This window comes from Natator depressus, chromosome 6 (genome assembly GCF_965152275.1).
Source record: "Natator depressus isolate rNatDep1 chromosome 6, rNatDep2.hap1, whole genome shotgun sequence".
Taxonomy (NCBI): domain Eukaryota; kingdom Metazoa; phylum Chordata; order Testudines; family Cheloniidae; genus Natator; species Natator depressus.
This window is the reverse complement of record NC_134239.1, coordinates 10,593,339-10,880,992: the sequence shown is the minus strand read 5'-3', so window position 1 is coordinate 10,880,992 and position 287,654 is coordinate 10,593,339. Positions and strand designations below refer to the sequence as shown.

Below are 287,654 nucleotides of genomic sequence, written 5' to 3'. Positions count from 1 at the left end.
GTTATTTTGGTAATTAATTTCAAAATTCCTGTCAGCAAGTATGTCTGTAGCAATGGAGGGAACAAAAAAAAGATTCAGAAAGTGTTTTTTGACAAATAAATTCTTTACGAGGCATATTAACACAGAACTCTGAGTAAGAATTCATGTAAACTATAATACAGAAACCTATTTCCTGCACCCCTCAGCAATAGTACAAAGGCTTGGGGGAGTCAGGAGTAACAGAGGAGCTGAGAGAGAGGGAAGTAATTGCTGGAAGTAGCCTGGGAGTGAAGCAGGAGGGTTGTTGGGTGTGGGTGGGAGAAGTATGTAACAGATTTGGGGGGGCGGGGATTGTTAGAGAGTTGGGGAGCCTCCCCCATGCTTCCCTGGCTGACTCCCTAGCCTCTCCCATTCAGTTAGGCACATCTGCCCCACTCCTGTGTGTCCCTGCACCTTCCTTCCCCTATCCCTGTGTGACCCTGCACTCCCACTCAGCCACACCTGCCCCTGTGTAGCCCCTGTCCCTGTGTGGTCCTCCTGGGGGGAGGGTCCACTCCCACTTAGACCCTCACCCCAGTCTTCCCCCCCACCAGCCCTTCTGAACCCCAGCCTATGTGATCCCCGCAGCAGCCCTATGTGCCCTGCTCTGTCTGCCCCCCCCCCCCCCGCATATTGCCTGCTTCCTCACCTGGCCCTTTTGGGCAGTTTGCTGTGAGGAATGCCACTTCTGCTACAGCTCTGAGCTGGCTGCCCTCTGTTCTGGCGCCATAACAGCTCCTGGTGGGAGAAAGGTGTAACTGCAGCGCCTCGCTGGCAAAATGTATTTTCTGCCAAAGGGAAAAAAAAAGTCTGCTGGGGACATGAATTCTGCGCCTGTGCAGTGGCGCACAATTTCCCCAGGTCTATACAGGAGACCACATTCAGCCTGAGCTCCTGTATAACACAGGCCAAAGAAGTTCCCTGAGTTAATGCCTGTTTGAACTACAGCAGAACTTTCCTTTTTTTTTTTAAATCCAGTCTTGATATTAAAATTGCCAGAGATGAAGAATCCACCAGGATGCTTCAGAAGTTATGAATTGTGCATGCATGGTTAAAAGTAGGGAAGGAAGTTTGTTTTTATTTTACCATGTGTCTGTGAAGAAGAGCTTTAAGTTGCCATCTCTTCACCTCACCTCCCCTCCCCTCCCCTCTCCTCCCCTCCCCCCGACAGCTCACACTGCAGTGAAGAGATGAATTCTCTGTTGTAAAAACAGCTTATGCACACGGCGAAATGGTTGTGGATGTTCTCAGAGGAGAGTCAAACAGCACAATGCCTCTTGCAGGGCAGCAGCCATTGCACCAGATGTGCAAAGGTGGGCTGAAGGCAGCAGTAGCCGGCTGCACAGTGTGGGCTTCATTTCCTTTGGGCAGTGGCTGCTTTCTCCCCTCCATGAAAGTCTGTCTGATGCTTTGATCATCCCACCGCTTACACAATAGCATCTTGATTGGATTGACACAGCCCACTCTGACCTGTGCTTTGGGGCTGGAGAAGGAAAAAATCCCTCACAACACTTGGGGTAGGAGGGTTGTTTAATTTGGTTGTACTTGAAATATATTATTCTATTGAAATACTTGAAGATGGGGGCCAGCTTTGCGATGTACAGCCACTTAGTGCCACAAAGCCACTTAGTGCCTCAATCCCCATTATACAAATGGGGAAACCAAGGCACAGAGAGCCTCACCCAAGGTCAGTCAACAGGCCAGCAGCAGAGCTGGGAATGGAACTCTGGTCTCCTGGATCCCAGCCCATAGCTCAGCCCACTGAACCACACTGCCTTTAAAAACAGCTCTTCAGTGTGTAATGTCTTGCTGTGCCTTTAAATGAAAACACTGGGCTTCACACTGCCAAACTGGGCAAGGAGTGATCTGACCACCCAGGAATGCCCCAGCTTTTAATGAGATGAAAGGAGGGGCCTGTTCCACAGTGTGTACTTATTGTATGACTGGTAGGGTTGCCACCTGTCCAGGTTTTGGCTTTTGTGTCCGGGTGCCATTTAGGGTTTCTGGGTGTCTGGCTTTTGGGATCTGGCAACCCTAAATGGTGCCCGAACCAAAAGTCCGGTTACGGGGCGGGAGGAGGCAGCAGTGCTGAGCGAAGAGAAAGGAGCTGAGGCAGGCGTACCAGAAGGCAAGGGAGGCAAACCGTCACTCTGGTCCCGCGCTGAAGACCTACCCCTTCTATCAGGAGCTGGATGCCACCCTTGGTGGTGACCTCACTTCCACCGCCAAGAGCCCTGTGGATACTTTGGCGGGGCTGCAGGAGGTGGACAGGGGGCTCAAGCCCAAGAACGAAGTCCTGGACAAAGGTCAAGCTGGAGAACATTGTGGAGTCGGTGGTAGGGTCATCCGGTGGCACAGCGAGTCAGGAATTCTCCACTCCGGAGGGGTCTAGCCGGTCTCAGTGGTCTGTTTGTGGCCCACAAGACACGGGAGAGAAGAACCGTAGTAAGTGTTCATTTTGGAGCTCATGCTGCTCAGTTATATGAGGTAGACCTGTTCTTTCCTATGTATATTGTGGCAGTGGGTGAAGGGATAGAGAAATTAAAAAGAAAAAAATAAATAAAACCCAAAAGCCTGCACACACAGCCCCAGTCACAAACCCCTCCCAGCCCTACTTCCCAAAACGAATAAGCATTCATTCAAGACAACTTATGAACCACCATAAGCATACATTCAAATTAGTTTTATAGATGTCATCCACTCACATACACATTCATACTTGTTTTTCAGCATTATTTTATACAGAATACGCACACAGCCTAGCTTAAAGGAAATCTAACAGTGTTCAATTGTTCAATACACCCCATGTAGACAAAATGTAGGGCTAGTTTACACTATTTTATGTTAGAGTTGATTGCACTTTTTACCAGAGCTATAAATGTTGTTTTCTGACCTCTCTACACACATACAGACACATAACACTTTAACATCCACCCTTCCCTCCTCTTTCTCAAAACAATTAAGCATACACTCAAACCAAACTGCATATTATTTTATAGATAAACTACTTTAAGCATACGTTCAAGTTAGTTTTATTGACAGTTAAGTCTCACAGACCATCATACTTGTTTTCAGCAGTATTTTATACAAAACACACAGAGCCTGTCAGGTAAATCTAACAATGTAAAGTTGGACAATACACCCACGTATGAGACAAAATGCAGAGCTGGTTATTGATTTATTTGGCACATTTAGCAAAATACTAAAAAAGAAATAAGAAACTCATGAAACACTTAGGCCTGGCAGAAGCTATAAAAAGCCCTAGAAACATCTGCATTTTGCCTCTTCCCTGCACTGATCTCTGGACTATGGACTTATAATAAAAGGAGCGTTCTAACCAATTGACTCGGGACCTTCCATTCTTTTGGATGCCATCAGAGACTTAACAAGCCAACAGTTTATTCCATCACTGCTTCAAACCGGACACAAGCACTTTGCAATGTGTGTATGTATTTGATTCCTTTAACAGTTTTTACCCTCACCTCTTTCTTTCGCTTATACATAAACCTTTAGCTCAGGGGTCTTAAACACATGGCTTTCAATCTCAAACACGCAGTTCCCTGTTCCCGGCCAATGGGAGCTTCGGGGGAGGTACCTGGAGGAGCAGCCAGGGCAACACACAGACCCCTGTACCCCCCCTCCCCCAGGTTCCGTCCGCTTCCCGGAGCGGCGCGGGGGCAGGGCAGGCAGGCAGGAAGGGAGCCTGCCCTGCCCCGGTGCGTGCCAGGCCAGAGCCTGCCCCCCAAAACCCCTCCTGCAGCCGAACCCCCTGCCCTGAACCCCCTCCTGCACCCCAACCCCCTGCCCTGAGCCCCCTGCTGCACCCCACACCCCTCCTGCACCCTGAGCCCCCTGCTGCACCCCACACCCCTCCTGCACCTCAACTCCCTGCCCTGAGCCCCCGCCACACCCTACCTGCACCCCCTGGGGGCAGGGAGGGGGCGGAGTTGGGGTGGGGATTTTGGGGAAGGGGTTGGAATGGGGGCAGGGAAGAGGCAGGGCAGGGGCAGAGCCTCATGGAAGGGGTGGAGTGGGGGCGGGGCTGCAGGTGGGGGGGGTGTCAATGATGCAGCCCTCGGGCCAAGGTACTAATCCTCATGTGGCCCTCGTGGTCATTTGAGATTGAGACCCCTGCTTTAGATATTAGATACCAAAGGATTGGCAACAGCGATTATTGGGCAAGATCTGAGCTGTATATTAACCTGGGTTTGTGGCTGGGCCTTTGGGCTCAGAAGAACTCCTTGTTTGATGAAGTTGGTTTTCAATAACCACTCATCATTAAGTCTAGTGTGTGGGTGATGAAACAAGGCCTGGGATACCTAAGGCGGCTGCATTTCTGACTATTAGCCACTGTGGTGAGACAGGAGTTTACTTTTGTTGCTGGTTTGGTATATCTTCTGGAAAAATAACCAGCAATTTTGGCGTGTGTCTGCCCTATTTCTCAGCAGTTTGTCCTGAATCTGGTATTTCCCGGTGTGACCCACTGAGTGACACGAGCACAGGATGATTATCCCCCCCCATCCGCTACTGCAGGATTCTTACACCAACCTCTGCAGCCTCTGGTGCTGGAAACAGGACACTGGAGTGGACACACCTCTGCTCTGATCCCGTCTGGCAATTCCCTGTGACCAAAGGTCACAGAGGCAGCAAGTGGCAGAGCTGGGAGTAGACACCGGGAGTTCTGTAGCCCAGCCCTGTAGCCACAAGCCCAGCCTCGCTCCCTCATTCAAGGCTCCCAGTGCCCCTTGGCAGAGCTGTCCCTAGCTATTCTGCGGCCCTATGCAGCCCCCCCGGGGGGGCAGGCCTCTGTGGGAGGGGGCGGGGCTGGCCCCAAGCCTAGCTGGGGCAGGGCAGGGAGGACCCACCCCCCAGCACTCACCGGCGGTGTGGCTGGGGCCAGGCCGCTGCACTTCCCGCTGCCAGTGAGTGCAGGCCCTACCCTGCTGCCGTCCTCAGGGCAGTGGGGGCAGAGCAGGGGTGGGGAAGGGGCAGGGTGGGGCGGAGCAGGGCAGGGGCTTTGGCGAAGGGGTGGAGTGGGGGCAGGGCTGGGTCAGAGCAGGGGCGGGAAGGGGGGGTCATGGGGAAGAGGCAGGGCAGGGGCTGGAGCAACAGGCAGCTGTGCAGGACACCAGGAAATTTGCCCTACGCAGCTGCGTACTTTGCGTATGGGTAAGGATGGCCCTGCCCCTCGGCATGGCCCAGACAATGCAGCGAGGCTGCTGCTCATGAGCCCCTCTGCCTTGTGAGCTGGGCTGCCTGGATGCGGCTACGTACTCCTCCCTCGATGGCCATATCAATGGGTGCTTTGGGCATGCTATTGCTCCAGCAGTGCTTGATGTTGTCAGCCAGGTTGGTGTTGAGATCAGGGTTGGGTGGGTCCCATCTCTGCAGGAGGCATCACAAGAAGACATGGCTGAGATCCCATTTCAGGGTAGTCCTGGCTTCCAGCCCCCACTACTTTAACCCACCAGCCTCCACTCCTCTCCCAGAGCCAGGGATAGAACCCAGGTGTCCTGACTCTGAGACCCCCCTGCTCTAACCCACTATCCCGCTTACAGAGCTGGGGATGGGACCCAGGTGTTCTGAGGCTCCTGGTGACCCTCCCTGCCCCACACCACCTGTCCCAAGGCCCTTCCCCTCTTCAGCCACCGTTGCTGTTACCTCCGGCTGCCTGAACCACAGGGACTGGACTGCCCCCCTCTTATGCGAAGCAGCTGCTAGATGGGGGAGGGGGATCAGAGACCCAGCCACCTTAAGGGAGGTGCTGTGGGACAGAGGAAAGGTCCCGCAGAGGAAGGATGAGAAGGGGAGACACTACCCCATAGACCAGCATCCTCTTCATCAGCGAGGGACGGTGCTGGCCTTGGGTTAACAAAGGTTAGGGGGTGCTGGAGTTAGGGGCAACAGGGTCCTGTAACAAATGCACACTACAGCCAGAGAAGGCTCTTGCATCTGAAGAAGTGGGGGTTTTACCCATGAAAGCTTATGCTCAAATAAATCTGTTAGTCTTTAAGGTGCCACTGGACTCAGTCTGTATCCACAAAAACAAGAAGAACACGGCGATCCCCTGATACTTACAGCCAGAGTGTGATCTGTAAAATACCTCTGTCATAAATATAAAGGGAAGGGTAACCACCTTTCTGTATACAGTGCTATAAAATCCCTCCTGGCCAGAGGCGAAACCCTTTCACCTGTAAAGGATTAAGAAGCTATGGTAACCTAGGTGGCACCTGACCCAAAATGACCAATGAGAGGACAAGATACTTTCAAATCTGGAGGGGGGAACAAAGGGTTGTTCTGTCTGTGTGATGCTTTTGCTGGCAACAGATCAGGAATGCAGACTTACAACTCCTGTAAAAAGAAAAGGAGGACGTGTGGCACCTTAGAGACTAACAAATTTATTTGAGCATAAGCTTTCGTGAGCTACAGCTCACTTCATCGGATGTTGCTGTAGCTCACGAAAGCTTATGCTCAAATAAATTTGTTAGTCTCTAAGGTGCCACACGTACTCCTTTTCTTTTTGCGGATTCAGACTAACATGGCTGCTACTCTGAAACCTAACTCCTGTAAAGTTAGTAAGTAATCTAGCTAGAAATGCGTAAGATTTCCTTTTGTTTAATGGCTGGTAAAATAAGCTGTGCTGGATGGAATGTATATTCCTGTTTTTGTGTCTTTTTGTAACTTAAGGTTTTGCCTAGAGGGATTCTCTAGGTTTTGAATCTGATTACCCTGTAAGGTATTTACCATCCTGATTTTACAGAGGTGATTCTTTTACCTTTTCTTTAATTAAAATTCTTCTTTTAAGAACCTGATTGCTTTTTCATTGTTCTTAAGATCCAAGGGTTTGGGTCTGTGTTCACCTGTACAAATTGGTGAGGATTCTTATCAAGCCTTCCCCAGGAAAGGGGGTGTAGGGGTTGGGGGGATATTTTGGGGGAAGACGTCTCCAAATGGGCTCTTTCCCTGTTCTTTGTTTAAAACGCTTGGTGGTGGCAGCATACGGTTCGAGGACAAGGCAAAGTTTATATCTTGGGGAAGTTTTTAACCTAAGCTGGTAAGAATAAGCTTAGGGGGGTCTTTCATACAAGTCCCCACAACTGTACCCTAGAGTTCAGAGTGGGGAAGAAACCTTGACAACATCACACAGCCTTCCTGCAACACTCATACCTACACACCATACACAGCCTGGGGTGTGATCTCCTGTAACACACACACCAACATCACACAACCGAGCAACAAACACAACCTGACCCATCCCTTACTGTGACACACACGCTGCACAGCCTGGCCTGGGCCCTCTGGTACCCACTAGTCCCCCTCCCATCCCAGAGCCGGGGGCGGACCCAGGAGTCTGGGCTCCCAACCCCCAGCCTTAGCCAGCTCCCCAAGGCACAGCGGGGCCCCACTCCCAGCCCAGGGGGCTGGCCTGTAACGGGCTCCTGCAGCCCAGGCATCACGTGCAGCGAGCGCCCTAGCGGTCAGACTCGGGACCCAGGCGTCCGGAGGGGCTCGGCCGGAAGGTCCCTGCGCTGGGGCCTTCCCTGGCTGCTGGAGCTGGCAGCGCACGCGCGGGACCCTTGAGCCGGGGCAGGCGGGAAGCAGCAGGGCTGGAGCACCTAGCGAGCTGGGCCAAGGGAGGAGCCTTCCCGGGCCAGCCTGGACAATGCGCAGGGCAGGCCCTGGCTGCAGCCCCAGGGTGGGGAGCAGGCGAGAGGCGGCCCCGGGGAGGCACCAGCCGCAGGGCGAGAAGTTGCTGCCTGGGCCGGAGCCGTGCCTGGCAATGGCTGCAGCGGGGCCGGCGCAGGTAGGACGCAGGGCGGGGACTCCCTGGCCAGGCACTGGCTGCTCCCGGCTGGGGGCCAAGGGGGCCGGGACCCAGGTCGCTCCCGCGCCAATGACCCCGGGGCTGGGAGCAGCTCAGCGCAGCATGGCCAGGCAGGGCCCAGGTCCCGCTTTGCACCAGCGCAGCCTGGGGGCTCAGAGGCTGCAGCTGCCGGAGCGCTGGGGCCGGGGAGCAGCTTTGGGGCCCTGGGACCCGCCCAGAAAGCCGGGAGCATCCCTGGGGCTAGGGAGGGGAAGGCCCTGGCCGAGGCGGACATGCGGAGCCAGGTGCGACCCCTTTACCCCCGAGGCGCCTGAGCCAGGGGCGAGAGCTGTGCTGAGCAGAGGCCTGGGGCAGAGGTGGGGACTCCGGCTGGGGAGGCGGTGGGGAAGGAGCCTGTTCCCTGCGCTGGGATTCAGGACCTTCCCAGAGCCCGACCCCAAAGCCAAAGGCGACTCCTGTTCCCTGCCAGTAGGGCCCCAAGGTCCCTGGGAGCGCTGGGAGTGGGAGTCCCCCTGGGTCATAGCTGCTGGGCTAGCAGCTCCAGGTGGCGTTTGAGGATGTCGCTCTGTATTTCACCTGGGAGGAGTGAGAGCTCTTATCCCAGCCAGAGAAGCAGCTGTACCGGGACCAGATGCTGAAGAATTACCGGGCCTTCGTTTCCCTGGGTAAATACCAACTTCCCATCTTTTACTCACACCTGTGAAATGTATGTGGTCCCTCAACGCCTCAGCTGCCATGTGTCACCCAGCAGCCCAGTGGTGGTAAATGTCAGCCCCTTTCAGGTTGGCTTCCTGTTGAAGGAGAAGTCAGGGCTACAGAGCCTGAGGCGAATCTTAGTGTAACTTGTTTACTTGGATTATATATCTCAGTCCTGGCACAGGGGTGGTTGTAAACAGCACATGAGCAAATAAGGCAGAGAGAAAACTCTTCTGCTTGTAACACCTCCTCAGCTCCCCAGAAAGAATTAACATCATAAATTGAACAAGCGCACAGTTGAACAATGCTGCATCCTAAGCAAAAGAACTGATAGGTCTGTGTAACAGTAACACGTGCCGTGACTCAGCCCCCAAACCAAATTGAGAAGGGTCACAGACGTTGCTGCTTCAGAGTGTGAACTGAACTTGCCTGGTGGGAGAAGGGAAGAAATCTCCTCTAAGGAAGGTTTATTTCTTTATTCTCCTGCTTGGGAATCTCTTGCGCTTTCCTCTGAAGCAGTGTCTGAGACTGGGGCCTCATCGCGCCCAGTGCTGCGCAGACACACCCTGACTGAGATCAGGGCCCTGTTGTGCTGGGCTGCACCAACATATAAATGAGTCCCTACCCCCAAAACTTTAGTAATAAAACTGATTCATTCCCCCCAAACAGACTATTCAGGTTCCACACCAGACTTAATCCACCAGATCGACGTAGGGGAGGCAGAGCTCCGGATCCCGCTGATGCCTCGTCTCCATTTTGTCTTCAGTCCTGCTTCTTACCTCTGGAGGGACTTTGCTACAAATGGAAGCTCTACACAAAGGACTGAATGACCCATCCCAGCTGTGGATGCACTCCAGAGACTTGATTTGAACCTGCAGTTTATTCTATCACTGTAACGATGCTGGTTCTGGCAGGACTCAACTCAGAGTGCCAATTCAGGACAAATTGCTTCAAGGAGGGCAGTTAGAGCCCAAGACTGGGGTTTTTCCACCTCTAAGGCAAACCAAACCAGCCAAACAGAGAGGACTTTGATTTTACCCACTGACTAACCACAAGTCACACAAGCAATTCCCTTAGACACTCCCGTTTCCCAGTATCACTACCAGTGCCACTCGCTATGGGGATGAATGGTTATGAAAACCAATACCCCAGTAAAAGGAAAAAGGTTCTCTCACAGGACCCCAAAAGACCAAGTCCCAGACCCAGGTATATAGACAAATCAGATCTTACCCACAAATCACGCTGTTGCCAATCCTTTAGAATCTAAAATCTAAAGGTTTATTCATGAAGGGAAAAAGATATAGATGAGAGCTAGAATTGGTTAAATGGAATCAATTACAGACAGTAAAGGCAAAGTTCTTGGTTCAGGCTTGTAGCAGTGATAGAATAAACTGCAGGTTCAAATCAAGTCTCTGGAGAACATCCACAGCTGGGATGGGTCACTCAGTCCTTTGTATAGAGCTTCAGTTTCTAGCAAAGTCCTTCCAGAGGTCTGAAGCAGGACTGAAGAAAAGATAGAGGCGAGGCAGCAGCCTTTTCTAGTCTTTTGCCATGTGGTCTTTGCTTTCTTTGTCCCAAGGACACTCTATCCAGCACGTGGCATAGAAAAACCTTAGAGTTCTGTCCAGAGGCAGATCCCTGCATACCTTGCTGAGTCACAAGGTGTATCTGCCTTCTCTCAATGGGTCGATTGTATAGCTGATGGTCCTTAGTGGGCCATCAAGCAGGCTAGGCAGAGCTGACACCAAATTGTCTGAGGGTGTTCCCCAGAAGCAGAGCACAAGTTTGAAATACAGACAGTATAGAGCCAATAGTCATAACTTCAACTACAAAAATGATACATATACACAGATAGCATAATTATAATCAGCCCATCATAACCGCTCCCTAGACCCCTTACACGACAACCTTTATACAATATTGCCTGCAAATATATAACAGTGGTCGCAACAGTGATCTATAGAGTTACAGATTATGTCAATAATGTCACGGGAGGTGACACGGCATCAGTGGACTGATATTGGAATACGGCCTCCAGCTTTGGTGTCCTCATTTGAAAAAGCTGTTGTGAAATTGGAGCTGGGGCAGCAAAGAGCCACCAAATGTTCTGCGGGCTGGAGAAAAACGCCTTCTCGGGAGCGACTGAAAGAGCTCGACCTGGTCAGCTTATCAAAAGGAGATTGAAAGGGGACTTCATTGAAGTGTTGAAGTGTCTCAATGGAGAGAAGCTATTGGGTATGAAAGGGCTCTTTAATCTAGCAGAGAAAGGCATAACAAGACCCAATGGCTGGAACAAATTCATATGCCAAATAAGGCATATGAAAAGAGACAAATTCATATGCCAAATAAGGCACAAATATTCAACAGCGAGGATGATTCACCACAGGAACAAGCTACCAAGGAAAGTGGTGGATTCTCCATCTCTTGATGTCATTTAATGAAGACTAGATCCTTTCTGGAATGTGTTTGCCCCAAAAGTAGCTGTTGTGTCATACAGGGGGCCTGTGATATGCAGGGGGTCAGATTAGATGCTCTAATGGTCTCTCCTGGCCACAAAGTCTATCAATTTCTGAAAAACTGAGTGGAGCATTGGGAGCAGCGTCTGATGTCTTATGGTCTAGCCGGCTTGCTTCCGAGAACGAACACTCCTTGAGTGGGGTGATCCACAGGGAGTAGCTCAAACGTCCAAAGTGCCTGGCCAGCGGCAGGACATTAGCACAGCAAGGGAGGGGTGTGGCAGTGACATCACAAAGGCCTTTTGCAGGAACTCAGACTATTGGTCCAAGGTGATGGGGAGGTGGTGACCTCACAGAGAGATGCTGACATCAGCCAGGGAGGACAGGGGTGAGGGGCCAGGGAAACCTCACAGACCCATGTGTCTTTGCTTCAGCAAGTCTCCTTCTCCAGGTCTCTCTTTGAGGACTGAGAGCGTATTAGGGTTCACATACGTGAGCGCCAGGAGGAACCTCTTTCGAGTTTTCTCTTTTCCTTTTACTGATTTGACTAGAAAACAGACGTTCCTGTTTAGAAGGTAAGAGCCTCCTCGAGGTTTGAAACCTGCTCAGTCTGATCCATCTGGTGACAGCTGAATTCTAGGCGTGGAAGACACGAGTTTAAGGAGGCAGAATTTTATTCTCCACCTAGAATTTTGTCTCTTTGAATCACTGGGGACATTAGGGTTTGTCCTTTTTGTTTCACCTTCTCTTCCATCCCTCCCTCCTTTCTCTTCTTCTCTTGCTTCTTTTGTCCTTTCTCTTGTTCCCCTCCCAACACCAGGAGGTGTTTCTGTGTGTGTGTCACAGGGGAGAGCTCTGCAGCTCCCATTGTGGGAGGTCCCCCCAAAAATGTGGGGCTGAAATAGTGCTCGGGCAGTGATCCCCACCAGTGACCTGGGACATCCTTTGGGCTCTCTGGTGAGAACCCTCAGCCTCCCATCTTCAGTCTCTACCCTGATTGCCTGAGCAGGGGGTTATTTACAGGGAGGAGACTCAGGTCCTTGTTGTTCTCCTTTGAGATCAAGTAAATAAGTCATAACCAGTCATATGCTTGACGAATTTTGCTGCTTCTCTGCATTAATTGTCTCTGAGCAGTTCATGATTCTCTCTAACATTCCAGTTCTCCTAAACTACTTGCTGAATAATTCCTGTGCACTGTTGTTGGTCTGGAGCTCATTTGAGAGCACTTTATTCAGGTCATTCAATGTATGAAATTCAAGATCCGATGGTAAGTTTGAAAATCAGGGCTCTTGGGTCCTATTCCCAACTCTGCCGCTGACTGGCTGTGTGACCTAAGACAAGTCAATTCTCCTTTCTCAGCCTTAGCTTCTCCCTCTTTCAAGCAGAGATAATAATGATCCGCTCCTACCTACCTCTCGGTGGGTGGAGGATGGGGATCCATTGGAGAGTGTCACTAGGAGTAGTGCATAATAGGAGGTGTCCTATCACGTGTACTCAGATCAGATTATGACATCATAGAATAGCTGAAATATTCTATTTTATTGGTATTTTTTTATTTTGAAATTGTTAAGAGCAGCAACTACTTAGCTCAGACTGAAGCATCTCATCTAATTTTCGAGATCTAAGTGTCTCCTCTTTGTGTACGACGAGACAATTTAACACACTGTGACAAACAGGAGATGCTTTTGTTTTGCAACAAAATATTTGTGCAAAGAACTTTCATCCCACTTGTTATGATTTCAAGAAACAAACTGGTGTAGTCTGAATGGGATTTTCTGACAGAAACAGGGGTTTCAATGAAATTTCCCCACCATCTCGATTCCTGGGCTCTATCCCTGCCTCAGCGGGGGAGTTGTGCCATGGCGGGGTGGGGGTTGTGGTCTGTTAGAACGGGAGTCAGGACTGGTGGCTTCTCTTTCTGGCTCTGCCACCACCTTGCTGTGTAGGCCCTTGGGTAGGTCACTTCCCTTCTCTGTACCTCAGGCTCCTCCCCATCTGTCCAATGGGAACAGGGACAATTCTCGAACTCTGGGCAGTCGTGAGCCTGAGTGAGAGAAGGGGCGCTAAAGCCCTCTGTGAAGGAGACAGGGGAATTTCCCGGTGTTTAGCACCAAGGAATTTTAAAGTTTGCTAAAACGTCTAGTCTGCGGAAACAAGAAATGGTCGGGGCCAAATTTTGTAACCACTGCCTTTTTTAAAGCCCATTCAGGGATGTGAGTCCCTGTCTTTTAGGTACCTGGGGTTCTTTACCAGCAGGAGAGAAGAGGTTCCTGCCTCCATTTTTGTGGCCTTAACAAACCAGGTGCTGTGCCCCAGTTCTCGTCTGAGATCCCTGAAAAAGAACATCTTCCCATCCATTCCCAAGACAGGACCTATCTTTAAAAGGGGAACAAAGAGAACCCTGGGACTTACAGACGAGCTAGCCTCACTTCCATAGCTGGAAAGATACTGGAATATATTCTTAAACAATCAGTTTGTCAGCACCTGCAGGATAATTTGCTTCTTAAGACTAGTGAGCATGGATTTGTCAAGAACAAATCATTCCAAACCAATCCTATTTCCTTCTTTGGCAGGGTTAGGTCTTTGGCCTCATGGACGGTCAGGCCTGGGAAAGAGAGAATGACATTTGTCATTCTGGCTGCAGTGCTTGTGTCCTTCCAATCCCATTGGTGGCTGCAGAGTGGTCAGAGTCCTCACTGTGTGCCTGGTCCAACCCAATTGCAGGGCGTGGTGTAGAAGACAGAAAGAGAGAGAGAGAGACTCATCCTCCAGCCGGGGTCAGTCTGAGAGAAATTGACTGGGGTCCCAGTCACACTCTTCTCTCAAGTGCCATTTCCCAGCTGTCCCCGATAATGTCACGGCTAACCAGGTGGCTGAACTTTGTGACTTTGTCCTTACCCATAACTATTTTACATTTGGGGACAATGTATACCTTCAAATCAGCGGCCCTGCTATGGGTACCCGCATGGCCCCACAGTATGCCAACATTTTTATGGCTGACTTAGAACAACGCTTCCTCAGCTCTCGTCCCCTAACGCCCCTACTCTACTTGCGCTATATTGATGACATCTTCATCATCTGGACCCATGGAAAAGAAGCCCTTGAGGAATTCCACCATGATTTCAACAATTTCCATCCCACCATCAACCTCAGCCTGGTCCAGTCCACACAAGAGATCCACTTCCTGGACACTACAGTGCTAATAAACAATGGTCACATAAACACCACCCTATACCGGAAACCTACTGACCGCTTTTCCTACCTACATGCCTCCAGCTTTCACCCTGACCACGATCCATTGTCTACAGCCGAGCTCTGCGATACAACCGCATTTGCTCCAACCCCTCAGACACAGACAAACACCTACAAGATCTCTATCAAGCATTCTTACAACTACAATATCCACCTGCGGAAGTGAAGAAACAGATTGATAGAAGTCACCTACTACAGGACAGGCCTAACAAATGTAACCCTTCTGCCCATCAGAGTTGGCAGCAACAAGGGCCGGGTTCAATATCTAGGGGATTCATTCCAATAACACAAGGCAAACCGGCTCGAGCCCCCACCCAGTGACCTGGGACAAATATATACCACTCCCACTGGGTGCCTCCAAGAGGCAATACTTCCCCTCTCGCAAGCACAGAGTCTGAGTGTAGCAAAAGCCTTTTAATAACAGAGAGAAACAATGTGGCATTATGTTGGGGAAACACCACCAACGGGATTTGTAACACAACCCATGAGCAAAAACCCACCCCAAACAAATTGGGGCATGCTCTTTCCCTTTGGTTCTTGAGTCCAACAACCCCAAATCACCCAAAGTCTCTTTCCCTGGTCAGGGCAGCCCCAGAGTTCGAAAGTTTATCTGCAGAGCTTTACCTCCCAACCTGGGTGGAGATGCGGGGGGTGGGGAAGAGAGGTAAGGGGCACCTTACATGATCTGAAGCTGACCACCCCACAGCTCCATAGGCCTTCACTCTGCTCCGCCAGCCGCCCCACGAACTGCTTCACTTGGCTTCGCTCCGCTCCACTGCCCACAAGCAGCTCCTGCCATCCCACAAACTGCTCCACCAGCCGGTCCACGAACTGCTCCACTCCACGTCCCACAAGCAGCTCCCGCCGTCCCACAAACTGCTCCACCAGCCTGTCCACAAGGCACTCCAGCCGTCCCGCAAACTGCTCCACAATATATCTTCAGGCTCCCCCCACTACTTAACACAATACTCAGTGATTTCAGCTCTTAGGTGAATTCAGCTTGTAGTAGGGGAGTCTCAGGGCTGGTGCACCATTAGCCCAAAGTGAGCTCATCAGCCTGTAACTAGACTCCTAAGGGAATCAAAATTAGCTCTAATATTCCACAGTGGAGAGAGGAGGAAGTACAATTAGCATATAAGGCCCTCACCCAGGGGCACATGCCACCAGGCATTAATACTTGTCCCCAGCCTCTCTCAATTCACAGAGTTTTGGAACCCATGACCCTTGCCTAGCGAGTGCTACTTAGTTGATGGTGAATTCCTCCATCATAACAAAAGGCCAAGTACAGTTCCAAGCACAGTTCCCATAATCAGGGTAATAACAATTTATTCTTCCTGCCCCAATAACAGAGACACTGGGGATCCCACAGCAGCCAAAGTGACCATTTGAGCAGCTATGGCCTCATTCTAGGCGGCGTGGGTGTGCCTATGCAAATGAGATCAGCCCCTGAAGTTCTTTTCCACAACTTGCCACACCTCACCACCAGATGTCAGGGTGGAGCTCATCCTGACACTGCTTACACAAAGAAAATAACAGAACACCACTAGCCGTCACCTTCAGCCCCCAACTAAAACCCCTCCAACGCATTATTAAGGATCTACAACCTATCCTGAAGGATGACCCAACACTCTCACAAATCTTGGGAGACAGGCCAATCCTTGCCTACAGACAGGCCCCCAACCTGAAGCAAATACTCACCAGCAACCACATACCACATAACAGAACCACTAACCCTGGAACCTATCCTTGCAACAAAGCCCGTTGCCAATTGTGCCCACATATCCATTCAGGGGACACCATCACAGGGCCTAATAACATCAGCCACACTATCAGAGGCTCGTTCACCTGCACATCCACCAATGTGATATATGCCATCATGCGACAACAATGCCCCTCTGCCATGTGCATTGGTCAAACTGGACAGTCTCTACGTAAAAGAATAAATGGACACAAATCAGATGTCAAGAATTATAACATTCATAAACCAGTCGGAGAACACTTCAATCTCTCTAGTCACGCGATTACAGACATGAAAGTTGCGATATTACAACAAAAAAACTTCAAAACCAGACTCCAGCGAGAGACTGTTGAATTGGAATTCATTTGCAAATTGGATACAATTAACTTAGGCTTGAATAGAGACTGGGAGTAGCTAAGTCATTATGCAAGGTAACCTATTTCCCCTTGTTTTTTCCTACACCCCCCCCGCCCCAGACGTTCTTGTTAAACCCTGGATTTGTGCTGGAAATGGCCCACCTTGATTATCATACACATTGTAAGGAGAGTGATCACTTTAGATAAGCTATTACCAACAGGAGAGTGGGTTTGTGTGTGGGGGGGAGAGAGAAAACCTGGATTTGTGCTAGAAATGGCCCAACTTGATTATCATACACATTGTAAGGAGAGCGATCACTTTAGATAAGCTATTACCAGCAGGAGAGTGGGGTGGAGGGAGAGAAAACCTTTTGTAGTGGTAAACACCCATTTTTTCATGCTTTGTGTGTATAAAAAGATCTTCTACACTTTCCACAGTATGGATCCGATGAAGTGAGCTGTAGCTCACAAAAGCTTATGCTCAAATAAATTGGTTAGTATCTAGGGTGCCACAAGTCCTCCTTTTCCATTTCCCAGCTGGGTTCCTTACCCCTCTGCTGCAGCAGCAGTTGGTAGAGCCGCTAAACCGCCTCCTTGGCCTGCCAGGTGATGTCCTTGGCTGGGTCACCGATGAACAGAGCCAGCTATGCCACATAGTGACCCATCCTGGGGAATTTGACTGAGTTCTAATCGAAAGGAGAGGGAGCGGGAACTTCATCAGCATTTTCCTGTCAGCTCCCAGTCCCCACCTGGGCCAGGACTCTCCTTCCCCTCAGCTCCTCTGCAGGAGATGCTAGAGGATAGGAGCAAGAGCGAGATCCTTAATTGTCTCTGCCCGCAAGGAAGCCTGGAGCACAGGGGTGCAGGCAGGGCTCTACATGAGGATTTGCTTCCCCAGCTGCTCCAGGATGACAGGAAGGCATGAATCTGGAGCATGGTCCCCTTAAAAGTGAGAGTTGGCACTTAACCAGGACAAGAAGAACTTGACTCAAGCCAGGCTCATTCTCTGCTTCGACTCTGCCTCCCCAGGAGGAGCACTCCTAACCCACAGCCCCTGCAGCAGCAGATCCTACAGCCCGTTGGAGCCGGCCCACCTACGCCTGGAGTCAGGAAGCTGGGGTCAGAGGCCACTTATGTCAAAGTCAGGGAAGGTGATGGTGGATCTGAGCAGGACCGTGCTGCTCCTAATGGCCCCGGCACTCTCTCGCGACACCCTGGAAATGATCCAGTAGTTAATGTGCTGTGGGGAAAGGAGGCAGCTCAGGATCAATGGGCAGGTGCATGTGTTGTGCTAATGAGCCCCTCCCCATCCCCAGGGGGCTGAGACATTGTATGCGGGGTGGAATACCTGATAATTCATTGATCGCAGAGCTTTAAAAGGGGATTGTTGCCCCCAGGACGATGCTTGTAGGTCACAACTTGTCATTGTCTCTCTACATTGGGACAATGCTCGGTGTCGGGGCTGGTCCCATCCTCCCTGAACTCCTGATTCCTGAAAAGCTCACCAGGAAGGAGACAGACCCCTCACCCCTCCCTTCCTCAAGTCCTTGGTTGGGTGAACGGACTGAGTATGAGCACAATTCCCCCAGGAATCTCGGGCCCGTCAGAGACAAGGGCTGATTCTCTGGAGTCCTCCTATTTCTCGAGGAACAAGCGTGTGACTCTTCTCTGAGGACCATCTTCTGGATCTCCCAGGAGGGGTTCAGACTCTCACTCCCCAAGCCAGCCAGGGGCCCCATGGTTAGTGCTTAACAGAACCGGGCAGAACTCTGGCTTGAAGTCCCAGCTCCTTCCTCTGTCTTTCAAGGAGGAAGGGCATGACACTGCATTGCACTGACTGCCCTGACCAAGGACAGTGCACTGAGGGCCCAGCTAGGAGGACAGACTGGAAAAGGGATCTAAGAGTTAAGGGAGAATTGCCCCCACCCCTCTCATGGGGCTCACCTCCAAGATGTAGTGGAGCCTGTTGGTGTCTGGGGACTCTGTCAGCAGGTTCCCCTGCATGGCATCCAGGAGGTCTGGCAAGACCCTATGCAGATCCTGCAAAGCAAGGGAGAGTCATGGGTCAGAGTTAGGGAAACTGGGGCTACACCTGCCACAGGATGGGAAGAGGGGGTCTCTGGGAAGCACTGGTGAGACCCCCAAACACATATCCTGGCCTCTTTCATTCACATCCCACTGCAGGCAATTCGCAAGGATTCGTGGCAGGATGACAGCTGGCTCTTCAATCTGGGATTTAGCACGATCTACCTGGACTTGGGCGGTGTCCTTCTCTGTGCCCAGAGTGAAGACTGCATGCAGGGCAGCTCGAAGGAGGTGGGTCTCCAGCTCTGGCTCAAGGGCAGGTGTCATGGTGCTGGCAAGAGAGAGGAGCCGGTATTAGACTGTGCAGTGCAGGGGTGGGACTGGCACCAACACGGACGTGAAACTGCAGGGAAAGAGGCAGAGGTGGGCGAGAAGGGAAACTGAGGCACCAAGCCAGGGACTGATAAGGCCAAGGTCTCCCACACAGACAGTGGCAGGGTAGGAATGGTGCCTGTTCCCTGGACCCTGCTGCCCCTCCTGTATCTGATCCTGGGAGTCAGCCTCTCCCCAAACCCATTGCAATGTTACTGGAGGGAAAAAAACAGAGCATCCAGGAGAGAGAGTGAACCTTCCCGCCACCTCTGCCAGAGGAGACACCCTTGGGACGTGACCTGGGAGTGGGAGGGGCAGTGACTCCCAGCCATGGGCCTGAGCAGCACCAGGGTTAGGGGAACCGGGCAAGAGGGTCTTGGTACCTGAGGTTGCCCACAGCAATCAGGGAGTTGGCCAGGACGGCGCCGGGGGGAGAATCATCAGGAAGCTCCTCAATGAGCTCCTGTGAGACCCAAAGGAGACAAAGGAGCGTGTGAGCTTTGGACCTCAGTCACGCTTCCCAATGGGGAGATTACACAGCCAGCACCTCACGCAGCCAGCAGGATCCCCCCACCTGCCTCCCGCTCCTCCGATTCCTGCCCACTATTTCTCCCGTCTCTTCTCCCCAATCTTCAGCCCCAGCAATCCCTGCCCTCAGCTGCCCCTCCAGCACCAGACATCCCCCGACCATAGGCCCGAGGAGACCCCTGCCCCTCCCATGGCTCTGTCCACCCTCTAGCTGCCGGGCGCTCTGTCTCGCTCACCAGAATCCTCTCCACCACAGCCGCCTTGCAGCAGTGCGGCTCCAGTGTGTCCTGCCCTCTCTGCTGTGCAGCGAGACACGCGGGGTGGATGGTGTGCAGGAACATGAGCTGCTGGGCCTCATCCTGTACCCACCAGGAGTGGGGTTAGGGGAGATGGAGCCAGTTAGCCAGAGACCTCCCTGCCCCAGCCACACCAGCTCCAGGACTTAGGCGTGAATGGGGGATAGTGCGGACCCGCCCATTGTCCAAATCCCCCACGACTCCTACACAAGCAGGGTCAGGAACTGGGACAGTGCCTGTGGGGGAGGAGACCCCGGGTGGTGTGGGACAAACACTCCTATCTTGGGGGTCCTAGATCATGGAGGAGAAAGGTCCCCATTAGGGGTGGTGGCGCATGAGGGCCAAGACCCTCTGCAGGGGGTTGGGATGCTGGGAAGGAGCAGGACAATCTCGGTTCCAGCACAGCTGGGGAATGTTTGTACCTTTTCTTGGCCCTGGAGCTGCTCTAGGATGTTTTTGAGAGCAGCCTCCTCTGTCAGCACGTCCACCCTTTCCTCCTCCTCCTCATCCTCTGAGTCCTTGGCGGTCCCTGCACCAGGGAGAGAAGGGGACAGGGTGACTCCTGCTGCCACTCAGGGGAAGGACAGGGGCATGGTGGAGCAATGTGCCCCCTTCCCACCTCCGGGACCTAGGGCAGATTGGGCCCCATCCTTCCCCCTCTCAGTGATGCCTTCAGCCCTCAACTCCTTCAGGAGCCCATAGCAAAGAGACACCCCCACACACACACTCTCCTGGACTCCCTGGGAGGTGCCTCTCCACCTGCCCTCCTGCCTCCCTGCCCAATGGAGCACCAAGGACCAAAGTGGCAGCACCTAGTGTCAGTGGGGTTCACGTGGCTCAGGCCAGACACCTGGGCTGGGGACCCACCCCCATAGCACTGGTCGAGGGCCTGGGCCCAGGGGGTTCACAGCCCCCTCCTCATCCCTCCCTGAGCCCAGCCTGGCTCCTCACCTGGAACAAAGCAGAAGCGTCCGTCGGCCTCGCTGCTGCCCGAGTCCCACTCACTGCTGCTGTCCCATGGGGCGAGAGCCGAGCTTGCTGGTGCTGGGACAGGGATCCTCCACCTCCTGCCCTGGGAAGGCTGGAAGGTCCTCAGGGACCAGGCAGGGCGATGCCTCCTGCTGGAAATGAGGGCTGGGCTCCTGGGGCCGCTGCTGCCCCAGTGCCACCCTGCCCGGTTCCGCTCCTGGGCTGGGTCCTGCCTGCCCAGCCGCATCCTGGCCCAGCTCCATTTTGGCCTGGCCACTGCCTCTCCCACCTCGGCGCCTGCGCCAGGAGCGGGTTTCCTCTGCCAGAAGGCTGGGCACTTCCACCTCCTGGCCCGGCTAGGGGCTCCTTCCCCACCAGCGGGGACGGAGGGAACGCTCTGCTCCTGGGGAAGATGGCAGCTGCTTTCCTCAGGCTCGGGGGCCACCTGCAGAGCCTTCTTCCTGAACCTCCTCAGGAGCCTGGCCATCCTGGAACCGAGCGGGCAGTAGGCGTGAGTCTGGGGTCAAGGCAGCCTCTCACTAACCAGCCTTATTCGTCCCTCCCCATCCCTGCCCCAGCCAGAGCAGCTCCTACGTCCCCCCACAGGGGTGCAGGGAGTGCAAGCAGGAGTTCATTGCATGATCTGCTCCCAATGTTCCCCCTCGTCATCCCTGGTGCTGCAATAACCGGGGAGTCTCGTCCTTTTCGAGCACTGGGGTCAGTCACAAAGACCATCGGTCACTTTGGACAAGCAGCTCCCTCCTGCCATCCCAGGCCACACTTCCCCCTGCCCAGGTTAGAGAAGGAACAGAACCCAGGAGTCCGGACTTCTCCTGGGAAACCATTCCCCACTTCAAAGTCCCTAGGCTTAGCAAGGCCAGGGCCCCCTCGTTTCCCATTGATTTCCATGCTCAGCAGCTCACAGCGTCTGGCCCAGCTCAGAGACTCTCAGCCTGGGGAACTGTCTCCCACAAGGGAAGGGCTGGGAGCCCCATTGCTGGGACCTTTCCAAACACACAGGAGATGGCTCTGGAGAAGCCCCTCCCCGGTCTGAGAGTGAGGGGCTCCTGGGGGCTGTTTGTAAATCCAATCTCCTTTGGGAGAGATTCTCTCCCCCTCTTTCTGCCTCTCCCCAGACAGGCAGGGAATGCCACAGAGGAACTCTAATGCCACTCACTTGCTCTAGGTGATGGAGCGATGGATGGAGGATGTTCAGTGTCGTCCCTCGCCCTTCTCCTCACTCTCCAAGCCAAGGCAGGCTGGAGAGGGTGGTGACCTGAGGAGTTACCCAGCCCAGCCAGCAGGCAGGGTGATGACACTGAGCGATCGACTGGCTGTGAAAACAAGAGTCTGTCTTATTGGCAAGGGACAGAGAAACTCGGTCAGCAGCAGGGGGTACAGATCACTGCTGTAGTGCGGGGGTGACAGCGCCTCCAGGATCCTGACATCCCAGCACTTTACACACCTCCCTGGATCCTCCCAGCCCCCTGGGTTGTAGGGACTGTGACTCCAACCCTACTGATGAGAAACAGGCCCCAGGAGCCCCTCACTCTCAGACCGGGGAGGGGCTTCTCCAGAGCCATCTCCTGTGTGTTTGGAAAGGTCCCAGCAATGGGGCTCCCAGCCCTTCCCTTGTGGGAGACAGTTCCCCAGGCTGAGAGTCTCTGAGCTGGGCCAGACGCTGTGAGCTGCTGAGCATGGAAATCAATGGGAAACGAGGGGGCCCTGGCCTTGCTAAGCCTAGGGACTTTGAAGTGGGGAATGGTTTCCCAGGAGAAGTCCGGACTCCTGGGTTCTGTTCCTTCTCTAACCTGGGCAGGGGGAAGTGTGGCCTGGGATGGCAGGAGGGAGCTGCTTGTCCAAAGTGACCGATGGTCTTTGTGACTGACCCCAGTGCTCGAAAAGGACGAGACTCCCCGGTTATTGCAGCACCAGGGATGACGAGGGGGAACATTGGGAGCAGATCATGCAATGAACTCCTGCTTGCACTCCCTGCACCCCTGTGGGGGGACGTAGGAGCTGCTCTGGCTGGGGCAGGGATGGGGAGGGACGAATAAGGCTGGTTAGTGAGAGGCTGCCTTGACCCCAGACTCACGCCTACTGCCCGCTCGGTTCCAGGATGGCCAGGCTCCTGAGGAGGTTCAGGAAGAAGGCTCTGCAGGTGGCCCCCGAGCCTGAGGAAAGCAGCTGCCATCTTCCCCAGGAGCAGAGCGTTCCCTCCGTCCCCGCTGGTGGGGAAGGAGCCCCTAGCCGGGCCAGGAGGTGGAAGTGCCCAGCCTTCTGGCAGAGGAAACCCGCTCCTGGTGCAGGCGCCGAGGTGGGAGAGGCAGTGGCCAGGCCAAAATGGAGCTGGGCCAGGATGCGGCTGGGCAGGCAGGACCCAGCCCAGGAGCGGAACCGGGCAGGGTGGCACTGGGGCAGCAGCGGCCCCAGGAGCCCAGCCCTCATTTCCAGCAGGAGGCATCGCCCTGCCTGGTCCCTGAGGACCTTCCAGCCTTCCCAGGGCAGGAGGTGGAGGATCCCTGTCCCAGCACCAGCAAGCTCGGCTCTCGCCCCATGGGACAGCAGCAGTGAGTGGGACTCGGGCAGCAGCGAGGCCGACGGACGCTTCTGCTTTGTTCCAGGTGAGGAGCCAGGCTGGGCTCAGGGAGGGATGAGGAGGGGGCTGTGAACCCTTTGGGCCCAGGCCCTCGACCAGTGCTATGGGGGTGGGTCCTCAGCCCAGGTGTCTGGCCTGAGCCACGTGAACCCCACTGACACTAGGTGCTGCCACTTTGGTCCTTGGTGCTCCATTGGGCAGGGAGGCAGGAGGGCAGGTGGAGAGGCACCTCCCAGGGAGTCCAGGAGAGTGTGTGTGTGGGGGTGTCTCTTTGCTATGGGCTCCTGAAGGAGTTGAGGGCTGAAGGCATCACTGAGAGGGGGAAGGATGGGGCCCGATCTGCCCTAGGTCCCGGAGGTGGGAAGGGGGCACATTGCTCCACCATGCCCCTGTCCTTCCCCTGAGTGGCAGCAGGAGTCACCCTGTCCCCTTCTCTCCCTGGTGCAGGGACCACCAGGGACTTAGAGGACGATGAGGAGGAGGAAAGGGTGGACGTGCTCACAGAGGAGGCTGCTCTCAAAAACATCCTAGAGCAGCTCCAGGTCCAAGAGAAGGTACAAATGTTCCCCAGCAGTGCTGGAACCGAGATTGTCCTGCTCCTTCCCAGCATCCCAACCCCCTGCAGAGGGTCTTGGCCCTCATGCGCCACCACCCCTAATGGGGACCTTTCTTCTCCATGATCTGGGACCCCCAAGATAGGGGTGTTTGTCCCACACCACCCGGGGTCTCCTCTCCCACAAGCACTGTCCCAGTTCCTGACCCTGCTTGTGTAGGAGTCGTGGGGGATTTGGACAATGGGCGGGTCCCCACTATCCCCCATTCACGCCTAAGTCCTGGAGCTGGTGTGGCTGGGGCAGGGAGGTCCCTGACTAACTGGCTCTATCTCCCCTAACCCCACTCCTGGTGGGTGCAGGATGAGGCCCAGCAGCTCATGTTCCTGCACACCATCAACCCCGCGTGTCTCGCTGCACAGCAGAGAGGGCAGGACACACTGGAGCCGCACTGCTGCAAGGCGGCTGTGGTGGAGAGGATTCTGGTGAGCGAGACAGAGCGCCTGGCAGCTAGAGGGTGGACAGAGACATGGGAGGGACAGGGGTCTCCCCGGGGTGATGATCGGGGGATGGCTGGTGCTGGAGGGGCAGCTGAGGGCAGGGATTGCTGGGGCTGAAGCTTGGGAAGAAGAGACGGGAGAAATAGTGGGCAGGAATCGGAGGAGCGGGAGGCAGGTGGGGGGATCCTGCTGGCTGCGTGGGGTGCTGGCTGTGTAATCTCCCCATTGGGAAGCGTGACTGAGGTCCAAAGCTCACATGCTCCTTTGTCTCCTTTGGGTCTCACAGGAGCTCATTGAGGAGCTTCCTGATGATTCTCCCCCCGGCGCCGTCCTGGCCAACTCCCTGATTGCTGTGGGCAACCTCAGGTACCAAGACCCTCTTGCCCGGTTCCCCTAACCCTGGTGCTGCTCAGGCCCATGGCTGGGAGTCACTGCCCCTCCCACTCCCAGGTCACGTCCCAAGGGTGTCTCCTCTGGCAGAGGTGGCGGGAAGGTTCACTCTCTCTCCTGGATGCTCTGTTTTTTTCCCTCCAGTAACATTGCAATGGGTTTGGGGAGAGGCTGACTCCCAGGATCAGATACAGGAGGGGCAGCAGGGTCCAGGGAACAGGCACCATTCCTGCCCTGCCACTGTCTGTGTGGGAGACCTTGGCCTTATCAGTCCCTGGCTTGGTGCCTCAGTTTCCCTTCTCGCCCACCTCTGCCTCTTTCCCTGCAGTTTCACGTCCGTGTTGGTGCCAGTCCCACCCCTGCACTGCACAGTCTAATACCGGCTCCTCTCTCTTGCCAGCACCATGACACCTGCCCTTGAGCCAGAGCTGGAGACCCACCTCCTTCGAGCTGCCCTGCATGCAGTCTTCACTCTGGGCACAGAGAAGGACATCACCCAAGTCCAGGTAGATCGTGCTAAATCCCAGATTGAAGAGCCAGCTGTCATCCTGCCACGAATCCTTGCGAATTGCCTGCAGTGGGATGTGAATGAGAGAGGCCAGGATATGTGTTTGGGAGTCTCACCAGTGCTTCCCAGAGACCCCCTCTTCCCATCCTGTGGCAGGTGTAGCCCCAGTTTCCCTAACTCTGACCCATGACTCTCCCTTGCTTTGCAGGATCTGCATAGGGTCTTGCCAGACCTCCTGGATGCCATGCAGGGGAACCTGCTGACAAAGTCCCCAGACACCAACAGGCTCCACTACATCTTGGAGGTGAGCCCCATGAGAGGGGTGGGGGCAATTTTCCCTTAACTCTTAGATCCCTTTTCCAGTCTGTCCTCCTAGCTGGGCCCCCAGTGGGCCGTCCTTGGGTCAGGGCAGTCAGTACAATGCAGTGTCATGCCCTTCCTCCTTGAAGGACAGAGGAAGGAGCTGGGACTTCAAGCCAGAGTTCTGCCCGGTTCTGTTGAGCACTAACCATGGGGTCCCTGGCTGGCTTGGGGAGTGAGAGTCTGAACCGCTTTTGGGAGATCCAGAAGGTGTTCCTCAGAGAAGAGTCACACGCTTGTTCCTTGAGAAACAGGAGGACCCAGAGAATCAGCCCTTGTGTCTGATGGGCCCGAGATTCCTGGGGGGATTGTGCTCATACTCAGTCCGTTCACCCAACCAAGGACTTGAGGAAGGGAGGGGTGAGGGGTCTGTCTCCTTCCTGGTGAGCTGTTCAGGAATCAGGAGTTCAGGGAGGATGGGACCAACCCCGACACTGAGCATTGTCCCAGTGTAGGGAGACAATGACAAGTTGTGACCTACAAGCATCGTCCTGGGGGCAACAATCCCCTTTTAAAGCTCTGCGATCAATGAATCAGGTATTCCACCCCGCATACAATGTCTCAGCCCCCTGGGGATGGGGAGGGGCTCATTAGCACAACACATGCACCTGCCCATTGATCCTGAGCTGCCTCCTTTCCCCACAGCACATTAACTACTGGATCGTGTCCAGGGTGTCGCGAGAGAGAGCCTGGGCCACTAGGAGCAGCACGGTCCTGCTCAGATCCACCATCACCCTCCCTGACTTTGACATAAGTGGCTTCTGACCCCAGCTTCCTGACTCCAGGCGTAGGTGGGCTGGCTCCAACGGGCTGTAGGATCTGCTGCTGCAGGGGCTGTGGGTTAGGAGTCCTCCTCTTGGAGAGGCAGAGTGGAAGCAGAGAATGTGCCCAGCTTGAGTCAAGTTCTTCATGTCCTGGTTACCTGGCAACTCTCGCTTTTAAGGGGACCATGCTCCAGATTCATGCCTTCCTGTCATCCTGGAGCAGCTGGGGCAGCAAATTCTCATGGAGAGCCTTGCCCACATCCCTGTGCTCCAGGCTCCCTTGCGGGCAGAGACAATTAAGGATCTTGCTCTAGCTCCTATCCTCTAGCATCTCCTGCAGAGGGGCTGAGAAGAAGGAGAGTCCTGGCCCAGCCGGGGACTGGGAGCTGACAGGAAAATGCTGATGGAATCCCCTCTCCCTCTCCCTCCCATTAGAACTCATCCGAATTCCTCAGGATGGGTCACCACGTGGCACAGCCGGCTCTGTTCATCGGTGACCCAGCCAAGGACATCACCCGGCAGGCCAGGGAGGCGGTTTACCGGCTCTACCAGCTGCTGCTTCACCAGAGGGGTAAGGAACCCAGCTGGGAAATGGCACCCGAGAGGAGTGAGACTGGGACCCCAGCCAATTTCTCTCAGACTGACCCCGGCTGGAGGATGAGTCTCTCTCTCTCTCTTTCTGTCTTCTACACCACCCCCTGCAATTGTGTCGGGACAGGCACACAGCGAGGACTCTGCCCACTGCCTCGGGCGCCAAGATGTGGAGGTGCCAAAAAACGGTGATCCCCGTTTTTTTTATGTTTTAACTTGTCTTATCTTCGACGAGCAGGGGCGCTGGCTGGCCGCCCCGCCGCGCACGGAGCTGGGGGACGGAACGGCGGGGCGGGGCCCGGGCCGGGCCCAGCTGTCACCGCGGCGGGCGGGGCAGCACTGCGGGCAGTAGCTGATGCACCATGGCGTCAGCTATGGCACCGGGCCCACACCCTGAAGGGGCCCCGGCGGCCGCTCTTCTCCCTCCCCCGCTCTCCCCTGAGGGGACAGAAGCTTGGTGCTGCGGCTCCTGGGGCTCTGTCCTGCTTCAACAGGGCAGGCTGTGCCGGCCGCCAAGCTCCCCACTCCTCCGCCTCTTCCCCCAGCAGGCGGTTCCCGCCTCCCCCTCTCCCTCCCTGCCACTGACCAACTGCTGCCAGGGAGAGGAGAGGGAGAGGGAGGAAGCAGAGAAGAGGCAGGAACGGGGCCTTGGGGAAAGGGGTGGAATCGGGGCATATCCCTTCCAGCCCCCTGACGTGAGCTGCTCGGGGCAGGGGTTGGGAGCATCCGCACGACCCCAGCCCACCCCCCCAGCCCTCTGCCCTGACCCCTGCACCCCCCTCACACACACCCAGCCCTCTGCCCTGACTCCTACACCCCCCACACCTCCTAGCCCTGACTCCTGTACCCCCTCACACACCATGACCCCAGCCCTGATTCCTGCACCCCCTCACATGCCCCCAGCCCTCTGCCCTGACTCCTGCACCCCCACACACACCGCCATGACCCCAGCCCTGACTCCTGCACCCCCTCACTCATCCCCAGCCCTCAGCCCTAACTCCTGCACCCCCCTCACACACACCCAGCCCCCTGCCCTGACTCCTGCACCCCCCAACACCTCCACATGACCCCATTCCTGAATCCTGCACCCTCTCACACACCCCCAGCCCTCTGCCCTGACTCCTGCACCCCTTCACACACACCCAGCCTTCTGCCCTGACTCCTGCACCCCCCAGACCTCCTAGCCCTGACTCCTACACCCCCACATACACCATGACCCCAGCCCTGACTCCTGCACCCCCTCACATGCCCCCAGCCCTCTGCCCTGACTCCTGCACCCCGACACACACCGCCATGACCCCAGCCCTGACTTCTGCACCCCCTCACACATCCCCAGCCCTAACTCCTGCACCCCCCTCACACACACCCAGCCCCCTGCCCTGACTCCTGCACCCCCCACACCTCCTTGCCCTGACTCCTACACCCCCCCACACACCATGACCCCAGCCCTGACTCCTGCACCCCCTCACACATCCCCAGCCCTCAGCCCTAACTCCTGCACCCCCCTCACACACACCCAGCCCCCTGCCCTGACTCCTGCACCCCCCTCACACACACCCAGCCTGCTGCCCTGACTCCTACACCCCCCACACCTCCTAGCCCTGACTTCTGCACCCCCCCACACACCGCCTTGATCCCAGCCCTGACTCCTGCACCCCCTCACACCCCCCCAGAACCCTGCCCTGACTCCTGCACCCCCACATATACCCAGCCCCTCCACCTCATGCCCTGACTCCTGCACATCCCCACCCCCACACTGAGCACTAAACGGGAGCTCCTGCACCCCCCCATACACATACTCACCTGCACCCCTCGCACCAAATGGGAGCTTCCCCAGATAAGCGCTCCACATCTAACCCCCCTGCCCCAACCCTGAGCCCCCTCCCTCATTCTAGCTCCTGGCCAGACCCTGCACCCACAACCCCCAGCCTGCTTCTGCACCCTAACTCCCTCCCAGACCCTGCACCCCCACCCTCAGCTCGGTGCAGAGAGAGACGAAGGGAATGGGTTAGAACCAGGGAGAAGGTAGGTACCTGCTCTATGTGGACAGGGGTGAGGGGGGGATCCTGTTTACCCCCTCCCCAGCCCTGCTGCGCTTGCAGTTTACTCCCGGCCGCTCCCTTGCTCCAAGGACCAACCCTAGCTCCTGCCCTGCTGTACTTTTGTCCCCAGCCTCTGCCTTGCTCCAGTCAGCAGGGACTAATCCTCCCCCCATGACCCACTGTGTTCATCTTGCCCCGGCTCCTGCCTTGTTCCAGGTGAGGACCAATCCTTCCCCCCGACCATACCCAGCTGTCAGGGTGGATAAAAATCAATGACTCAAAAAAAAAATCAAAAAATTGAATTTAAATCAGATTTTTGAGGGAAAAAACTATTTAAAGATTAATTAATTAAGATACATTATATCACGGAATAGGGATTATAAATTCTAATTCTATAGTATGAGACAACATATTCATGTAATGTTTAAGAAAAGTTTTGTAAATGAGTTCCAATAGTTCATGGATTAGGGACCCAATCTTATGGGGTTCCAGGGGCTTCTGTATAGATTATTTAGGTTAATTTTTCTATCTACCCAATGGGATTCAGTGCTCAGTCTAGAATGCCCCCATCAAGATGCTTAATTTTGCAGTTCTCAAACTGTGGATTTGTGTCTCCAGAAGTCACATGCTTGTTAACAGCAAAAATGTTTTTAAATAAATACTGTATAGAGGTGAGAAATAACAGACCTCAACCCTATTGTCCCTCTGCAAATTTGTGTACACAGGGTCAACCCCTTACCTCTCTTTAAAAGAGAAAAGTTTCAAAAAGTTCAATGAATAGAAGATTGTTGGGGGCCGAATAGATCTGGACAAGGAGAAGAAGCCTGGAGATAAATGTGAGAAGTGAGGGACATATGCTTTTTTGTTAAAATATAATGTTTGCTGTTGAAGAAAAAAATCCAGAATACTTACCGTTGTTGTTTTAGTTAAGTAAAACAATTTAAATGTCTGTCAGGTGGTGTTCTCCTCCTAATACAGCCTGGCAAGAAAATCCTCCAAATATTAATGATTAACCTCTTGAATTGGAGATAGTTCACCTCCCAATGACTTCATAAATATCTGCTTCAATTATCTTTGATAAAGGAAATAACCAAACAATCATTCATTTTCTGATATAGCTGTAAAACTCATCCGAAAAATTTTCAAAATAAATCATGGTTTAAAAATGTATAGCGTGTACCTTGTAAAAATGAAACCTATGTCTATCTCTGAGTTGTGAAGAATATGTATTAAGGTTATAACAACCAACAAGAATGAATGCACTTTTATGTAGAAACCCATGATTAAATCAAGACTTCCTAACTAGTGATTTAAGTAATGATTTAAATCAAATCCACCCTGCCTGCTGTGCTCTTACCCCTGGCCTCTTCATTCCGCAGGGGGGCCCACAAATATGTTTGGCGCCAGGCCCACAAAAAGTTAATCTGGCCCTGTGGGGAGCCAGGTCAGCCCCCTCTGGAGCAGGGAGCACAGGGCCTGGCCTGCTCTGGGGCAGAGCACAGCCCCTGTGGGCCCACAAGGTGTGCCAGGCTTGTCCCCCTAAGGCGGGACCCTTCGCTGAGCAGGGCCTCAACGAGACCAGATGGGAGCTGCAGGCGGGCGCTAGCGGGATGGAGCGGGACTCCTTGCCCAAAGCCTGAGGGTACCTGGGTACTGCCGCTGCCTCCCCATGTGCCCCCCGCAGCCTTCCCGCTGGTGCCCCAGCTCCCCATAGCGAGCAGCCTCAGAGACCCCTGCCTGCCCCCCTCATTCTACATTTGGCCCAGGACATTTTTAAATTTCTTGGGGCAGTTTAACCATCTCAGGATTTCTATGGGAAGTGCTCACCTGGAGCCACAGCTGGTCAATGCAGAGACAAGCGAGCACCATGAGGCATTATAGTTAGCAACCATGGAAACCTCCCCCTCTGGGTACCCAGATTTTGTGTGTGTGTGTGTGTGTGTGTGAGAGAGAGAGACATCATTTTCCCCATTGCACGCGGCCGTCACCCCGTTCAGACAGGCTGTTTATCGTGCTAAGTTGACTAGTTTTCAGAGGTTGTCAACTGAGGCTAACTATTTTTGTGGAGTTGTTTCAGATCTCAGACTCTGGCAAGTGCTGCTGTATCATTTCGCGAATGCTTCGTGTCAATTGTGTGGGTATGTTCAGTATTTGAGTGTGTATGTTTATGTGCGACTATGCGTGTGTAGGTTTTTGACATTTGTCATATTGATGTTGTCATTGCCACTTTGTACCGTAGTGAAGCAATACGAGGGGAGGGGAAAGAAGTGGGGAAATGGGGGGGTCAAGGTGGAAGTTTCGTCTAGGGCACAAAACATCCTTGCACTGGCCCTGCGTAACGCTGCCAAAGAAGGAAATAGGATTGGTTTGGAATGATTTGTTCTTGACGAATCCATGCTCACTAGTCCTAAAAACCAAATTATCCTGTAGGTACTGACAAACTGATTGTTTAAGAATATATTCCAATATCTTTCCAGCTATGGAAGTGAGGCTAGCTAGTCTGTAAGTCTCAGGGTTCTCTTTGTTCCCCTTTTAAAGATAGGTCCTGTCTTGGGAATGGATGGGAAGATGTTCTTTTTCAGGGATCTCAGACGAGAACTGGGGCACAGCACCTGGTTTGTTAAGGCCACAAAAATGGAGGCAGGAACCTCTTCTCTCCTGCTGGTAAAGAACCCCAGGTACCTAAAAGACAGGGACTCACATCCCTGAGTGGGCTTTAAAAAAGGCAGTGGTTACAAAATTTGGCCCCGACCATTTCTTGTTTCCGCAGACGAGACGTTTTAGCAAACTTTAAAATTCCTTGGTGCTAAACACCGTGAAATTCCCCTGTCTCCTTCACAGAGGGCTTTAGCGCCCCTTCTCTCACTCAGGCTCACGACTGCCCAGAGTTCGAGAATTGTCCCTGTTCCCATTGGACAGATGGGGAGGAGCCTGAGGTACAGAGAAGGGAAGTGACCTACCCAAGGGCCTACACAGCAAGGCGGTGGCAGAGCCAGAAAGAGAAGCCACCAGTCCTGACTCCCGTTCTAACAGACCACAACCCCCCCCGGGGCAGGGATAGAGCCCAGGAATTGAGATGGTGGGGAAATTTCATTGAAACCCCCGTTTCTGTCAGAAAATCCCATTCAGACTACACCAGTTTGTTTCTTGAAATCATAACAAGTGGGATGAAAGTTCTTTGCACAAATATTTTGTTGCAAAACAAAAGCATCTCCTGTTTGTCACAGTGTGTTAAATTGTCTCGTCGCATGCAAAGAGGAAACACTTTAGATCTCGAAAATTAGATAAGCTGCTTCAGTCTGAGCTAAGTAGTTGCTGCTCTTAACAATTTCAAAATAAAAAAATACCAATAAAAGAGAATATTTCAGCTATTCTATGATGTCATAATCTGATCTGAGTACACGTGATAGGACACCTCCTATTATGCACTACTCCTAGTGACACTCTCCAATGGATCCCCATCCTCCACCCACCGAGAGGTAGGTAGGAGCGGATCATTATTATCCCTGCTTGAAAGAGGGAGAAGCTAAGGCTGAGAAAGGAGAATTGACTTGTCTTAGGTCACACAGCCAGTCAGCGGCAGAGTTGGGAATAGGACCCAAGAGCCCTGATTTTCAAACTTACCATCGGATCTTGAATTTCATACATTGAATGACCTGAATAAAGTGTTCTCAAATGAGCTCCAGACCAGAAACACTAGACAGGAATTATTCAGGAAGTATTTTAGGAGAACTGGAATGTTAGAGAGAATCATGAACTGCTCAGAGACAATTAATGCAGAGAAGCAGCAAAATTCGTCAAACATCTGACTGGTTATGACTTATTTACTTGGTCTTAAAAGAGAACAACAAGGACCTGAGTCTCCTCCCTGTCAATAACCCCCTGCTCAGGCAATCAGGGTAGAGACTGAGGCTGGGAGGCTGAGGGTTCTCACCAGAGAGCCCAAAGGATGGCCTGGTGGGGATCACTGCCCGAGCGCAATTTCAGCCCCACATTTTTGGGGGGAACCTCTCACAGTGGGAGCTGCAGAGCTCTCCCCCGTGACACAGACACTCACTCACTCACACTCACACACACACACCCCTCCTGGTGTTGGGAGGGGAACAGGAAAAAGGACAAAAGAAGCAAGAGAAGAAGAGAAAGGAGGGAGGGATGGAGGAAAAGGTGAAACAAAAAGGACAAACCCTAATGTCCCCAGTGATTCTAAGGGACAACATTCTAGGTGCGGAATAAAATTCTGCCTCCTTAAGTTTGTGTTTTCCACACCTAGAATTCAGCTGTCACCAGATGGATCACACTGAACAAGTTTCAAACCTGAAAACTTGAGGAGGCTCTTACCTTCTTAACAGGGGACGACTGTTTTCTACTCAAATCAGTAAAAGGAAAGGAGAAAACTTGAAAGAGGTTCCTCCTCGCGCTCACGTACGTGAACCCTAATACTCTCTCAAAGAGAGACCTCGAGAAGAAGACTTGCTGAAGCAAAGCCACAGGGGTCTGCGAGGTTTCCCTGGCCCCTCGCCCCTGTCCTGCTTGGCTGATGTCAGCATCTCTCTGTGAGGTCACTACCTCCCCGTCACCTTGGACCAATAGTCTGAGGTCCTGCAAAAGGCCTTTGTGATGTCACTGCCACACCCCTCCCTTGCTGTGCTAATGTCCTGCCGCTGGCCAGGCACTTTGGAGGTTTGAGCTACTCCCTGTGGATCACCCCACTCAAGGAGTGTTCATTCTTGGAAGCAAGCCGGCTAGACCATAAAACATCAGACGCTGCTCCGAATGCTCCACTCAGTTTTTCAGAAATTGGTAGACTTTGTGGCCAGAAGAGACCATTAGAGCATCTAATCTGACCCCCTGCGTATCACTGGCCTCCTGTATGACACAACAGCTACTTTTTGGGCAAACACATTCCAGAAAGGATCTAGTCTTCATTAAATGACATCAAGAGATGGAGAATCCACCACTTTCCTTGGTAGCTTGTTCCTGTGGTGAATCATCCTCGCTGTTGAATATTTGTGCCTTATTTGGCATATGAATTTGTCTCTTTTCACTGTCCAGCCATTGGGTCTTGTTATGCCTTTCTCTGCTAGATTAGAGAGCCCTTTCATACCCAATAGCTTCTCTCCATTAAGGCACTTCAATGAAGTCCCCTTTCAATCTCCTTTTGATAAGCTGACCAGGTCGAGCTCTTTCAGTCGCTCCCGAGAAGGCGTTTTTCTCCAGCCCGCAGAACATTTAGTGGCTCTTTGCTGCCCCAGCTCCAATTTCACAACATGTTTTTGAAATGAGGACACAAAGCTGGAGGCCGTATTCCAATGTCAGTCCACTGATGCCGTGTCACCTCCTGTGATGTTATTGACATAATCTGTAACTCTATAGATCACTGTTGCGACCACTGTTATACATTTGCAGGCAATATTGTATAAAGGTTGTCGTGTAAGGGGTCTAAGGAGCGATTATGATGGGCTGATTCTCATTATGCTATCTGTGTATATGTATCATTTTTGTAGTTGAAGTTATGACTATTGGCTCTTTACTGTCTGTATTTCAAACTTGTGCTCTGCTTCCGGGGAACACCCCAGACAATTTGGTGTCAGCTCTGCCTAGCCTGCTTGATGGCCCATTAAGAACCATCAGCTATACAATCGACCCATTGAGAGAAGGCAGATACACCTTGTGACTCAGCAAGGTATGCAGGGACCTGCCTCTGGACAGAACTCTAAGGTTTTTCTATGCCACGTGCTGAATAGAGTGTCCTTGGGACACAGAAAGCAAAGACCACATGGCAAGAGACTAGAAAAGGCTGCTGCCTCGCCTCCATCTTGTCTTCAATCCTGCTTCATACCTCCGGAGGGACTTTACTACAAACTGAAGCTCTATACAAAGGACTGAATGACCCATCCCAGCTGTGGATGTTCTCCAGAGACTTGATTTGAACCTGCAGTTTATTCTATCACTGCTACAAGCCTGAACCAAGAACTTTGCCATTACTGTATGTAATTGATTTCATTTAACCAATTCTAGCTCTCATCTATATCTTTTTCCCTTCATGACTAAACCTTTAGATTTTAGATTCTAAAGGATTGGCAACAGCGTGATTTGTGGGTAAGATCTGATTTGTATTGTGACAAAGCTCTGTCCTTGCCTCCGTGGGTCCCGCGTTTCCTGGCGGATTTCGCTAGCCTCAGAGGCCCACTGTGACCCTCCACATAACCCTTCTTTCTCTAGAGACAAGGGTCACTGTCTACTGAGCCATTTTCATCATAAGCCAGCAAGGGAGGTGAGGAGAAGTTATCCTTCCTTGCACAGTCTCCGTTGTCTCCCAGTCTCAGTGATTAATCAGGGGGGAAAGGTGGGGGGGAGCCCGGGCCCACCCTCTACTCCAGGCTCCAGCCCAGGGACCCTAATAGTATCAGCTATGGTAGCTGACCTTTTAGAAACATGACGTGTACAATTCCCTGGGCTACTTCCCCCACAGCAGCCCTCAAGCTCCACTTCACCCTCACCTCAGGGCCTCCTTCCTTGTGGCTGATATGGTGTGTACTACTCAGTCTCTCCAACAGCGCAACTTCCTCCCACAGCTTCTGACAGGCACACCCACCTGACTAACTGGGAGGCTTTTAACATTGGCTTCAGGTGTCCCAATCAACCTAGCATTCTCCCTGCCTTCTGGAAAGTTCTTAATTGGCCCCCGGTGTCTTAATTGCCCTGGAGCAGCTGCCATTTCACTTAACCTGGTACCAGGGATTTGTTTAGCCTGGAGCTAATATATCTATCTCCCACTACTTTTCTATAGCCATCTGGCCTTGCCCCGTCACAGTATATTGACCTGGGTCTGGGGCTTGGTCCTTTGAGAGAACCCTTTTTCTTTTATTGGGGTATTGGTTTTCATAGCCATTCATCCCCAAAACGAGTGGCACTGGCAGTGATTCTGGGAAACTGCAGTGCCCAAGGGAAATTGCTTGTGTGACTTGTGGTGGGCTAGTGGGGTAAAACTGAAGTCTCCTCTGTTTGGCCGGTTTGGTTTGCCTTAGAGGTAGAAAAACCCCAGCCTTGGGCTGAGCCTGCCCTGCTCCAAGCAATTTGTCCTGAATTGAGACTCTCAGTAGTGTCCCGCCAGAGGCCGCATCGTTACAGGGGTCGTCCGGGATTACAACTGGGAAGTCTCTGAAGGTCAGGACGCGCTTCCTCAGCTAGGGGAAGTATGTAACCCACACACCTTCCTTCTGGGTGTGGTGGTGTGTCCCAGCTAGTGGCACCAAGACCACTTAGAGGGAGAGATAAAACGAGTCTTCTCTACAGCCTTCGCTAACAGCCAGGGGGCTTTTAGTTCATGCTGTAGAGGCCCATGCACTAAGCTCCAGAGGTCCCCGGTTCGATCCCGCCCACCGACGACCGGGGTCTGTCAGCATAACAGAGGCAACTGTCACCCTAAGAAGGAGAGAGCTGCCATGCCACGCCTGGCCGTGAAGAGGTGCCAAGCAGTGAGTTGACACCCTTCAGAGCTTCCTGTGATAAACTGCGAACTTGGACAATAGCGGGGTGTTAGGAAGTGTCACCCCCTTGTATTGCCCTCAGAGTGGCCTAGGTCAGAGCCCAGTGGGAGGCCCTAGGCTCCCCCACCATCTGCCGCGCCCTTCCCCCTTGAAGGGCCGAAACCCTGACCACTAGGCAACATCCCTATGAGCGAAGGCCATGATGAGGCATCCATCTTTGAAAGTTCGCAGAGGATGCGGGAGCAGAAAGGGGAGAGAGGATGAGGGTGGCTCTTGGGAAGAGGGAGGGAGGGAGGGAGCCCTATGGGAATCTCTTGTTTACTGCCATCAACACAATGATCAGACCACTGATGCCTAGAATCTTCCCTGACGTTTTGTAATTGATTGGATCTAGATTTTAAAATGGTTACCACATTTGCAGACGGAGAAACGTCAGCGAGTTGAGTGGAAGGCCATTGCAAGCTCAGCTAATTATACAATGTGGCTTATGCCCAATCTAACAAGCTCCTTAAAGAATAGCTCCCAATTTTAATTCACATTGTTCTGTTTAATTTTTTTCTCCACTTTCACTAATCATTTTGGTCAGCTTTGGAAAGTTAGCCCTTTCAGTGCACCCAATATAAATATTGCTGGTTGGAACTGCCCTCTATTGGTCATAAGAACAGCCATACTGGATCAGACCAATGGTCCAGCCAGCCCAGAATCCTATCCTCCCACAGTGGCCAATGCCAGGTGCCCCAGAGGGAATCGTCAGAACAGGTAAAAATCAAGCGATCCATCCCCTGTCGCCCATTACCAGCTTCCGGCAAACAGAGGCTAGGGACACTTTAAGAGCATGGTTTTTTATCCCTGCCCATCCTGGCTAATAGCCAATGATGGACCTATTCTCCATGAACTTATCTAGTTCTTTGTTGAACTCTGTTATAGTCTTGGCCCTCACAACATCCTCTGGCAAAGAGTTTCCCCAGGTTGATTGTGCGTTGTGTGAAGAAATACTTCCTTTTGTTTGTTTTAAGACTGCTGCCTATTCATTTCATTTGGTGACCCCTAGTTCCTGTGTTATGAGAAGGAGTAAATGACACTTCCTGATTTACTTTCTCCATACCCGTCATCATTTTATAGACCTCTATCCTATCCCCCTTAGTCATTTCTTTTCCAAGCTGAAAACTCCCCCCAGTCTTATTAATTTCACCTCATACGGCAGCTGTTCTATACCCCTAATCATTTTGGTTGCCCTTTTCTGTACCTTTTCCAATTCCAATATATCTTTTTGAGATGCGGGGACCAGCTCCAGTATTCAAGATGTGGGCATGCCATGGATTTATAGAGAGGCAATATTACATTTCTGTCGTGCTATCTATCCCTTTCCTAATCAGTTCCCAACATTTTGTTCACTTTTTTGACTGCCGATGCACATTGAGTGGACGTTTTCAGACAACTATCCACAATGACACCAAGATCCCTTTCTTAAGTTGTAAGAGCTCACTTAGACCCCATCATTTTAGATGTAGAATTTGGATCATGTTTTTCAATGTGCATTACTTTGCATTTATCAACAATGAATTTCATCTGCCTTTTTGTTGCCCAGTCACTCCGTTTGGTGAGATCCCTTTACACTCTCACTTTGCACTCTCTTTTGGACTTAACTAACTTGAGTTGGTTTGTATCATCTGCAGATGTTGCCACCTCACTGTTTACCCCTTTTTCCAGATCACTTAGGAGTATGTTGAACAGAACTGGTCCCCGCAGTACAGACCCCAGGGGACACCGCTATTTACCTCTCTCCATTCTGAAAACTGAGCACTTAGTCAGACCCTTTCTTTCTTGCCTTTGAACCAGTTCCCTGTCCCAGAGAGGACCTTCCCTCTTATCCCATTTTGCTTCAGAGCCTTTGGGGAGGGAGCTTGTCAAAGGTTTTCTGAAAATCTAAGAACACGATATCCACGGGATGACCTTTATCCACATGCTTGTTGACTCCCTCAAAGAATTCTAGTAGATTCGTGAGGCATGATTTCCCTTTACAAAAACCATGTTCACTCTTCCACAACAAATTGTGTTTATCTTTGTGTCTAATAATTGTGCTCTTTACTATAATTTTACCCAATTTGCCTGGTACTGAAATTAGCCTTAGTGGCCTGTAATTGCCGGGAGCGTCTCTGGAGCCCTTTTTCTACATTGGTATCATATTAGCTATCCTCCAGGCAGCTGGTACAGAAGCTGATTTAAAGGACAAGTGTCCTAACCATACAGCTAAGGGTAGCCTAGAATTCCTCCTTACCTGTAAGCGGTTAAGAAGCTCAAATAACCTGGTTGGCACCTGACCAAAAGGACCAATGGGAAAGAAGATACTTTCAAATTGTGGGGGGGTGGGAGGGGGAGGCTTTGTTTGAGTGTTTTCTTGGGAAGCAGAGAAGCATCAAGTCAGAAAACTCCTTCTCCTATAAACCTTCCTAAAATGAGTCTCAATATTGCAAAAAGAGTAAGTAAATAAGGCAAGGCGTGTTAGATTATCTTTTGTTTTAGCTTGTGAATTTTCCCTTTGCTAGAAGGAGGTTTATTCCTGGGTTTTGTAACTTTGAAACAAAGCCTAGAGGGAGTTCTGCTGTGTTTCTGAATCTTTTGTTACCCTGTAAAGTTATCTTCCATCCTGATTTTGCACAGGTGATTCTTTTACCTTTTTTTCTTTTTAAATAAAATTTTTCTTTTAAGAACCTAATTGATTTTTAGTGTTCTAAGACCCAGGGGGGTTGATCTGTGCTCACTTTGTAACCAATTGGTTAGGATATTATTCTCAAGCCTCCCCAGGAAAGGGGGTGTAAGGGCTTGGGGGGATATTTTGGGGCAATAGGAACTCCAAGTAGTCCTTTCCCTGATTCTTTGTCTAAATCACTTGGTGGTGGCAGCTTACTGTCCAAGGACAAAGGATTTGTGCCTTGGGGAAGTTTTTAACCTAAGCTGGTAGAAATAAGCTTAGGGGGGCTTTCATGCAGGTTGCCACATCTGTATCCTAGAGTTCAGAGTGGGGAGGGAACCCTGACAACAGGTTACATACCACAGTTATTTATTAGTACTGCAATTTCACATTTGAGTTTCTTCAGATCTCTTGGGTGAATACCATCTGATTCTGGTGACTTATTGCTGTTTAATTTAACGATTTGTTCCAAAACCTTCTTACTGGTCCTTACTGAATAGTCAAGTCATGATCACTGGCCCCAGAACAACCATGGACATCCAGTCCAGTGATCAGTTCCTCTTTATCCTCCACAAGCAGGCCCACAAGAGTCACCCTTAGTTGGGTACAAAACTTTGTATTAGAAAAGTATCTATAATTTTTCAAAATCTCCAAGGACGATTTACTCCTGGCTACTTGAGACCTCCACCGTCTGTCTCCCACTAGGAAGTCCCCCGTGCTAACCTAATTTCTTCCCACAAGTCACAGACAGTTGCAAAAGGAGAAACATTTCCTGCTCTCTGGTTTGGATTCAGTGAACTGTGCCAGCCCCGCAACGGTTCATCTGCTGGGCTGTGTTAGTTAGCAGATTGATCCCTATCCATTCGAGGTCCTGGGGTTCTCAAGAACCAAGAACGGAAAACAGGTAATGATGTGTCTAATGCAGGGGTTCTCAAACTTCACTGCACTCCCACCCCCTTCTCACAACACTTACTACACGACCCCAGGAGGGGGAACAGAAGCCTGAGCCCTCCCGAGCCCCACTGCTCCGGGTCTGGGGGAAAGCCAAAGCCTGAGTCCCCCCCACCCTGCGCGGGGAGGCCAAAATCGAAGCCCAAGGGCTTCAGCCCCAGACAAGGGGCCTGCAACCTGAGCCTGACTGCCCAGGGCTGAGGCCCTCAGGCTTTGGCTTCGGCCTCAGGCAGTGGGGCCTGGGCTTCAGCTTTGGCCCCAGGCCCCAGCAAGTCTAAGCCAGCCCTGGGGACCCCATTAAAATGGGGTTGCAACCCACTTTGGGGTCCTGACCCACAGTTGGAGAACTGCTGGTCTAATGGAAAGTGCCACCCTGCCCACCACTTTTTTTACCCTCTCTCCCCTACCTCAATGGGTTGTAACCAGCGACACGAACATTCCAGTCAGAGGCGTCGTCCCACCGGGTTTCCCCATTTCCCCTCCCCATGGAGAATTTCCAACTCCTCTCCCTTACTGCCCAGATTCCGCTGCCACCACGCAAAGTGATCTGTTTGTAGAGATGCATAAAGCCCTGCACTGATTCTCTGAGAGAATTCCTCCTGAGCAGTTGGGGGAGGCAAGACCTTATTCCTTACCTCTCGTGACAGGGCTGCGTGAGAGCTTGTAGAAAGCCAGAGGCAGCTTTCTAGAGCGTTAATTCAGAAATTCCCTGTGGAACCTAGGGGCTGCAGCCTACGGCAGGAAGGAGCCAGGTGGTTGTTGGAGTGACTCCAGGAGGAATGCTAGGGGATGGCTCTCTGATCACCTCTTCACTCTGCTTCTTCCCATCCCCACCTTAGGGGTAAGTCCATCACCTCCTCCTTAGTGCGTGTGGGCTGGAAACCAGATATGGCAGTAGAGAGGTTGCCCACTCAGCCCACGCACAGGAGGATCCATTGCAGCTCACGTCCTCCGGCTTGTCACAGCCCAGAGAAATGCATGACACCGATCCTGGACTCTGTGACTGCATTAGTCACCAACAGGTGAGTGTGGCAGGAGAGGACACATAATATGTCTACAAATAATTTTCTCTGGACTGCTAAGGTGGGGGGAGAGAGGCCAGATTCCACCTGGCTCTTTAGGACTCTGAGGAAGCTCTGGGATCTGGAGAGAGGTCTCTGGAGCCTCGAGATGTGCAGGTTTGGAGACATGTGGCTCCTACCTAGTCCAAAGTAACCTGCCGTGCTCCCCCACAAGAGCCATATTAACAGGCAACACTGCCTCTCTATTTCCTTGGCCACATGTACCGTGTCCTTTCTCTGGTGGCTAGTCCAGAAAAGAAAAGGAGGACTTGTGGCACCTTAGAGACTAACAAATGTATTTGAGTATAAGCTTTCGTGAGCTACAGCTCACTTCATCGGATACATTCAGTGGAAAATACAGTGGGGAGATTTATATACACAGAGAACATGAAACAATGGGTGTTACCGTACACACTGTAAGGAAAGTGATCACTTAAGGTGAGCTATTACCAGGAGGAGAGTGAGTGCCATTGAGCAGCCTGATGGAAATACCTGAGTCCTCTGTCTAGGCACGCAGGCCCAGCAGCTAAAGCCAAGCCCCACTGAGAGCAGTGGGAGATTAGCCTGGAGTGTCAGGAGTGGAGGCTTGGCCCATGGGGACCCCAGGCACTGCAGCTGCTGACACCTCCATGGTGAATCCCCCAACCCATCGCCAAAGGGCTCTTCCGCATTCTGCAAACTGGCCTCACTGGCTGACTGTCTAGCAGAACAGAAATCCTTTGTTAGAGCAGGAGAGTCTCTTCAATGCAGCACTCTTTCCACGGCTCCCAGAGGGTCCCAATGAAACCCCTGCGAGTCTCTAGGAGGCTCTCAAGGAGTTCCCTGCTCAGTCACTTGGCACCCACTAGCAATGGTCTCTCAGAGTGGCATTGCAAACGGGAGCTCAGCAGATGGTCCCTTCTACGGCTTCCTGAGTGGGAGGGAGGTTGGTCTTGTCATTTAAGGCCTAGCTGTCAGAGTCAGGGCTCCTGGGTTCTCTGACTTTGGAAGTGGGTGGAAGAGTCTAGTGGTTGGAGCTGGACCGGTATCAGTACCACGCTTCCTTCCTGCCTCTGTCAGTGATGTTGTGTGTGACCTTGCAGCAGGGGTGAAAGTAAGTTGAGTGACTTACCGGTACTTTGGGTCCAGCTCTGTCCCCTGGAAGGGGCGGGGCCTAGGGCAGAAGGAGCGGGGTTAAGGGGGTCAGAGCCAGCCACAGCCCACCCTGTAAGGTAAGTGCCCCCTCCACCGGGGTAGCAGCAGGAGCCCGGGGCTCCGGGGGCTATTTAAAGGGCCCGGGGCTCCCCTCTTCTACCGCCCTGGCCCTTTAAATAGCCGCCAGAGCCCTGGGGAAGCGGCGGGGCTCCAGCGGCTATTTAAAGGACCGGGGCGGCAGAGGCAGCTGGAGCCCCGGCCCTTTAAATAGCCCTTGGAGCCCCCGCTACCCCAGGGCTCCGGGAGCTATTTAAAGGGCCCACGGCTCCCCTGCTTCTACTGCCCCAGTCCTTTAAATAGCCGCCGGAGCCCTGGAGTAGCGATGGCGGGGCTCCAGTGGCTATTTAAAGGGCCTGGGCGGTGGAAGCAGAGGAGCCCCAGGCCTTTAAATAGCTCCCGGAGCCCTGCAGCCACTGTCCCAGGGCTCCAGCAGTGGGGCTCTGGAGGGAATTTAAAGGGCCTGGGGCTCCAGCCACTGCTGGGAGCTCCAGGCCCATTAAACTGCCCCCTGGGGAAGCCGGGCTGCCCCATTACGGTGCACCGGCTCTTGCCGGTACGCCGTACCGTGGCATACCGGCTTACTTTCACCTCTGCCTTGCAGCCAGTTGCTTTCTATCCCTATGCCCCAGCTAACAGGGATAATACTGACCCACCTCAGAGGGGCTGGCAGGGGTCACCACTGTCATGACTCAAGTTGGAATGAGTTGTGCTCTTGGTAGTGAAGGGCCCAGATTCAGTCCCCATGGATGCCCAGGGTGTCTGTATTGTGGCCGTGGTTTGACTCACCTAGCATTACAGGCTGTTTAGCCCGGTCCTGGCCAGGCGTGGTGCATCTGCTCCTGGCCCTCTCTGGCACACAGCTCCGTCACACACAGAACACTGCCCGCCAAGGACAATCTATCAGCTCCCATCTGGTGTTCAGCTTCAAGATGGATGGTGAGCCCTAGCCAGACCATAGAAAGAGAGGGTGGTGCTCTTTGGTGGAAACTGCTCGAGCTTCAACCTCTGCTCCCACCTCCACCCACACGCTAAGGGCTTCAAAAGTGGTCCCTGACCCCAGGTAAACAAAGTAGCTGAGCTGAGGCCAGGGTGGGTGGAATTACTGCTGGGACTGATCCTAGGAGAAGGGCAGATTTCTCCTCTGCTCTAGGGAGATTCCCATCGGAAAAGTAGCTGAGGTGAGGGTGGGGGTAATACAAGCACTACCCCTCAGCCCTTGAATAGCGGGCAACTAGGACTTTGGGAGCCAAGGGACTGGTGTATCTTGCTGGAGAGCAGAAAAGGGCATTGGAGAAATTGTACAAAAGTCAAGGTCACGGCTGGGTCAAGGGCAGTCAGGTCTACTGGTCAGAGCCAGGGTCCAAACTCCCATGACAGGAGTCGAGAGTCAGCTGGGTCAGGATACTGGAAGATCAGCAGCAAAAGACAAACTTGCGATCACAACCACAAATCAGATGCCAGGAAAAATCATGGAGCAGGTCCTCAAAGAATCAATCCTGAAGCACTTACATGAGAGGAAAGTGATCAGGAACAGTCAGCATGGATTCACCAAGGGAAGGTCATGCCTGACTAATCTAATCGCCTTTTATGATGAGATTACTGGTTCTGTGGATGAAGGGAAAGCAGTGGATGTATTGTTTCTTGACTTGAGCAAAGCTTTTGACACGGTCTCCCACAGTATTCTTGTCAGCAAGTTAAGGAAGTATGGGCTGGATGAATGCACTATAAGGTGGGTAGAAAGCTGGCTAGATTGTCGGGCTCAACGGGGAGTGATCAATGGCTCCATGTCTAGTTGGCAGCCGGTGTCAAGTGGAGTGCCCCAGGGGTCGGTCCTGGGGCCGGTTTTGTTCAATATCTTCATAAATGATCTGGAGGATGGTGTGGATTGCACTCTCAGCAAATTTGCGGATGATACTAAACTGGGAGGAGTGGTAGATACGCTGGAGGGGAGGGATAGGATACAGAAGGACCTAGACAAATTGGAGGATTGGGCCAAAAGAAATCTGATGAGGTTCAATAAGGATAAGTGCAGGGTCCTGCACTTAGGATGGAAGAATCCAATGCACCGCTACAGACTAGGGACCGAATGGCTAGGCAGCAGTTCTGCGGAAAAGGACCTAGGGGTGACAGTGGACGAGAAGCTGGATATGAGTCAGCAGTGTGCCCTTGTTGCCAAGAAGGCCAATGGCATTTTGGGATGTATAAGTAGGGGCATAGCGAGCAGATCGAGGGACGTGATCGTTCCCCTCTATTCGACATTGGTGAGGCCTCATCTGGAGTACTGTGTCCAGTTTTGGGCCCCACACTACAAGAAGGATGTGGATAAACTGGAGAGAGTCCAGCGAAGGGCAACAAAAATGATTAGGGGTCTAGAGCACATGACTTATGAGGAGAGGCTGAGTGAGCTGGGATTGTTTAGTCTGCAGAAGAGAAGAATGAGGGGGGATTTGATAGCTGCTTTCAACTACCTAAAAGGGGGTTCCAAAGAGGATGGCTCTAGACTGTTCTCAATGGTAGCAGATGACAGAACAAGGAGTAATGGTCTCAAGTTGCAATGGGGGAGGTTTAGATTGGATATTAGGAAAAACTTTTTCACTAAGAGGGTGGTGAAACACTGGAATGCGTTACCTAGGGAGGTGGTAGAATCTCCTTCCTTAGAGGTTTTTAAGGTCAGGCTTGACAAAGCCCTGGCTGGGATGATTTAACTGGGAATTGGTCCTGCTTCGAGCAGGGGGTTGGACTGGATGACCTTCTGGGGGTCCCTTCCAACCCTGATTTTCTATGAAACCAAGCCAGGGGAGCGGCAGCAGAAACAGGCACCACACGGTCCAGAACAGGGAGCAGCCCTGGTGTTCAGTCAGCTTCCTGTTCCCGCTGCTGTCTTAAGCAGGGCCAGGGGGCCAATTAGCTTTTCTGGGACTCCCCAATAGGACCTCAGGAGTGGAGCCTCAAACTGGGTCTGAACTTCATGGGTCCAAGGTAAGCAATTTTCAGCAGGCTTCTGGGTGGAGGGTTGGAGTGTGGCTGCTCCCATGAACCCTGCAGACCCGGGTTGAAGGCCCCTGGGTCGTGACAGTGAGTGATCTCTCCCTGCTCAAACCTCCAGCAGCAGGAAACAGTCTCCAGGATCCTGGACACATCCTCTGAGAATCAAATGAGGATATCATGATAAGAAATAGGTCTCTGTACCAGGGCCAGGATTCAGGGACAGGGAAAGCTCCCAACCAGGTTATGTAGCAGGAGCTCCGTTTGTTGCAAGGGCCCCAAGTGGCAGGACAAGTGAACGGTTCTTACCTCCAGGAGGTGCATGGGATCTTCCATCTGAGCCTCAATGGGACCCATGTTGCTTGGTTTGACAGGATGAGATGACCTGTTCCCACGGCTCCCTGAGCTGGGCTGGCTGAGGGATATATCTGTGTGAGAGACTGGGACAGAGCCTGAAAGACAGATGTGACAATCAGGGTAGGGTTCTCTCAACTCAGGGGGAGAACAGAGGGTCTGAACCCCAGAGAATAAGCATTGGAATCAACTGATTCATTGAAGAATTATTGTGCCATACAGGTACATCATACGGTCCTCTCATGGATTGGTAACTGGTAAACACTGCTCTGCACTGACTGCCCTGACCACGGGTGGCCCAAGGGCCCACTGCACCCCCAACTTAGCAGCTCCAGCTACCAAGAGAGCAAGAACCAGAGGCCTTCCTGCTCCTGGCACAGAGGAGTAGGTTGATGATCTACCTGGATGTGAGTGTTGGCCTTCCCCATGTCATGTTTTACGAAGCTATGCAATAGCAGAACGGAGACTGTTCTAAAGGAGAGCTACACATGAAGCAGCTCTGGGTTGCACTGATGTACTGTATCGATTTGAAGAACAGAGATATTTGCAAACTAAACCTTTAATATGGTGTTTTGGGGCTCTTGTGATAATATCAGCACCCAATCATTATGTCAGGAATCAGTTCTAATTTAACCATATACAATTATTTCCCCTCTGCATTTGAATCCGCTCTCTCTGCTGGATTTACAAGGAAAGCTTGGTACTCTTGGGCATCATAAGTATCAGAAATCTCATGCTAACCCTCCTGAGGACTATGATGTCTCTCTTCTGGTATCTATAGCATCACAAAAAGAAAAGGAGGACTTGTGGCACCTTAGAGACTAACAAATTTATTTAAGCATAAGCTTTCGTGAGCTACAGCTCACTTCATCGGATGCATTCAGTGGAAAATACAGTGGGGAGATTTATATACATAGAGAACATGAATGGGTGTTACCATACACACTGTAAAGAGTATCACAGAATTCTGAACATGGGGCATCAATAGCAAAGCTGGAAAAACAGGTATCGTGGCAGGAGGGGAGTGGTTTGAAAGAATTTTTGGAACGTAAATTAAAACAGATTTCTGTGCTCAATCTCCTGTGCCCAGCCCAGTGAGCAGAGACATTCCAGTCACCTATCTGAGCCTGCCTACAATTCCATTTTCTCTTTACAGTTCACTTTTAACTAGAGATGGGCCCCAAACTAGGACACAGAATCCAGACCGCTCAGAAACATGAGGAAAGTCAGATCCAGGTACAGATTTCAACTTCACAGCTCAGGTTTCTTTTTATGGTGGCCCATTTCAGAACTCAAATCCCAACACTCTTGTGAAGTGACTTGGGTTTGGATCTGAAGATTAGGAGCTTGAATTTGGATCAAAGCTTCACAACTGACCCACTTATGCTATTAACGTTACAAAGTTGAATTGTGTGACTTTCCAGTTCTTAATAATATATTCTTATAATATATTCTAGCATTAAGGCCTAATCCAGCAAGCTCTTAAGCATATGGTCAACTATAAGCATGTGAGTAGTCCCACTGAAATCAATGGAACTGCTCAAGTGCTTGGATTTAAGTTCATTCATGTACTCTGCCGGGTGAGGGTCTTAAGAAAAAATGAAATAAAATATTGTCAGTTTCAGGGGAACTGCACTTGTATTCCCCTCATCTTCCCATTGCCCTGGCCCCCGCTGCCTCCTCACCCACCTCCCCATTGCTTACAAAATAAGACATAAAAATACCAGTCGCCCAGCACACTAGTACTGACAAAATGCTGACTTCCTCCTTTTTTCCACATAATTATAAAATAAATCAATTGCAATATAAATATTGTACTTATATTTCAGTGTATAGTATATAGAGTGGTATAAACAAGTCATTGTCAGTATGAAAGTTTAGTTTGTACTGACTTTGCGAGTGCTTTTTTTGTATCCTGTTGTAAAACTAGACCACTCTCTAGATGAGATGGTGTACTGCCTGGTGTACCCCCTCAGCATACCGCCAGGGGTATCTCTACCCCTGGTTGAGAACCACTGACTGAGTGATTTGCCCAAGGTCAGAGAGGGACCAAGTGGCAGAACTAGGAATAGAAACCATGAGTCCTGTAGTCCAGCCCAGCACCATAATTACAAGCCCAGCCTTGCTCCCTCATTCAAGGCTCCAAACGCCCCGTTTTAATATAGTTGTATCTTGTGATTTTATAGCGTTTTTAATGAGGTTTTATGATGTTATCCCCTCATAATCACTAAAATGGCGATTATCCAATAGGGAGTCGGACACTTAATATGGTGTCTCTTTGCCACAAACAACAAGACTCCATCTTGTTTCAGCTGGGTGGTGGTGGTTTTGCGCCGTTTTGAACTTTGGTGGGAAAGGGCAGCTAACAGGCCACAATGAACTGGTTTTGTAACTGACTACCTCAGTCTACCTCAGGTTTTCCTGTCACAGAACTGTTAAAAGGAACTGCGTGACATCACCACAATGCTGTCCATCACAGAGGCAGCCAAGCACAGTGGCGTTCACGTGGTCCTCAGACCACGGATCAGCGAATCCTGAGAGACAACTCATCCTCATCCATCCCATCCATGTACCTGCTGCATCCCATCCACGTTCCTGGCCGTACCCCTGCCGTTGGCTCCAAGTCCAGCTACAGCACGATCCAGCGTTCCTCCCTTCGGGCCATCACCAGGTCTGGGGGCAGTAGGTCCTGGGTCCGACGCACTCCAACACCCAGCCTGTCCGGAGAAAGCATCTGACAGCAGCAGGACTTTAGGGGATTTTATCATTTTCGTTTGCTTCAAGCTCCTTGTATTGTGATCCCAGTTTGCTTAGGTTTTATGACAGTTGTGTTTCCTTTTCCCCTTTTCCCCAGTTATTGTAAACCAACCTACATACACTTACCTTTTTTTAACATAAGAATGGCCATACTGGGTCAGACCAAAGGTCCATCCAGCCCAGTATCCCGTCTACTGACAGTGGCCAATGCCAGGTGCCCCAGAGGGAGTGAACCTAACAGGTGATCAAGTGATCTCTCTCCGGCCATCCATCTCCACCCTCTGACAAACAGAGGCTAGGGAGACCATTCCTTATCCTTCCTGGCTAATAGCCATTAATGGACTTAATTTCCATGAACGTATCCAGTTCTCTTTTAAACCCTGTTATAGTCCTAGCCTTCATAATCTCCTCAGGCAAGGAGTTCCACAGGTTGACTGCGCGCTGTGTGAAAAACTTACTTTTCTTTGTTTTAAACTTGCTGCCCATTAATTTCACTTGGTTGCCCCTAGTTTTTATATTATGGGAAGAAGTAAATAGCTTTTTCTTACTCACTTTCTCTACACCATTCATAATTTTATATACCTCGAGCATATACCCCCTTAGTCTCCGTCTTAGTTGACCTTCTCTGAACTTTTCTAATGCCAGTATATCTTTTTTGAGATGAGGAGACCACATCTGTACGCAGTATTGAAGATGTGGGCATACCATGGATTTATATAAGGGCAATAAGATATTCTCTGTCTTATTCTCTTTCCCTTTTGTAATGATTCCTAACATCCTGTGTGCTTTTTTGACTGTCGCTACACACTACATGGACGTCTTCAGAGAACTATCCACGATGACTCCAAGATCTTTTTCCTGCTTAGTTGTAAAGAAATTAGCCCCCATCGTATCATATGTATAGTTGGGGTTATTTATTCCAGTGTGCGTTACTTTACATTTATCCACATGAAATTCCATTTGCCATTTTGTTGCCCCCTCACTGTTTACCCCTTTCTCCAGATCATTTATGAATAAGTTGAATAGGATTGGTCCTAGGACTGATCCTTGGGGAACACCACTAGTTACCCCTCTCCATTCTGAAAATTTACCTTTAATTCCTATCCTTTGTTCCCTGTCTTTTAACCAGTTCTCAATCTATGAAAGGATCTTCACCTCTTATCCCATGGCAACTTAATTTACATAAGAGCCTTTGGTGAGGGACCTTGTCAAAGGCTTTCTGGAAATCTAAGGTCACTCTGTCCACTGGACCGCCCTTGTCCACATGTTTGTTGACCCCTTCCAAGAACTCTAATAGATTAGTAAGACCTGATTTCCCTTTACAGAAACCATGTTGACTTTTGCCCAACAATTTATGTTCTTCTACATGTCTGACAATTTTCTTTTTATTATTGTTTCAACTAATTTGCCCAGTACTGACGTTAGACTTACCGGTCTGTAATTGCCGGGATCACCTCTAGAGCCCTTTTTAAATATTGGTGTTACATTAGCTATCTTCCAGTCATTGGGTACAGAAGCTCATTTAAAGGACAGGTTACAAACCATAGTTAATAGTTCCGCATTTCACATTTGAGTTCTTTCAGAACTCTTGGGTGAATGCCAGTTGGTCCCGGTGACTTGTTACTGTTCAGTTTATCAATTAATTCCAAAACCTCCTCTAGTGACACTTCAATCTGTGACAATTCCTCAGATTTGTCACCTACAAAAGACAGCTCAGGTTTGGGAATCTCCCTAACGTCCTCAGCCGTGAAGACTGAAGCAAAGAATTCATTTAGTTTCTCCTCAATGACTTTATCGTCTTTAAGTGCTCCTTTTGTATCTCGATCGTCCAAGGGGCCCCACTGGTTGTTTAGCAGGCTTCCTGCTTCTGATGGACTTAAAAAACATTTTGTTATTACCTATTGAGTTTTTGGCTAGCTTTTCTTCAAACTCCTTTTTGGCTTTTCTTATTACATTTTTACACTTAATTTGGCAGTATTTATGCTCCCTTCTATTTACCACACAAGGATTTGATGTCCGCTTTTTAAAAGATGCCTTTTTATCTCTCACTGTTTCTTAAGGCTCTTTTTTAGTTCTTTTACTGTGTTTTTTAATTTGGGGTATACATTTAAGTTGGGCCTCTATTATGGTGTCTTTGAAAAGTGTCCATACAGCTTGCAGGGATTTCACTCTATTCACTCTACCTTTTAATTTCTAATTAACTAACCCCCTCATTTTTGTATAGTTCCCCTTTCTGAAATTAAATGCTAGAGTGTTGGGCTGTTGACGTGTTCCTCCCATCACAGGAATGTTAAATGTTATTATATTATTTTGGAACACCTATCTGTCTCTGTCCTCTTTCCTTGCACTACACTGGAAGGAGGATGGGACCAACATCACCAGCTGCTTCCACAGCAATAGACGCTGATACCAGGTACAAGATCCTGCGTCCTGTGAAGGGGGAACATATAGGTTTACGATGGTTTTCATTTTTCCCTGTAACACCTTGGCATGGTCTGGTCTGACCCAGAGAATTCAAAAAGGCTGCAGCCCATGAGCCCAGCTGGCAGGACGCAGCTACGTACCCTTCCCTTGATGGCCACCTCAGTGGATGCTTTGGTCAAGACCATGCTCCGGCACTGCTCAGTGAGGTTGGCCAGGTTGGTGTTGATATCAGGGTTGGGTCCCCCTGCTGCAAAGGACAGAGATGGAGCGTCACAAGGGAGGCACAGCTGGGACCCCACTTGAGGGCAGTCCTGACTCCCAGCCCCCACTGCTTTAACCCACCACGATCCACTACCCTCCTACAGCCAGGAATAGAAACAAGGTGCCCCCCCTGCTGTAACCCACTATCCAATTGCAGAGGTAGCGATGAGACCCAGGAGTCCTGGGGCTCCTGGTGACCCTCCCTGCCCCAAATTACCTGTTCCAGGGCCCTTCCCCTCTTCAGCCACCGTTAGCTGTTATCTTAGGCCGCCTGAACCACAGAGACTGGGCTGCCCCCTCTTATGCGAAACATCTGCGAGAGATGGGGAAAGACTCAGCCACCATAGGGGAGGTGCTGTGAAACAGAAGAAAGGTCCAGTGGAGAAAGGATGAGAAGGGGAGACTCTACCCCTCAGACCAGCATCCTCTCCTCCAGCAGCCAAGAAGGATGCTGGCCTTGGGTTAACAGAGGTTAGGGGGTGCTGTGGTTAGGGGCAACAGGGTCAGTGCTAGTGGGCAAGGCTGGGCTGGCAGGGCTCTGTAGCCACAGCCTCTGGCTGGGCCCTGTCAAGTCCTGGGAGGCTGGGAAGTCTCTGTAATGCCCCCTCTAGCTGCAGCGGGGCCTGTGGGGCACGGGGAAGCTGGCAGGGCTCCGTAGCACTCCCTCTGGCTGGGGCTGTGTCACGCACAAGATCCTTCCCTTCCTCCCCCCACGATAGCATTGCGGGTAAAGCGCAGCAGCATGGCGAGCTTCTGGAAGAGCCGGCTGCACTCGGTGTCCCGCAGGCCCTTGATGTGCTTCACCTTGGACCATTTGTTGTGACGGGCTGGGGGGGCACCTGAGGTGCGCAGGGCCCGGCACAATGAACGGGCGGCAGGGGCAGCTGCTTCAGTGCCAGCACCGAGGCCAGAACATGGCATCTGATGGGGCACCTGCCCTCCCCGGGGCGCTGGGAAGGGACATGGGTGTGATCCCCTGGAAGTAACACACACACCAACATCACACAGCCAGACCCTTGTCTTACTGTGACACACACACACACTCCACAGTCACGTTGTGATCTGTAAACCACTCACATCACACAGCCTTCCTGTACCACTCAGACCCACACCCCAGACCCAGCCTGGGGGGGATCTCCTCAAATACACACACCAACCTCACACAGCCTAGCAACAGGAGAGTGGGTTTGTGTGGGGGGGAGGTGAAGAGAAAACCTGGATTTGTGCTGGAAATGGCCTAACTTGATTATCATACACATTGTCAGGAGAGTGATCACTTTAGATAAGCTATTACCAGCAGGAGAGTGGGGTGGGAGGAGGTATTTTTTCATGCTTTCTGTGTATAAAAAGATCTGCTACACTTTCCACAGTATGCAGCCGATGAAGTGAGCTGTAGCTCACGAAAGCTTATGCTCAAATAAATCGGTTAGTCTCTAAGATGCCACACGTCCTCCTTTTCTTTTTGCGAATACAGACTAACACGGCTCTTACTCTGAAATCTAGCAACAACCACCACCCACCTGCCCTGCTCCCAGCTCCGCACGGCACAGCGGGGCCCCGCGCACAGCCCAGGGGCGGGGACCGGGCTGCCCCGTTACGGGCTCCTGCCGCCCGGGGAACACGTGCCGCGAGCGCCCCCAGCGGCCAGACTCGGGACCCAGGCGTCCGGGGGCGGGGGGCTGGGCCGGAGGGTCGCTGCGCTGGGGCCTCCCCCGGCTGCTGGAGCTGGCGGCGCAGGCGCTGGGGCCGGGCGGGGAGCGGGCGGGAGGCGGCCCCGGGGAGGCACCAGCCGCGGGGCGGGAAGTCGCTGCCCGGGCGGAGGAAGCGGCCGGGGTCGGAGCCGAGCCCGGCGATGGCTGCAGCGGGGCCGGCGCAGGTAGGACGCGGGGCGGGGACTCCCCGGCCGGGCACTGGCTGGTCCCGGCTGGGGCCGGGGCCGGGTCCCTCCCGCGCTAGTGACCCCGGGGCTGGGGGCTGCCGCAGCCGGAGCGCTGGGGCCGGGGAGCGGCGCTGGGGGCCCCGGGCCGGGCGGACACGCGGAGCCGGGCCGAGGAGCCCCGAGGCGGCCGAGCCGGGGCCGGGAGCGGGGCCGAGCACAGGCCTGGGGCGGAGGCGGGGACTCCGGCCGGGGGAGGAGCCTGGTCCCTGCCCTGGGATTCGGGCCCTTCCCAGCGCCCCGCCCCAGAGCCCCCTGGGGAGCCGAGGGCGACTCCTGTCCCCGGCCAGCAGGGCCCGAGTCCCCGGGGGGCTGTGCGGGGGGGTCTCCCTGGGTCACAGCTGCTGGGCTGGGGGTTCCCCGGGGGCCGCTGCCCTCGAACCCGCGTCCCCTGCTGAGAGCCCGGGCTGGGGCTGGAGCGGAGGGTGCTGAGTGTGTAACGCTTGTGCCAGCAGCTGCGGGTGGCGTTTGAGGACGTGGCTCTGTATTTCAGCCGGGAGGAGTGGGAGCTCTTGTCCCGGCCAGAGAAGCAGCTGTACCGGGACCAGATGCTGAGGAATTACCGGGCCCTCGTTTCCTTGGGTAAGGACCAATTTATCTCTACTCATAGCTGTCCAATGTCTGTGTTCCCTTGATGCCACCCCTGGCATGTGCCACCCCATGGCTGAGTAGTGTCAAATGACAGCCTCTTTCAGTTCGGCTTCCTGTTGAAGAACTCAGGGCTACAGAGCCTGGGGCTAATCTTAGTTGTAACTTGTTTACTTGCATTACCTACCTCACCTCAGTCGTGGTACAGGGCTGGTTCCAAACAGCACATGAGCAAATAAGGGAGGAAGAAAACTCTTCTTCTGCTTGTTACAGCTCCCCACCTCCCCAAAAAGAATGAACATCATAAACTTAACAACCGTGGAGTTGACCAATACTTGCATCCTAAGCAAAAGAACTGATAAGTCTGTGTAACGGTGACACCTGGTGACACCTGCCGTGTCTAAGTCCCCAAAGCAAATTGAGACGGGTCATAGACATTGCTGCTTCAGAGTATGAACTGAACTTGCCTGTTGGGAGACAGGAAGAAATTTCCTCTAAGGAAGGTTTATTTCATTACTCTCCTGCTTGGGATCTCCTGCGCTTTCCTCTCAAGCAGCATCCGAGATTGGGGCCCCATCATGCCAGGTGCTGTGCAGACACACCTTGACTGAGATCGGGGTCCTGTTGTGCTGTTTAGCTGTTAGCACTCAAGAAAGAGAACTCGGAGTCATGGTGGATAGTTCTCTGAAAACATCCACTCAATGTGCAGCGGCAGTCAAAAAAGCAAACAGAATGTTGGGAATCATTAAGAAAGGGATAGATAATAAGACAGAAAATATCATTTTACCGCTCTATAAATCCATGGGACGCCCATATCTTCAATACTATATGCAGATGTGGTCGCCCCATCTCAAAAAAGATATATTAGTATTGGAAAAGGATCAAGAAAAGGCAACAAAAATGATTAGGGGTATGGAACGGCTTCCGTATGAGCAGAGATTAATAAGACTGGGACTTTTCAGCTTGGAAAAGAGACAGCTAAGGGGAGACTGAGGTCTATAAAATCATGACTGGTAGAGAAAGTAGGTAAGGAAGTGTTGTTTACTACTTCTCATAACACAAGAACTAGGGGTCACGAAATCAAATGAGTAGGCAGCAGGTTTAAAACAAATAAAAGGAAGTATTTCTTCACACAATGCACAGTCAACCTGTGGAAGTCCTTGTCAGAGACTGTTGTGGAGGCCAAGAGTATAACGGGGTTCAAAAAAGAAGCAGATACATTCATGGAGGACAGGTCCATCAATGGCTATTAGCCAGGATGGGCAGGGATGGTGTCCCTCGCCTCTGTTTGCCAGAAGCTGTGAATGTGAATCCAGGAAATGGATCACTTGATGATTACCTGTTCTGTTCATTCCTTCTGGGGCACCTGGCACTGGCCACTGTCAGAAGCCAGGACACTGGGCTTTGGTCTGACCCAGTAGGGCCATTGTTTGGTCTGCACCAACATATAAATGAGTCCCTGTCCCCAAAACTTCAGTAATAAAACTGATTCTTTCCCCCCAAACAGGCTATTCAGGTTCCACACCAGATTTAATCCACAGAATTGAGATAGAGGAGGCAGAGCTCTGGATCCGGGATGCCGAGGACTCCAGGGAAAGCTCGGGGCCTGAGAGCCCCTCCCAAGGTGAGTCATCATAACCCAGTCTGTGGCGGTTCAATGACAAGACGGGACACAGCTTTTAGCAAGCAAGCGGCTGGTCTGCTAACAGGCTTCTGCCTGTCAGCTTTCCACCTTCCCCTTTATTCTCTCTCTCCCCCCGCGCATTACATTCTCCAACAGATAAAAGGAATACACTGGCTTTGTTTAACATTCTTATTTACCAATTTCTATCTACCGCGTTCCTTGCTCTCGGGCCTTGAGCCCAGTCCTGAGAGGCTTCCCACGGTTCATGTCATTTGGGCGAGATTCCAAGGTTGATGCCCTTGAGAGGAGCTGTGTGTGCACAGGTCCAGCACAACACTCCGGGTGTGCCCTGAATGTTGCCAAGCGCATGAACCTTGTATGAATCCTACACCCAGTCCCTTCTGATTTACATACCTGCTAGCAGAGGGCTCCTTCATGTAGAAGGCAAAGGCCAAGTGAGATGCACTGGCTGGGAGCAGAAGGGGACAAATGGAGACTGGGAATTAGGGGCCAGTGTTTATCTGGGAGGGGAATGAACCACTGGGAGAGCTCCTCACTGGAAGCCTGTCAGTGGAAATGGGGTGTGACTTTCTCAAAGCTTTGTTCTTGTTGAGCCAGGAGGTAGGAATCACGGGGAGGAGATTCTTTGGCTGGGATAGGCAGGAAGCCAGGCTGGATGGGCACAATGAGCCTGTCTGGCCTTGATATCTGAATCCTGGAAATCTTAGAAACATAGAATTAGAAGGCACCTCAGTAAGTCATCTAGTCCAGTCAGTCCCCTGCACTGAAGCAGGACTAAGTATTATGGAGTCCATGCCTGACATGGTCTTAAAAACTTCCCATGATGGAGATTTCACAACCTCTCCAGGTAATTTGTTCCACTGCTTAACTACCCTTACAGTTTGGAAGTTTTTCCTAATGTCCAACCTAAATCTCCCTTGCTGCAATTTAAGCCCATTACTTCTTGTCCTGGCCACAGTGGATAAGAACAACAATTTATCACGCTTCTCTTTGTAACAACCTTTTATGTTCTTGAAGATTGTTATCAAACCCTTTCTCCCCCTCCCCCGCCCCCGGCCGTCTTCCCTTCTCCAGACTAAACAAACCCAATTTTTTTCAATCTTACCTCGTAGGTCATGTTTTCTAGACCTTTAGTAATTCTTGTTGCTCTCCTCTGACCCTGTCCAGCTTGTCTACATCGTTTCTGAAGTGTGAGGCCCAGAACTGGACACAGTATTCCAGTTGAGGATTCACTTTGTTGACTCACTTAGTTTGTAATCCACTATAACCTCCAATGGTTTTCTGCAGTACTCCTTCCTAGGCAATCATTTCAATTCCGACCATTTCTCCATTTTGTCAAGATCATTTTAAATTCTAGTCCTGTCCTCTAAAGGGCTTGCAACCCCTCCCCAGCTTTGAATCATCCATAAACTTTATGAGTGCACTCTCCATGCCATTGTCTAAATCATTAATGAAGATACGGAATAGAACCGGACCCAGGACAGATCCCTTTGGGATGCCACTCAAGATACCCTTTCAGCTCATTAGAGAACGATAAGAACCACTCTCTCAGTGCAGTTTTGCAACCAGTTGCGAACCCACCTTACAGTAGCTTTGCCTCGGCTATATTTCTCTAGTTTATTTATGGGAAGGTCATGTAAGACAGTATCAAAAGCCTCACTAAATTTGAGATGTGACATCTACTGCGTCCGCCCAGTCCAAAGCTTGTTACCCGTCAAAGAAGGATGTTAGGTTAGTTTGACATAATTTGTTATTGACAAATCCATGCTGACTGCTAGTTATTACTTTATGTCCTTCTAGGTGCTCACAAATAGAATGTTTGATTACTTGGTCTATAACTCCCTAAGCCAAAGGCCTTAGCCTAAGAACAGGGCCTCAGACTGTCACAGTAAGAGAAGGCCCTTACACTGGCAGACAGTGATTTCGATTCTTTCTTTTATACCTCTAACTAGCCAAGTGGTAAAAATACACCTAAATTCTTAGAGTATAGGCCTTTACAGACAGGTCTGAATATCTATATCCTAACAGTGATGAACTTGGAAGAGATGTGGGGTGATGGATGTGAAGGGTTGGATCACAGAAACCCCCTTGGGGTTGCCAACTGATGTGCCAAGGCTACTTCTGAACCTGCTTTCCCTGCCCTGGCAGCTTGGGACTTCAGTGCCCTGCCTGGTTTGAGCCAGACCCGCTAGCCTGCTGCAAACCCAGACCCAGGTCTGAACCACGCCCCCTAACAGCTGTAGGCTTAAACTGAAAGCAGCTTAAGAAGTGTTCCTGTCAAGATTCCATACCACCATTAATGGTCCACACTTTGCATAATTACAATAGGCCCTCAGAGTTATATATTATATTTCTAGTTTCAGATACAAGAATGAGACAGTCATACAAATAGGATAAACACATTCAGTAGATTATAAGCTTTGTAATGATACCTTACAATGAGACCTTTTGCATGAAGCATGCCTCAGTTACATTATAGTCACACTCATTAGCATATTTTTATAAAATCATATAGAGTGCAATGTCACAGTGGATTTGAGAGACGCTGAGGGAAAGAGAGAGGTCTCTGTGGTGGGGGAGCATATGAGGACTGCATTTCCCTAGTGGGTAGGACTTTGCAGCAGGATTCAAAACATCTTATTTTGGTTCTAGAAGTGAGTCACTGTAACTCCCCCATGCCTCAGTTACCCCACCTGTGTAACGGAGAGGGCACTGGGGCTGTGAGGATAAAATATGTGTGTGTCAGTGGATCTGGCACTGGGGGGCAGACAAGCACCTGGGTAGAAAGACACTCCTACTGGTCCATAGACCACAACACCTTCTTCTAGGCTTTCTGCACCTCAGAAAATCATACCGAGCCGGGGGCATCCTAGACATTTTTCAGATGGGTTTCATGCCTCTGCCCCTCCTGACTCAAGTTGTGTGCGCTGGTGTTCTCTGGCCCTGGGCACCTGCATCCAGACATAGCTCAGACAGGCAAAAACCTGCTTGCAGCCTGGGAGAACATCCCCAAGTCACTGGCCCTTGGCAGAGAAGGCGCTGTCCTCTCCAGGTTCCCACCCCACCCCCTCTCTGCCACTTCACATCACACGTGACCTCTCAGACTGGAGAAACATGTCCCCGGCGAGCAAGAAGAAAGCTGGGAATGACTCAGGGCAGGATCAGTCATGTACGATGAGTGCAGAGGACGCCATTTTGTAGAGCAGGTCTCCAGTATTTGCAGCGTTTCACTGTAATGCTCTAAAACTGCCCCACGTGCCAGGCAGCTGCTGCTGGGGGCACGAACGCACATGGGAGCCAGAGGAAATTATCCTGTGTAGCACGACTTGGAGTATCCTGGTGTATGGGCTGGGTGTGAGGGAGAGGGGGTGGGATGGCCTTTGTCACATCCCCCTTTCCTCCTGCTCTCTCAGTGGCACAAAATCATTGTCACTTACATTGCTTCAGTGTCAATGCTTAGCACAGCCCTCAGCCTTAACATGGTCTGTGACAGTCTGTAGATCAAAGGCCTGCTGGGTGGCAGCCGTTCACCCCTTCCAGCTCAGCAGTGTCACTGATTGTCTTGTGACACAATACAGACCTGTTTTTCAGGTTACATCACACAAACCCTGACTGAGTGGTCATCCCCTCAAACCTCCCCCCAACCCTCTTGAGGTTTTAGTTTAGTTTTGCACAAAGAGTGAAACAGGCTCAGGGTAGATGACATCTTTAGAAGGAATTCCTTGAAAAGGACTCACTCCTGCACAGGAATAAGCTACGCTGATGTGAGCAGCTTTATACCAGTCTCAATGTGTCCACGAGGGGATTGTAGATCCTAAACTGGTTTCAAACTAATATAGTTTAAACAGAGCAAATACTGGGGAACAAGAGACGTACTGTCGCCTGTTTTACAGCACAGAACCAGCAACGTGTAAATAAACCCCTCTGATGGAAATAAAACCAAAATCAGTGAAAACAAAACCCGGATCCTGTGTGTTAGCACTTAGTTCTGGATGAGGGCCCCGTTGTGCCAGACGCTGCCTGTATCCTGGGCAGGCTACAATTTAAGCATCGAACAAGACCCAAGAGGTGCATGGCGCACGTGGGAGCAGGTGCTAGGTGCTGCACAAACAGCATAAGGTAGAACCACCCTGAGTCAGGCTGCAGATTTGTGTCAGCATTTCCTATCGGAAATTACGGACCAGTTGTAGTAAATTTAGTAAAAGTCACAGGTCACTAAATTTACTGTGACCGCTCCATGATTTTTCACAAAATCTGTCCTCCTCCTCGCCCTGCCCAGGAACCCTCCAATACTGCAACCCTAACCGCAGGCTGATGCAGAGGCGTTGAGGCAGGCTGGAGAAGATATGAGTGGCAAGTCCATTCACTGAAGTTTGCCCCACCTCCCCCACCATCATGACTCGGGGCGGGGGCAAATCTGAGTGGCACTGTAAGTCCGCAGGCCAGGTCTCAGTACCCAGACCGAGACTTTGGGTCCAGCCCTGTGGGACAGGAGCCACCATTGCTGGGTGAGGCACCCATCCAAAAAACAGTCACAGACAAATGGGGAAATCGCTCCATCCTTGAAATTTTTCCTTCCTTGACAAACCTGTAGCCTTAACTATGAGCTAACACTGGGATTGCCTCTGCTCTCTCCAGCAGGGCTCGGGATACTGGGGGGACCGAGGACACCGTCTGAGTGTGGGGAGAGCGCGGCAGGAACGCAGGATCCCACAGCCCACAAAAGGATCCATGCACAGGACGCAGTCCGTCCCCCGAATAAACTCAGCCAGAGACTCCCCATGGGCCGGTGTCCCTATCGCTGTGCTGACTGCGGGAAGAGCTTTGCACAGAGCTCACACCTGAGAGCACACCAGCGCACGCACACCGGGGAGCGACCGTACCACTGCTCTGACTGCGGGAAGAGCTTTGCACAGAGCTCATACCTGAGAAGACACCAGCGCACGCACACCGGGGAGCGACCGTACCACTGTGCTGACTGCGGGAAAGGCTTTGCAGAGGGCTCAAGCCTGAGAACACACCAGCGCACGCACACCGGGGAGCGACCGCATCGCTGTGCTGACTGCGGGAAGAGGTTTTCACGGAGCTCACTCCTGAGAAGACACCAGCGCACGCACACCGGGGAGCGACCGCACCGCTGTGCTGACTGCGGGAAGAGGTTTTCATGGAGCTCACTCCTGAGAAGACACCAGAGCACGCACACCGGGGAGCGACCGCACCGCTGTGCTGACTGCGGGAAGAGGTTTTCACGGAGCTCACACCTGAGAAGACACCAGCACACGCACACCGGGGAGCGACCGCACCGCTGTGCTGACTGCGGGAAGAGGTTTTCACGGAGCTCACACCTGAGAAGACACCACAGCACGCACACCGGGGAGCGACCACACCGCTGTGCTGACTGTGGGAAGGGCTTTGCACGGAGCTCAAGCCTGAGAAGACACCAGCGCACACATCAGGGCGCAGCCGCATCATTGTAACAATTCTAGTAAGAACTTCAACAGAACCAGTGCACTGATCAAGCACCAGTGCACGCACACTGCCGGGGAGGACATTCCGATGCATTGGCTGAAGCAGGAACTTTGCTCGGGCCTCCTCCTTGCTATCACATTAGTTCATTCACAGCCGAGAGTGGCCAAACAGCTGTGCTGTCTGGGGCAAGCACTTCGCTAGATTGGCCCACCTCTCAGCACCCGGTCATGCACCCCAATGCCCTTCTGCCACCTGCAGGGCCTCAAGGGCTTCTGGCAGTCAGTGGGCCTGACACAGCTCCAGCAGATGCAGGTCAGGACATAGTCCTGTCCCCAGGATGCCCAGCAGAGAGATGGGGGGGAGGGGGACAGGGAAGGGGACTTGGCTTAGCAGTGTGTGGAAGAGCAGAGAGGTGGAGTGTATTTAGAGCAGATGGTCACAGCCTACTGCATTAGATGGGATCCAACCCGGTCTCTCTCTTTCTGGCCCACACTCACTCCCCCTCTCCCCCTCCCCCCGTCTCAATGGGACCAAGCTAGGAACTTCCCCCACACACCTACCTTGGTTCCAGCCAGAGGATTACTCTTGGATGACATCTAGAGGTGGGATTTGCAGTCCTGTCTCAGCATGGATTGGGCTGAAGGGCAGGACAACCTAGTGCAGGGGTGGGCAAACTTTTTGGCCCGAGGGCCACATCGGGGTGCAAAGCTGTATGGAGGGCTGGGTAGGGAAGGCTGTGCCTCCCTAAACAGCCGGGCCCCCACCCCTGAGGGCCCCTCTCAGAACCCCCGACCCATCCAATGCCCCCTGCTCCTTGTCCCCTGACCGCCTCCTCCCGGGACCCCCCGCCCCAACCGCCCTCCCCGGGACTCCACCCCCTATCCAACCCCCGCTGCTCCCTGTCCCCTGACTGCACTGACCCCATCCACAGCCCCAGCCCCTGACAGGCTCCCCAGGACTCCCATGCCTGTCCAACCCCCCCACCCCGTTCCCCGTCCCCTGACCTCCAGCCCCCCCGAACCTCCGCCCCATCCAACCCCCCTGCTCCCTGCCCCCTTACCATGCCGCTCAGAGCTGCAGGACTAGCAGCCGCACCGCCCGGCCGGAGCCAGCCATGCTGCCCATGGAGCTGCGGGGGAAGGGGGACAGCGGGGGAGGGGCCGGGGGCTCAAGGGCCGGGCAGGACGGTCCCGCTGGCCAGATGTGGCTCACAGGCTGTAGTTTGCCCACCTCTGACCGAGTGTGTGTGATTGAAAAAAGACTCAGGAACTGCTCATGCCGTCTATTCTAAATAGAAATGTAACAAAGAAGAATTATGTACCTAATGTGTAACAGAGGGCTGTCTAACCCAGTGTTTCTTTCCTATTAAAGAAGCTGATGCATTCACACAGCATGTGGAGAAGCCAGTGTAAACAGTGTAACCAATCAAAATGTTCTCGGGCCCAACTGCCCATGAGGCCTGATGAACTGTGTGACTGGCAGGCGCACAGAGAGAGTTTCCCATTACTCCTGGGGGAATTCAACGCCTAAAAATTCTCCAAACAAAATTTTAAAATTCTGCATATTCTCTTTGTCCAAATAACACAATATAATCACACTGGTTTCAATTATTTTGGTAATTTATTTCAAATGTCGGCAAGTATGTCTGTAACAATACAAAAAAGATTCAGTACTTGTGGCACCTTAGAGACCCACAAATTTATTTGAGCATAAGCATAAAGTGAGCTGTAGCCCACGAAAGCTTATGCTCTCATAAATTTGTTAGTCTCTACGGTGCCACAAGTCCTCCTTTTCTTTTTGCGGCTGCAGACTAACACGGCTGCTACTCTGAAAAAAGATTCCGTTAGTGTTTTTTGACAAATAGATTCTTTACTAGGCATATTAACACAGAACTTTGAGTAAGAAGTCGTGTAAACTACCATACAGAACCATGCCCCTCAGAAGCAGTGCAAAGGCTTGAGGGACTCAGGGGTAATGGAGAAGCTCAGGGAAAGGGAAGTAATTGCCAGGAAGGAGCCTGGGAGTGAAGCAGGAGGGTTATTGGGTGTCTTCCCCCCCCGCCAGCCCTTCTGAATCGCACCTGGAGCTGCAGCTAGCAAGAGATGTCAAGAGTAACAAGAAGGGTTTCTTCAGGTATGTTGGCAACAAGAAGAAAGCCAAGGAAAGTGTGGGCCCCTTACTGAATGAGGGAGGCAACCTAGTGACAGAGGATGTGGAAAAAGCTAATGTACTCAATGCTTTTTTTGCCTCTGTTTTCACTAACAAGGTCAGCTCCCAGACTGCTGCGCTGGGCATCACAGAATGGGGAAGAGATGGCCAGCCCTCTGTGGAGATAGAGGTGGTTAGGGACTATTTAGAAAAGCTGGACGTGCACAAGTCCATGGGGCTGGACGAGTTGCATCCGAGAGTGCTGAAGGAATTGGCGGCTGTGATTGCAGAGCCCTTGGCCATTATCTTTGAAAACTCGTGGCGAACGGGGGAAGTCCCGGATGACTGGAAAAAGGCTAATGTAGTGCCAATCTTTAAAAAAGGGAAGAAGGAGGATCCTGGGAACTACAGGCCAGTCAGCCTCACCTCAGTCCCTGGAAAAATCATGGAGCAGGTCCTCAAAGAATCAATCCTGAAGCACTTACATGAGAGGAAAGTGATCAGGAACAGTCAGCATGGATTCACCAAGGGAAGGTCATGCCTGACTAATCTAATCGCCTTTTATGATGAGATTACTGGTTCTGTGGATGAAGGGAAAGCAGTGGATGTATTGTTTCTTGACTTTAGCAAAGCTTTTGACACGGTCTCCCACAGTATTCTTGTCAGCAAGTTAAGGAAGTATGGGCTGGATGAATGCACTATAAGGTGGGTAGAAAGCTGGCTAGATTGTCGGGCTCAACGGGTAGTGATCAATGGCTCCATGTCTAGTTGGCTGCCGGTGTCAAGTGGAGTGCCCCAGGGGTCGGTCCTGGGGCCGGTTTTGTTCAATATCTTCATAAATGATCTGGAGGATGGTGTGGATTGCACTCTCAGCAAATTTGCGGATGATACTAAACTGGGAGGAGTGGTAGATACGCTGGAGGGGAGGGATAGGATACAGAAGGACCTAGACAAATTGGAGGATTGGGCCAAAAGAAATCTGATGAGGTTCAATAAGGATAAGTGCAGGGTCCTGCACTTAGGATGGAAGAATCCAATGCACCGCTACAGACTAGGGACCGAATGGCTAGGCAGCAGTTCTGCGGAAAAGGACCTAGGGGTGACAGTGGACGAGAAGCTGGATATGAGTCAGCAGTGTGCCCTTGTTGCCAAGAAGGCCAATGGCATATTGGGATGTATAAGTAGGGGCATAGCGAGCAGATCGAGGGACGTGATCGTTCCCCTCTATTCGACACTGGTGAGGCCTCATCTGGAGTACTGTGTCCAGTTTTGGGCCCCACACTACAAGAAGGATGTGGATAAATTGGAGAGAGTCCAGCGAAGGGCAACAAAAATGATTAGGGGTCTAGAGCACATGACTTATGAGGAGAGGCTGAGGGAGCTGGGATTGTTTAGTCTGCAGAAGAGAAGAATGAGGGGGGATTTGATAGCTGCTTTCAACTACCTGAAAGGGGGTTCCAAAGAGGATGGCTCTAGACTGTTCTCAATGGTAGCAGATGACAGAACGAGGAGTAATGGTCTCAAGTTGCAATGGGGGAGGTTTAGATTGGATATTAGGAAAAACTTTTTCACTAAGAGGGTGGTGAAACACTGGAATGCGTTACCTAGGGAGGTGGTAGAATCTCCTTCCTTAGAGGTTTTTAAGGTCAGGCTTGACAAAGCCCTGGCTGGGATGATTTAACTGGGAATTGGTCCTGCTTCGAGCAGGGGGTTGGACTAGATGACCTTCTGGGGTCCCTTCCAACCCTGATATTCTATGATTCTATGAACCCCAGTCTATGTGACCTTACAGAAGTCCTGTGTGCCCTGCTCTGTCTGTGTCCCCCCCTCATCTTGCATGTTTCCTCACAGGTTGCTGTGAGGAATGCCACTTCTGCTATGGCTGTGAGTTGGCTATCCTCTATTCTGGCACCACAATAGCTCCTGGTGGGCAAAAGGTGTAACTGCAGCGCCTCTCTGACAAAATGTATTTTCTGCAGAGGAAAAAAAAATCTGCGGGGGACATGAATTCTGCGCCTGTGCAATGGTGCACAATTTCCCCAGGCCTATACAGGAGACCATTGTGATCATTTAGCCTGAGCGCCTGTATAACACAGGCCAAAGAACTTCCCTGAGTTAATACCTGTTTGAACTAGAGCAGAGCTTTGATTTTTTTAAAATCTAAACTTGACTTAAAAATTGCCAGAGATGGAGAATCCACCAGGATGCTTCGGAAATGATAAATTGTACATGCATGGTTAAAAGTAGGGAAAGAGGTTTGGTTTTATTTTACCATCTGCCTGTTTAGAAGAGCCTGAAGTTGCCACTTCCCCCTCCGACAGCTCACACTGCAAATGAATTCTCTTTTGTAAAAACAACTTATGCACACGAGGGAGGGAAATGGTTGTGGATGTTCTCCGAGGGAGAGTCAAACAGCACAATGCCTCTTGCAGGGGAGCAGCCATTGCACCAGATGTGCAAAGGTGGGCTGAAGGCAGCAGTAGCCGGCTGCACAGTGTGGGCTTCATCCCCCTAGGGCACCAGCTGCTTTTTCCCTTCCATGAAAGTCTGTCTGATGCTTTGATTGCCCCACCGCTTACACAGTAGCTCCTTGATTGGATTGACACAGCCCACTCTGACCTGTGCTTTGGGGCTGGAGAAGGAAAAAAATGCCTCACAACATATGGAGTTTAGAGGAGGGAGAGTTGTTTGCCTTGGTTTTAGTTGAAATATATTATTCTTTTGAGATAATTTAAAGATGGGGGGCCTCTGTACATCTTAAAGTGCATTACAAAGCAGCTTAGTGTCTCAATCCCCATTTTACAGATGGGGAAACCAAGGCACAGAGAGCCTCACCCAAGGTCAGTCAACAGGCCAGTGGCGAGCTGGGAATGGAACTCTGGTCTCCTGGCTCCCAGCCCATAGCTCAGCCCACTGAACCACACTGTCTTTAAAAACAGCTCTTCAGTGTGTAATGTCTTGCTGTGCTTTTAAATGAAAACACTGGGCTTCACACACCCCTTTGTACAGCATGAAAGAGTAACAGCCCCCCCACAACCTCCCCAATGTCACTGCCACACTGGGCAAGGAGAGATCTGACCATCCAGAACCCCCCAGCTTTTAATGAGATGAAAGGAGGGGGCAGTTCCACAGTATGTGCTTATTGTATGACTGGTAGGGTTGCCACCGGTCCAGGTTTTGGCTTCTGTGTCCGGGTGCCATTTAGGGTTGCCGGGTTTCTTGTTTTTGGGACCTGGTAACCCTAAATGGTGCCCGAACCTTTTGGTTACAGGACAGGAGAAGGCAGCAGTGCTTAGCAAACGTAAAGGAGCTGAGTATCAGAAGGCAAGGGAAGCAAACATGTGGTCTGGTGTTGCAACTAAGACCTGACGCTTCTGTAAGGAGTTGGACGCCATCCTTGGTGGCCACCGCACCTGCACTACCAAGAGCCCCATGGATACTTTGGCGGGGCTGGAGGTGGTGGATGGGGGCTCGAGCCTGAGGACAAAGTCATGGACAAGGAGGTCGAGTTGGAGGATGTTGGGGAGCCCATGGCCGGCTTGTCCGGTGGCATGGCAAGTCAGGAATTCTTCTCCACTGCAGAGGGGTCTAGCCAGTCTCAGAAGTCTGTTTGTGGCCCACGTGACACAGGAAAAGAGAACCATGGAGTTCATTTTGAAGTTCATGATGCTCGGTTATACGAGGTAGAGCTGTTCTTTCCTATGTGTATTGTGGAAGTGGGTGAAGAGATAGAAATGTACAAGACTAGCTGTCCTTACCCATAACTATTTTACATTTGGGGACAATGTATGCCTTCAAATCAGCGGCACTGCTATGAGTACCCGCATGGCCCCACAGTATGCCAACATTTTTATGGCTGACTTAGAACAACGCTTCCTCAGCTCTCATCCCCTAACGCCCCTACTCTACTTGCTCTATATTGATGACATCTTCATCATCTGGACCCATGGAAAAGAAGCCCTTGAGGAATTCCACCATGATTTCAACAATTTCCATCCCACCATCAACCTCAGCCTGGTCCAGTCCACACAAGAGATCCACTTCCTGGACACTACAGTGCTAATAAACGATGGTCACATAAACACCACCCTATACCGGAAACCTACTGACCGCTATTCCTACCTACATGCCTCCAGCTTACACCCTGCCCACACCACACGATCCATTGTCTACAGCCAAGCTCTGTGATACAACCACATTTGCTCCAACCCCTCAGACAGAGACAAACACCTACAAGATCTCTATCAAGCAGTCTTACAACTACAATATCCACCTGCGGAAGTGAAGAAACAGATTGATAGAGCCAGAAGAGTTCCCAGAAGTCACCTACTACAGGACAGGCCCAACAAAGAAAATAACAGAACGCAACTAGCCGTCACCTTCAGCCCCCAACTAAAACCCCTCCAACGCATTATCAAGGATCTACAACCTATCCTGAAGGATGACCCAACACTCTCACAAATCTTGGGAGACAGGCCAGTCCTTGCCTACAGACAGCCCCCCAACCTGAAGCGAATACTCACCAGCAACCACATACCACACAACAGAACCACTAACCCAGGAACCTATCCTTGCAACAAAGCCCGTTGCCAACTGTGCCCACATATCTATTCAGGGGACACCATCGCAGGGCCTAATCACATCAGCCACACTATCAGAGGCTCGTTCACCTGCACATCTACCAATGTGATATATGCCATCATGTGCCAGCAATGCCCCTCTGCCATGTCCATTGGTCAAACTGGACAGTCTCTACGTAAAAGAATAAATGGACACAAATCAGACGTCAAGAATTATAACATTCATAAACCAGTCGGAGAACACTTCAATCTCTCTGGTCACGCGATTACAGACATGAAAGTTGCGATATTACAACAGAAAAACTTCAAAACCAGACTCCAGCGAGAGACTGTTGAATTGGAATTCATTTGCAAATTGGATACAATTAACTTAGGCTTGAATAGAGACTGGGAGTGGCTAAGTCATTATGCAAGGTGACCTATTTCCCCTTGTTTTTTCCTACCCCCCCCCCCTTCCTCAGACGTTCTTGTTAAACCCTGGATTTGTGCTGGAAATGGCCCACCTTGATTATCATACACATTGTAAGGAGAGTGATCACTTTAGATAAGCTACTACCAACAGGAGAGTGGGTTTGTGGGGGAGGTGGGGAGAAAACCTGGATTTGTGCTGGAAATGGCCCAACTTGATTATCATACACATTGTAAGGAGAGTGATCACTTTAGATAAGCTATTACCAGCAGGAGAGTGGGGTGGGGGGAGAGAAAACCTTTTGTAGTGGTATACACCCATTTTTTCATGGTTTGTATGTATAAGAACATCTCCTGTATTTTCCACAGTATGCATCCGATGAAGTGAGCTGTAGCTCACGAAAGCTTATGCTCAGATAAATTGGTTAGTCTCTAAGGTGCCACAAGTACTCCTTTTCTTTTTGGTTTTAAATAACCACTCATCATTAAGTCTAGTGTCTGGGTGGTGAAACAAGGACTGGGATACCTAACGAGGCTGCAATTCTGACTTCTTGTTAGCCAGTGTAGTGAGACAGAAGTTTTACTTCTGTTGCTGGTGTGGCATAACTTATGGAAGAACAACCACCAGTTCTGACATGTGTCTGCCCTATTTCTCAGCAGTTTGTCCTGATTCTGATATTCTCAGGTGTGACCCACTGAAGCACAGTGACACGAGCACAGGATGATTATCCCCACATCTGCTACTCCGGGATTCTTACACCAACCTCTGCAGCCTCTGGTGCTGGAAACAGGACACTGGAGTGGACACACCTCTGCACTGATCCCGTCTGGCAATTCCCTATGACCCAAGTGAGTTGCCCATGGTCACAGAGGCAGCAAGTGGCAGAGCTAGGAATAGACACCAGGAGTCCTGTAGCCCAGCCCAGCACCATAGCCACAACCCCAGCCTCGCTCCCTCCCTCAAGGCTCCCAATGCCCCTTGGCAGGATCTGGCCTGGCCCATAGAATGCAGCAAGGGCCCCTCTGCCCCCTGAGATGAGCTGGCAGGACCCAGCTACTTACCCCTCCTTTGATGGCGTCCTCAATGGATGCTTTGGGCATGCTCTTTCTCCAGCACTGCTCGATGATGTTGGCCAGGTTGGTGTCGAGATCAGGGTTGGGTCTGCAGGAAGTGTCACAAGGGAGACATGGCTGGGATCCCATTCCAGGCCAGTCCTGGCTCCCAGCCCCTATTACTTTAAACCACCAGCCTCCACTCCTCTCCTCTCCAAGAGCCAGGGGTAGGACCCAGGCATCTTGACTCTAACTATCCCCCTCCCAGAGCCAGGGATAGAACCGAGGAGTCCTGAGGCCCCTGGTGACCCTCCCTGCCCTAAACCACCTGTCCCAAACCCTTCCCCTCTTCAGCCACGGTTAGATGTTATCTTAGGCCGCCTGAACCACAGGGACTGGGCTTCCCCCCACTTATGTGAAGTAGCTGCAAGAGCGGGACAGAGACCCAGTCACGTTAGGGGAGGTGTTGTGAGACAGAGGAAAGGTACAGTGGAAGAAGGATGAGAATGGGAGACACTACCCCACAGACCAGCATCCTCTGTTCCAGCAGCCAGGGACGGTGCGGGCCTTGGGCTAATAGAGGTTAGGAGGTGCTGGGGTTAGGGGCAACAGGATCAGTGCTACTCAAGGTGGATAAAAATCAATGATTTTTTTAAAATACAAAAATTCAGATTTTTTTTAATTTAAATCAGATTTTTTTGATGTAAATCAGATTTTTTTTGAAAAAATGCTTTTTGAGGAAAAAAAGTTTTAATTAAGATACATTATAGCTCAAAGATATTTCATAATGGAATAGGGATTATAAATTCTAATTCTATAATATGAGACAATATATTTATGTAATGTTTAAGAATTCTATAGTATGAGACAATATAGTATGAGAAAATATATTCATGTAATGTTTAAGAAAAGTTTTGTAAATGAGTTTTGTAAATGAGTTCCAATAGTTCATGGATTAGGGACCCAATCTTATTGGGTTCCAGAGGCTTCTGTATAGATTATTTAGGTTAATCTTTCTATCTACCCAATGGGACTTAGTGCTCAGTCTAGAAGATACCATCAGAGATGCTTAGTTTTGCAGTTCTCAAACTGTGGATTTGTGTCTCTAGAAATAACATGCTTATTAACAGCAAAAATGTTTTAAATAAATAAATGATATATAGAGGTGAGAAATAACAGACCTCAACCCTATTGTCCCTCTGTAAGTTTGTGTACACAGAGTCAATCCCTTACCTCTCTCTAAAAGTGCAAAGTTTCAAAAAGTTCAATGAATAGAAGATTGTTGGGGGCGGAATAGATCTGGACAAGGAGAAGTCTGGAGATAAATGTGAGAAGGGAGGGACAGGAAGTAGAAACAAAAGTGAAACTGTTTGAGCAGCATATTCCAGAAGTCTTGAGCTCTTTCTGAGTGTAGCCTTCATTGATTCGAGCTCTACCATACCATTCCCTCACTAGAAGGGAAAACCTATAATGGCAGCAGGCCATAAAAGAGACCCAGTTTGGGAATATTTTAATGAAGTTCCTCTACCTGTGGGTAGGACAGGCATGCGTGCAAAATGCAAACAGTGCAACAGAAATGCAAGGCCTAGCTGCCCGAATGAATGAACACTGGCAATGGGTCACTGAGGCGAGGTTGGCTTATGGGATTGGGATCCCCTGGGAGGGGAGGACCCTAAACCATGGGAACTGTGGTCCGGGAGGGATGCAGGGCCTGAACTGGTGGAGATAAAGGGACTGTGGAGGGGCAGGTAAGGGCAGGGGAGAAACTGGACAGAGGAGGGCGATCCTGAGCGGGATGAGCTAATTCCTGGACTGACCAGCAGGAGGCGCTGCAGCGGTGAGTGCTCGCCCTGCTACAGGGGACGACACTTCGGTTGCACAAGATTCCCTCAGGGTTTTCATAACGCACCCACAATTTGTCACTCCCATGTGGTTAAGATGTGGGAAAAATTGACACCTGATGAGCAAAAGAGAGTAATTTCTTAAGTTGATGATCTATTGGTGCATGGGGACAATAGGTTGGTAGGATCACTGAGGAGGTGTTACAGATCATCCAAGATACCGTATTCAAGGCTAGCAGAGCCAAGGCCCAATCGGGACACCAAGAGGTAAAATATTTAGGGGTCATATTGGGAAAGGAAGGATGAGCCTCAGCTGCACAATGGGTGGAGTTGATTAGAAAACTTCCCACCCCTACTGATGTGGCATCCTTAAGAGCCCTTTTGGAAACTCTGAACTTCTCAAGAGATTTTATTGAAATGTATGCTGACAAGAGTCACCCACTGTATTTTCTCCTAAAGAAAGGGTGGCAATAGTACATTCTGCCGCCTGCCCGCCTCCCTCCCCCACTCCCAGCGCAAGAGGGGTCCTGGGGGTGGCCCCCTGGCCCAAGTTTTAGTTAGGGGCTGGAACAAAAATCATGGACAGGTCATGGTTACTAAAAATACCTGTGACTAAAACACAGCCTGACCTATAATATCCTGAACAAACCGTATGGAATTATGATACACTTTAGTGAATTAAGTTAAACTGTATTGAATTAGGGTTAATATCTTTGGGGTACATTATACTAAAAATGCAGCTGTGTATGCATTATTGTTACCTTGCTCATACCTTCTCTAGTAGGGAGGCTAATATCCTTCCTCTGTTATCCCACCCCAGAGAGATCTGCATGTACTAGTTCAGACTGGATTCTCTAGGGACCAAACCACAAAGAAGGGTTTTGTGAATAACTAGCCTGGTTTCAAACAGGCTCAGGGCCTTCTTCCTGATCCATCAAATGGACAGGACTCCTGACCCACGCAGAACTTCGGGCCTTAGGGGAGGGCTGGAAGGACTGGGTGCTAGTTTTGAGCTGAAACTGGGAAGAGTTGGTAACCACAAGGAACACAATTGGGCAGGGGTTTGAAGGACTGCTTCTGCCAGAATCCATGGCAGGTTGGGGAATCCTGGTCTTGTTAGCTAGCATGAGTGTAGGTTTCTTATTTTTATTTGATTTATTTTGTGTGTTTTCTCTGTAGTTCTTTGTGCCTTAAGAAGAAAGCAGACTTGCTAGGAAATGCTGGGTGGTACTTTATACCTGTCGCACTGCATCTATTAACAATTTCTGAAAAGAAAGTCCTTGGGCAGCCTGTCTGTGCTGGGATAACACAGGGAAGGGAGAACGGTGCAACCTGGAAATACCCCTATCAGAAGGGAGAGGGGCAAGTGTCTTCAGCCAAGAGAGGGAACAACTGGGGAGCTGGAAGCCTGACAGCGGGTGCCCTGGTTGGGCCACTGAGGGCTAATACAAGTGCAGTCGCTCTGAACTGACATCCAGAGCCCAGCCTGGCCCCTGGCAGCCTCTCCCTGGGTAAGCTCAGGGGTATGCAACCAGGTAAGTGGTTCCTCCTCCCTCTCATCTGCCACCTGCTCTAGTCCTCCTGCCCCTCTCCGCTCCTTGTGTCCTACCCAAGCCTACCTGCCCCAACCCCATGGCTCCTGCCCCCTATATCCTAACACCACTGCCCTAGCCTTCCTGTCCACATCTCCCTGGCCTCCCGTATTCTAGTGCATCTGCATCCTGCCCCTTCCGTGTGCCCCCAGGTCCAGCCCCCTACTGTGGCAATCTGCCCCACAGTGGCCTGCTCTCATCTGTCCCCAGGTCCTGACCCCTATCCCATGGGCCCCCTTCTCTAGCATTCTGCCCGATCTGCCCCCATGTTCTATTCCCACCCACCTTCTGCTCCTTCCCTACCGTTTTTCTAGCCCCTCCCCTCTGCCCACTGGGTCCCAGTCCCCCCATCCCATTTCTCACTAGGGCTGACAACCCTTGGGCCTGGAGTTTCCAAGAATTAAAAATTAATCTTTAATTAAAGAGTGTCAGAAAAAGAAATCTACTGGCAACCCCTTTTCTCTCCCAGTGTGTTTCAAATCGCACCGCATCAGTCCCATGTGTCCTTGCCTTAGGGCAACCAGATGTCCCAATTTTACAGGGACAGTCCTGATTTCGGGGTCTTTTTCTTACATAGGCCCCTATTACCTCCCACCCCCTGTCTGATTTTTCACATTTGATGTCTGGTCACCTTACTTGGCCCCGATCCACACCCTCTGTCCATCCCCTTGTATTACAGCCCCCCACCCCCGTTATGCCACCCATGGATTTCATGCCCCTGCTTCCCCAGCCTCATGTGGGGGACCTTCTCTCTCTGGCTTGTCGCAGCTCCATCTGCACCCCAGGCTGGCCTTCAGCTTGACACCCAGAGGGGTTCGCTCAGGATGGGAAGGGGGGCAGAGGGAGCCCCCAGAGACACGAGTTCCAGCACATGCTGCTCTTAGGGACAGAGCCCCACCGCAGGGCTCCGGGATCCTCGCGGTGAAGTGGGAGTCCGGGGGGCTGGGCCAGAAGGTCCCTGCGCTGGAGCCTCCCCCGGCTCCCCGACAGAGCCGGTGGGGCGGCCGGGGAGGGCAGCGGGACTGGAGCGGGGCGGGGCCTTCCCGGCCCCCTGGATCCCAGCCCGCCTCGTGCGCAGGGAAGCGGCCCGGGGAGGCACCAGCCGCGGGGCGAGAAGTCGCTGCCCGGGCGGAGGAAGCGGCTGGGGCCGGAGCCGAGCCCGGCGATGGCTGCAGCGGGGCCGGCGCAGGTAGGACGCGGGGCGGGGACTCCCCGGCCGGGCACTGGCTGGTCCCGGCTGGGGCCGAGGGGGGCCGGGGCCGGGTCCCTCCCGCGCTAGTGACCCCGGGGCTGGGGGCTGCCGCAGCCGGAGCGCTGGGGCCGGGGAGCGGCGCTGGGGGCCCCGGGCCGGGCGGACACGCGGAGCCGGGCCGAGGAGCCCCGAGGCGGCCGAGCCGGGGCCGGGAGCGGGGCCGAGCACAGGCCTGGGGCGGAGGCGGGGACTCCGGCCGGGGGAGGAGCCTGGTCCCTGCCCTGGGATTCGCGCCCTTCCCAGCGCCCCGCCCCAGAGCCCCCTGGGGAGCCGAGGGCGGCTCCTGTCCCCGGCCAGCAGGGCCCGAGTCCCCGGGGGGCTGTGCGGGGGGGTCTCCCTGGGTCACAGCTGCTGGGCTGGGGGTTCCCCGGGGGCCGCTGCCCTAGAACCCGCGTCCCCTGCTGAGAGCCCGGGCTGGGGCTGGAGCGGAGGGTGCTGAGTGTGTAACGCTTGTGCCGGCAGCTGCGGGTGGCGTTTGAGGACGTGGCTCTGTATTTCAGCCGGGAGGAGTGGGAGCTCTTGTCCCGGCCAGAGAAGCATCTGTACCGGGACCAGATGCTGAGGAATTACCAGGCCCTCGTTTCCTTGGGTAAGGACCAATTTCCCTTCATTTATTCACATCTGTAAAACATTTGGGTTTCCTATGTGGCACCCTGTCACTGAGTGGTGGCAAATGCCAGCCCCTTTCAGGTCAGCTCGCTGTTGGAGGAGAACTCAGGGCTACAGAGCCTGGGGCTAATCTTGGTGTAACTGGTTTATTTGAATTACCTGCCTCAGTCGTGGCACATCCCTGATGGTAGCAAAGAGCCCATGAGCAACCATCTCTTCCCGGAATCCCAGCCAGAGGTTGAGGGCAGCAACTCTGCCTCAGGAGCTGACTCTAGTCAGACAAATAAGGCAGGGGGAAAACACTGCTGCTGCAACAGCTCCCCACCTCCCCCAAAAGAATGAACATAGTAAATTTAACAACTGTCCAGTTGAACAATGCAAAAGAACTGGAATGTCTGTGTAACAGTGACACCTGCCATGACACGTTGTGGCCGATTTGCCTTAATGACATGCCCGAAAATTTTCAACAGCTATAAGGTGGCAAAGGAGCAAAGTTCCCTTCTTCCAAAGTCTTCCCCATGATCCATGTTGCAGGAGACAGTTGGGTAAGTGAAATAATGACCAGAAAGAAGGTGGTGGAGGATTTTCTATTCACCCTGTCTCTTAATCTGAAACTAATGGGTGTTCACTGGTGTTTCTGTAGGAAGGAAGGAAGACAAGGAAATCCATGTCACACAGTTGTCCTATGGAACGTACTGCCACAAGATAGCGTAGAGGCCAAGGTGTTAGCAGAATGGGATATTTCTATGGAACATCTAGAGCGGGGTGGGCAAACTACGGCTGGCCACATCCTGCCCAGCCCCTGAGCTCCCGGACAAGGAGCTAGTCCCCGGCCCCTCCCCTGCCTTCTCCCCCTCCCCCGGAGCCACGCCACCGCGTGGGCAGCGCTCTGGGGGGCAGGGCTGTGCACTCCTGCGGGGCAGCATGTCTGGCTCCGCGTGGTCGCCCGGCACGCTGCTCTGAGCAGCTTGGTAAGGGGGCCGGGGCCAGGGGGTTGGATAAGGGGCAGGGAGCGGTTGGATGGGACAGAGATTCTGGGGGAGTGGTCAGGGGATGGAGAACAGGGTGTGTGGATAGGGTGTGGGAGTCCTGGGGGGTTGTCAGGGGGCTGGGGTGTGGATAGGGGTCGGGACAGTCAGGGGACAGGGAACGGGGGGTTGGGGTCCTGGGGGGGCAGTTAGGGTGGGGAGGTCCTGGGGGGGCAGTCAGGGGACAAGGAGCAGGGGGGCTTAGATAAGGGGTGGTTAGGGATGGGGGGGTCTCTGGAGGGGCGGTCAGGGAACAAGGAGCAGGGGGGTTTGGATAGGTCGGAGATTGTGAGGGGGCAGTTAGGGGGTGGGAAGTGGGAGGGGACGGATAGTGGGCGAGGCCAGGCTCTTTGGGGAGGCACAGCCTTCCCTAGCCGGCCCTCCATACAATTTTACAACCCCGATGTAGCCTTTGGGCCAAAAAGTTTGCCCACCTCTGATTTAGAGTTACCCCAGCAAGGCTTTAAACTTGACTCCCACTGCAAAGTGAGAAGGGTTGTAGATGTTGCCAATTCAGAGTACAAGTGAGAGACAGAAAGAAATCTCCTCTAAGAAAGGTTTATTTCAGGGGTTCCCCACTCCCCCTCTCCCCAACGCGCCGCATCCCTGCTCCTCTGCTTACCTCCAGGTGCTTAGCGCTTTCCAGGAGGGAGGGGGGAGGAGCCCGGAGCCGCGTGCTTAGGGGAGGAGGTGGGGCAGAGGCGCGGATTTGGGGAAGGGGTTGGAATGGGGGGCAGGGGCAGTGGGGGGGGTGTCAGTGATGCGGCCCTTGGGCCAATGTACTAGTACTCGTGTGACTCTCCTGGTGATTGGAGTCTGAGATCCCTGGTTTATTTCATTATTCTCCTGCTTGGGATCTCTTGCGCTTTCCTCTGAAGCAGTGTCCGAGATTGGAGCCTCATCGTGCCAGGTGCTGTGCAGACACACCCTGACCGAGATGTGGGCCCTGTTGTGCTGGGCTGCACCGACACACAAACGAGTCCCTGCCCCCAAAACTTTAGGAATAAAACTTTCCCCCAAAACAGGCTCTTCAGGTTCCAAACCAGACTTAATCCACCGGATCGAGGTAGGGGAGGCAGAGCTCTGGATCTGGGATGCCGAGGGCTCCAGGGTACACTCTGGGCCTGAGAGCCCCTCCTCAGGTGAGTCCTAATAATCCAGTCCCTTCTGATTTACACACCTGCTAGCGGAGCGCTCCTTCATGTAGAAGGCAAAGGCAGAGCGAGATTCACTGGCTGGGAGCTGAAGAGAGACAAATTGAAGCTGGGAATTAGGGGCCAGTGTTTAGACCAGTCAAAATATATATGCATTACAGAAAGTACCAAGAAGTAACGACAATATTACAAGTATGTGTTCAGAGGTGAGTGTGAAAGAGCCAGAGACTGTGTGTGTGTGTAACACAGAATCAGTCTGTGTGCTGGCTGCTGGCGAAGTTTCTGAGAGACGCTGGGTGCTCTCTCTAAGACATTCACTGAAAGCTCTCCTGAGCCCTGTCTCCCCTGCCCTCGCTCTGAGGAGATGGGGTAAATGGACTGGTGTGGGGGAGGAGGGGAGAGAAAGATAGAGACTGTGTGAACTGGCTGATGGGGGCCAAACAAGCACCTGGGTAGAAAGACAGGCCTGTCCAGTCATAGAACACAACACCTGCTAGGCTTCCCACACCTCAGAAAATCATACCAAGGTAAGGGGCGCCCTAGAGATTTTTTCAAATGGCTTTTCATGGCTCTGCCCCCTGCAAGAGCATCCCAGAGTCGCTGGCCCTTGGCAGAGAAGGTGCTGTTCTCCCCAGGTTCCCACCCCACCCCCTCTCTGCTGCTTCACTTCGCATGTGACCTCTCAGACTGAAGAAACCTGTCCCCAGCGAGCAAGGAGAAAGCTGGGAATGACGCCGGGCAGGGTCAGTCACATACGACTAGTGTAAGGTGACGCCATGCAGAGGCGCCATTGTGTAGAACAGATCTCTAGCACCTGCAGCACTTCGCTGTAATGCTCTAAAACTGCCCCGCGGGCCAGGCGGCTGCTGTGGGGGGAGTGGACACATTTAGGGGCCAGATTAAATTGTCCTGCGGGCCATGACTTGGAGTACCCTGGTGTATGGGCTGGCTGTGAGAGAGAGGGTGGTGGTATGGCCTTTGTCCCATCCCCTCTCCTCCTGCTCTTTGTGGCATGAAACCTTTGTCACTTACATTGCTTCAGTGTCAATGCTTAGCACAGCCCTCAGCCCTATCGTGTCTGTGACTGTCTGTAGACCAAAGGTTGGGTGGCAGCCATTCACCCCTTCCAGCTCAGCAGTGCCAGGGAGCGGGTTGTGACACAATACAGACATGTTTTCCAGGTTACATCACACAAACTCTGAGTGACTGGTCATCCCCTCAAATCCTTCACACACAGACACCCCCAAAACCCTCATCTTCTTGAGGATTTTAGTTTAGTTTTCGTTTCACATAAAGACTGAAACCTCAGGCCGAGAGTAAATGATTTCTTCAAAGGAATTCCTAGAAAAGGACTCACACCCCCACAGGAATAAGCTAGATTGTTCTAAACAGCTTTAAACTGGTCTCACTGCGTCCACATGAAGGGATTGTAGCCCCTCAACTAAACTAGTTTCAAACCAATATAATTATAACAGCAAAAAAACTGGGGAACAGGCCTCATCCTACAAAACAGGAGAAAGTGAAGAACTAATACCACATAAATAAACCCCTCTGATTGCAATAAAGACAAAATCAGTTTGAAAACAAAACCAGGGTCCTGTTGTGCCAGGCGCTGCCTGTATCCTGGGCAGGCTACAACTGAAGCTTAAGCCAAGACCCAAGACATGCATAGCCCCTGTGGGAGCAGGCGCTAGGTGCTGCGGAAACACCATAGGGTAGAACCACCCTGAGTCAGGCTGCAGATTTGTCACACACTTTTTTTTATCAAAAATTATGGAGCGGTTACAGTAACTTTAGTAAAATCACAGGTCTGTAAATTTACTGTGACTGCTCCAGGATTTTTAATAAACCCTGCTGTCAAGGTTGATTCCCTGCTCTGGCACTTCGACTGCACAAGGTGGGTGTTGGAAGAAGAACAGGCTGACCCAGGGGCGGATTTGAGTAGATGGGCTTCTTTATTGCGGTACTTGTTCCCCTGGACCCAATTGTCCAGTAAGCACTGGATTAGTTACATCATACTCTTTTTATTTACATTAGTATGTAAATTCCTACATTTATTACAACACCCCCAAAAGCCTTATGGAGTAATATGAACGCCCACACAATCCTAGAATCATAGAATATCAGGGTTGGAAGGGACCTCAGGAGGTCATCTAGTCCAACCCCCTGCTCAAAGCAGGACCGATCCCCAATTAAATCATCCCAGCCAGGGCTTTGTCAAGCCTGACCTTAAAAACTTCTAAGGAAGGAGAGTCCACCACCTCCCTAGGTAACGCATTCCAGTGTTTCACCACCCTCCTAGTGAAAAAGTTTTTCCTAATATCCAACCTAAACCTCCCCCACTGCAACTTGAGCCCATTACTCCTTGTTCTGTCATCTGCTACCACTGAGAACAGTCTAGAGCCATCCTCTTTGGAACCGCCTTTCAGGTAGTTGAAATACAATGAGTATTGATAACCCTATACTGAGTGACAGATGTCAGAGTAGCAGCCGTGTTAGTCTGTATCTGCTAAAAAGAAAAGGAGGACTTGTGGCACCTAAGAGACTAACAAATTTATTTGAGCATAAGCTTTCGTGAGCTACAGCTCACTTCATCGGATGCATTCAGTGGTGAAGTGAGCTGTAGCTCACGAAAGCTTATGCTCAAATAAATTTTTTAGTCTCTAAGGTGCCACAAGTCCTCCTTTTCTTTTTGCCTATACTGAATATAATTATTCCCGCCCCTGATTACTATTTACCTCATTAGCATATTTGCCTATAAGTTTTACTTTGAAGATACACTTTTTTGCTATAATTGCAGTAATGAACTCCTTGGATCAGCAGTTTGCAGGGGAGGGAGAAAGCGACCATGACCCAGGGCTTGCTTATGTAGCTGGGAAAGGAAGGGAGGAGGAGATAACGCTTCTTTACCCAAAAGGTATTCTTTAGATCCCCACAATTCTTATGCAGCTGCAACACTTCTTAATTCTTCACAAGGAGAAGGGAGGGGAAAGGGGTAACACTTTATCTGTTAGGCGAAGGAATAGTGCGTGCCTGTGTCTACTCCCTGATACCATGCCAGCACACCAGCGGTTTTCCATGTCTTTACTTAACCCTTATATATCCCAACAGTGGGGGCCCGCAAGGACTTTAAAACTTAATACTGGCCACTCCAGGCTTGTATTAAACTCCCAAGGTTAGAGATCCGCCTGGTCTTGGGTTGGTAAATGCTGCCCCCCCCCCAAGTGCAGAACCCCTCTGAGAGCCCAGGAAGGTGCACTTGGGAATTCCTTCCTGTGGGGCACCGCCAAACTCTTTCAGCTCCCCCTATGGGGAAGAGCTGAGAAAAGGAAAAGAAAAAGAAATCAGCTGTTGCCACCAGCTAATAGAAAAACATGTGCACGGACCTCTTAAGACAGAGAAATCCAATCCTCTAAAAAAAAAAAAAAAAAAAAAGTAAGTTTTATTGAACAAACAAAAAAGCAAGAAAACACATCTGCAAAATTAGGCTGCTGTTAGATATATATAGTACAGAAATGCAACTGCAAGGATTAAACACCAGGAATGGCTTTCTTGGGGTCCAGCTTAAAGGTTACAAAAACAAAACAAAAGCACCTGTGTTAGCACAGACGAATCCACAAGCCCAAAGTAAAGAGAGAAACCTGATCGCGTCTGTCTAAACCAGGGGTGGGCAAACTACGGCCTGCAGGACCCTCCTGCCTGGCCCCTGAGCTCCCGGCCGGGGAAGCTCCCCCCAGCCCCTTCCCTGCTGTTCTCCCTCCCCCGCAGCCTCAGCGCACCGCGCTGCCGGCGCAATGCTCTGGGCGGGGGGGGGGGGGGGGGCTGCAGAGCTGCGGCTCGACCCGGTGCTCTCTGCTGCGCAGCGCATGGCTGCCTGTCCTGGTGCAGCCGGGCCGCCAGCCACCCGTGCTCCAGGCAGCGCGGTAAGAGGGCAGGGAGCGGGTGGGTCGGAGGTTTGGATCGAGGGCAGGGGAGTTCGGGAGGTAGTCAGGGGGCGGGGGTGTGGATAGGGGTTGGGGCAGTCAGAGGGCGGGGAACAGGGGGGTTGAATGGGGGCAGGGATCCCCGGGGGGGCAGTCAGGAATGAGAGGAGGGGTTGGATGGGGCGGCAGGGGGCAGTCAGGGGTGGGGGTTCCGGGGGTGGTCAGGGGACAGGGAGAAGGGGTGGTTGGATGGGGCAGGTGTCCGGGGGGGGGGGCCTGTCAGGAAGGAGAGGAGTTGGATGGGGTGGCGGGGGGTCCAGAGGTGGTCAGAGAGCAGAGGGAGTGGATGGGGCTGTGGTTCCAGGGGGGCCGTCAGGAAGGAGAGGGGGGTTTGGATGGGGTTTCCGAAATTGTATGGAGGGCCGGTTAGGGAGGGCAGTGCCACGCCTGGCTGTTTGGGGAGGCACAGCCTCCCCAACCGGCCCTCCATACAATTTCGGAAATCCAATGTGGCCCTCAGGCCAAAAAGTTTGCCCACCCTTGGTCTAAACATTCCTGTTCTACCTACATATCTGTCGCTTCAAATGCGGGGAGGAGCAGGAACGCAGTGTGCTCAGAGGAGGAGGCGGGGTCAGGGCTGGGATTTGGGGAAGGGGTTGGAATAGGTGTAGGGAGGGGGTGGAGTTAGGGCAGGGAACGGTGAATCTTGCCCATATGCTCAGGGTTCAGCTGATCACCATATTTGGGGTCGGGAAGGAATTTTCCTCCAGGGCAGATTGGAAGAGGCCCTAGAGGCTTTTCGCCTTCCTCTGTAGCATGGGGCACGGGTCACTTGCTGGAGGATTCTCTGCTCCTTGAAGTCTTTAAACCATGATTTCAATAGTTCAGACATAGGTGAGAGGTTTTTCGCAGGAGTGGGTGGGTGAGATTCTGTGGCCTGCGTTGTGCAGGAGGTCGGACTAGATGATCATAATGGGCCCTTCTGACCTTAGTATCTATGAAAGGGGTTAGGATGGGGCAGGGGTGGAGTCAGGGCGGGGCCAGAGCAGGTAAAGCACCCACCGGTGCCAGCAGAAGTTGGCGACTATGGGCCCCAAGCTTCTTACAGCATAGCTGGTGCCCTCTCTCTCCAGCTGAGAAAACAACAGAGAGACAAAGGGGAATTTTTTTCTCAATTTTAAAAAGTTCTAGCCTTCCCATTGGCTCTTTTGGCCAGGTCCACACTCGCTTCCTCTTACCTAAGCATCGCAGTGAGAGTCCTTAACCCTTTATAGGTAAAGCAAAGAGAACAGCTACTAAGGATTTTTATAGCTAACTGACTGGCTGGGTGTACTCCCCCCCCCCCCCCAATTTACAACACCTGCCCTTCTCCTTGCCCTGACCAGGGGGAACTTGCTGCCCAGAGAAGCACCCTTCTCCCAGCACTGCATCCCTAACTCCAGCCTGGTGCAGAGGGGTTGGTGTGGGGTAGAGAACATATGGGTGGCAAGGCCAGTCACTGAAATTTGACCTGCCTCCCCGACCATCGTGACTGGATGCAGGGGCAAATCTGAGTGGCACTGTAACCCCACAGGCCAGGTCTCAATGCCCACAGCAAGGTGTTGGGTGCACCCCTGTGGGAAAGGAGCGGCCATTGCAGGGTGAGGGGAAATTGCTCCATTCGTGACATTTTCCTGTCCTTGACATATCTGCAGCCCTAACCGTGAGCTAACACCGGGATTCCCTCTGCTCTCTCCAGCAGGGCTCAGGATCCTGGGAGGAACGAGGACACAGTCTGAATGTGGAGAGAGCACGGCAGGAACGCAGAATCCCACAGCCCACAGATGGATGCATGCACAGGACGCAGTCCATCCCCTGGGTAGACTCAGGCAGAGACCGGACCTGGCTACGCACCAGAGACTCCCCATGGGCTGGTGTCCCCATCACTGTATCGACTGCGGCAAGAGGTTCAGCAACCCCTCTGCACTGACCCAGCACCAGTGCGTGCCCACCGGGGAGCAGCCGTATTGCTGTGCTGACTGCGGCAGAAGATTCAGATGGTCCTCAAAGCTGAGAACACACCAGCGCACACACACTGGGGAGCGGCCGCACCACTGTGCTGATTGCGGAAAGGGCTTTGCACAGTTTGCCCACCTGAAAAGACACCAGCGCACTCACACTGGGGAACTGCCTTACAATTGTACTGAGTGCGGCAGGAGCTTTGCCCAGAGCTCAAATCTGAGACCACACCAGCACACACACACCGGGGAGCGGCCGTACCGCTGCTCTGACTGTGGAAAGAGCTTTGCAGCGAGCTCGAAGCTGAGAATACACCAGCGCACGCACACCGGGAAGCAGCCGTACCGCTGCACTGACTGTGGAAAGAGCTTTGCAGCGAGCTTGAAGCTGAGAATACACTGGCGCATGCACACCGGGGAGTGGCCGTATCGCTGCACCAACTGCGGAAAGGGCTTTGCAAAGAGCTCAACCCTGACAACACACCAGCGCGCGCACACCGGGCAGGAGCTGCACCACTGCTCTGACTGTGGCAAGAGCTTTGCGGAGAGCTCAAAGCTGAGAACCCACCAGCGCGCACACACCGGGGAACGGCCTCACCGCTGCACTGACTGCGGCAAGGGCTTTTTCCAGAGCTCAACCCTGAAAACACACGAGCGCACGCACACAGGGGAGTGGCCCTACCACTGTGACGATTGCAAGAAAAGCTTCGGCAATGCCAGTACGCTGACCAGACATCTTCGTGCACACACACAGGGGAGCAGCCGTACCGCTGTGCTGACTGGGGTAAGAAGTTCAGTCGTGGCAACAAGCTAATACCTGGGAATACACCAGCGCATTCACGGCGGGGAGCGGCTGTACAGGTGTGCTGACTGTGGCAAATGCTTTGCTCACTTGGGCAACCTCACCTGGCCCCAGTTGACTCACTAACACCACTCTGCCACCACCAGATCCTGAGGGGCTGCTGGCGGGCCTGGCACAGTGCCAGCAGAATCAGACCAGCGGGTGGTCCTGTCCCCAGGATGCCCAGCAGAGACTGTGTGGAGTTTGGGAATGGGACTTAACTGAGCAGTGTGGGGAAGAGCAGCCAGGTGGGGCGATCTTAGAGTAGGTGGTCACAGCCTTTCCCAGGAACCCTGTGTGTCCCATTCTGTCCATCTCCCCCATACTCCTTGTCTCCACACCTGACCCCCACGGGCAGAGCACTGTGATGCATCCTCTGACCCCCTCCCTCTCTGTGGCTGGCTGCTCCCGCCGTAAGCCAGCTGCCCTCTCTTCTGGTGCCATAACAGTCCCCAGGGGGGAAAGGTGTAATTGCAGCGCTGCTCCATCCAAATCAATTATTCTGGGGTGACAAATAACTTGTGGGGCACATGAAGTTTGTGCTTGCGCAGTGGTGCAGAATTCCTCCGTGAGTCTCGCATATGAAGTGACATCACACATGTAATCATTGATGGGTACAGAAAAATCAAGCCCTGGCACAGAGGTGCGTAGAGCTGTTCGTGTTCTTTCCTCAACTGTTCTCTCCTGTTAGCCATGCCCACAGACTACGCAAATGAGTCAAATCCCTGTATATGTCTCTGGGATGAACTACTCTCCAAGGACGGAGCCACCCAGGAGTGGAAAGAGACTTTCCATAGAGATTGTTCGAACTTCTAGATGGAAATTTCTGCTAGGGATGTAAATACAATTTTAAAAGTTAACTGTTTAAACCAGCAGTGTCCAATAGCAATTTGATGCTAGCCGCACTTGTGGTTTGAAATTCGATGCTAGCCACACTTTTGGTTTTGAATGTTTCTTACTCACCACATTATAAAAAAGGATTTAAAAACATATTACAGACGACCTTTCAAATCATTAACAGGTACTGCTAACACAAAATTACTGTAGCCTAGCCACGTTAAGCTGTATATCGAAGCCCGCAACCTGTCTTCCAGTGCTGCTGTCTTCTATACACCAACGCATTGCTCATGCATAGCCTATTGAATTGTGGCTAATTTGCCACATGCGGCTAGTGGTGAACGTATTGGACACTGCTGGTTTAAACAAGTAAAATATGGCATTTATGGGCCTGCTCTGGCTGGCTGGTGCTGTTCCGGCTGGGCTCGCTCCAGCTGGCGCGGAGGTTAACGGTTAAGGCGGCTAACTGGTAAGACTATGCTTACCGGTTAACCACTTTACCTTTTACATCCCTAATTTCTGCACACAGCTCAGAGTGCTGATGGAAGGAGCATGGAGTCACGCAAAGCTGGCCAAAGGAGCACAGGGCAGGGAGCCCATGGAAAGTAGCTTGTGGAGGTAGGTTACTGACTGGAGCTGAGGTTCACTCCACGACCCCACAGGTCTGACACCAACTGGGACGGCACAAAGTGTTTTACATGGGGATACTGGAGTTTTCCAAAGTCTCAAGAGGCCTCTGGGATGGAATATACCCCTGTATTCAAACCCTACACACTGCTATAATAATCTTTGTACAAAATATGCCTTACATGATAGGTATCATTTGAAAACTTATAACTTACTGGCCAGTATTATCATAGTGAAATGTATGCAGCAACTTTGTATTAAAAAATTAGGAACAGAAGCTGAAATTGCAACTGAAGTGTGTTGACCAGACATGTCTCGGGAGTGGGTAAAAGTGTTTCTCAAAAACAAAGGAGAAGTTAACACCTCTAGCCGAGCATGAAACCTCTTTCCCACCATGTTCACGTCTTCCCGCTCAGCTGAGAACTTTATTTAGGGGTTGCTTTGAGAAAAGTCTGCATTTCAAAGGGTGATTGAACTATAAAAGAGAGGGGCAGAAACACCTCTTGTTATTTCTCCCTGTTCATCTCTCCTTATCACCTAAAAGGACAAAAAGGAAAAAAAAAAAAAAAAAAAAAAGCAGCCCTTGGACCTCAGGAACTGATCCTGAACTGGAAACTTGGTCAGCAGTGCTACTGGAAACCTGTGGCAAGGGACTTCACTTTGCACCACGTCTAGTTTGTTCAGTTTAGTACTAGGAAGTGTTTTTATTTTTATTTTTCTTGAGACCATTTCTGACTTTGATGCCTCATCACTTGTACTCACTTGAAATCTACCTTTGTGATTAAATAAATTTGTTTTCTTCTTTAATTGAAATGAAGTGAACTGTGTGGGCAGCTCCATTTGGGGTGGGAAAAATGACTGTATATTGATCCCCCTTAGAGGGGCAATGGACCTATTCTATCAGGACTGTCCAGGAGAAGGCTGGACAATACAGGCCACACATTTCTGGGGGAAATCTGGGACTGCATGTGTATTGGGATCACCCTGCAGTAATAACCAAGGCTGTGAAAGCCAGAGTGTGAGCTGAACATGGCTGGCAGGCAGCAGCTACACACAGACACCTGGGGTAAGACCGGATGCTGGAGGCTGTTTGTGAGTGGTCCAGGTTGGGAGCTACAGCAGCAAATCATTACTGGGCACCCCAGGTTACAGGGCAGGCGGTGACATGCCCCCCCACCTCTCCTCACTAGTTTGGGTTACACCCTGGATTGTGATAGCCTCATTGTCTCCTTGGATAGTGAGAATGGACACAACTCATATCCTAGTTCGATGTTCCAAGATTCTGCCATGAGTATGGGTCATTTCCTGATTGGCCCAGGCCAGCTTTGCCCAGCAGCGTGACCAGGCTGCACCATCCAACAGAAATGGTATAAAATGTCCCATGTTGTTCAGCACGTCGCTTCCTCAAGTCAAAATGTCTGTACGAAGGAGACGTGAGTGGGACCAGCAACGCCTGGCCATAGAGGACACCGTCTGCTGGGTAACAACTTTAGTCTGGTTGCTGACAAGCACCCTACTAACTCCCTCCTGTAAAGTCTGATCTTGGGCAACCACTGAGAAATCCACCCAGAGAACAGGCGTATGGATGTCACAGCACCTTGAGTGAATCGCCTGAATGAACTCCCTCTCCGTCTCTAGAACCAGCCACTGCAACGGTGAAGCTGAGCTAGAGAAGTCACCTCCATGCCAGCTCCAACAGATATGTAAAAAAAAAAAAAAAAAGTCATTTTGCTGTATATTGGTTAATGAACCATATTTACACACTGGTTAATGAATTGACAGCGTGGTTGTGTTAAGCGAACTGCTTCATACCTGAGTTAACACCCTCTGGGCGCCTAAAATGTCTGATGTGCAGAGGCGACTGGTAACTGCTGGCAGTGGTGAGGGGCACAATGTAAAGGCTCTGGTGGTGTGCTGCAGGTTCAGGGCAGGTACTCAAGCGACAAAGGAGTTTTGATTTCTAGACCTACTTTTGATGTCATTGGGTCGGGTTGCCCCCCACCGCCCGGGAGGCCCCCTGATATATTGGGGTACCAATGAGCCCACCTATTCCATCAGCCTGGGCTCCCTTACCCTGTCCTGCTGAGCCAGGCCCTCCAGCCTCCTTCAGCACACACAGGTACGGCCACACCCAACTGCAGAGAGACACCAACACTGAAATCAGCACTGCATGGGAAGGCTTCAACTAAGGAATTGCTCAGCACTCAAGAGCACAACCCCTCTGGAGTGTAAACCCAAACTTACATAGTTGTGCACTGCATAGAGAACTATACGGCATAAGCTCATGAAATTCGCCTCCTTCCTCAGTGTGGAGGAAGATACGTACAGCTTTTGCCCATCAGTTATAAATTTCAGAAACTGGTTTTAGCAAAAACAAAACCAAGTTTATTAACGACAAAAGATCGATTTTAGTGATTATAAGAGAGAGCAAACAGATCAAAACAGATTACCTATCAACTAAAACAAACATGCAAAATAAACTCAATACGCTAAAGAAACTAGTTATCAGCATCAATTTCTCACAGCATCTTGGGCAGGGATTCAGTGAAAAACAAACACTGATTAGGTTGCTCCCCTGCCTTAAATAGGTTTCACATATGGCCGGAATCCCTTGATTTCCAGTGTGGGTCCATCCCCAGTCAGTGGAAAAGTACTAATTTTAACATGGAGTTCAGTATCTGGCGACGTGATCACATGACCCTGCAGCCACAACTCAAAGTCTGTTTGCTGGGTCCACTGGAAGGCTTTCCAAGAAGGTGGGATATTGGAATCTTAAAAGACCTATTGTTTTTCCTCGTAGCCCATCCAGACTGATTGCATTGTCTGGTGGGCGTTCCCCAGGTGAAAACCCACTTGTAATTGATTCATAATCAGTATTCCTAACTTCAGATACCAAAATGAGACATGGTTACAAATAGGATAATCATATCCAGTAATCATAACCTTTCCAGTGAGACCTCACATAACCCATCTTGCATAAAATACATCTCAGTTATGCTATAATCATGTAATAACAATATTGCTATGAAGAATATGGGGCATAGCGTCACCATCATGTTTTACGAAACTATGTAATAGCAGACAGAGACTGTTCGAAAACAGAGCTACACATGAAGCAGCTCTGGGTTGCACTGATGTACTGTATCAATTTGAAGGACAGAGATATTTGCAAACTAAACCTTTGATATGGTCTTTTGGGGCTCTTGTGATAATATCAGCACCCAATCATTATGTCAGGAATCAGTTCTAATTTAACCATATACAATTATTTCCCCTCTGCATTTGAATCCACCCTCTCTGCTGGATTTACAAGGAAAGCTTGGCTCTCCTGGGCATCACAAGTATCAGAAATCTCATGTTAACCCTTCTGGGGACTATGACGTCTCTCTCCTGGTATCTATAGGTTCACAGAATGCTGAACATGGGGCGTCAGTAGCAAAGCTGGAAACACAGGTATCATGGCAGCAGGGGAGGGGTTTGAAAGAATTTTTGGAACATAAATTAAAACAGATTTCTGTGCTCAATCTCCTGTGCCCAGCCCAGTGAGCAGGGACGTTCCAGTCACCTATCTGAGGTTGCCTACAATTCCGTTTTCTCTTTACAGTTCACTTTTAACTAGAGATGGACCCCAAACTAGGACACAGAATCCAGGCCACTCAGAAACATGAGGAAAGTCAGATCTAGGGGCAGATTTCAACTTCACAGCTCAGGTTTCTTTTTATGGTGGCCCATTTCAGAACTCAAATCCCAACACTCTTGTGAAGTGACTTGGGTTTGGATCTGAAGATTAGGAGCTTGAATTTGGATCAAAGCTTCACAACTGACCCACTTGTGCTATTAATGTTACAAAGTTGAATTGTGTGACTTTCCAGTTCTTAATTATTACTCCTTATAATATATTCTAGCATTAAGGCCTAATCCAGCAAGCTCTTAAGCATATGGTCAATTATAAGCATGTGAGCAGTCCCACTGAAATCAATGGAACTGCTCAAGTGCTTGGATTTAAGTTCATTCATGTACTCTGCCGGGTGAGGGTCTTAAGAAAAAATGAAATAAAATATTGTCAGTTTCAGGGGAACTACACTTGTATTCCCCTCATCTTCCCATTGCTCTGGCCCCCACTGCCTCCTCACCCACCTCCCCATTGCCTTGGTCCCACTCCTCCCCCGCCCCCAGGCTCTGGCAATCCCCTCTTACCCCTTCTGTCTTCCCCATGCACATCCCCATCATCCTGGTTCCCTGCTGCGTCCTCCCATCTCCCCAGCTATCCATTCTGGCCCACGATGCCTCCCCCAGGCTCCCCAGCCATCCCCACATTACCCCTGGCCCGTCCAGCTTCCTGCGGGCTCCCCCCACCCCCAGATTTGCTCAAGCTTCCTTCTGCAGTCAGCCAGCCACACCACCACTGTTCTCACCAGCCTGGATTATCACAATGTGACCCCAACACACCCCCAATCCCAGATTTTCCCTCAGAAATGTATGTTCTGTCATGTCCAACCCTTTCCCAGGCAGTCGAGAAACGCTAAACTTGTTATTCCTTTAAAGGGAATAACATACACCAGCTTATTTCCATAAACAAAGTTACTCTGACACTTTATTTAAACACACTGGGTTAGATGAAACCATGAATCAAGTTTATTAACGACAAAGAGAGATTTTAAGTGAGTACAAGCAATGAGGCATAACAGTCAGAAATGGTTACAAGAATAATAAAAATAAAACACTGTCTTGTGCCTACTTGAGCTATATTAGATTAGATTACTGACCAATCAATTTAGGTCAGGACCCCTCCTCTAGAGTCCAATCGCTGTTTCCTTTGTCTTCTCAGATGCAGAGAATGAGATGGGCAGGGGGAGGGAAGAGTGGTGTCTTGGGGTGTTTGCCCCTCCTTTTTATACTTTCTGTTCCTCTTTGGAAAGCATTTGCAGGTAAGACCAAGAGACAGGTGGACTGGTTAAGGAAGGAGACTTCATGGTATTTCTTTGCTAAAATGAAGATCTATTTGTCCCTGCCCTCCTTTTCTTGCCAAAGAATGGCTGCTTGACAGGTAATGACCCATCAGTGGTTCTCAACCTTTCCAGACTACTGTACCCCTTTCAGCAGTCTGATTTGTCACTAGAAAGTGACCCTCTTAAACTGTGTAACGTTAATAGCACAAGTTTCACCTCACTTAAAAACGTTAATATGCCCAAGTTTTACCTCACTTTAAAACGATACGCTTAGAAAATCAGACATAAAAATACAAAAGTGTCCCATCACACTAGTACTGAAAAAATGCTTGTTAGGGGGCTTATTCCTTCACCCACTTACTTCCCTGGTCCTTCTCGCATGAACAGAGAGCAACAATACCCGAAGTCCAAAGGTGCAAACAATTCGATGTTTATTGGGGTGAACTTCCAGCAAGCATGATTCCAGTTTCCTTCCTTAGTATCCTCCTTCCCAGCTCTGACACCACAGAGCCTTACACCTGTGTCCTTGTTCCCATTCCTGCCCTTAGCCAAACATGATTCCAATTTCCTTACCCCCATTCCCTGTTCCCATCACCCACACCCACCCACTCACTCACTTCCTCACTGACTACAGATTATATAGTAAAACTTGAGTTCTGCTTAGCTATACCTTAACCAATCATTTTCCTGAAATTTAACTCACCAATCCTAACATATTGTAACATGATTATGTAACCAATTATATCCCACCACCTTAATTAGTTTACACCCAGCAAAATTAATTATACAGCAGACAGGAACAATCACAGAACCAGACAGAGATTATACAGACAAACAATAGCAAAGTAGGAACTATAATGACAAAACAATACAGAAGTGAGGATTTCACATCCCAGCTATTGATAAGTGAGTTCTTGCCGGACAGGATGCTATCAAACTAAGTTTCCTTTTACATTTTCTAGGCACTTCCCTTTCTCTGGAGGTGATAGGAATACAATCCTGTCCTGATAGTGCCTAACAGCCCAATAGCACCTTCTTTCAATGTGACTGGTTTGGAATGTGAGGATGTGACTGTTCACTTCCCAGCTTATGGCTGCCTCTGCTGCTTAGCCAAAGGCCTTAGCCTAAGCACAGGGCCTCAGACTGTCACAGTAAGAGAAGGCCCTTACACCAGCAGACAGTGATTTTGATTCTTTCTTTTATACCTCTAGAACTAGCCAAGTGATAAGAATACACCTAAATTCTTAAAGTACAGGCCTTTGCAGACAGGCCTGAATATCTTTATCCTAACAATGCTTATTTTCTCATTTTTACCACATAATGATAAAATAAATCAACTTCAGTATATATATTGTACTTATATTTCAGTGTATTATAGAGCGGTATAAACTAGTCATTGTCAGTATGAAAGTTTAGTTTGTACTGACTTTGCAAGTGCTTTTTATGTAGCCTGTTGTAAAACTAGACCACTATCTAGAGGAGATGGTGTACCCCTGGTGTACCCCCTCAGCATACTGTACTAATAGACTGTGCAGGAGTGTAACAACATATTCAGGAAACAGAAGGGTGCAGCTGCAGACTTGGGAGTCCCGCAGTCATGGGCGCTGGCATCCGTGGTGGGTTCTAGACCAGACGTACGGGCATTAGGAAGCACGGACACGGTAGTCCAGCTGCCTGGTCAGCTGGCATCACGGGAGGCTAGTAACCCCAATACCAGAGCCATGGGGGAGGCAGCAAAGAGGGACGGGACCCTTCTGCCTCTTTCCAAGGGGAGGTGAGGACCTCTCTCGGCTGGAGAGGGCTCTCACCAAGGTGGGATACAATCCCTGGGGTTCCATGATGGAGCTTCAGAGAAGTGTGCATTCTTGGCAGGATTCGTTGCACCTATAAACCGAGTATGAAAAGCAGAATGGTAAAAACCTAGCGGCAGCTGTGGGATCAATTTGGACTGCAGCAACTATGTGGTTGTGATGGGTGCACCCCATGAGGCTTTAAGGGGATATGATTATAAATGATTTATGACATAAGTGGAATATGTTTTATGCTACATATGCCATGTAACATATCTCTGTAAAGGTTTTGATCTACTGAATATATTCATCCTATTTGTATGCATGTGTCATTTTTGTGTTCAAAGTTATGAATACTGGCTATGTACTTGGTTAATTTTAAATAGCCTCAGTGAAGCAGTTGGTCAGCTGCCTAAGCAAAGACTATTCTCAGTAAGTGCTCAATCAAGAACCAATTAAGCCAACAATGAACTTGGAGACACCAATCCACATCTGAGCTTTCCCAGGAATGTGGCTTGGCTGGTAAGGAACTCAATCTTGCAGGGACATGTGACTCCAAAACTCCATTTTGCAACTGGATTCTACATCGGTCCTGCTTTGAGCAGAGGGTTGGACTAGATGACCTCCTGAGGTCCCTTCCAACCCTGATATTCTATGATTCTATGATGGGGGAAGGAGAGGTGTCCACCCACAGGAGAAAGTCTATTTAAACCCCTGGGAGACCCCTCCATTTTGTCTTCAGCTGGCTTAAGGGATAGCCTCTCCACCCCCAAGGATACCTGAAAGAAACTGGAACAAGGGACAATAACTATAGGGGGTGTGAGTGACTGCTAGACCCAGGCTAGAAGGAGTCCAGTCTGTACAAGGAAGCTTACTGGTAGGGTTTTTATCTATATTCAGTTTTTATCACTGTATTAGAGATGGATTTGCATGTTTTGTTTTATTTTATTTGGTAAGTCACTTTGTTCTGTCGGTCACTACTTTGAACCACTTAAATCCTACTTTCTGTACTTATTAAAATCACTTTTTACTTCTTAATTAACCTGCAGTACGTCTTAGTACCTGGGGGAAGAGGGGGCAAACAGCTGTGCATAGCTCTCTATCAGTGTTATAGAGGGCGAACAATCTATGAGTTTTCCCTGTTTAAGCTTTATACAAGGTAAAACGGATTTATTTAGGGTTTGGACCCCATTGGGAGTTGGGTATCTGAGTGTCAAAGGCAGGAACACTTCTCAACTGGCTTTCATTTAAGCCTGCAGCTTTGAGGCACGTATTTCAGGCCCTGGGTCTGTGCTGGCGCAGACTGGCGTGTCTGGCTCAGTAAGACAGGATGCTGACATCCTAAGCTGGCGGAGAAAGCAGGGGCAGAAGTAGTCTTGGCACATCAGGTGGCAGCCCCAAAGGGGGTTCTGTGATACCAACCCCTCACAATAATCACAGTAGTTTCAATTATTTTGATAATTTATTTCAAGCCACCTATTAGCATCTATGTTCGAAACAATACAAACAAAAAAAGATTGAGAAAGTGATTTTTCACAAAGAGATTTGTTACTAGACCTTTTAACAGAGAACTTTGAGTAATAATTCATGAAAACTACAATATAGAAATGTATTTCCCGCACCCCTCAGAAGCAGTGCAAAGACTTGGGAGAGCCAGGGGTAATGAAGGAGCGGAGGGAGAGGGAAGTAATTACTGGGAAGGAGCCTGGAGTGAACTTTGAGAGTTGTTGGGTGTGGGTGGGAGAAGTATGGAAGAGGGGGATTTGGGGGGAGGGGGAAGAGTGATTGATAGAGAGTTGCGAAGCCTCCCGTATGGAACCCTGGCTCACCCTTGGCCTCTCCCATTGAGTAAGGCACATCTGCCCTCTCTCCCCATGTGTCCCTGCATCCCCCCATCCTTGTGTGTCCCTGCCCCCCCTTCCACTCCTATGTGTCCCTGCATCCCCACTTGCATTCCACCCCTGGATCACTGTTACCTCACTAGCTCCAGTGAGACCCCAGGAGCCCTGTATGCTCCATTCTGTCCATCTCCCCCATACTCCTTGCCTCCACACCTGACCCCACTGTGAAGGATCCTCTCACCCCCTCCCCCTCAGGGGCTGGCTGCTCCAGCTGTAAGCCAGCTGCCCTCTCTTCTGGTGCCACAGGAGTCCCTAGTAGGAAAAAGGTGTAATTGCAGAATAAAATCAATTATTTTGGAGTGAAAAATAATATGTGGAGCACATGAATTTTGTGCTTGCGCAGTGGTGCAGAATTCCTCCGTGAGTATCACATGTGAAGTGACATAACACATGTAATCATTGACGGGTATGGCAAAATCAAGCCCTGGCACAGAGGTGCGTAGAGCTGTTTGTGTTCTTTCCTCAACTGTTCTCTCCTGTTAGCCATGCCCACAGACTACGCAAATGAGTCAAATCCCTGTATATGTCTCTGGGATGAACTACTCTCCAAGGACGGAGCCATCCAGGAGTGGAAAGAGACTTTCCATAGAGATTGTTCGAACTTCTAGATGGAAATTTCTGCTAGGGATGTAAATACTGTTTTAAAAGTTAACCGTTTAAACAAGTAAAATATGTCATTTAAAGGGTTAACCATTTAAGCGGCAGCGCCATTTAACAGAAATGGTATAAAATGTCCCATGTTGTTCAGTACGTCGCTTCCTCAAGTCAAAATGTCTGCATGAAGGAGATGTGAGTGGACCAGCATCAGGGAGAACACCACCTGCTCGGTAATAACTTGAGTTGGTTGCTGACAAGCACCCTATTAACTCTGTCTGTTCTAGTCCGGTCTTGGGCAACCACTGAGAAATCCATGCAGAGAACAGGTGTCTGGCTGTCACAGCACCTTGAGTAAAAAACTTGAATGAACTCCCTCTCCGTCTCTAGAACCAGTCACTGCAACGGTGAAGCTGAGCTAGAGAAGTCACCTCCATGCCAGCTCCAATGGATATGTAGAAAAAAATCATTTTGCATATTTACATATTGGTTAATGAACCATATTTACATACTGGATAATAAACTGACAACATGGTTGTGTTAAGCTAACTGCTTCGTATGTGAGTTAACATCCTCTGGGCGACTAAAATGTGTGAGGCGCAGAGGCGACTGGCAGGGCCGTCCCTAGCTATTCTGGGGCCCTATGCAGCCCGCTCACAGGGCGGGGTGTGTGGGGACCCAGGTCTCCATGATGTGGGGGGACAGCTGGCTTGGAAGTCAGGGGGGGAACATTAGAATCTTAAAAGACCTATTGGTTTTCCTAGGAGTCCATCCATAGAATTATAGAATATCAGGGTTGGAAGAGACCTCAGGAGGTCATCTAGTCCAACCTTCTGCTCAAAGCAGGACCAATCCCCAACTAACTCATGCCAGCCACGACTTTGTCAAGCCTGACCTTAAAAACCTCTAAGGAAGGAGATCCCACCACCTCCCTAGGTAACCCATTCTAGTGCTTCATCACCCTCCTAGTGAAAAAGTTTTTCCTAATATCCAACCTAACCTCCCGCTCTACAACTTGAGACCGTTACTCCTTGTACTCTCATCTGCTACCACTGAGAATAGTCTAGATCCATCCTCTTTGGAACCCCCTTTCAGCTAGTTAAAAGCAGCTATCAAATCCCGACTCATTCTTCTCTTCTGTAGACTAAACAATCCCAGTTCCCTCAGCCTCTCCTCCAGCCCCCTAATCATTTTTGTTGCCCTCCGCTGGACTCTTTCCAATTTATCCACATCCTTCTTGCGGTGCGGGGCCCAAAACTGGACAAAGTACTCCAGATGAGACCTCACCAATGCCGAATAGAGGGGAATGATCACGTCCCTCGATCTGCTGGAAATGCCCCTATTTATACAACCCCAAATGCCGTTAGCCTTCTTAGCAACAAGGGCACACTGTTGACTCGTATCCAGCGTCTCGTCCATTGTAACCCCTAGGTCCTTTTCTGCAGAACTGCTGCCTAACTATTCGGTCCCTCGTCTGTAGCAGCACATGGGATTCTTCCATCCTAAGTGCAGGACTCTGCACTTATCCTTGTTGAACCTCATCAGATTTCTTTTGGCCCAATCCTCTAATTTGTCTAGGGCCCTCTGTATCCCATCCCTACCCTCCAGGGTATCCACCACCCCTCCCAGTTTAGTGTCATCTGCAAACTTGCTGAGGGTGCAATCCACGCCCTCCTCCAGATCATTAATGAAGATATTGAACAAAACCGGCCCCAGGACCGACCCTTGGGGCACGCCGCTCGATATCGGCTGCCAACTAGACATGGAGCCATTGATCACTATCCGTTGAGCCTGACAATCTAGTCAGCTTTCTAGCCACCTTATAGTCCATTCATCCAGCCCATACTTCTTTAACTTGCTGGCAAGAATACTGTGGGAGACTGTATCAAAAGCTTTGCTAAAGTCAAGGAATAACATGTCCACTGCTTTCCCCGATCCACAGAGCCAGTTATCTTGTCACAGAAGGCAATTAGGTTAGTCAGGCATAACTTGCCCTTGGTGAATCCATGCTGACTGGTCCTGATCACTTTCCTCTTCTTTAAGTGCTTCAGAATTGATGAAACCATGAATGAAGTTTATTAATGACAAAGAGAGATTTTAAGTGAGTACAGCAATGAGGCATAACAGTCAGAAATGGTTACAAGAATAATAAAAATAAAATGCTGTCTAGTGCCTACTTGAACTATGTTAGATTAAAAAGACAAGGAGTACTTGTGGCACCTTAGAGACTAACCAATTTATTTGAGCATAAGCTTTCATGAGCTACAGCTCACTTCATCGGATGCATACTGCGGAAAGTGTAGAAGATCTTTTTATACACACAAAGCATGAAAAAATACTCCCCCCACCCCACTCTCCTGCTGGTAATAGCTTATCTAAAGTGACCACTCTCCTTACAATGTGTATGATAATCAAGGTGGGCCATTTCCAGCACAAATCCAGGGTGTAACAAGAACGTCTGGGGGGCAGGGGGGTAGGAAAAAACAAGGGGAAATAGGTTACCTTGTATAATGACTTAGCCACTCCCAGTCTCTATCTGGACCCATGGAAAAGAAGCCCTTGAGGAATTCCACCATGATTTCAACAATTTCCATCCCACCATCAACCTCAGCCTGGTCCAGTCCACACAAGAGATCCACTTCCTGGACACTACAGTGCTAATAAACGATGGTCACATAAACACCACCCTATACCGGAAACCTACTGACCGCTATTCCTACCTACATGCCTCCAGCTTTCACCCTGACCACACCACACGATCCATTGTCTACAGCCAAGCTCTGCGATACAACCGCATTTGCTCCAACCTCTCAGACAGAGACAAACACCTACAAGATCTCTATCAAGCATTCTTACAACTACAATACCCACCTGCGGAAGTGAAGAAACAGATTGATAGAGCCAGAAGAGTTCCCAGAAGTCACCTACTACAGGACAGGCCTAACAAAGAAAATAACAGAACGCTACTAGCCGTCACCTTCAGCCCCCAACTAAAACCCCTCCAACGCATTATCAAGGATCTACAACCTATCCTGAAGGATGACCCAACACTCTCACAAATCTTGGGAGACAGGCCAGTCCTTGCCTACAGACAGCCCCCCAACCTGAAGCGAATACTCACCAGCAACCACATACCACACAACAGAACCACTAACCCAGGAACCTATCCTTGCAACAAAGCCCGTTGCCAACTGTGCCCACATATCTATTCAGGGGACACCATCACAGGGCCTAATCACATCAGCCACACTATCAGAGGCTCGTTCACCTGAACATCCACCAATGTGATATATGCCATCATGTGCCAGCAACGCCCCTCTGCCATGTACATTGGTCAAACTGGACAGTCTCTACGTAAAAGAATAAATGGACACAAATCAGATGTCAAGAATTATAACATTCATAAACCAGTCGGAGACCACTTCAATCTCTCTGGTCACGCGATTACAGACATGAAAGTTGCGATATTACAACAGAAAAACTTCAAAACCAGACTCCAGCGAGAGACTGCTGAATTGGAATTCATTTACAAATTGGATACAATTAACTTAGGTTACCTTGCATAATGACTTAGCCACTCCGAGTCTCTATTCAAGCCTATTTCCCCTTGTTTTTTCCTACCCCCCCCCCCCTCAGACGTTCTTGTTAAACCCTGGATTTGTGCTGGAAATGGCCCACCTTGATTATCATGCTGGAGGCATGTAGGTAGGAATAGCGGTCAGTAGGTTTCCGGTACTGCTGATTTGGAATTCATTTGCAAATTGGATACAATTAACTTAGGCTTGAATAGAGACTGGGAGTGGCTAAGTCATTATGCAAGGTAACCTATTTCCCCTTGTTTTTTCCTACTCCCGCACCCCCTCCAGACGTTCTTGTTAAACCCTGGATTTGTGCTGGAAATGGCCCACCTTGATTATCATACACATTGTAAGGAGAGTGATCACTTTAGATAAGCTATTACCAGCAGGAGAGTGGGGTGGGGGGAAGGTATTTTTTCATGCTTTGTGTGTATAAAAAGATCTTCTACACTTTCCACAGTATGCATCCAATGAAGTGAGCTGTAGCTCACGAAAGCTTACGCTCAAATAAATTGGTTAGTCTCTAAGGTGCCACAAGTACTCCTTTTCTTTTTGCGAATACAGACTAACACGGCTCTTACTCTGAAACCTATGTTAGATTAGATTACTGACCAAACAAATGAGGCCTCTGCTCTGATCCAGTCTGACTTAAGTCACAGGGAATAGCCAGTGGCTCTCAACCTTTCCGGACTACTGTACCCCTTTCAGCAGTGTGATTTCTTTTGCGTATGCCAAAGTTTCACCTCACTTAAAAACCACTTGCTTACGACATCAGACATAAAAATACAAAAGTCTCCCAGCACACTAGTACTGACAAAATGCTTACTTCGTCATTTTTATCATATAATTATGAATCAACTGCAATATAAATATTGTACTTATATTTCAGTGTATAGTATATAGAGTGGTATAAACAAGTCATTGTCAGTATGAAAGTTTAGTTTGTACTGACTTTGCGAGTGCTTTTTGTATCCTGTTGTAAAACTAGGCCACTCTCTAGATGAGATGGTGTACTGCCTGGTGTACCCCCTCAGCATACCCCCAGGGGTATCTGTACCCCTGGTTGAGAACCATTGACCTCAGTGATTTGCTCAAGGTCAGAGAGGGACCAAGTGGCAGAACTAGGAATAGAAACCACGAGTCCTGTAGTCCAGCCCAGCACCATAACTACAAACCCAGCCTCTCTCCTTCATTCAAGGCTGCGAACGCCCCCTGTTAAGAGTTTGAATATATTTGTATCTTGTAATTTTATAGTGTTTTTAATGAGGTTTTATAATGTTATCCCCTCATAATCACTAAAATGGTGATTATCCAGTATGGAGTCAGACATTTAATACGGCATCTCTTTGCCACAAGCAACAAGACTCCATCTTGTTTCAGCTGGGGGGTGGTGGTTTTGCACCCTTTTTGAACTTTGGCAGGAAAGGGCAGCTAACAGTCCACTCTGAACTGGTTCTGTAACTGACAGTTTACCTCAGGTCTTCCCGTCACAGAACCGTTAAAAGGAACTGCGTGACGTCACCACAATGCTGTCTGTCACAGAGGCAGCCGATCGCAGTGGCGTTAGCACGGTCCTCAGATCACGAGTCAGCAAATCCTGAAAGACAGCTCATCCTCATCCATCCCATCCACGTACCTGCCGCATCCAGGGTGACACCTGTAACACCTTGGCAAGGTCGGGGCTGACCCAGAGAATTCAAAAAGGCTGCAGCCCATGAGCCCGGCTGACAGGACGCAGCTACGAACCTTCCCTTGATGGCCACCTCAGCGGATGCTTTCGTCAAGACCATGCTCTGGCATTGCTCAGTGATGTTTGCAGGTTGGTGTTGAAATCAGGGTTGGTCCCCCTGCTGCAATGCAGAGATGGAGTGTCACAAGGGAGATACAGCTGGGACCCCACTCGAGGGCAATGCTGACTGTGAGCCCCCTCTGCTTCAACCCACCACGATCCACTCCCCTCCCAGAGCCTGGGATAGAATCAAGGTGTCCTGTCACTGAGCCCTCTGCTATAACCCACCATCCCCTTGCAGAGCGGAGATGGGACCCCGGAGTCTTGAGGCCCCTGGTGATCCTCCCTGCCCCAAACTACCTGTTCCAGGGCCCTTCCCCTCTTCAGCCATCGTTAGCTGTTATCTGGGAAGCTGGCAGGGCTCTGCAGCACTCCCTCTGGCTGGGGTTGTGTCACACAGACACAGGATCCATCCCTTCCTCCCCATACCTTTGTGGGCAAAGTGCAGGAGCATGACAAGCTTCTGGAAGAGCGGGTTGTGCTTGGCGTCCCGTGGGCCCTTGATGTTGTCACCGGCGGGGGTGGCACCTGAGGTGTGCAGGGCCCGGCACAATGAGCGGGGGGCAGGGGCAGCTGCTTCAGCGCCAGCACCGAGGCCAGAACACGCCATCTGTATGGGGCACCTGCCCTCCCCATGGCACTGGGCAGTGATATGGGTGTGAACTCCTGAAACACACATACACACTACAGCCACGTGTGAGCTCCTGTAACGCTCATAAACACACCACCCTCCTCTAACTCACACACAGTTGTCGTTTAACACACACATTACAGGGGATCACACCCCAGGCTGTGATCCCCTATAAGTAACACACACACCAACATCACACAGCCTAGCAACAAACACAGCACACATCCAGAGCCTTGTCTTACTGTGACATACACACACTCCACAGTCACATTGTGATCTATAAAAAACTCACGTTACACAGCCTTCCTGTACCCCTCAGACCCACACACAGCCTGGGGGTTGATCTCTTCAAATGCACACACCAACCTCACGCAGCCAAGCAGGAACCACAGCCCGACCCGTGTGTTACTGTGACACTCCCACGCTGCACAGCCTGGCCGAGGCCCTCTTGTACCCACTAGTCCCCGCTCCCCTCCCAGAGCCGGGAGAGAACCCAGGAGTCCGGGCTCCGGGCTCCCAGCTCCGCACGGCACAGCGGGGCCCCGCGCACAGCCCAGGGGCGGGGACCGGGCTGCCCCGTTACGGGCTCCTGCCGCCCGGGGAACACGTGTCGCGAGCGCCCCCAGCGGCCGGACTCGGGACCCAGGCGTCCGGGGGCGGGGGGCTGGGCCGGAGGGTCGCTGCGCTAGGGCCTCCCCCGGCTGCTGGAGCTGGCGGCGCAGGCGCTGGGGCCGGGAGGGGAGCGGGCGGGAGGCGGCCCCGGGGAGGCACCAGCCGCGGGGCGGGAAGTCGCTGCCCGGGCGGAGGAAGCGGCCGGGGCCGGAGCCGAGCCCGGCGATGGCTGCAGCGGGGCCGGCGCAGGTAGGACGCGGGGCGGGGACTCCCCGGCCGGGCACTGGCTGGTCCCGGCTGGGGCCGAGGGGGGCCGGGGCCGGGTCCCTCCCGCGCTAGTGACCCCGGGGCTGGGGGCTGCCGCAGCCGGAGCGCTGGGGCCGGGGAGCGGCGCTGGGGGCCCCGGGCCGGGCGGACACGCGGAGCCGGGCCGAGGAGCCCCGAGGCGGCCGAGCCGGGGCCGGGAGCGGGGCCGAGCACAGGCCTGGGGCGGAGGCGGGGACTCCGGCCGGGGGAGGAGCCTGGTCCCTGCCTTGGGATTCGGGCCCTTCCCAGCGCCCCGCCCCAGAGCCCCCTGGGGAGCCGAGGGCGACTCCTGTCCCCGGCCAGCAGGGCCCGAGTCCCCGGGGGGCTGTGCGGGGGGGTCTCCCTGGGTCACAGCTGCTGGGCTGGGGGTTCCCCGGGGGCCGCTGCCCTCGAACCCGCGTCCCCTGCTGAGAGCCCGGGCTGGGGCTGGAGCGGAGGGTGCTGAGTGTGTAACGCTTGTGCCAGCAGCTGCGGGTGGCGTTTGAGGACGTGGCTCTGTATTTCAGCCGGGAGGAGTGGGAGCTCTTGTCCCGGCCAGAGAAGCATCTGTACCGGGACCAGATGCTGAGGAATTACCGGGCCCTCGTTTCCTTGGGTAAGGACCAATTTATCTCTACTCATAGCTGTCAAATGTCTGGGTTCCCTTGACGCCACCCCTGGCATGTGCCACCCCATGGCTGAGTAGTGTCAAATGACAGCCTCTTTCAGTTCGGCTTCCTGTTGAAGAACTCAGGGCTACAGAGCCTGGGGCTAATCTTAGTTGTAACTTGTTTACTTGCATTACCTACCTCACCTCAGTCGTGGTACAGGGCTGGTTCCAAACAGCACATGAGCAAATAAGGGAGGAAGAAAACTCTTCTTCTGCTTGTTACAGCTCCCCACCTCCCCAAAAAGAATGAACATCATAAACTTAACAACCGTGGAGTTGACCAATACTTGCATTCTAAGCAAAAGAACTGATAAGTCTGTGTAACGGTGACACCTGGTGACACCTGCCGTGTCTAAGTCCCCAAAGCAAATTGAGACGGGTCATAGACATTGCTGCTTCAGAGTATGAACTGAACTTCCCTGTTGGGAGACAGGAAGAAATTTCCTCTAAGGAAGGCTTATGTCATTACTCTCCTGCTTGGGATCTCCTGCGCTTTCCTCTCAAGCATCATCCGAGATTGGGGCCCCATCATGCCAGGTGCTGTGCAGACACACCTTGACTGAGATTGGGGTCCTGTTGTGCTGTTTAGCTGTTAGCACTCAAGAAAGAGAACTCGGAGTCATGGTGGATAGTTCTCTGAAAACATCCACTCAATGTGCAGCGGCAGTCAAAAAAGCAAACAGAATGTTGGGAATCATTAAGAAAGGGATAGATAATAAGACAGAAAATATCATTTTACCGCTCTATAAATCCATGGGACGCCCATATCTTCAATACTATATGCAGATGTGGTCGCCCCATCTCAAAAAAGATATATTAGTATTGGAAAAGGATCAGAAAAAGGCAACAAAAATGATTAGGGGTATGGAACGGCTTCCGTATGAGCAGAGATTAATAAGACTGGGACTTTTCAGCTTGGAAAAGAGACAGCTAAGGGGAGACTGAGGTCTATAAAATCATGACTGGTAGAGAAAGTAGGTAAGGAAGTGTTATTTACTACTTCTCATAACACAAGAACTAGGGGTCACGAAATCAAATGAGTAGGCAGCAGGTTTAAAACAAATAAAAGGAAGTATTTCTTCACACAATGCACAGTCAACCTGTGGAAGTCCTTGTCAGAGACTGTTGTGGAGGCCAAGACTATAATGGGGTTCAAAAAAGAAGCAGATACATTCATGGTGGATAGGTCCATCAATGGCTATTAGCCAGGATGGGCAGGGATGGTGTCCCTCGCCTCTGTTTCCCAGAAGCTGTGAATGTGAATCCAGGAAATGGATCACTTGATGATTACCTGTTCTGTTCATTCCTTCTGGGGCACCTGGCACTGGCCACTGTCAGAAGCCAGGATACTGGGCTAGATGGACCTTTGGTCTGACCCAGTAGGGCCATTGTTTGGTCTGCACCAACATATAAATGAGTCCCTGTCCCCAAAACTTCAGTAATAAAACTGATTCTTTCCCCCCAAACAGGCTATTCAGGTTCCACACCAGATTTAATCCACAGAATTGAGGTAGAGGAGGCAGAGCTCTGGATCCGGGATGCCGAGGACTCCAGGGAAAGCTCGGGGCCTGAGAGCCCCTCCCAAGGTGAGTCATCATAACCCAGTCTGTGGCGGTTCAATGACAAGACGGGACACAGCTTTTAGCAAGCTAGCGGCTGGTCTGCTAACAGGCTTCTGCCTGTCAGCTTTCCACCTTCCCCTTTATTCTCTCTCCCCCCCTGCGCATTACATTCTCCAACAGATAAAAGGAATACACTGGCTTTGTTTAACATTCTTATTTACCAATTTCTATCTACCGCATTCCTTGCTCTCGGGCCTTGAGCCCAGTCCTGAGAGGCTTCCCACGGTTCATGTCATTTGGGCGAGATTCCAAGGTTGATGCCCTTGAGAGGAGCTGTGTGTGCAGAGATCCAGCACAACACTCCGGGTGTGCCCTGAATGTTGCCAAGCGTATGAACCTTGTATGAATCCTACACCCAGTCCCTTCTGATTTACATACCTGCTAGCGGAGGGCTCCTTCATGTAGAAGGCAAAGGCCAAGTGAGATGCACTGGCTGGGAGCAGAAGGGAACAAATGGAGACTGGGAATTAGGGGCCAGTGTTTATCTGGGAGGGGAATGAACCACTGGGAGAGCTCCTCACTGGAAGTCTGTCAGTGGAAATGGGGTGTGACTTTCTCAAAGCTTTGTTCTTGTTGAGCCAGGAGGTAGGAATCACGGGGAGGAGATTCTTTGGCTGGGATAGGCAGGAAGCCAGGCTGGATGGGCACAATGAGCCTGTCTGGCCTTGATATCTGAATCCTGGAAATCTTAGAAACATAGAATTAGAAGGCACCTCAGTAAGTCATCTAGTCCAGTCAGTCCCCTGCACTGAAGCAGGACTAAGTATTATGGAGTCCATGCCTGACATGGTCTTAAAAACTTCCCATGATGGAGATTTCACAACCTCTCCAGGTAATTTGTTCCAGTGCTTAACTACCCTTACAGTTTGGAAGTTTTTCCTAATGTCCAACCTAAATCTCCCTTGCTGCAATTTAAGCCCATTACTTCTTGTCCTGGCCACAGTGGATAAGAACAACAATTTATCACCCTTCTCTTTGTAACAACCCTTTACGTTCTTGAAGACTGTTATCAAATCCTTTCTCCCCCTCCCCCGCCCCCGGCCGTCTTCCCTTCTCCAGACTAAACAAACCCAATTTTTTTCAATCTTACCTCGTAGGTCATGTTTTCTAGACCTTTAGTAATTCTTGTTGCTCTCCTCTGACCCTATCCAGCTTGTCTACATCGTTTCTGAAGTGTGAGGCCCAGAACTGGACACAGTATTCCAGTTGAGGATTCACTTTGTTGACTCACTTAGTTTGTGATCCACTATAACCTCCAATGGTTTTCTGCAGTACTCCTTCCTAGGCAATCATTTCAATTCCGACCATTTCTCCATTTTGTCAAGATCATTTTAAATTCTAGTCCTGTCCTCTAAAGGGCTTGCAACCCCTCCCCAGCTTTGAATCATCCATAAACTTTATGAGTGCACTCTCCATGCCATTGTCTAAATCATTAATGAAGATACGGAATAGAACCGGACCCAGGACAGATCCCTTTGGGATGCCACTCAAGATGCCCTTTCAGCTCATTAGAGAACGATAAGAACCACTCTCTCGGTGCAGTTTTCCAACCAGTTGCGAACCCACCTTACAGTAGCTTTGCCTCGGCTATATTTCTCTAGTTTATTTATGGGAAGGTCATGTAAGACGGTATCAAAAGCCTCACTAAATTTGAGATGTGACATCTATTGCGTCCGCCCAGTCCAAAGCTTGTTACCCGTCAAAGAAGGATGTTAGGTTAGTTTGACATAATTTGTTATTGACAAATCCATGCTGACTGCTAGTTATTACTTTATGTCCTTCTAGGTGCTCACAAGTAGAATGTTTGATTACTTGGTGTATAACTCCCTGAGTTGTCCTTATCCCGTTTCTGTACCTAGGTACTATATTTGCCCTTTTCCCATCCTCAGGTCTCTCAACCATCCTCCACACATTGTTAGAGATAATCACTAATGGCTCAGAGATCTCGTCATCCAGTTCCTTAAGTATTCTAGGATGTATTTCATCAGTCCCTGCCAACTTGAAGACCTCTAACTTGTCTAAGTAATTCATAACTATTTTCCTTGCCTATTTCAGGCGCAGATCCTACCCCATTGACACTGATGTTGACTGTGTTAGTCAGCTGATCACAGCTAACTTTTTTGGTGAAAACTGAAACAAAAGAGGCATTTAACTGTTCGGCCATTGCTGCGTTTTCTCTTATTCTCTTTCCCTCCATTTAGGAATGGGCCTAGGCTGTCCTTGTTTAACTCTGCCTTCCCATGTATTTGTAAAATGCTTTGTTTTTTCTCTTTATATTACTGCCTAGTTTAATTCGCTTTTTTGCCTTGGCCTTTCTAATTTTGTTCCTACATGCTTGTGGGTTTGTTTGGGTTTTTTTTTTGTTTGGATTTTTTTTAATATTCATCCTTTGTAATTTGACCTAGTTTCCACTTCTTGTATGACTCTTGTTTTGAGTTTCCGGTCATTGAAGATCTCCTGGTTAAGCCAGGGAGTCTTACTATCATACTTCCCATCTTTCCTACTCATTGGATATCTGTGATCTACGATGGGACCTAAAAATGATGGGACCTCAAAGCTGTGACAGAAATGGATCAGAGATGGGGAGGTGATTATTAGGGGGCTTATTCCTTCACCCCCTTACTTTCCTGGTCCTTCTCGCATGAACAGAGAGCAACAATACCCGAAGTCCAAAGGTGCAAACAATTCGATGTTTATTGGGGTGAACTTCCAGCAACCATGATTCCAGTTTCCTTCCTTAGTGTCCCCCTTCCCAGCTCTGACACCACACAGCCTTACACCTGTGTCCCTCTTCCCATTCCTGCCCTTAGCCAAACATGATTCCAGTTTCCCCATCCCCATTCCCTGTTCCCATTTCCCCCTTTAGCAAAACATTATTTCAGTTTCCTTACCCCCATTCCCTGTTCCCGTTTCCCCCCACCCACTTCCTGATTGACTGCAGACTATACAGTAAAACTTGAGTTCTGCTTAGCTATACCTAAACCAATCATTTTCCTGAAATTTAACTCACCAATCCTAACATATTGTAACATGATTATGTAACCAATTATATCCCACCACCTTAATTAGTTTACACCCAGCAAAATTCATTATACAGCAGACAGAAACAATCACAGAACCAGACAGAGATTATACAGACAAACAATAGCAAAGTGGGAACTATAATGACAAAACAATACAGAAGTGAGGATTTCACATCCCAGCTATTGATAAGTGAGTTCTTGCCAGACAGGATGCTATCAAACTAAGTTTCCTTTTACATCTTCTAGGCACTTCCCTTTCTCTGGAGGTGATAGGCATTATCAGAACAGGATTGTATTCCTAACAGCCCAATAGCACCTTCTTTCAATGTGACTAGTTTGGAATGGGAGGATGTGACCGGTCGCTTCCCAGCTTATGGCTGCCTCTGCTGCTTAGCCAAAGGCCTTAGCCTAAGAACAGGGCCTCAGACTGTCACAGTAAGAGAAGGCCCTTACACTGGCAGACAGTGATTTTGATTCTTTCTTTTATACCTCTAACTAGCCAAGTGGTAAAAATACACCTAAATTCTTAGAGTATAGGCCTTTACAGACAGGCCTGAATATCTATATCCTAACAGTGATGAACTTGGAAGAGATGTGGGGTGGTGGATGTGATGGGTTGGATCACAGAAACCCCCTTGGGGTTGCCAACTGATGTGCCAAGGCTACTTCTGAACCTGCTTTCCCTGCCCTGGCAGCTTGGGACTTCAGTGCCCTGCCTGGTTTGAGCCAGACCCGCTAGCCTGCTGCAAACCCAGACCCAGGTCTGAACCACCCCCCCAACAGCTATAGGCTTAAACTGAAAGCAGCTTAAGAAGTGTTCCTGTCAAGAGTCCATACCACCATTAATGGTCCACACTTTGCATAATTACAATAGGCCCTCAGAGTTATATATTATATTTCTAGTTTCAGATACAAGAATGAGACATTCATACAAATAGGATAAACACATTCAGTAGATTATAAGCTTTGTAATGATACCTTACAATGAGACCTTTTGCATGAAGCATGCCTCAGTTACATTATAGTCACACTCATTAGCATATTGTTATAAAATCATATAGAGTGCAATGTCACAGTGGATTTGAGAGATGCTGAGGGAAAGAGAGAGGTCTCTGTGGTGGGGGAGCATATGGGGACTGCATTTCCCTAGTGGGTAGGACTTTGCAGCAGGATTCAAAACATCTTGTTTTGGTTCTAGAAGTGAGTCACTGTAACTCCCCCATGCCTCAGTTACCCCACCTGTGTAACGGAGAGGGCACTGGGGCTGTGAGGATAAAATATGTGTGTGTCAGTGGATCTGGCACTGGGGGGCAGACAAGCACCTGGGTAGAAAGACACTCCTACTGGTCCATAGACCACAACACCTTCTTCTAGGCTTTCCGCACCTCAGAAAATCATACCGAGCCGGGGGCATCCTAGACATTTTTCAGATGGGCTTCATGCCTCTGCCCCTCCTGACTCAAGTTGTGTGCGCTGGTGTTCTCTGGCCCTGGGCACCTGGATCCAGACATAGCTCAGACAGGCAAAAACCTGCTCGCAGCCTGGGAGAACATCCCCGAGTCACTGGCCCTTGGCAGAGAAGGCGCTGTCCTCTCCAGGTTCCCACCCCACCCCCTCTCTGCCACTTCACATCACGCGTGACCTCTCAGACTGGAGAAACATGTCCCCAGCGAGCAAGGAGAAAGCTGGGAATGACTCAGGGCAGGATCAGTCATGTACGATGAGTGCGGAGGACGCCATTTTGTAGAGCAGGTCTCCAGTATTTGCAGCGTTTCACTGTAATGCTCTAAAACTGCCCCACGTGCCAGGCAGCTGCTGCTGGGGGCACGAACGCACATGGGAGCCAGAGGAAATTATCCTGTGTAGCACGACTTGGAGTATCCTGGTGTATGGGCTAGGTGTGAGGGAGAGGGGGTGGGATGGCCTTTGTCACATCCCCCTTTCCTCCTGCTCTCTCAGTGGCACAAAATCATTGTCACTTACATTGCTTCAGTGTCAATGCTTAGCACAGCCCTCAGCCTTAACATGGTCTGTGACAGTCTGTAGATCAAAGGCCTGCTGGGTGGCAGCCGTTCACCCCTTCCAGCTCAGCAGTGTCACTGATTGTCTTGTGACACAATACAGACCTGTTTTTCAGGTTACATCACACAAACCCTGACTGAGTGGTCATCCCCTCAAACCTCCCCCCAACCCTCTTGAGGTTTTAGTTTAGTTTTGCACAAAGAGTGAAACAGGCTCAGGGTAGATGACATCTTTAGAAGGAATTCCTTGAAAAGGACTCACTCCTGCACAGGAATAAGCTACGCTGATGTAAGCAGCTTTACACCAGTCTCAATGTGTCCACGAGGGGATTGTAGATCCTAAACTGGTTTCAAACTAATATAGTTTAAACAGAGCAAATACTGGGGAACAAGAGACGTACTGTCGCCTGTTTTACAGCACAGAACCAGCAACGTGTAAATAAACCCCTCTGATGGAAATAAAACCAAAATCAGTGAAAACAAAACCCGGATCCTGTGTGTTAGCACTTAGTTCTGGATGAGGGCCCCGTTGTGCCAGACGCTGCCTGTATCCTGGGCAGGCTACAATTTAAGCATCGAACAAGACCCAAGAGGTGCATGGCGCACGTGGGAGCAGGTGCTAGGTGCTGCACAAACAGCATAGGGTAGAACCACCCTGAGTCAGGCTGCAGATTTGTGTCAGCATTTCCTATCGGAAATTACGGAGCAGTTGTAGTAAATTTAGTAAAAGTCACAGGTCACTAAATGTACTGTGACCGCTCCATGATTTTTCACAAAACCTGCCCTCCTCCTCGCCCTGCCCAGGAACCCTCCAATACTGCAACCCTAACCGCAGGCTGATGCAGAGGCGTTGAGGCAGGCTGGAGAAGATATGAGTGGCAAGTCCATTCACTGAACTTTGCCCCACCTCCCCCACCATCATGACTGGGGGCGGGGGCAAATCTGAGCGGCACTGTAAGTCCGCAGGCCAGGTCTCAGTACCCAGAGCGAGGCTTTGGGTCCAGCCCTGTGGGACAGGAGCCACCATTGCTGGGTGAGGCACCCATCCAAAAAACAGTCACAGACAAATGGGGAAATCGCTCCATCCTTGAAATTTTTCCTTCCTTGACAAACCTGTAGCCTTAACTATGAGCTAACACTGGGATTGCCTCTGCTCTCTCCAGCAGGGCTCGGGATACTGGGGGGACCGAGGACACCGTCTGAGTGTGGGGAGAGCGCGGCAGGAACGCAGGATCCCACAGCCCACAAAAGGATCCATGCACAGGACGCAGTCCGTCCCCCGAATAAACTCAGCCAGAGACTCCCCATGGGCCGGTGTCCCTATCGCTGCGCTGACTGTGGCAAGAGCTTCAGACAGTCCTCAATCCTGAGAATACACTGGTTTACGCACACTGGGGAGCGGCCGCACCACTGCTCTGACTGCGGGAAGAGCTTTGCACAGAGCTCACACCTGAGAACGCACCAGCGCACGCACACCGGGGAGCTACCGCACCGCTGTGCTGACTGCGGGAAGGGCTTTGCAGAGAGCTCAAGCCTGAGAGCGCACCAGCGCACGCACACCGGGGAGCGACCGTACCGCTGTGCTGACTGCGGGAAGAGGTTTTTCCGGAGCTCACACCTGAGAAGACACCAGCGCATGCACACCGGGGAGCGACCGCACCGCTGTGCTGACTGCGGGAAGAGGTTTTTCCGGAGCTCAAACCTGAGAACACACCAGCGCACGCACACCGGGGAGCGACCATACCGCTGTGCTGACTGCGGGAAGGGCTTTGCACGGAATTCGAGCCTGAGAGCACACCAGTGCACGCACACCGGGGAGCGACCGTACCGCTGTGCTGACTGCGGGAAGAGGTTTTCACAGAGCTCACACCTGAGAAGACACCAGAGCACGCACACCGGGGAGCGACCGCACCGCTGTGCTGACTGCGGGAAGAGGTTTTCACGGAGCTCACACCTGAGAAGACACCAAAGCACGCACACCGGGGAGCGACCGCACCACTGTGCTGACTGCGGGAAGGGCTTTGCACAGAGCTCAAAACTGAGAATACACCAGCGCACACATCAAGGAGCAGCCGCACCATTGTAACGAGTCTAGTAAGAACTTCAACAGAACCAATGCACTGATCAAGCACCAGTGCACGCACACTCCCGGGGAGGACATTCCGATGCATTGGCTGAAGCAGGAACTTTGCACGGGCCTCCTCCTTGCTATCACATCGGTTCATTCACAGCCGAGAGCGGCCATACAGCTGTGCTGTCTGGGGCAAGCACTTTGCTAGATTGGCCAACCTCTCAGCACCCGGTCATGCACCCCAATGCCCTTCTGCCACCTGCAGGGCCTCAAGGGCTTCTGGCAGTCAGTGGGCCTGACACAGCTCCAGCAGATGCAGATCAGGACATAGTCCTGTCCCCAGGATGCCCAGCAGAGAGATGGGGGGGAGGGGGACAGGGAAGGGGACTTGGCTTAGCAGTGTGTGGAAGAGCAGACAGGTGGAGTGTATTTAGAGCAGATGGTCACAGCCTACTGCATTAGATGGGATCCAACCCGGTCTCTCTCTTTCTGTCCTACACTCACTCCCCCTCTCCCCCTCCCCCCGTCTCAATGGGACAAAGCTAGGAACTTCCCCCATACATCTACCTTGGTTCCAGCCAGAGGATTACTCTTGGATGACATCTAGAGGTGGGATTTGCAGTCCTGTCTCAGCATGGATTGGGCTGAAGGGCAGGACAACCTAGTGCAGGGGTGGGCAAACTTTTTGGCCCGAGGGCCACATCGGTGTGCAAAGCTGTATGGAGGGCTGGGTAGGGAAGTCTGTGCCTCCCTAAACATCCGGGCCCCCGCCCCTGAGGGCCCCTCTCAGAACCCCCAACCCATCCAGTGCCCCCTGCTTCTTGTCCCTTGACAGTCTCCTCCCAGGACCCCCCACCCCAACTGCCCCCCCGGGACTCCACCCCCATCCAACCCCAGCTGCTCCCTTTCCCCTGACTGCACTGACCCCATCCACACCCCCAGCCCCTCACAGGCTCCCCAGGACTCCCATGCCTGTCCAACCCCCCCACCCCGTTCCTCGTCCCCTGACCGCTCCCAGAACCTCTGCCCCATCCAACCCACCTGCTCCCTGCTCCCTTACCATGCCGCTCAGAGCAGCAGGACTAGCAACCGCACCGCCCGGCCGGAGCCAGCCATGCTGCCCATGCAGCTGCGGGGGAAGGGGGACAGGGGGGGAGGGGCCGGGGGCTAGCCTCCCTGACCGGGGGGCTCAAGGGCCGGGCAGGACGGTCCCGCGGGCCAGATGTGGCCCACAGGCTGTAGTTTGCCCACTTCTGACCGAGTGTGTGTGATTGAAAAAAGACTCAGGAACTGCTCATGCCGTCTATTCTAAATAGAAATTTAACAAAGAAGAATTATGTACCTAATCTGTAACAGAGGTCTGTCTAACCCAGTGTTTCTTTCCTATTAAAGAAGCTGATGCATTCACACAGCATGTGGAGAAGTCAATGTAAACAGTGTAACCAGTCAAAATGTTCTCGGGCCCAACTGCCCATGAGGCCTGATGAACTGTGTGACTGGCAGGTGCACAGAGAGAGTTTCCCATTTATTTGTTTTCCCCCTGCCTTATTTGTCTGACTAGAGTCAGTTCTTGAGGCAACTCTGCCCCAAAAACTGACTCTAGTCAGACAAATAAGGCAGGGGGAAAACACTGCTGCTGCAACAGCTCCCCCAAAAGAATGAACATCGTAAATTTAACAACTGTACAACTGAACAATGCAAAAGAACTGGAATGTCTGTGTCACGGTGACACCTGCCATGATACGTTGTGGCCGATTTGCCTTAATGACATACCTGAAACATTTCAACCATTGTAAGATGGCAAAGGAGCAAAGTTCCCTTCTTCCAAAGTCTTCCCCATGATTCTCCATACAATTTTGCAACCCCGATGTGGCCCTCTGGCCAAAAAGTTTGCCCAGCCCTGTGTCAGCAGAATGGGATATTTCTCTGGAACATCTAGAGTTAACCTCAGCAAGGCTTTAAACTCGGCCCCCACTGCAAAGTGAGAAGGGTTGTAAAAGCTGCCGATTCAGAGTACAAGTGAGAGACAGGAAGAAATCTCCAATAAGGAAAATTAATTTCATTACTCTCCTTCTTGGGATCGCTTGTACTTTCCTCTGTTTCAGATTGGACAGATTGGTGTCCTGTCATTCCAGATGCTGTGCCAACATATTAATGAGTCCCTGCGCCCAAAACTTTAGTAATAAAGCTTTCCCCCCAAACAGGCTCTTCAGGTTCCAAACCGGACTTAATCCACTGGATCGAGCTAGGGGAGGCAGAACTCCGGATCCGGGATGCCGAGGGCTCTCATTGGGAGCTACAGCAGCACATCATTATTGGGCACCCCAGGTTACCGGGCAGGCGGTGACATGCCCCCCCCACCTCTCCTTACTAGTTTGGATTACACCCTGGATTGTGATTGTCTCATTGGACAGTGAGAATGGACACAGCTCATATCCTGGTTGGATGTTCCAAGATTCTGCCATGAGTATGGGTCATTTCCTGATTGGCCCAGGCCAGCTTTGCCCAGCAGCATGACCAGGCTGCACCATCCAACAGAAATGGTATAAAATATCCCATGTTGTTCGGCATGTCGCTTCCTCAAGTCAAAATGTCTGTACGAAGGAGACGTGAGTGGGACCAGCATCGCCTGGCCATAGAGAACACCGCCTGCAGGGTAACAATTTTATTCTGGTTGCTGACAAGCACCCTACTAACTCCCTGTTTTAAAGTCTGGTCTTGGACAACCGCTGAGAAATCCACCCAGAGAACAGGCGTCTGGCTGGCACAGCACCTTGAGTGAATCGCCTGAATGAACTCCCTCTCCGTCTCTAGAACCAGCCACTGCAACGGTGAAGCTGAGCTAGAGAAGTCACCTCCATGCCAGCTCCAACAGATATGTAAAAAAAAAAGTCATTTTGCTGTATATTGGTTAATGAACCATATTTACACACTGGTTAATGAATTGACAGCGTGGTTGTGTTAAGTGAACTGCTTCATATCTGAGTTAACACCCTCTGGGCGACTAAAATGTCTGATGTGCAGAGGCGACTGGTAACAGCTGGCAGTGGTGAGGGGCACAATGTAAAGGCTCTGGTGGTGTGCTGCAGGTTCAGGGCAGGTACTCAAGCGACAAAGGAGTTTTGATTTCTAGACCTACTTTTCATGTCATTGGGTCGGGTTGCCGCCCCCACCCTTCAGGGTGCCACCTGATACACTTTGGGTACCACTGAGCCTGCCTGCTCCACCAGCCTGGGCTCCCTTACCCTGTCCTGCTGAGCCAGGCCCTCCAGCCTCTTTCAGCACGCACACAGGTAGGGCTGCACCCAGCTGCAGAGAGACACCGACACTGAAACCAGCACTGCAGGGGAAGGCTTCAACTAAGGAATTGCTCAGCACTCAAGTGCACAACCCCTCTGGAGTGTAAACCCAAACTTACATCGTCGTGCACTGCATAGAGAACTATACGGCATAAGCTCATGAAATTCGTCCCCTTCCTCAGCGTGGAGGAAGTAGTGTGGTTTTAGCGAAAACGAACCCAAGTTTATTAACTACAAAAGATCGATGTTAGTGACTATAAGAGAGAGCAAAGAGATCAAAACAGATTACCGATCAACTAAAACAAACATGCAAGATAAACTCAATACGCTAAAGAAACCAGTTATCAGCATCAATTTCTCACAGCATCTTGGGCAGGGATTCACTGAAAACCAAACACTGATTATGTCGCTCCCCTGCCTTAAATAGGTTTCACATATGGCCAGAATCCCTTGTTTTCCAGGGTGATTCTATCCCCAGTCAGTGGAAAAGTATTAATTTTATCATGGAGTTCAGTATCTGGCGACGTGATCATATGACCCTGCAGCCACAACTCAAAGTCTGTTTGCTGGGTCCACTGGAAGGCTTTCCCGGAAGGTGGGATATTGGAATCTTAAAAGACGTATTGTTTTTCCTCGTAGCCCATCCAGACTGATTGCATTGTCTGGTGGGCGTTCCCCGGTGAAAACCCACTTGTAATTGATTCATAATCAATACTCCTAACTACAGATACCAAAATGAAACATGGTTACAAATAGGATAATCACATCCAGTAATCATAAACTTTCCAGTGAGACCTCACATAACCCATCTTGCATAAAATACATCTCAGTTATGCTATGAAGAATATGGAGCGCAGTGTCACAGTCATGTTTTACGAAACTATGCCATAGCACACATGAAGCAGCTCTGGGTTGCACTGATGTACTGTATCAATTTGAAGGACAGAGATATTTGCAAACTAAACCTTTGATATGATCTTTTGGGGCTCTTGTGATAATATCAGCACCCAATAATTATGTCAGGAATCAGTTCTAATTTAACCATATACAATTATTTCCCCTCTGCATTTGAATCCGCTCTCTCTGCTGGATTTACAAGGAAAGCTTGGCTCTCCTGGGCATCACAAGTATCAGAAATCTCATGCTAACCCTTCTGGGGACTATGACGTCTCTCTCCTGGTATCTGTAGGTTCACAGAATGCTGAACGTGGGGCGTCAGTAGCAAAGCTGGAAAAAGAGGTATCGTGCTAGGAGGAGAAGGGTTTGAAAGAATTTTTGGAATGTTAATTAAAACAGATTTCTGTGCTCAATCTCCTGTGCCCAGCCCAGTGAGCAGAGACGTTCCAGTCACCTATCTGAGCTTGCCTTCAATTCCATTTTCTCTTTACAGTTCACTTTTAACTAGAGATAGACCCCAAACTAGGACACAGAATCCAGACCACTCAGAAACATGAGGAAAATCAGATTTAGGTGCAGATTTCGACTTCACAGCTCAGGTTTCTTTTTATGATGGCTCATTTCAGAACTCAAATCCCAACACTCTTGTGAAGTGACTTGAGTTTGGATCTGAAGATTAGGAGTTTGAATTTGGATCAAAGCTTCACAACTGACCCACTTGTGCTATTAATGTTACAAAGTTGAATAGTCGCAAAAAGAAAAGGAGTACTTGTGGCACCTCAGAGACTAACAAATTTATTAGAGCATAAGCTTTCGTGAGCTACAGCTCACTTCATTGGATGCAGCCGATGAAGTGAGCTGTAGCTCAAGAAAACTTTTATGCTCTAACAAATTTGTTAGTCTCTAAGGTGCCACAAGTACTCTTAGATTAGATTAGATTACTGAACAAACAAATTAGCCCTCCGCTCTGATCCAGTCTGGCTATTCCCTATGACGTAAATCAGTGGCTCTCCACCTTTCCGGAATACTGTACCCCTTTCAGCACTCTGATTTCTTTTGCGTATGTCAAAGTTTCTCCTTACTTAAAAACCACTTGCTTACAAAATCAGACATAAAAATACCAAAGTCTCCCAGCACACTAGTACTGACAAAATGCTGACTTCCTCCTTCTTTCCATATAATTATAAAATAAATCAATTGCAATATAAATATTGTACTTGTATTTCAGTGTATAGTATATAGAGTGGTATAAACAAGTCATTGTCAGTATGAAAGTTTAGTTTGTACTGACTTTGCGAGTGTTTTTTGTTAGCTGTTGTAAAACTAGGCCACTCTCTAGATGAGATGGTGTACCCCCTGTTGTACCCCCTCAGCATACCCCCAGGGGTATCTGTACCCCTGGTTGAGAACCACTGACTGAGTGATATGCCCAAGGGACATCAGAGAGGGACCAAGTGGCAGAACTAGGAATAGAAACCACGAGTCCTGTAGTCCAGGCCAGCACCATAATTACAAGCCCAGCCTTGCTCATTCATTCAAGGCTCCAAACGCCCCGTTTTAATATATTTGTATCTTGTGATTTTATAGCGTTTTTAATGAGGTTTTATGATGTTATCCCCTCATAATCACTAAAATGGTGATTATCCAATATGAAGTCGGACACTTAATATGGTGTCTCTTTGCCACAAACGACTCCATCTTGTTTCAACTGGGTGGTGGTGGTTTTGCACCTTTTTGAACTTTGGTGGGAAAGGGCAGCTAACAGGCCACAATGAACTGGTTCTGTAACTGACAGTCTACCTCAGGTTTTCCTGTCACAGAACCGTTAAAAGGAACTGTGTGACGTCACCACAATGCTCTGTGTCACAGAGGCAGCCGAGCGCAGTGGCGTTCGCACGGTCCTCAGATCACGAATCAGCGAATCCTGAGAGACAACTCATCCTCATCCATCCCATCCACGTACCTGCTGCATCCAGGGTTCCTGGCCGTACCCCTGCTGTTGGCTCCAAGTCCAGCTACAGCACGATCCAGCGTTCCTCCCTTCGGGCCGTCACCAGGTCTGGGGGCAGTAGGTCCTGGGTCCGACGCACTCCAACACCCAGCCTGTCCAGAGAAAGCATCTGACAGCAGCAGGACTTTAGGGGATTTTATCATTTTAGTTTGCTTCAAGCTCCTTGTATTGTGATCCCAGTTTGCTTAGGTTTTATGACAGTTGTGTTTCCTTTTCCCTTTTTCCCCAGTTATTGTAAACCAACCTTCATACACTTACCTTTTGTTAACATAAGGATGGCCATACTGGGTCACCAAAGGTCCATCCAGCCCAGTATCCCGTCTACCGACAGTGGCCAATGCCAGGTGCCCCAGAGGGAGTGAACCTAACAGGTGATCAAGTGATCTCTCTCTGGCCATCCATCTCCACCCTCTGACAAACAGAGGCTAGGGAGACCATTCCTTATCCATCCTGGCTAATAGCCATTAATGGACTTAATTTCCATGAATGTATCCAGTTCTCTTTTAAACCCTGTTATAGTCCTAGCCTTCATAATCTCCTCAGGCAAGGAGTTCCACAGGTTGACTGCGCGCTGTGTGAAAAACTTACTTTTCTTTGTTTTAAACTTGCTGCCCATTAATTTCACTTGGTTGCCCCTAGTTTTTATATTATGGGAAGAAGTGAATAACTTTTTCTTATTCACTTTCTCTACACCATTCATAATTTTATATACCTCAAGCATATACCCCCTTAGTCTCCGTCTTAGTTGACCTTCTCTGAACTTTTCTAATGCCAGTATATCTTTTTTGAGATGAGGAGACCACATCTGTACGCAGTATTGAAGATGTGGGCGTACCATGGATTTATATAAGGGCAATAAGATATTCTCCGTCTTATTCTCTATCCCTTTTGTAATGATTCCTAACATCCTGTGTGCTTTTTTGACTGTCGCTACACACTACATGGACGTCTTCAGAGAACTATCCACGATGACTCCAAGATCTTTTTCCTGCTTAGTTGTAACTAAGCCCCCATCGTATCATATGTATAGTTGGGGTTATTTATTCCAGTGTGCGTTACTTTACATTTATCCACATGAAATTCCATTTGCGATTTTGTTGCCCAATCACTTAGTTTTGTGAGATCTTTTTGAAGTTCTGCACAGTCTGCTTTAGTCTTAACTGTCTTGAGCGGCTTAGTATCATCTGTAAACTTTGCCCCCTCACTGTTTACCCCTTTCTCCAGATCATTTATGAATAAGTTGAATAGGATTGGTCCTAGGACTGACCCTTGGGGAACACCACTAGTTACCCCTCTCCATTCTGAAAATTTACCTTTAATTCCTATCCTTTGTTCCCTGTCTTTTAACCAGTTCTCAGTCCATGAAAGGATCTTCCCTCTTATCCCATGGCAACTTAATTTACACAAGAGCTTTTGGTGAGGGACCTTGTCAAAGGCTTTCTGGAAACCTAAGGTCACTATGTCCACTGGATCGCCCTTGTCCACATGTTTGTTGACCCCTTCCAAGAACTCTAATAGATTAGTAAGACCTGATTTCCCTTTACAGAAACCATGTTGACTTTTGCCCAACAATTTATGTTCTTCTACGTGTCTGACAATTTTCTTTTTATTATTGTTTCAACTAATTTGCCCAGTACTGATGTTAGACTTACCGGTCTGTAATTGCCGGAATCACCTCTAGAGCCCTTTTTAAATATTGGTATTACATTAGCTATCTTCCAGTCATTGGGTACAGAATCTCATTTAAAGGACAGGTGACAAACCATAGTTAATAGTTCCCCAATTTCACATTTGAGTTCTTTCAGAACTCTTGGGTGAATGCCATTTGGTCCCGGTGACTTGTTACTGTTCAGTTTATCAATTGTGGAAGTATAACATTGTATAAGTATAACGTTGTATAAGGGGACGTGCTGGATACATTGTATATGAGAGGGCATGCCAGAACATGTTACAAAGTATCTGAGGGAGCACACGTAGGGACAGTTAGCTTTTGAATGGAGACGCAATTAACATAGAGCCAGCACGTCTAAGAAGCAGGCATCAGAATGGAAGATGTGAAGGGCAATTAGTTAAGTTAACTGGAAGTTGTTAAATGAGATTGTTAAGGGTGGCAGGTAATTGAAGATACGTGACTGGTCTGAGGGATCTCGAAGGGTGGTGACTAAAATCTTTTTCTTCTTTTGTCTGTAACTTCTCTATAACTTGTTCTCCAGCAAGCTGTATAAATTAAGAGACACAAGCCCCACCCGGGGGGCTCACTTCTAAATGTATTAGCAGAGTAGCTTTGCTACTAAAACAGAGTGGTCTGATAAATTGTGAGTCTGAGTCAAACTTTGACAATTTGGAGGTCCCACCGAGATGGCAAGCGGCTTCACTGAGGCTGTGTGATCCCTGACTGCCTTGCAGGACGATCGTGGCAGCCGGCGCCTGGACGCTTAGTCCAAGCGATCCTCCACAAGACAGAAAGGTACACAGCAGCAGCGTAGTCTACGCCATTGAACTTGTTGGTTCCCACTCTGTTCGGGTAGGGGTCTTTGGATCCAGCTTCTGGAATCAGACGTCTCAGGTAATTATTATTTTTGTGCTTTAACCGGTTTGAGGACTGTCTTGTCTTTGTGTCTATCCGTCTTCCCCGTGGTGTGTGTGTGAATCTGGGAGCCATCTCTGTCCGGAGACTGGCTGACCAAGGGGTCCCCATCCCCACGGTCTGAATAAGTGGAATCTGCACAGCTGCAGCCACACCACACCTTGGGTATAACCCCTGGTGTGAAAGCAAGGGCAGTTGAGGCAGTAGCCTGTGGGCTCCTTTCTGTGTGTTGCACCGGGTACCGCTCTGCTGAGCCCGAATTTCCTTCTTGTGTGAGTGCTGTGTGAAGTCCTCCTGGATGGGTAATCAGAAGTCTAAGGTAGAACAGTTCCCTAAGGGAACTCCAGCTTATTTTATGTATTTTAGGAGGGGTCCGGACTCTTGTAGGTTTCTTGAAAAATGGTCCAAATTAGCTCTAGAGAACCCCAAATTACAGTGGCCACTGTTAGGTTCTTGGGACAAGGATCGAGTGGACGCTTTAAAAAGCAAACTCGTCCTCCCAAAAACCAAATTGGAGAGAGGAGAAGTAGACTGCTTCATGCAGTGGTGGGAAGAGGCAAATCGTAGATGGTCTGAGTCAAAACTCACCTCTCTTAAAAATTCTATCAAAAAACTAACAGTTCAATTGGATGCAGTCTCTCCCACCACTAGTCCAAGCGCCCCCCTTTGCCCAGTCCTGTGCAATGATCCGGATCAAACCCGACCCCCACCATACTCCTGCGCAAATAAGAAATCAGAAAAGGAAAAATCTTCAGTGACTACAGATAATGAAAGTGAAGAAGATACCCTCATTGGCCTCGCAGCTCTGCAAAATATTATGAAGAAGAAATCCAAAACAGACTGCAAAGATTCTCTTGACATCTTTTCTTGGAAAAGAGAACCTGATGGGAGGTTAATGAGAGACTCTGATCAAACTGTTGTGGCACCCTTACGAGTCCTTAAGATGGGAGAAAGTGAGTCCATATGGGATTATAAGCCCTGGACTCGTACGGAACTTTTATCTATAGTTAAAAGTTTTCCCAAACCACAGGAAAAAGCTGTCAAATTTGCTGAGGAGTTTCTGTTAATCTGTGAAACCTATGAACCCTCTGAGACAGATCTCCTCCAACTGTGTAAATTGTTAGCTCCTGCCAGTTATTATGAAAAATGGTTGGCTGCCGCAGACTGGCCAGCTGAGGCAAGCCACTCAACCATAAAAAGTACTGGCCCAGATTGGGCATACAGAGACTGGTGTATGGCTCTTTGGAAGCGCCTGCATCAAGCCATTCCCAAAGTGTGGTCTCCTAAAACAAACTGGACAGCAATACGTTGCTGTAAGCAAGGGCAAAGAGAAAGCCCAGGCGACTATAGGTCCCGGCTAACTGATATTTTCCTACAACATTCAGGAATACAAGAGCCCGATGTAAATGGGCCGGGGGCCTTGGCACATGCATTTTTTGATGGTCTTCTCCCTGCCACAGGCAGCATGTTAAAACGAATAAGTGTGGGATGGGAGACTGAAACCATGGACAAATTGCTGGCAGTAGCAGAGCATTGCCACCGCACTTTAAAAGGAAAGGAGGAACAGTCCTCCCAAAAGTTAATGGCTCTGCAGATACAGCATTATTCAGGACTAAGCAGACCACACCGGGGACAGGGACGGGGTTGCGGAAGGGGGCGGGGGGCTGGATTAACTGGGGTTTGTAACTACTGTAAACAGCCTGGACACTGGAAAAAAAGAGTGTCCAAGATGACCTAATAATTGTATGGGAAATCAAGTGAACCCCCCGCTGGTTCCTCCAGCTGATCCCCAACCCTATTTTTCACCCCAACAATGACGGGATGCTGGGGAACCTCACAAAGTTTTAGCTCCCTTATTACCTCTGTCCCCTACTGGAGAATGTGTCCTGACTGTAAATGATCTCTCTCTCCCTTTCCTTGCTGATACTGGAGCTTCTCTTTCTACAGTCCGCACCACTGACTTGCCTGAGGTTCCCCGATCTGGAAAATCTGTGTCTGCTGTTGGCATTACAGGGATCCCTACCTCTTTTCCCCTCTCAAAACCTTTGTCTGTTCAGGTCGGTCCCCTCTCTGAGGAGCATGCATTCCTCCTCTCTGATTCCACCCCTGCAAACCTTCTGGGACGGGACTTGCTATGCAAACTTGGCTGTTCTATTTACTGCTCCCCAGATGGTGTCTATCTGCAAATCCCTCAGTCTTCCTTATGTGATTCTGTAGCCTCCCTGCTGTCTGAAACTTCCCTCTCCACTCCGGTCCCTTGCTGTCCCTTAACTCCGTCCCTAGAGCACCTAATCTCTCAGGTTCCTTCCTCCCTATGGCCATCTCACCCATCTGAATTGGGCCGATTAAATACTGACCCAGTTCGGATTACTGTAGACAATTCCAAACCGCTGCCTCGCCTGTCTCAGTATCCTTTGAATCCTGAGGCAGAGGCTGGGATTGCTCCAGTTATATCTGCATTAAAAGAACAAGGAATTATTGTCCCTTGTTCCAGCCCCTGTAACACCCCTATCCTCCCAGTTCAAAAGGCTGATGGCAAATCGTGGCGATTTGTTCAAGACCTTCGAGCTATTAACCGTATTGTCATACCTTCTTTTCCAGTGGTTCCTAACCCTGCTACAATACTAGCGTCTATTCCTCCAGATGCAACCCACTTTACTGTTGTAGATTTGTGCTCCGCTTTCTTCTCTGTCCCAGTTCACTCTGAATCCCAGTATCTCTTTGCCTTCTCCTACAAGGGTCAGCAATATAAATGGACTACCCTTCCCCAGGGGTATACAGAGAGTCCATCCTATTTTTCTCAAGCCCTAGCCAGGGATCTCGCTGATCTGGTTTTCCCATCAGGATCCACACTGATCCAATATGTGGACGACTTACTCCTGTGCTCCCCCTCTCTGTCTGCCTCAGAAACTGATTCACTAACACTTCTCACAGCTTTAGCGAACAAGGGTCATAAGGCTTCTCGCACAAAATTGCAGCTCTGCCAAACCTCTGTCACATACCTAGGCTTCCTTCTCTCCCAGGGCTCCCGTACACTCTCTCCAGCCCGGGTACAAGCCATCCTTAGCTTTCCCCAGCCTTGCTCTCCACGCCAGGTCAGAAAATTCTTAGGCATGACAGGGTTCTGTAGGCAATGGATTCCCCAATACGCTTCTCTGGCTAAACCACTCCAAGAACTCACTCGATCCTCTGTACCTAACCCCATGCCATGGCCACTTGAAGCAAATGCTGCTTTCATCTCCCTTAAGCAGAATTTAGCCTCTGCCCCTGCCTTAGGGTTACCTAACTGTGACAAGCCTTTGATCCTTTTCTGTCACGAACAATCTGCTTGTGCCCTCAGGGTTCTTACTCAGGAGCACGGTGACAGAAATCGCCCCGTGGCTTATTTTTCTGCAACCTTGGACCCTGTAGCCCAGGGTTTATCCCCTTGCCTATGCACTGTAGCTGCTGCAGCGCGCCTGGTCGAGATGTCTGAGTCCCTTGTCCTCCACTCTCCTCTCACTCTCATGGTTCCCCATTCTGTGGAAACTCTCCTTCTGCAATGCAACACTGCTCACCTCTCCTCTGCTCGCCTCACTAGGTGTGAACTTTTGCTGCTTTCAGCCTCACATATCACTATTAAGCGCTGCTCCCGGTTAAACCCTGCTACCCTCCTTCCTTTACCTAGTGATGGTGAACCCCATGACTGCCTTGCAACTGTCTCCACTATCACTCTCCCGCGCCCCGACCTTTCAGATGTACCTCTCCCTAACTCTGACCTGGTATTATTCACTGATGGGTCCTGTTATAGAAATGACCAAGGCCACCTTCTTGCATCCGATGAAGTGAGCTGTAGCTCATGAAAGCTCATGCTCATGCTCAAATAAATTGGTTAGTCTCTAAGGTGCCACAAGTCCTCCTTTTCTTTTTGCTTCTTGCAGGGTACACTGTGGTCTCTCTCTCTGAGACCATAGAAGCTGCGCCCTTACCCTCTGTGATCTCTGCCCAGGTGGCTGAACTGATTGCTCTAACCCGTGCCTGCTTTCCAGCCGAGGGGCTCTCTGCCACTATTTTTACTGATTCTCGGTATGCCTTTGGGGTTGTGCATGACTTTGGCACCCTCTGGCAGGCTCGAGGTTTTCTTACCTCTGCTGGTACCCCTATCAAGAATGGCCCCTACATTGCCACCCTCCTGTATGCAGTTTTACTACCATCTGCCTTGGCAATTGTTAAGTGTACTGGCCACTCAGCGGCAGACACCGAGGTGGCAAAAGGTAATGCACTTGCTGATGCTGCTGCAAAACATGCCGCCACTATAAAACCTTCACCAGAAGTGTTTCTTGGTCCCCTCTCTGTCTCTGTAACGCCACCATCCCTGTCTCATCTCACTCAGCTCCAGGATTCTGCCCCAGAAACAGAGAAAGACTCCTGGAGTGCTTTGGGTTGCTCTTTGCATTCTGATTCCCTTTGGCGATCGCCCACCGGTACCTTTGTAGCCCCCCTCTCACTCTACCCGTCTCTAGCCGCCCTGCTACATGGTGTTTCGCATGTCGGCAAGGAGGGGATGGTCTCTGCTATGAGTAAGGCGGGGTGGTGGGCTCCCCATTTCAGCTCCTTTGCAACCCGCCACTGTGCCGCTTGTGTTACTTGTCAAAGCCACAATGTAGGCAAATCTGTAAAAGTAACACAAGGGTTCCGGGGTTTGCCTCAAGCACCTTTCCTACACTGGCAACTTGATTTTGTACAAATGCCAAAATGTCAGAAATATGAATTCATTTTAGTTATAATATGTCTGTTTTTGGGTTGGATTGAAGCCTTTCCCTGTCGCAAAGCTGATTCATTGTCCATTGCAAAATGTCTGTTAAACCACATTATCCCTACCAAGGGAATTCCTGCCACTTTGTCTAGTGACCGGGGAACACATTTTACTGGAAAAATTGTTCAAAATCTAAACCAGGTGTTACATGTCACCCACCTGTCGCACTGCCCTTGCCATCCACGGAGTGCAGGGGCAGTTGAAAGGCGAAATGGTGGGCTTAAAATAAGCTGGCAAAAATCTGTAGTTCCACAGGGTTAAACTGGCCAGCTGCTTTACCACTGGCCCTTATGGAAATTCGGTCATCCCCATCCCAGAGACACAAATTGAGTCCATTTGAAATCCTCATGGGACGCCCTATGCGAACAATGGCTACTATTACCCCAGCCCCAGACCTAAACCTAACTCACAGCACGCTCCTCCAGTACTGCAAAGGGCTAATGCAAGCTGTGAGCTCCTTCCATTCGCAGGTGCGAGCAGCTTGGCCAACAGAACCCACCTCTGCTGCCTGTCACACTCTTGAGCCTGGTGATTGGGTCTACCTGCGGCACCACCTTCGGAAGCACGCCTTGGAACCCCGGTGGAAGGGTCCATACCAGGTACTGTTCACCACCCAGACAGCAGTGAAATTATCCGGCATCGCTGCATGGATCCACGCCTCACAGTGTAAGCCAGCGCCACCTCAAGGGGACCAAGCACCTCTGCAAGACCACGCAGAACCAGCTTCAACCCCAGAAGACAAAGAGGAACAGCCTGCAATACCTTACAATCTGCGCTCTCGTAAGGGTTGCCAGAAGCAGAGGGTAAGCAGACAGCAGGACCCAACAAACAAGAACCAGTAGTGAGCCTAGCGCCTGCTGCCTGGTGGACGTAAAACCGTGACTGCGGTTCCCTCGAAAGGGGTTGTCGGAACCAGAAAGGGTCCTGCTTCCAACATCTGTCCTTTGAGAAGCTTAATCCTCAGCTACTGTGTCCTGAGGGTCTGGGGAATCCAGAGTGACAGTGACAATTCTTTCATCCAACAACAGGTGCAGATAGCCCAGATCCTGAATATTTCTAATTGCTGGGTCTGCAGCCACATCCCAGCTCACTCACAAGCTAGTATCCCCACCATGGCAATCCCTTTGAATTCCTCAGAGCTTGCTGGAGAACCCTATCCACTTAAAAGGACATGGAAGGAAAATGACACTTGGGGGCTGGGAAAAACATATGTTCCTAAACTTATAAGTGTGGTGAAAGGAAAGGGCCACTGGTGCTGGGTGTGTAATGGGACAGGGCTGAATCTAGGGAGGGGCAGCTGTCTCCAATACATCGTGTCCCATGGTGTATGGGACTATTCAAACAAGGTTGGAGAATGGCGAACCGGGTATGAAAAGATAAACTTCCTCTCAACCTGGGACCAAACCAAAGATTCAATCTCTTGCTCCCCCTACAGCCTCCCTGAGAAAAACAGCACCATCTACAAATGTCATGTGAATGCTACCTCTTCTCCCAGTGAAAATCATCCTGTGCCCTTTGAGGGATACTATTCCTCCTTCGTAAATTCTTACATGTCAAAGGGTTGCAGTCAACCCTTCCCAGCTTTAATGGGACATCATTGGGTTTGTGGGGAAAATGCTTACACTGTGTTACCAGCAAATTGGTCAGGTATCTGTTATCCTGCTCAGCTTTTCCCACAATTCCAGGTGCTTCAATCCCTCCCACGAAATCGCCTCCGTAATTTCAGGCGAAAAAGGAGGGACTTGCCAGATGCTAAATGGTATGTGGATAACATAAGCCCCCTAACTTGGGAAGAAGCTGTTGGCATTTCTTTAGTCCCAGTAGGGGGGGTAATCCACCATGCAAAAAGGCTTTTAAGGTTACAAGCGGTGGTTGAGATCATGGCCAATGAAACAGGAGAGAGCTTAAAAGCTCTAGCCAAAGAAGCAAGAGCGGTCCGACAAGTGGCCCTCCAAAACCGTCGGGCATTAGATATAATACTGGCAGCCAAAGGAGGGACCTGTGCTCTAACTGGAACAGAATGCTGTGTATACATACCTGATAATACTAATGAGGTAATAAATCGTGCTAGCCATCTGGAGCAAACTGCATACCTTCCCCACGAAGAACCAAGTTCCTTGTGGAAATGGATAAGTAACTTATTCAATTTCTCTAGTCTGGGAAACTGGTTGTTTCAAGGAATCCTGACTATCCTATTTGGAATTCTAATAATCTTTGTGTGTTTTCAATTGATTTCTTGTTGTATCCAAAACTGCACAAGACACACCACCCATCAGGTTACCCCTAACCAGAGTGCTAATCTAATGTTGTTAAATGTCACCAGTGAAAGTAATGAAAAAGAACGATTGATGTATGGAATCCAGTAAGTCATTGTTCATGGGCGTAGCCTTGACCGAAAGGGGGGATTGTGGAAGTATAACATTGTATAAGTATAACGTTGTATAAGGGGACATGCTGGATACATTGTATGTGAGAGGGCATGCCAAAACATGTTACAAAGTATCTGAGGGAGCACACGTAGGGACAGTTAGCTTTTGAATGGAGACGCAATTAACATAGAGCCAGCACGTCTAAGAAGCAGGCATCAGAATGGAAGATGTGAAGGGCAATTAGTTAAGTTAACTGGAAGTTGTTAAATGAGATTGTTAAGGGTGGCAGGTAATTGAAGATACGTGACTGGTCTGAGGGATCTCGAAGGGTGGTGACTAAAATCTTTTTCTTCTTTTGTCTGTAACTTCTCTATAACTTGTTCTCCAGCAAGCTGTATAAATTAAGAGACACAAGCCCCACTCGGGGGGCTCACTTCTAAATGTATTAGCAGAGCAGCTTTGCTACTAAAATAGAGTGGTCTGATAAATTGTGAGTCTGAGTCAAACTTTGACACAATTAATTCCAAAACCTCCTCTAGTGACAGTTCAATCTGTGACAAATCTGAGGAATTGTCACCTACAAAAGACGGCTCAGGTTTGGGAATCTCCCTAACATCCTCAGCCGTGAAGACTGAAGCAAAGAATTCATTTAGTTTCTCCTCAATGACTTTATCGTCTTTAAGTGCTCCTTTTGTATCTCGATCGTCCAAGGGGCCCCACTGGTTGTTTAGCAGGCTTCCTGCTTCTGATGGACTTACAAAACATTTTGTTATTACCTATTGAGTTTTTGGCTAGCTTTTCTTCAAACTCCTTTTTGGCTTTCCTTATTACATTTTTACACTTAATTTGGCAGTGTTTATGCTCCCTTCTATTTACCACAAAAGGATTTGACTTCTGCTTTTTAAAAGATGCCTTTTTATCTCTCACTACTTCTTAAGGCTCTTTTTTCGTTCTTTTACTGTGTTTTTTAATTTGGGGTATACATTTAAGTTTGGCCTCTATTATGGTGTCTTTGAAAAGTGTCCATGCAGCTTGCGGGGATTTCACTCTATTCACTGTACCTTTTAATTTCTAATTAACTAACCCCCTCATTTTTGTATAGTTCCCCTTTCTGAAATTAAATGCTATAGTGTTGGGCTGTTGACGTGTTCTTCCCATCACAGGATTGTTAAATGTTATTATATTGTTTTGGAACACCTATCTGTCTCTGTCCTCTTTCCTTGCACTACACTGGAAGGAGGATGAGACCAACATCACCAGCTGCTTCCACAGCGATAGACACTGATACCAGGTACAAGATCCTGCATCCTGTGCAGGGGGAACATATAGGTTTATAATGGTTTTCATTTTTCCCTGTAACACCTCGGCATGGTCTGGTCTGACCCAGAGAATTCAAAAAGGCTGCAGCCATGACCCCATGCTCCGGCACTGCTCAGTGAGGTTGGCCAGGTTGGTGTTGAAATCAGAGTTGGGTCCCCCTGCTGCAGTGGACAGAGATGGAGCGTCACAAGGGAGGCACAGCTGGGACCCCACTTGAGAGCAGTCCTGACTCCCAGCCCCCACTGCTTTAACCCACCACAATCCACTACCCTCTCAGAGCCAGGAACAGAAATAAGGTGCCCCCCTGCTGTAACCCACTATCCAATTGCAGAGGTGGCGATGAGACCCAGGAGTCCTGGGGCTCCTGGTGACCCTCCCTGCCCCAAACTACCTGTTCCAGGGCCCTTCCCCTCTTCAGCCACCGTTGGCTGTTATCTTAGGCCGCCTGAACCACAGAGACTGGGCTGCCCCCTCTTATGCGAAACATCTATGAGAGATGGGGAGAGTCTCAGCCACCTTAGGGGAGGTGCTGTGAAACAGAAGAAAGGTCCAGTGGAGAAAGGATGAGAAGGGGAGACTCTAGCCCACAGACCAGCATCCTCTGCTCCAGCAGCCAAGAAGGATGCTGGCCTTGGGTTAACAGAGGTTAGGGGGTGCTGTGGTTAGGGGCAACAGGGTCAGTGCTAGTGGGCAAGGCTGGGCTGGCAGGGCTCTGTAGCCACAGCCTCTGGCTGGGCCCTGTCAAGTCCTGGGAGGCTGGGAAGTCTCTGTAATGCCCCCCCTGGCTGCAGCGGGGCCTGTGGGGCACGGGGAAGCTGGCAGGGCTCCGTAGCACTCCCTCTGGCTGGGGCTGTGTCACGCACAAGATCCTTCCCTTCCTCCCCCACGCGACACCTTTGCGGGCAAAGCGCAGCAGCATGGCGAGCTTCTGGAAGAGCCGGGTGCGCTCGGTGTCCCGCAGGCCCTTGATGTGCTTCACCTTGGACCATTTGTTGTGACCGTCTGGGGGGGCACCTGAGGTGTGCAGGGCCTGGCACAATGAACGGGGGGCAGGGGCAGCTGCTTCAGTGCCAGCACCGAGGCCAGAACACGGCATCTGTATGGGGCACCTGCCCTCCCCGGGGCGCTGGGAAGGGACATGGGTGTGATCCCCTGGAAGTAACACACACACCAACATCACACAGCCAGACCCTTGTCTTACTGTGACACACACACACTCCACAGTCACGTTGTGATCTGTAAATGACTCACATCACACAGCCTTCCTGTACCACTCAGACCCACACCCCAGACCCAGCCTGGGGGGGATCTCCTCAAATACACACACCAACCTCACACAGCCTAGCAACAACCACCACCCACCTGCCCTGCTCCCAGCTCCCCACGGCACAGCGGATCCCCGCGCACAGCCCAGGGGCGGGGACCGGGCTGCCCCCTTACGGGCTCCTGCCGGCCGGGGACCAGGTGCCGCGAGCGCCCCCAGAGGCCGGACTCGGGACCCAGGCGTCCGGGAGGGGAGGGGCGGGGTCGGAAGGTCCCTGCGCTAGGCCTTCCCCCGGCTGCTGAAGATGGCGGCGCAGGCGCGGGGCTCTTGAGTCGGGGGCGGGTGGGTGCGGAGCACAGCGGGGCGGGGCCGTCCCAGACACCTGGGTCCCAGCCCAGCCCGTGCGCAGGAAGGCGGCCCGGGCGGGAGGCACCGGCCCCTGGGCGGGAAGTCGATGCCCGGGCGGAGGAAGCGGCCGGGGCCGGAGCCGAGCCCGGCGATGGCTGCAGCGGGGCCGGCGCAGGTAGGACGCGGGGCGGGGACTCCCCGGCCGGGCACTGGCTGGTCCCGGCTGGGGCCGAGGGGGGCCGGGTCCGGGTCCCTCCCGCGCTAGTGACCCCGGGGCTGGGGGCTGCCGCAGCCGGAGCGCTGGGGCCGGGGAGCGGCGCTGGGGGCCCCGGGCCGGGCGGACACGCGGAGCCGGGCCGAGGAGCCCCGAGGCGGCCGAGCCGGGGCCGGGAGCGGGGCCGAGCACAGGCCTGGGGCGGAGGCGGGGACTCCGGCCGGGGGAGGAGCCTGGTCCCTGCCCTGGGATTCGCGCCCTTCCCAGCGCCCCGCCCCAGAGCCCCCTGGGGAGCCGAGGGCGGCTCCTGTCCCCGGCCAGCAGGGCCCGAGTCCCCGGGGGGCTGTGCGGGGGGGTCTCCCTGGGTCACAGCTGCTGGGCTGGGGGTTCCCCGGGGGCCGCTGCCCTAGAGCCCGCGTCCCCTGCTGAGAGCCCGGGCTGGGGCTGGAGCGGAGGGTGCTGAGTGTGTAACGCTTGTGCCAGCAGCTGCGGGTGGCGTTTGAGGACGTGGCTCTGTATTTCAGCCGGGAGGAGTGGGAGCTCTTGTCCCGGCCAGAGAAGCAGCTGTACCGGGACCAGATGCTGAGGAATTACCGGGCCCTTGTTTCCTTGGGTAAGGACCAATTTCCCTTCATTTATTCACATCTGTAAAACATTTGGGTTTTCCATGTGGCACCCTGTCACTGAGTGGTGGCAAATGCCAGCCCCTTTCAGGTCAGCTCGCTGTTGGAGGAGAACTCAGGGCTACAGAGCCTGGGGCTAATCTTGGTGTAACTGGTTTATTTGCATTACCTGCCTCAGTCGTGGCACATCCTTGATGGTAGCAAAGAGCCGATGAGCAACCATCTCTTCCCGGAATCCCAGCCAGAGGTTGAGGGCAGCAATCCTGCCTCAAGAACTGACTCTAGTCAGACAAATAAGGAAGGGGGAAAACACTGCTGCTGCAGCAGCTCCCCACCTCCCCCAAAAGAATGAACATCGTAAACTTAACAACCGTACAACTGAACAATGCAAAAGAACTGGAATGTCTGTGTAACAGTGACACCGGGTCACACCTGCCATGACACGTTGTGGCTGATTTACCTTAATGACATGCCTGAAACATTTCAACAGCTTTTAGTCGGCAAGGAGCAAAGTTCCCTTCTTCCAAAGTCTTCCCCATGATCCATGTTTCAGGAGACAGTTGGGTAAGTGAAATAATTACCAGAAAGAAGGTGGTTGCAGATTTTCTATTCACCCTGTCTCTTAATCTGAAACTAATGCGTGTTCACTGGTCTTTTTGTGGGTTAAAAGAAATCCATGTCATACACTTGTCCTATGGAACGTAGTGCCGCAAGATAGTATAGAGGCCAAGGTGTTAGCAGAATGGGATATTTCAGGGGAACATCTAAAGTTACCCCACCAAGGCTTTAAACTCGACCCCCACTGCAAAGAGAGAAGGTTGCAGATGTTGCTGATTCAGGGTACGAACTGAACTTGCCTGGTGGGAGACGGGAAGAAGGCTTATTGCTAAGGAAGGTTTATTTCTATATTCGCCTGCTTTGGATCTCTTGCGCTTTCCTCTGAACAGCCTGTGAGATTGGTGTCCTATTGTGCCAGGTGCTGCACAAACATATAAAAGAGTCCCTGCCTCCAAAAATTTAGTAATAAACCTTCCCCCAAACAGGCTCTTCAGGTTCCAAACCGGACTTAATCCACCGGATCGAGCTAGGGAAGGCAGAGCTCTGGATCTGGGATGCCGAGGGCTCCAGGGTACACTCTAGGCCTGAGAGCCCCTCCTCAGGTGAGTCCTAATAATCCAGTCCTTTCTGATTTACACACCTGCTAGTAGAGAACTTCTTGATATAGGCAGAGCGAGATTCACAGGCTGGGAGCTGAAGAGAGACAAATTGAAGCTGGGAATTAGGGGCCAATGTTTATCTGGGAGGGGGAATAAACCATTGGGAGAGCTCCCCTTAGGACGCGATGGATTCTCCCTCACTGGGAGTCTGTCCGTGGAGATGGGGTGGCTCTCTCTCAAAGCTTCACTCTTGTTCCACCAGCAGTTACTGGGCCAGAGTCAGGAATGACTGGGGGAGCTTCTCTGGCTGGGATAGGCAGGAAGCCAGGCTGGATGGGCACAGTCGGCCTGTCTGGCCTTGATATCTATGAATCTTAGTCCTGTCTCAGTGCAGAGATGATTTCTAAGTATTACCTAGTCCATCCCTGACAGGTATCTGTCTAACCTGTTCTTAGAAACCTCCCATGGTGGAGACTCCACAACCTGCCAAGATCATTTTGTTCCAGTGCTTACCTACCCTCAGAGGTTGGAAGTTTTTCCAAATATCTAACCTCTATCTCTCTTGCTGCAATTGAAGCCCAAAAAATCTTGACCTATTCTCAGTCAATAAAGAGAACAATTGATCACCCTCCACTTTGTAACAACCTTTTATGTCCATGAGGACTGTTATCAGGGATTCTCCCCTGCCACCTCCCTTCTTCTGACTAAACAAACCCAGTTTTTTCACTCACTTCATAAGTCATGTTTTCGAGACATTTAATCAGTATTGTTGTTCTCCTCTGACCCTCCCCAATTGGTCCACATACTTCCTGAAGTGTGGGGCCCAGAAGTGGACACAGTAGTGGGCCTAGCCTGTCCTTGTTTTCCTCTGCTTTCCCATGTATTTGTAAAATGCTTTGTTTTTTCCCTTTATAATGCTAGTTTAGTTTTGCTTTTTGCCTTTCTAATTTTCCCCCTACGTGCTTGTGTTGTTTAAGACTCATTTTTATAATTTGACGTGCTTTCCGTTTCTCGTACGACTCTTTTTTCAAGAGTCGCTACAGCTCCACCATGCCTCAGCTTCCCCAGCTGTTTAATGAAAAGGGCACTGGGGCTGTGAGCAATGTTCCCTCTCATTTTTTTTCAATCCATCTGCAGAATAAATTTTGTTATGTGCACCAAGGTCTGTGCGCCACCGAAACAAAAAACCTTGATATAATATTTTTTTAAAGTTACCATTGGAATAATTACTCCAGGCAGGACACATTAGGTATTTCAGAACTCACTAAATTAAATTAAATTAAATTTAAATTTAAGTAGAAGAGAAATAAAAATCATGAAATGCATAGACCAGTCAACACACTAAAGTAACACACTTAGGAAGCATAAAATTGCAGAGATGATATGTGCATTATAGGAAGTACCAAGAAGTAGCAACAGTACTACAACTATGTGTTCGGAGGTAAGTGTGAAAGAGCCAGATACCGTGTGGGTTTGTACCACACAGAGTCAGTATGTGTGCTGGGGAAGTTTCTGAGAGATGCTGTGTGCTGTCTCTAAGACATTCACGGAAAGCTCTCCTGAGCCCTGTCTCCCCTGCCCTCACTCTGAGGAGATGGGTACATGGACTAGTGGTGGGGAGGAGGAGAGAGAGACTGTGTGAGCTGGCTGCTGGGGGGAAACAAGCACCTGGGTAGAAAGACAAGCCTGTCTGGCCATACACCACAACACCTTCTAGGCTTCCCACACCTCAGAAAGTCATACCAAGGTAAGGGGCGCCCTAGAGATTTTTTCAAAAGGCTTTCGTGCCTTTTAGTTTCTTTTTAGTTTTGCACAAAGACTGAAACCTCAGGCCGAGAGTAAATGATTTCTTCAAAAGGAATTCCTAGAAAAGGACTCACTCCCCCGCAAGAATAAGCTACATTGTTCGAAGCAGTTTTAAACTGGTCTCACTGCATCCACATGAAGGGATTGTAGCCCCTCAACTAAGCTAGTTTCAAACCAATATATTTACAACAGCAAAAATACTGAGGAACAGGCCTCATGCTATAAAACAGGAGAAAGTGAAGAACCAATACCACATAAATAAACCCCATCTGATTGAAATAAAGACAAAATCAGTTTGAAAACAAAACCAGGCTCTGCTCTGACAGGTGCTGTCTGTATCCTGGGCAGGCTACAATTTAAGCTTAAACCAAGACCCAAGACATGCATAGCCCCTGTGGGAACAGGCGCTAGGTGCTGCGGAAACACCATAGGGTAGAACCACCCTGAGTCAGGTTGCAGATTTGTCACAGCATTTTGTATCAGAAATTACAGAGTGGTTACAGTAACTTTAGTAAAATCACAGGTCTGTAAATTTACTGTGACTGCTCCAGGATTTTTAATAAAACCTGCTGTCAAGGCTGATTCCCTGCTCTGGTACTTAGAGTGCAGAACGTGGGGGCCCGCAAGGACTTTAAAACGTAATACTTGCCTCTCCAGGCTTGTGTTAAACTCCCAAGGTTAGAGATCCTCCTTGTGTTAAGTTGGTAAATGCTGCCACCCCCCAAGTGCAGAACCCCTTTGAGAGCCCAGGATGGCGCACTTGGGAATTCCTTCCTCTGGGGCACCCCCAGATTCTTTCAGCCTCCCTATGGGGAAGAGCTGAGAAAAGGAAAAGAAAAAGAAATCAGCTGTTGCCACCAGCTAATTGAAAAACATGGGCACGGACCTCTTAAGACACACAAATCCCATCCTCTTTTTAAAAAAAAAAAAAAGGGGGGGGGGGCAAGAAAACACATCTGGAAAATTAGGCTGCTGTTAGATATTAAATAAAAAAGTAACTGCAAGGATTAAACACCAGGAATGGCTTTCTTGGGGTCCAGCTTAAAGGTTACAAAAACAAAAGCACCTGTGTTAGCACAGACGAATCCACAAGCCGAAAGTAAAGAGAGAAACCTGATCGCGTCTGTCTAAACATTCCTGTTCTACTTACGTAGCTGTAGTTCCAAATGAGACGGTTTCGGTATGGCTATTGATGATTTTCATACCTGGCCCCAGGCTTCTTACAGCACAGCTGCTGCCCTGTCTCTCCAGCCAGAGAACAACAGAGAGACAAAAGAGAAGGTTTTTCTCTATTTTAAAAAGTTCTAGCCTTCCCATTGGCTCTTTTGGCCAGGTGCCCACTCACTTCCTCTTACCTAAGCATGGCAGTGAGACTCCTTAACCCTTTACAGGTAAAGCAAAGGGAACAGCTACTAAGGATTTTCATAGCTGACTGGCTGGGTGTACTCCCCCCCTCCCACCACCACCACCATTTACAACACCTGCCCTCCTCCTTGCCCTGCCCAGGGGGAACTCGCTACCCAAGGAAGCACTCTTCTCCCAGCACTGCAACCCTAACCCCAGCCTGGTGCGGAGGGGTTGGTGTGGGGTAAAGCAGTGGTTCTCAACCAGAGGTCTGGGGGCCCCTAGAGGGGCCTTAAGCAGGTTTCGGCGGGGCCTCCAAGCAGGGCCAGCATTAGACTTGCTGGGGCCCAGGGCAGAAAGCCGAAGCCCCCCCCTACATGGGGCTGAAGCCCAGGTCCCCGAGCCCTGCCACTCAGGGCTGAAGCTGAAGCCTGAGCCATGTAGCTTCATGGGGGTCCCTGTAGCATGGGTGCCCTGCTTGCTACCACCTAATGCCATCCCCAGCTTTGATACGCAGAAAACCAATTATTGTGGCACAGGTGGGCTACGGTGTTTTTATAGCATGTTGTGGGGGGTCTTGGAAAGAAAAAGGTTGAGAACCCCTGGGGTGTAGAACATGTGGGTGTTAAGGCCATTCACTGAAATTTGACCTGCCTCCCTCACCATCATGACCGTGGGCGGGGGCAAATCTGAGTGGAACTGTAACCCTGCAGGCCAGGTCTCAATGCCCAGACAGGAGCTGCCATTGCAGGGTGAGACACCCATCCCAAAAACAGTCACAGACAAATGGGCCAATCGCTCCATCCGTGACATTTTCCATCCTTGACAAACCTGCAGCCCTAAGCGTGAGCTAACGCCAGGATTGCCTCTGCTCTCTCCAGCAGGGCTCGGGATCCTGGGGGAGTCTGAATGTGGGGAGAGCACGGTAGGAACACAGGATCCCACATCCCACAGAGGGATCCATGCACAGGATGCAGTCCATCCCCGGGGTAAACTGAGCCAGAGACCAAATCTGACTACACACCAGAGACTCCCCATGGGCTGGTGTCCCAATCAGTGCATCGACTGCAGCAAGAGGTTCAGGAACCCCTTCGCACTGACACAGCACCAGCACACGCACACTGGGGAGCGGCCGTACTGCTGCACTGACTGTGGCAAGAGCTTTGCAAAGAGCTCAGCCCTGAGAACACATCAGCGCAGGCACACCGGGGAACGGCCGTATCGCTGCACACACTGTGGCAAGAGCTTTGCAGAGAGCTCAAAGCTGAGAATACATCAGCGCACACACACTGGGGAGCGGCCGCACCGCTGTGCTGACTGCGGAAAGGGGTTTGCACAGTTTGCACACCTGAAAAGACACCGGCGCACGCACACTGGGGAACTGCCATACAACTGTACCATCTGCGGCAAGGGCTTTGCCCAGAGCTCAAGCCTGAGAACACATCAGTGCGCACACACCGGGGAGCGGCCGTACTGCTGCGCTGACTGCGGCAAGACCTTTGCAGAGAGCTCAACGCTGAGAATACACCAGCGCACGCACACCGGGGAGCGGCCATATCGCTGCACCGACTGCGGCAAGGGCTTTGCACATAGCTCAACTCTGAGAAAACACCAGCGCACGCACACCGGGGAGCAGCCTTACCACTGCAGTGACTGTGGCAAGAGCTTTGCAGAGAGCTCAAAGCTGAGAATACACCAGCGCGCGCACACTGGGGAGCGGCCATATCGCTGCACTGACTGTGGCAAGAGCTTTGCAGAGAGCTCAAAGCTGAGAGTACACCGGCGCACACACACGGGGGAGCGGCCATATCGCTGTGCTGACTGTGGCAAGGGCTTTGCACAGTTTGCACACCTGCAAAGACACCAGCGCACGCACACTGGGGAACAGCCATACAGCTGTACCGACTGCGGCAAGGGCTTTGCCCAGAGCTCAAGGCTGAGAACACACCAGCGCACACACACCGGGGAGCGACCTCACCGCTGCACCGACTGCGGCAAGGGTTTTGCACAGAGCTCAACCCTGAGAATACACCAGCGCACGCACACAGGGGAGCGGCCGTACCACTGTGACGATTGCAAGAAAAGCTTCAGCAATGCCAGTACGCTGACCAGACATCAGCGCACACACACACCGGGGAGCAGCTGTACTGCTGTGCCAACTGTGGTAAGAGGTTCAGCAGTGCCAACAAGTTGACCCAGCTTCAGTGCATGCACACCAGAGAACAGCCGGACCACTGCGCTCTCTGCGGCAAGGGCTTTGCACAGAGCTAATACCTGAGAATACACCAACGCATTCACAGCGGGGAGCGGCTGTACAGGTGTGCTGACTGTGGCAAATGGTTTGCTCACTTGGGCAACCTCACCTGGCACCAGTTGACTCACCAGTTGAGTCACCCTTCTGCCACCACCAGGGCCCAAGGGGCTTCTGGTGGGCCTGGCACAGTGCCAGCAGAATCAGACCAGGGAGTGGTCCTGTCCCCATGATGCCCAGCAGAGACTGTGTGGGGCAGAGAATGGGACTTGGCTGAGCAGTGGGGGGAAGAGGAGACAGGTGAGGGGATTTTAGATCAGATGGTCACAACCTTCTCCATTTGGGACCCCTTCCATCTAGGTGGGGTCCAGCCAGGTCTCTCTTTCTGTCAAACTCCCCCCAACACATATAGCTGTCAGGCAGCCAGGACAATCCCCCTTCCTCCCCCTGCATCCCTCCCCCACAGCTACCTTGATTTCAGCCAGGGGGTGACTCTTAGGTGACATCTAGAGGTGGGATTTGCAGTCCTGTCTCAGCATGGATTGGTCCAAGGAGGGCGGGGTGGGGAGGAGGACAGTGCGGTGTGTCAGATTGAAAGAAGATTCAGGAACTGCTCAAACTGTCTATTCTAAATAGAAATGTGATGAAGAAAAACTACATGCCTAATGTGTAGCAAAGATCTAACCAGTTGTTTCTTTGCTATTAAAGAAGCTGATGCATTCAAATGGTGTGTGGAGAAACCAATATGAATTGTAAATCTTTAAGATAAACCAGTCCAAATGTCCTAAGGCCTAACTGACCATGAGGCCTGATGAACTGTGTGACTGGCGGGTGCGCACAGAGAGTTTTGCATTACTCCTTGGGGAATTCTATGCCAAAAAAAAATAAAAATTCTGCACACCATATTTTAAAATTCTGTATATTTTATTTGTCAAAATAACACAATATAATCACAGTAGTTTCATAGAATCTCAGGAGGTCATCTAGTCCAACCCCCTGCTCAAAGCAGGACCAATCCCCAATTTTTGCCCCATATCCCTAAATGGCCCCCTCAAGGATTGAACTCATGACCCTGCGTTTAGCTGGCCAAAGCTCAAACCACTGAGCTATCCCTTCTCACCTAATAAGTTTCAATTATTTTGATAGGTAGTTTGAAATAAATTATCAGCAACTATGTAACACTACAAACAAAAAAGATTCAGGAAGGGATTTTTCACAAATAGATTCCTTACTAGTCATTTTAACACAGAACTTTGAGTAATAATTCATTTAAACTACACTATAGAAACATATTTCCTGCATCCCTCAGAAGCAGTGCAAAGGCTTGGGGGAGCCAGGGGTAATGGAGAAGCTGAGGGAGAGGGAAGTAATTGCTGGGAAGGAGCCTGGAGTGAACTTTGAGAATTGTTGGGTGATGGTGGGAGACGTATGCAAGAGGGGGTTTTGTGGGGGGAGGGGAAGAGTGATTGTTAGAGACTTGGGGAGCATCCCATGTGAAACCCTGGCTCACCCTTGGTCTCTCCCATTCAGTCAGGCACATCTGCCCTCTATCCCCATGTGTCCCTGCATCCCCCCCATCCCCGTGTATTCCTGCCCCCTTTCACCCCCATGTGTCCCTGCATCCCCACTTGCATTCCACCCCGGCTCAATGTTCCCTTACTAGCTCCTGTGACCCTCCCAAGGACCCCTATATGCCCCATTTTGTCCATCTCCCCCATATTCCTTGCCTCCACACCTGACCCCATGGGCAGAGAACTGTGAAGTATCCTCTGACCCCCTCCCTCTGTGGCTGGCTGCTCCCGCTGTAAGCCAGCTGCCCTCTCTTCTGGTGCCACAGCAGCCCCCAGAGGGGGGAAAAGGTGTAATTGCAGTGCTGCTCCATCAAAATCAATTAATCTGGGGTAAAAAATAATATGTGGAGCACATGAAGTTTGTGCTTGCGCAGGTGGCACAGAATTCCTCCGTGAGTCTCGCATATGAAGTGACATCACACATGTAATCATTGACGTGTAGGGAAAAATGAAGCCCTGGCACAGAGGTGCGTAGAGCTGTTCGTGTTCTTTCCTCAACTGTTCTCTCCTGTTAGCCACGCCCACAGACTACGCAAATGAGTCAAATCCCTATATGTCTCTGGGATGAACTACTCTCCAAGGACGGAGCCATCCAGGAGTGGAAAGAGACTTTCCATAGAGATTGTTCGAACTTCTAGATGGAAATTTCTGCTAGGGATGTAAATACTGTTTTAAAAGTTAACCGTTTAAACAAGTAAAATATGTCATTTAAACAGTTAACCGTTTAAGCGGTTGGGGCCCATCTGACTGGGGCTGGGGCCTGGTCTGTCTGGATGGTGCTGTTCCGGCTAGGCCTGCTCCAGCTGGGCAGCGCTGCTCCGGCCGGGTGCCGTGTCCAGGCCTGCTCCAGCTGGGTGGCACTGCTGCAGCCGGGCAGCACAGCTGGGCCCGCTCCAACTGGCGCGGGGGTTAACGGTTAAGGCGGCTAACTGGTAAGACTATGCTTACCGGTTAACTATTTACCTTTTACATCCCTAATTTCCGCACACAGCTCAGAGTGCTGATGGAAGGAGCATGGAGTCACGCAAAGCTGGCCAAAGGAGCACAGGGCAGGGAGCCCGTGGAAAGTAGCTTGTGGAGGTAGGTTACTGACTGGAGCTGAGGTTCACTCCACGACCCCACAGGTCTGACACCAACTGGGACGGCACAAAGTGTTTTACATGGGGAAACTGGAGTTTTCCAAAGTCTCAAGAGGTCTCTGGGATGGAGTACACCCCTGTATTCAAACCCTACACACTGCTATCATAATCTTTGTACAAATTATGCCTTATAAGGTAGGTATCATTTGAAAACTAATATCTTACTGGCCAGTATGATCATAGTGAAATGTATGCAGCAACTTTGTATAAAAACTTATGAACAGAAGCTGAAATTGCAACTGAAGCATGTTGACCAGACACGTCTTGGGAGTGGGTAAAACTGTTTCTCAGAAACAAAGGAGAAGTTAACCCCTCTAGCCAAGGTGTCCTCAGAGCTGATGAGCCATCACCTATCAAGTAGCCATTCTTTGGAAAGGAAGGCAATCAGGAACAAACTGATTTTAGCAAACAACAGCATGAAACTTCTTCCCCACCAAAGTTCATGTCTCCCCACTCAGCTGAGAACTTTATTTTCGCTTTGCGAAAATTCTGCATTTCAAAGGGTGATTGAATTATAAAAGAGAGGGGCAAAAACACTTCTTGTTATTTCTCCCTGTTCATCTCTCCTTATCACCTAAGAGGACCAAAAAAAAAGAAAAGAAAAAGAAAAGCAGCCCTTGGACCTAAGGAACTGATCCTGAACTGAAAACTTCATCAGCAATGCTCCTGGAAACCTGTGGTAAAGGACTTCACTTTGCACCACGTCTAGTTTGTTCGGTTAAGTACTAGGAAGTGTTTTTATCTCTTTTTTTCTTGAAACCATTTCTGACTTTGATGCCTCATCACTTGTACTCACTTGAAATCTACCTTTGTGATTAAATAAATTTGTTTTCTTCTTTAATTGAAATGAAGTGAACTGTGTGGGTAACTCCATTTCGGATGGGAAAAATGTCTGTATATTGATTCCCTTAGAGGGGCAATGGACCTATTCTATCAGGACTGTCCAGAAGAGGGCTGGACAGTTCAGGCCACACATTTCTGGGGGGAAATCTGGGACTTTGTGTGTATTGGGGTCACCCTGCAGTAATAACCAAGGCTGTGAAAGCCAGAGTGTGAGCTGAGCGTGGCTGGCAGGCAGCAGCTACACACAGACATTTGGGGTAAGACCGGATGCTGGAGGCTGTTTGTGAGTGGTCTGGGTTGGGAGCTACAGCAGCAAAGCATTACTGGGCCCGCCAGGTTACAGGGCAGGCAGTGACACTGCCCCCCCGTGTCTGGATTACATCCTGGATTGTTTACATAAATAACGATGTTTGAATTCTTTGCAGAAAGGACATCCCGGAACGTGAGCACGAAGCGCTGCTTAACCTCCACAATTTTAATCCACAGAAAATGAGGTTCCAGTATAAGATCTGGCTTTACCTGCTTCTGGGAACTTTTAGTGCCCAGATAATTAGAGCAATCATGGGAGAAGTTGCAGCCCTCCTTATAAGCCAATATTTAAGGAATAATTCATTCCCCGCCAGCCAATCATGGATTCCTACCCGTGATCCAGTAATCCTCATGGAATGGTATGATAAAAATACTAGCCAACTCTTAAAACTCTTAGGAAATACCAGTATGTATGCCTGGGAAGGGGAAGTGGGACTTAAGGTTCACCTTATAAACACCACAGGAATACCAAACCACTGGGAAATAGGGGTTAAAATAGAAGGTCCCTATGGGGCTACCACCTGGAGTTCCAGCTGCCCACAATTACCATACCAGTGGGATGAGCCTGTTAAGACAGGAACAATATTAACAGTGATTGTAGGTTACTGTCCAATACCCCATAGTAAATTGAATCTATGGTTCCCGGACACATGAACCAGAACCAGGATCAGAGACTATGCATTCGAAAGAAGTAGCCCAATTAAGATGAAGAAACCAAAATTGTTTGTGACTCAAAGCGATCCAGTAAAAGTTTTGTTAAACCCACTATTAGTAAAAATAAAAATTGGTATGGATTGGACTCAGTTGAATGTGTCTAAATTGGAACCCAAATGTTCACTCTATTCCCTTCCTATTATAACGGCCTGGATAAAAACACATCAACACTCCAATGGCCAAGCAAAACGAGAGGTAGTAGACACCATATTAGGAGGAGGTGGATTTGGAGCAGGAATTATGAATATTATAGACCTGGAGGTAATTAAGAATAAGTTGAGTTTTTTGTCACAACTGCAAGATAGTCTCATTCACAAGCAGGCAGATACTACTGTGGATTTGGTACAAATAGGTCTGGGAAACCTGAAAGCATGTACCAATTTCAGTTTTCCATCTTTTTCAATACAGTATACCAATGGGCTAAGGCCGTCCACTATGGATAAGGGCCTATCCATTTTGATTCCAATGAGTGGTCCCTTTTTTCCATTTTAAGGTACAGGACTTGGTCCCCTGTTTCCCACAGGGCTGCCTTTGTGGGCCTTTGTTTCTGAATTTTGTTGCTCATGTGTTCGATGGCCTGATTAACCCTATACTGGAGAGTGGTTTTATCTTCTTGTAACTGTTTGAGCCATTGAAAGTAATCATGCTGGGTTATATTAGAGCTCTCTTCTTGACCCTGTACCAGGTAAGTAGGATCAATCATTAGGTGCATTGGATGTCCAAACAGGATTTGGAAGGGTTGAATTTTTTGTCTTTAGTCTATTACTGCTGCGGATGGCAGCCAAAATCAGAGGCAGTTTATCCGGCCAGTCTTTCCCTGTGTCATTTAGTACCTTCTGGGGCGCTTCCTTAATAGTGTGGTTCATGTGCTCTGCTTGGCCTGAGGACTGAGGCCAGTATGGTATGTGGAACTTTTGTTTAATTCCCAAGGCTTGTATCGTTGTTGTAAAGATTTCTCATGTGGGGAACAGCTTGTGCTGGGAAGGAATACTGAGGAATTGGCTTCCATGCCTTCACATTCCGATGTTTTTTTTAACCCAACTCATGGGAAATTCCCCTATCTACTTATTGTCTGGCAGTGCCACAGCCACCATAGCCTTACAGTCCCGCTTTCTTAATCCTTCTGAAATAACCTGCTCATTCACAGTCCCTCTCTCTTTTTTTCCCCACAACCAGCCTCCTGCCAAATCAATTATCCGCTTTTCCTGTGGATCCACAACTACTTCCAAGATAGCTTCCTCAGTCATGCTGTGACACATCACTGTACCTGTTTACAATTGAGGTTGAGCTACTATCTATGGCAGATGTTCCAATAAAGTTCCTTTTACTTCTTTGCTGTGAAATTGAAACAAAGGAATGATTTACCCTCTCTGCACATTCTCCTGCACTGGCTTAATTAAAAAGAAAAGGAGGACTTGTGGCACCTTAGAGACTAACAAATTTATTTGAGCATAAGCTTTTGTGAGCTACAGCTCACTTCATTGGATGCATTCAGTGGAAAATACAGCGGGGAGATTTATATACACAGAGAACATGAAACAATGGGTGTTACCATACACACGGTAAGGAGAGTGATCACTTAAGATGAGCTATTACCAGCAGGAGAGTGGGGGTGGGGGGGAGAGAAAACCTTTTGTAGTGATAATCAAGGTGGGCCATTTCCAGCAGTTAACAAGAATGTCTGAGGAACAGTGTGTCGGGGGGGGGGGGGGGGGTTGGGGAATAAACATGGGGAAATAGTTTTACTTTGTGTAATGACCCATCCACTCCCAGTCTCTATTGAAGCCTAAATTAATTGTATCCAGTTTGCAAATTAATTCCAATTCAGCAGTGTCTCGTTGGAGTCTGTTTTTTGAAGTCTTTTTGTTGTAATATTGCGACTTTTAGGTCTGTAATCGAGTGACCAGAGAGATTGAAGTGTTCTCTGACTGGTTTATGAATGTTATAATTCTTGACATCTGATTTGAGTCCATTTATTCTTTTACGTAGAGACTCTCCAGTTTCACCAATGTACATGGCAGAGGGGCATTGCTGGCACATGATGGCGTATATCACATTGGTGGATGTGCAGGTGAACGAGCCTCTGATAGTGTGGCTGATGTAATTAGGCCCTATGATGGTGTCCCCTGAATAGATATGTGGACACAGTTGGGGTGTGGGGGGACTGGAGTCAGGGCTGGGGTCATGGGGGGTGCAGGGGTCAGGGCAGAGGGCTGGAGGTGTGTGAGGGAGGTGCAGGGGTCAGGGCTGGGGTGGGGGGTGCAGGGGTCAGGGCAGAGGGCTGGAGGGGGGTGCAGGAGTGTGTGTGAGGGGGGTGCAGGAGTCAGAGCTTGGGGGGTGGGCTGGGGTCATGGGGGTGCTCCCAGCCCCTTGCCCAGAGCGGCTCACAGCAGGGAGCTGGAGGGGATATGCCCTGATTCCACCCCCTGTCCCCACGGCCCCGTCCCCACCTCTTCTCCACCTCCTCCCCAGAGCCGCGAGCGCGCTGTGGCTCCACTTTCCCCCCTCCCCCGCAAGGGCTATCAGCTGATCGGTGGCAGGGAGGGGAGAGGAGGAGGGGCAGGAACCCAGCGCGCTGCAGGAAGAGGCAGGGGAGGGAGAACTTGCCTGTCCTGCAGCAGCAGCCGGCAGGATCAAGCTTCTTCACCCTGCCCCCCGCATGGGGGGGCGGGGGGGCGGCGCGTGGAGAAGAGCAGGCCGGGGCGGGTGGGATTTTTAATAGCACGCTGCTGCCTGCCGGGTCCCGGCCGCTGGCCCCGCTCAGCCTGCTGCCGGCCTGGGTTTGGCAGCAGGCTGAGCAGGGCTGGCAGCTGGGACCTGGCAGGTAGCAGCGTGCCATTAAAAATCGGCTTGCGTGCCGTCCCCTGCATTAGGGTGTGCCTGGGAACACCCCGTACGCACGCCTATGAATGGAAGCAAGGTTTGTGGTGTGACACCTCATGTTTGTTTCTTGAGAGCAGGGAAAGATCCCAGGTGCTCATTCTTTAGCTCTGTTGCTCTAGCAGTGAAGCACTGACATCCAAAGCTGGGCTTCTAACCTGAATGTGCAGCAACCAGCCCCCGCTCCTGCCTGAGCAGCCGTGTCCACTGGCGTCACAAGGAGGGGAACACCCCATGGGCGAGAGGTTTCAGAGGGGTAGCCATGTTAGTCTGTATCAGCAAAAACAACAAGGAGTCCTTGTGGCACCTTAGAGACTAACAAATTTATTTGGGCATAAGCTTTTGTTGGCTAAAATCCACTTCATCAGATGCATGGAGTGGAAAATACAGTAGCGGATATAAATACACAGCACATGAAAAGATGGGAGTTGCCTTACCAAGTGTGGGGGTCAGTGCTAACGAGCCAATTCAATTAAGGTGGAAGTGGCCTATTCTCAACAGTTGACAAGAAGGGGTGAATACCAAGGGAGGGAAAATCACTTTTGAAGTGCTAATGAGGCCAATGCAATCAATGTGGCCCATTTCAAACAGTTGACAAAAAGGTGTGAGTATCAGCAGAGGGAAATCAGTTTTTGTAGTGACCCAGCCGGTCTTTATTCAGGCCTAATTTGATGGTGTCCAGTTTGCAAATTAATTCCAGATCTGTGGTTTCTCACTGAAGTCTGTTTTTGAAGTGTTTTTGTTGAAGAATTGCCACGTTTAAGTCTGTTATTGAGTGTCCAGGGAGATTGAAGTGCTCTCCTACTGGTTTTTGAATCTTACAATTCTTGATGTCTGATTAGTGTCCAAGGACTCCATGAGGGAGAGACACCCAACCCAGCCACCGCCGCCTCCCCAGGTGAAGCGCCAGCTGCTGCTTCCCGCTATGAGCGCCTGCTTCTCCCTCCTCTCCCGGGCTGGCTGCGGCCGGGGAAGGTGGCAAGGGAGTTCTCCTGGCCTGGGTGTGTCTCTCGGGGCAGAACGCGGTTTTGCCATTTTTTTGCACTACTTTGCGTAGGGCATATTTCATAGGGTTTTTTTTAATTGTTTCTGACAATTGAGGATGATAGGGAATACGTAGTTGTTGCTTTACTTCTAAAGCTTTTAATAATTTTTAACTCCTTTTTTTTTTTTTTTTTTTACAAAATATGGTCCATTATTTGAATTAATTACTTTTGGGGTTTCATATTTACTGAACACTTTTGGCGGTGGTCTTTGCAGTATGATTTCTGGTGGGAATTGCCTCCATCCATCCAGGAAAATAATTTACTATTACTAATAAATACGGATTCTCCTTTATCTACATAGGAGGTGACATTTTTCCAATTTTATTTGGATAATTGATCCAGCAGTACCATTGTTTCTTAAAAGTAAATGCAAAGCGGGCCCAAGAATCCGGATGCAACGGGATGGCGAAAAAACAATTTGCCAAATCTATGACAGAGATCCATTTAGGGGCCCCCTGTATTCTTGCGATCACTTGAGGCAAATCTGTTACTATTGGTGCCATGGCAGGGGTAGCTTTATTAATTTGTTTTAAATTCACTGTTAATTTCTAATCTTTTGAAGCTTTTAGTACTGGCCAAATTGGGCTATGGTATGCAGATTTTCCCTTTTTAATCACTCCCTGTTCCAGTGATTTGATTGTTTTCTTAATTCCTGCCTCTGCCTGCACAGGATATTTATATTGTCTCCGTGGTGGCACTTTATTCCTCACGATTTTAACACGTGCTTTGATTTTACCACAGTCTGCTTTGTTCTTTGTCCAGACATTGGGACACTCTTTTACCCACATATCTTGTTGATTTAGTGTAATTTCCTTCACTGCTTTTGCAGTACATATTCAGGAATGTACCCTGCTGTCGGGGTGTCTTCTGTCCAGTCCGGCACACGCCCCAGAACTCCGTTAAATTCAGAACCAACCGATTTCTCTTTAAAAAAGGAGTCCCTAATATCACTGGCTCAGTCACCTGATCTATTGGAAGCATTTGTTCTTTACAACAAAAATCCCCCATTTTCTCTCTGGGTATAGCTATTTTTACTGAATGATACATTTTTTTCTGTCACTCCTTCCCCAATAGAGGAGGCTGCTGTAATGACTTCAGGCACATATGGAGTCAAATTACAACTTCTGTTTACAATATTGACACCAGCCCCACTATCCAATAGGGAATTTTTGGGTCCATTATTTTCCACAATGACGGTTATCGTTGGTCTTCCATTCGAGTCCCATCTTAATTTAGTTATTGTCTCCCACTCCTGGGGACCCATTTCCAGTGGGAGCAACTTGTTATCAGGGCTTCCCTGGTAAGCAGAATTTTTTGAACCCTCAGCTTGCACAGCTGCAACTCTTTTCTGCTCCCTAGACATTTCCTCTTTCATCCTTTGCATTTTTTAATTAATTTATCCGTGTGTCTCCCATTCTACATATTCATATTTACTTCCTCAATTTCAAATACCTCCTTCTCCCCCACCCAGTGCGCCGCATTCCCGCTGGGGTGGGAAAAGGCAGGGTGGGGCAGGGACTTTGGGGAAGGGGTGGAATTGGGGTGGGACAAGGGCAGTGCAGGGGTGGGAAGAGGCAGGCCAGAGGCCGGGGGGATCAAGCACCCACTGGGCAGTGGGGAAGTCAGCGCCTTTGGCCCTGGGGTTTGTCACTAATTGTATTTCTCCAGCCAATAACCCCAATGTTATTCTTCTTAACAACTAATTCCTGGGCGAATCCCCAGGCTTCATGTAATTTGCACTGGATAAAACTTCATGGGTCTTTGACTTGTTTTTTTTTCCTAACAGCATAATAAATCGCAGTACCAGCCTGTGTGCTTCTGGCTGCCTCTCCAAAGCATTTTTTGCTCAATCTACGGCCTGTCTAATCTCTCCAGTGGTAGCTGTCCTGATCAACCTGTAACATTTACCCATACTTAAATTTTCCGTTCCTCCTGACTCTGCCCACTGTACTAGCCATGTAGCTAGATTTTTTATATTTACTGGGCATAATGACTTTGTCATCAACTGTAAGTTGATGAACTTGCAGGAATTATTTCTGTTTGTTCTGAGGGTACCTCTCTGGCTGCATCTTTGACAGTTGATCTATGTTCTATTCCTGCTATGGACTTTCCTGACTTTGGCTTTTCCGGACAGTTTTTTATTTCTTTTCTCAATTTAGTATAAAGCTCCTCTCGAGGCCGATCAAGTTCCCTTTTCTCTTGATCCCCACATGCGTCCTCCAAATCCTCCATACCAGATATCATTGGAATCCAAATCCAAATCTCTCTCTTTTTGACAAACAGCTGCAACCTGCAGCTCCGGTATTTTTACTTGGTTTTATAATGCTGCTATAGTTTTCTTGCACCAACTATGAGAAACTCTTGCAATTTCTGTTTCCTTAGTCAGTTTTTGAATTAATTGTTTCATCCCTACTGCTTATTTTTGTCTGCCTTAATTTTTTCCTGATCCACCATTTTCTTTTTTTATTCCCTATTTTGTTTTTCCATTTCTTCTAATTGAGTTTGCATTATCTGTGCCTGCCTCACTTCCCTCTCCAAATTTTTCTGGCAAGTTTTAAAATTCTCTTGTAATGTCTGGAACTCCGCACAGATTTTCCCCTTACATGTGATTGCCTGCTTTACAGCCTGCCACAACAGCCACACTCTGTCTGCTTTTTACTGGCATTAGGGTTGTACAACTGTCCATATTTCTCAAACATGTTTTCTAAAGTGTCAGCTGTTACATTGGGTTCAACCACACCTTCCATACAGAGGTGCATAGAGCTGTTAGTGTTCTTCCATTAACTGTTCTCCCCTGTTGGCGACGGATAGGGTTGCCAACCAACTTCCTAATTTCTGAAAACAGGACACTACAGCAGGAGCATTGGAATCCTGCCCCTGCCCCACCTCTTCCCCCTGAGGCCCTGCCCGCTGCTCCGCCTCTTCCCTTGATGCCCTGCCCCTTCTCCATCTCTTCCCATAGCCCCCCGCTTGCTCACCTCCTCCCCCCACTGCATTTCTCATCGCTCAGTCCTCTCCACCTCCCCCACCTCCCCAGCTGGGCTCCCTCTCCTTCGGGGAGGGGAGCTGCAGCTCCTGACACAGAGACTGTCTGCCCACGAGTTGCAGGTAGGAGGCCTCCCCGGCTGTGCAGGTGCTGGCGCAGGTTGCTGACCCTTTTCCACCTACCCCCACCCCCTCCTACGGTAATCGTACTTTTGGTGTGTGGTCAGTACATCTGACAAGACACTGTACAGGTCCCCTTTTGACTGGACGTTGCAGTTGAAAATGGGACACCTGGCAACCATAGCCACGGACCACACAAATGAGTCAAATCATTGTACATGACTCTGTGATGAACTACTACCCAAGGGCAGGGCCATCCAGGGGTGGGAAGAGACTTTCCAGAGAGACTCTATTCTAACTTCCAGATGGACATTTCTGCAGACAGCTATGGAGTGGAAGTGACAGCTATGGAAAGACAGCTATGGAAAGAGCATGGAGTCATGCACAGCTGGACAAACGAGCACATGGCAGAGAGTCCAAGGAACGCAACTTGTGGAGGTAGGTTACTGACTGGATCTGGATCTTCAGTGCATGACCCCACAGGTCTGACACCAACTGGGACAGCACAAAGTGTTTTACACAGGGATACCAGAGTTTTCCAAAGTTGCAAGAGGTTGCTGTGATGGAATACACCACTATTCACACCCTACACACTACTCTAATATTTGTACAAAATATGCCTTATAAGGTATAATTTCAATCTTGCTGGGCAGTATTATCATAGTGAAACGTATGCAGCAACTTTGTATATACAATTATGAACATAAGCTGAAATCACGACTGAAGTGTGTTTACCAGACACACCTGGGGAGTGAGTAAAACTTTTTCAAAAACAAAGGAGAAGTTAGTGCCTCTAGCCATGGTGCCATCAAAGCTGATGGGCCATCAATTGTCAAGTCGCCATTCTTTGAAAAGGAAGGTGGGCAGGAACAAAGAGATGCAAACAGCAGCATGAAACCCCTTTCCCACCAAAAAGTTCATGTCTCCCCACTCAGCTGAGGAGACCTTTATCTAGGAGTCACTCTGAGAAAAATCCATTTCACAGGTGATTGAACTATAAAAGAAAGGGCCAAACACACACCTTGTTATCTCTCCCTGTACATCTAAGAGCACAATAAAGAAAAGAAAAACAGGTCTTGGACCTCAGGAACTGATCCTGAGCTGACAACTTGGTCAGCAATGCTACTGGAAACCTGTCGTAAGGGTTTCACTTTGAACTAAGTCTAATTTGTTCAGTTTAATACTAGGAAGTATTTTTATATTTCTTTTTCTTGTAACCATTTCTCACTTTGATGTCTCATCACTTGTACTCACTTGAAATCTACCTTTGTGGTTAAATAAATTTGTTTTCTTCCTTAATTGAAACAAAGCCAGTGTTGTGATGTGTGGGTAACTCCCTTTGGGGAGACAAACTGTTGCATATTGATCCCCTTAGCGGGGCAATGGACCTATTCTATCAGGACTGTCCAGGAGAGGGCTGGACAATTCAGGCCAAACATTTCTGGGGGGAAATCTGGGACTGTGTATGTATTGGGATCACCCTGCAGTAATAACCAAGGCTGTGAAAGCCAGAGTGTGAGCTGAGCGTGGCGGGCAGGCAGCAGCTAGACACAGACACTCGGGGTACGACCGGAATGCTGGAGGCTGTTTGTGAGTGGGCCGGGTTGGGAGCCAGAGCAGCAAAGCGCTACTGGGTCCCCCTGGTTACAGGGCAGCTGGTGACACTGCCCTGCACTAGTCTGGATTACACTCTGGATTGTGATTGCCTCATTGGACAATGAGAGTGGACACAACTCATATCCTGGTTGGATGTTCCAAGATTTTGCCATGACCACGGGTCATTTCCTCATTGGTCCAAGTCAGTTTTGCCCAGCAGAGTGACCAGCTGCGCCACCCAGCACAAACACGAGGAAGATCAGATCTAGGTGCAGATTTCAACTGAACAACTCATATTTATTTTTATGATGGGCCCACTTCAGAACTCAAATCCAACACTCTTGTGAAGTGACTTGGGTTTGGAGCTGAAGTTTAGGAACTTGAATTTAGATCAAAGCTTCACAACTGACCCATTTTTGCTATTAGTGTTACAGAGTTAATAGTGTGACTTTCCAGTTCTCTGTTATTACTCATTATAATGTATTCCGACATTAAGGTCCCAATCCAGAAAAATCTTAAACTTATGCTCAACGATAAGCATGTAAGTAGTCGCACTGAAATCAATGGAACTGCTCAAAGTGCTTGGACTTAAGCACACTGAAGTACTCTGTCGTGTGAGGGCCTTAAGAAAAAAATGAAATAAAATATTGTCAGTTTCAGGGGACCTGCACTTATATTCCCCTCACCTTTCCATTTCCCCGGTTCCCACTGCCTCCCCAGGCTCCTCACCCACCTCCCCATTGCCTTGGCCCTGCTGCCTTCCCACAGCCCTGGCAATCCCCTCTTAGCCTTCTGTGTTCCCCAGGCTCATCATGCACATCCCCATCATCCTGGTTCCCTGCTGTCTCCCCCAGTCTACCCAGCCATCCCCCTGACCTCCAATGACTCCCCCAGGCTTCCCAGCCATCATCCCATTGCCCCTGGCCTGTCCAGCTTCCCGTGGGCTCCCTGAGTCCCTCTGCTAACCCCCCCTTCCTGAATTGCCCTGAGCTTCCTTCTGCAGTCAGCCAGGCACACCTTGCTTTTCTCACCAGCCTGGATTATCTCAGGGTGACCCTAATGCACTCCCAGTTCCAGATTTTCCCTCAGAAATGTACGTTCTGCCAAGTCCAACCCAACCGAGAGAGTCCAGAAATACTAAATTTGTTATTCCTTTAAAGAAATATATACAGCAGCTTATTTCCATAGACAAAGTTACTCCGACACTTTACTTAAACACACTGGGTTAGATGAAACGATGAATCAAGTTTATTAATAACAAAGATAGATTTTGAGTACAAGCAACGAGGCATAACAGTCAGAAATGGTTACAAGAATAATAAAGATAAAACTCTGTCTAGTGCTCCAGCAGCCAGGGAGGATGCTGGCCTTGGGCTAACAGAGGTTAGGGGGTGCTGGGGTTAGGGGCAGCAGATTCAGTGCTAGTGGTCAAGGCTGGGCTGGCAGGGCTCTATAGTGCCCCCTCTGGCTGGGTCTGGGTCCAAGGGGTGCTGGCCTGATGGGCGGGGACCAGGGGTAGCCAGCCAGGGCGTGAGCACTGAGGCCAGAATGCAACATCTGTATGGGGCAGATGCCCTCCCAAGGGTGCTGGGCAGGGACATGGGTGTGAGCTCCTGAAACACACACACATTACACAGCTGAGTGAAAGCTCCTGTAACACACACACACAGAGCACAGCACAACCCTCTTGAAACACACACACACACACACAGAGCCATGTGAGAGCTCCTGGAACCACAGGGGCTAGAATTAGGGGTGCTATGACACCCCCTGGTTTGAAGTGGTTTCAAATACATACAGGGGTTACGGTTTGGCTCACTGGCTCTCAGCAGCCCCCCAATACAAACTGCTGCAGTCCCGCCCCTTGCCTGTATCGCGCATGGACACAGAGCGAGCGCTGCTCACACACCCACCACACACAGCCTGGGGTGTGATCTCCTGTGACACACGCACCAACACCGCACAGCCGAGCAACACACACGACACAGCCCGACCTTTGTCCTTCTGTCACACGCGCTGCCCCCCTAGTTCCCCCTCCGCTCCCAGAGCCGGGAGAGAACCCAGGAGTCCGGGCTCCCAGCTCCCCACGGCACAGCCCAGGGGCGGGGACCGGGCTGCCCCGTTACGGGCTCCTGCCGCCCGGGGAACACGTGCCGCGAGCGCCCCCAGCGGCCAGACTCGGGACCCAGGCGTCCGGGCGGGGCGGGGCCGGAAGGTCTCTGCGCTGGGCCTTCCCCCGGCACCTAAAGATGGCGGCGCAGGCGCGGGGTCCTTGAGTCGGGGGCGGGTGGGGAGCGCAGCAGGGCGGGGCCTTCCCGGACACCTGGGTCCCAGCCTGTGCGCAGGGAGGCGGCCCCGGAGAGGCACCAGCCGCGGGGCGGGAAGTCGCTGCCCGGGCGGAGGAAGCGGCCGGGGCCGGAGCCGAGCCCGGCGATGGCTGCAGCGGGGCCGGCGAAGGTAGGACGCGGGGCGGGGACTCCCCGGCCGGGCACTGGCTGGTCCCGGCTGGGGCCGAGGGGGGCCGGGGCCGGGTCCCTCCCGCGCTAGTGACCCCGGGGCTGGGGGCTGCCGCAGCCGGAGCGCTGGGGCCGGGGAGCGGCGCTGGGGGCCCCGGGCCGGGCGGACACGCGGAGCCGGGCCGAGGAGCCCCGAGGCGGCCGAGCCGGGGCCGGGAGCGGGGCCGAGCACAGGCCTGGGGCGGAGGCGGGGACTCCGGCCGGGGGAGGAGCCTGGTCCTGCCCTGGGATTCGGGCCCTTCCCAGCGCCCCGCCCCAGAGCCCCCTGGGGAGCCGAGGGCGGCTCCTGTCCCCGGCCAGCAGGGCCCGAGTCCTCGGGGGGCTGTGCGGGGGGGTCTCCCTGGGTCACAGCTGCTGGGCTGGGGGTTCCCCGGGGGCCGCTGCCCTAGAGCCCGCGTCCCCTGCTGAGAGCCCGGGCTGGGGCTGGAGCGGAGGGTGCTGAGTGTGTAACGCTTGTGCCAGCAGCTGCGGGTGGCGTTTGAGGACGTGGCTCTGTATTTCAGCCGGGAGGAGTGGGAGCTCTTGTCCCGGCCAGAGAAGCAGCTGTACCGGGATCAGATGCTGAGGAATTTCCGGGCCCTCGTTTCCTTGGGTAAGGACCAATTTCCCTTCATTTATTCACATCTGTAAAACATTTGGGTTTCCTATGTGGCACCCTGTCACTGAGTGGTGGCAAATGCCAGCCCCTTTCAGGTCAGCTCGCTGTTGGAGGAGAACTCAGGGCTACAGAGCCTGGGGCTAATCTTGGTGTAACTGGTTTATTTGAATTACCTGCCTCAGTCGTGGCACATCCCTGATGGTAGCAAAGAGCCCATGAGCAACCATCTCTTCCCGGAATCCCAGCCAGAGGTTGAGGGCAGCAACTCTGCCTCAGGAGCTGATTCTAGTCAGACAAATAGGGCAGGGGGAAAACACTGCTGCTGCAACAGCTCCCCACCTTCCCCAAAAGAATGAACATAGTAAATTTAACAACTGTACAACTGAACAATGCAAAAGAACTGGAATGTCTGTGTAACGGTGACACCGGGTGACACCTGCCATGACACGTTGTGGCCGATTTGCCTTAGTGACATGCCTGAAACGTTTCAACAGCAATAAGTCGGCAAGGAACAAAGTTCCCTTCTTCCAAAGTCTTCCCCATGATCCATGTTTCAGGAGACAGTTGGGTAAGTGAAATAATTACCAGAAAGAAGGTGGTTGCAGATTTTCTATTCGCCCTGTCTCTTAATCTGAAACTAATGGGTGTTCACTGGTCTTTTTGTGGGTTAAAAGAAATCCATGTCTCACACTTGTGCTATGGAACGTAGTGCCACAAGATAGCATAGAGGCCAAGATGTTAGCAGAATGGGATAGTTCAAGGGAACATCTAAAGTTACCCCAGCAAGGCTTTAAACTCGGCCCCACTGCGAAGAGAGAAGGGTTGTAGATGTTGCCGATTCAGGGTACGAACTGAACTTGCCTGGTGGGAGACGGGAAGAAGGCTTATTGCTATGGAAGGTTTATTTCTATATTCGCCTGCTTTGGTTCTCTTGCGCTTTACTCTGAAGCAGCCTGTGAGACTGATGTCCTGTTGTGCCAGGTGCTGCACAAACATATAAACGAGTCCCTGCCTCCAAAAATTTAATAATAAAACTTTCCCCCAAACAGGCTCTTCAGGTTCCAAACCGGACTTAATCCACCGGATCGAGCTAGGGGAGGCAGAGCTCTGGATCCGGGATGCCGAGGGCTCCAGGGTACACTCTAGGCCTGAGAGCCCCTCCTCAGGTGAGTCCTAATAATCCAGTCCCTTCTGATTTACACACCTGCTAGTAGAGAACTCCTTGATATAGGCAGAGCGAGATTCACAGGCTGGGAGCTGAAGAGAGACAAATTGAAGCTGGGAATTAGGGGCCAATGTTTATCTGGGAGGGGGAATAAACCATTGGGAGAGCTCCCCTTAGGACGCGATGGATTCTCCCTCACTGGGAGTCTGTCCGTGGAGATGGGGTGGCTCTCTCTCAAAGCTTCACTCTTGTTCCACCAGCAGTTACTGGGCCAGAGTCAGGAATGACTGGGGGAGCTTCTCTGGCTGGGATAGGCAGGAAGCCAGGCTGGATGGGCACAGTCGGCCTGTCTGGCCTTGATATCTATGAATCTTAGTCCTGTCTCAGTGCAGAGATGATTTCTAAGTATTACCTAGTCCATCCCTGACAGGTATCTGTCTAACCTGTTCTTAGAAACCTCCCATGGTGGAGATTCCACAACCTGCCAAGATCATTTTGTTCCAGTGCTTACCTACCCTCAGAGGTTGGAAGTTTTTCCAAATATCTAACCTCTATCTCTCTTGCTGCAATTGAAGCCCATAAAATCTTGACCTATTCTCAGTCAATAAAGAGAACAATTTATCACCCTCCACTTTGTAACAACCTTTTATGTCCAGGAGGACTGTTATCAGGGGTTCTCCCCTGCCACCTCCCTTCTTCTGACTAAACAAACCCAGTTTTTTCACTCACTTCATAAGTCATGTTTTCGAGACATGTAATCAGTATTGTTGTTCTCCTCTGACCTTCCCCAATTTGTCCACAAAGTTCCTGAAGTGGGGGGCCCAGAAGAGGACACAGTAGTGGGCCTAGCCTGTCCTCGTTTTCCTCTGCTTTCCTGTGTATTTGTAAAATGCTTTGTTTTTTCCCTTTATAATGCTAGTTTAGTTTTGCTTTTTGCCTTTCTAATTTTCCCCCTACATGCTTGTTTTGTTTTTTAAGACTCATTTTTATAATTTGACCTGCTTTCCGTTTCTCGTACGACTCTTTTTTCAAGAGTTGCTATAGCTCCACCATGCCTCAGCTTCCCCAGCTGTTTAATGGAAAGGGCACTGGGGCTGTGAGCAATGTTCCCTCTCATTTTTTTTCAATCCATCTGCAGAATAAATTTTGTTATGTGCACCGAGGTCTGTGCGCCACCGATAGAAACAAAAAACCTTGATATAATAATTTTTAAAGTTACCATAGGAATAATTACTCCAGCCAGGAGACATTAGGTATTTCAGAACTCGCTAATTAAATTAAATTTAAGTAGAAGAGAAATAAAAATCATGAAATGCATAGACCAGTCAAAACACTAAAGTAACACACTTAGGAGGCATAAAATTGCAGAGATGATATGTGCATTATAGGAAGTACCAAGAAGTAGCAACAGTACTACAACTATGTGTTCGGAGGTGAGTGTGAGAGAGCCAGAGACCGTGTGGGTTTGTACCACACAGAGTCAGTGTGTGTGCTGGGGAAGTTTCTGAGAGATGCTGGGTGCTGTCTCTAAGACATTCACTGAAAGCTCTCCTGAGCCCTGTCTCCCCTGCCCTCACTCTGAGGAGATGGGTACATGGACTGGTGGTGGGGAGGAGGGGAGATAGAGAGACTGTGTGAGCTGGCTGCTGGGGGGCAAACAAGCACCTGGGTAGAAAGACAAGCCTGTCTGGCCATACACCACAACACCTTCTAGGCTTCCCACACCTCAGAAAGTCATACCAAGGTAAGGGGCGCCCTAGAGATTTTTCAAAAGGCTTTTCATGCCTCTGCAAGAGCATCCCAGAGTCACTGGCCCTTGGCAGAGAAGGCGCAGTCCTCTCCAGGTTCCCACCCCACCCCCTCTCTGCTGCTTCACTTCGCATGTGACCTCTCAGACTGGAGAAACCTGTCCCCAGCGAGCAAGGAGAAAGCTGGGAATGACGCCGGGCAGGGTCAGTCACATATGACTAGTGTAAGGTGACGCCATGCAGAGGCGCCATTGTGTAGAACAGATCTCTAGCACCTGCAGCACTTCGCTGTAATGCTCTAAAACTGCCCCACGGGCCAGGCGGCTGCTGTGGGGGGAGTGGACAAATTTGGGGGCCAGATTAAATCGACCTGCAGACCATGACTTGGAGTACCCTGGTGTATGGGCTGGCTGTGAGAGAGAGGGTGGTGGTATCGCCTTTGTCCCATCCCTTCTTCTCCTGCTCTTTGTGGCATGAAATTGTTGTCACTTACATTGCTTCAGTGTCAATGCTTAGCACAGCCCTCAGCCCTAATGTGTCTGTGACTGTCTGTAGACCAAAGGCTGGGTGGCAGCCATTCACCCCTTCCAGCTCAGCAGTGCCAGGGAGCGGGTTGTGACACAATACAGACATGTTTTCCAGGTTACATCAAACAAACCCTGAGTGACTGGTCATCCCCTCAAAGCCCACACACAGACCCACACTCCCTACCTCTCAAAACCCTCACCTTCTTGAGGATTTTAGTTTAGTTTTAGTTTCGCACAAAGACTGAAACCTCAGGCCGAGAGTAAATGATTTCTTCAAAAGGAATTCCTAGAAAAGGACTCACCCCCCCCCCCCCACAAAAATAAGCTACATTGTTCTAAACAGCTTTAAACTGGTCTCACTGCACCCACATGAAGGGATTGTAGCCCCTCAACTAAACTAGTTTCAAACTAAAATAATTACAACAGCAAAAATGCTGAGGAACAGGCTTCATGCTATAAAACAGGAGAAAGTGAAGAACCAATACCACATAAATAAACCCCTCTGATTGAAATAAAGACAAAATCAGTTTGAAAACAAAACCAGGGTCCTGTTGTGCCAGGTGCTGCCTGTATCCTGGGCAGGCTTCAATTTCAGCTTAAAACGAGACCCAAGACATGCATAGCCCCTTTGGGAGCAGGCGCTGGGTGCTGTGGAAACACCATAGGGTAGAACCTATGCCTGGCTTGGTGTGCTACCCCGCCCTGCCACCATTTACAACACCTGCCCTCCTCCTCGCCCTGCCCAGGGGGAACTTGCTGCCCAAGGAAGCACCCTTCTCCCAGCACTGCATCCCTAACCCCAGCCTGGTGCAGAGGGGTTGGTGTGGGGTAAAGCAGTGGTTCTCAACCAGGGGTCTGGGGACCCCTAGAGGGGCCTTGAGCAGGTTTCGGGGGGGCCTCCAAGCAGGGCCAGCATTAGACTTGCTGGGCTCAGGGTAAAAAGCCGAAGCCCCCCCGACATGGGGCTGGAGCCCAGGTCCCCGAGCCCAGGTCCCCAAGCCCTGCCACTCAGGGCTGAAGCTGAAGCCTGAGCCATGTAGCTTCATGGGGGTCCCTGTAGCATGGGTGCCCTGCTTGCTACCACCTAATGCCATCCCCAGCTTTGATATGCAGAAAACCAATTATTGTGGCACAGGTGGGCTATGGTGTGTTTATAGCATGTTGTGGGGGGTTTCAGAAAGAAAAAGGTTGAGAACCCCTGAGGTGAAGAACATGTGGGTGTCAAGACCATTCACTGAAATTTGACCTGCCTCCCTTACCATCATGACCATGGGCGGGGGCAAATCTGAGTGGAACTGTAACCCTGCAGACCAGGTCTCAATGCCCAGACAGGAGTTGCCGTTGCAGGGTGAGACACCCATCCCAAAAACAGTCACAGACAAATGGGCCAATCGCTCCATCCGTGACATTGTCTATCTTGACAAACCTGCAGCCCTAAGTGTGAGCTAACGCCAGGATTGCCTCTGCTCTCTCCAGCAGGGCTCGGGATCCTGGGGGGAACGCGGACACAGTCTGAATGTGGGGAGAGCACGGTAGGAACACAGGAGCCCACATCCCACAGTGGGATCCATGCACAGGACGCAGTCCATCCCCAAGGTAAACTCAGCGAGAGACCAAATCTGACTACACACCAGAGACTCCCCATGGGCTGGTGTCCCCATCAGTGCATCGACTGCAGCAAGAGGTTCAGGAACCCCTTCGCACTGACACAGCACCGGCGCACGCACACTGGGGAGCGGCCGTACTGCTGCACTGACTGTGGCAAGAGCTTTGCAAAGAGCTCAGCCCTGAGAACACATCAGCGCAGGCACACCGGGGAACGGCCGTATCGCTGCACGCACTGTGGCAAGAGCTTTGCAGAGAGCTCAAATCTGAGGATACATCAGCGCACACACACTGGGGAGCGGCCGCACCGCTGTGCTGACTGCGGAAAGGGGTTTGCACAGTTTGCACACCTGAAAAGACACCGGCGCACGCACACTGGGGAACTGCCATACAACTGTACCATCTGCGGCAAGGGCTTTGCCCAGAGCTCAAGCCTGAGAACACATCAGTGCGCACACACCGGGGAGCGGCCGTACTGCTGCGCTGACTGCGGCAAGACCTTTGCAGAGAGCTCAACGCTGAGAATACACCAGCGTATGCACACCGGGGAGCGGCCGTACTGCTGCACCGACTGCGGCAAGGGCTTTGCACATAGCTCAACTCTGAGAAAACACCAGCGCACGCACACCGGGGAGCAGCCTTACCACTGCAGTGACTGTGGCAAGAGCTTTGCAGAGAGCTCAAAGCTGAGAATACACCAGCGCGCGCACACTGGGGAGCGGCCATATCACTGCACTGACTGTGGCAAGAGCTTTGCAGAGAGCTCAAAGCTGAGAGTACACCGGCGCACACACACGGGGGAGCGGCCATATCGCTGTGCTGACTGTGGCAAGGGCTTTGCACAGTTTGCACACCTGCAAAGACACCAGCGCACGCACACTGGGGAACAGCCGTACAGCTGTACCGACTGCGGCAAGGGCTTTGCCCAGAGCTCAAGGCTGAGAACACACCAGCGCACACACACCGGGGAGCGACCTCACCGCTGCACCGACTGCGGCAAGGGTTTTGCACAGAGCTCAACCCTGAGAATACACCAGCGCACGCACACAGGGGAGCGGCCGTACCACTGTGACGATTGCAAGAAAAGCTTCAGCAATGCCAGTACGCTGACCAGACATCAGCGCACACACACACCGGGGAGCAGCTGTACTGCTGTGCCAACTGTGGTAAGAGGTTCAGCAGTGCCAACAAGTTGACTCAGCTTCAGCGCATGCACACCAGAGAGCAGCTGGACCACTGCGCTGTCTGCAGAAAGAACTTTGCACAGAGCTAATACCTGAGAATACACCAACGCATTCACAGCGGGGAGCGGCTGTACAGGTGTGCTGACTGTGGCAAATGCTTTGCTCACTTGGGCAACCTCACCTGGCACCAGTTGACTCGCCCTTCTGCCACCGCCAGGGCCCAAGGGGCTTCTGGCAGCTGGCGGGCCTGGCACAGTGCCAGCAGAATCAGACCAGGGAGTGGTCCTGTCCCCATGATGCCCAGCAGAGACTGTGTGGGGCAGCGAATGGGACTTGGCTGAGCAGTGTGGGGAAGAGGAGACAGGCGAGGAGATTTTAGATCAGATGGTCACAACCGTCTCCATTTGGGACCCCCTCCATCTAGGTGGGGTCCAGCCAGGTCTCTCTCTTTCTGTCAAACTCCCCCCAACACATATAGCTGTCAGGCAGCCAGGACAATCCCCCTTCCTCCCCCTGCATCCCTCCCCCAGAGCCACCTTGATTTCAGCCAGGGGGTGACTCTTAGGTGACATCTAGAGGTGGGATTTGCAGTCCTGTCTCAGCATGGATTGGTCCAAGGGAGGCGGGGGGGCAGGACAGCACGGTGTGTCAGATTGAAAGAAGACTCAGGAACTGCTCAAACAGTCTATTCTAAATAGAAATGTGATGAAGAAAAACTACGTGCCTAATGTGTAGCAAAGGTCTAACCAGTTGTTTCTTTGCTATTAAAGAAGTTGATGCATTCGAATGGTGTGTGGAGAAACCAATATGACGTGTAAATCTTTAAGAAACCAGTCCAAATGTCCTAAGGCCTAACTGACCATGAGGCCTGATGAACTGTGTGACTGGCGGGTGCGCACAGAGAGTTTTGCATTACTCCTTGGGGAATTCTATGCCAAAAGAAAAATAAAAATTCTGCACACCATATTTTAAAATTCTGCATATTTTTTTTGTCAAAAATAACACAATAGAATTACACTAGTTTCAGTTATTTTGATAGTTTGAAATAAATTATCAGCAACTATGTTTGTAACACTACAAACAAAGATTCAGGAAGTGATTTTTCACAGATAGATTCCTTACTAGTCATTTTAACACAGAACTTTGAGTAATAATTCATTTAAACTACAATATAGAAACATATTTCCTGCACCCCTCAGAAGTAGTGCAAAGACTTGGGGGAGCCAGGGGTAATGGAGAAGCTGAGGGAGAGGGAAGTAATTGCTGGGAAGGAGCCTGGAGTGAACTTTGAGAATTGTTGGGTGTTGGTGGGAGACGTATGCAAGAGGGGGTTTTGTGGGGGGAGGGGAAGAGTGATTGTTAGAGACTTGGGGAGCCTCCCATATGAAACCCTGGCTCACCCTTGGTCTCTCCCATTCAGTCAGGCACATCTGCCCTCTGTCCCCATGTGTCCCTGCATCCCCCCATCCCTGTGTATTCCTGCCCCCTTTCACCCCCATGTGTCCCTGCATCCCCACTTGCATTCCACCCCTGGCTCAATGTTACCTCACTAGCTCCTGTGACCCTTCCAAGGACCCCTATATGCCCCATTTTGTCCATCTCCCCCATATTCCTTGCCTCCACACCTGACCCCATGGGCAGAGAACTGTGAAGTACCCTCTGACCCCCTCCCTCTGTGGCTGGCTGCTCCAGCTGTAAGCCAGCTGCCCTCTCTTCTGGTGCCACAGCAGCCCCCAGAGGGGGGAAAAGGTGTAATTGCAGCACTGCTCCATCCAAATCAATTAATCTGGGGTGAAAAATAATGTGGAGCACATGAAGTTTGTGCTTGCGCAGGTGGCACAGAATTCCTCCGTGAGTCTCGCATATGAAGTGACATCACACATGTAATCATTGATGTGCAGGGAAAAATCAAGCCCTGGCACAGAGGTGCGTAGAGCTGTTCGTGTTCTTTCCTCAACTGTTCTCTCCTGTTAGCCACGCCCACAGACTACGCAAATGAGTCAAATCCCTATATGTCTCTGGGATGAACTACTCTCCAAGGACGGAGCCATCCAGGAGTGGAAAGAGACTTTCCATAGAGATTGTTCGAACTTCTAGATGGAAATTTCTGCTAGGGATGTAAATACTGTTTTAAAAGTTAACTGTTTAAACAAGTAAAATATGTCATTTAAACAGTTAACTGTTTAAGTGGTTGGGGTCCATCTGACGGGCTGGGGCCAGGTCTGTCTGGATGGTGCTGTTCTGGCTGGGCCTGCTCCAGCTGGGCAGCGCTGCTCCGGCCGGGTACCGTGTCCAGGCCTGCTCCAGCTGGGTGGCACTGCTGCAGCCGGGCAGCACAGCTGGGCCTGCTCCAGCTGGCGCGGGGGTTAACAGTTAAGGCCGTTAACTGGTAAGACTATGCCTTACAGCTTCCATGCCTTCACATTTCCCAAATCATGGGAAATTCCCCATCCACTTATTGTCTGGCAGTCCCACAGCCGCCATAGCCTTACAGTCCCGCTTTCTTAATCCTTCTGAAATAACCTGCTCATTCACAGTCCCTCTCTCTTTTTTTCCCCCGCAACCAGCCTCCTGCCAAATCAATTATCCGCTTTTCCTGTGAATCCACAACTACTTCCAAGATAGCTTCCTCAGTCATGCTGTGACACATCACTGTACCTGTTTACAGTTGAGGTTGAGCTACTATCTATGGCAGATGTTCCAATAAAGTTCCTTTTACTTCTTTGTTGTGAAATTGAAACAAAGGAATGATTTACCCTCTCTGCACGTTTCCCTGCACTGACTTAATTAAAGTTTCCTCCGCTCCTATACTAATTAATGCCAGCAACCATTATATGTTTCTTTCTCTCCCCACTTCCCCCTCAGATCTACCAGTTGGGTGAGGCTGTAATTTGGCCACTAACATCCAATCCTGGGGACAGGGGTGTGATGGGTCGGTCACAGAGACACCCTTGAGACTGCCACTTCATATGCTGGGATACCACTGAGAATAACTCCTCTGCCAGAACAGGCATCTCTCAGCTCTGTCTTGCTGAGCTAGACACTCCAGCTCCAGCACAGACCCAGAGTTAGGGCCACACCCCTCTGCAGTTCAGACACTGAGATTCACTCAGCCCTGGAGCTTCTCAGTTAAAAGGGTCTTGCCCCCAGCACCCAGTGTACAGCCTTTCTGGGAGCCTGACCCCAGATAAATCTGTTTTACTCTGTATAAAGCTTATACAGGGTAAACTCATTAGTATTCGCCCTCTGTATCACTGATAGAGAGATGTGCACAGACTGTTTGCTCCCCCCAGGTAACAATTACTTACACTGGGTTTATTAATAAAAGTGATTTTATTAATTATAAAAAGTAGGATTTAAGTGGTTTCAAGTAATAACAGACAGAACAAAGTAAGTCACAAAGCAAAATAAAACAAAAAACGCAAGGCTAAGCTTAATACACTAAGAAACTGGTTACAAATGCTAACTTCTCACCCTCGATGTTATTTCAGGTACAGTCTTTCTCAAGTCAGTTGCCTTTTCTGACTTGGGTCCGTCCTGTTCTCTCCCACCTATGTGGTTACAATCCTTTTGTTTCCAGGTGCTTTCAGGTATCTCTTTGGGGAGGATAGGCCATCTCTTAAGCCAGCTGAAGACCCCCATTGTTTACTTCCCCCGCCTTATATAGAGTGTCCCTAAGGCAGGAAACCTTTGTTTGAAATCCCACCCCCCTCTGGAAAAGTACCAGCTTCAAGATGGATTTCAGTATCAGGTGATGGGGTCACATGTCTCTGTAAGACCCCAATCTCCATTCTTCCTGCGTTAGCCCACACTACACAGGAAGGCTTGCAGGTAAACAAAGCCATTCACAACTCATTGTTTCTGAAGCACCCTTAATGGTCTCCACTTAATATGACTACATCCGTAGCACAAGTTTATACCTCTTTTTCCTAACTCCAGACACACAAATAATACGTGCAAACAAATAGAATGAACAGGCTTAGTAGATTATAACCTTTCTAATGATATGTCACATGGGGCATTTAGCATAAAGCATACTTCAGTTATGTCAGGGGTCGGCAACCTTTCAGCAGTGGTGTGCCGAGTCTTCATTGATTCACTTCAATTTAAGGTTTCGCATGCCAGTAATACATTTTAATGTTTCTTAGAAGGTCTCTCTCTATAAGTCTATATATTATATAACTAAACTATTTTCGTATGTAAAGTAAACAAGGTTTTCAAAATGTTTAAGAAGCTTCATTTAAAATTGAATTAAAATTCTGATCTTACGCTGCCGGCCCACTCAGCCCGTTGCTGGCCTGGGGTTCTGTTCACCTAGGCCGGCAGCAGGCTGGAGCACCCACGGGGATAAATTAGCTGGTGCTCCACACCCACCGGCAGCCAAGCTCCCCCCTCTTCGTCTCCTTCTCCAACCCACTATGTGCCACGTCCCCGCTGGGGTGGGAAAAGGCGGGGTGGGGCAGGGACTTCGGGGAAGGGGTGGAATTGGGGTGGGGCAAGGGCAGTGCAGGGGTGGGAAGAGGCGGGCAAGGGGCCGGGGGGATCAAGCACCCACTGGGCAGCAGGGAAGTCAGCGCCTTTGGCCCTGGGGTTTGTCGCTAGTTGTATTTCTCCAGCCAATAACCCCAATGTTATTCTTCTTAACAACTAATTCCTGGGCGAATCCCCAGGCTTCATGTAATTTGCACTGGATAAAACTTCATGGGTCTTTGACCTGTTTTTTTTCCTAACAGCATAATAAATCGCAGTACCAGCCGGTGTGCTTCTGGCTGCCTCTCCAAAGCATTTTTCCCTCAATCTACGGCCTGTCTCATCTCTCCAATGGTAGCTGTCCTGATCAACCTGTAACATTTACTCATACTTAAATTTTCCGTTCCTCCTAACTCCGCCCACTGTACTAGCCATGTAGCTAGATTTTTTATATTTACTGGGCATAATGACTTTGTCATCAACTGTAAGTTGATGAACTTGCAGGAATTATTTCTGTTTGTTCTGAGGGTACCTCTCTGGCTGCATCTTTGACAGTTGATCTATGTTCTATTCCTGCTATGGACTTTCCTGACTTTGGCTTTTCCGGACAGTTTTTTATTTCTTTTCTCAATTTAGTATAAAGCCCCTCTTGAGGCTGATCAAGTTCCCTTTTCTCTTGACCCCCACATGCGTCCTCCGAATCCTCCATACCAGATATCATTGGAATCCAAATCTCTCTCTTTTTGACAAAGAGCTGCAACCTGCAGCTCCGGTATTTTTACTTGCTTTTATAATGCTGCTATAGTTTTCTTGTACCAACTATGAGAAATGCTTGCAATTTCTGTTTCCTTAGTCAGTTTTTGAATTAATTGTTTCATCCCTACTGCTTGATTTTTTAATTTATTTTTTTCCCGATCCACCATTTTCTTTTTTTATTCCCTATTTTGTTTTTCCATTTCTTCTAACTGAGTTTGCATTATCTGTGCCTGCCTCACTTCCCTCTCCAAATTTTTCTGGCAAGTTTTAAAATTCTCTTGTAATGTCTGGAACTCCGCACAGATTTCCCCCTTACATGTGATTGCCTGCTTTACTGCCTGCCACAACAGCCACACTCTGTCTGCTTTTTACTGGCATTAGGGTTGTACAACTGTCCATATTTCTCAAACATGTTTTCTAAGGTGTCACCTATTACATCGGGTTCAACCACACCTCCCATCCAAGGGCATGTCCCAAATGTGATGTTCCCCTTTGGTGTTATCTGGACTGGTGATCTGCTAGGCCACTCCAATCCTTGACTCTGGGAGCCAGCCTTACCCTGCTCTGCATCTGCCCTGTCCCCGTGTCTCCCTGCACACACATCCCATCCCCATGTGCCCTGCACCCCCCCTGCATTCAGCCTCTGGCTCAGTGTCACCCCACTAGCTCCTGTGACCTCACCAGCAGCCCTGGGTGCCCCATTCTGTCCATCCCCCCGCATCCATTGCCTCCAGACCTGGCCCCACGCGCAGGGTGCTATGAAGAAAGCAGCCCCTAACCCCCTCCCTCCCTGTTACTGGCTGCTCCAGCCATAAGACAGCAGCTCTCTGTTCTGGTATCACAGCAGCCCCTTGTGGGCAAAAGGTGCAATTACAGGGCTTCCCCATCATAATAAATTATTCTGCAATGGAAAGAAAGGTGGGTCACATGAATTCTGCGCTTGCGCAGTAGCACGGAATGCCTCCAGGAGTATCGCACGTGACGCGTCAGTACTGATATTATCATTGAAGTGTAGGAAATAATCAAATGCTGGTACAGAGGTGTGAAGAGCTGTTAGTGTTCTTCCATTAACTGTTCTCCCCTGCTGGCGACGGATAGGGTTGCCAACCAACTTCCTAATTTCTGAAAACAGGACACTACAGCAGGAGCATTGGAATCCTGCCCCTGCCCCACCTCTTCCCCCTGAGGCCCTGCCCGCTGCTCCGCCTCTTCCCTTGATGCCCTGCCCCTTCTCCATCTCTTCCCATAGCCCCCCGCTTGCTCACCTCCTCCCCCCACTGCATTTCTCATCGCTCAGTCCTCTCCACCTCCCCCACCTCCCCAGCTGGGCTCCCTCTCCTTCGGGGAGGGGAGCTGCAGCTCCTGACACAGAGACTGTCTGCCCACGAGTTGCAGGTAGGAGGCCTCCCCGGCTGTGCAGGTGCTGGCGCAGGTTGCTGACCCTTTTCCACCTACCCCCACCCCCTCCTACGGTAATCGTACTTTTGGTGTGTGGTCAGTACATCTGACAAGACACTGTACAGGTCCCCTTTTGACTGGACGTTGCAGTTGAAAATGGGACACCTGGCAACCATAGCCACGGACCACACAAATGAGTCAAATCATTGTACATGACTCTGTGATGAACTACTACCCAAGGGCAGGGCCATCCAGGGGTGGGAAGAAACTTTCCATAGAGACTCTATTCTAACTTCCAGATGGACATTTCTGCAGACAGCTATGGAGTGGAAGTGACAGTGCCCTGCACTGGCCTGGATTACACTCTGGATTGTGATAGCCTCATTGTCTCATTGGACAATGAGAGTGGAGACAACTCCTATCCTGGTTGGATGTTGCAAGATTTTGCCATGACCACAGGTCATTTCCTGATTGGTCCATGCCAGTTTTGCCCAGCAGAGTGACCAGGCTGCGCCACCCAACAGAAACACGAGGAAGATCAGATCTAGGTGCAGATTTCAACTAGACTATGCAACCCGGTACCCGGAAGCTGTTCCCCTACGCAACACAGCTTCCAAGACCATAGCTAAGGAACTAGTACAGATCTTTGCCCGGGTTGGGCTACCCAAGGAGATATTGACTGATCAGGTCAACTTTGTGTCCAAGTTGAAGAAAGCTCTCTGTTCATTTCTCCATGTACAAGCGCTACGGACCTCTGTATACCACCCGCAAACAGATGGCCTTGTGGAAACGTTCAATAGGACCCTCAAGGCCATGATCAGGAAAGTGGTGAGCGAGGATGGGAAAGATTGGGATACCCTATTGCCTTACCTCATGTTCGCCATCCGGGAGGTTCCGCAAGCCTCCACGGGTTTCTCTCCATTCAAACTACTATATGGGAACCACCCTCGGGGTATATTGGATATAGCCAGAGAAGCCTGGGAAGAGGAGCCAAATCCCGGAAGGAACATAGTTGAGCATGTACTGCAGGTGAGAGATCGGATAGCCCGAGTTACGCCCATTGTACGAAGAGAGCACAGGAGACCCAACGAACCCATTATAACCACCAAGCGAAGCTTCGACGGTTCCAACCAGGGTATCGGGTGATGGTACTGGTGTCCACAGCAGAAAGGAAACTTGGCCCAGTGGCAGGGACCCTATGAAGTAATGAAAGGCATGGGAGAGATGAACTATAAGGTGCGGCAGCCAGGCTGCCAGAAATCAGAGCAAATTTACCACATCAATCTTCTGAAATCTTGGCACGATCAAGAGGCATGCTTAGTCATGCAGGAGACCCTTCCCCAGGACGATAACTTACACAAGCAAGTGAGGATATCATCCGACTTAATGCTGATCCAAAAGATCGAGGTAGCCGACATGATTAATTGCAACCGAGATGTGTCCTCTACAAAACCAGGGCGGCCGACTGAAACCTATCACCATATCCGCACGATCCCTGGAGCCAAGGTAACATTGAGACCCTACCGAATCCCAGCAGCCAAAAGAGAAGAAATCAGGGCCGAAGTAAAGAAAATGTTAGAATTAGGGGTTATTGAATAATCTTACAGTGAGTGGTCCAGTCCAATTGTTCTAGTGCCTAAACCTGATGGTACCACGAGATTCTGTAATGACTTTCGCCGACTGAATGAAATATCCCAGTTTGATGCATACTCCATACCACGCATCAACGAACTGGTTGACCGACTGGGTAGTGCCCGATTCTTGACTACACTGGATCTGACAAAAGGGTACTGGCAGATTCCTCTGGCATGGTAAAGTGGACCGATGCAGCAGAGGGGGCATTCACAGACCTTCGGACAGCCCTCTGTAATGACCCCGTACTCATAGCCCCGGACTTTAACGGGGAATTTATTTTACAAACAGACGCTTCCGAGGTGGGGTTGGGGGCAGTTCTGTCGCAAATGATGGGAGAAGAGGAACACCTGATCCTCTACTTAAGCAGAAAGCTTCTTCCAAGAGAACAGAAATATGCAGTAGTCGAGAGAGAATGCCTTGCTGTCAAATGGGCTATGGAGATACTGCGTTATTACCTCTTAGGCCGGCGATTTACTCCTGTGACGGACCATGCACCCCTCCAGTGGATGCAGCGGAATAAGGAAAAGAATGTAAGAGTCACCAGGTGGTTCTTATCCCTCCAACCATTCCAGTTCCACATATGGCACAGGGCTGGATGCCACTATGGCAACGCTGATGGTCTGTCATGAGCATACTGCCCGGCGTCCCAAGTTGCCCAACTCTGTGGTGTTGAGCGGGGGGCGATATGTGACGGGGCAAGGCCATATGGCTATAGAAAAGTAGTGGGAGATAGATATATTAGCTCCAGGCTAAATAAATCCCTGGTACCAGATAAGTGAAATGGCAGCTGCTCCAGGGCAATTAAGAACTTTCCAGAAGGCAGGGAGAATGCTAGGTTGATTGGGACACCTGAAGCCAATCAGGGGCTGGCTGAAACTAGTTAAAAGCCTCCCAGTTAGTCAGGTGGGTGTGAATGTCTGGAGCTGTGGGAGGAAGTTGCGCTGTTGGAGAGACTGAGTAGTACACACCATATCAGCCACAAGGAAGGAGGCCCTGAGATGAGGGTGAAGTGGAGCTTGAGGAAGTGAGGGCTGCTATGGGGGAAGTAGCCCAGGCAATTGTACATGTCATGTTTCTAAAAGGTCAGCTACCATAGCTGATACTATTAGGGTCCCTGGGCTGGAGCTTGGAGTAGAGGGTGGGTCCGGGGTTCCCTTCTCCCCCCCCCCCACCTTTCCCCCTGATTAATCACTGAGACTGGGAGACAACAGAGACTGTGCAAGGAAGGATAACTTCTCCTCATCTCCCTCGCTGTCTTATGATGAAAATGGCTCAGAAGACTGTGACCCTTGTCTCTAGAGAGAGAAGGGTTATGTGGAGGGTCACAGTGAGCCTCTGAGGCTAGTGAAATCTGCCAGGAAACATGGGACCCACAGAGGCAAGGACAGAGCTTTGTCACAACATTCATAAGCATATTCCCATAAAGCATTATGGGGTGCAACATCACACACAATAGGTGATTATCCCGTGGAACTAACTGCCACATGATGTCATAGTGGGCAAGAACTTAGCAAGATTCAAAGAGGGACTGGATATTTCTATGGACCATTAGAATTTCCAGAGCTGGAATAGTTAATGCATACAACTTCTGGCAGGAATATTAAACCTCCTGCTCCAAGATTTTGAGCTGACTGTAACTATTACAGACCAAGATGAGACGTAACACAGGATGATTATCCCCAAATCTGTTACTGCAGGGGTCTTGCACTTCCTCTGCAGTCTCTGATGCTGAAAATAGGACACTGGAGTGGACAGGCCTCTGGTCTGCTCCAGTCTGGCTATTCCCTATGACTACATCAGTGGCTCTCAACCTTTCCAGACTACTGTACCCCTTTCAGCAGTCTGATTTCTCTTGCATACACCCAAGTTTCACCTCAGTTAGAAACTATTTGCTTACAAAATCAGACATAAAAATACAAGTGTCCCAGCACAGTAGTACTGACAAAATGCTTACTTCCTCATTTTTACCATATAATTATAAAATCAATTGCAATATAAATATTGTACTTACAGTTCAGTTGATAACATATAGAGCAGTATAAACAAGTCATTGTCAGTATGAAAGTTTAGTCTGTACTGACTTCACAAGTGCTTTTTATGTAGCCTGTAAACTAGGCCACTCTCTAGATGAGATGGTGTACCCCCTGGAAGACCTCTGCATACCTGAGTGGTACATATACCCCTGGTTGAGAACCACTTACCTAAGTGATTTGCCCAGGGTCAGAGAGGGACCAAATGGCAGAACTAGGAATAGAAACCACGAGTCCTGTAGTCCAGCCCACCACCATAATTACAAGCACAGCCTCACTCCCTCATTCAAGCCTCCAAATGCCCATCTGCATGGTCTGGCCTGGCCCAGAGAATGCAGCAAGGCTTTAGCCCATGAGCTCCTCTGCCCCATGAGTTGGGCTGGCAGAACCTGGCTACCCCTCCCTTGATGGCCACATCAGTTGATTATTTGGGCATGCTCTTGCTCCAGCACTGCTCAGTGATGCTGGCCTGGTTGGTGTTCAGATAAGGGTTGGATCCCTCCTTTGAAATAGGACAGAGCGGGGGAGACACAGCTGGGATCCCATTCCAGGGCAGTCCTTGCTCCCAGCCCCCACTGCTATAACCCACCAGCCTCCCCTGCCCTCCCAGAGTCAGGGATAGAACCCTGAGGCCCCTGGTGACCCTCCCTATCGCAAACCACCAGTCCCAAGGCCCTTCCCCTCTTCAGCCACTGTTAGCTGTTACCTCCGGCTCCCTGAACCACAGGTACTGGGCTAGCCCCCTCTTATGGGAAGCAGAGACCCAGCCACTTTAGGGGAGGTGCTGTGAAACAGAAGAAAGGTCCAGTGGACAAAGGATGAGAAGGGGAAACACCACCCCACAGACCAGCATCCTCTGCTCCAGCAGCCAGGGAGGATGCTGGCCTTGGGCTAACAGAGGTTAGGGGGTGCTGGGGTTAGGGGCAGCAGAGTCAGTGCTAGTGGTCAAGGCTGGGCTGGCAGGGCTATATAGTGCCCCCTCTGGCTGGGTCTGGGTCCATGGGGTGCTGGGGGCCCCAGCAGTCTCTGCATCAGCCCCTCTAGCTGGAGCGGGGCTGGCAGGGCTCAGTAATATCCCCTCTGGCTGGGGCTGTGTCACACACAGAGTCCATCCCTTCTTTCCCCACTGTAGCTTTCACAACGAAGCACAGCAGGGCAAACTTTTGGAAGAACCAGCTGTGCTGGGCATCCGGAAGGCCCTTGATGTATTTGATCTTGGACCATTTGTTGTGGCCAGCCTAGGTAGCATCCATGGTGTGCAGGGTCTGGCCTGATGGGCGGGGACCAGGGGTAGCCAGCCGGGGCCTGAGCACTGAGGCCAGAATGCAACATCTGTATGGGGCAGATGCTCTCCCAAGAGTGCTGGGCAGGGACATGGGTGTGAGCTCCTGAAACACACACACATTACACAGCTGAGTGAGAGCTCTTGAAACAAACACACACACACACACACACACACACAGAGCCATGTGAGAGCTCCTGGAACCACAGGGGCTAGAATTAGGGGTGCTATGCGTCATAGCACCCCTAATTGAAGTGGTTTCCAATACATACAGGGGTCACTGGCTCTCAGCAGCCCCCCAATACAAACTGCTCCAGTCCCGCCCCTTGCCTGTATCGCGCATGGACACAGAGCGAGCGCTGCTCACACACCCACCACACACAGCCTGGGGTGTGATCTCCTGTGACACACGCACCAACACCGCACAGCCGAGCAACACACACGACACAGCCCGACCTTTGTCCTTCTGTCACACGCGCTGCCCCCCTAGTTCCCCCTCCGCTCCCAGAGCCGGGAGAGAACCCAGGAGTCCGGGCTCCCAGCTCCCCACGGCACAGCTCAGGGGCGGGGACCGGGCTGCCCCGTTACGGGCTCCTGCTGCCCGGGGACCAGGTGCAGCGAGCGCCTCGGAGGCAGACTCGGGACCCAGGCGTCCGGGGGCTGGGCAGGAAGGTCTCTGCGCTGGGGCCTCCCCCGGCTGCTGGAGCTGGCGGCGCAGGCGCGGGGCCGGGCGGGGAGCGGGCGGGAGGCGGCCCCGGGGAGGCACCAGCCGCGGGGCGGGAAGTCGCTGCCCGGGCGGAGGAAGCGGCTGGGGCCGGAGCTGAGCCCGGCGATGGCTGCAGCGGGGCCGGCGCAGGTAGGACGCGGGGCGGGGACTCCCCGGCCGGGCACTGGCTGGTCCCGGCTGGGGCCGAGGGGGGCCGGGGCCGGGTCCCTCCCGCGCTAGTGACCCCGGGGCTGGGGGCTGCCGCAGCCGGAGCGCTGGGGCCGGGGAGCGGCGCTGGGGGCCCCGGGCCGGGCGGACACGCGGAGCCGGGCCGAGGAGCCCCGAGGCGGCCGAGCCGGGGCCGGGAGCGGGGCCGAGCACAGGCCTGGGGCGGAGGCGGGGACTCCGGCCGGGGGAGGAGCCTGGTCCCTGCCCTGGGATTCGCGCCCTTCCCAGCGCCCCGCCCCAGAGCCCCGTGGGGAGCCGAGGGCGACTCCTGTTCCCGGCCAGCAGGGCCCGAGTCCCCGGGGGGCTGTGCGGGGGGGTCTCCCTGGGTCACAGCTGCTGGGCTGGGGGTTCCCCGGGGGCCGCTGCCCTAGAGCCCGCGTCCCCTGCTGAGAGCCCGGGCTGGGGCTGGAGCGGAGGGTGCTGAGTGTGTAACGCTTGTGCCAGCAGCTGCGGGTGGCGTTTGAGGACGTGGCTCTGTATTTCAGCCGGGAGGAGTGGGAGCTCTTGTCCCGGCCAGAGAAGCAGCTGTACCGGGACCAGATGCTGAGGAATTACCGGGTCCTTGTTTCCTTGGGTAAGGACAAATTTCACTTCATTTATTCACAGCTATAAGTTCTGGCGGGTTCCCTTGATGCCTCACCTGCTAGTGGCAAATATCAGCTCCTTTCAGGCTGGTTTCCTGTTTAAGGAGAAATCAGAGCTACAGAGCCTGGATCTAATCTTAGTCTAACATTATGTACCTCAGTCCTGCAACAGAGGTGGTTGCAAACAGCACATGAACAACAACCTCTTCCAGGAATTCCAGCCCAGACACAGAGGGCAGCAACTCTGCCTCAAGGACTGATTCTAGTTAGACAAATAAGTCAGGAAGAAAACTCACCTCTGCTTGTAACAGCTCCCCATCTCCTCCAGAAAGAATGAACATCATAAATTTAACAACCGTACAGTTGAATAATGCTGCATCCTAAGCAAAAGAACAGATAGGTCTGTGTAATGGAGCCACCTTGTGCCACATGACTCAGCCCCCAAAGCAAATTGAGAAGGTTCCATAGCATGAGAGTACGAACCAAACTTGCCTCCTGGGAGATGGGAAGAAATCTCCTCTAAGGAAGGTTTATTTCATTATTCTTCTGCTTGGGATCACTTTGGCTGTCCTCTGAAGCAGCGACTGAGACCAGTGTCCCGCTGTAGCAGGTACTGTGCGAACAAACCCTGACCGAGATCGGGGTCTCGTCGTGCCCAGTGCTGCACAGACACACCCTGACCGAGATCGGGGCCCTGTTGTGCTGGGCTGCACAAACATATAAATGTGTCCCTGCCCCCAAAACTTGAGTGAAAAACTGATTCTTTCCCCCCAAACAGGCTATTCAGATTCCACACCAGATTTAATCCACCGGATCGAGCTCGGGGAGGCAGAGCTCTGGATCTGGGATGCCGAGGACTCCAGGGAAAGCTCCAGGTGTGAGCGCCCCTCCTCAGGTGAGTCATAATAATCCAATCCCTTCTGATTTATACAGCTGCTAGCAGAGGGCTCCTTAATGTAGAAGTGTAACAAGGGGCGCTCTTGGGTGATACAACTGAGAGTATCAATTCAGGATGAACTGCTTAAAGCAGGGCAGTCACAGCCCAACAAACCCAGCTCACTACTAAGGCACATCAAACCAGCCAAACAGAGAGGATTTCGGTTTCACCCCAGTGGCTAACCAGAAGTCACACAAGCAATTCTCTCAGATAACCCAGTTCCCTTGTATCACCACCCGTAGCACTCCTTATAGGAAGAAATGGTTATGAAAACCAGTGTCCCCAGTTAAAGAAAAAGGTTCTCCCGATCCCAAAGGACCAAGCCCCACACCCAGGTCAATATACAATTCAGATTTCACCCACAAATCACGCTGTTACCAATCCTTTACAATCTAAAATCTAAAGGTTTATTCATAAAAAGAAAAAAAATATAAATGAGAGTTAAAACTGGTTAAATGGAATCAAATACATACAACAATTGCAAAGTTCTTGGTTCAGGCTTGTTTCAGGTTTGATGGAATTACATCCAACGCATGGATGGGCCATTCAGTCCTTTGTTCAAAACTTCACTTGTAGAGAGATTATTCCGGAGATAAGGACTGGAAGCAGGAATGAAGACAAAATGGAGGGGTTTCCAGGGCCTTTTATACCCTCTGCCATGTGGAAGGAAACCTCTTTGTTCTTACTGTGGAAAATCACAGCAGCAAGATGGAGTTCGGAGTCACAGTGTACTTGTCTGGCCTTGATATCTATGAATCACAAAACTGTAGGCCTAGAAGGGACCTTGGTAAATCATCTAGTCCAGTCCCCTGAAGTGAGGCAGGACTAAGTATTATCTTTCTAGATCATCCTTAATAGGTGTCCGTCCAACCCAGAGGTGGGCAAACTTTTTGGCCTGAGGGCCATATCTGGGTGGGGAAATTGCATACAGGGCCATGAATATAGGGCTGGGGCAGGGGGTTGGGGTTGGGGTGTGGGAGGGAGTGCGGGATGTGGGAGGGGGTGCAGGAAGGGGCTCGGCAAGGGGTTGGAGCAGAGGAGGGGTGCGGGGTGTATGAGGGAGCTCGGGGAAGGGGAGTGCACAGTGCAGGAGGGGGCTTGGCAAGGGGTTGGGGTGTAGGAGGGGTCTGGGGTGCAGCAGGGGGGCTCAGGGCAGGGGGTTGGGGTGCAGGAGGGGTGCAGCAGGGGGGCTCAGGGCAGGGGGTTGGGGTGCAGGAGGGGTGCAGCAGGGGGGCTCAGGGCAGGGGGTTGGGGTGCAGGAGGGGTGCAGGGTGTGGCGGGGGTTGGGGTGCAGGCAGGGGCCTCAGGGCAGGGAGTTGGGGTGTGGAGTGCAGGAGGGGTTCGGGAACTGCGGCCAATGGGAGCTTCGGGGGAGGAACCCACAGGCAAGAGTGGCGCTCGGAGCCCTCTGCCCCCAACCCCTTGGGCCACAGGGATGTGGTGCCGGCCGTTTCCTGGAGCGGCATGGGGCCGGCGATCCAAAGCCCCAAGGGGGAGGATCTGGCCTGTGGGCTGTAGTTTGACCATCCATGGTCTAACCTGTTAGTAACCTTCAATGATGGAGATTCCACATCTTCCCTTACACTTAGGAAGTTATTCTTAATCTCTAAATGTAAATCTCCCTTGCTGCAATTTAAGACCATTGCTTCTTGTCCTGACTTCAGTGGATAAAGAACAATTTATCACCCTCCTCTTTGTAACAAGCTTTTACGTACTCGAAGACGGTTATCAGCACACACCCCCCCCGCCCCAAATCTTCTCTTTTTCAGACTAAACAAACCCAATTTTTTTCAACCTTTCCTCATAGGTCATGTTTTCTAGACGTGTAATAATTCTTGTTGCTCTCCTGTGAACATTTCCAATTTATTCACATCCTTCCCAAAGTGTGAGGCCCTGACTGGACACAGTGATCCAGTTGAGGCCTTACTAGTGCTGAGTAGAGTGGAAGAATTACTTCTCGCATATTGCTTGCAACACTCCTGCTAATACATCCAACAACGATATTTGCTTTTTTTTCCCCTTATAGATATTCCATTGTTGACCCATATTTAGTTTGTGATCCACTATAACCCCAGATGGTTTTCTGCAGTACTCCTTCCTAGGCAGTTACTTCCCATTCTGTATTTGTGTAATTTTCTATTCCTACCTAAGTGTAGTACTTTGTGTATGATCTTATTGAATTTCATCCTGTTTCATTCTGACCATTTTTCCAGTTTGTCAGGATCATTTTGAATTCTAATCCTGTGCTCCAAAGGGCTTGCAATCCCTCCTAGTTTGGTATCTTCCGTAACTTTGAGTGTATTCTCTGTGTCATTGTCCAGATAATTTCTGAAGATATGGAATAGAACCAGACCCAGGACAGATCCCTGCAGGATCCCACTCGATATGCCCTTTCAGCTCATTTGTGAACCATAACAATTACTCTGAGTGCAGTTTTCCAACCAGTTGTGCAATCACCTGATAGTAGGGTTCCCTATAGTAGGTATGGGAAGGTGATATATTGTAGGTTTTTCCGTATAGTAGGTATGAGCATTTCACTGTAATGTTCTAAAACTGTCCCACGTTCCAGACAGCTGCTGCTGGGGCAGTGAACATATTTGGGGGCCAGACAAAATCGTCCTGTGGTCCACCACTTGGAGTACCATAGTGTATGGGCTGGGTGTGAAAGAGAGGGTGGTGGAATGGCCTTTGTCACATCCCCTCTCCTCCTGCTCTCTCAGTAGCACGAAATCTTTGTCACTTACATTGCTTCAGTGTCAATGTTTAGACACCCCTCAGCCTTAACCTGATCTGTGACTGTCTGTAGATCAGAGGCCTGCTGGGTGGCAGCCGTTCACCCCTTCCAGCTCAGCAGTGTCACTGATTGTCTTGTGACACAATACAGACCTGTTTTGCAGGTTACATCACACAAATCCTGAGTGACTTGTCATGCCCTTAACCCCTTTTCCACCACTCCAAAACCCCCACCTTCTTGAGGATTTTAGTTTAGTTTTAGTTTTGTACAAAAGAATGAAACATCAGGCCCAAGGTGAATGACTTTAGAAGGAATTCTTAGAAAAGGACTCACTCCCCACAGAGGAATAAACTACGATGTTCTAAGCAGCTTTAAACCGGTCTCACTGGGTTTCATTTTAGTAGCTCCTTACTAAGTAGTTTCAAAGCAGTATAGTTAAAGCAGCACAAAAACTGGTGAACAGGCCTCATGTGATAAAAGAGGAGAAAGTGAAGAAACCAGCAACATGTAAAATTTAGTTGGGGTTGGCCCTGCTTTGAATAGGGGGTTGGACTAGATCAGAGGTTCTCAAACTGTGGTCCATGGACCATCAGTGGTCTGCAAGCTCCATTCAGGTGGTCCGTAGATAGTTCCCTTTAAGCCTAACAGTACTCCCATTGATTGACTCTTAAGTAGCAAGCAGCTACTAGGTTTGCTTGGTGTTTTGTATGATAAAGACCTTATTTGCAAGCTCTTGGAGGCAGGGATCTGTGTGCAAACTCCAAGCCATGTGTTAATGTGCCCCAGAGCCTATAAAAACTCAACGAGTACGCTGTGAGTTTTTGAGCTGGTGACACACACAACACGATGTGAAACCAGGAGAACTTTGCCTGTTTCTACAGGGCTCTGTTGCATTTGCACAGCGTGGGTCCTAAACACTCATTTAAAATACCCGTAACCAACCACTTGATATTTTACTGCCCTTTGTATTTTCAGTGTTGTCACTTGTTTGTGCTTTTGTTTTGCTGTTTGTGTCACTTTATTATATATTTTTACTGTTGTGTGTGTGATATATTAATCAAATTACAGTTGACATCTCAGAGAAATTGCGTAAGCCTGAGTGAATGGCTTTTACTCTCCTTTTCAATATCAGAAAATACTGTATTAATATTTGCAATGAGAGCATGAATATTGCTAGTTGACACGAGATTTGTTTAGCATCTTAAAGCTGAGCTATGTGTGCAGATAATATGCATGCAAGCGAGATAGTTAATTATTATTAAGGTTTCTTTTTTAATACAGCGCTTTTATCCAAAGTGCTTTACAATAGTTAGCTAATGGCACAAACAACATTTGGAAAGATCATTAAGTGGTGCGCTGAGACCCTCAGGAATTTTCAAGAGGTCCACGAAAAAAGAAGTTTAAGACCCATTGGACTAGATGACCTCCTGAGGTCTCTTCCAACCCTTATCTTCTATGATTCTATGAAAATAAAAATTTCTGATAGAAATAAAACCAAAATCAGATTGAAAACAAACCGTGGACCCATTTTCAACTGTGTTAGCACTTAGGGGCCCAAGTCCTGGATCAGGGCCCCTTTATTCCAGGTGTTGCCTGTTGCCTGGGCAGGCTATAGTTGAAGCACAAAACAAGACTCACAAGGTGCATGACACACGTGGGAACAGGCACCAGGCGCTGCACAAACAACATAGGGTAGAACCACCCTGAGTCAGGCTGCAGATTTGTTATGGCATTTCATATCAGACATTACAGAGCAGTTACAGTAAATTTAGTAAAAGCCACAGGTCGCTAAACTTACTGTGACAGCTCCATAATTTTTAATAAAACCTCCTCCTCCTCCTCGCCCTGCCAAGGGGTCACCAACCGCTCAGCAGGTCCCCCAGCGCTCCAACCCTGACCCCTGCCTGGTGCAGAGGGGTTGGGGTGGGCTAGAGTGGATCTGAGTGGCAAGGCCATTCACTGAAGTTTGGCCTCCTCCCCCCACCATAATGACAGGAAGGAGGGGCATATCTGAGTGGCACTGTAACCCGGCATGCCAGGTGTCAATTCCTGGAGTGAGGTGTTTGATCCCGACAGGAGCCGCCGTTGCAGAGTGAGGCACCCATCCAAAAACCAGTCATGGACAAGTGGGGAAATCGCTCCATTCGTGACATTTTTCCTTCCTTGACAAACCTGTAGCCTTAACCGTGAGCTAACACCGGGATTGCCTCTGCTCTCTCCAGCAGGGCTTGGGATCCTGGGGGGAACGAGAACACCACCTGAATGTGGGGAGAGCGCAGCAGGAACGCAGGATCCCATGGCCCACAGGGGGATCCATGCACAGGACGCAGTCCATCCCCGGGGTGGACTCAGCCAGAGACCAGATGTGGCTGCACACCAGAGACTCCCCGTGGGCTGGCGCCCCCACCGCTGCATCGACTGTGGTAAGAGGTTCAGCAACCCACTCGCACTGAACCAGCATCGGTGCATGCGCCCCAGAGAGCAACGGTATCGCTGTGCTGACTGTGGCAAGAGCTTTGCAGAGAACTCAAAGCTGAGAATACATCAGCGCACGCACACAGGGGAGCGTCCGTATCACTGTGTTGAGTGCAGCAAGGGCTTTGCACAGATTTCACACCTGAGGACACACCAGCGCACACACACTAGGGAGCGGCCACACTGCTGTGCTGACTGTGGCAAAAGCTTTGCGCACAGCTCAAGCCTCAGAGTACATCAGCGCACGCACACCGGGGAGCGGCCACACCGCTGCACCGACTGTGGCAAGAGCTTTGTACAGTTTGCACACCTGAGAATACACCAGCGCGCACACACTGGGGAGCGGCCGCACTGCTGTGATAATTGTGGCAAGAGTTTCATCAGTGCCAGTGCGCTCACCATACACCAGCGCGCACACACTGGGGAGCGGCCGCACCGCTGTGCTGACTGCAGCAAGAGCTTTGCACAGATCTCACAGCTGAGAATGCACCAGCGCACTCACACCGGGGAGCGGCCGCACCGCTGTGCTGATTGTGGCAAGAGTTTTGCACAGATCTCACAGCTGAAAATGCACCAGCGCACTCACACCGGGGAGCGGCCGCACCACTGTGCTGACTGCGGCAAGAGCTTTGCAGAGAGCTCAAAGCTGAGAATACATCAGCGCACGCACACCGGGGAGCGGCCACACCATTGCATGGACTGCGGCAAGGACTTTGCACAGATCGGACACCTGAGAATACACCAGCGCACGCACACTGGAGAGCGGCCGTACTGCTGTGATGAGTGTGGCAAGAGTTTCATCAGTGCCAGTGCGCTGAACACACACCAGCGCACGCACACCGGGGAGCGTCCGCACCGCTGTGCTGACTGCGGGAAGGGGTTCGCACAGATCTCATACCTGAAAAGACATCAGCGCATGCACACCGGGGAACGGCCACACCGCTGTGCTGACTGCGGCAAGGGCTTTGAATACAGCTCAAACCTGAGAGCGCACCAGCGCATGCACACCAGGGAGCAGCCGCACCGCTGTCACAATTGCGGCAAGAGCTTCAGCAGCACCAGTGCAGTGACCAAACATCAGAGCACGCACACCGGGGAGCGGCCATTCTAATGCACTCTCTGCAGCAAAAGCTTTGCACACAGCTCACACCTAAAAATACACCAGTGCACTCATACCAGGGAGCAGCCGTACAGCTGTGCTGACTGTGGCAAACGCTTTTCTCAGTTGGGCAACCTCACCCGGCACCAGGTCACTCACACCAACACCCTTGTATCACTGGCAGGGCCAAAGGGGCTTCTGGCAGCCAACAGGCCTGACCCAGCGCCAGCAGATGCAGATCAGGGAGTGGTCCTGTCCCCATGATGCCCAGCAGAGAGACTGTGTGGGGCAGGAAAGAGGACTTTGCTGAGCAGTGTGGGGAAGAGCAGACAGGTGTGGGGATTTTAGAGTAGATGGTCACAGCCTACTCCATTAGGGACCCCCTACATCTAGCTGGGATCCACCTAGGATATCCCCTCCCCTCATCTAGCTGGGATCCAGCCAAATCTCTCTCTTTCTGTCCCATACACATACACACACACATATCTAGGTAGGATGTAGCCAAGACACATACCCCACCTCCCCATCTAGATGGGACCCAGCCAGGAACTTTTCACCACACCTACCCTGGTTCCAGCTGGGGGTGACTCTTGGGCAACAGGTAGAGGTGGGATTTGCAGGCCTGTCTCAGCATGGATTGGGCTGAGGGGCGGGGCAGGACAGGCCAGTGCGTGTGATTGAAAGAAGACTCAGGAACTGCTCATGCTGTCTACTTTAAATAGAAATGTGATGAACTACGTACCTAATGTGTAACAAAGGTCTGTCTAACCTGGTGTATCTTTGCTATTAAACAAGCTGATGCTTTCAGATGTCATGGGGAAAAGCCTGGGTGCAGTGTAAATCTTTAAGACGAACCAACCAAAATGTTCTAAGGCCTCACTGAACATGAGGCCTCATGAACCATGTGACTGGCAGGTGCACAAAGAAAGTTTCCCATTCTATGCCAAAAAACCCTAAAATTTTGCACACCATATTTTAATATTCTGCATATTTTATTTGTCAAAATAATATAATATAATTATGCTAATTTCAATTATTTTGGTAATTTATTTCAAAATACCTGTCAGCAACTGTGTCTATAACAATACAAAGAACTAAAAAAAATTCAGGAAGTGATTTTTCACAAATAGATTCCTTACTAGACTTATTAACACAAACTTTGAATAATTCATTTAAACTACAATATAGAAATGTATTTCCTGCACCCCTCAGAAGCAGTGCAAAGCCTTGGGGGGAGCCAGGAGTAATGGAGAAGCTAAGGGAGAGGGAAGTAATTGCTGAGAAGGAGCCTGGAGTGAACTTTGAGAGTTGTTGGGTGTGGGTGGGAGAAGTATGGAACAGGGTTTGGTTTTTTGTTTTGTTTTTTTGGGGCGGGGGGGGGGGGGGAGAATTGTTAGAGAGTTGGAGAACCTCCCTTATGGAGACCTTGACCTCACCCATTCAATCAGACACCTCTGATCCTGTCCCCATGTGTCCCTGCACCCCCACTTGGCTCAATGTCACCCCTCTAGCTCCTGTAACCACCACCCCCCAGCAGCCCCATGTGCCTCATTGTGTCCATCCCCCTCATATTGCCTCCACACCTAGCCCCATGGGCAGGGTGCTGTGAAGAAAGCAGCCTCTAACCCCCTCCCTCTTTTCCAGCTGTGAGCCAGCTGCCCTCTCTTTTGGTGCCACAGCAGCCCGTAGTGGGCAAAAGGTGTAATTACAGTGCTTCCCCATCAAAATCAATTATTCTGCAGTGAAAAGAAATTTGCAAGGCCCATGAATTCTGAGCTTGCACAGTAATGCAGAATTCCTCCAGAAATATTGCATATGAAGTGACGCTACTGGTGTTTCAGTCAGATGTAGGGAATAATCAAGCCCTGGTACACAGGTGCATAGAACTGTTAGTTCTTTCATTAACTTTCTGTTGGCCATGTAGTTGCCAACTTTCTAGTTTCTGAAAACAGGACACTACAGCAAGAGCACTGGAAGTTTCCCCTGTCCCACCTCTTCCCCCGAGGCCCCTGCTCTGCCTCTTTCATTGATCCCCGACCCTTCCCCCCGCATTCCCCTCTCCCCTCCCACCGCATTTCTTGTCACTCAATCTTCACTCTACCTTCCCCAGCAGCACTCTTTCTACACTGGGAATGGGATGGGAGCTGCAACCCTGACGTGGAGACTATCTGTCCACAAGATACAGATAGGAGGTGGCCCCAAGAGTGCAAGGGCTGGCATGGGTTGATGACCCTCTGCCGCCTACCCCCACTCATGGTAACCAGACTTTTGGGGTGTGGTCGGTAGATCTGACAAGAAACTGGGCAGATCCCCTTTTGACTGGACTTTCTGGTAAAAAAATGAGACACCTGGCAACCCTAGCCACGGACCACGCAATTGAGTCAAATCACTGTATATAACTGATGAATTACTATCCAAGGACAGAGCAATCCAGGCGTGGGAAGAGACTTTCTATAGAGCCAGTGTTCTAACATCCAGATGGACATTTCTGCAGACAGCTACAGGTCTGATGAAAAAAGCGTGGAGTCATGCAAAGTTGGACAAACAAGTGCATGGCAGAGAGCCCACGGAAAGTAACATGTGGAGGTAGGTTACTGACCAGATACGAGCCAGTTGATGATGTGACAGGTTGTAAACCCCCCCCCCCCCTTGCCTTCTGGGATGCCACCTGGTGTACTGGGATTTCACTGAGTCTGCCTGCTCCAGTAACCTGGGTTCCCTCTCCCTGTTTGGCTGTATTAGGCTCTGCAGCCTCTGGGAGCACACAGCTGTAGAATCACACAGTCTGCGAACAGCTCTCTGTGAGAAGACTCAGCTAGGAAATCGCCCAGCACTCAAGTGCAGCTCCCCTCTGGAAAGTACACCCAAAATAATACTGTATGGCACTGTAAAGAAATCTGTACAACATAAGCTCATAAATTCACCCCCTCCCTCAATATGGAGGAAGATATGCACAATCCCCCCCCATTATGAATTGCACAGCTGGATTTAATAATTAAAAAAAAACCAAGTTTGTTAACTATAGAAGGCAGGCTTTAAGTGATTATAAGGGATAGCAAATGCAACAAAGCAGATTACCAAGCAAATCAAACAAAACGCTAAAACGTCTAAGGCAGTGGTTCTTAACCTGGGGTGCACTCACCCCCTGGGAGTGCGAGATGCCCTTTCTGGGGGCGTGAGACATGCCAGATTTTTTTAGTAGGCAAATCATCAAAAACACAAATTAAGCACAGACACGTAAGTACAACTACTTTGTTTCATCAAACCTATGTATTTATTAATATTATACATTTTTTAACGATTACTGTAATATACAAACAGGTTTAAAGAACTGATGTACTTCAATGATTTTTGATAAGGGGTGCGAGAACCTATTTTGAGAACCAAAGGGGTGCAGGCTGCAGTAAAGGTTAAGAACCACTGGTCTAAGGCCATGTGTACACTACACAGGTTTTGGTGACACTGCCATGACGTTAAAAGTCGGGCAGCATAGCCACTGTTTGTCGGCTCTTTTGCCGACAAAATACTTCCACGCCCAGCGAGCGGAGTTCGCATTGTCTTCAGGAGCATGCTTCTGCCAACAACACGCCGTTCACACTGGCACTTGCTGCGACAAAACTTTTCTCTTTCTTGGGGAGGGGGAAGTTAACACCTCCGAACTACAAAAGTTTTGTTGTTCAATTGCGCATGTAGAAATAGCCCCAGGCTTTGTCAACGCTGGCAGATGTACAGTGCCAGCAGTTACAGCGACTCTCAGAGATCGCTGCAGGGAAACCGCTGTTGTGTGTTCACACGGTCAGCTGCCTCTGCAATAGTGTGAACACACTTGTGGCACTTGCATCGGCATTCAGAGCAGTGCACTCTGGGTAGCTATCCCACGGAGCATCTCTTCCTCTTCTGCCGCTAAGTGTTTTGGGAAGTGAAGAGGAGCTCGACGTTGATCTCACCACGCGTAGTAGGTACAACACGAGATTGCTCATGGCATTCACAGAGGTGCTGCCCACCGTGGAACACCGCTTTTGGGCTCGGGAAACAAGCACTGAGTGGTGGGATCACATCGTCATGTATGTATGAGATAACAAGGAGTGGCTGCAGAACGTTCAGATGAGGAAAGCCACTTTCATGGGTCTGTGTGATGAGCTCGCCCCAGCCCTGCAGTGCAAGGACATGAGAATGAGAGCTGCCCTGCCCATGGAGAAGCACGTGGCAATTGCACTGTGGAAACTGGCTACTCCAGACTGCTACCAATCAGTCGCTAACCAGTTCAAAGTGGGAAAGTCGACCATTAGACTTGTGTTGATGGAAGTGGCTGGCTGGAGGCTGAGTTACCAGGCTGAGAAAGTGCCATAGTGCTGGAGCGACCATGGATGGGGGACGCTAGCCCAGCGAGAGGGCTGTGATTCCATGCCTGGCCACCAGGGGGGCACGTATGGATGAGGAGATTCATTTAGGATCGGCATAGCCGGGGGGACTGAATTCCCCCCATCGTCCGAAAGCACTGATGGAAGTCTTGGTGGCTGAAGGAAGGTCTGTTGAGGGACCGAGCCGGTCACTAGATTTCCCACTTCGGTTCCAGGGACTGGGTAAGCAGCCAAAGCAGGGCTAGGGGTTTCTCCAGCCGCTCCTAGAAACCCAACAGAAACAGTACGAAGGACAGGCAGTGCTAGAGAGGCAGCTGGCTATCTTCATGGAGCAGCAGCAATTCCTATCAGAGATCCTGCAAAGGGAAATCAACCGTGCTATGCCCATGGACAAAAAGAGCAGAGACAGAGAGCATGCCGTGGCAGTGCTGAGAAGGTTAGCCCAGGAGAGCAGGGCACGGGCAGGTATACAAGCGTGGCCTAATGCCAAGATGGGGACAAGAGTTCCTCCATATCAAAAGACACGGCCTGCTTAGGAAATTGCTGAGTGGCACAAGGAGGGGCCAGGGCCTGCCCCCAAGAAGGTAGAAGGAAAGGAGAAGGTGTCCTCCAGCACAAACACACATGAGGCAGGCAAGGGGGAGGTGGCAGGGATGGCTATGGGCCTTGCAGAGCCTCAACCAACACAGCCTGTTGGGTACTGCAGGGAGGTGAAGGACGAAATGGTTGGCCCAGAGATGAAGCAGGCTGAAGGAGGGACAAACAAGGGTGGAGCGGTCCATGGTGGGTCTTCAGACCTTGACAAAAAAGGCTTTGGGGGATTCAGCGGCAGTAGCAGAAAGTTTTCCAGGAGAAACTAAAGGCTTCAGAACAGGCTCTGCCAGCAGCTGTTAATGAGAATGAGTGGCTGCAGGAAGAGCGTTGGGATCCTGCAGAAGAGGAGGATGCCTCTGCATTCTGGTGAGCGAGCTGGCAGGGGAGCTGGAGACGCTGAGCATCCAGGCTGTACGAGTGCGCAGCCGGTGACAATGACGAGAGGGCGAGGGATGAAGCTTGGACAAGAACAGAACTTGCCCCTGGTGTGCGCCGGGTTCTGTGGAGGAGGGTATATAACATGGTGGTTTGGCCTGTGGGAGATAAAGCCTGAAGCGAGGCCAAATGAACTACAGAGTGAGCCCCACCTGATGGGAAACCACAGCAAAGATACAGGAGCAGACCTAGCTGTTTGGTACGGGACTTTGGGGCAGAACCGGAGTCCAGACTAGGACTGGGTTCTCCCACCGTTCCCAAGGAAAGGGTCATACAAGGCCATAGAAAGGGCTACCAAGCCCAGCAAGGGCAGGCCGAGCCAAAGCCAGGCTGGGGAAGAGCCCAGAGGGTGGAAGGTTTTGTTTCTGTTAAAGACATTTTTGGACTTTCAGTTTGGAATGAGTGTGACCCAGGAAGGAGTGGACTAAAGGACGGTCACCTGGCTGGAGGGCTGAGTTCCCAGCCAACAGACTGCCAGAGCAAATATTGGTGGGGGTGCCAGCCCAGCAAGAGAGCTGTGGCACCAGGCCTGGCCAGGACCCAGTGGTGCGTGAATTCTTTTACAAGCCTGGTTGCATTATGGAACCAGCCTGGTATTGGAGAGTGGTGGGGAGAACAGGGAGATGGGAGGGGCTGCGGAGGCTGGGGTGGGGATGAAGCTTTGAAGCTGGGAGGGGATTCGAGAGGGGGCCCAGCTTGGGGGTGGGACCCTGCTGGCTGTGTCTGGAGCACTGTGTAGCCTCTTCTATGGGAAGTGCCCGTGGGTCAGTGGGGTCTGAATCTCTCTCATGTGCCTTTGGTTTCTTTGGGCATCACAGGAGATGTCTGGTGCCTCACTTTCTCCATCTCTGAAGTGGGGATAATCCTGACCCATATTTAGAAAGTGATCCTCTGTTCTTGCTTCCCAAATCCCTGCCCTCCTTGCCCCTCTGACCTGTTCCTCAAACGTCCATGCCCATGTTTAGTCCCTGTCTCACCCCCACCCCCAACTGCAAGGTCTCATGCACAGTCTCCTGCCAGCAAACTGAAGCCACCACTGGATCTAGAACAGGAATCACAGGTCCTGTGTACTGCCTTGCATGGAGTCTTGACCATGGGAATGGGGAAGGCCAACACCCATATCCGGGTAGATCATCATCCTACTCCTCTATGCCAGGAGCAGGAAGGCCTCTGGTCCTTGTTCTCTTCAGCAGCTGGAGCTGCTGAAGTAGGGGTGGGGTGCACAGCGATGGGAACAGGGCCCAGGATTAACAAAGTGTCAGAGGGAGATTCCCTCTCTGTGGGAGATTCTGTTACCCCTCTGTGGGGAATCCCTTCCTTGCAGATGCTGTGCTCTGGTTCCTTGGCTCTGCCAGGAGATCCCATCCCTAGCAGCTTGGCTGTTCCATACCCTGCTGTGTAGCAGGCCCTCTTCAGAGAACTGCTCTGGGCAAGGACTGCAGAGTCAGCTGTCTCCCTGGCAGGTGTAGCCCCAGGTTCTATAACCCTGATCCATGGTCTCCCTCCGCGGGCAGGCTCTGAACAAGGCCTGCACAGAGAACTTGGACGCCATGCTGAAGAGCCTGCTGGCAGCAACCCCCAGCACAAACTCCAGCCCATCTTGGAGGTGAGCATAATGGGGAGGGGCACTAGGAATTTTACCTCAGCCCTGGGGAGGCCTGGAAATGAGAGACTGGATGAGCCACATTTCCATTGTGTCCGGCTACTTGAGAGCCCATTGGGCCACCCTTGGTCAGGGCAGTCAGTGCAGTGCAGTGTTGGGGCCCTGCCTCCTTCAGGGACACAGGGAAGGTGCTGATGCTTTGAGACGGGGCTCTGCCTGGTTCTTTAGAGCACTAACTCCAAGTTCCCAGGCCAGCTTGGGGAGTGAGAGTGTCAGACTCCGGTGTGGCCCAGGAGAAGGTCCTCGGAGAAAAGCAGTGGCTGATTCCTAGGGAGCTGCTGAGATTCCCAAGGAGGGAATGAGCCCTTCTCTCCTGTGGTCACAGAGGATTGTAAGGAGCAGGGGCTTGTCCTTTGTCCAACAGGGACCTGTCCTAGGTCTCACCCACATACCTGGGAGAGAGCTGGGAACTTGACTGGGTCCTACCCCTGCACTTCCCCGGTACACTCTCTTCTCCCCTCCCACCTTGGCTATTTTGCTCTGGGTCTATGAATATGAAACAAACAGGAACTTCTTCTCCATCTTCGAGGTTCCGCTCAGGACTCCCAGAACTCTGTTACCCTGCTGCCTCAGCAGATGAGAGCTTTGCTGATGCCCAGCTGTGTCAGCTGCCAGACACACCAGCCTCTCTGCCTTGCCAGCAAACTCTTCAAGACTCTGCCAGACTAAAACTTGCCTTGCAGGTAACAATCAGGGAACCCCAGATACCCAGAAACGTCCCCCTGCAGTGTCCAGTCCCCTTACTGGACACTCACCGAATTGATTAGGCTTACTACCTCCAAAGAGACAGGGCACACCTCAGCCTGTTAGGTTAGCTGGAGATTCACACCTCACTTGAACACACAGCACTGAGACTGTTTGGGAAGTGGAGTAACAAAGAACAGAGATCTAAGAGGCACCTTAGAGACTAACAAATTTATTTGGGCATAAGCTTTTGTGGGCTAAAACCCACTTCATCAGATGCATGGAGTTAAAAATACAGTAAGCAGTATATATATTACAGCACATGAAAAGATGGGAGTTGCCTTACCAAGTGGTGGACATCGCCCACTCCCAACAGCTGACAAGAAGGTGTGAGTATCAACAGAGGGAAAATTATTTTTTGTAGTGACCCAGCCACTCCCAGTCTTTATTCAGGCTTAATTTGATGGTATCCAGTTTGCAAATTAATTCCAGTTCTGCAGTTTCTCGCTGAAGTCTGTTTTTGAAGTGTTTTTGTTGAAGAATTGCCACTTTTAAGTGGATGAGCTATTGCCAGCAGGAGAGTGAGTTTGTGTGTGGGGGGGGGGGGTGAGAAAACCTGGATTTGTGCTAGAAATGGCCCACCTTGATTATCATGCACATTGTAGGGAGAGTGGTCATTTTGGATGAGCTATTACCAGCAGGAGAGTGAGTTTGTGTGTGTATGGGGGTGGGGGGGGTGAGAAAACCTGGATTTGTGCTGGAAATGGCCCACCTTGATTATCATGCACATTGTAGGGAGAGTGGTCACTTTGGATAAGCTATTACCAGCAGGAGAGTGAGTCTGTGTGTGTGTGTGTTTTTGGAAAAGGGGGGGGGGTGAGAAAACCTGTATTTGTGCTGGAAATGGCCCACCTTGATTTTCATGCACGTTGTAAGGAGAGTGGTCACTTTGGATAGGCTATTACCAGCAGGAGAGTGAGTTTGTGTGTGTGGTTTTTGGAGGGGGGTGAGGGGGTGAGAGAACCTGGATTTGTGCAGGAAATGGCCCACCTTGATTATCATACACATTGTGAAGAGAGTGGTCACTTTGGATGGGCTATTACCAGCAGGAGAGTGAGTTTGTGGGCGGGGGGGGGGCGGAGGGTGAGAAAACTTGGATTTGTGCTGGAAATGGCCCAACTTGATGATCACTTTAGATAAGTTATTACCAGCAGGAGAGTGGGGTGGGAGGAGGTATTGTTTCATGGTGTCTGTGTATATAATGTCTTCTTCAGTTTCCACAGTATGCATCCGATGAAGTGAGCTGTAGCTCACGAAAGCTCATGCTCAAATAAATTGGTTAGTCTCTAAGGTGCCACAAGTCCTCCTTTTCTTTTTGCGAATACAGACTAACACGGCTGCTACTCTGAAACCTGTCACTTTTAAGGCTGTTATTGAGTATCCAGGGAGACTGAAGTGCTCTCCTACTGGTTTTTGGATGTTACAATTCTTGATGTCTGATTTGTGTCCATTTATTCTTTTATGTAGAGACTGTCTGATCTGGCCAGTGTACATGGCATAAGGGCATTGCTGGCACATAATGGCATATATCACATTGGTAGATGTGCAGGTGAACAACCTCCTGATTTTGCTTTTGCTGCAATCGTCACAGCAGTATGGCCGCTCCCCAGTGTGTGCGCGCTGGTGTATTCTCAGGTGTGCGATCTGTGCAAAGCACTTTCCACAGTCAGCACAGCGATACGGCCGCTCCCCGGTGTGCGCGCGTTGATGTATTCTCAGCTTTGAGCTCTCTGCAAAGCTCTTGCCACAGTCAGCGCAGTGGTGCGGCCACTCCCCAGTGGGCATGCGCTGGTGTATTCTCAGGGTTGAGCTCTTTGCAAACCTCTTGCTGCAATTGGTGCAGCGGTGCGGCCGCTCCCCGATACGTATGCGCTGGTGTATTTTCAGGATCAAGGACCAGCTGAATCTTCTGCCACAATCAGCACAGAAGTAGGGCCGCGCCCCGGTGTGCCGGGCCAGTGCGAAGGGGTTGCTGAACTTCTTGCCACAGTTGATGCAGTGATGGGGACACTGGCCCATGGGGAGTCTCTGGTGTGTAACCAGGTCTGGTCTCTGGCTGAGTTTACCCCGGGGACGGACTGCGTCCTGTGCATGGAACCCCCTGTGGGCCGTGGGATTCTGCGTTCCTGCCGCGCTCTCTCGACATTCAGACTGTGTCCAGGGGGATCTCTAACCTTGGGAGTTTAATACAAGCCTGGAGTGGCAAGTATTAAGGTTTAAAATCCTTGCGGGCCCCCACCTTCTGCACTTGAAGTACCAGAGCAGGGAATCAGCCTTGACAGTAGGTTTTATTAAAAATCCTGGAGCAGTCACAGTAAATTTACAGACCTGTGATGTTACTAAAGTTACTGTAACTGCTCCGTAATTTTGGATACAAAACGCTGTAACAAATCTGCAGCCTGACTCAGGGTGTTTCTATCCTATGCTGTTTGTGCAGCACCTAGCGCCTGCTCCCACAGGGACTATGCATGTCTTGGGTCTTGGTTTAAGCTTCAATTGTAGCCTGCCCAGGATACAGGCAGCGCCTGGCACAACAGGACCCTGGTTTTGTTTTCAAACTGATTTTGTCTTTATTTCAATCAGAGGGGTTTATTTATGTGGTATTGGTTCTTCACTTTCTCCTGTTTTATGGCATGAGGCCTGTTCCTCAGTATTTTTGCTGTTATAATTCTATTGGTTTGAAACTAGTTTAGCTGAGGGGCTACAATCCCTTCATGTGGATGCAGTGAGACCAGTTTAAAGCTGCTTAGAACAATGTAGCTTATTCCTGTGGGGGAGCGAGTCCTTTTCTAGGAATTCCTTTTGAAGAAATCATTTACTCTCGGCCTGAGGTTTCAGTCTTTGTGCGAAACTAAAACTAAACTAAAATCCTCAAGAAGGTGGGGGTTGCGGTGGGGGGGCGGGGGTTGGGGTGTGTCTGAAGGCTTTGAGGGGATGTGTGATGTAACCTGGAAAACAGGTCTGTATTGTGTCACAACCCGCTCCCTGGCACTGCTGAGCTGGAAGGGGTGAATGGCTGCCACCCAGCCTTTGATCTACAGACAGACACGATAGGGCTGAGGCGTGTGCTAAGCATTGACACTGAAGCAATGTAAGTGACAACAATTTCATGCCTCAAAGAGCAGGAAGAGAGGGGATGGGACAAAGGCCATACCACCACCCAGGGCCAGTGCAAGGATATTTTGCACCCTAGGCGAAACTTCCACCTTGTGCCCTCCCCCCGGCGCTGCTTATAAACTTTCAAAAATGAATACTGCCTAATGTGGCATTGTTCATTAGAATTAATACATGTTTGGCTTGAAAATTTATTAATTTCATTATTTAGGCTCCATATTTAATGAAAATAAATGAATAACCTGACAGCGTTGACATTGTTATTGTTTTCACTTTGTACAACATAGCATGGATCTTAAAATAAATCACATACTCTGTGACAGTGTATTGTGTATAATGTAACACATTATAATTTAGAATTTATTTTTCCACACTTTCAGTTTACCAAATTTAGAAACAAGTTCCTCCAAGTCAATGCTGCGAGCCATGTCATGTTCTATTGACAAGGTACATAGCCCAAGTCTTTGTTTCAACATTGACATTCGCATGTATGTTTATATCAACTTGAGCTTCGATAAGCTTTGCTCACCACTGGCCACAGAAACTGGGAGAGTCAAGAGGATGCGAAGAGCCATAACTGTTGGGGAGACTGTCAGCTTATTTTTCCATATGAAGTTCAATACATCTTGCGGTGATGCACTCTTTTGGACTTGTCTTGCAATAGCTTGCAATTTGTTGCACAAGTCAAAGGCATCAATATCTTTGGATTCACCATGTTGCAAAGCGTGCTCCAGATTCAAGCAATGTTCCATAATTTGCTTTGGTGTTGTATTTTGCAAACTGTAATCATATAGGAAGCCAAATACTGAACTAATTTGCCGCATCACTGTGAATCTTTCTTCAACCGAATGTATTTCTGTGTCGATGACTGCAAAGTAAAAGTTCACTTTGAATTTTTCTTTCGGATTATAAATAGGTTCGTCATCTGCTTCATATGTGAATGGCTTCCTCTTTTTTCTAATACGGATTGGATCTGGTTCAAAAAGTGCCGGTACATCCAACTCTTCCACAAATTCACCTGCATCTACCAATGTTTTCTCAAAGTCTGCGTCACTTCTGTGGCCCACAAGAAACTTCTTGGTTTCTCCAAGTTGATTAATGGCCTCACGTATGTCGAATTCTTTCGCCTGAAGTTATTTGCTAGTCATGTTGATCTCAATATGTCATACCACACAACAAGAAAAACTTGAAACTAGAAATGGCTTTTGCAAGATGCTTTGCATCAACTCGTGACGTATTGCCAGATGATCCTGTTAGAGTAGTGTCATCATAGATCTCTATCAGAGCGTCATAGATGTCACCAAGCTGATAGCGAAGAGGTTTCAAAGCATCGATTGGACATCAATTGGACTTTCCCATCTTGTTTCTCTCCCATGGTTTACCTGTGAGATTAGATACTTCCCAGTGACATGTAGAAGCTGAGAAATACACATAAACACGCTGAACTAAATCAAAGAAGGCGGTTGCCTCCAAGCCACACTTTGCAGCATCATTAACAACCAAATTCGATGTGTCTGTATTCGCACTGTCAGTCTGGGTAGGACCATCCTGGGATGGATGGAGAGACTCAGCTAGGAAGTACTGCAGGTCCCTGCTTGCCCTACACTCCTCTCCCTCTCCAATACCGCATAGTTGGAGCCAATCAATCGCTGTTTGCATTTGAAGCCAATAGTGCAGCTCTACATTTCCCTTTAGCCCTGATCTGTCTTTGGGGCACAGTGTCTCTCTGGCTTTGTCCCTCTCTCGACGCCTGGGTCCCGGTTTGCAGAAAGCCCCAGCCCAGGGCAGCTCCAACCGTTCCCCCGCTGACAGAGGCTGGGGCAGAGAGAGGGGCACCGGGGCAGCTCAGCTCTGCGGGCTGCCATCCTCTCCAGCCGCCCGCGCACGAGAGGAGCGCGGACCAGCAGGGACCCGAGCTGTGGGGAAGCGCTTACCTTGGCCAACGCACCAGCGTCCTCTTCCTCCGCCGTACTGCCGTGTGAGGCTCTTTTGTTCTCGGGGGGTGGGGTGGGTGAACGCTCTCTCCATGCCCCCCCCCGGGGCTGAGCCAAGGCAGCCGCCTGTTTCTTTGTTAAGCCCTGCTGCCGCCAGGCTTGCTTTTTGGTGCCCTAAGTGGCCCCTAGTGGTTACACAGGCCCTGCCACCACCCTCTCTCTCTCACCCAGCCCATACACCAGTGTACTCAAAGTTGTGGCCTGCAGGACAATTTCATCTGGCCCCCAAATGTGTCCACTCTCCCCACAGCAGCTGCCTGACATGTGGGGCAGTTTTAGAGCATTACAGTGAAACGCTGCAAGTGACAGAGATCTGCTCTACAAAATGGTGTCACCTCGCACTCATTGTATGTGACTGGTCCTGCCCTGAGTCATTCCCAGCTTTCTCCTTGCTCGCTGGGGACAGGTTTCTCCAGTCGGAGAGGTCATGTGTGAAGTGAACTGGCAGAGAGGGTTTGGGGTGGGAACCTGGAGAGAACAGCACCTTCTCTGCCAAGGGCCAGTGACTCTGGGATGCTCTCACAGGCTGTGAGAAGGTTTTTGCCTCTTTGAGCTACGTCTGGATCCAGGTGCCCAGCGCCACAGGACACCAGCACACACATGCCTTGAGTCAGGAGGGGCAGAGGCATGAAAACTCATTTGAAAAATCTCTGGGGCACCCCTTCCTTGGTATGATTTTCTGAGGTGTGGGAAGCCTAGGTGTTGTGGTGTATGGCTGGACAGGCTTGTCTTTCTACCCAGGTGCTTGTTTGCTCCCTCAGCAGCCAGCTCACACAGTCTCTCCCCTCCTCCCCCCAACCCTCCAGTCCATGTACCCCATCTCCTCAGAGCGGGGGCAGGGAGACAGGGCTCAGGAGAGCTTTCAATGAATGTCTTGGAGACAGCACCCAGCATCTCTCAGAAACTTCGCCAGCGGCCAGCACACACACTGACTCTGTGTTACACACACAGTCTCTGGCTCTTTCACACTCACCTCCAAACACATAGTTGTAATATTGTTGTTACTTCTTGGTACTTCCTACAATGCACATATATTCTCTGCAATTTTATTCTTTCTAAGTGTGTTATTTTAGTGTTTTGACTGGTCTATGCATTTCATGATTTTTATTTATCTTGCACTTAAATTTAATTCTTTAAGTAGTGAGTTCTAAAATGTCTAACCTCTCCTGGCTGGAGTAATTATCCCTATGATAACTTTTAGAAATACATATTATATGTAGGGCTTTTTGTTTCTACTGGTGGTGCACAGGCCTCGGTGCACATAACATTTATTCTGCAGCTGGATGGAAAAAATGAGAGGGAACATTGCTCACAGCCCCAGTGCCCTTTCCATTAAACAGCTGGGGAAGCTGAGGCATGGTGAGGCTATAGTGACTCACTTCTAGAACTGAAGCGAGATCTTCCGAATCCTACGGCACTGTCCTACCCACTAGATAAATGAGGCCCCAGAAAACTTCCCCCCACCATGGAGATCTCTCTGATTCCCTCAGCACCCCTCCAATCTCCCACCCCGCCAATGACCCATATCACAATTCCACCCCTATTCTCATTTCATCACAGCCCCATCTCTGATCCATTTCTTTGTCGTGGCTTGGAGGCCCCATCATATGTAGGTCTCATCCTAGGTAAGAGATTACCCATGCATAGGAGAAATAGGAAGTATTGTAAGAGGCCCCGCTGGCTTAATCAGGAGATTTTCAATGACCTGAAATTCAAAAAAGAGTTATACAAGAAGTGGAAAGTAGGTCAAATTAGAAAGACGACTATAAAAAACAAAACAAAACACAAGCACGTAGGGACAAAATTAGAAAGGCCAAGGCAAAAACCAAAACAAAACTAGTGATATAAAGGGAAAAAACAAAGCATTTTACAAATACATGGAAAGGCAGAGGAAGACCAAGGACAGGCTAGCCCATTACTAAATGAGGAGAGAAAGACAATAAGAGAAAACACAGCAATGGCCGAACTGGTAAATGCCTCTTTTGTTTCAGTTTTCACCAAAAAGTTAGCTGTGATCGGTCGACTAACATAGTGAACATCAGTGTCAATGGGGTAGGATCTGAGCCTAAAACAGGAAAAGAAATAGTTATGAGTTACTTAGACAAGTTAGATGTCTTCAACTCAGCAGGGCCTGATGAAATACATCCTAGATTACTTCAGGAACTGGCTGAAGAGATCTCCGAGACAATAGCGATCATCTCTCAGAACTCATGAAGGATGGCAGAGAGACCTGAGGACTGGGCAAATATAATACCTAGCTATAGAAAGGGGAATAAGGACAAGCCAAGGAATTACAGACCAGTCAACTTAACTTCAGTACCTGGAAAGATAATGGAGGAAGTAATCTAACATTCTATTTGTAAGCCCCTAGAAGGAAATAAAGTAATAAGTAAGAGTCAACATGGATTTGTCAAGAACAAATTATGTGAAACCAACCTAATATCCTTCTTTGACAGGTAACAAGCCTTGGGGATAGGGGAGAAGCAGTAGATGTCACATATCTTGAATTTAGTAAAGCTTTTCATACTGTCTTACATGACCATCTCACAAACAAACTAGAGTAGTATAGGCTAGGCAAGGCTACTAAAAGGTGGTTGCACAACTGGTTGGAAAACTGTACTTAGAGTATTATCGTTCACAAATGAGCTGAAAGGGCATATCGAGTGGGATCGTGCAGGGATCTGTCCTGGGTCCAGTTCTATTCCGTATCTTCATAAATGATTTGGACAGTGGCACAGAGAATACCCTCATAATATTTACAAATGATTCCAAGAGGGGAGGGGTTGCAAGTGCTTTAAAAACAGGATTAAAATTCAAAAGGATTTCGAGAAACTGGAGAAATGGTGTGAATAGAAAAGGAAGAAATTCTATAATACCATATTCAAAGTACTACATTTAAGTAGGAATAATCAATCACACAAATACAGAATGGGAAGTGACTGCCTAGGAAGGATTACTGCAGAAAAGGATCAGGTGATTATAGTGGATCACAAATTAACTATGAGTAGAACAGTGGAATACTATTGAAAAAAAAAGAAATATCGTTCTGGGATGTATTAGCAGGAGAGTTTTAAGCAAGATACAGGAAGTAATTCTTCCACTCTATTCAGCACTCATAAGGCCTCACCTGGAGTACTGTGTCCAGTTCTGGGCCCCACAGTTCAGAAAGGATGAGGACCAATTGGGGAGAGCAACAACCATAGACTCATAGAACTGGAAGGGACCTTGAGAGGCCATCAAGTCCAGTCCCCTGCATTCACAGCAGAACCATCACCATCTAGACATCCCTGACAGGTGTTTGTCTAACCTCCTCTTAAAAATCTCCAGTGATGGAGATTCCACAACCTCTCTAGGCAATTTCTTCCAGTGCCTAACCACCCTGACAGTTAGGAAGTTTTTCCTAATGCCCAACCTAAATCTCCCTTGCTGCAATTTAAGTCCATTGCTGCTTCTCCTATCATCAGAGGTTAAGGAGAACAATACTGATTAAATGTCTAAAAAACAAGACGTATGAAGAAAGTGAAAAAAATGGGTTTGTTTAGTCTGGAGAAGAGAAGGTGGTGGGGCAGGGGAGAACCCCTGATAACAGTCCTGGTGGACATAAAAGGTTGTTACAAAGTGGAGGGTGATAAATTGTTCTCCTTATCCACTGAGGACAAGAGAAGATTTAATGGGCTTCAATTGCAGCAAGGGAGATAGAGGTTAGAGATTAGGAAAAATTTCCGAACTCTGAGGATAGTTAAGACTGGAACAAAATTATCTAGGCAGGTTGTGGAATCCCCATCATTGGAGGTTTCTAAGAACAGATTAAACAGACACCTGTCAAGGATGGACTAGGTAATACTTGTCTTGTCTCAGTGCAGGGGACTGGGCTAGATGACCTACCTTGGTCTCTTCTAGTCCTACATGTCCCATGGTCTCTTCTAGTCCTACATGTCTATGATTTCTAGGATTCATAGATATCAAGGCCAGACAGGCTTATTGTGCCCAGACAGCCTGGCTTCCTGCCTATCCCAGCCCGAGAATCTCCCCAGAGATTCCTGGCTCTGACCCAGTAACTCCTGGCTGAGTTAGAGCAGGGCTTTGAGAGAGAGACGCCCCATCTAAACTGACAGACTCCCAGTGAGGGAGAATACACTGCATGCTGACGGGAGCTTTCCCAGTGGTTCATTCCCCTCCCAGATAAACACTGGCCCCTAATTCCCAGCTTCAATTTGTCTCTCTTCAGCTCCCAGCCAGTGAATCTCGCTCTGCCTTTGCCTTCTACATGAAGGAGCGCTCCGCTAGCAGGTGTGTAAATCAGAAGGGACTGGATTATTAGGACTCACCTGAGGAGGGGCTCTCAGGCCCAGAGTGTACCCTGGAGCCCTCGGCATCCCGGATCGAGAGCTCTGCCTCCCCTACCTCGATCCGGTGGATTAAGTCCGGTTTGGAACCTGAAGAGCCTGTTTTGGGGGAAAGTTTTATTCCTAAAGTTTTGGGGGCAGGGACTCGTTTGTGTGTCGGTGCAGCCCAGCACAACAGGGCCCGGATCTTGGTCAGGGTGTGTTGGCGCAGCACCTGGCACAACAAGGCTCCAATCTCGGTCTCTGCTTCAGAGGAAAGCACAAGAGATCCCAAGCAGGAGAATAATGAAATAAACCTTCCTTAGAGATTTCTTCCCATCTCTCACTCATACTCTGAATCAGCAACATCTACAACCCTTCTCACTCTGCAGTGGCGGCCGAGTTTAAAGCCTTGGTGGGGTAACTCTAGATCAGGGGTCAGCAACCTTTCAGCAGTGCTGTGCTGAGTCTTCATTTATTCACTTTAATTTAAGGTTTCGTGTGCCAATAATACATTTTAACGTTTTTTAGAAGGTCTCTCTCTATAAGTCTATATATTATATAACTAAACTATTGTATGTAAACAAGGTTTTCAAAATGTTTAAGAAGCTTCATTTAAAATTAAATTAAAATGCTGATCTCACACCGCCGGCCCGCTCAGCCCGCTGCTGGCCTGGGGTTCCGTTCACCTAGGCCGGCAGCAGGCTGAGCAGGGCCTGTGGCCGGGACCCCAGCTGGCAAGGGGCTGGCAGCCAGAACCCCAGACTGGCAGTGGGCTGAGCGGGGCCGGCGGCCGGGACCCCAGACAGGCAGCAGGCTGAGTGAGGCAGGCCCGCTGCCGCTTAGCCCGCTGTAGGTCGGGGGTTCTGTCCGCCGGCTCCTGCCAGCCAGGGTCCTGGCTGCTGGCCCTGCTCAGCCTGCTGCTGGTCTGGAGTCCCAGCCCTGTCCACATAGAGTAGGTACCTACCTTCTCCCTGGTTCTAGCCATTCTCTTCCTCTCTCTGCACTGAGATGAGGGTGGAAGTATGCTGAGAACAGGGCTGGGGGTGAAGGAGCAGGCTGGGGGTTGGGGTGTAGGGTCTGGCCAGGAGCTAGAATGAGGGAGGGGGCTCAGGGTTGGGGCAGGAGGTTTGGGTGTGGAGCGCTTACCTGGGCAGCTCCCATTTGGTGCGAGGGGTGCAGGTGGGAATGGGGGGGGGGGTGCTCAGGGTGGGAGTGGGGATGTGGGGGATGCAAGAGTCAGGGCATTGGGTGTGGTGGGGCTGGGTATGTGTGGGGGGTGCAGGAGTCAGGGCTGGGGTGTGTGGGGCGGTGCAGGGTCAGGGCACAGGGCTGGGGTGTGTGGGAGTGCAGGGGTGAGGGCATACTTCAGTAAACACACTTCAGTCGTGATTTCAGCTTATGTTCATAATTGTATATACAAAGTTGCTGCATACGTTTCACCATGACAATACTGGCCAGCAAGATATTGGTTTGGAAATTATACCTTATGAGGCATATTTTGTACAGAGATTATTATGGTAGTGGGTAGGGTGTGAGTAGTGCTGTATTCTATCACAGTGACCTCTTGCAACTTTGGAAAACTCCGATATCCCTGTGTAAAACACGTTGTGCTGTCCCAGCTGGTGTCACACCTGTGGGGTCACACACTGAACATTTACTGGCGCAGATCCGGTCAGTAACCTGCCTCCACAAGCTACTTTCCGTGGGCTCTCTGCCGTGTGCTCATCTGTCCTGCTGTGCATGACTCCACGCCCTTTCCATCAGCACTCACAGCTGTCTGCAGAAATGTCCATCTGGAAGTTAGAACAGAGTCTCTATGGAGAGTTTCTTCCCACTCCTGGACGGCCCTGTCCTTGGAGAGTAGTTCATTACAGAGTCACGTACAGTGACTTGACTCATTTGTGTGGTCCGCACTAGGGTTGCCAGGTGTCCCATTTTCAACTGCAAAGTCGAGTCAAAAGGGGACCTGTACAGCATCTTGTCAGATGAACTGACCACACACCAAAAGTCCAGTTACCGTGGGAGGGGGTGGGAGTAGGGGTAAGTGGGAGAGGGTCATCAATCTGTGCCAGCCTCTGCACAGTCGGGGAGGCCTCCTACCTGCAACTGGTGGGCAGGCAGAATTCATGCGCCCCATGGTTTTTTCCGTTGCAGAACAATTTATTTTGATGGGGAAACCCTGTAATTGCATCTTTTCCCCACAAGGGGCTGCTGGGACACCAGAACAGAGAGCTGCTGGCTTACGGCTGGAGCAGCCAGTCACAGGGAGGGAGGGGGTTAGGGGCTGCTTTCTTCACAGCCCCCTGCCTGTGGGCTGAGGTCTGAAGGCAATGGATGGGGGGGGATGGACAGAATGGGGCACACAGGGCTGCTGGTGGGGTCACAGGAGCTAGTGGGGTGACATTGAGCCAGAGGCTGAATACAAGGGGGGTGCACGTGGGGGGGGGCGAGTGTGCAGGGAGACACGGGGACGGGACAGAGCCTGACTGAATGTGAGAGACCGGGGTGAGCCACGGTCTCCATAGGCTCCCCAATTCTCTAACAATTACTGCCCTCCCCCACAAAAAACCCCTGTTCCATACTTCTCTCACCCACACCCAGTAACCCTCCAGGTTCACTCCAGGCTCCTTCCCACCAATTACTTCCCTCTCCCTCAGCACCTCCATTACCCCTGGCTCCCCCAGGCCTTTGCACTGCTTCCGGGGGGAAATACATTTCTGTGTTGGAGTTTAAATGAATTATTACTCAAAGTTCTGTATTAATATGTCTAGTGAGGAATCTATTTGTGAAAAATCACTTCCTCAAACTTTCTTGTTGTCCGTATTGTTACATAGTTCCTAATAGGTATTTTGAAATAAATTACCAAAATAATTGAAACTAGCGTGATTATAATGTGGTATTTTGACTCAGAAAATATGCAGAATTTTAAAATATTTTTTGCAGAATTTTTAGGCACAGAATTCCCCTCGGACTAATGGGAAACTCTCTCTTAGCACCTCCCAGTCACACTGTTCATCAGGCCTGATGGTCAGTTAGGCCCTAGAACAGTTTGCTTGGTTCATCTTAAAGATTTACACTTCTCACAGGCTTTCCCCTAGGACATCTGGAAGCATCAGCTTGTTTAATAGCATAGCAACACCTGGTTAAACAGACCTGAGATTCACTCAGCCCTGGGGCTTGTCAGTTAACAGGGACTTTCCCATCCCCCAGTGTACTGCCTTTCTGGGAGCCTGAACCCCAAATAAATCCATTTTACTCTGTATAAAGCTTATGCAGGGTAAACTCATAAGTTTTCGCCCTCTGTATCACTGAAAGAGATGCACAGCTGTTTGCCGCCCCCCAAGTAACAATTACTTACACTGGGTTTATTAATAAACAAAAGTGATTTTATTAAGTATAAACAGTAGGATTTAAATGGTTTCAAGTAACAGACAGAACAAAGTAAGTCACAAAACAAAATACGCAAGGCTAAGCTTAATACACAAGGAAATCGGTTACAAATGATAACTTCTCACCCTAGATGTTACTCCAAGTAAAATCCTTCTCAGGTCAGTTGCCTTTTCTGACCTGGGTCCCTGCCCCACACAGTTTCTGCTGGGCATCACGGACACAGGACCACTCCCTGGTAGGTACCTGCAGGCGCTGTGCCAGGCTCACTGGCTGCCAGAAGCCCCTCGGGCCCTGGCACTGGTGTGAGTGACCGGGTGCCAGGTGAAGCTGCCCAACTGAGCAAAGCGTTTGCCACAGTCAGCACAGCTGTGAGGCCGCTCCCCGGTGTGCGTGCGCTGGTGTCTTCTCAGGCCTGAAATCTGTGAAAAGCCCTTCCCGCAGTCAGCACAGTCGTATAGCTGTTCCCTGCTATACATGCACTGATGCTTAGTCAGTGCACTGGCACTGCTGAAACTCTTGCTGCAATCGTCACAGCGGTATGACTGTTCCCCGGTGTGCGTGCGCTGATGGTTGGTCAGTGTACGGGCACAGCTGAAGCTCTTGCCGCAATCGTCACACCGGTACGGCCGCTCCCCAGTGTGCGTGCGCTGGTGTCTTCTCAGGTGTCCGAGCTGCATAAAGCTCTTGCCACGGTCAGTGCAATGGTGCGGCCGCTCCCTGGAGTGTTTGCGATGGTGCACTCTCAGGCTTGAGCTGCATACAAAGTCCTTGCCGCAGTCAGCACAGCGGTGCGGCCGCTCCCCAGTGTGTGCGCTGGTGTATTCTCAGATCAGAGCTCTGTGCAAAGCCCTTGCCACAGTTAGCACAGCAGTGCGACCGCTCCCCAGTGTGCATGCGCTGGTGTATTCTCAGCTTTGAGCTGTCTGCAAAGCCCTTGCCACACTCAGCACAGCGATACGGCCGCTCCCCAGTATGCGTGCGCTGGTGTACTCTCAGCTTTGAGCTCTATGCAAAACCCTTGTTGCAGTCAGCACAGCGATGTGGCAGCTCCCCAGTGTGCGTGCGCCAGTGCTGTGTCAGTGCAGAGGGGTTGATAAACCTCTTGCCGCAGTCGATGCAGGGGTGGGGACGCCGGCCCACGGGGAGTGTCTGGTGCGTAGCCAGGTCTGGTCTCTGACTGAGTCTACCCAGCATATTGATCCTCGTGTGGGCTGTGGGATCCTGCTCACCTTCTGTGCTCTCCTACATTCACTGTCTCCTCGTTTCTCCCGGGATCCCATGCCTTGCTGGAGAGAGCAGAGGCCATTCCGGTGTTAGCTCATCATTAGGGATGCAGGTTTGTCAAGGAAGGAAAAATGTCATGGACGGAGCGATTTCCCCATTTCTCAGTGACTGTTTTTGTGATGTGTACCTCTGCCTACAATGGTGGCTTGTATCCCACAGGGCTAGACTCAACGCCTCGATCCGGATACTGAGACCTGGCCTGCGGGGTTACAGTGCCGCTCAGATTTGCCCCGCTCCCAGTCATGATGGTGGGGGAAAGGGCTAAACTTCAGTGAAGGGCGTTGCCACCCACATCCACTCTAGCCCACCCCAACCACTCTGCCCCGGGCTAGGATTAGGCTTGCAGTGCTGCAGGGAGCATGCTTCTTTGGGCGGCAAGTGCCTCTGGGAAGGGCGAGGAGGGGGGCAGGTTTTATTAAAAATCTTCAAGCAGCCACAGTAAATTTAGTGACCTTTGACTTTCTAAATGTACTGAAACTGCTCTGTAATTTTTGACACACAATGCCGTGAAAATCTGCAGCCTGACTCATGTTGGTTCTACCCTATGTTGTTTGTGCAGCGCCTTTCGCCTGCTCCCATGTGTGCCATGCGCCTCTTGGGTCTTGTTTTATGCGTAAACTGCACAGGATCCAGGCAGTGCCCTGACCCAGGACTAGGGCCCCTCGGTGCTCATGCAGTTGAAACAGGGTCCATGGTTTGTTTTCAATCTGATTTTGGTTTCATTTCAAACAGAGGTTTTTATTTACATGGTGCTGGTTCTTCACTTTCTCCTGTTTTATAGCACGAGGCCTGTTCCCCACTTTTTGTGCTGTTTTAACAATACTGGTTTCAATATAGTTCAGTTGAGGGGCTACAATCCCCTCTTGTGGATGCAGGTAGCTGCCTAGCACAACGTAGCTTATTCCTCGGCTTGACGTTTGTTTCATTATTTGTGCAAAACTAAAACTAAACTAAAATCCTCAAGAAGGTTGGGATTTTTTTTGGCGAGGGGAGGGGGGAGGGGGTTGAGCATATGACAAGTCACTCAGGGTTTGTGTGATGTAACCTCAAAAACATTTTTGTCTTGTTTTACAACCTGAACCGTGGCACTGCTGAGCTGGAAGGGGTGAATGGCTGCCACCCGGCAGGCCTTTGAGCTACAGACCATCACAGACGCGTTCAGGCTGAGCTAAGCATTGACACTGAAGCAATGTAAGTGACAACGATTTCGTGCCACTGAGAGAGCAGGAGGAGAGGGGATGTGACAAAGGCCATCCCAACCCCTCTCCCTCACACCCAGCCCATACACCAGGATACTCCAAGTCGTGACCCACAGGACCATTTCCTCTGGCCCCCACGTGCCTCCGCTCCCGCAGCAGCAGCTGCCTGGAAGCCGGGGCAGTTTTAGAGCATTACAGTGAAATGCTGCAAGTGCCTGAGACCTGCTCTACAAAATGGCATCCTCTGCCTGGGCACGACCTCGCACTCTTCCTACATGACTGATCCTGCGCTGAGACAAGTTGGAGAGAGTCCAGCGGAGGGCAACGAAAATGATTATGGGAGCTGGGGCACATGACTTACGAGGAGAGGCAGAGGGAACTGGGCTTGTTTAGTCTGCAGAAGAGAAGAGTGAGGGGGGATTTGATAGCAGCCTTCAACTATCTGAAGGGGGGGTTCCAAAGAGGATGGAGCTCGGCTGTTCTCAGTGGTGGCAGATGACAGAACAAGGAGCAGTGGTCTCAAGTGGCAGTGGGGAACCTCTAGGTTGGATATTAGGAAACACTATTTCACTCGGAGGGTGGGGAAGCACTGGAATGGGTTACCTAGGGAGGTAGTGGAATCTCCATCCATAAGAGGTTTTTAGGGCCCAACTTGACAAAGCCCTGGCTGGGATGATTTAGTTGGGATTGGTTCTGCATTCAGCAGGGGTGTTGGACAAGATGACCTCCTGAGGTTTCTTCAAACCCTAATTTTCTATGATTTTATAAGTAATCAAACCTTCTATTTGTAAACACCTAGATGGAAATAAAGTAACAGGTAAGAGTCAACATGGACTTCTCAAGAACAAATTATAATCAAACTAACCTAATATCCTCCTTTGGCAAGAAACAAACCTTGTGGATGGGGAAGCAGTAGATGTCACATCTTGACTTTAGTAAGGCTTTTGATACTATCTTGCATGACCTTCCCATAAACAAACTAGAGAAATATAGCCTAGGGAAACCTACTATAAGGTGAGTGTGAGTGTGGTTTTCCAGCCACTTGTGCAGAGTTGTTATTATGGTTCACAATTGAGCTGAAAGGACATATCAAGTGGGATCCCACAGGGATCTGTCCTGGGTCCGGTTCTATTCCGTATCTTTATTCATTATTTGGACAATGGTGTGGAGCATTCACTCATGAAGTTTACAGATGATTCCAAGCTGGGAGGAGTGGCAAGCACTTTAGAGGACAGGATTACAATTCAAAAGAACCTTAACAAAATGGAGAAATGGTCAGAATTAAATAGGACGACATTCAGTGAGATCATATGCAAAGTACTACACTGAGGTTGGAATGATCACTTACACAAATAGAGAATGGGAAATGACTGCCAAGAAACGATACTGCAGAAAACCATCCGGGGTTATACTGGATCACAAACTAAATGAGTCAAAAATAGAATACTGTTGCAAAAAAGCAAGTATCATTCTGGGATGTATTAGCAGGAGTGTTGCAAGCAAGTTGTGAGAAGTAATTCTTCCACTTTTCTCAGCACTGATGAGGCCTCAACTGGAATACTGTGTCCAGTTCTGGACATCACAGTTCAAGAAGGATGTGGACAAATTGGGGAGGGTCACACAGGAGAGCAAGAAGAATGATTACATGTGTAGAAAAAAGGTTGCTACAAAGAGTAGGGTGATAAATTGTTCTCCTTAACCACTAATGTAAGGATCAAGCCCTCTTCCTGTAGCCATATTATAAGGCCTGTAGCCATATTGTAAGGCCTAAAAGCCTATGGCCTTTGTCTACAGCCAGATTGAAAGAGCAGCAGCCATAAACTGAGTAGCAGAAAGTCACATCCTCTTATTCTGTCTAAATTACATTAAAACAATGTAATACTGGGCTGTTAAGGAGACCCAGTTCTAATGGCACCCACTATCACCAGGTAAAGAAACAGATCTTAAGATGGTTATAGAAAACTTGGTTGGATGGCACTCTCTCTAACAAGAAACTACTTCTCAGTAGTTGGTAGCTGTGAAAGCCCCATTTCTTTATTGTTTTGTCATTATGGTCCCCACTACCCTATTGTTTGTCTGTATGATCTCTGTCTGGTTCTTTGATTGTTTCTGTCTACTGTATAATTAATTTTTCTAGGCATAAATCAATTAAGGTGCTGGGATATAACTGGTTAGAGAATTATGTTACAATATGTTAGGATTGGTTCGTAAAATTTTAGTGTAATGATTGGTTAAGATACAGCTAAGCAGGCCTCCAGTTTCACTATATAAACTGGGGTCCCAAAGGAAGTTCTTTGGAAACCAACTCCAGGACACAGCCCCAAGCTCAGAGCTGCCAGACCTCAACCCTCTGCCAATGACACTGTACAGAAACAGGAATCCCCCAGGTGGACCTGATCCTGACTGGCCATCAAGAAAAGTTCATCTGTCTTATTGGGAGTGGTGAGCATTTTATGCTTAGCATGTGCATTCTGTTTGTGGTGATTGGTAATAAATAGAGGTTAAGTAGGATATTGCTGTGTAAGGCTCTTTCAGTGGTTAAAGATCCCGCAAACCCGCAGAGTGTAAGGTTACACCTGAGCCCACGGAACGGGTAAGGGTGGGTACCTATAGACTGTGTGAGTGACAGAGAATTTTGTGTGGGTAACACTGATGCCCGGACAAGAAGTAATGGGCTTAAATTGCAGCAAGGGAGATTTAGATTAGACATTCAGAAAAACTTCCAAACTCTGAGGTTAGTTAAACACCAGAACAAATTACCTAGGCAGGTTGTGGAATCTCCCGTCATTGGAGGTTACTAAGAACAGGTTAGACAGATACGAGACAGGGATGGTCTCCAGGTAATATTTAGCCCTGCCGCAGTGCCAGGAACTGGACTTGATGACCTACTGAGGTCCCTTCTAGTTCTACATTTCTATGATTCATCGATATCAAGGCCAGACAAGCTCATTGCGACTATCCAGCCAGGCTTCCTGCCGAACTATCTACCCCAGTAACTCTTGGCTGAGTTAGAGCAGGGCTTTATGAGGCAGATGCACCATCTCCACTGACAGACTCCCAGTGAGGGAGAATCCATTGCATTGTGAGGGGAGCTCTCCCAGAGGCTCGTTCCCCTCCGAGATAAACACTGGCCCCTAATTCCCAGCTTCCATTGGTCTCCCTTCTGCTCCCAGACAGTGGAGCTCTCTCTGCCTTTGCCTTCTACATGAAGAAGCCCTCTCCTAGCAGGTGTGTAAATCAGAAGGGACTGGATTATTATGACTCACCTGAGGAGGGGCTCTCTGGCCCGGAGCTTTCCCTGGAGCCTCGGCATCCCGGATCCAGAGTTCTGCCTCCCCTACCTCGATCCGGTGGATTAAGTCTGGTGTGGAACCTGAAGAGCCTGTTTGGGGGGAAAGAATCAGTTTTATTACTGAAGCATTGGGGGAAGCGACTCAGTTATACGTTTGTGCAGCCCAGCACAACAAGGCCCCGATCTCGGTCAGCACGTGGCTGCGCAGCACCTAGCACGACGGGACACTGCTCTCGGTCGCTGCTTCAGACGAGAGTGCAAGAGCTCCCAGGCAGGAGAATAATGAAATAAACCTTCCTTAGAAGAAACAACAAGGAGTCCTGTGGCACCTTAAAGATTAAACAGACCTATCAGTTCTTTTGCTAAGGATGCAGCATTGTTCAACTGTAAGGTTGTTAAATTTACTAGGCTGTTCATTCTTTTGGAGGAGATGGGGAGCTGTTACAAGCAGCAGGAGAGTTTTCTCCCTGCCTTATTCGTCTAACTAGAGTCAGTTCTTAAGGCAGAGTTGCTGCCCTCAGTGGCTGGGCTGGGATTCCTGGAAGAGGCTTTTGCTCATGTGCTGTTTGCTACCACCGCTGTGCCAGGACTGAGGTACGTAATAAACAAGTTACGCAGAGATTAGCCCCAGGCTCTGTAGCCCTGAGTTGTCCTTCAATAGGAAGCCGGCCTGAAAGGGGCTGATATTTACCACCATTTGGCTGCTGAGTGGCACGTGGCAGCAGAGGCTTTGAAGGAACCAGACATTTCACAGCTGTGACTAAAAGAAGAGAAATGGGTCCTTACCAAGGAAAACAAGGGCCTGGTAATTTCTCAGCATCTGATCCCGGTACAGCTGTTTCTCTCGCCAGGATAAGAGCTCCCACTCCCTCCGGGTGAAATACAGAGCCACGTCCTCAAACGCCACCTGGAGCTGCTGGCACAAGTGTTACACCAGGGTGGGCAAACATTTTGGCCCGAGGGCCACATCGGGGTGTGAAACTGTATGGAGGACTGGGTAAGGAAGGCTGTGCCCCCTAAACAGCCTGGCCCCCGCCCCTTATCCGACCCCTCCCATTTCCCGCCCCCTTAATGCCCCCCTCAGAACCTCCAACCCCCCCTGCTCCTTGTCCCCTGTCTGCCACCTCCCGGGACCCCCGCCCCTAACTGCACCCGGGACCCCCCCCCATCCAACCCCCCCTGCTCCCTGACTGCCCTACCCCCATTCACACCCCCAGGACACCACCCCCTATCCAATCCCTCCTGTCCCCCAGCCCCACCGCACCTCTGCCCTATCCAACCGCCCCCTGCTCGCTGACTGCCCCCCAGCACCCTCTGCCCCCTATCCAACCCCCCGCCCCGGCCCCCTTACCATGCCGCTCAGAGCAGCATGTCTGGAGTTGCACTGCCAAGCCTGAGCAAGACACGCTGCCCCGCCGGAGCGCGCAACCCGCAGCCCAGAGCGCTGCCTGGGCGGCAGCGTAGCCGCGGGGAGGGGGAACAGCGGGGGAGGGGCCGGGGACGAGCCTCCCCGCCGGGAGCTCAGGGGCCGGGCAGGACGGTCCCGCGGGCCGTAGTTTGCCCACTTCTCTGTTACACACTCAGCACCCTCCGCTCCAGCTCCAGCTCCAGCCCGGGCTCTCAGCAGGGGACGCGGGTTCTAGCGGCTCCCGGGGAAGCCACAGCCCAGCAGCTGTGACCCAGGGAGACCCCCCCGCACAGCCCCCCGGGGACTCGGGGTAAAGGGGTCGCGCCTGGCTCCGCATGTCCGCCCGGCTTTGTGGGCGGGTCCCGGGGCCCCAAAGCCGCTCCCCGGCCCCAGCTGCTGCAGCCTCTGACCCCCGGGCTGCGCTGGTGCAAAGCGGGACCCGGGCCCTGCCTGGCCGCGCTGAGCCGCCCCCAGCCCCGGGGTCACTAGCGCGGGAGGGACCCGGCCCCGGCCCCAGCCGGGACCAGCCAGTGCCCGGCCGGGGAGTCCCCGCCCCGCGTCCTACCTGCGCCGGCCCCGCTGCAGCCATCGCCGGGCTCGGCTCCGGCTCCGGCTCCGGCTCCGGCCCCGGCCGCTTCCTCCGCCCGGGCAGCGACTTCCCGCCCCGCGGCTGGTGCCTCCCCGGGGCCGCCTCCCGCTCGCGCCAGCTCCTCGCTCTGCGGCTGCAGCCGGGACCCGCCCTGTGCACGGGCTGGGCTGGGACCCAGGTGTCTGGCCCCGCCCCGCTCCAGCCCTGCGGCGTGTCCCGCGCGCTCCAAGGGCCGCTCGCCTCCGCCGCCAGCTCCAGCAGCCGGGACGCCTGGATCCCGAGTCCGTGGGGAGCTGGCTGCAGGGGACTGGGAGCCCGGACTCCTGGGTCCTCTCCCGGCTCTGGGAGGGGAGCGGGGACTAGTGGGTACAAGAGGGCCCCGGCCAGGCTGTGCAGCGTGGGAGTGTCGCAGTAACACACGGGTCGGGCTGTGTCGTGTGTGTTGCTCGGCTGTGCGGTGTTGGTGCGTGTGTCACAGGAGATCACACCCCGGGCTGTGTGTGGTGGGTGTGTGAGCAGCGCTCGCTCTGTGTCCATGCGCGATACAGGCAAGGGGCGGGGACTGGAGCAGTTTGTATTTCGGGGGGTGGGGGGGCTGCTGAGAGCCAGTGAACCAAACCCTAACCCCTGTAGATATTGGAAACCACTTCAAACCAGGGGGTGTCATAGCACCCCTAATTCTAGCCCCTGTGGTTCCAGGAGCTCTCACATGGCTGTAGTGTGTGTTTCAGAGTAACAGTCTGTATTCGCAAAAAGAAAAGGAGGACTTGTGGCACCTTAGAGACTAACCAATTTATTTGAGCATAAGCTTTCGTGAGCTACAGCTCACTTCATCGTGTTTCCGGAGGGCTGTGTGTGTTACAAGAGCTCTCACCCAGCTGTGTAACGTGTGTGTTTCAGGAGCTCACACCCATATCCCTGCCCAGTGCCAGGGGGAGGGCCGCTGCCCCATGCCGTCTTCTGGCCTGAGTGCTCATGCCCCAGCTGGCTACCCCTAGACCCCGCCCATTGGGCCGAGCCCTGCACACCACAGATGCCATGCACACCAGCTGCAACAAATGGTCCAAGGTTAAACACATCAAGCGCCTGCGGGACGCCCAGCGCAGCCGGGTCTTCCAAAAGTTCGCCAAGCTGTGCTTTGCCGTGAAAGCTACAGTGCGGAAAGAAGGGATGGATTCTGTGTGTGACACAGCCCCAGACAGAGGGGGCGCTACAGAGCCCAGCCTTGACCACTACCACTGACCCTGTTGCCCTTAACCCCAGCACCCCCTAACCTCTGTGAGCCCAAGGCCAGCACCATCCCTGGCTGCTGGAGAAGAGGATGCTGGTCTGTGGGGTAGTGTCTCTCCCATTCTTATCCTTTCTCCACTGGATATTTCCTCTGTCCCACAGCACCTCCCCTAAGGTGACTGGGTCTCTTTTCCCCCTCTCGCAACTGCTTCACATAAGAGGGGGGGAAGTCCAGTCCCTGTGGTTCATGTGGCCGGAGGTAACAGCTAACGCTCGCTGAAGTGGGGCAGGTGGCTTGGGGCAGGGAGGGTCAACACGGGCCTCAGGATGCCTGGGTTCTATCCATGTCTCTTAGAGGGCAGGGGAGGCTGGGGGGTTATAGCAGTGGGGGCTGGGACCCGGGACTGCCCTGGAATGGGATCCCAACCGTGTCTTCCCCTCTCTGTGCTATTTCAAAGGAGGTACCCAACCCTGATCTGAACCAACTGGGCCAGCATCATCAAGCAGTGCTGGAGCAAGAGCATGCCCAAATCATCCACTGAGATGGCCATCAAGGGAGGGGAACATAGCTGGGTCCTGCCAGCCCAGCTCATGGGGCAGAAGGACTCATGGACTGCAGCCTTGCTGCATTCTCTGGGCCAGAACAGGCCATGCGGAGGTGCGTTGGGAGCCTTGAATGAGGGAGCGAGGCTGGGCTTGTGGCTACAGTGCTGGGCTGGGCTACAGGATTCCTGGTTTCTATTGTTAGCTCTGCCACTTGGCTCCCTCTGTAGCAAATCACTTAGGTCAGTAGTTCTCAACTAGGGGTACCCCTGGGGGTACACAGAGGTCTTCCATGGGGTACACCATCTCATCTAGATAGTAGCCTAGTTTTACAGCAGGCTACATAAAAAGCACTTCCAAAGTCAGTACAAACTGAACTTTCATACTGACAATGACTTGTTTATAACACTATATACTATACACTGGAATATAAGTCCAACCCTATAGTGCAATAGATTTAGTTTATAATTATATGACAAAAATGAGGAAGTAAGCATTTTCTCAGTACTTGTGTGCTGGGACACTTTTGTGTTTTTATGTCTGATTTTCTAACCATATCATTTTTAAGCAAGGTGAAACTTGGGCATATGCAAGAGAAATCAGAGTGCTGAAAGGGGTACAGTAGTCTGGAAAGGTTGAGAGCCACTGACTTAGGTTATAGGGAATAGGCAGATTGGATCAGACCAGAGGCCAGGAGGAGGTGTAAGAACCCCGCAGTAACAGATTTGGGGATAATCATCCTGTGCTAGGTCTCATCTTGGTCTGTAATGGTTACAGTCAGTTCAAGTCTTGGAGCAGGAAGTTTAATATCCCTGCCATGGTTGTATGCATTAACTATTCCAGCTCTGGAAGTTCTTGTGGTCCATAGAAATATCCAGTCCCTCTTTGAATCTGGCTAAGTTCTTGCCCTCTGTAACATCATGTCTCAGAGAATTCCACTGGATAATCACCCATTGTGTGAAAAAGTATTTCCTATCATCAGCTTTGAATTTCCCACCTTTTATGTCACTGAACATCCTCTAGGTCTTGTGTTATGAATAGAGATCATTGGGAAATACAGTGTCCTTCCCATGGGAAATTCTGACATTTCTAAATTTGTTTTGATTCTGAAGCGGATCAGAAATTGAAATTTCAAAATTTTTAGTGAAAGAAAATTTAAGAAAAATGTTGGAGTAACTTAATTTAAGGAAATGAGCTGGTGTACATTATTCCCTTTAAAGGAATAACTAATTTAGTATTTCTGAACTGTCTGGGAGAGGGTTGGACATGACAGAACATACATTTCTGTGGGAAAATCTGGGATTGAGAGTGTGTTGGGGTCACCCTGTGATAATCCAGGCTGGTGAGAAAAGCAAGGTGTGGCTGGTTGACTGCAGAAGGAAGCTCAGGGCAATTCAGGAAGCAGGGCTTAGCAGAGGGGCTCAGGGAGCCTGCAGGAAGCTGGACAGGCCAAGGGCAATGCGGGGATGGCTGGGGAGCCTGGGAGAGTCACTGGGGGCCAGAGGGGATGGCTGGGAAGACCGGGGGAGGCAGCAGGGAACCAGGATGATGGGGATGTGCATAGGGAGCTTGGGGAAGGCAGAAGGCTAAGGGGGAGATTGCTGGGCTCTGGAAGGCAGTGGGGCCAAGGAAATACAAGTGCAGTTCCCCTGAAACTGACAATATTTTATTTCATTTTTTCTTAAGGCCCTTACCTGGCAGAGTACTTCAGTGTGCTTAAGTCCATTGATTTCAGTGGGACTACTCACATGCTTATAATTAAGCATAAATTTAGGAGTTTGCTGGATTGGATAATGTCAAAATATATTATAATGAGTAATAATTAAGAACTGGAAAGTCACACTATTAAACTTTGTAACGTTAATAGCACAAGTGGGTCAGTTGTGAAGCTTTGATCCATATTCAAGCTCCTAATCTTCAGATCCAAACCCAAGTCACTTCACAAGAGTGTTAGGATTTGGGTTCTGAAATGGGCCACCATAAAAAGAAACCTGAGCTGTGAAGTTGAAATCTGCACACAGATCTGACTTTCCTCATGTTTCAGAGCGGTCTGGATTCTGTGTCCTAGTTTGGGGTCCATCTCTAGTTAAAAGTGAACTGTAAAGAGAAAATGGAATTGTAGGCAAGCTCAGATAGTTGACTGGAACGTCCCTGCTCTCTGGGCTGGGCACAGGAGATTGAGCACAGAAATCTGTTTTAATTTACGTTCCAAAAATTCTTTCAAACCACTTCCCTCCTGCCACGATACCTGTTTTTCCAGCTTTGCTACTGATGCTCCATGTTCAGCATTCTGTGAACCTATAGATACGAGAAGAGAGACATCATAGTCCTCAGGAGGGTTAGCATGAGATTTCTGAGACTTGTGACGCCCAAGAGTGCCAAGTTTTCTTTGTAAATCCAGCAGAGAGGGTGGATTCAAATGCAGAGGGGAAATAATTGTATATGGTTAAATCAGAACTGATTCCTGACATAATTATTGGGTGCTGATATTATCACAAGAGCCCCAAAAATCATATCAAAGGTTTAGTTTGCAAATATCTCTGTCCTTCAAATTGATACAGTACATCAGTGCAACCCAGAGCTGCTTCATGTGTAGCTCTGTTTTCGAACAGTCTCTGTCTGCTATTGCATAGTTTCGTAAAACATGACTGTGACACTACGCCCCATATTCTTCACAGAAATATTATTACATGATTATAGCATAACTGAGATGTATTTTATGCAAGATGGGTTATGTGAGGTCTCACTGGAAAGGTTATGATTACTGGATATGATTATTCTATTTGTAACCATGTCTCATTTTGGTATCTGAAGTTAGGAATACTGATTATGAATCAATTACAAGTGGGTTTTCACCTGGGGAACGCCCACCAGACAATGCAATCAGTCTGGATGGGCTATGAGGAAAAACAATAGGTCTTTTAAGATTCCAATATCCCACCTTCCTGGAAAGCCTTCCTGTGGACCCAGCAAACAGACTTTGAGTTGTGGCTGCAGGGTCATGTGATCACGTTGCCAGATACTGAACTCCATGTTAAAATTAGTACTTTTCCACTGACTGGGGATGGACTCACACTGGAAAACAAGGGATTCCGGCCATATGTGAAACCTATTTAAGGCAGGGGAGCGACCTAACCAGTGTTTGTTTTTCACTGAATCCCCGCCCAAGATGTTTGCTGTGAACATTTAAGAAACAAAGACATGGGCTGGGGGGAGAGAAGAGCTGGAAAGCGTCTAGCCTGTGAAAGGAACATCTGAAGTTTTAAGTTGCAAGCAAGAGCCTTCAAGATCCTCTGCAATCTGCCTAAAATAACATTTAGGGTGAGAAATTGATGCTTACAACCACTTTCTTTAGCATATTGAGCTTAGCTTGCGTGTTTGTTTTAGTTGATAGGTAATCTGTTTTGATCTGTTTGCTCTCTCTTATAATCACTAACATCGATCTTTTGTAGTTAATAAACTTGGTTTTGTTTTCACTAAAACCAGTTTCTGAAATTCATAACTGGGGGGCAAAAGCTGTGCGTATCTTCCTCCACACTGAGGAAGGGGGCGAATTTCATGAGCTTATGCTGTATAGTTCTCTATGCAGTGCAAGACAGTATAATTTTGGGTTTACACTCCAGAGGGGTTGTGCACTTGAGTGCTGGGCAATCATAGGCGCCGACTTCCTCTCTGCCTGGTGGGTGCTTGACCCCTTGCCTCTGCACCGCCCTCACCCCACCCCCATTCCACCCCTTTCCCAAAGTCCCCACCCCACCCTGCCTTTTCTCACCCCCAGCCCCGCCTCCCCTTCCCACCCTCTTCCCCCCAAGTCCCCTGCCCTGCCTCTTCCTTGCCTCCTCCCCCGAGTGTGCCGTGTCCCCGTTCCTCCCTATCCCTCCCGGAAAATCCTAAGCGCCGCCAAACAGTTGTTAGGTGGTGGGGGGGAGAAGCACTGGGAGGGAAGGGGAGGAGCAGGGACTCGGCCTGCTCGGGGCGGGAGAAGGAGGCGAGGACGGGGGAGCTTGGCTACCGGTGGGTGCGGAGCACCTGCTAATTTTTCCCCATGGGTGCGCCAGCCACGGAGCACCCACGAAGTCGGCCCCTATGTGGGGAATTCCTTATTTGAAGCCTTCCCACGCAGAGCTGATTTCAGTGTCGGTGTCTTTCTGCAGTTGGGTGTGGCCCTACCTGTGTGCGCTGAAGGAGGCTGGAGGGCCTGGCTCAGCAGGACAGGGTAAGGGAGCCCAGGCTGGAGGAGCAGGTGGGCTCAGTGGTTCCCCAGTACATCAGGTGGCACCCCGGGGGGGAGGGGGGAACCCAACACGACATCAAAAGCAGGTCTAGGAATCAAAACTCCTTTGTCGCTTGAGTACCTGCCCTGAACCCTGCAGCACACCACCAGAGCCTTTACGTTGTGCCCCTCACCACTGCCAGCAGTTACCAGTCGCCTCTGTGCATCAGACATTTTAGTCGCCTAGAGGGTGTTAACTCAGATATGAAGCAGTTCACTTTACACAACCACGCTGTCAATTCATTAACCAGTGTGTAAATATGCAAAATGACTTTTTTTTCCCCTACATATCCGTTCGAGCTGGCATGCAGGTGACTTTTCTAGCTCAGTTTCACCGTTGCAGTGGCTGGTTCTAGAGACGGAGAGGGAGTTCATTCTGGTGATTCACTCAAGGTGCTGTGACATCCATACGCCTGTTCTCTGGGTGGATTTCTCAGCGGACTTTAAAAGCCACAGTTAATAGGGTGCTTGTTAGCAACCCAACTAAAGTTGTTACCCAGCAGACGGTGTTCTCTATGGCCAGGCGATGCTGGTCCCACTCACGTCTCCTTTGTGCAGACATTTTGACTTGAGGAAGCAACGTGCTGAACAAGATGGGACATTTTATACCATTTCTGCTGGATCGTGCAGCTTGGTCACGCTGCTGGGCAAAGCTGGCCTGAGCCAATCAGGAAACGACCTGTACTCATGGCAGAATCTTGCAACATCCAACCAGGATATGAGTTGTGTCCATTCTCATTGTCCAATGAGACAATGAGGGTATCACAATCCAGAGTGTAATCCAGACATGCGGTGGGGAGGTGGGACAGTGTCACCGCCCGCCCTGTAACCTGGGGGGCCCAGTAATGCTTTGCTGCTGTCACTCCCAACCTGGACCACTCACAAACAGCCTCCAGCATCCGGTCTTACCCCAAGTGTCTGTGTGTAGCTGCTGCCTGCCAGCCATGCTCAGCTCACACTCTGGCTTTCACAGCCTTGGTTATTACTGCAGGATGATCCCAATACACACACCATCCCAGATTTCCCCCCAAATATATGTGGCTTGTATTGTCCAGCCTTCTCCTGGACAGTCCTGATAGAATAGGTCCATTGCCCCTCTAAGGGGATCAATAGACCTACATTTTTCCGCACCCCAAATGGAGTTGCCCACACAGTCCACTTCATTTCAATTAAAGAAGAAAAATTTATTTAATCACAAAGGTAGATTTCAAATGATGAGGCATCAAAGTCAGAAATGGTTTCAAGAAAAAGAAAGATATAAACACTTCTCAGGACTAAAGTGAACAAACCAGACGTAGTGCAAAGTGAAGTCCTTTACCACAGGTTTCCAGTAGCACTGCTGACCAAGTTTTTAGTTCAGGATCAGTTCCTGAGGTGCAAAGGCTGCTTTTTTTTTTTTTTTTTGGGTCCTCTTAGGTGATAACAAGAGATGAACAGGAAAAACACGAGGTGTTTTTGCCCCTCTTTTTTATAGTTCAATCACCCTTTGAAATGCAGAATTTTCTCAGTGACCCCTAGATGTGGAGAGACATGAACTTTGGTGGAGAAGAGGTTTCATGCTGTTGTTTGCTAAAATGCAGATCAGTTTGTTCCTGATTGCCTTCCTTTCCAAAGAATGGCTACTTGATGGGTGATGGCCCATCAGCTTTGATGACAACTCGGCTAACATCTCCTTTGTTTTTGAGACACAGTTTTACCCGCTCCGGAGACGTGTCTGGTCAACACGCTTCAGTTGCAATTTCAGCTTCTGTTCATAGATTTTTATACAAAGTTGCTGCATACATTTCACTATGATCATGCTGGCCAGTGAGTTATTAGTTTTCAAATGATACCTACCTTGTAAGGCATAATTTGTACCTAGATGATTGTAGTAGTGTGTAGGGTTTAAATACGGGGTGTATTCCATCCCAGAGACGTCTTGAGACTTTGGAAAACTCCAGTATCCCCGTGTAAAACACTTTGTGCCGTCCCAGTTGGTGTGAGACCTGTGGGGTCATGGAGTGAACCTCAGCTCCAATCAGTAACCTACCTCCACAAGCTACTTTCCATGGGCTCCCTGCCCTGTGCTCCTTTGGCCAGCTTTGCATGACTCCATGCTCCTTCCATCAGCACTGTGAGCTGTGTGCAGAAATTAGGGATGTAATTAGGGATGGAGCGGGCCCAGCTGCAGCACCAGCCCAAGTGGGCCCAGCCGGAGCCCCCCCTACACCAGCCAGATGGGCCCCAGCCGCGTAAACGGTTAACTGTTCAAATGACATATTTTAATCATTTAAATGGTTAACTTTTTAAACAGTATTTACACCCCTAACAGAAATTTCCATCTACAAATTCGAACAATCTCTATGGAAAGCAGTGTTGGTTTAGAGTTAGTGGGGCCCTGTGCTCAGCTTCATTTTTGGGGCCCCTCCTTGGGACCCAACCAAGAAAAAGAACATTCTCTCTTATCTCCCCCCCCCTTCATTCTTTTTTTCTTCATCCTCCTCCTATAAGTCATAGGAAGTAAATGAAAATAAAAGGAGGTACCTTGATTGTTTTTGTAGTCTAATTTATTTTTCCACAGACCACTTGAAGATCATGGAGGGTCTCGGTGGACCACTTCATGATCTTTCCAAATATTGTTTGTACCATTAGCTAATGATTGTAGAGCGCTTTGGCTAAGAGCTCTTTATTAAAAAAAAATGTAAAAAACCGTTGGGGTGTGGGGTCTGGCCAGGACTTAGGGTGTGGGAGGGGGGCTCAGGGCTGGGGCAGGAGGTTGGGGTGTGGAGCGCTGACCTGGGGCAGCTCCCGTTTGGTGCCAGGAGTGCAAGTGGGAATGTGGGTGTGTGTGTGCAGGAGCTCCCATTTGGTGCTGGGGATGGGGGGGGTGCAGGAGACAGGGCATGGGGTGTGGGGGTGCTAGGTATGTGTGCGGGGTGCAGGAGTCAAGGAGGGCTGGGGGTTTGTGAGGGGGGTGCAAGAGTTAGGGCTGGGGTCGTGGGGGTGCTCCCAGCCCCCTGCCCTGAGCGGCTCACGGCAGGGGGCTGGGGGGGTATGTGTAGGGGGAGTGTGGGGGCCCCACCCTGTCCCAATTCCACCCCTTTCCCTAAGGCCCCTCCCCCACCTCTTCTCCGCCTGCTCCCCGAGCGCGCTGCAGCCCTACTCCTCCCCCTCCTTCCCAGAGCGACCTGAGTGCCAGCAAACAGCTGTTTGGTGGAAGGGGAAGCATTGGGAGGGAGGGGGAAGGGAAGAGGGAGAGGGAGGGGCAGGAATACGGCATGCTCTGGGGAGGAGGCGGGGAGGAGGGAGCTTGGCTGCTGGTGGGTGCGGAGCCTGCAGCAGGAGCCAGGAGGACCAAGCTTCCGCCCCCGCAACTGCCCAGCCCTAGGGTACCCTGTTGTTGGGGGGCCCTGTGCCAGGGCAACCTCTGTTTCACTGCAAATCCGTCTCTGATGGAAAGTCTCTTTCCACTCCTGGGTGGCTCCTTGGAGAGTAGTTCATCCCAGAGACATATACAGGGATTTGACTCATTTGCGTAGTCTGTGGGCATGGCTAACAGGAGAGAACAGTTGAGGAAAGAACACAAACAGCTCTACGCACCTCTGTGCCAGGGCTTGATTTTTCTGTACCCGTCAATGATTACATGTGTGATGTCACTTCATATGCGAGACTCACGGAGGAATTCTGCACCACTGCGCAAGCACAAACTTCATGTGCCCCACAAGTTATTTGTCACCCCAGAATAATTTATTTTGATGGAGCAGCGCTGCAATTACACCTTTTCCCCCCGGGGGCTGCCGTGGCACCAGAAGAGAGCAGCTGGTTTACGGCTGGAGCAGCCGGCCAGAGAGGGAGAGGGTCAGAGGATACTTCACAGTCCTCTGCCCGTGGAGTCAGGTGTGGAGGCAAGGAATATGGGGGAGATGGACAGAATGGGGCATACAGGGCTCCTGGGGGGGGTGAGGGGGGTCACAGGAGCTAGTGAGGTAACACTGAGGTAGGAGCAGAATGCAAGTGGGGATGCAGGGACACATGGGGGTGAAAGAGGGGTCAGGGATACACGGGGATGGGGGGAGGCAGGGATACAAAGGGACAGCGGGCAGGTGTGCATGAATCAATGGGAGAGGCCAAGGGTGAGCCAGGGTTCCATACAGAAGGATTCCCCAGTCTCTATCAATCACTCTTCCCCTCTCCCTACAAATCCCCCTCTTCCATACTTCCCCCACCCACACCCAACAACTCTCAAAGTTCACACCAGGCTCCTTCCCAGCAATTACTTCCCTCTCCCTCAGCTTCTCCATTACTCCTGGCTCCCCCAAGCCTTTGCAGTGCTTCTGAGGCGTGCGGGAAATACATTTCGATAGTGTAGTTTAAATGAATTAATACTCAAAGTTCTGTGTTAAAAGGCCTAGTAAGGAATCTATTTGTGAAAAATCACTTCCTGAATCTTTTTTATCGTCTGTTGTTTGTACTGTTGCAAACATAGTTGCTGATGGGTAGTTTGAAATAAATTACCAAAATAATTGAAACTAGTGTGATTATATTGTGTTATGTTGACAAATAAAATATGCAAAATTCTAAAATATGGTGTGCAGAATTTTTTTTTTTTTTTTTGGCATAGAATTCCCCAAGGAGTAATGCAAAACTCTCTCTGTGCACCTGCCAGTTACACGGTTCTTCAGGTCTCATGGTTAGTCAGGCCTTAGATCAGACCAATCCATGCTGAGACAGGACAGCAAATCCCAGCTCCAGATGTCACCTAAGAGTCACCCCTTGGCTAAAACCGAGGGAGCTGTGGGGGGAAGTTCCTGATTCAGTCCCATCTAGATGGGGGGAGGGGGAATTATCCTGGCTGCCTCACAGCTATATGTGTTGTGGGGAGCTTGACAGGGAGACCCCTGGCTGGACCCCACCTAGATGCAGGGGGCCCCTAATGGAGTATGTTGTGACCATCTACTCTAAAATCCCTCCACCTCTGAGCTCTTCCCCACACTGCTTAGTCAAGTCCCCTTCCCTGCCCCATACAGTCTCTGCTGGGCATCATGGGGACAGGACCATGCCTTGGTCTGATTCTGCTAGCACTGTGCCAGGCCTGCCAGCTGCCAGAAGCCCCTTGGGCCCTGGTGGTGGCAGAAGGGCGAGTCAACTGGTGAGTCAACTGGTGCCAGGTGAGGTTGCCCAAGTGAGCAAAGCATTTGCCACAGTCAGCACACCTGTACAGCCGCTCCCCGCTGTGAATGCGCTGGTGTATTCTCAGGTATTAGCTCTGTGCAAAGTTCTTTCTGCAGACAGTGCACTGGAATGGCCGTTCCCTGGTGTGCACTGGTGCTGGGTCAGCTTGTTGGCATTGTTGAACTTCTTACCACAGTTGGCACAGTGGTGCAGCTGCTCCCCGGTGTGTGTGGGTGCGTGCGCTGATGTTTGGTCAATGCACTGGCATTGGTAAAGCTTTTGCTGCAATCGTCACAGCGGTACGGCCGCTCCCCGGTGTGCGTGCGCTGGTGTATTCTAAGGTGTGCAATCTGTGCATAGCCCTTTCCGCAGTCCGTGCAGCAATATGGCCGCTCCCCAGTGTGCGTGCGCTGGTGTATTCTCAGCTTTGAGCTCTCCGCAAAGCTCTTGCCACAGTCGGTGCAGTGATGCGGCCGCACCCCGGTGTGCGTGCGGTGGTGCATTCTTAGGGTTGAGCTCTGTGCAAAGTCTTTCCCGCAGTCGGTGCAGTGGTGCGGCCGCTCCCCGGTGTGCAGACGCTGGTGTATTCTCAGCGTTGAGCTTGTCGCAAAGCTCCTCCCACAGTCGGTGCAGCAGTACGGCCGCTCCCCGGTGTGCGTGCGCTGGTGTGTTCTCAGGTATGCAATCTGTGCATAGCCCTTTCCACAGTCAGCACAGCGATACGGCCGCTCCCCGGTATGTGTGCGCTGGTGTGTTCTCAGCTTTGAGCTCTCCGCAAAGCTCTTGCCACAGTCAGTGCAGCGGTGCGGCCGCTCCCCGCTGTGTGCGCGCTGGTGTCTTCTCAGGTGTGCAAGCTGCGCAAAGCCCTTGCCGCAGTCAGCACAGCGGTGCGGCCGCTCCCCGGTGTGCGTGCGCTGGTGTCTACTCAGATTTGAGCTCGATGCAAAGCCCTTGCCACACTCAGCACAGCGGTGCGGCCGCTCCCCAGTGTGCGTGTGCTGGTGCGATCTCAGATCCGAGATCTGTGCAAAGCCCTTGCCACACTCAGCACAGCGATACGGCCGCTCCCCCGTGTGCGTGCGCTGATGTACTCTCAGCTTTGAGCTGTGTGCAAAGCTCTTGTTACAATCAGCACAGCGATATGACTGCTCCCTGATGTGCATGCGCCGATTCTGGGTCAGTGTGCTGGCATTGCTGAGCCTCTGACCAGAGTTGGCACAGCAATACGGCTGCTCCCCAGTGGGCATGCGCTGGTGCTGGTTCAGCGCGGACGGGCTGCTGAACCTCTTGCCGCAATCGATGCAGCGGTGGGGACACCGGCCCATGGGGAGTCTCTGGCTGAGTCTACCCAGGAGATGAACTGTATCCAGTATATTGATCCCCGTGTGGGCTGTGGGATCCTGCTCTCCTTCTGTGCTCTCCCCGCATTCAGACTGTCCCCTCATTGCTCCCGGGATCCCGTGCCCTGCTGGAGAGAGCAGAGGCCATTCTGGTGTTAGCTCATCATTAGGGATGCAGGTTTGCCAAGGATGGAAAAATGTCACGGATGGAACAATTTCCCCATTTCCAGGTGACTGTTTTTGGGATTTGCACCTCTGCCTGTAATGGCGGTTCCCCTCCCACAAGGCTGGACCCAATGCCTTGCTCCAGATATTGAGACCTGGCCTGTGGGGTTACAGTGCCACCCAGATTTGCCCCCCACCCCAGTCATGATGGTGGGGGAAAGGGCCAAACTTCAGTGAATGGCATTGCCACCTACATCCACTCCAGCCCACCCCAACTGTTAGGATGCAGATACGCAGGCCTGCCTGTAAAGGCCTATACTTTAAGAATTTAGGTATATGTTTATCATTTAGCTATAGAGGTATAAAAGAAAAAATCTGTGTAAGGGCCTTCTCTCACAAAAAACTTCAAAAACAGACTCCAACAAGAGACGCTGAATTGGAATTAATTTGCAAACTAGACACCATTAAATTAGGCTTGAATAAAGACTGGGAGTAGATGGGTCATTACACAAACTAACACTATTTCCCCATGCTTATTTTCCCCCCTACTGTCACTCACACCTTCTTGTCAACTGTTGGAAATGGGCCATCTGGATTATCACAACAAAAGGTTTATTTCTCCTGCTGACAATAGCTCACCTTAATTGATCACTCTGGTTATAGTGTCTATGGCAACACCCAGTGTTTCATGTTCTCTGTATGTATATGTATCTTCCTACTGTATTTTCCACTGCATGCATCCGATGAAGTGGGTTTTAGCCCACGAAAGCTTATGCTCAAATAAATTTGTTAATCTCTAAGGTGCCACAAGTCCTCCTTGTTCTTTTTTCTCTTACTGTGACAGTCTGAGGCCCTGTTCTTAAGCTAAGGCCTTTGGCTAAGCAGCAGTGGCAGCCATAAGCTGGGAAGCGAACGGTCACATCCTCACATTCCAAACTAGTCACATTGAAAGAAGGTGCTATTGGGCTGTTAGGCACTATCAGGACAGGATTGTATTCCTATCACCACCTGAGAAAGCTGGTTAAAGAAAACTTAGTTTGATAGCATCCTGTCTGGCAAGAAATCACTTCTCAATGGTTGTGGTTGTGAAACCCTCATTTCTGTATGTTTTATCTTTAGGGCCCCACTTTTCTATTGTTACTCTGTCTGGTTCTCTAATTCTTTCTGTCTGCTGTATAATTAATTTTGCTAGGTGTAAGTTAAGTAGGGTAGTGACATATAATTTATTAGAAAATTATGTTACAATATGTTCGGATTAGTTAGATAGATTTCAGTAAAATGATTGGTTAAGGTATAACTGAGAATATTACTATATAAATTAGGGGCAAAGAGGAAGTAAATTGGGATTCGAAAATAAGGAAGAAGGAATTTCTATTTAAGCTTGCTGGAAGTTCATCCCAGTAAACATCGAATTGTTTGCACCTTCGGACATTGTTGCTCTCTGTTCATGCAAGAAGGACCAGGGAAGTGAGAGGGTGAAGGAATAAGCTCTCTAACACCAACCACTCTGACCCGGGCTAGGATTAGGCTTGCAGTGCTGCGGGGAGCGTGCTTCTTTGGGTGGCAAGTGCCTCTGGGCAGGGCGAGGAGGGGGGCAGGTTTTATTAAAAATCTTCAAGCAGTCACAGTAAATTTTGTGACCTGTGACTTTAACTAAATGTATTCAAACTGCTCTGTAATTTTTGAGACAAAATGCTGTGAAAATCTGCAGCCTGACTCATGTTGGTTCTACCCTATGTTGTTTGTGCAGTGCCTAGTGCCTGCTCCCATGTGTGCCATGCGCCTCTTGGGTCTTGTTTTATGCGTAAACTGCACAGGATCCAGGCAGTGCCCTGACCCAGGACTAGGGCCCCTTAGTGCTCATGCAGTTGAAACAGGGTCCATGGTTTGTTTTCAATCTGATTTTGGTTTCATTTCAAACAGAGGTTTTTATTTCCACGGTGCTGGTTCTTCACTTTCTCCTGTTTTATAGCATGAGGCCTGTTCCCCAGTGTTTGTGCTGTTTTAACAAGATTGGTTTCAATATAGTTCAGTTGAGGGGCTACAATCCCCTCCTGTGGACGCAGGTAGCTGCTTAGCACAATGTAGCTTATTCCTTGGCTTGACGTTTGTTTCATTCTTTGTGCAAAACTAAACCTAAACTAAAATACTCAAGAAGGTTGGGAGTTTTTTGGGTTTTTTTTTTGGGGGGGGGGGGGGGTGAGGGAAGGGGATTGAGGGGATGCCAAGTTACTCAGGGTTTGTGTGAGGTAACCTCAAAAAAACATTTTTTGTCTTGTTTTACAACCTGATCCATGGCACTGCTGAGCTGGAAGGGGTGAATGGCTGCTACCCGGCAGGCCTTTGAGCTATAGACCATCACAGACGCGTTCAGGCTGAGCTAAGCATTGACACTGAAGCAATGTAAGTGACAACGATTTCGTGCCACTGAGAGAGCAGGAGGAGAGGGGATGTGACAAAGGACATTCCACCCCCTCTCCCTCACACCCAGCCCATACACCAGGGTACTCCAAGTTGTGCCACTCAGGATGATTTCCTCTGGACCCCACGTGCCTCCGCGCCCCCAGCAGCAGCTGCCTGGAACTCGGGGCAGTTTTAGAGCATTAGAGTGAAGCGCTACAAGAGCCGGAGACCTGCTCTACAAAATGGCATCCTCCGCCTAGACGTGACCTCGCACTCTTCCTACGTGATTGAGCCTGTCTTGAGACAAACTGGAGAGCGTCTAGAGGAAGGCAACAAAAATGATCAGGGAGCTGGGGCACATGACTTACGAGGAGAGGCTGAGGGGACTGGGCTTGTTTATTCTGCAGAAGAGAAGAGTGAGGGGGGATTTGCTAGCAGCCTTCAACTACCTGAAGTGGGGTTCCAGAGAGGATGGAGCTCGGCTGTTCTCAGTGATGACAAAACAAGGAGCAATGGTCTCAAGTTGCAGTGGGGGAGGTCTAGGTTGGATATTAGGAAACACTGTTTCACTAGGAGGGTGGTGCAGCACTGGAATGGGTTACCTAGGGAGGTGGTGGAATCTCCATCCTTAGCGGTTTTTAAGGCCCGGCCTGACAAAGTTGGTTTAGTTGGGGTTGGTCCTGCTTTGAGCAGGGGATTGAACTAGATGACCTCCTGAGGTCCCTTCCAACCCTAATCTTCTATGACGCACCTGGGGAGGGGCTCTCAGGCCTGGAGCTTTCCCTGGAGTCCTTGGCATCACCGATCCAGAGCTCTGCCTCCCCTACCTCGATCCGGTGGATTAAGTCCGGTGTGGAACCTGAAGAGCCTGTTTGGGGGGAAAGAATCAGTTTTATTACTGAAGTGTTGGAGGCAGTGACTCAGTGATACATTGGTGCAGCCCAGCACAACAGGGCCCCGATCTCGGTCGGCGTGTGGCTGCGCAGCACCTAGCACGACGGGACACTGCTCTCGGTCGCTGCTTCAGACGAGAGTGGAAGAGATCCCAGGTAGGAGAATAATGAAATAAACCTTCCCTAGAAGAAACAACAAGGAGTCCAGTGGCACCTTAAAGATTAACACATTTATTTGGGCATAAGCATAGTAACGTAACACACCCATCTTTCCAAGTGTATATATATCTGCCCACTTAAGTTTCCACTTCATGCATCTGATGAAATGGTTCCAGCCCACAATAGCTCATGCCCAAATAAATGTGTTAGTCTTTAAGTTGCCACAGGACTTCTCGTTGTTTTTGCTGAAACAGACTAACACAGCTACCCCACTGAAACTTCCTTAGAAGAGATTTCTTCCCGTCTCCCACCAGGCAAGTTCAGTTTGTACTCTGAAGCAGCAACGTCTATGATCCTTCTCCATATTTTGGGGGGGCTGAGTCATGGCAGGTGTCGACATGTGGTGCCATTACACAGACCTATCAGTTCTTTTGCTAAGGATGCAGCGTTGTTCAACTCTAAGGTTGTTAAATTTACTACGCTGTTCATTCTTTTGGAGGAGATGGGGAGCTGTTACAAGAAGCAGGAGAGTTTTCTCCCTGCCTTATTTGTCTAACTAGAGTCAGTTCTTAAGGAAGAGTTGCTGCCCTCAGCGGCTGGGCTGGGATTCCTGGAAGAGGTTGTTGCTCATGTGCTGTTTGCTACCACCGCTGTGCCAGGACTGAGGTACGTACTAAACAAGTTACGCAGAGATTAGCCCCAGGCTCTGTACCCCTGAGTTGTCCTTCAACAGGAAGCCGGCCTGAAACGGGCTGATATTTACCACCATTTCGCTGCTGGGTAGCACATGGCAGCAGAGACCTTGAAGGAACCCGATATTTCAAAGCTGTGACTAAGCCCTGATCTACACTAGAAGTTGAGGTTGAATTTAGCAGTGTTAAATCTATTTAACCCTGCACCCGTCCACACGACAAAGCCCTTTTTTTCAACTTAAAGGGCTCTTAAAATCGATTTCTTTACTCCACCCCTGACAAGAGGATTAGCGCTGAAATTGGCCTTGCGGGGTCAAATTTGGGGTACTGTGGATGCAATTAGACGATATTGGCCTCCGGGAACTATCCCAGAGTGCTCCATTGTGACCGCTCTGGACAGCACTCTCAACTCAGATGCACTGGCCAGGTAGACAGGAAAAGGCCCGCGAACTTTTGAATTTCAATTTCCTGTTTGGCCAGCGTGGCAAGCTGCAGGTGAGTGCAGAGCTCATCAGCAGAGGTGACCATGATGGAGTCCCAGAATCGCAAAAGGGCTCCAGCATGGACCGAACGGGAGGTACGGGATCTGATTGCTGTGTGGGGAGAAGAATCCGTGCTATCAGAACTATGTTCCAGTTTTCGAAATACCAAAACATTTGTCAAAATCTCCCAGGGCATGAAGGACAGAGGCCATAACAGGGACGCGAAGCAATGCTGCGTGAAACTTAAGGAGCTGAGGCAAGCCTACCAGAAAACCAGAGAGGCAAACGGCCGCTCCGGGTCAGAGCCCCAAACATGCCGCTTCTATGATGAGCTGCATGCCATTTTAGGGGGTTCAGCCACCACTACCCCAGCCATGTTGTTTGACTCCTTCAATGGAGATGGAGGCAACACGGAAGCAGGTTTTGGGGACGAGGAAGATGATGATGAGGTTGTAGATAGCTCACAACAAGCAAGTGGAGACACCGGTTTTCCTGACAGCCAGGAACTGTATCTCACCCTGGACCTGGAGCCAGTATCCCCCGAACCCACTCAAGGCTGCCTCCCGGAACCGCCAGCTGGAGAAGGGACCTCTGGTGAGTGTACCTTTTAAAATAGTATACATGGTTTAAAAGCAAGCATGTTTAATGATTAATTTGCCCTGGCATTCGCGGCTCTCCTGGATGAACTCCCAAAGCCTTTGCAAAAGGTTTCTGGGGAGGGCAGCCTTATTCCACCCACCATGGTAGGACACTTTACCACACCAGGCCAGTAGCACATACTCGGGAATCATTGTAGAACAAAGCATTGCAGTGTATGTTTGCTGGCGTTCAAACAACATCCGTTCTTTATCTCTCTGTGTTATCCTCAGGAGAGTGAAATCATTCATGGTCACCTGGTTGAAACAGGGTGCTTTTCTTAAGGGGACATTCAGAGGTGCCCGTTCCTGCTGGGCTGTTTGCCTTTGGCTGAACAGAAATGTTCCCTGCTCTTAGCCATGGGGATGGGCTAGCCACGTGGTGGGGGGAGGCAAAATGTGACCTTGGAACGAAAGCACATGTACTATGTATGTAATGTTAACAGCAAGGTTTACCGTGAAAGAGCGTACCCATTGTTCTATAAAATGTGCCTTTTTAAATACCACTGTCCCTTTTTTTTCCCCTCCACCAGCTGCATGTGTTTCAAGGATCACAGGATCTTCTCCTTCCCAGAGGCTAGTGAAGATTAGAAGGTGAAAAAAACCGCACTCGCGATGAAATGTTCCCTGAGCTCATGCTGTCCTCCCACACTGACAGAGCACAGACGAATGCGTGGAGGCAGACGATGTCAGAGTGCAGGAAAGCACAAAATGACTGGGAGGAGAGGTGGCGGGCTGAAGAGAGGGCTGAAGCTGAAAGGTGGCGGCAGCGTGATAAGAGGAGGCAGGATTCAATGCCGAGGCTGCTGGAGGATCAAACTAATATGCTCCAGCATATGGTTGAGCTGCAGGAAAGGCAGCTGGAGCACAGACTGCTGCTACAGCCCCTGTGTAACCAACCACCCTCTTCCCCAAGTTCCATAGCCTCCTCACCCAGACGCCCAAGAATGCAGTGTGGGGGCCTCCAGCCACTCCACACCAGAGGATTGCCCAAGCAATAGAAGACTGGCATTCAATAAGTTTTAAACTTTTAAAGTGCTGTGTGGCCTTGTCCTTCCCACCTCCACCACCCCTCCCGGTGCTTCTCTCCTCCACCACCCCTCCCAGGCTACCTTGGCAGATATTAATAAAGAATGCATGAATGTGAAGCAACAATGACTTTATTGCCTCTGCAAGCGTGATCGAGGGGAGGAGGGGAGGGTGGTTAGCTTACAGGAAGTAGAGTGAATCAAGGGGTGGGGGGTTTCATCAAGGAGAAACAAACAGAACTTTCACACCTTAGCCTGGCCAGTCATGAAACTGGTTTTCAAAGCTTCCCTGATGCACACCGCACCCTCCTGTGCTCTTCTAACCGGCCTGGTGTCTGGCTGCGTGTAACCAGCGGCCAGGCGATTTGCCTCAACCTCCCACCCCGCCATAAACGTCTCCCCCTTACTCTCACAGATATTGTAGAGCACACAGCAAGCAGTAATAACAGTGGGAATATTGGTTTCGCTGAGGTCTAACCGAGTCAGTAAACTGCACCAGCGCGCTTTTAAACGTCCAAATCCACATTCTGCACTTGCTCAGCCTGTAGTTGAACAGCTCCTGACTACTGTCCAGGCTGCCTGTGTACGGCTTCATGAGCCATGGCATTAAGGGGTAGGCTGAGTCCCCAAGGATAACTATAGGCATTTCAACATCCCCAACGGTTATTTTCTGGTCTGGGAAGAAAGTCCCTTCCTGCAGCTTTTGAAACAGACCAGAGTTCCTGAAGATGCGAGCGTCATGTACCTTTCCCGGCCATCCCACGTTGATGTTGGTGATACGTCCCTTGTGATCCACCAGAGCTTGCAGCACTATTGAAAAGTACCCCTTGTAGTTTATATACTCGCCGGCTTGGTGCTCCGGTGCCAAGATAGGGATATGGGTTCCGTCTATGGCCCCACCACAGTTCGGGAATCCCACTGCAGCAAAGCCATCCACTATGACCTGCACATTTCCCAGGATCACTACCCTCGATATCAGCAGATCTTTGATTGTGTTGTCTACTTGCATCACAGCAGCCCCCCACAGTAGATTTGCCCACTCCAAAATTGATTCCCAACTGACCGGTAGCTGTCTGGCGTTGCAAGCTTCCACAGGGTTATTGCTACTCGCTTCTCAACTGTGAGGGCTACTCTCATCTTGGTATTCTTGCGCCTCAGGCCAGGGGAAAGCAAGTCACAAAGTTCCATGAAAGTGCCCTTACGCATCCGAAAGTTTCGCAGCCACTGGGAATCGTCCCAGACCTGCAACACTATGTGGTCCCACCAGTCTGTGCTTGTTTCCCGGGCCCAGAATCGGCGTTCCACCACATGACCTGCCCCATTAGCACCATGATGCCCACATTGTCAGGGCCCGTGCTTTGAGAGAAGTCTGTGTCCATGTCCTCATCACTGTGCTGACATCGCCTACTCGCCCAGTTTCTCTTTGCCAGGTTCTGGTGCTGCATATACTGCTGGATAATGCGTGTGGTGTTTAATGTGCTCCTAATTGCCGAAGTGATCTGAGTGGGCTCCATGCTTGCCGTGGTTTGGCGTCTGCACAGAAAAAAGACGCAGAACGATTGTCTGCCGTTGCTCTGACAGAGGGAGGGGCGACTGACAACACGGCTTACAGGGAATTAAAAATCAACCAAGGGGGTGACTTTACATCAAGGAGAAACAAAAACAACTCTCACACAGAATGGCCCCCTCAAGGATTGAACTAAAAACCTTGGGTTTAGCAGGCCAATGCTCAACCCACTAAGCTATCCCTCCCTCTGGTATTTCAGGCAGGACTGAATCTCCATTAAAGTTTTCAAGGTGCCCCTGACAGCCCTCACCAAAATGATTGTCGGCCGTTGATTTCGCGGAGGGAGGGGGGAGCAAATGAATACAAAACAAATCTGGTCTATTTCTTGTTTTGTTTGATCCACTCCATCTATCTTTTACATCTTTGGCTGGCAGCAGATGGTGCAGTAGGACTGCAAGCCATCCACATCTCCTGGCTGCTCGGCAGAAGATGGTGCAATAGGACTGCTAGCCATCCTCATCTCTTGCCTGCCCAGCAGAAGATGGTGCAATAGGACTGCCTGCAGGACTAAAGAGAATGACCTGGTCGAGTCACTCCTAATTTAGTCCCTGCGCCCATGTCTACCCAGGCGCTCCTAACCGACCTTACCGAGGCGGCCAGGAGCACCTCGGACGTGATGAGGATGGTTTTCAGGCCTATTGCACCGTCTGCTGCCACAAGGCAATGGGTTGCTGCTGCTGTGTAGCAATGCAATACCGCGTCTGCCAGCACCCAGGAGACATACGGTGACCGTGAGCTGATCAGGCTCCATGCTTGCAGTGGTATGGCGTCTGCACAGGTAACTCAGGAAAAAAGGCGCAAAACGATTGTCTGCCGTTGCTTTCATGGAGAGAAGGAGGGCCTGACGACATGTACCCAGAACCACCCGCGACAATGTTTTTTGCCCCATCAGGCACTGGGATCTCAACACAGAATTCCAATGGGTAGCGGAGACTGCGGGAACTGTGGGATAGTTACCCACAGTGCAACGCTCCGGAAGTCGACGCTAGCCTCGGTACTGTGGAAGCACTCCGCCGAGTTAATGCACTTAGAGCATTTTGTGTGGGGACACACACGATCGACTATATAAAAACTATTTCTAAAAAAACAACTTCCATATATTCGACCTAATTTCGTAATGTAGACATACCCTAAAAGAAGGAAAATTAGTCCTTACCAAGGAAAACAAGGGTCCGGTAATTCCTCAGCATCTGGTCCCGGTACAGCTGCTTCTCTGGCCGGGATAACAGCTCCCACTCCTCCCGGCTGAAATACAGAGCCACGTCCTCAAACGCCACCCGCAGCTGCTGGCACAAGCGTTACACACTCAGCACCCTCCGCTCCAGCCCCAGCCCGGGCTCTCAGCAGGGGACGCGGGCTCTAGGGCAGCGGCCCCCGGGGAACCCCCAGCCCAGCAGCTGTGACCCAGGGAGACCCCCCCGCACAGCCCCCCGGGGACTCGGGCCCTGCTGGCCGGGGACAGGAGCCGCCCTCGGCTCCCCAGGGGGCTCTGGGGCGGGGCGCTGGGAAGGGCCCGAATCCCAGGGCAGGGACCAGGCTCCTCCCCCGGCCCGAGTACCCACCTCCGCCCCAGGCCTGTGCTCGGCCCCGCTCCCGGCCCCGGCTCGGCCGCCTCGGGGCTCCTCGGCCCGGCTCCGCGTGTCCGCCCGGCCCGGGGCCCCCAGCGCCGCTCCCCGGCCCCAGCGCTCCGGCTGCGGCAGCCCCCAGCCCCGGGGTCACTAGCGCGGGAGGGACCCGGCCCCGGCCCCCCTCGGCCCCAGCCGGGACCAGCCAGTGCCCGGCCGGGGAGTCCCCGCCCCGCGTCCTACCTGCGCCGGCCCCGCTGCAGCCATCGCCGGGCTCGGCTCCGGCCCCAGCCGCTTCCTCCGCCCGGGCAGCGACTTCCTGCCCCGCGGCTAGTGCCTCCCTCCCCAGCGACCTGGGGCTGCAGCTGGGACCCGCCCTGCGCACTGGCCCGGCTAGGACCCAGGTGTCCCGGCTGGCCCCGCCCCCCTCGCTGGGCGCTGTGGGACGCGCAGTCTCCAGCTGTGATTTGCTGCCCGCCCGGCCCAGCGCCTGCGCCGCCAGCTCCAGCAGCCGGGGGAGACCCCAGCGTGGTCGTGGGGAGCTGGGAGTGGGGTCCCGCTGTGCCGTGGGGAGCTGGCTGCGGGGGGCTGGGAGCTCGGACTCCTGGGTCCTCTCCCGGCTCTGGGAGGGGGGGCGGGGACTAGTGGGTACAAGAGGGCCCCGGCCAGGCTGTGCAGCGTGGGAGTGTCGTGTGTGTTGCTCGGCTGTGCGGTGTTGGTGCGTGTGTCACAGGAGCTCACACCCCGGGCTGTGTGTGGTGGGTGTGTGAGCAGCGCTCGCTCTGTGTCTATGCGCGTTACAGGCAAGGGGCGGGACTGGAGCAGTTTGTATTGCGGGGGGGGGGCTGCTGAGAGCCAGTGAACCAAACCGTAACCCCTGTATGTATTGGAAACCCCTTCAAACCAGGGGGTGTCATAGCACCCCTAATTCTAGCCCCTGTGGTTCCAGGAGCTCTCACATGGCTGTAGTGTGCGTGTTTCTGGAGCTCACGCCCATGTCCCTGCCCAGCACCATGGGGAAGGCAGCTGCAGTGTGACACAGCCCCAGCCAGAGGAGGCGCCGCAGAGCCCAGCCTCGACCACTACCACTGACCCTGTTGCCCCTAACCCCAGCACCCCCTAACCTCTGTGAGCCCAAGGCCAGCACCATCCCTGGCTGCTGGAGAAGGGGATGCTGGTCTGTGGGGTAGTGTCTCTCCCATTCTTATCCTTTCTCCACTGGATATTTTCTCTGTCCCACAGCACCTCCCCTAAGGTGGCTGGGTCTCTGTCCCCCTCTAGCAACTGCCTCACATAAGAGGGAGGAAGTCCAGTCCCTGTGGTTCATGCGGCCAGAGGTAACAGCTAACGGTGGCCGAAGAGGGGCAGGTGGCTTGGGGCAGGGAGGGTCACCACGGGCCTCAGGATGCCTGGGTTCTATCCCTGTCTCTTAGAGGGCAGGGGAGGCTGGTGGGTTATAGCAGTGGGGGCTGGGAGCCGGGACTGCCCTGGAATGGGATCCCAGCCGTGTCTTCCCCTCTCTGTGCTATTTCTAAGGAGGTACCCAACCCTGATCTGAACACCAACCAGGCCAGCATTATTGAGCAGTGCTGGAGCAAGAGCATGCCCAAAGCATCCACTGTGATGGCCATCAAGGGAGGGGTACGTAGCTGGGTCAGCTCAGGGGACAGAGGGGCTCATGGACTGCAGCGTTGCTGCATTCTCTGGGCCAGGCCAGGCCATGTGGAGGAGCTTCAGAGCCTTGAATGAGGGAGCGAGGCTGGGCTTGTGGCTACGGGGCTGGGCTGAGCTACAGGACTCCTGGTTTCTATTGCTAGCTCTGCCACTTGCTCCCTGTGTGACCTTGGGCAAATCACTTAGGTCAGTGCTTCTCAACCAGGAGTATCCTGGGGGGTACCAGGGGGTACACCATTTCATCTAGATAGAGGCCTACTTTTACAACAGGCTACATAGAGAGCACTTGCAAAGTCAGTATAAACTAAACTTTCATACTGACAATGACTTGTTTATACCACTCTATATGCTATACACTGAAATATAAGTGCAATTTATAGTGCAGTTGATTTAGTTTATAATTATATGACAAAAATGAGGAAGTAAGTATTTTCTCAGTACTTGTGTGCTGGGACATTTTTGTATTTTTATGTCTGATTTTCTAAGCATATCGTTTTTAAGTGAGGTGAAACTTGGGCATACGCAAGAGAAATCAGAGTTCTGAAAGGGGTACAGTACTCTGGGAAGGTTGAGAGCCTCTGACTTCGGTCATAGGAAGTAGGGACACTGGATCAGACCAGCAGCCTGTCCACTCCAGTGCCCTGTTTCCAGCATCAGAGGCTGCAGAGGAGGTGTAAGAACCCTGCAGTAACAGATTTGGGGATAATCATCCTGTGCTAGGTCTGATCTTGGTCTGTAATAGTTACAGTCAGCTCAAGTCTTGGAGCAGGAGGTTTAATATCCCTGCCAGTGGTTGTATGCATTAACTATTCCAGCTTTGGAAGTTCTTGTGGTCCATAGAAATATCCAGTCCTTCTTTGAATCTTGCTAAGTTTTTGCCCTCTGTAACATCCTGTGGCAGTGAGTTCCACTGGATAATCATCCATTGTGTGAAAAAGTATTTCCTATCATCAGCTTTGAATTTCCCACCTTATACATCACTGAACATCCTCTAGGCCTTGTGTTATGAATAGAGATGATTGGGAAATACAGTGTCCATCCTGTGGGAAATTCTGACACTTCTGAATTTTTAGTGGAAAGAAAATTTAAGAAAAGTGTTGGAGTAACTTAATTTATGGAAATGAGCTGGTGTACATTATTCCCTTTAAAGGAATAACTAATTTAGTATTTCTGGACTATCCGGGAGAGGGTTGGACATGATAGAACATACATTTCTGAGGGAAAATCTGGGATTGGGAGTATGTTGGGGTCACTCTGCAATAATCCAGGCTGGAGAGAAAAGCAAGGTGTGGCTGGCGGACTGCAGAAGGAAGCTCAGGGCAGTTCAGGAAGAGGGGGTTAGCAGAGGGACTTGGGGAGCCCACAGGAAGCTGGACAGGCCAGGGGCAATGCGGGGATGGCTGGAAAGCCTGGGGGAGTCATTAGGGATCGGGGGGATGGCTGGGTAGACTTGGGGAGGCAGCGGGGAACCAGGATGATGGGGATGTGCATGGGGAGCCTGGGGAGGGCAGAAGGCTAAGAGGAGATTGCTGGGCTCTGTGTGGAGGCAGTGGGGCCAAGGCAATGGGGAGGTGGGTGAGGAGCCAGGGGAGGCAGTGGGAGCCTGTGGAAATGGGAAGGTGAGGGGAATATAAGTGCAGTTCCCCTGAAACTGACAATATTTTATTTCATTTTTTCTTAAGGCCCTCACCTGGCAGAGTACTTCAGTGTGCTTAAATCTAAGCACTTGAGCAGTTCCATTGATTTCAGTGGGACTACTCACATGCTTATAGTTGGGCATAAGTTTTAGATTTTGCTGGATTGGGGCCTTAACGTCAGAATACATTATAATGAGTAATAACTAAGAACTGGAAAGTCCCACTATTAAACTCTGTAATGTTAATAGCACAAGTGGGTCAGTTGTGAAACTTTGATCCAAATGCAAGTTCCTAAACTTCAGATCGAAACCCAAGTCACTTCACAAGAGTGTTGGATTTGAGTTCTGAAGTGGGCCCATCATAAAAATAAACATGAGCTGTTCAGTTGAAATCTGCACCTAGATCTGATCTTCCTCGTGTTTGTGCTGGGTGGCGCAGCCTGGTCACTCTGCTGGGCAAAACTGGTGTGGACCAATGAGGAAATGACCCGTGGTCATGGCAAAATCTTGGAACATCCAACCAGGATATGAGTTGTGTCCACTCTCATCCTGATTTGTGTCCATTTATTCTTTTACGTAGAGACTGTCCAGTTTGACCAATGTACATGGCAGAGGGGCATTGCTGGCACCTGATGGCATATATCACATTGGTAGATGTGCAGGTGAATGAGCCTCTGATAGTGTGGCTGATGTGATTAGGCCCTCTGATGGTGTCCCCTGAATAGATATGTGGGCACAGTTGGCAACGGGCTTTGTTGCAAGGACAGGTTTCTCCAATAGGTGTATCCAAATTGGATACAATTAACTTAGGCTTGAATAGAGACTGGGAGTGGTTGAGTCATTATACAAAGTAAAACTATTTCCCCTTGTTTATTCCTCCCCTCCCCCCGCATCCCCCCCCCCCCCCCCACTGTTCCTCAGACGTTCTTGTTAACTCCTGGAAATGTGCTGGAAATGGCCCACCTTGATTATCACTTCAAAAGGTTTTCTCTCCCCCCACCCCACTCTCCTGCTGGTAATAGCTCATCTTAAGTGATCACAATATGCTATGCATCCGATGAAGTGAGCTGTAGCTCACGAAAGCTCATGCTCAAATAAACTGGTTAGTCTCTAAGGTGCCACAAGTACTCCTTTTCTTTTTTCTTTTTACGAATACAGACTAACACGGCTGTTACTCTGAAACCTCTCCTTACAATGTGTATGATAAACACCTATTTTTTCATGGTCTGTGTGTATATATATCTCCTCACTGTATTTTCCACTTTATGCATCTGATGAAGCGAGCTGTAGCTCACAAAATCTTATGCTCTAATAAATTGGTTAGTCTCTAAGGTGCCACAAGTCCTCCTTTTCTTTTCACTTCTCCTTTGTTTTTGAGAGTTTTACTCACTCCTCAGGTGTGTCTGGTAAACACACTTCAGTCGTGATTTCAGCTTATGTTCATAATTGTATATACAAAGTTGCTGCATACGTTTCACCATGACAATACTGGCCAGCAAGATATTGGTTTGGAAATTATACCTTATGAGGCATATTTTGTACAGAGATTATTATGGTAGTGGGTAGGGTGTGTATAGTGGTGTATTCCATCACAGTGACCTCTTACAACTTTGGAAAACTCCAGTATCCCTGTGTAAAACATTTTGTGCTGTCCCAGCTGGTGTCAGACCTGTGGGGTCATGCACTGAACATTTAAAGGCACAGATCTGGTTCGTAATCTACATCGACAAGCTACTTTCCATGAGCTCTCTGCTGTGTGCTCATCTGTCCAGCTGTACATGACTCCACGCTCTTTCCATCAGCACTCACAGCTGTCTGCAGAAATGTCCATCTGGAAGTTAGAACAGAGTCTCTATGGAAAGTTTCTTCCCACATCTGGATGGCCCTGTCCTTGGATAATAGTTCATCACAGTCACATACAGTGGTTTGCCTCATTTGTGTGGTCCGTGCTACAGTTGCCAGGTGTCCCATTTCAACTGCAAAGTCTAGTCAAAAGGGGACCAGTACAGCATCTTGTCAGATGTACTGAACACACACCAAAAGTCTGATTACTGTGGGAGGGGGTGGGGGTAGGTGGGAGAGGGTCATCAATCTGTGCCAGCCCCTGCTCCTATCTGCAACTCATGGGCAGACAGTCTCTGCGTCAGGGGCTGTAGCTCCCATCCCCGAAGGAAAGGGGGCCCAGCTGGGGAGATGGGGAAGTTCGAGAGGATTGAGCGACAAGAAATGCAGTGGGGGGGAGAGGAGTGAGTGGGGGGCCGTGGGAAGAGATGGAGAAGGGGCGGAGCATCAAGGGAAGAGGCAGAGCAGGGGGCAGGGCCTCAGGGGGAATAGGTGGGGCAGGGTTGCAATGCTCCTGCTGTATTGTCCTGTTTTCAGAAATTAGAAAGTTAGCAACAGGTTTCAGAATGGTAGCCGTGTTAGTCTGTATCAGCAAAAAGAACGAGGAGTCCTTGTGACACCTTAGAGACTAACAAATTGATTTGGGCATAAGCTTTCGTGGACTAAAACCCACTTCATCGGATGCATGCAGTGGAAAATACAGTAGGAAGATTTATACACAGAGAACATGTTGCCATACCAACTATAACGCTGGTATGTTGGTATGTAAGTTAGCAACCTTATCCGTGGCCAAGAGGGGAGAACAGTTAATGGAAGAACACTAACAGCTCTACACACCTCTGTACCAGGGCTTGATTATTCCCTGCGCTTCAATGATAATATCAGTACTGACGCGTCACGTGCGATACTCACGGAGGAATTCCGTGCTACTGCGCAAGCGCAGAATTCATGCGCCCCATGGTTTTTTCCGTTGCAGAACAATTGATTTTGATGGGGAAGCCCTGTAATTGCACCTTTTCCCCACAAGGGGCTCCTGGGACACCAGAACAGAGAGCTGCTGGCTTACGGCTGGAGCAGCCAGTCACAGGGAGGGAGGGGGTTAGGGGCTGCTTTCTTCACAGCCCCCTGCCTGTGGGCCGAGGTCTGAAGGCAATGGATGGGGGAGGGGGATGGACAGAATGGGGCACCCAGGGCTGCTGGTGGGGTCAGAGGAGCTAACGGGGTGACACTGAGTCAGAGGCTGAATGCAAGGGGGGGTGACGTAAGATTCTGCTGACTGCTTTTTTTGCATGTTACACGAACTGAGCATGCTCAGTAATATCTGCTGAAGCCACTGCCCTTCAGCCTGCCCTTTCGAGACGTAAGATTCTGCTGACTGCTTTTTACAGGGGTTAAAAAGGGGAAAGGGGACAAATCGGAGGAGGCGGGTGGTCAGGGTATGAGCAGGGGGCGAAAATCAGCTGGTCTGGGGAGTCAAGCAGCTGGAAGCAGGGTTAGGAGAGGGACTGAGGGGCAAATTGGGGGAGGGGAAGAAGGAGCCAGGGTTAAGCCCAGAGGTGAGGCGCTGCCAGAGGATGCCAGAGGGCAAAACCCCAGCACAGGCAGGAGCAGAGGGGGTAACAGTTACCTTGGTGGACTGAGACACCAGTGTTTGCAAAAATGGGGAGGGGGTAGAGGGGCTTTTTTATTTCCTCTCTCACAGACAGCACCTCTCAGCATGGGTTTCCCAGGGCTGGGTTCTTAAAGGCACAGGCATCCCACTGCCTCCTCACAGTAGCTCTCTTTGTCTGATGTAACCGACTGAGGTGCTGCAGGAGACTTAATTCAGTGAAATATTTTACATATATCCCCCTCAGAAACAAAGAATCCCTAATCAGTGTATCTGACTGCATAGAGTCTCCTAGCAGTTCACCAGTTTGTCTTATCTGCTGCTGGGATTCCCTGAATTACTCTTAGGATTTCATCATTTAGCTTTGTTATTGTGCAGATGCATGTCATTGTGCTATTTAATTTATATTTTAACAGTAAATATTCATTGAAAATATATATAAGTAAGTTCATGCTAGTAGTTTTAGGAATGACAGCTGTGTTTCTAGTGTTGCCCTTGCTGTTTTTTACTGTGATTTCTAATTTGAAATTTTTAATTCTAACTTTTTTTCCCTTATTTTTAGAGCAGAAGATTTATTCTGTTGGGTCATCTGAGTTCCCGTCTCACTAAATTTATGGACTGGCCTCAAAACTTTGTTTTCATTCAATCTACCAACGGTGATTGCATTTTGCAACTGTTATTTTGCCTCTCAATCCAGCCCTTAGTGTTCTTCCGCATGCCATTGCTTGTGTGTACAACTGGATTCTCAAATATTCAATAAAGGCCGATTACTATCTCCTGTAACATCTTTCTCAAAGGCAAAAATCTATTGTAATTTTTGCTGAACATTAGAACTGCCATAGTGGGTCAGACAAATAGTCCGTCTAGTCCCGTATCCTGTCTTCTGACAGCGGCCAGTGCTAGGTGCTTCTAAGGGAATGAACAGACCAGGCAATCACTGAGTGAACCATCCCATTGTCTACTCCCAGCATCTGGCCATCAGAGGACGGTTTAGGGACACGCATCCCTGATTATTTTGGCTAATAGCTAATGCACCTATCCTGAGGGACTGATCTAATTCTTTGTTGACCCCATTCATAGTTTTGGCCTTCAGAACATAATGAACACACATCTACAACCCCAGGATACCTTGACAACCACAAGAATTCTAAAAACACGAGTTATACACCCTGAAGTCAAGATATTTTAATAAATAAATGATATTTTGTTCTTATGCACCTCTTTGTTCCTGAGCCTTTAGGGTGCAGTATGGTCAGTTCCACCAAAGCTGGAGCCTAAACACCTGAATGAATCTTAGTCTACCCTCATACTTTCCCTGGGCTTATTAAGAATATGAAATAAGAGAAATCCAAAGTATGACTCCAACCAATTCCCTTGCATACAGGTCAGTTGGCCCTTTGAATGGGTGGGAATGGATTTAATACAGCCATTACTGGCAACAAAGGAGGGATACCAGTATATCCTGACAGCCACAGACTATCTTACAAGATGGGTTGAAGCATTTCCACTTTGAAATACACTGGCATCTGAGGTGCCAAAAAAAATGTATGAAATTATACAGCAACTTGGATGTCCACAGCGTATTGTGACAAATTTCAGTTACCAATCTGCCTGACGCGTCAGGTGATTAGGCTGAGGCCACAGGATCGTTAAGGGAGGAGATGACGGAACATATCAAGTGTCTAAGTTTTAAAGCTTTATTAATAAAATAATAAAATAACAGCGAAGAGTGGAGGGGGTACCCTACGTTACTCAGAGGAAGGAAGAAAGCATTAGTGCCCCAAGCCCTAACCCACTTTCATACTCACACACGCACTACCTGAGGGTGGCCAAGCCTGGGTGTAACTTAAGAAGAAGAAGGGGGGAAGGGTGGACGGGAGTGCTGTCCTGGGCCCAGGTCGTCCAGGGTTCGCTGTAAATCTCCAAATTGCTTCAGCTCTCAGGAGGGTTTTTAAGTCCTGGGTTTCTTTGGGGCTGTTCTGTTCTGTGACCTCTGCTTTTGGTGCTTTTTGTACCAGTCCAAACTGGCTTTCTGTGGTCCCCTCTGCTTTCCCAAAACACACCGGCTAGACTTTGTTTTTCTCCGTGTTGGTCTTTGCTGTTTTGCTTGTTTTGGGCTGCCTCTACAGGTCTGTTTAATTGGATCCTCTGTTCTCACTGTGGCCTCCTTAACGTTTCCAGAACATACGCGAAGCTCCGCTTTTCTCCCCCTGTTGTCTCGCCTGTGTTTTTAATCTCTGCAGCCTTGGTTCAGTTCACTTTTTCTTTATCTCATGGCTGGCTGGGGCTGGGTGAGATAACACACAGTTGTAGACTCTTTCTCGCTGAACGCCGTGGCCTTGGACTGGGGCCAGCATCTTATTTTCGGACTGAGCTAGCTGAAGTGTTGAGGTAACCCGTTCTCTGCTCTCTTCCTCCTTCCCCTTTTGGCCTCTCACAGCCTGCCAAGAAATCTTCCATTCCCCACTCACACCTTTGACCCTTCCCAAAATACTCTGCGATACTTGCAACAGTGTTAGCACTATACAAGGCTAATTAGCCTCCCCCCGGGGGCCCCCGGAGGGAGGGGGCCATTGGGTTGTGACAGTATACTGACAGGTCATGGGCCAGAATTCAATGATGGGGTAAATACTTTTTTCTAAGGTTGTTTTTGACTATGTCTTCAACCACACTTTCAGATCACAGAGAGAACATGGGCTTCATTGCCCTGGTGAGTTTTTCTTCATGGGCATTTTTGCTGGCAAGTTTCTATGAACTCCCACTCAACTTTGGTAAGGATTATGGCTGGTCACCCCATCAGGGTTGCTATAACATTTTATTCTTTGGTCTCTTTTTACCCACCAAACCTGTCCAAAGGAAAGTTTATGGCCTAACTTTTTTTCTTTCAGTTTAACCTAGACATTTACAAAAAATTGGGACTACAGTGTAGTTTCACCAGCCCATACCACCCACGAACCACTGGATTGGCTGAAAACACAAACAAATCCATCAAAAGGCCATTTTACGGCTGGTAAAATTACAGTATTAATAGCAAGGAGAATGCACTATGACAGAAGGTACAAACTGCTTCAAAATTTTAGTACATTGCAAGTCCACTTATCTTTTATTTCAAGAAAAAGTAATCGTACCAATAAACCACGATGGCCTCTTTACGCCTTTTGGATTGCGTACAATTTCTCTCCCCTCCCCCCCCAAAGAATCCATCACCATTTGTTATAGAGCATTGTGGAAGTTGGTTGATGACACTAGGAATAATTGGGACAAATTTCTTGGTGACATTTTATTTTCTTTGCGATCAAAACCAAACACAACAACCAAAATGTCACCCTTTCGACTACTGTATGGCTTTGAAGCAACATTCCCAGACCAAGTCTCAGAAAATTACATGGTCGGTGTCTTTAAGAACCAACAGCTTTCAGGTGCATGTGTTATTCTGTGATTGTTCATTTTACACACACAACTCCTTCTCCATTTGTTTACAAAGCCAACAGATTTTGAGGAACTTGAGGAACAATTCTACAAAGAGTACACCAGAAATATGGAATCTAGACGTGCTGCTGACATTGAACTTGCTCTTACTAATATTTCTAAAGCTCATTAAAAGCAACAGATACAGTATGCCAAACTAAGACTCATAAACATGGGAAAACAACATTCGCGGTTGGGGGGAGTGTCATGTTACTGAATGCAAGAAGGAAAACAAGAAAGGGAGGGCCACTGCAACCTTCCTACTGTGGACCATACAAAGCCACTGCTGTAGAGGGTAAAAGAGTTAAATTAGAAACCATCTCAGGGAAACTTTTAGGATCTATGTACAGTATCTCCCACTGAAAACTATTTAAAGAGCCTCCAACATGAGCTGCTGAAAACAGATTGCAGGAAAACATGGAACTGGAAACTGCTGTGGATGACACTATGAAAAAAGTCACCTCAGAAGAGACAGGCGAAATGGGAGGTGATGTATCTCACAAGCCTCACAACAGCCAAGTGATAAAGGTGGAGGTCACAGACAGGGATGAAAAGGAGTGTTTTTGGCAGAAGTTGCAAGCAGTGATCCAATCCAAACTATGACCCCCCTCCCCCCAAAAAAGGAAAATTATTTGCAAACAAGTTAATTTTGGGGAGTAATTGACAGTAATGAATAGATCAAGATTTCTATTTACAGTTTTGGTCACAATGTAACCATCATTTGACAACATTTTATTGATTTTTTTCAGAGACCATGGAGGACTACTGCTTATACTGCAATTATGTGACTTGCAAAAAAAAATAAATAAATAAAATGAAGATGGCATGATGGTAAGAAACACAAAATGGGGTATGAGAGACATTCACCATATCTCCAATGAGATATTACCCCAGGAGCTTGCTGGAATATACGCTCCCTTTGATCAGAAACCTTTCTCAGTCAAGGCAACAGGACAAGTGCATCGCTGCCTGGGCCTACCTGTTGAGTTGATGAACTGTAATGGTCAGAGATTGCACCATCTGAAACCAGCATAGAAGTGTACTGAAGGCGAACCCTAAGGAAATTAAGATTTTAAATTATCCTCCACATGTCCCGTGTCCCATTACAATGAATCCGGGCTGGGTCATTCGGAAGCTGAACACTTTACGCTTCCCTCCCACACCACTGTCAAGTTTTAGCAAATTAGGATCAGCAACTGCTAATGTTAGCAATTCACTACCTCTCCCTACTACAGGTAGCAAATTCATACAAGTAGCAGTTTCACACAGCCTACAGCGTAAGAAACTGCTCTCCATAGGAATTAGCTACATCAGCCAGTTTTTAGCAAAGCAGGACCTGTCGCTGCTTCAGGTAGCAAATTCCTACGGAGAGCAGTTTCTTACACTGTAGGCTGTGTGAAACTGCTCTTTGCCGTAATTAGTAGTTTTTAACAAATTAGGACAAGTCAGCAAATAAGAACAACCTTATGTTCTTGGTGGTGATGGGGGACTTCAACTACCCAGACATCTGTTGGGAAAATAACACAGCAGGGCACAGATTATCCAACAAGTTTTTGGAATGTATTGGAGACAATTTTTTTAATTCAGAAGGTTGAGAAAGCTACTAGGGGACAGGCTGTTCTAGATTTGATTTTGACAAATAGGGAGAAACTGGTTGAGAATCTGAAAGTGGAGGGCAGCTTGAGTGAAGGTGATCATGAAATGATAGAGTTCATGATTCTAGGGAATGGTAGGAGGGAGAACAGCACAATAAAGACAATGGATTTCAAGAAGGCAGATTTTAGCAAACTCAGGGAGTTGGAAGATAAGATCCCATGGGAAGCAAGTCTAAAGGGAAAAGCAACTGAAGACTATTGACAGTTTTTCAAAGAGACATTATAAGGGCACAAGAGCAAGGTATACCACTGTGTAGGAAAGATAGAAAGTATGGCAAGAGACCACCCAGGAGATCTTCAATGATCTAAAAATCAAAAGAGTCCTATAAAAAGTGGAAATTAGGTCAAATTACAAAGGATTAATATAAACAAATAACACAAGTATGTAGGGACAAAATTAGAAAGGCCAAGTCACAAAACGAGATCAAACTAGCTAGAGACATAAAGGGTAACAAGAAAACATTCTGCAAATACATTAGAAGCAAGAGGAAGACCAAGGACAGGGTAAGCCCATTACTCAATGGGGGGGATAAACAATAACAGAAAATGTGGAAATGGCAGAGGTGCTTAATGACTTCTTTGTTTCTGTTTTCTCCAAGAAGGTTGGTGGCGACTGGACGCCTAACATAGTGAATGCCAGTGAAAATGAGGTAGGACTAGAGGCAAAAATAGGAGAAAAACAAGTTAAAAATTACTCAGACAAATCAGATGTCTTCAAGTCACCAAGGCCTGATGAATTGTGTCCTAGAATACTCACGGAGCTGACTGAGGAGATATCTGAGCCATTAGCGATTACCTTTGAAAAGTCAAGGAAGACGGGAGAGATTCCAGAAGACTGGAAAAGGGCAAATATAGTGCCCATCTATAAAAAGGGAAATAAGGACAACCTGTGGAATTACAGACCAGTCAACTTAACTTGTGTACTTGGAAAGACAATGGAGCAAATAAGTAATCAATTTGAAAACATCTAGAAGATAATAAGGTGATAAATAACAGTCAGCATGGATTTGTCAAGAACACGTAGTGTCAAACCAACCTGCTAGCTTTCTTTGACAGGGTAACAAGCCTTGTGGACATGGGGAAGTGGTCAACATGGTCTATCTTGCTGCTAGTAAAGTTTTTGATACTGTCTCCCATGACCTTCTCATAAACAAACTAGGGAAATACAACCTAGATGGAGCTACAATAAGGTGGGTGCAAAACTGGTTGGAAAACAGTTCCCAGAGAGTAGTTACCAGTGGTTCACAGTCAGGCTGAAAGGGCATAATGAGTGAGGTTCTGCAGGGACCAGTTCTGGATATGTTTCTATTCAAAATCTTAATCAATGATTTAGATAATGCCATAGAGAGTACACTTATAAAGTTTGCAGATGATACCAAGCTGGGAGGAGTTGCAAGTACTTGGGAGGATAGGATGAAAATTCAAAATGATCTGGACAAACTGGAGAAATAGTCTGAAGTAAACAGGATGCAATTCAGAAAGGACAAATGCAAAGTACTCCACTTAGGAAGGGACAATCAGCTGCACACATACAAAATAGGAAATGTTTCAGAGTAGCAGTCATGTTCGTCTGTATTCACAAAAAGAAAAGGAGGACTTGTGGCACCATAGAGACTAACCAATTTATTTGAGCATAAGTTTTCTTTGTTAGTCTCGAAGGTGCCACAAGTCCTCCTTTTCTTTTTGAAAATAGGAAATGATTTCCGAGGGAGGAGTACTGTGGAAAGGGACCTAGGGGTCACAGTGCACCACAAGCTGAATATGAGTGAACAGTGTAACGCTGCTGCAAAAAAACCTGAACATCCTTCTGGGATGTATTAGCCGGAGTGTTGTGAGCAAGACACCAGATGTAATTTTTCTGCTCTACTCTGTGCTGATCAGGCCTCAACTGGAGTACTGTGGAAAGATTAAAGGTCTAGAAAACATGACCTATGAGGGAAGACTGAAACATGAGAACAGTTTTCAAGTATGTAAAAGGTTGTGACAAGGAAGGGGGAGAAGAATAGTTCTCCTTACCCTCTGAGGATAGGACAAGAAGTAATGGGCTTAAATTCCAGCAAGGGAGATTTAGGTTGCTACATCAAATAGCAGTTTCTTACAACCTACACCTATCAATAACTGCTACACATAGAAAATAAGGACTTGTGGCACCTTAGAGACTAACCAATTTATCTGAGCATGAGCTTTCTACACATAGCACATTTCTACGTGTAGCAATGTCAAACAGGACAGTGCAAGAAGCTGTTACCTGTAGGCATTTGCTACATCAGGGAGCTGTTTTATTCCACAGCAGTTTCTTACAATCTGCTACGTGTCAGTAACTGCTGCCAGTCGCACATTCCCAGGGGGAGCAGTAATAGACACACCACACCGGAAGGTCCCTGCGCTGGGGTCTCCCTCGGCTGCTGGAGCAGGCGCGGGGTCCTTGCAGCCGCAGGGAGGCGGGCGGGGAGCGCAGCAGGGCTGCAGCCCCGGAGAGGGAGGCACCAGCCGCGGGGCGGGAAGTCGCTGCCCGGGCGGAGGAAGCGGCCGGGGCTGGAGCCGAGCCCGGCGATGGCTGCAGCGGGGCCGGCGCAGGTAGGACGCGGGGCGGGGACTCCCCGGCCGGGCACTGGCTGGTCCCGGCTGGGGCCGAGGGGGGCCGGGGCCGGGTCCCTCCCGCGCTAGTGACCCCGGGGCTGGGGGCTGCCGCAGCCGGAGCGCTGGGGCCGGGGAGCGGCGCTGGGGGCCCCGGGCCGGGCGGACACGCGGAGCCGGGCCGAGGAGCCCCGAGGCGGCCGAGCCGGGGCCGGGAGCGGGGCCGAGCACAGGCCTGGGGCGGAGGCGGGGACTCCGGCCGGGGGAGGAGCCTGGTCCCTGCCCTGGGATTCGCGCCCTTCCCAGCGCCCCGCCCCAGAGCCCCGTGGGGAGCCGAGGGCGACTCCTGTCCCCGGCCAGCAGGGCCCGAGTCCCCGGGGGGCTGTGCGGGGGGGTCTCCCTGGGTCACAGCTGCTGGGCTGGGGGTTCCCCGGGGGCCGCTGCCCTAGAGCCCGCGTCCCCTGCTGAGAGCCCGGGCTGGGGCTGGAGCGGAGGGTGCTGAGTGTGTAACGCTTGTGCCAGCAGCTGCGGGTGGCGTTTGAGGACGTGGCTCTGTATTTCAGCCGGGAGGAGTGGGAGCTCTTGTCCCAGCCAGAGAAGCAGCTGTACCGGGACCAGATGCTGAGGAATTACCGAGCCCTTGTTTCCTTGGGTAAGGACCAATTTATCTTTACTCAAAGCTGTGAAATGTCTGGGCTCCCTTGTTGTCTCCCCTGCTATATGCCCAAGCAGTTGCAAATGACAGCCTCTTTCAGTTCAGCTTCCTGTTGAAGAAGAAATCAAGGCTGCAGAGCCTGGGGCTAGTCTTAGTGTATCTTGTTTACCTACCTCAGTCCTGGCACAGGGCTGGTTGCAAACAGCATATGAGCAAATAAGACTAATAAGGCAGGAAGAAAACAGCTCCCCACCTCCCCGGAAAGAATGAACATCATAATCTTAACTGTACATTTGAACAATTCTTGCACGCTAAGCAAAAAAATGGTAGGTCTGTATAACAGTGACACCTGCCATGATTCAGCCTCAAAGCAAATTGAGAAGGGTCACAGACGTTACTGCTTCAGAGTACGAACTGAACTTGCCTGGTGGGAGACAGGACAAAATCTCTTCTATGGAAGTTTTATTTCTTTATTCTCCTGCTTGGGATCTCCTGCGCTTTCCTTTCAAGCAGTGTCCGAGATTGAGACCTCGTCGCGCCCAGTGCTGTGCAGACAAACACTGACCAAGATTAGGGCCCTACTGTGCTTGGTTGCACCGACATATAAATGAGTCCCTACCCCCAAAACTTTAGTAATGAAACTGATTAATTCCCCCCAAACAGGCTATTCAGGTTCCACACCGGACTTAATCCACCGGATTGAGGTAGGGGAGGCAGAGCTCTGGATTCAGGATGTCGAGGACTCCAGGGAAAACTCTGGGCCAGAGAGCCCATTCCGAGGTGAGTCGTCATAATCCAATCCCTTCTGATTTATGCACCTGCTAGTGGATTGCTCCTTAATCTAGAAGGCAAAGGCAGAGTGAAATCCACTGCCGAAGAACTGAAGGGGACAAATGAAGGCTGGGAATTAGGGGCCAGTATTTATTTTGGAGGGGAAGGAATTACTGGGCTGGAGGCAGGAATCACTGGGGGAGTTTCCCTGGCTGGGATAGGCAGGAAGCCAGGCTGGATGGGCACAATGAGCCTGTCTGGCCTTAATATCCGTGAATCCTAGAAATCATAGAAATGTAGGACTAGAAGGGACCTCAGTAGGTCATCTAGTCCAGTCCCCTCTACTGAGACAAGGCTATGTATTATCTAGTCCATGACTGACAGGTGTTTGTCTAACCTGTTCTTAAAAGCCTCCCATGATGGAGATTCCACAATCATCATAGGTAATTTGTTCCAGTGCTTAACTACACTTAGAGTTTGGAAGTTTTTCCTAATATCTACCCTAAATCTACCTTGCTGCAATTTAAGCCCATTACTTCTTGTCCTGGCCTCAGTGGATAAGGAAAACAATTTATCACCCTCTACTTTGTAACAGCCTTTTATGTACTTGAAGACTCTTGTTAAGCCCCCCTCAGTCTTTCCTTCGTCAGACTAAACAAATCCAATATTTTCAATCTTTCCTTGTAGGTCATGTTTTCTAGATCTTTAATCATTCTCATTGCTCTCCTCTGACCCTGTCCAGTTTGTCTACATCCTTTCTGAAGTGCGGGACCCAGAACTGGACACAGTAGTCCAGTTGAGACCTTACCCGTGCTGAGAGGAGTAGAAGAATTACTTATCACATCTTGCTTGCAAAACTCCTGCTCATATATCCCAGAATATTTACTTTTTTTCTTTTCAACAGTATTACATTGACTCATATTTAATTTGTGATCCACTATAACCCCAGATGGTTTTCTGCAGTACTCCTTCCTAAGCTATCATTTCAATTCTGACCATTTCTCCAGTTTGTCAAGATCACTTTAAATTCTAATCCTGTCCTCTAACGTGCTTGCAGCCCCACCCAGCTTTGAATCGTCCATAAGAATATTAGGTTGGTTAGATATAATTTGTTCTTGACAAATCCATGCTGACTGTCAGGGGTCTCAAACTCTGCGCCCGCGAACCTCCCCAGTGTGTCCTGCGAGGCTCCAGCAGTTTTGGGGCAAGGTCTCTCCCTTGGCCCCACCTGCCACCCCCAGGTGCTTCCCCCCGCTTCCCCAGGCGACTTACAACGGCCCCTCCCAGAGCCTGCATCCCTCCCCTGACCTCTGTCCCAGAGCCTGCACCCCTCCCGCTCCTCCTGTACACTCACCCCCTGCCCCAGCCCAGAGCCTGCACCCAGCACCCAAACTCCATCCCAGAGCCTGCACCCCAATCCCCTACCCCAAACCTCCTTCCCCCACCCAAACTCTCTCCCAGAGCCTTTGTGGGACAGGTTCTGGGCGGCATGAGTGACATTATTGGCCCGCTGGGAGGATTTGAGGACTGGCACTGGCCCTAAGGTAAAGTTTGAGACTCTGTTCTAGGTGCTCACAAATACAATGTTTGGTTACTTGTTCCGTTATCTTTCTGGGTACTGAAGTTAAGCTGATTGGTCTATAATTCCCTGAGTTGTCTGTGTCCCCTTTCTATAGCTAGGTACTATATTTGCCCTTTTCCAGTCCTTGGTTCTCTCTACCATCCCCCACAAGTTCTCAGAGATCTCTTCATACAGTTCCTTAAGTAGTCTAGGATGTATTTCATCAGGCCCTATCAACTTGAAGACCTTTAACTTGTCTAAGTAATTCATAACTATTTCCTTTCCTATTTTAGGCTCAGATCCTACCCCACTGACACTGGTGTTCACTATGTTAGTTGACTGATTACTGCTAACTTTTTTAGTGAAAACTGAAACAAAAGAGGCATTTAACAGTTGGGCCATTGCTGCTTTTTCTCTTATTGTCTCTCCCTTTTCATTTAGTTATGGGCTTATCCTGTCCTTCGTCTTCCTCTTGCTTCACATGTATTTATAAAATGCTTTCTTGTTCTCCTTTATATCCCTAGCTAGTTTAGTTTTGTTTTTTGCCTTGGCCTTTCTGATTTTGTCCCTACATGCTTGTGGGTGTTTTTTAAATATTCATCCTTTGTAACTTGACTTAGTTTCCACTTGTATGACTCTTTTTTGCGTTTCAGGTCATTGAAGATCTCCTGGTTATGCCAGGGAGTCTTATTATCATACTTCCTCTCTTTCCTACTCATTGGATATCTGTGACCTAGGATGGGACTTAAAAATGATGGGGCCTCAAAGCTGTGAAAGAGAAATGGATCGGAGATGGGGAGGTGTCAGGGTTCCTTCCCCACTCTGAACTCTGGGGTACAGATGTGGGGACCTGAATAAAAGACCCCCTACGCTTATTCTTACCAGCTTAGGTTAAAACTTCCCCAAGACACAGATTCCTTTCTTGCCTTGGGATTGCTGCCACCACCAAGTGATTTAACAAATAATCAGGGGAAGGACCACTTGGAGTCCTATTCCCCCAAGCCTACACCCCCTTTCCTGGGGAAGGTTTGAGCATATATCCTCATCAATTGGTTACAAAGGGACTACAGACCCAAACCCCTGGGTCTTAGAACAATGGGAAAAAATCAGTCAGGTTCTTAAAAAAGAAGGATTTTATTTAAAGAGAAAAATGTAAAAGAATCACCTCTGTACTTAGGCTGGTAGTTAACCTTACACAGTAGCAGAAAATTCAAAGAGCACAGAGGAACCCCCTCTAGCCTTAGTTTCAAAGTTACAGCAAAACAGAGATAAACCTCCCTCTATCAAAGGGAAAATTCACAAGTTGAGAAAACAAAGATAAACTAAGATGCCTTGCCTGGCTGTTACTTACAAGTTGGAAATAAGAGAGACTTGTTCAGAAAGATTTGGAGAACATGGATTGATGTCCGGTCCCTCTTAGTCCCAAGAGTGAATGGCCACACAAACAAAGAACCCAAAACAAAACCTTCCCCTCTCCTCTCCCCCCCATTTGAAAATATCTTTTGTCCCCATTGGTTCCTTTGGCCAGGTGCTAACCAGGTTACTTGAGCTTCTTAACCCCTTACAGGTAAGGAGGAATTTAGGCTACCCCTATGGTTATGACAGGAGGTGATGAAGTTGGAAGAGGGGTGGGATAGTGATATGGGACAATGTGGGGACGGGGAAGATTTGAGGGAAAGAGAGAGGTCTCTGTGGTGGGGGAGCATATGGAGGCTGCATTTACCTAGTGGGTAGGACATTGCAGTAGGATTCAAAAGATCTTGGTTCAGTTCTAGAAGCGAGTCACTACAGCTCCACCATGCCTAAATAACCCCACCTGTGTAATGGAGAGGGCACTGGAGCTGTGAGGATAAAATCCATCTCTGTGTGTCAGTGGGTCTGGCACTGGGGGGTCAGACAAGCACCTGGCTAGAAAGACACGCCTGCCGGTCCATAGACCACAACACCACCTTCTAGGCTTCCCACATCTCAGAAAATCATACCAAGCCGGGGTGCCCTAGAGATTTTTCAAGTGTGCTTCATGCCGCTGCCCCTCCTGATTCAAGCTGTGTATGCTGGTGTCAAGGTTCCTCCCCCACTCTGAACTCTAGGGTACAGATGTGGGGACCTGCATGAAAACCTCCTAAGCTTACTTTTACCAGCTTAGGTTAAAACTTCCCCAAGGTACAAATTAATTTTACCCTTTGCCCTTGGAATTTCCACTGTCACCACCAAATTTTAACTGGGTTTACTGGGAAACGTAGTTTGGACACGTCTTTCCCCCCAAAATCCTCCCAACCCTTGCACCCCATTTCCTGGGGAAGGTTTGGTAAAAATGCTCACCAATTTGCATAGGTGACCATAGACCCAGACCCTTGAATCTTAGAACAATGAAAAAACATTCAGTTTTCTTACAAGAAGACTTTTAATAGAAGTAAAGGAATCACCTCTGTAAAATCAGGATGGTAGATACCTTACAGGGTAATTAGATTCAAAACACAGAGAATCCCTCTAGGCAAAACCTTAAGTTACAAAAAAGACACACAGACAGGGATAGTCATTCTATTCAGCACAGTTCTTTTCTCAGCCATTTAAAGAAATCATAATCTAACAATACCTAGCTAGATTACTTACTAAAAGTTCTAAGACTCCATTCCTGTTCTGTCCCTGGCAAAAGCAGCATACAGACAGACACAGACCCTTTGTTTCTCTCCCTCCTCCCAGCTTTTGAAAGTATCTTGTCTCCTCACTGGTCATTTTGGTCAGGTGCCAGCGAGGTTACCTTTAGCTTCTTAACCCTTTACAGGTGAGAGGATTTTTCCTCTGGCCAGGAGGGATTTTAAAGGGGTTTACCCTTCCCTTTATATTTATGACAGCTGGTGTCCTATGGCCCTTGGCACCTGGATCTAGAAATAGTTCACATAGGGACAAAAACCTGCTTGCAGCCTGGGAGAGCATCCCAGAGTCACTGGCCTTTGGCAGAGAAAGCGCTGTCCTCTCAAGGTTTCCACCCCACCCCCTCTCTGCCACTTCATTTCGCACATGACATCTCAGACTGGAGAAACCTGTCCCTGGCGAGCAAGGAGAAAGCTGGGAATGACGCAGGGCAGGGCAGGATCAGTCACGTATGATAAGTGATGAGTGCGAGGTTACACCACGCGGAGGATGCCATTTTGTAGAAAAGGTCTCCGGCACTTCCAGTGCTTCACTATAATGCTCAAAAACTGCCCCACGTTCCAGGCAGCTGCTGCTGGGAGAGCGGACATATTTGGGAGCCAGACGAAATCATCCTTCGGGCCACAGCTTGGAGTACCCTGGTGTATGGGCTGGGTGTGAGGGAGAGGGGGTGGAATGGCCTTTGTCACATCCCCTCTCCTCCTGCTCTCTCAGTGGCATGAAATTGTTGTCACTTATATTGCTTCAGTGTCAATGCTTAGCACAGCCCTCAGCCCGAACGCAGTCTGTGACTGTCTGTAGATCAAAGTCCTGCTGGGTAGCAGCCATTTACCCCTTCCAGCTCAGCAGTGTCACTGATTGGGTTGTAAAACAAGACATGGTTTTCAGATTACATCACACAAACCCTGAGTGACTTGTCATCCCCTCAACCCACTTCCCACCCCCCAAAAAACCCCCTACCCTCTTGAGGGTTTTAGTTTTAGTTTTGCACAAAAAGTGAAACATCAGGCCGAGGGTAAATGATTTCTTTAGAAGGAATTCTTTGAAAAGGACTCACTCCCCCGCAGGAATAAACTGCATAGGGTTATACTAATAAAAATGATACCAACAGGATCTTGTAAGAGGGACAAGGCAAATTGCCACGTTTATTGTAAATACAAGAAAATATTCCTTTATGCAATTTCTATATAGATCCATTTTCCACTGAATGCATCCGATGAAGTGAGCTGTAGCTCACGAAAGCTTATGCTCAAATAAATTTGTTAGTCTCTAAGGTGCCACAAGTCCTCCTTTTCTTCACACACACACAGACATTCACACACAGGTTCTATATAAAGGTTGTTATAGTTACCAGCCTAGATGTTGCTCATGCCAAGTCACTGGCCAGGTGGCCTGGACATGAGAGTGGAGCCGAGTCGTTGTCAGATGTGCATCCGATGCTCCTGGAGGGTGGTCGTAGAACCAGACTCAAAGAACACAGTCCCTGGACCCAATTTTTAATAGGTCTCTGGTTCAGTACAAGTCTATGGAAGTTGCTTCATCATGCTGAATTTACAATTGAGATGACCATCGATCACCTCAATCAGCAGCAGGTGGTACATCCATGACGGCTCCATGATGGCTAGGTGTTTTCTTGTTCTTCCTTGATGCGTTTTGGGTGGATTCCGGTTCGCCCTCCGGGGGTCATCCGGTTATCTCCACTTTGCATATTCTTTGGCCCATCGATATCAAGGTTGAAATTCTTAGGATTAGGCTGGCAGCATTTACTAACCAATTATTTCCCTGCTTCAGGCTCTCAATTCCATGCACTCATCATTCATTCTTTTACTTAACAACACAATCGATGACTCTTGATTCATTTAACCAGTTTTATCCCACTATCTATTTTTCCCTCTTTGGATACCAAGATTTACATAGGCCCCCCGCGGGGGAAGAGCATCATGGTGTTGTTTTAAAGAACAGCATTGTTTCCTCAAAGTTCTTATCACTTTCCAGCACAGACTCTTTGTCCTGTACCGTCCTGAAATAATTAGCACTTTGGCCTTGCATTTGTTACAGAGTGAAATTCAACAGCATGGAACTGATGTTCATACCTTTTTACAATACCTATTGTCACGGAGTCCCTGGGCGATGCTCTGGAACTGCTCCCCATGAAGCCAGTCAGGACTCTGGGGAAGTCTCCTTTCTGTGAGCAGCCTGTCTTCAGGACACAAAGCTCACACAACTTTCACCTTCCTGGGTCTGACCTCGGAGCATTCAGCATCCTCTGCCCCTCCGTGCGCTTCCCACAGCAAGTCCGCTCAGGCGGGGCTCCTGGGGAAGCCAGAGGGTCCTGCACCCCAACTTCGCAGTCAGACGTGACTCTCAGCCAGCCAGTAAAACAGAGGTTTATTGGACGACAGGAACATGGTCTAACACAGAGCTTGTAGGTGCAGAGAACTGGACCCCTCAGCTGGGTCCATTTTGGGGCCAGTGAGCCAGACAACCACGTCTGCACTTGACTCCATGTCCCAGCCAGCCCCAAACTGAAACTCTCTCCAGCCCCTCCTCCTCTGGGCTTTCCCCTTTCCTGGGCCAGGAGGTCACCTGATTCCTTTGTTCTCCAACCCTTTAGCTCTCACCTTGCAGGGGGGAAGGGCCCAGGCCACCAGGTGCCAGGAAACAGGGTGTCGGCCATTCTCTGTGTCCAGACCCCTGCACACACCTGCCCTCTAGGACTCTGGAATGATCATACACCCTTACCCCACCACCTAGATACTTAAGAACTGCATAGGGGAAACTGAGGCACCCCCACACTATCCAGAGGAAACATCAAGAACAGTCCCACTTCATCACACCTATATACTCTTTTGTCTATTGCTATTTCTACTGCTACATAATTATAATTCTATCCTACTTATATAACTTTGAGGGCGACCCAACATTATTCCTCTTTTGACACTATAATAATACAGTCAATAGTGTCATTTTCTATATAATCTTGGAGAAAGCATATATTGAGAGGCGAGCTGGGCTTCTGGTTCTAGCCTCACGTACATTCTTTTTATCCAACAACACACTCCACACATCCCAATTAATGTGGATAGTTCTATTCCCTATGGTCTCACTTGTTTGTTCTAATAGCTAATAACTATTTGTTCTAATAGTTAACTCTAGTGCTAACTCTTGCCAGTCAAGATCAAGGTGAATGGAGAACTCTGGTCGTCCTGCCTCCATTGTAAATTGAGATCTTTTTGGCTGTGGCAAATAGTAAGTATGATTTTTAGTGAAAATAGTGCTTACATTACATTTACATTCATCTACCGGTGGATTGCTGGTCCTCCCATCCTCCCACTATACAATTTCCCATGAGGTAATACAAACGCATTGCCCATTATACAGTACCCTGGTTTCATTACTTAACTCATCCCATACACAGGATCCCATGGACATATCCTTACTGCAAGGTTCTGAGGCTTCAGGCAGGGATAAGCACACCCACTTTTGAGGTGTCCATTCGGTACATCCTCTAATATCCAATAGTTTTCCGTCCTCCCCAGCCCACTGGCTTGAGGTCCGAGGTAGCCAGTATGATCCCACGTGCATTGTAGGAAGTGGGCTAACTTTCCATATCCGAGTCCCCTGTCCTTGTTGATGTGCTATTTTAATAATAATTTCTCCAAGCAGTAGTTCTAGTCTTACATTACTGGACACATACTGCACCCATTCGTACCGGTATGTGTCAGACGGTGATCTTCTTCATTGTTTTAGTAGGTGTCGCAAGACCTTAGTATTCCCCGATATAACCCAGAACGTTTCCGGTTCTAATGTGGGGAGTGCCATAATTTGCATCTCTGTACACCCCATAGCTGTGGCTGTGCGGTTCTCTAGCTGTAATTGTTGTTTATGCAACATCCAGGTAGTGGCATTAAGCCATTGCCAAAGATTCCATCTAGCTTTTAGATTGCCAGTGCCTGTTTGAACCAGGTCTACGTTTGCGTGAACTTGTTTCTGAATTAGGCTATCTTGTAGTTGGGACAGAGAGCTTAATTTATTCTTAATTACCTGAAGGTCTGCAGTGTGTGTGTGTGTGTGTATATATATATATATATATATATAAATATAAAAAATATTTTTTTTAAACACACAATAGTGCTAGCAACAAGACAAAACAGAAAACAAAACACAATTTCTATTGTGACAGTAAATTCATGGTATTGGATTGCTCTTCAGCTGGCATCAGCTTTTCCTGATTTTCTGAAAGACAAAAAGAACATGTTTCTACCCCTTTTGGGGTGGCAGATTATTGCTTAAAATATTTCTTTTACAAATACCCTTGCTGATTGCAGGCAAAACAGAGGAATTGCCCCCATATTTTCCTGTGTTCTATAGGCAGGCCAGGTTTCAATGGCTTCTATCTTTATGGGGAAATTATCCCACTGTTTAGTCATTAAATTCATGAGGTGGGGTACCTCAGTTTTCCTTTGTATACAGCAGACCAAGTTTATAACCTTTTTCCTGCTGTGTTAAGGTTTAAGCTTATTTACAGGTAATAGCTGAGAAGCATCATTACCATACGACCTTTAAAGGATTTTTCCAAAAATCATACACACTATACATTGTTACAGGGGTACTTATTATCATTAGATTTATTAAAGTTATCTTGTTATACCTTGGATTATTTATTTAGACAATTTGTTTGCTGACCAGGTGTGTCCTTTATCTGCAGCTCCTTTGTGCTGCTAGTTCTTTCCTTCCTTTATCATTTAGGTAATTTGCATTTTCACAGACGCTTCCTGCTTTTCGATTTAAAGCCATCAGCAGCTCAGAGACTCTATCTTAAAAGGGACACAATCAACTTTCACCAGAGTTTTGATTACTTTTAACTTCTACTTCCAAAACACACAGCAATCTGAAAAAGAAAACCCAACCTATGGTGGCTCCCTTTGGAGCCCTAATAGCATTTTAATTAAGTAGCATGGTATGTTTGCATTTCTTTTGCCCCTTCTACAGTATACCCTGCACATGTTCTGGGGCAAATGCACATTCCTTCCATAGTTTAACTTCTATAACATTATCCAGATCCATTTTTACATAAGGTGTAACTATTTCCTTGTTTTTTTTGCTTACAGAGTTTTCATGTACCTTTATCAAAGTGACAGTCTGATTACTCAGAGCCATTTTAAGGCTCAGTGTTTCTAACATTGCTTCTTTTTGTTTTGTGCACCTCACCCCGGCTGTTGCTTCAGAGGGGCACTGTCTTTTTAAATTTCTTATTATTTATTTATTCCCCCCCCCCAGCTCTCATCTGCTATTTTGTTACAAAAGCAAACAAACAAACAAAAATCAACCAACCAAAAATAATCCAGAATTTTTTTTTCTATTCTCCTGATTTTGACTGCCCTGCTGCAGCCACAACTTAAAAACATTTTAAATTTTGTAAAGCACTGAGTTACCTTTTAAGGGTAAAATGCCAAATCCCAAAGCTAAACAACACTAATCACCTGTGTCTAGCAAAAAGTTTTGCAACTTTGCAACTGTCAGTTTTGCAACTTTGAATTAAAGAGTCAAATGGATTTTTAGTGGCATTATTTAAAACAAAATCAAAACCAATTGGTCCTTAGAACTTTACATATTTACACACACAGAGATCGATACATACACATTTTCCTTTTCTTAACATCCTTTCCACACTGCTCTGTTTTTTTTACATCTTACATTCCCTTTATACATTTGAGGCAGTTAAGTTCCAATAGAACCCCCTTATGTTCTTTTAGCAAATTTGACTAAATTGTCCAGTCAAATGATTTTAATCGATAGTTTATTTTTGCCTGGCTAATTTACAGACATTCCTTTGGAAAAAGGCCCATTTTTCCTTCAGAATGGCTGCAAAGACACCAAGAATTATTTTTCTCTAACACTTTTTCTTTTTAACATTTTCACAAAGTTTAGCTGCTTAATTCCCTCCAGCCTCTGCAGAGTTAACTTTTCACTCTCTTTTCTCTTTGTAATTCTGCCTGGGGGTGCCGTGCATAGGACCTTCTCCCCCTTTCACCTGCTGTAAGGGCTGCTACCTGTTTAGAGGCAAAGCCCAGTTTTTGTCTCAGACTCTTAATTAGTGATTCACAACGACTATGATTTGCAGGTGCTCTGCCCTGCTTCAAGGTTAATTTCTTTACCATACCTTGGAGCACATGATTCTCTCTTTCAATTTTCTCAGAGGCTTTAGCTTGGTCTGCCAGGAATCTTTCTCTCTTTTTGCATTCCAGGAGTGCCTCTTTTACTATTTTCAGCTGACTTTGGTTATCCAATTGTCTGCTCCCTTTTCCGTTTGTGCCTTTTCCTCTTTACGAGAAGACAAGCGGAGGGAAGAATCCTTACATTCCTCCCACAACAACCAAATTGCTGCTGCATCTCTTTTGGCAGTACTAGAAGGTTTGTATATGAGGCTATACTGAGCCAATCTATCCTCTAGGTCCAAAATAGTGCAGACATCAGCTAGGGCTTGTTTAGTCCAAGGACTGTGCCCAAATTTTTGAAGGATTTGTTTAAAAGATGTAACTTCTTTTACAAAGGGGGTGGCTGGAGCTTTTGTTAATTCCATTCCTCCCTCTGTTATTGGCTTCCCCTGCCTTTCCTTAAACATTTTTACAAGCATACTTTTGTTTCCTTTTTGTTACCCCGATATCGTTCAGCGAGTTAGTGCCGGGCCTTTCGGCTCTTTATTACTCCTGATCTCGTTCAGCGAGTAATTTGGCTTGGATACTGTAATTGTAGCTTTACCAAAGTTTTCTATTTTTCTCTGTGAGCTCCTACCTCCCGGAGGTCAGGGAGCTTAGGTACCAATCTCTTATAGAGCTCCTACCTCCCGGAGGTCAGGGAGCTTAGGTACCAACCTCCTGGAGCTCTATAAGAGATTGGTACCTAAGCTCCCTGACCTCCGGGAGGTAGGAGCTCACAGAGAAAAATAGAAAACTTTGGTAAAGCTACAATTACGGTATGCAGCTTTAGACCGGTCTCACTGCATCCACATGAGCTAGTTTCGAACCAATATGGTTAAAACCGCGCAAACACTGTGGAACAGGCCTCATGGTATAAAACAGGAGAATGTGAAGAACCAGCCACATGTAAATAGAAACCTCTGATTGTTTCAAATTGACTTTGGTTATATTTCAAACCCCGGACCCTATTTGTTAGCACTTAGAGGCCCTGTTGTGCCAGGCACTGCCTGTATCCTGGGCAAGCTACAGTTTAATCATCAAAGAAAACCCAAGAGGTGCATGGCACACGTGGGAGTGGGAGCAGGTGCTAGGCTCTGCACAAACAACACAGGGTAGAACCACCCTGAGTCAGGCTGCAGATTTGTCATGGCATTTTGTATAAAAAATTACAGAAAATTTAGTAAAAGTCACAGGTCACTAAACTTCCTGTGGCTGCACCCTGATTTTTAAAAAAACCTGCCCTCCTCGCCATGGGGCACACGCCCAGCACTTCCCCCAGTGCTGAAAGCCTGATCGCAGCTTGGTGTAGAGGGGTTGCTGCGGGCTAGGGAGGATCTGGGTGGCAAGGCCATTCACTGTAGTTTAGCCTCCTTCCCCCACCATTGTCACTGGGGGCGGGGGCAAATCTGAGTGGTGCTGTAACCCCGCAGACCAGGTCTCAGTACCCAGAGAGAGGCGTTCTGTGAGACAGGAGCCACCATTGCAGGGTGAGGCACCCATCCAAAAAACAGTCACAGACAAATGCCCACCCCAGGTCTAGCCTGTTCTTAAAATCCTCCAATGACAGAGATTCGACAGCCTCCCCAGGTAATTTGTTCCGGTGCTTAACTACCCTTTCAGTTTGGAAGTCTTTCCTAATGTCTAACCTAAATCTCCCTTCCTGCAATTTAAGCCCATTACTTCTTGTGCTGGCCTCGGTGGATAAGGAGAACAATTTATCAGCCTCCTCTTTGTGACAACCTCTTAGGTACATGAGGACTGATATCAGCATCCTCCCTCCCCCCAGTTTTCTTTTCTCCAGACTAAACAAACTGAATTTTTTTCAATCTTTCCTCAGGAGTCATATTCTGTGGACCTTTAATCATTCTTGATGCTCTGCTCTGAACCTATCCAATTTGTCCACATCCTTTTTGAAGTGTGGGGCCCAGAACTGAACACAGTACTCCAGTTTAGTCCTTACTAGTGCTGAGTAGAGTAGAAGAATTGCTTCTCACATCTTGCTTGCAAGACTCCTGCTAATACATCCCAGAATATTTGCTTTTTTTTCAACAGTATTCCATTGTTGACTCATATTTAGTTTGTGATCCACTATAACCCCAGAGGATTTGCTTCAGTACTCCTTCCTAGGCAGTCATTTCCCATTCTGTATTTGTGTAATTGATTATTCCAACTTAAATGTAGGGTAAATGACTTCTTTAGAAGGAATTCCTTGAAAAGGACTCACTCCCCATAGGAATAAACTGCGTAGTTGTAAGCAGCTTTAGACTGGTCTCACTGCATCCACATGAGCTAGTTTCGAACCAATATGATTAAAAGAGCGCAAACACTGTGGAACAGGCCTCATGGTATAAAACAGGAGAATGTGAAAAACCAGCCACATGTAAATAAAAACCTCTGATTGAAAGAAAACCAAAATCAATTTGAAACAAACCCCTGTCCCTATTTGTTAGACCTTAGAGGCCCTAGTTCTGGATGAGGGCCCTGTTGTGCTACAGTTTAATCATCAAAAAAACCCCAGAGGGGAGCGGCTGCACCGTTATGCCCACTGTGGTAAGGCCTTTGTACAGAGCAGGCGCTAGGCGCTGCACAAACAACATAGGGTAGAACCACCCTGAATCAGGCTGCAGAGTTGTTTTGGCATTTTATATAAATAATTATAGAGCAATTACAGAAAATTTAGTAAAAGTCACAGGTCACTAAACTTCCTGTGACTGCTCCCTGATTTTTAACAAAACCTGCCCTTCTCCTCACCCTGCCCATGGGGCACCCGCCCAGCACTTCCCCCAGTGCTGCAAGCCTGACCGCAGCATGGTGCAGAGGTGTTGGTACGGGCTAGAGAGGATCTGGGTGGCAAGGCCATTCACTGTAGTTTGGCTTGCCTCCCCTACCATTATCACTGGGGGCGCGAGCAAATCTGAGTGGCGCTGTAACTCCGCAGACCAGGTCTCAATACTCAGAGAGAGGCATTGGGTCCAACCCTGTGAGACAGAAGCCGCCATTGCAGGGTGAGGCACGCATCCAAAAAAGTCATGGACAAATGGTGAAATTGCTCCATCTGTGACATTTTCCATCCTTGACAAACCTGTAGCCTTAACCGTGAGCTCTCTCCAGCAGGGCTCGGGATCCTGGTGGGGACGCGGACACAGTCTGAATGTGGGGAAAGCGTGGCAGGGAAGCAGGATTCCACATACCACAGAGGGATCCATGCACAGGACGCAGTCCATCCCTGGGGTAAACTCAGCCAGAGACCAGACCTTGTTATACACCAGAGACTCTCCATGGGCCGGTGTCCCCACCACTGCACCAATTGCGCCAAGAGGTTCAGCAACCCGTCCGTGCTGAACCAGCACCAGTGCACGCACACCAGGGAGTGGCTGCACCACTGCTCTGACTGTGGCAAGGCCTTTGCGCGGAGCTCACACCTGAGAAGACACGAGCGCGCACACACCGGGGAGTGGCCGCACTGTTGTGCTGACTGTGGGAAAGGCTTTGCGGAGAGCTCAGACCTGAGAAGACACCAGCGCACGCACTCCGGGGAGCGGCCGCACCGTTGTGCCCACTGTGGTAAGGGATTCCGCAGTGCCTCCACACTGACAGTGCACCAGCGCACGCACACTGGGGAGTGGCCGTACTGCTGTGCTGACTGCGGGAAAGGCTTTGCATGGCGCTCACAGCTGAGAAGTCACCAGCGCACGCACACTGGGGAGCGGCCGCATCGCTGTGCTCACTGCGGCAAGGGATTTGCAGAGAGCTCGAAGCTGAGAAGACACCAGCGCACGCACACCGGGGAGCGGCCATACCACTGTGCTCACTGCGGCAAGGGCTTTGCAGAGAGCTCAGCCATGAGAATACACCAGCGCACACACACGGGGGAGCGGCCGTATCTCTGTGCTGACTGCGGCAAGGGCTTTGCAAACAGCTCAAGCCTGAGAACACACCAGCGCACGCACACTGGGGAGCGGCCGCACCTTTGTGCCCACTGTGGTAAGGGATTCTGCCATGCCTCCACACTGACACTGCACCAGCGCACACACTGGGGAGTAGCCGTACTGCTGTGCTGACTGCGACAAGGGCTTTGCACAGCGCTCAGAGCTGAGAACACACCAGCGCACACACCGGGGAGCAGCTGCACCACTGTGATGATTCTGGTAAGAACGTGAAAAAAACCAATCCACCCACCCAGCACCAGTGCACGCACACTGGGGGACATTCCGACGCGCTGGCTGCAGCAAGAGCTTTGCACGGGCCTCCTCCTTGCTATCACATCGGTTCTTTCACAGCCGAGAGCAGCAGTACAGCTGTGCTGACTGGGGCAAGCACTTTGCTTGATTGGCCAACCTCACCCGGCACCAGGTCACGCACACCGGTGCCCCTCTGCCACCGCCAGGGCCTGAGGGGCTTCTGGCAGCCCATGGGCCTGACACAGCACCAGCAGATGCAGACCAGGGAGTGGTCCTGTCCCTATGATGCCCAGCAGAGAGACTCTGGAGGACAGGGAAGGGGACTTGGCTGAGCAGTGTGGGGAAGAGCAGACAGGTGGAGGGAATTTCATAGAATCATAGAATATCAGGGTTGGAAGGGACCTCAGGAGGTCATCTAGTCCAACCCCCTGCTCAAAGCAGGACCAATCCCCAATTAAATCATCCCAGCCAGGGCTTTGTCAAGCCTGACCTTAAAAACTTCTAAGGAAGGAGATTCTACCACCTCCCTAGGTAACGCATTCCAGTGTTTCACCACCCTCCTAGTGAAAAAGTTTTTCCTAATATCCAACCTAAACCTCCCCCACTGTAACTTGAGACCATTACTCCTTGTCCTGTCCTCTTCTACCACTGAGAATAGTCTAGAACCATCCTCTTTGGAACCACCTCTCAGGTAGTTGAAAGCAGCTATCAAATCCCCCCTCATTCTTCTCTTCTGCAGACTAAACAATCCCAGTTCCCTCAGCCTCTCCTCATAAGTCATGTGTTCCAGACCCCTAATCATTTTTGTTGCCCTTCGCTGGACTCTCTCCAATTTTTCCACATCCTTCTTGTAGTGTGGGGCCCAAAACTGGACACAGTACTCCAGATGAGGCCTCACCAACGTCGAATAGAGGGGAACAATCACGTCCCTCGATCTGCTGGCTATGCCCCTACTTATACATCCCAAAATGCCATTGGCCTTCTTGGCAACAAGGGCACACTGTTGACGCATATCCAGCTTCTCGTCCACTGTAACCCCTAGCTCCTTTTCCGCAGAACTGCTGCCTAGCCATTCGGTCCCTAGTCTGTAGCAGTGCATGGGATTCTTCAGTCCTAAGTGCAGGACTCTGCACTTGTCCTTGTTGAACCTCATCAGATTTCTTTTGGCCCAATCCTCCAATTTGTCTAGGTCCCTCTGTATCTTAACCCTACCTGCCACCGTATCTACCACAAATTTGCTGAGAGTGCAATCCACACCATCCTCCAGATCATTTATGAAGATATTGAACAAAACCGGCCCCAGGACCGACCCTTGGGGCACTCCACTTGATACCGGCTGCCAACTTGACATGGAGCCATTGATCACTACCCGTTGAGCCCGACAATCTAGCCAACTTTCTACCCACCTTATAGTGCATTCATCCAGCCCATACTTCTTTAACTTGCTGACAAGAATGATTTAGAGCAGATGATCACAGCCTACTGCATTAGGGAGCCCTCCCCCTCATGTAGGTGGGATCCAGACATGTCTCTCTTTCTGTCCCACACTCACTCACTTCGCTGGAATGCAGCCAGGATAACCCCTTCTCCCTCCTCTCTTCTAGATGGGACCCAGCCAGGAACTTCCCCCCACACCTACCTCCGTTCCAGCCAGCGGGTGTGTCATAACCATAAGGGTAGCCTAACATTCCTCCTTACGTGTAAGGGGTTAAGAAGCTCAAATAACCTGGTTGGCACCTGATCAAAGGAACCAATGGGGACAAAATATACTTTCAAATCTGGGTGTGGGGGGGAAGGGTTTGTTTTTGGTTCTTTGTTTCTGTGGCCGTTCTCTCTTGGGACTGAGAGGGGCCAGACAGAAATCCATCTTCTCCAACCCATCCTAATCCAAGTCTCCAATATTGCAACCAGTATAGGTAAACCAGGCAAGGCGGATTAGTTTATCTTTTGTTTTGCTTGTGAATTTTCCCTTTGTTAAGAGGGAGGTTTATTCCCGTTTTCGGTAACTTTAAGGTTTTGCCCACAGGGGAATCCTCTGTGTTTTGAATCTCAATACCCTGTAAAGTATTTTCCATCCTGATTTTACAGAGATGATTTTTCCTTTTTTTTTTTTTTTAAATAAAATCTTTCTTTTAAGAACATGACTGATTTTTCCATTGTTCCAAGACCCTAGAGTTCAGAGTGGGGCGGGAAGCCTGATGGGGTGACTCTTGGGTGACATCTAGAGGTGGGATTTGCAGTCCTCTCTCAGCATGAATTGGGCTGAGGGGCAGGGTAGGACAGCCCAGTGTGTGTGATTGAAAGAAGACTCAGGAACTCTCATGCCGTCTACTTTAAATAGAAATGTGATGAAGAAGAACTACGTCTCTAATGTGTAACAAAGGTCTGTCTAACCAGGTGTTTCTTTGCTATTAAAAAAGCTTATGCATTCACACGGCAGGTGGAGAAGCCAATGTGAAGTGCAACCAATCAAAGTGTTCTAGGGCCTAACTGACCATGAGGCCTGATGAACTGTGTGACTGGCAGGTGCACAGAGAGAGTTTCCCATTACTCCTGGGGGAATTCTGCGCCTAAAAATTCTGCAAACAATAGTTTAAAATTCTACATATTTCATTTGTCAAAATAACACAATATAATCACACTAGTTTCAGTTATTTTGGTAATTTATTTCAAAATTCCTGTCGGCAAGTATGTCTGTAGCAATGCAGACAACGAAGATTCAGAAAGTGTATTTTGACAAATAGATTCTTTACTAGGCATATTAATACAGAACTTTTTGTAAGAATTCATGTAAACTATAATACAGAAACCTATTTCCTGTACCCCTCAGGAGCAGTACAAAGGCTTGCGGGAGTCAGGGGTAACAGAGGAGCTGAGGGAGAGGGAAGTAATTGCTGGAAGTAGCCTGGGAGTGAAGCAGGAGGGTTGTTGGGTGTGGGTCGGAGAAGTATGTAACAGATTTTTTTTTTGGGGGGGGGGGGGGATTGTTAGAGCGTTGTGGAGCCTCCCACACGCTTCCCTGGAGGACTCCCTAGCCTCTCCCATTCAGTTAGGCACATCTGCCCTGTCCCTGTGTGTTTCTGCACTCTCCTCCCCCCATCCCTGTGTGACCCTGCACCGCCACTCAGCCACCCCTGCCCCCATGCACCCCCCTGTCCCTGTGTGGTCCTGCACCCCCACTCCCACTTAGACCCCCACCCCAGTCTTCCCACCCACCAGCCCTTCTGAACCCCAGCCTATGTGATCCCCGCAGCAGCCCTATGTGCCCTGCTCTGTCTGTGTCCCCCCGCCCCATATTGCCTGCTTCCTCACCTGGCCCTTTTGGGCAGTTTGCTGTGAGGAATGCCACTTCTGCTACAGCTCTGAGCTGGCTGCCCTCTGTTCTGGCACCATAACAGCTCCTGGTGGGAGAAAGGTGTAACTGCAGCGCCTCGCTGGCAAAATGTATTTTCTGCCAAGGAAGAAAAAATCTGCTGGGGACATGAATTCTGTGCCTGTGCAGTGGTGCACAATTTCCCCAGCTCTTCCGTGCGTAATGTCTTACCGTGCCTTTAAATGAAAACGCTGGGCTTCACACACCCCTTTGGACAGCATGAAAGAGTAACAGCCCCCCACAACCTCCCCAATGTCACTGCCACACTGGGCAAGGAGAAGTCTGAGCACACAGGAATGCCCCAGCTTTTAATGAGATGAAAGGAGAGGCTTGTTCCACAGTGTGTACTTATTGTATGACTGGTAGGGTTGCCACCTGTCCAGGTTTTGGCTTTTGTGTCCGGGTGCCATTTAGGGTTCCTGGGTGTCTGGTTTTTGGGATCTGGCAACCCTAAATCGTGCCCGAACCAAAAGTCCGGTTACGGGGCGGGAGGAGGCAGCAGTGCTGAGCAAAGAGAAAGGAGCTGAGGCAGGCGTACCAGAAGGCAAGGGAGGCAAACTGTCACTCTGGTCCCGCGCTGAAGACCTACCCCTTCTATCAGGAGCTGGATGCCACCCTTGGTGGTGACCTCACCTCCACCGCCAAGAGCCCTGTGGATACTTTGGCGGGGCTGCAGGCGGTGGACAGGGGGCTCAAGCCCAAGAACGAAGTCCTGGACAAAGGTCAAGCTGGAGAACATTGTGGAGTCGGTGGTAGGGTCATCCGGTGGCACAGCGAGTCAGGAATTCTCCACTCCGGAGGGGTCTAGCCAGTCTCAGCAATCTGTTTGTGGCCCACATGACATGGGACAGGAGAACCGTAGTAAATGTTCATTTTGGAGCTCATGCTGCTCAGTTATATGAGGTAGACCTGTTCTTTCCTATGTATATTGTGGTAGTGGGTGAAGAGATAGAGAAATTAAAAAGAAAAAGAAAAAAAAAAAAAACAACCCCAAAAGCCTGCACACACAGCCCCAGTCACAAACCCCTCCCAGCGCTACTTCCCAAAACGAATAAGCATTCATTCAAGCCAACTTATAAACCACCATAAGCATACATTCAAACTAGTTTTATAGATGTCACCCACTCACATACACATTCATACTTGTTTTTCAGCATTATTTTATATAGAATATGCACACAGCTTAGTTTAAAAGAAATCTAACGGTGTTCAATTGTTCAGTACACCCCACGTAGACAAAATGTAGGGCTAGTTTAAACTATTTTATGTTAAGAGTTGATTGCACTTTTTACCAGAGCTATAAATGTTGTTTTCTGACCTCTCTACACACATACAGACACATAACACTTTAACATCCTCCCCTACCTCCTCTTTCTCAAAACAATTAAGCATACACTCAAACCAAACTGCATATTATTTTATATATAAAATACTTTAAGCATACGTTCAAGTTAGTTTTATTGACAGTTAAGTCTCACAGACCATCATACTTGTTTTCAGCAGTATTTTATACAAAACACACAGAGCCTAATGTCAGGTAAATCTAACAATGTAAAGTTGGACAATACACCCATGTATGAGACAAAATGCAGAGCTGGTTATTGACTTATTTGGCACATTTAGCAAAATACTAAAAAAGAAATGAGAAACTCATGAAACACTTAGGCCTGGCAGAAGCTATAAAAAGCCCTAGAAACATCTGCATTTTGCCTCTTCCCTGCACTGATCTCTGGACTATGGACTTATAATAAAAGGAGCGTTCTAACCAATGGACTCGGGACCTTCCAATCTTTTGGATGCCATTAGAGACTTAACAAGCCAGCAGTTTATTCCATCACTGCTTCAAACTGGACACAAGCACTTTGCAATGTGTGTATGTATTTGATTCCTTTAACCGTTTTTACCCTCACCTCTTTCTTTTCGATTATACATAAACCTTTAGATATTAGATACCAAAGGATTGGCAACAGCGATTATTGGGCAAGATCTGAGCTGTATATTAACCTGGGTATGTGGCTGGTCCTTTGGGCTCAGAAGAACTCCTTGTTCGATGAAGTTGGTTTTCAATAACCACTCATCATTAAGTCTAGTGTGTGGGTGATGAAACAAGGCCTGGGATACCTAAGGCGGCTGCATTTCTGACTATTAGCCACTGTGGTGAGACAGGAGTTTACTTTTGTTGCTGGTTTGGTATATCTTCTGGAAGAATAACCAGCAATTTTGGCGTGTGTCTGCCCTATTTCTCAGCAGTTTGTCCTGAATCTGGTATTCTCCGGTGTGACCCACTGAGTGACACGAGCACATGAGATTATCCCCACATCTGCTACTGTGGGATTCTTACACCAACCTCTGCAGCCTCTGGTGCTGGAAACAGGACACTGGAGTGGACACACCTCTGCTCTGATCCCATCTGGCAATTCCCTATGACCTAAGTGATTTTCCCAAGGTCACAGAGGCAGCAAGTGGCAGAGCTAAGAATAGACACCAGGAGTCCTGTAGCCCAGCCCAGCACCGTAGCCACAAGCCCAGCCTCGCTTCCTCATTCAAGGCTCCCAATGCCCCTCAGCATGGCCCAGAGAATGCAGTAAGGCTGCAGCTCATGAGCCCCTCTGCCCTGTGAGCTGGGCTCCTGGACCTGGCTCCGTACCCTTCCCTTGATAGCCGACTCAATGGCTGCTTTGGGCATGCGTTTGCTCTAGCACTGCTCGATGATGTTGGGCACCTTGGTGTTGAGATCAGGGTTGGGTCTGCAGGAAGTGTCACAAGGGAGACACGGCTGGGATCCCATTCGAAGGCAGTCCAGGCTCCCAGCCCCGACTACTTTAACCCAGCAGCCTCCACTCCTCTCCCAGAGCCATGGATAGAACCCAAGCGTCCTGACTCTGAATATCCCCCTTGCAAAGCTGGGGACGGGACCCAGGAGTCCTGAGACCCCTGGTAACCCTCCCTGCCCCACACCACCTGTCCCAACGCCCTTCCCCTTTTCAGCCACCGTTAGCTGTTACCTTAGGCCGCCTGGACCACAGGGACTGGACTTCCCACCACTTATGCAGAACAGCTGCTAGAGTGGGGCAAAGACCCAGGCACCTTAGGGGAGGTGTTGTGCGACAGAGGAAAGGTCCAGTGGAGGAAGGATGGGAAGGGGAGACACTACCCCACAGACCAGCATCCTCTTCTCCAGCAGCCAGAGGGGATGTAGGTCTTGGGCTAACAGAGGTGCTGGGCTTAGGGGCACCAGGGTCAGTGCTACTGGTCAAGGCTGGGCTGGCAGGGCTCTGTAGCCACAGCCTCTGGCTGGAGCTGTGTCGCATACAGGATCCATCCCTTCCGTCCCCCCCATACCTTTCACAGCAAGAACAGCGGCATGGTGAGCTTCTGGAAGAGTCAGCTGCGGTGCGCTTCCCATGGGCCCTTGATAAGTTTGACCTTGGACCATTTGTTGTGGCCAGCGGGAGCAGTACATGAGGTGTGCAGGGCGGCGGGTGGGGCAGCCAGCCTGGGCACCAGCTCCTTCAGCACCACACAGACACACACACACACATTACACAGATGGGTGATGGATCCTGTAACATACATGTAACACACACACTGCGCCGCCCTCCTGAAACACACATGTAGCACACAGTACAGCCAGGTGTGACTGAGCTCCTGTAACACACACAGACACACTGCTCCTGACACCAACACACACACACCACAGCCAGGGGTGAACTCCAATAAGACATGCACACTACACAGCCAGGGTGTGATCTGTAAAACCCTCACATCACACAGTCTTCCTGCACACCAGACACAGCCTGGGGTGTGATCTCCTGTAACACACACACCAACATCACACAACCGAGCAACAAACACAGCACACAGCCCGACCCATCCCTTACTGTGACACTGACACACTCCACAGCCGGGCCTGAGCCCTCTTATACTCACTAGTCCCCGCCCCCCTCCCAGAGCCGGGAGAGAACCCAGGAGTCCGGGATCCCAGCCCCCACCCCAGGGGGCTGCCCTGTAACGGGCTCCTGCCGCCCGGGGACCAGGTGCCGCGAGCGCCCCCAGCGGCGGCACTCGGGACCCAGGCGTCCGGGGGCGGGGGGCTGGGCCGGAGGGTCGCTGCGCTGGGGCCTCCCCCGGCTGCTGGAGCTGGCGGCGCAGGCGCTGGGGCCGGGCGGGGAGCGGGCGGGAGGCGGCCCCGGGGAGGCACCAGCCGCGGGGCGGGAAGTCGCTGCCCGGGCGGAGGAAGCGGCCGGGGCCGGAGCCGAGCCCGGCGATGGCTGCAGCGGGGCCGGCGCAGGTAGGACGCGGGGCGGGGACTCCCCGGCCGGGCACTGGCTGGTCCCGGCTGGGGCCGAGGGGGGCCGGGGCCGGGTCCCTCCCGCGCTAGTGACCCCGGGGCTGGGGGCTGCCGCAGCCGGAGCGCTGGGGCCGGGGAGCGGCGCTGGGGGCCCCGGGCCGGGCGGACACGCGGAGCCGGGCCGAGGAGCCCCGAGGCGGCCGAGCCGGGGCCGGGAGCGGGGCCGAGCACAGGCCTGGGGCGGAGGCGGGGACTCCGGCCGGGGGAGGAGCCTGGTCCCTGCCCTGGGATTCGGGCCCTTCCCAGCGCCCCGCCCCAGAGCCCCGTGGGGAGCCGAGGGCGGCTCCTGTCCCCGGCCAGCAGGGCCCGAGTCCCCGGGGGGCTGTGCGGGGGGGTCTCCCTGGGTCACAGCTGCTGGGCTGGGGGTTCCCCGGGGGCCGCTGCCCTAGAGCCCGCGTCCCCTGCTGAGAGCCCGGGCTGGGGCTGGAGCGGAGGGTGCTGAGTGTGTAACGCTTGTGCCGGCAGCTGCGGGTGGCGTTTGAGGACGTGGCTCTGTATTTCAGCCGGGAGGAGTGGGAGCTGTTATCCCGGCCAGAGAAGCAGCTGTACCGGGACCAGATGCTGAGGAATTACCGGGCCCTTGTTTCCCTGGGTAAGGACCAATTTCCCTTCTTTTATTCACTGCAGTGGGCTACCTCACGCCTCAGCTGCCATGTGCCACCGAGTGGCCAAGTGGTGGCAAATGTCAGCCCCTTTCAGGTCGGTTTCTTGTTAAAGGAGAAATCAGGGCTACAGAGCCTCAGGGTAATGTTAATGTAACTGGTTTACTTGCATTATACCTCAGTCCTGGCACAGAGGTGGTTGTAACCACCTCTTCCAGGAATCCCAGCCCAGACACCGAGGGCAGGAACTCTACCTCAAGAACTGACTCTAGTTAGACAAATAAGGCAGAGAGAAAAGTCTCCTGCTGCTTGGAACAGCTCCCCACCAATGTTCCCTCTAAGATTTTATATCCGTGTGTGGAATGAATTTTGTTCTGTGCACCATTATGGAGGTGATGTGTGGTGGGGGTGGGGCTGAGGGGTTTGGAGTGTGGGAGGTGGTTCAGGGCTGGGGCTAAGGGTGGGGGGGGTTAGGACTCTGGCTGGGGGTGAGGGCTCTGGGGTGGGGCCAGGGATGAGGGGGTTCAGGGTGCAGGAGGGGTTTCAGGGCTGGCACAGCAGGTTGGCGTGCAGAGGGTGAGGGCTCTGGAGTGGGGCCGGGGATGAGGGGTTTGGGGTGCAGGCTGCCCAGGGCTGTGTCGGAGAGAGAGGACTCCCCCCAGCCCTCTCTTGCTGTAGCAGCCCAGGGCTGAGGGAGAGGCGCCTCTCCCTGGTTGCGGTAGCTCTGGGGCTGGGGCCAGGGGAGAAGCGTCTTTACCTGGCCGCGGCACCTTTCCAGTCCAGACCCCTGTGGCTGTGCGCCTGTGCAACCCTTGATAGTTTGCTGCACGGCTGCACAGCTTAGTGGGAATTTAGCTCCCCACCTCACCAAAAAGAAGGAACATCATAAATTTAACAACTGCACAGTTGAACAATGCTGCATCCTAAGCAAAAGAACTGGTAGGTCTGTGTAATGGTGCCACCTGATGCCACCTGCCGTGACTCAGCCCCCAAAGCAAACTGAGACAGGTCATAGACGTTGCTGCTTCAGAGTACGAACTGAACTTGCCTGGCGGGAGATGGGAAGAAATCTCTAAGGAAGTTTATTTCATTATTCTCCTGCTTGGGATTTCTTGCGCTTTCCTCTCAAGCAGCGTCCAAGACTGGGGCCTCATCGTGCCAGTTGCCGCGCAGACGCACCCTGACCGAGATCAGGGTTCTGTTGTGCTGGGCTTCACAAACATATAAATAGAACAGGAGTACTTGTGGCACCTTAGAGACTAACAAATTTATTAGAGCATAAGCTTTCGTGGGCTACAGCCCACTTCATCAGATGCATAGAGTGGAACATATACACATACAGATAAGTTGGAAGTTACCATACAAACTGTGAGAGGCTAATTAGTTAAGATGAGCTATTATCAGCAGGAGAAAAAAACTTTTGTATTGATAATCAAGATGTCCCATTTAGACAGTTGACAAGAAGGTGTGAGGATACTTTTGCGTAGAGACTGTCCGGTTTGGCCAATGTACATGGCAGAGGGGCATTGCTGGCACATGATGGCATATATCACATATCATATATCTACGCAAAAAAATAAATGGACACAAATCTGACATCAGGAATCATAACATTCAAAAACCAATAGGAGAACACTTCAACCTCTCTGGCCACTCAGTAAAAGATTTAAGGGTGGCAATTTTGCAACAGAAAAGCTTCAAAAACAGACTCCAATGAGAAACTGCTGAGCTTGAATTAATATGCAAATTAGATACCATTAACTTGGGTTTGAATAGAGACTGGGAGTGCCTGGGTCATTACACATATTGAATCTATTTCCTTAAGTTAAATATCCTCACACCTTCTTGTCAACTGTCTAAATGGGCCATCTTGATTATCACCACAAAAGTTTTTTTCTCCTGCTGATAACTAATTAGCCTCTCACAGTTTGTATGGTAACTTTCAACTTATCTGTATGTGTATCTATGTAAGGGTCGGTCCTGGGGCCGGTTTTGTTCAATATCTTCATAAATGATCTGGAGGATGGTGTGGATTGCACTCTCAGCAAATTTGCAGATGATACTAAACTAGGAGAAGTGGTAGATACGCTGGAGGGCAGGGATAGGATACAGAAGGACCTAGACAAATTGGAGGATTGGGCCAAAAGAAATCTGATGAGGTTCAACAAGGATAAGTGCAGGGTCCTGCACTTAGGACGGAAGAACCCAATGCACCGTTACAGACTAGGGACCGAATGGCTAGGCAGCAGTTCTGCAGAAAAGGACCTAGGGGTGACAGTAGATGAGAAGCTGGATATGAGTCAGCAGTGTGCCCTTGTTGCCAAGAAGGCCAATGGCATTTTGGGTTGTATAAGTAGGGGCATTGCCAGCAGATCGAGGGATGTGATCGTTCCCCTCTATTCGACATTGGTGAGGCCTCATCTGGAGTACTGTGTCCAGTTTTGGGCCCCACACTACAAGAAGGATGTGATAAACTGGAGGGAGTCCAGCGGAGGGCAACAAAAATGATTAGGGGTCTGGAACACATGACTTATGAGGAGAGGCTGAGGGAACTGGGATTGTTTAGTCTGCAGAAGAGAAGAATGAGGGGGGATTTGATAGCTGCTTTCAACTACCTGAGAGGTGGTTCCAAAGAGGATGGTTCTAGACTATTCTCAGTGGTAGAAGAGGACAGGACAAGGAGTAATGGTCTCAAGTTGCAGTGGGGGAGGTTTAGGTTGGATATTAGGAAAACCTTTTTCACTAGGAGGGTGGTGAAACACTGGAATGCGTTACCTAGGGAGGTGGTAGAATCTCCTTCCTTAGAAGTTTTTAAGGTCAGGCTTGACAAAGCCCTGGCTGGGATGATTTAGTTGGGGATTGGTCCTGCTTTGAGCAGGGGGTTGGACTAGATGACCTCCTGAGGTCCCTTCCAACGCTGATATTCTATGATTCTATGATCTATCTTACTATATGTTCCATTCTATGCATCCGATGAAGTGAGCTGTAGCCCACGAAAGCTTATGCTCTAATAAATTTGTGAGTCTCTAAGGTGCCACAAGTACTCCTGTTCTTTTTGTGGATACAGACTAACACAGCTGCTACTCTGAAACATATAAATGAGTCCCTGCCCCCGGAACTGATTCTTTCTCCCCAAACAGGCTGTTCAGGTTCCACACCAGACTTAATCCACCGGATCGAGCTAGGGGAGGCAGAGCTCTGGATCCGGGATGCCGAGGACTCCAGGGAAAATTTAAGACCTGAGAGCCCCTCCTCAGGTGAGTCATCATAATCCAATCCCTTCTGATTTACCCAGCTGCTAGCGGAGGGATGCTTAATGTAGAAGGCAAAGGCAGAGCGAGATCGACTAGTGGGGAGCAGAAGGGAGACAAACTGAGGCTGGGAATTAGGAGCTATTGTTTATTTGGAAGGGGAAGGAACCATTGGGAGAGCTCCCCTCGGGACAAGATGGATTCTCCATTACTGGGAGTCTGTCAGTGGAGATGGAGCATCTCTTTCTCAAAGCCCTGCTGTAACTCAGCCAGGAGTTACTGGGCTGGAGGCAGGAATTGCTGGGGGAGATTCTTTGTCTGGGATAGGGAGGAAGCCAGGCTGGATGGGTACAATGAGCCTGTCTGGCCTTGATATCTATGAATCCTAGAAATCATAAAAATGTGGGACTGGACGGGACCTCCGTAGGTCATCTCATCCAGTCTCCTGCACTGACAGGACTAAGTATTTTCTAGACCATCCCTGACAGGCATGTTTCTAACCTGTTCTTAAAAACCTCCAATGATGGAGATTCCACAGCCTCACTAGATAATTTTGTTCCAGTGCTTAACTATCCTTAGAGTTTCAAAGTTTTTCCTAATGTCTAACCTAAACCCCCTTGCTGCAATTTAAGCCATTACATCTTGTCCTGGCCTCAGTGGATAAGGAGAGCAATTTATCACCCACCTCTTTGTAACAATCTTTTACGTACTTGAAGACTTTTATCAAGTCCCCCACAGTCTTCTCTTCTCCAGACTAAATAAACCCAATTTTTTCAATCTTTTGTCATTGGTCGTCATGTTTTCTAGACCTTCTTGTTGATCTCGTCTGATACTTTCCAAGTTGTCCACATCCTTTCTGAAGTGTGGACCCTAGAACAGGACACAATACTCCAGTTGAGGTCTTACCTGTGCTGAGTAGAGTGGAAGAATTACTTCTTGCATCTTGCTTGCAACACTTGGAAAACCACACTCTGAGAGTAGTTATTATGGTTCACAAATAAACTGAAAGGGCATCTCGAGTGGGATCCTGCAGGGATCTGTCCTGGGTCCAGCTCTGTTCCATATCTTCATAAATGATTTGGACAGTGGCACAGAGAATACCCTCATAATATTTACAAATGATTCCAAGAGGGGAGAGGTTGCAAGTGCTTTATTGGACAAGATTAGAATTCAAAAGGTGGTTGATAAACTGGAGAAATGGTGTTGCTCCATTATTTTTCCAGGTTTTGAAGTTAAGCTGACTGGTCTATAATTCCCTGAGTTGTCCTTATTCCCCTTTCTATAACTGGTTACTATATTTGCCCTCTTCCACTCCTTGGGTCTCTCTACCATCCTCAGCGATTATCTCTAAGAACATGTGAATGGCTCAGAGATCATTTCAGCCAGTTCCGTAAGTATTCTAGGGTGTATTTCATCAGGCCCTGCCTACTTGAAGACCTCTAACTTGTCTAAGTAATTCATAACTATTTCTCTTCCTATTTAGGCTCAGATCCTACCCCATTGCCACTGGTGTTCACTATGTTAGTCGACCGATCACAGCTAACTTTTTTGGTGAAAACTGAAACAAAAGAGGCATTTAATGGCAGTTTGGCCACTGCTGCATTTTCTCTTCTTGTCTTTCCCTCCATTTAGTAAGGCTAGTCTGTCCTTGGTCTTCCTCTTGCTTCCCATGTATTTGTAAAAAGATTTCTTATTCCCTTTTATATCCCTAGCTAGTTTAATTTGTTTTTTGCCTTGGCCTTTCTAATTTTGTCCCAACATGCTTGTGGGGTTTTGTTTTTTTGATATTCATCCTTTGTAACTTGACCTAGTTTCCATTTCTTGTATGACTGTTTTTTGAGTTTCAGGTCATTGAAGATCTGGTTAAGCCAGGGGGTCTTACTATCATACTTCCTATCTTTCCTACTCATTGGATATCTGTGACCTATGATGGGATCTAAAAATGATACGGCCCTAAAGCTGCGAAAGAGAAGTAGATTGGAGAGGGGGAGGTGATGAACTTGGAAAAGGGGTGGGATAGTGATATAGGACAATGTGGGGAGGTGGGAGATTTCAGGGGATGCTGTGGGAAAGAGAGAGGTCTCCGTGGTGGGAGGAGAATATGGGAGCTGCATTTACCAAGTGGGTAGGACATTGTAGTAGGATTTGAAAACATCTTGGTTCGTTTCTAGAAGCGAGTCACTACAGTTCCCCCATGCCTCAACTTCCTCAAGTGTGTAATGGAAAAGGTATTGCGGCTCTGAGGATAAACTTCATCTGTGTGTGTGTCAGCGGATCAGACACTGGCACTTGGGGGTCAGACAAGCACCTGGGTAGAAAGACACGCCTATTGGTCCATAGACCACAACACCTTCTTCTAGGCTTTGCACACCTCAGAAAATCATACCAAGGCAGGGGTGCCCTAGAGATTTTTCAAATTGGTTTCATGCCTGAAAAACCTGATTCAAGCTTTGTGCGCTGGTGTCCTATGGCCCTGGGGCACCTGGATCCAGACATAGCTCAGAGAGGGGCAAAAACCTGCTCGCAGCCTGGGAGAGCATCCCCGAGTCACTGGCCCTTGGCAGAGAAGGTGCTGCCCTGTCAAGGTTCCCACCCCACCCCCTCTCTGCTGCTTCACTTCGCACGTGACCTCTCAGACTGGAGAAACCTGCCCCCAGCAAGCAAGGAGAAAGCTGGGAATGACTCAGGACAGAACAGGATCCGTCATTACTTCTGCCAAAAAATTCAAAGTTCTGCGGACAATATTTTAAAATTCTGCATATTTTATTTGTCAAAATAACACAATATTATCACACCAGTTTCAATTATTTTTGGTCATTTATTTCAAAATACCTGTCAGCAAGTATGTCTATAACAACAAAAAAGATTCAAGAAATGTTTTTTGACAAATAGATTCCTTACTAGGCATGTTAAAACAGAACTCTGAGTAATAATTCATTTAAACTACAATACAGAATCATATTTCCCGCACCCCTCAGAAGCAGTGCAAAGGCTTGGGGGAGCCAGGGGTAACGGAGGAGCTGAGGGAGTGGGAAGTAATTGCTGAGCCTGGGTGTGAACTTGGAGGGTTGTTGTGTATGGGTGGGAAAAGTATGGAACAGGCTTTTGGGGTGGGGGGGCAGGGAGAGATTGTTAGGGAGTTTCCCCCATGCAAACCCTGACCAACCCTTAATCTCTCCCATTCAGTTAGGCACATCTGCCCCCATCACCATGTGTATCTGTGCCCCCACCCAGCCAGTCCCCTCTCCCTATGTAGCTCTGCAAACCTCCCCCATCACTGGTTTCAGAGTAACAGCCGTGTTAGTCTGTATTCGTAAAAAGAAAAAAGAAAAGGAGTACTTGTGGCACCTTAGAGACTAACCAGTTTATTTGAGCATGAGCTTTCGTGAGCTACAGCTCACTTCATCGGATGCATAGCATATCGTGGAAACTGCAGAAGACATTATATACACACAGAGACCATGAAACAAAACTTCCTCCCACCCCACTGTCCTGCTGCTAACAGCTTATCTAAAGTGATCATCAAGGAAGGCCATTTCCAGCACAAATCCAGGTTTTCTCACCCTTCCCCCCCCCCCCACACAGACACACATACAAACTCACTCTCCTGCTGGTAATAGCCCATCCCTCTTTGAAACCTCTCTTTATAATGCGCATGATAATCAAGGTGGGTCATTTCCAGCACTAATCCAGGTTTTCTCACCACCACCCCCCCACACACACCCCCCTCCAAAAACCACACACACAAACTCACTCTCCTGCTGGCAATAGCTCATCTTACAATGTGCACAGCAATAATCCAAGTTTAACCAGAACGTCTTGGGGGGGGGGTTTGTAGGAAAAAAACAAGGGGAGATAGGCTACCTTGCATAATGACTTAGCCACTTCCAGTCTCTATTCAAGCCCAAATTAATAGTATCCAATTTGCAAATGAATTCCAATTCAGCAGTTTCTCGCTGGAGTCTGGATTTGAAGTTTTTTTGCTTTAAGATAGCGACCCTCATGTCTGTGATTGCGTGACCAGAGAGATTGAAGTGTTCTCCGACTGGTTTATGAATGTTATAATTCTTAACATCTGATTTGTGTCCATTTATTCTTTTACGTAGAGACTGTCCAGTTTGACCAATGTACATGGCAGAGGGGCATTGCTGGCACATGGTAGCATATATCACATTGGTGGATGTGCAGGTGAACGAGCCTCTGATAGTGTGGCTGATGTTATTAGGCCCTGTGATGGTGTTCCCTGAATAGATATGTGGGCACAGTTGGCAACGGGCTTTGTTGCAAGGATAGGTTCCTGGGTTAGTGGTTCTGTTGTGTGGTATGTGGTTGTTGGTGAGTATTCGCTTCAGGTTGGGGGGCTGTCTGTAGGCAAGGACTGGCCTTTCTCCCAAGATTTGTGAGAGTGTTGGGTCATCCTTCAGGATAGGTTGTAGATCCTTAATAATGCGTTGGAGGGGTTTTAGTTGGGAGCTGAAGGTGACGGCTAGTGGCGTTCTGTTATTTTCTTTGTTAGGCCTGTCCTGTAGTAGGTGACTTCTGGGAACTCTTCTGGCTCTATCAATCTGTTTCTTCACTTCCGCAGGTGGGTATTGTCGTTGTAAGAATGCTTGATAGAGATCTTGTAGGTGTTTGTCTCTGTCTGAGGGGTTGGAGCAAATGCGGTTGTATCGCAGAGCTTGGCTGTAGACGATGGATCGTGTGGTGTGGTCAGGGTGAAAGCTGGAGGCATGTAGGTAGGAATAGCGGTCAGTAGGTTTCCGGTATAGGGTGGTGTTGATGTGACCATCGTTTATTAGCACTGTAGTGTCCAGGAAGTGGATCTCTTGTGTGGACTGGACCAGGCTGAGGTTGATGGTGGGATGGAAATTGTTGAAATCATGGTGGAATTCCTCAAGGGCTTCTTTTCCATGGGTCCAGATGATGAAGATGTCATCAATATAGCGCAAGTAAAGTAGGGGCGTTAGGGGACGAGAGCTGAGGAAGCGTTGTTCTAAATCAGCCATAAAAATGTTGGCATACTGTGGGGCCATGCGGGTACCCATAGCAGTGCCGCTGATCTGAAGGTATACATTGTCCCCAAATGTAAAATAGTTATGGGTAAGGACAAAGTCACAAAGTTCAGCCACCAGGTTAGCCGTGACATTATCGGGGATAGTGTTCTTGACGGCTTGTAGTCCATCTTTGTGTGGAATGTTGGTGTAGAGGGCTTCTACATCCATAGTGGCCAGGATGGTGTTATCAGGAAGATCACCAATGGATTGTAGTTTCCTCAGGAAGTCAGTGATGTCTCGAAGGTAGCTGGGAGTGCTGGTAGCGTAGGGCCTGAGGAGTGAGTCTACATAGCCGGACAATCCTGCTGTCAGGGTGCCAATGCCTGAGATGATGGGGCGTCCAGGATTTCCAGGTTTATGGATCTTGGGTAGTAGATAGAATATCCCAGGTCGGGGTTCCAGGGGTGTGTCTGTGCGGATTTGATCTTGTGCTTTTTCAGGAAGTTTCTTGAGCAAATGCTGTAGATGCTTTTGGTAACTCTCAGTGGGATCAGAGGGTAATGGCTTGTAGAAAGTGGTGTTGGAGAGCTGCCGAGCAGCCTCTTGTTCATATTCCGACCTATTCATGATGACAACAGCACCTCCTTTGTCAGCCTTTTTGATTATGATGTCAGAGTTGTTTCTGAGGCTGTGGATGGCATTGTGTTCTGCACGGCTGAGGTTATGGGGCAAGTGATGCTGCTTTTCCACAATTTCAGCCCGTGCACGTCGGCGGAAGCACTCTATGTAGAAGTCCAGTCTGCTGTCTCGACCTTCAGGAGGAGTCCACCTAGAATCCTTCTTTTTGTAATGTTGGTAGGGAGGTCTCTGTGGATTAGTATGTTGTTCAGAGGTATTTTGGAAATATTCCTTGAGTCGGAGACGTCGAAAATAGGATTCTAGGTCACCACAGAACTGTATCATGTTCGAGGGGGTGGAGGGGCAGAAGGAGAGACCCCGAGATAGGACAGCTGCTTCTGCTGGGCTGAGAGTATAGTTGGATAGATTAACAATATTGCTGGGTGGGTTGAGGGGACCATTGCTGTGGCCCCTTGTGGCATGTAGTAGTTTAGAAAGTTTAGTGTCCTTTTTCTTTTGTAGAGAAGCAAAGTGTGTGTTGTAAATGGCTTGTCTAGTTTTAGTAAAATCCAGCCACGAGGAAGTTTGTGTGGAAGGTTGGTTTTTTATGAGAGTATCCAGTTTTGAGAGCTCATTCTTAATCTTTCCCTGTTTGCTGTAGAGGATGTTGATCAGGTGATTCTGCAGTTTCTTTGAGAGCGTGTGGCACAAGCTGTCAGCATAGTCTGTGTGGTATGTAGATTGTAATGGATTTTTTTACCTTCAGTCCTTTTGGTACGATGTCCATCTGTTTGCATTTGGAAAGGAAGATGATGTCTGTCTGTATCTGTACAAGTTTTTTCATGCAGTTGATAGATTTCCACTCCATGCGGCTAAATGCAGTGCCTTGCATAATGACAGGTTTCAGAGTAACAGCCGTGTTAGTCTTGCATAATCACTGTGTGTCTCTGCACGTCCCTCCCCCGTGGCCTCCACTCCCATTCAGCCCCCGCCCCAGTCTGTCCTCCCCCACTAGCCCTTATGAGCCCCTGTCTGACCCGACCGTCCCCCCCAGCCAGCCACCCCACAGCCCCTGTCTCCTGTCACTGCAGGGAGCTGCAACTTTGTTCTATCATCACGGCACCCCTTGGTGGGCAAAAGGCGGAACTACAGCAACATTTTGGCAGAAGCTTTTTTCTGCATGAAAAATTAGAAATCTGCGGGGCTCATTAAACATGCGTGTGTGCAGTCACACAAAATTCCCCCCCCACCCCACCCCTGGAGTGGGTCATGTACCATGAGTGCGAGGTCACGCCACGCAGAGGACGCCATTTTGTAGAGCAGGTCTCCGGCACTTGCAGCGTTTCATTGTAATGCTCTAAAACTGCCCCGCGTTCCAGGCAGCTGCTGCTGGGGGAGCGGACATGTTTGGGGGCCAGACGAAAGGCTCCTGTGGGCCATGACTTGGAGTACCCTGGTATATGGGCTAGGTGCGAGGGAGAGGGTGGCCTTTGTCACATCTCCTCTCCTGCTCTCTCAGTGGCACAAAATCTTAGTCACTTACAATTGCTTCAGTGTCCATGCTTAGACACCCCTCAGCCTTACCACTGTCTGTAGATCAAAGGCCTGCTGTGTGGCAACCATTAATTCCTTCCAGGTCAGCAGTGTCTCTAGGTGACTTGTCATCTCCTCAGCCCCTCCCCACCCCGAGGATTTTAGTTTAGTTTTAGTTTTGTGCAAAGAATGAAACATCAGGCCAAGGCTGAATGACTTCTTTAGAAGGAATTCGTTGAAAGGGCTGACTCCCCTGCAGGAAGTTACCTTGTGCTAAACAGCTTTATACCGGTCTAACTGCATCTACATGAGGGGATTATAGCCCCTCAACTAGTTTCAAACCAGTATAGTTTAAACAGCACAAACACTGGGGAACAGGCCTTGTGCCATAAAACAGGAGACAGTGCAGAACCAGCAACATAAATAAAAACCTCTGATTTAAATAAAGCCAAAATCAGTGTGAAAACAAACCCCGGACCCTGTTTGTTAGCACTTAAAGCCCCTACTTCTGGATCAGGGCCCTTTTGTACAAGCTGCTGCCTGTTGTCTGGGCAAGCTACAATTTAAGCATAAAATGAGACCCAATAGGTGCATGGCATATGTGGGAGTAGGCACTGCATAAACAACATAGGGTAGAATCATAGAATATCAGGGTTGAAAGGGACCTCAGGAGATCATCTAGTCCAACCCCCTGCTCAAAGCAGGACCAATCCCCAATTTTTGCCCCAGATCCCTAAATGGCCCTGTCAAGGATTGAACTCACAAGCCTGGGTTTAGCAGGCTAATGCTCAAACCACTGAGCTATCCCTTCCCCCAAGGAGCACCCTGAGTCAGGCTGCAGATTTGTCATGGCATTTCATATAAAAAATTACAGAGCAGTTACAGTAAATTTAGTAAAAGTCACAGGTCATTAAACTCCCTGTGATGGCTCCATGATGTTTAACAAAATGTGCCCTTGTCCTCGCCCTGCCAAGGGGGCACCAACTGCCCAAAGAAGCACTTCCCTCCCCCCCCCCCAGCACTGCAATCCTAACACCGGCCTGGTGCAGAGGGGTAGGTGCAGGCTAGAGACGAAATGGGTGGCAAGGCCATTCACTGAAATTTGGCCCACCTCACCCACCATTATGACTGTGAGCGGGGGCAAATCTGAGTGGCACTGTAACCTCGCAGGCCAGGTCTTAATGTCCAGTGTGAGGTGTTCAGTCCAGCCCTGTCAGATAGGAGCTGCCATTGCAGAGTGAGGCGCACATCCAAAAAATCAGACAGAGAAATGGGGAAATCACTCCATCCGTGACATTTTCCATCCTTGACAAACCTGTATCCTTAACCATGAGCTAACACCGGGATTGTCTCTGCTCTCTCCAGCAGGGCACAAGATCCTGGGAGGAACGAGGACATGGTCTGTCTTTGGCAGGAGCTTCAGCCAGTCCTCAGTCCTGAAAATACACCCGCATATGCACACCAGAGAGTGGCTGTACCACTGTGCTGACTGCGGGAAGGGCTTTGCACGGAGCTCAAACGTGAGAACACACCAGCGCACGCACACTGGGGAGCGACCACACCGCTGTGCTGACTGCAGCAAGGGCTTTGCAGAGAGGTCACACCTGAGAATACACCAGCGCACACACACGGGGGAGCGGCCGTACCACTGTGCTGACTGCGGAAAGGGCTTTGCAGAGAGCTCAAGCCTGAGAAGACACCAGCGCACGCACACTGGGGAGCGACCCTACCACTGTGCTGACTGTGGCAAGTGCTTTGCACAGAGCTCAATCCTGAGAAGACACCGACGCACACACACCGGGGAGCGGCCGTACCACTGTGCTGACTGCGGCAAGGGTTTTGCACAGAGTACAAGCCTGAGAAGACACCAGCGCACACACACTGGGGAGCGGCCGTACAGCTGTGCTGATTGCGGCAAGAGTTTTGCAGAGAGCTCAAACTTGAGAACACACCAACACACACATAGTGGGGAGCTGCTGCACTGCTGTGATGTTTGCGGCAAGAACTTCAGCAACACCAATGCACTGACCAAGCACCAGCGCACACACACAGGGGAGAGGCCTTTCCAATGCACTGACTGCAGCAAGAGCTTTGCAGAGAGCTCAAGCCTGAGACGACATCAGCGCACACACACCGGGGAGCGGCCGTACAGCTGTGCTGACTGTGGCAAGCGGTTTGGTAGATTGGCCAACCTCAACCGGCACCAGGTCACTCACACCAACACCGCTCTGCCATCGCCAGGGCCTGAGGGGCTTCTTGCAGCCAGTGGGCCTGCCATGGCATCAGCAGATGTAGACCAGTGAGTGGTCCTGTCCCCCTGATGACCAGCAGTGATTGTGTGGGGCAGGGAAGGGAACTTGGTTGAGCAGTGTGGGGAAGAGCAGACCGGTGGTAGTAATTTAGAGAAGATGGTCACAGCCTACTCCATTAGGGAACTCCCTCCTGCCCTCCATGTAGGTGGGATCCAACTACGTCTCTCTGTCCTACACACACTCATGCATCTAGAGGGGATGCAGCCAGGACAACCCCCTCCCCCCCACTCCCCCCAGATGGGACCCTGCCAGGAACTTCTCCCCACATCTATCTCGGTTCCAACCGGTGTGACTCTTGGGTGACATCTAGAGGTGGGATTTGCAGTCCTGTGGGGCGGGGCAGAACTGCCTGGTCCATGTAATTGAAAAAATACTCAGGACCTGCTCATGCCGTCTACTTTAAATAGAAATGTGATGAAGAAGAACTACGTCCCTAATGTGTAACAAAGGTCTGTCTAACCAGATGTTTCTTTACTATTAAAGAAGCTGATGGGTTCAGACGGCATGTGGAGAAGCCAATGTAAACAGTGTAAATCTTTAAGGTGAGCCAATGAAAATGTTCTAAGTCCTCACTGTCTGTAAGGCAACCGTGGCTCTCTCCCCGTGCGTCAGAAGGCTGTGCAGTCCCAGCTGCGCTTGAGCTGTAGGAATTGGGATACCCACGGGCAGATTTCTCAAGGCTTGTGCGAAAAGGGCTGTGATCGGGACACGGTGCAGAGCGAAGGTAAAGGAGCTGAGGCAGGCGGACAATAAGGCGAGGGAGGCGGACTGTCGCTCAGGTGCTTCACCTAAGGCCTTCTGGTTCTATAAGGAGCTGGATGCTATCCTCAGTGGAAACCCCACCTCCACTGCCAAGAGCCGCATGGATACTTCAGAGGGCACAGAGGCAGCGGAAAGAGGACCTAACCCAGAGGCTGAAGTTATTGATGAAGAGGTGGAGTTAGATGAGGATGTGCAGCTCCTGGCAGGGTCATCCAGTAGGCCAGGCAGCCAGGAACTGTTCTCCACTCCAGAGCTGTCTAGCCAGACTCAGCAGTTGCTCTTCAGGGAGCAAGAAGCAGGAGATGAGATGCCTGGTAAGTGGCTGTGGCTTGTGTAGTGTGGAGGTGGGTTCAGGGTATAGAAATGTGGGAGGCTGGCTGTGTTTCTGTGAGCTGGACAATTCCCTGTGTAGCTAATTGGTACGGTGGTAGGGTACTGATGCACGTTGAGATCTCACAGAAATCCTGCAGGAAGATGTCCAGGAAAGTTTCCTGGAGGTACTTGCCAATCCTCTGCTGAAGGTTCTGTGGTAGAGCAGCTTTGTTCCTTCCCCCATTGTAGGAAACTTTCCCGCGCCATTCGGCAATCACTTGTGCAGGGACCAAAGTGGCACACAGGCGAGCAGCATATGGAGCAGGGCAGAAACCACAAGCGTGGAGTAGCTGTACCCTTTTCCCCTGCTTACCCTTAGCAGTGAGATGTCCACTAGAACGACCCCCACCTGTAGAAAAGTGTGGGAGAATTTTAGAATTTGTCCCCTAGAATGCTGCACCACGACGCTTGCAAAGAGTGTGTGCTCTTTTCTCAGTGTGGAGTCAGTCCCCCTTCCCAACACTCCCCATGCTTTGGGTGTTCACAGAAATGTGTGCCTGGCTAGGGTCGGTGAGAAAGTGACGGCAATGTTGCAAAAGGTGTATTTAATTGAAATGTTTTAACGTTGTGCATGAATTTAACAATCCTGCTTCTGTGCATTGTCCCCTGTGCTTCACCAGATGTGGCCTTCAGGAACACCTCACGCATGCTGGCCAAGCATCTCCGCCAGATAAGAAAGCGCCCAAGATGCAGCAAAGAAGACATGTTCTGGGAGGTCCGGCAGTGCTCTAATGCAGAAAAAAAGGGAACACAAGGAGTGCTGGGAAGCTGAATAGCAGGACAGAAAAGAGAATCACACGTTTGTTAAGGACACAACTGAGCGGCTGATTAAAGTAATGGAGAAGCAAACACAGATGCTGAAGTCCTTAATAATGCTGCAGACTGAGGCCTTGCCTATGCTAGAGGGGAAATTCGATCTAAGCTACACAATTTGAGTTACGTGAATAGCGTAACTCAAATCAACATAGCTTAGATCTACTTACCACGGGGTCCACACTATGTGATGTTGACGGGAGACACTCTCCTGTCGATTCCTGCTACTCTTCTCGAGCTGGTGGAGTACAGGAGTCGATGGGAGAGCGATCTGCGGTCGATTTAGCAGGTCTTCACTCAAGCCACTAAATCAACCGCCGATGCATTGATCGCCACTCGTGGATCCCCCGGGAAGTGTAGACAAGCCCCAAGCAGATCAGTGCTCCTCTGTCACTGCAACACATTCAGAACTCTTTCCCATGCCCCCGCCCCCTAAACTCCGCCCACAAATTCCTTTCCACTTTCCAGGACTTTTCGGTTTCCCCTTCACTCCACCCCCTCGGACAACTTTCACAATGACAGCTGGACCCACACACAGCTGTGAAAGTCTGCCCTTCCCTGGTTCCTCCTTTCCCGCCAAGCATCTGTGTGTTTGTGTGCACGCTGTTCCTTGTGCAGTAAAAGCCAAGCTTTAGAATGGTAAATCATCTTTATTTTTTCTTTCTACAAGGTGAGATTGCAGGCACTGCCAATACATGCACAGGCATTTTAATCACTTTCTTATGTGGATTATAAGGCCCCAAATGTCACCATTTCCCCCTAGGAAAACTACATGTAATGTAACATTGGAGTACCTCTGACAGAGATATGTTACTGGTGCTCCTTGTCCAAGTGCTGTCTCAAACCCTCCCTGATTCAAATAGCTCCCCTCTGGGCTCCTCTAACAGCCCTGGTATCTGGCTGCTCAAAATCAGCAGCCAAGTGGTCGGCCTCAGCACTCCACCCCTGAGCAAACTTTTCACCCTTCGCTTCAGAGATTGTGCAACATACAGCATGTGGCTATGACCATGGGAATGTTATCCTAAGTGAGCTCTAACCTGCTATAAAGGCATCGCCAGCGTGCCTTTAATCTGCCAAAGGCACATTCCACTGTCATCTGGCACCTACTGAGCCTGTTGTTGAACCGCTCCTTACTGCTGTCCAGGTGTCCCGTATAAGGTTTCATGAACCATGGCTGTAAGGGGTATGCAGGGTCCCCCGGGATCACTGTGGGCATTTCAACATCCCCCACTGTGATCTTCTGGTTAGGAAAGAAAGTCCCTGCCTGCAACTTTCTGTATAGGCTGGTGTTCTGAAGATGTGTGCGTCATGCATCTTCCCGGACCACCCCATGTTGATGTCAGTGAAACACCCACGGTGATCCACAAGTACCTGCAACAGCATGGGGAAGTACCCCTTCCTATTGATGTACTCCGTTGCAAGGTGGTCTGGTGCCAAATGTCCCTCCACAGTTTGAGAAACCCATTTTTGCAAAGCCGTCCACTATTTCACGCACATTTCCCAGAGTCACGGTCCTTCATAGCAGGCTGCGATTTATTGCCCTGCACACTTTCATTAATGCAGCCCCAACGGTCGACTTCCCCACTCCGAATTGATTCACGACTGACCGGTAGCAGTCTGGAGTCACCAGCTTCCGCACACTGATTGTCACACGCTTCTCTACTGAGAGGGCAGTTCTCATTCTGGTGTCCTTGCGCTGCAGGGCTGGGGCGAGCTCCACACGTGGTTCCAGGAAGGTGGCTTTCCACATCCAAAATTTCTGTATCCACTGGTCATCATCCCACACCTACATGACAATACGATCCCACCATTCAGTGCTTTTTTCCCGAGCCCAAAAGCGACGGCCTACCCTATACACCTGCTCTGTGAATGCCAAAAGCAATCTAAAGTTGCTCCTATCCCTATCACACAGAATGTCGGGCACCTGCAAGACCTCCTCAGTTAGGAACTTCACGATTAACTGCACTGCCATCCGTGATGTCTTCATGACAGTTAACAACATAGGAAAGCACTGCAGGATCCATCCCTTCTCACAAAGATGCCAGGGTGCACAGCAAAGAAGGGCCATTGCAAAAATGCCACAAAAGAAAGCCGGAAGCCCATAGAGTGCTGGGACAGAAAGCAGTGCATCACAGGACATTTAGCCCTGTCCCAAGATGTGCTGTGATCTGCTCCGTTGTCCCACAACACCTAGTAACAGAAGGTGTTGAGCTGGACTGGTACTGACAGTGCTTTGCTCACACTGTCAATGATGGTGCCCCTACTGTGGACGTGATCTGCCAACAGAGGGAGCAATGTGAACATGCAGTTGCAATTTTTATTACGTCAACTTTTGGCTGTTGACATCACTTTTGTCAACACAAATTGGTAGTGTGGACATAGCCTTAATGACTCTGGCTGGCTGGCAGACCTAGCAGCAGAGGGTCTATAGGCCCAGAGAATCAGGGCGGGACAGTAAACAGTTCATGGCCCTGGTCTGCAGTGAGGCAAAGCAATACAGCAGTGTAGCGGGATCAGCTCCCTGGCAGAACAGTCAGCAAAACCATCTGGTGTCCTAGTTCGAGCGGGCGATAGACCAATGCAGGCTTCTTGGCCTGAAAGTGGGGAGGCTGCAAGCCCCAGGGATGGAGTGGCAGGGGGTAGGAGGAACGCAGGCCCACCCACTCCACTGCATCCCAGCCCAAGGCCCTAACGGTGGTGGAGTGGTCTGCAATTGGGTCAGCGGGGAAATCTGGCTGTAACATGCTGGCCGGCTTGCAGTCAGTCACACAGCCGAACCCTATTCAGCTTCCCTGGGCTCCTTCCTACACTCCCAATCAGGGGGTACCCGGTTCCAGGGTTGTCGCTCATCTCGCTGGGGTAAACGGCTAGTGGCTGCCCCAACAGCTCCTCAGTGGCAGCGCAGAAGGGTGGCAATATCACACCATGCCAGCCTCACTTCCGCGCTGCTGCCGGCGGTGGTGCTGCCTTCAAAGCTGGATTCCCAGCTGCCAGCTACCACTCCCCGGCCACCCCCTACAATAGCCAGAGATCATTGTGGGGGAGACCAGGCTTCAGGGCTGTGAATTTGGTAGGGCCCTATTCATCATACATAAAGTCCTTGCAATCCCAAGGGACCAGCCACTTAGCCAGGTCAATATATAACTTAGATCTTACCCCAAAATCGGGCTGGTAGCCAATTCTCTAGTATCTAATAACTACAGGTTCTTCTTCCAGCGATGTCCCTGTGGGGGCTCCACTCCAGGTGATTGTGCGCCCCTGCACCTCTAGCCAGAGAATTTCAACAGCAGTGCCCGGTGGGGTCGCACGTGTGCTCTCCCTGTCTCGTGCTGGCAGGGGCCATTAACTAGCGCTATGTGATCAACCCCCCCTCAATCCTTCTCAACCACCTATAGTCTGAGTGGGAGCTCTGGCAGTGCATCTGCACAACTTACATTTAGATATAGGTGTGACGTTGCACCCCATAATGCTTTATGGGAATCTGCTTATGAATGTATATATGACATAACTGGAATATGTTTTATGCTACATATGCCATGTAACATATCTCTGTAAAGGGTATGATCTACTGACTATATTCATCCTATTTGTATGCATGGGTCATTTTTGTGTTCAAAGTTATGAATATTGGCTGTGTACTTGTTCGATTTTAAGTAGCCTCAGGGAAGCAGTTGGTCAGCTGCCTGAGAAAAGCCTATTCTCAATAAGTGCCCAATCAAGAAACACTTAAGCTAACAATGAACTTGGAGACGCCAATCCACATCTGAACCAAACTGAACCATAGAATCTCTATGGATAGTAATGCCATGCTTGAATAATAAGAAGATAGCAGTAGGGATATATTCACAAAAAGAAAAGGAGTACTTGTGGCACCTTAGAGACTAACCAATTTATTTGAGCATGAGCTTTCGTGAGCTACAGCTCACTTCATCGGATGCATACTGTGGAAACTGCAGAAGACATTATATACACAGAGACCATGAAACAATACCTCCTCCCACCCCACTCTCCTGCTGGTAATAGCTTATCTAAAGTGGTCATCAAGTTGGGCCATTTCCAGCACAAATCCAGGTTTTCTCACCCTCCGCCCCCCGCCCCACACACGCACACAAACTCACTCTCCTGCTGGTAATAGCCCATCCAAAGTGACCACTCTCTTCACAATGTGTATGATAATTAAGGTGGGCCATTTCCTGCACAAATCCAGGTTTTCTCACCCCCTCATCCCCCTCCAAAAACCACACACACAAACTCACTCTCCTGCTGGTAATAGCCTATCCAAAGTGATCACTCTCCTTACAACGTGCATGAAAATCAAGGTGGGCCATTTCCAGCACAAATACGGGTTTTCTCACCCCCCCCCTTTTTTCCAAAAAAACCACACACACACAAACTCACTCTCCTGCTGGTAATAGCTTATCCAAAGTGACCACT

The 287,654-nt window shown here is 50.1% G+C and overlaps 6 protein-coding genes and 1 long non-coding RNA gene across 8 annotated transcripts; 4 read left to right on the top strand and 3 right to left on the bottom strand.

The window, feature by feature from the left end:
* Window positions 1-51,967: 51,967 nt before the first annotated feature.
* LOC141989677 (uncharacterized) lies at window positions 51,968-85,134 on the top strand. Its single transcript, XM_074956611.1, is given in 13 exon segments — window positions 51,968-51,987; window positions 52,541-52,881; window positions 53,467-53,523; window positions 55,037-55,153; window positions 59,816-60,647; window positions 73,256-73,454; window positions 73,971-74,106; window positions 74,597-74,671; window positions 76,180-76,296; window positions 79,109-79,225; window positions 81,970-82,970; window positions 82,973-83,041; window positions 83,043-85,134. Coding segments are annotated over 13 exon segments (3,195 nt in total). The 3' UTR covers window positions 83,157-85,134.
* Window positions 85,135-89,010: 3,876 nt separating this feature from the next.
* LOC141988605 (uncharacterized) lies at window positions 89,011-100,377 on the bottom strand. Of its 2 annotated transcripts, XR_012639775.1 has the most exons (4): window positions 99,564-100,377; window positions 98,982-99,195; window positions 95,761-95,812; window positions 89,011-91,366 (listed from the first exon to the last, which is right to left on the bottom strand). It is a non-coding gene; the product is annotated as an uncharacterized LOC141988605 (long non-coding RNA). The 2 variants fall into 2 exon arrangements; XR_012639774.1 differs by lacking the exon at window positions 89,011-91,366 and having other exon boundaries at window positions 93,301-95,812.
* Window positions 100,378-102,806: 2,429 nt separating this feature from the next.
* On the top strand, window positions 102,807-137,762 carry LOC141989676 (uncharacterized). Its single transcript, XM_074956610.1, is given in 9 exon segments — window positions 102,807-102,918; window positions 109,162-110,080; window positions 118,683-118,800; window positions 124,129-124,257; window positions 129,021-129,134; window positions 129,645-129,786; window positions 130,840-130,956; window positions 134,985-136,225; window positions 136,228-137,762. Coding segments are annotated over 8 exon segments (2,997 nt in total). The 5' UTR covers window positions 102,807-102,918; window positions 109,162-109,304; the 3' UTR covers window positions 136,588-137,762.
* Window positions 137,763-151,874: 14,112 nt separating this feature from the next.
* On the top strand, window positions 151,875-180,166 carry LOC141989675 (uncharacterized). Its single transcript, XM_074956609.1, is given in 10 exon segments — window positions 151,875-152,014; window positions 152,539-152,665; window positions 153,721-153,837; window positions 157,588-158,859; window positions 158,862-159,236; window positions 161,766-161,778; window positions 171,084-171,327; window positions 171,844-171,979; window positions 172,768-172,884; window positions 177,883-180,166. Coding segments are annotated over 10 exon segments (4,041 nt in total). The 5' UTR covers window positions 151,875-151,990; the 3' UTR covers window positions 179,499-180,166.
* A 22,469-nt stretch (window positions 180,167-202,635) lies between these two features.
* On the bottom strand, window positions 202,636-207,651 carry LOC141988594 (KRAB domain-containing protein 1-like). The gene is given in 5 exon segments (XM_074954443.1): window positions 202,636-203,594; window positions 205,607-205,645; window positions 205,648-205,722; window positions 206,419-206,548; window positions 207,606-207,651. Coding segments are annotated over 5 exon segments (285 nt in total). The 5' UTR covers window positions 207,630-207,651; the 3' UTR covers window positions 202,636-203,577.
* Window positions 207,652-217,846: 10,195 nt separating this feature from the next.
* On the bottom strand, window positions 217,847-230,186 carry LOC141988547 (uncharacterized). Its single transcript, XM_074954352.1, has 4 exons — window positions 229,999-230,186; window positions 229,347-229,473; window positions 223,486-223,602; window positions 217,847-220,294 (listed from the first exon to the last, which is right to left on the bottom strand). Exons 1-4 carry the CDS (start codon window positions 230,020-230,022, stop codon window positions 218,988-218,990), a joined length of 1,575 nt encoding a protein of 524 aa, XP_074810453.1. The 5' UTR covers window positions 230,023-230,186; the 3' UTR covers window positions 217,847-218,987.
* A 14,006-nt stretch (window positions 230,187-244,192) lies between these two features.
* Window positions 244,193-284,109, top strand: LOC141988541 (uncharacterized). The gene is given in 5 exon segments (XM_074954342.1): window positions 244,193-244,216; window positions 244,739-244,868; window positions 259,170-260,030; window positions 280,429-282,349; window positions 283,028-284,109. Coding segments are annotated over 4 exon segments (1,851 nt in total). The 3' UTR covers window positions 281,265-282,349; window positions 283,028-284,109.
* The last annotated feature ends 3,545 nt before the right edge of the window (window positions 284,110-287,654 follow it).

What these genes read in the sequence shown, in the direction of transcription:
- LOC141988547 (XM_074954352.1), bottom strand. Translation starts at nt 230,022, where the DNA reads ATGGCTGCAGCGGGGCCGGCGCAG. An exon ending in CTGCAGCGGGGCCGGCGCAG is followed by an intron (nt 229,474 to 229,998) that starts GTAGGACGCGGG and finishes TTGTGCCAGCAG; the next exon opens with CTGCGGGTGGCGTTTGAGGA. An exon ending in GCCTGAGAGCCCCTCCCCAG is followed by an intron (nt 220,295 to 223,485) that starts GTGCGTCATAGA and finishes TGCTCTCTCCAG; the next exon opens with CAGGGCACGGGATCCCGGGA.